General features: G+C 33.4%; 22 protein-coding genes and 3 long non-coding RNA genes across 37 annotated transcripts; 13 read left to right on the plus strand and 12 right to left on the minus strand.

The window, feature by feature from the left end:
* The first annotated feature begins 16,696 nt into the window (after positions 1 to 16,696).
* Positions 16,697 to 18,848, plus strand: LOC144574913 (exocyst complex component EXO70H1-like). The gene has a single exon (XM_078325016.1). The coding sequence runs from the start codon at positions 16,784 to 16,786 to the stop codon at positions 18,611 to 18,613; it is 1,830 nt and encodes a 609-aa protein (XP_078181142.1). The 5' UTR covers positions 16,697 to 16,783; the 3' UTR covers positions 18,614 to 18,848.
* A 10,895-nt stretch (positions 18,849 to 29,743) lies between these two features.
* Positions 29,744 to 31,903, plus strand: LOC144575064 (exocyst complex component EXO70H1-like). Its single transcript, XM_078325187.1, has one exon. The coding sequence runs from the start codon at positions 29,846 to 29,848 to the stop codon at positions 31,739 to 31,741; it is 1,896 nt and encodes a 631-aa protein (XP_078181313.1). The 5' UTR covers positions 29,744 to 29,845; the 3' UTR covers positions 31,742 to 31,903.
* A 5,457-nt stretch (positions 31,904 to 37,360) lies between these two features.
* Positions 37,361 to 42,852, plus strand: LOC144575195 (uncharacterized). Its single transcript, XM_078325309.1, has 2 exons — positions 37,361 to 38,977; positions 41,062 to 42,852. The coding sequence occupies exons 1-2, from the start codon at positions 37,460 to 37,462 to the stop codon at positions 42,730 to 42,732; spliced, it is 3,189 nt and encodes a 1,062-aa protein (XP_078181435.1). The 5' UTR covers positions 37,361 to 37,459; the 3' UTR covers positions 42,733 to 42,852.
* A 523-nt stretch (positions 42,853 to 43,375) lies between these two features.
* LOC144574812 (pre-mRNA-splicing factor ATP-dependent RNA helicase DEAH1-like) lies at positions 43,376 to 55,453 on the minus strand. 2 transcript variants are annotated; one of them, XR_013518294.1, is made up of 26 exons: positions 55,150 to 55,453; positions 54,884 to 55,023; positions 54,335 to 54,541; positions 53,398 to 53,466; positions 53,226 to 53,312; positions 52,268 to 52,301; positions 52,101 to 52,155; positions 51,942 to 52,001; positions 51,782 to 51,853; positions 51,257 to 51,317; positions 51,062 to 51,141; positions 50,047 to 50,114; positions 49,893 to 49,950; positions 49,253 to 49,361; positions 49,077 to 49,145; positions 47,866 to 47,955; positions 47,515 to 47,601; positions 47,268 to 47,383; positions 47,108 to 47,174; positions 45,617 to 46,657; positions 45,458 to 45,520; positions 45,206 to 45,345; positions 44,600 to 44,700; positions 44,076 to 44,138; positions 43,729 to 43,801; positions 43,376 to 43,637 (listed from the first exon to the last, which is right to left on the minus strand). XR_013518294.1 is itself a non-coding variant. In XM_078324883.1 (26 exons), exons 1-26 carry the CDS (start codon positions 55,238 to 55,240, stop codon positions 43,591 to 43,593), a joined length of 3,132 nt encoding a protein of 1,043 aa, XP_078181009.1. In that variant the 5' UTR covers positions 55,241 to 55,453; the 3' UTR covers positions 43,376 to 43,590. The 2 variants fall into 2 exon arrangements, 1 of the variants encoding a protein (XP_078181009.1); XM_078324883.1 differs by having other exon boundaries at positions 45,206 to 45,329.
* Positions 55,454 to 57,555: 2,102 nt separating this feature from the next.
* Positions 57,556 to 61,756, minus strand: LOC144574813 (putative serine/threonine-protein kinase WNK6). Of its 4 annotated transcripts, none has more exons than XM_078324884.1 (7): positions 61,170 to 61,756; positions 61,034 to 61,071; positions 60,339 to 60,566; positions 59,689 to 59,909; positions 59,098 to 59,255; positions 58,536 to 59,025; positions 57,556 to 58,449 (listed from the first exon to the last, which is right to left on the minus strand). In XM_078324884.1, the coding sequence occupies exons 1-7, from the start codon at positions 61,254 to 61,256 to the stop codon at positions 57,758 to 57,760; spliced, it is 1,914 nt and encodes a 637-aa protein (XP_078181010.1). In that variant the 5' UTR covers positions 61,257 to 61,756; the 3' UTR covers positions 57,556 to 57,757. The 4 variants fall into 4 exon arrangements, with proteins under 4 accessions (XP_078181010.1, XP_078181012.1, XP_078181013.1 ...); XM_078324886.1 differs by having other exon boundaries at positions 61,180 to 61,753; XM_078324887.1 differs by having other exon boundaries at positions 61,034 to 61,066; positions 61,170 to 61,752.
* A 3,326-nt stretch (positions 61,757 to 65,082) lies between these two features.
* On the minus strand, positions 65,083 to 70,435 carry LOC144574987 (protein FAR1-RELATED SEQUENCE 5-like). Its single transcript, XM_078325100.1, has 6 exons — positions 70,317 to 70,435; positions 68,005 to 70,182; positions 67,018 to 67,139; positions 66,749 to 66,934; positions 66,507 to 66,570; positions 65,083 to 65,936 (listed from the first exon to the last, which is right to left on the minus strand). Exons 2-6 carry the CDS (start codon positions 70,163 to 70,165, stop codon positions 65,929 to 65,931), a joined length of 2,541 nt encoding a protein of 846 aa, XP_078181226.1. The 5' UTR covers positions 70,166 to 70,182; positions 70,317 to 70,435; the 3' UTR covers positions 65,083 to 65,928.
* On the minus strand, positions 65,083 to 152,214 carry LOC144574988 (uncharacterized). Its single transcript, XR_013518333.1, has 2 exons — positions 152,180 to 152,214; positions 65,083 to 65,348 (listed from the first exon to the last, which is right to left on the minus strand). It is a non-coding gene; the product is annotated as an uncharacterized LOC144574988 (long non-coding RNA).
* LOC144575100 (Biotin/lipoate A/B protein ligase family) lies at positions 71,109 to 74,276 on the minus strand. The gene is made up of 5 exons (XM_078325217.1): positions 73,891 to 74,276; positions 73,412 to 73,668; positions 72,223 to 72,461; positions 71,669 to 71,817; positions 71,109 to 71,502 (listed from the first exon to the last, which is right to left on the minus strand). The coding sequence occupies exons 2-5, from the start codon at positions 73,588 to 73,590 to the stop codon at positions 71,293 to 71,295; spliced, it is 777 nt and encodes a 258-aa protein (XP_078181343.1). The 5' UTR covers positions 73,591 to 73,668; positions 73,891 to 74,276; the 3' UTR covers positions 71,109 to 71,292.
* Positions 109,122 to 111,150, plus strand: LOC144575023 (myb-related protein MYBAS2-like). Its single transcript, XM_078325137.1, has 3 exons — positions 109,122 to 109,407; positions 109,600 to 109,729; positions 110,186 to 111,150. The coding sequence occupies exons 1-3, from the start codon at positions 109,281 to 109,283 to the stop codon at positions 110,661 to 110,663; spliced, it is 735 nt and encodes a 244-aa protein (XP_078181263.1). The 5' UTR covers positions 109,122 to 109,280; the 3' UTR covers positions 110,664 to 111,150.
* LOC144574761 (diaminopimelate epimerase, chloroplastic-like) lies at positions 121,226 to 125,760 on the minus strand. The gene is made up of 9 exons (XM_078324813.1): positions 125,448 to 125,760; positions 124,672 to 124,839; positions 124,377 to 124,447; positions 123,965 to 124,022; positions 123,301 to 123,480; positions 122,413 to 122,497; positions 122,144 to 122,203; positions 121,662 to 121,735; positions 121,226 to 121,574 (listed from the first exon to the last, which is right to left on the minus strand). The coding sequence occupies exons 1-9, from the start codon at positions 125,703 to 125,705 to the stop codon at positions 121,458 to 121,460; spliced, it is 1,071 nt and encodes a 356-aa protein (XP_078180939.1). The 5' UTR covers positions 125,706 to 125,760; the 3' UTR covers positions 121,226 to 121,457.
* On the plus strand, positions 130,773 to 131,487 carry LOC144574720 (histone H2B.11). The gene has a single exon (XM_078324759.1). The coding sequence runs from the start codon at positions 130,881 to 130,883 to the stop codon at positions 131,307 to 131,309; it is 429 nt and encodes a 142-aa protein (XP_078180885.1). The 5' UTR covers positions 130,773 to 130,880; the 3' UTR covers positions 131,310 to 131,487.
* Positions 138,534 to 146,060, plus strand: LOC144574705 (sulfate transporter 4.1, chloroplastic-like). Its single transcript, XM_078324742.1, has 17 exons — positions 138,534 to 138,915; positions 139,306 to 139,354; positions 139,444 to 139,645; positions 139,726 to 139,894; positions 140,565 to 140,630; positions 140,720 to 140,827; positions 140,920 to 141,027; positions 141,123 to 141,188; positions 141,928 to 141,988; positions 142,085 to 142,212; positions 142,812 to 142,853; positions 143,164 to 143,280; positions 143,813 to 143,864; positions 143,966 to 144,104; positions 144,501 to 144,583; positions 144,685 to 144,761; positions 145,594 to 146,060. Exons 1-17 carry the CDS (start codon positions 138,628 to 138,630, stop codon positions 145,858 to 145,860), a joined length of 2,022 nt encoding a protein of 673 aa, XP_078180868.1. The 5' UTR covers positions 138,534 to 138,627; the 3' UTR covers positions 145,861 to 146,060.
* Positions 147,669 to 155,442, plus strand: LOC144574985 (cycloartenol synthase-like). Of its 3 annotated transcripts, XM_078325098.1 has the most exons (18): positions 147,672 to 147,999; positions 149,133 to 149,318; positions 149,406 to 149,495; positions 149,715 to 149,909; positions 150,008 to 150,092; positions 150,182 to 150,348; positions 150,418 to 150,606; positions 151,034 to 151,270; positions 151,346 to 151,468; positions 151,570 to 151,668; positions 151,854 to 151,910; positions 152,062 to 152,108; positions 152,548 to 152,691; positions 153,371 to 153,548; positions 154,129 to 154,209; positions 154,932 to 155,015; positions 155,117 to 155,256; positions 155,300 to 155,442. In XM_078325098.1, the coding sequence occupies exons 1-17, from the start codon at positions 147,802 to 147,804 to the stop codon at positions 155,237 to 155,239; spliced, it is 2,283 nt and encodes a 760-aa protein (XP_078181224.1). In that variant the 5' UTR covers positions 147,672 to 147,801; the 3' UTR covers positions 155,240 to 155,256; positions 155,300 to 155,442. The 3 variants fall into 3 exon arrangements, with proteins under 3 accessions (XP_078181223.1, XP_078181224.1, XP_078181225.1); XM_078325097.1 differs by having other exon boundaries at positions 147,669 to 147,999; positions 155,117 to 155,442; XM_078325099.1 differs by lacking the exons at positions 153,371 to 153,548; positions 154,129 to 154,209; positions 154,932 to 155,015; positions 155,117 to 155,256; positions 155,300 to 155,442 and adding an exon at positions 153,170 to 153,281.
* A 316-nt stretch (positions 155,443 to 155,758) lies between these two features.
* On the plus strand, positions 155,759 to 161,390 carry LOC144574711 (elongator complex protein). Of its 2 annotated transcripts, none has more exons than XM_078324749.1 (9): positions 155,759 to 156,026; positions 156,133 to 156,225; positions 158,701 to 158,843; positions 158,953 to 158,999; positions 159,117 to 159,186; positions 159,428 to 159,513; positions 159,602 to 159,691; positions 160,299 to 160,374; positions 160,962 to 161,390. In XM_078324749.1, exons 1-9 carry the CDS (start codon positions 155,860 to 155,862, stop codon positions 161,177 to 161,179), a joined length of 990 nt encoding a protein of 329 aa, XP_078180875.1. In that variant the 5' UTR covers positions 155,759 to 155,859; the 3' UTR covers positions 161,180 to 161,390. The 2 variants fall into 2 exon arrangements, with proteins under 2 accessions (XP_078180875.1, XP_078180874.1); XM_078324748.1 differs by having other exon boundaries at positions 155,766 to 156,026; positions 159,287 to 159,513.
* On the minus strand, positions 156,242 to 158,693 carry LOC144574713 (uncharacterized). Its single transcript, XR_013518287.1, has 3 exons — positions 158,039 to 158,693; positions 157,383 to 157,749; positions 156,242 to 156,556 (listed from the first exon to the last, which is right to left on the minus strand). It is a non-coding gene; the product is annotated as an uncharacterized LOC144574713 (long non-coding RNA).
* Positions 161,391 to 163,076: 1,686 nt separating the features above from the next.
* LOC144574704 (putative glutathione S-transferase DHAR1, cytosolic) lies at positions 163,077 to 165,239 on the plus strand. Its single transcript, XM_078324740.1, has 6 exons — positions 163,077 to 163,254; positions 163,349 to 163,439; positions 163,530 to 163,676; positions 164,064 to 164,181; positions 164,504 to 164,644; positions 164,934 to 165,239. Exons 1-6 carry the CDS (start codon positions 163,188 to 163,190, stop codon positions 165,021 to 165,023), a joined length of 654 nt encoding a protein of 217 aa, XP_078180866.1. The 5' UTR covers positions 163,077 to 163,187; the 3' UTR covers positions 165,024 to 165,239.
* A 4,612-nt stretch (positions 165,240 to 169,851) lies between these two features.
* On the minus strand, positions 169,852 to 172,800 carry LOC144575242 (uncharacterized). Its single transcript, XM_078325351.1, has 3 exons — positions 172,643 to 172,800; positions 171,343 to 171,448; positions 169,852 to 170,376 (listed from the first exon to the last, which is right to left on the minus strand). Exons 1-3 carry the CDS (start codon positions 172,676 to 172,678, stop codon positions 170,225 to 170,227), a joined length of 294 nt encoding a protein of 97 aa, XP_078181477.1. The 5' UTR covers positions 172,679 to 172,800; the 3' UTR covers positions 169,852 to 170,224.
* A 6,799-nt stretch (positions 172,801 to 179,599) lies between these two features.
* On the minus strand, positions 179,600 to 182,654 carry RAD51D (DNA repair RAD51-like protein). The gene is made up of 9 exons (XM_078324871.1): positions 182,507 to 182,654; positions 182,077 to 182,192; positions 181,820 to 181,901; positions 181,576 to 181,710; positions 180,934 to 181,047; positions 180,723 to 180,813; positions 180,551 to 180,621; positions 180,315 to 180,464; positions 179,600 to 179,871 (listed from the first exon to the last, which is right to left on the minus strand). Exons 1-9 carry the CDS (start codon positions 182,552 to 182,554, stop codon positions 179,833 to 179,835), a joined length of 846 nt encoding a protein of 281 aa, XP_078180997.1. The 5' UTR covers positions 182,555 to 182,654; the 3' UTR covers positions 179,600 to 179,832.
* A 530-nt stretch (positions 182,655 to 183,184) lies between these two features.
* LOC144574992 (DHBP synthase RibB-like alpha/beta domain-containing protein) lies at positions 183,185 to 186,968 on the plus strand. 3 transcript variants are annotated; one of them, XM_078325107.1, is made up of 6 exons: positions 183,185 to 183,284; positions 183,554 to 183,640; positions 184,044 to 184,286; positions 184,719 to 184,894; positions 185,716 to 186,007; positions 186,722 to 186,968. In XM_078325107.1, the coding sequence occupies exons 2-6, from the start codon at positions 183,570 to 183,572 to the stop codon at positions 186,777 to 186,779; spliced, it is 840 nt and encodes a 279-aa protein (XP_078181233.1). In that variant the 5' UTR covers positions 183,185 to 183,284; positions 183,554 to 183,569; the 3' UTR covers positions 186,780 to 186,968. The 3 variants fall into 3 exon arrangements, with proteins under 3 accessions (XP_078181233.1, XP_078181234.1, XP_078181232.1); XM_078325108.1 differs by lacking the exon at positions 183,554 to 183,640 and having other exon boundaries at positions 183,194 to 183,284; XM_078325106.1 differs by lacking the exon at positions 183,185 to 183,284 and having other exon boundaries at positions 183,438 to 183,640.
* Positions 186,969 to 197,056: 10,088 nt separating this feature from the next.
* Positions 197,057 to 200,236, plus strand: LOC144575196 (uncharacterized). The gene is made up of 5 exons (XM_078325310.1): positions 197,057 to 197,243; positions 197,631 to 197,707; positions 197,993 to 199,138; positions 199,235 to 199,446; positions 199,495 to 200,236. Exons 1-5 carry the CDS (start codon positions 197,174 to 197,176, stop codon positions 200,117 to 200,119), a joined length of 2,130 nt encoding a protein of 709 aa, XP_078181436.1. The 5' UTR covers positions 197,057 to 197,173; the 3' UTR covers positions 200,120 to 200,236.
* Positions 200,237 to 210,750: 10,514 nt separating this feature from the next.
* On the plus strand, positions 210,751 to 212,214 carry LOC144574895 (protein SODIUM POTASSIUM ROOT DEFECTIVE 2-like). The gene is made up of 3 exons (XM_078324988.1): positions 210,751 to 211,447; positions 211,529 to 211,604; positions 211,887 to 212,214. Exons 1-3 carry the CDS (start codon positions 210,932 to 210,934, stop codon positions 212,054 to 212,056), a joined length of 762 nt encoding a protein of 253 aa, XP_078181114.1. The 5' UTR covers positions 210,751 to 210,931; the 3' UTR covers positions 212,057 to 212,214.
* A 4,071-nt stretch (positions 212,215 to 216,285) lies between these two features.
* Positions 216,286 to 218,356, plus strand: LOC144574743 (peroxidase 9-like). Its single transcript, XM_078324784.1, has 4 exons — positions 216,286 to 216,698; positions 217,200 to 217,391; positions 217,477 to 217,642; positions 217,732 to 218,356. Exons 1-3 carry the CDS (start codon positions 216,423 to 216,425, stop codon positions 217,492 to 217,494), a joined length of 486 nt encoding a protein of 161 aa, XP_078180910.1. The 5' UTR covers positions 216,286 to 216,422; the 3' UTR covers positions 217,495 to 217,642; positions 217,732 to 218,356.
* LOC144574742 (G-protein coupled receptor) lies at positions 216,938 to 222,730 on the minus strand. 3 transcript variants are annotated; one of them, XM_078324782.1, is made up of 19 exons: positions 222,608 to 222,730; positions 222,326 to 222,396; positions 221,964 to 222,070; positions 221,806 to 221,844; positions 221,641 to 221,694; positions 221,443 to 221,517; positions 221,177 to 221,242; positions 221,025 to 221,067; positions 220,869 to 220,917; positions 220,609 to 220,702; positions 220,396 to 220,448; positions 220,215 to 220,299; positions 220,031 to 220,133; positions 219,758 to 219,850; positions 219,572 to 219,638; positions 219,404 to 219,470; positions 219,273 to 219,326; positions 218,609 to 218,762; positions 216,938 to 217,388 (listed from the first exon to the last, which is right to left on the minus strand). In XM_078324782.1, the coding sequence occupies exons 2-18, from the start codon at positions 222,393 to 222,395 to the stop codon at positions 218,634 to 218,636; spliced, it is 1,248 nt and encodes a 415-aa protein (XP_078180908.1). In that variant the 5' UTR covers position 222,396; positions 222,608 to 222,730; the 3' UTR covers positions 216,938 to 217,388; positions 218,609 to 218,633. The 3 variants fall into 3 exon arrangements, 2 of the variants coding, with proteins under 2 accessions (XP_078180908.1, XP_078180909.1); XM_078324783.1 differs by having other exon boundaries at positions 216,938 to 217,411; XR_013518291.1 differs by lacking the exon at positions 216,938 to 217,388 and having other exon boundaries at positions 219,822 to 219,850.
* A 2,979-nt stretch (positions 222,731 to 225,709) lies between these two features.
* LOC144574808 (caffeoylshikimate esterase-like) lies at positions 225,710 to 230,424 on the minus strand. Of its 2 annotated transcripts, XM_078324876.1 has the most exons (9): positions 230,302 to 230,424; positions 230,177 to 230,209; positions 229,981 to 230,074; positions 229,861 to 229,893; positions 229,620 to 229,766; positions 229,353 to 229,483; positions 228,060 to 228,197; positions 226,952 to 227,050; positions 225,710 to 226,014 (listed from the first exon to the last, which is right to left on the minus strand). In XM_078324876.1, the coding sequence occupies exons 1-9, from the start codon at positions 230,302 to 230,304 to the stop codon at positions 225,730 to 225,732; spliced, it is 963 nt and encodes a 320-aa protein (XP_078181002.1). In that variant the 5' UTR covers positions 230,305 to 230,424; the 3' UTR covers positions 225,710 to 225,729. The 2 variants fall into 2 exon arrangements, with proteins under 2 accessions (XP_078181002.1, XP_078181003.1); XM_078324877.1 differs by lacking the exon at positions 228,060 to 228,197 and having other exon boundaries at positions 230,302 to 230,422.
* A 2,549-nt stretch (positions 230,425 to 232,973) lies between these two features.
* Positions 232,974 to 241,566, minus strand: LOC144574604 (uncharacterized). Its single transcript, XR_013518266.1, has 3 exons — positions 241,477 to 241,566; positions 241,297 to 241,370; positions 232,974 to 233,194 (listed from the first exon to the last, which is right to left on the minus strand). It is a non-coding gene; the product is annotated as an uncharacterized LOC144574604 (long non-coding RNA).
* Between the last annotated feature and the right edge of the window lie 5,800 nt (positions 241,567 to 247,366).

Genomic DNA, 247,366 nt, shown 5'->3' on the forward strand with positions numbered 1-247,366 from the left:
CTATTATCTCATGAAAATGGAGCAAACTAGAATATACAAGAGACATATTGAATTTATGAGAAATTAAAATATCTTTTGTTATTCAATTTTTTCTCTTCAAATACCTCAATTAAATAAAGTGCTCAACACCTTAAGCTTCAGCTTTGAAGCAAATTGACCGAGAGAAGCCAATCAACTTCAAGATCTGTTATTTGGCAAAATTAAATTAGTTCTTAATTTGGAAATAGCACTTGGAAGGATAATAGCTTATTTATACTTATTTAGTAATGGAATGCTCTTAAGTTTTTTGATTAATTGCTCCAACCAAAATTTTAATGTTGTTTAAAATAGATATTAGATAAACACCCATGAAAAATGTATCTTTATATGGATATAATGGTAAAACAATATATACCTGATGCTTTTGGTAAAGAACATTGGTCATGTTTGGTTGTGGATTAAACAGTGGAATAAGAGGTTTAGGCCTCACTTATTCTATCAAACGTGGTTTAATTGAGCCGGACTAAGATGAAATAAGCCGATCTTTAGGCCGGACTAAATTGGCTTAAACTAAACACCTCTCTAGGTGGTTTAATTTTAATTGAGTATCAGACCTAACTTTTCATTATTTTTATTATTTTTAATCAGTTTTTAAGAAATATAAAATAAGCAATTCTTTTTTTTCATTTAACTTATAATAAAAAAATATTTTTTATTAGGAAACTTATAACTTTATCAATTATAGAATCAACATTTTTTTTAAATGACATAACTTTTTAAATCAACAAAATATGCAATCTAGAAAATAATTAAATAAAATATTTTTAAAATTGTACTACAAAATAATAAAAAATTTGTTCATCAATCTAACATATTTTTGACAAATAAATTAGTACACATATAACTTTAATTAAATAATATTCATTAAATACAATGTGCTTCTCTAAGATATATAATTAATTTATACACAACTCACTTTCTTGTAGAATTTTTTTCAATCAAAATGAAAAGAAAAATACGAAGAATAGTTTTATTATTGTTATTACAAATTTTGTAGGACAAAATAATTTGTAATATCAAATCATGCCTTAAGCCATTAAATTCTTACGAAACAATAAATAATTTAAGTCAAGGTATAACTTTAGATATCAATCAAACATGAATAATTTATATCGACCTAAGTTGAAATAACCAAGTTAGACCTCATTAACTTTAGTCGTTACTTTTTTCAGTTAGTAGTAATTACTTTTTTCTTTTGATGACATATCTGATAATTATCTATACTAACATTTCCATGGAAATAAAAGTCACCATTTTATAATTAAGTTGAAGAAATTTCAGAAGCACACAATAACATAGCATTATATGTCAAAAATCTTTAATTGTTATCTATCTGATGAATGCATTAGGAGTTGACATTAATTAATTTAGGCAAAATTGGATGTATACCCATTAAAACTTCACTATTTAGATATTTACCCAATAAAACTTCACTATTTAAATATTTATCCATCAAATTCTTAACATATTGGCTATATGCCCATAAAAAAATTATCTAAAGAAATTGACAGTAAAATTTTATAAAAAGATTTAAAAGACAGAAGTGCCTTTCCTCTTTTCATTTTCAATCCTTCATAGTTCATACTACCTTTTTGAGCAATGAAACTGACAATGGTGGAATCACATTTGGTAATAATTAAGTTTTATTACATACAATTTAAGATTAATTATATATTAATTAAAATTTAGTGGCATAAGCAAATACAAATTTTTAATAAAAAGTAATAAACTTATAAGAGTAAGGTCGAGTGGACCCATGATGCATTTGGTTGATTCCGGATTAAATAATTTCGACTCAAGTCGACCAATGTTTGGTTGTGGACTAAACAGTGGAATAAAAGCTTTAGGTCTCACTTATTCCACCAAACATGGTTTAATTGAGCCGGACTAAGGCGGAATAAGCCGATCTTTAGGCCGGACGAAATTGGCCTAAACTAAACCACCTCTCTAGGTGGTTTAATTTTAATTGAGTATGAGGCCTAACTTTTCATTATTTTTATTATTTTTAATCACTTTTAAGAAATATAAAATAAGCAATTAGTTGAGAACTGATATTAGTTATTAACCATTGAATTTTGATGATGTACTTGGATAATTTCACATTGAACAAATTAGTTGAGAACTGATATTATTATTTTATTTGAGTGACAAAAAATTTCTCAAATTTATCTATAAATTCGGTTTTATACTACACTATATCTGCAAATTTGCTTTGATATTACATAAAAATATAAATATAGTTATTTTACATGTAATAGTAATATCTCACAGATGTTGGTATTTTAATTGGTCAATTTTCGAGGATAAATGAGTTATTTGTTTAAAATTTTTACGCGTACACAGTAATGTTTAGGTATATGCTTGTTTAAGCGTTAGAAGTAGATAAATGTTCATTTACCCTTAGAAACTTATCAATTAGAAGACTGATAATTTTTTAAACATGCTATATTTTTTTTAATAATAAAGGATGAATGGGTACTTTATAAATTAAAATGAGTAAATTTGTGAGTTTTTAAATTTTAGAAGGGTAAATATAATATTATGAATTTTAGAGAAAAAAAAAATGTGATTTCAATATTTTTTAGGGGTATACATGAAATTTCCCCAATTTTAAAAATAACTGTGTTTCCAAAGCTGTCTTTTCCTGATAATAAAGTTATGGTGACGGAGCCATACAGGAGATGCATGATACTAGTTTATCTTTGATTCAAAGCTTTTTTATAAAATATTTTTCTTTTGTCATGTTTTTTTTTCCAGAAAAATTACATAAATATGCGTCTTTTAAAATTATTATATTATTATGTCTTATTCTGAAAATTTTGTCCCACCGTATTCTAAATTATGATTCCGTTCATGTATAGTGGTTTGAGTTTCATTATTTGGTTGAAAGGTAATTAAATTTCAATTGATAATTACATTTTCTTTTGATGACATATGATCCGATGATTATCTTTTTTTGAAACCAAGGAAATAAAAGTCACCATCTTCCATTGCAATTCCACTGAGATGTCAGCAAATAAAAGTCCCTATTTTACAATTAAGTTGAAAAAAATTATATTATTATATCTTATTCTGAAAAAATTGTCCTACTATATTTCAATTTATGGATCCTTCATGTATAGAAGTTTTTGGTTGAATGATAATTAAATTTTAGTTAGTAGTTACTTTTTTCTTTTGATGACATATCTGATAATTATCTATATATGAACATTTCCATGGAAATAAAAGTCACCATTTTTCATTGAATTTCCTCATCAAATAAAAGTCACCATTTTATAATTAAGTTGAAGATAGTGGCACTTACCTGTACCACCTAAAATAAGAATTTTCATGTAATTAGTCTCACATAATGTCATATTAACTAAAGAAAATTTGATTAAGAAAGGATGAATAGGTCATACTCAGTATCAATTTTGCACACAACATGAAACTGTAGACTATTTATTTCTAACAAGTTCTCTAGCTCAATAAATCTGGTACTAGTTAGGAAAAAGTCGAGAAGTAATGCAACAATGGCATACCTGGAATGATTTAATAACTTTTGCTTGTCTGCTTGATTCTTCTGATAAAATTAGTTTCTTAATTGTGCTTAGTTCAGTTACATGGACTAATTGGAAACATAGGAATGACTTATGCTTTAATAATGCTAAACAAAAATCTGCTAAAACTTTGATTATGCTTATTAAATCTCTCTGTTTGTACTAGTCAGGTCGCTTGAAGAAAAGGATCAAAGATGCTGTGGTTGACTGGCTACCTGTTATAGAAGATGCCTACCTCTCAATCAGTTCATGCCAATGCCTATGGTGGTGTATTCACCTCCAGAGGCAGATGCAGATCCTGAGACACTTTGAAGACTTATGAAGGAAGCTAACTCATTTTTGCCTGCCTATATAACTACCTTTAGCCCCGTTAAGAGTGGCTTAGTTCTAGCTAATATGTCTTACTTTTGGTCTTTAGCTCTAGTACTTCTATGATTGTTGTATGAACTATTGTATGTTTTTGTGGCTTAAACACTCAGAAACTTAGTTGATGTGATTTCCATGCATGCTGGATTTCACAACAAATCGACAGCTTTTGTATTTAACTAATTTCAGCTAATGAAATGGACTTATGTCTCTTTAAAAAATAAATAATAATTAAGTTGAAGAAATTTCAGAAGCACACAGTAACATAGCACTATATGTCAAAGATCTTTAATTGTTATCTATCTGATGAATGCATTGGAGTTGACAGTAATTAATTTAGGCAAAATTGGATGTATGCCCATTAAAACTTCAGTATTTAGATATTTGCCCATTAAAACTTCACTATTTAGATATTTACCGATAAATTTCTTAACATATTGGCTATATGCCCATAAAAAATAATTATCTTAAGAAATTGACAGTAAAATTTTATAAAAAGATTTAAAAGACAGAAGTGCCTTTCATCTTTTCATTTTCAATCCTTCATAGTTCATACTTTATACTTCATACTTCATACTACCATTTTGAGCAATGAATACTTGACAAGGGTGGAGTCACATGTGGGCGAGGTACTTGCCTATTCATAACCCAGACATATTTACAAAATACGCCTTTTTGTCATGTTTTAATAGAAAAATTATAAAATTATGCTTGCGTTTAAAATAATAATACAACTCTCCTATCCTAGAAATTTCCGAAATTTTTATTAATACCCAAAATTATTATAAAATTACGCAATCTACCCACTTTAAAAAGTTTGAATAGGTATATTTTGCCGAAAACAAAGATCCGGTTACTAAATAACCAGACTAAGGCATACTTTCCGGTTATTTAGTCACCAGACCAAGAAAATTGGTCCGGTAATTTAATCACCGGAAAGCATGCCTTGGTCCGGTTATTTAGTAACCGGAAGTGGCAATTTTTCAAATCCCACGAAAAAGTGAATAGATTGCATAATTTTATAATAATTTTGGGTATTAATAAAAATTTCAGTGGAAATTTTGTCCACCTTACCTATTTTCTTGCTTTGCCCGTGAAAATTGGCCGTAGACTTTACATTAGGGTATTGCTCTCGGGTAGGGGCAGGGCGGGCCGGGCATACCCGGGCACGGGCACGGGCACGGGTAGAGGTCAGGCATGGGTATTATGGGTAGACGGGTATCTCGAGCTGGGCATCCCATTTTTTTTTCAAAAACCGTGCCCTGCCCGTCCTATACCCGTGCCCGTTGTACCCTTGAGGGGCAGGGCGGTCCGGTCCGGTTTTTTTTAACAGTGTCGTATAAATATTATTATGTGTTTATTATTCAACTTTTAAAATCTGAATAGTTCAATTGATTGTTATTATGTCCGTACAATTGATTGTTCTTAGCCTCCCGTGCAACCAAGTCGTTTTTCAATTTTTAAAGTCCAAATGATCGATCCAAACCGTTAGATGTGATCTCCATATTAAAATGTGCTAGGAGACCAAATTTTACATTTTTTGGAATTTTTTTACTATTTATTAAGCCACTTTGAAAATCGCTGATCCAACGGTAGCTTCTGATTTTACTGTTTGGTTAAGCCACCGTTGGATCAGCGATTTTCAAAGTAACTTAATAAATAGTAAGAAAGTTCTAAAAAATATAAAATTTGGTCTCCTAGCACATTTTAATATGAAGATCACATCTAACGGTTTGGATTGATCATTTGGACTTTAAAAATCAGAAAACGACTTGGTTGCACGGGAGGCTAGGAACAATCGATTGTATATTAGCCTACCTCTATATATATATATATATATATATATATATATATATAGAGTTAGGATGGGGTGCTATGGATAGCATAGTGGCCTCTATGCTACGGCTCAATATTCGAGTTTTTAAAATCCAAACGGTCGATCCGAACTGTTCATCTTATTCTCCATATTAATATCTGCTTGGAGACCAAATTTTACATTTTTCTGAATTTTTTTACTATTTATTAAGTATTTTACAAAATTGTTGATCCAACGGTGGCTGCACAAAATAGTAAAACCGTTGGATTAGCGATTTTCAAAGTGGCTTAATAAATAGTAAAAAAATTCAGAAAATTATAAAATTTGGTCTCCAAGCAGATATTAATATGGAGAATAAGATGAACGGTTCAGATCGACCGTTTAGATTTTGAAAACTCGAATATTGAGCCGTAGCATAGAGGCCACTATGCTATCCATAGCATCCCAGCCTAACTCTCTCTATATATATATATATATGTGTGATGGGCTACGGTGAGTTGCGAAGTAAAATGCGTTTCTACTTTACGCCGTATTTTTATTTTGAAAGTCCAAATGACCGATCCGAACCGTTAGATGTTTAATCCATATTGAAATGTGCTTGGAGACCAAATTTTATATTTTTTAGAATTTTTTTACTATTTATTAAGCATTTTTGAAAATTGCTGTTTTGCTGTGAACAGTGAAAAATAGTAAAATTTTCTGCACCATCAGATCAGCGACTTTCAAAATTGCTTAATAAATAGTAAAAAAATTTCAAAAAATGTAAAATTTGGTCTCCAAGCACATTTCAATATGGAGAACAAGATGAACGGTTCGGATCGACGTTTTGAACTTTAAAATTGCAAAATATAAGCGTGAAGTAAAATAGTCGCTTTACTTCGCAACTCACCGTAGCCTATATCTATATATATATATATATATATATAGAGAGAGAGAGAGAGAGAGAGATGGGCTATGGTGCATTGCAATGCATGAACCCTCTTGTGCATTGCACTATAAATCATGGATTTAAAGTCCAAACGACCAATCCGAACCATTCATCTTGTTCTTCATATTAATATGTGCTTGGGGACCAAATTTTATATTTTTTGGAATTTTTTTACTATTTATTAAGCAATTTTGAAAGTCGCTGATCTGATGGTCCAGAAAATTTTACTGTTTTTTACTGTTCACAGCAAAACAGCAATTTTCAAAACTGCTTCATAAATAGTAAAAAAATTCCAAAAAATGTAAAATTTGGTCTCCAAGTACATTTCAATATGGATTAAACATCTAACGGTTCGGATCGGTCGTTTGGACTTTAAATCCGTGATTATAGTGCAATGCATAAGGGGGTTCATGCATTGCAATGCACCATAGCCCATCTCTCTCTCTCTCTCTATATATATATACACACACACACACATAAAATTATCAAGTCACATCTTTATAATTCCTACATAAATAAAATTTGTAACTTATATATAAAAATTATTCTTGCGAAAATTTGTATGTTTATTCAGCTAAGTACAAATATATTTATTTATTTCTTTGTACGAATCATTTTATTTTATTTTCAAATTCACATTCTAATTAAAACACCCTAATTCTACTTTTCAAATATCATTGCATGTGATATTATCAAAATTATGTGAATCTTCTTCCATACTAAAATAAAAAAGGTGGAGAAAATCATTTCTGAATTAATATTTCATTAAAGTTATATGCATATATTCATAATGTAATAAAATAAATTAACTCATCAAACTTATATTAACTTAATTTTCTTGTTAATTAATAAAGTTTCATGAGATTGCCATTTTAAAAAAGTCCAGATAAGACAAGACATTTTAAAGAAGTCCAGATAAATTAACTCATCAAACTTATATTAACTTAATTTTCTTGTTAATTAATAAAATTTCATGAGATTGCCATTTTAAAAGATTCTCTGTGGCATCAGTACATGTTTATTTGGTATTTCCTTTACTAACATTTTCTTCAACCAACCAGACGAGAGAAAATAAATGGTGGTATTACTGTTGCTCTTGGTTAAAATGTTCTGTTCTTTTCGTGCTCCAATAAATGTTCTGTTTTTTGAAAATTTTGAATTTCAAAATAAAGTGGGTTAGGTAGGGTACCCGGGTAGGGATAAGTCGGGTATACGGGTACCGGTACGGGCACGGGTACAGGCACAACGGGCACGGATATGGTCGGGTACGGGTATAAGTCGGTCCGGGTATAGTCGGGTTTTTGCCCAAAAAAGAGGACCGGCCCGTTTTTTGCCCGTACCCGTGTACCCGTTTATCCGACCTATACCCGGGCTCGGGCACGGGTACCCGGGCATATGATGGTCCCTTTGATTGAAATTAAAAGTAGCCTAAAAGATGATTGAAATTAAGAGTATCCTAAAAGAAGATAGCAATATAGCAATATGATTATAATTGCAGTGTTATTCTTGGCAAGTTTTTGAAAAGATGATTGCATTGTGAGAATATATATAATATTTCACCAGGTATTATATGCTTGTCAATCTGGAATTTGCTGCAATAAAAAAGGTCCACCAATTGCTTGCATTCAGTGTATCTAAGTGTATAGATTAGGGCTGGGCAAAAAAGCTCGAACTCGTAACTCGCTCATTTACAGCTCGTTTAACTCGGCTCATTTACAACTCAGCTCATTTACAACTCGAGTTGGCCAACTCGTTTAATAAATGAGCTGAGTTCGAGTTGGCCCCAACTCGCTCATTTATAACTCGAGTTGCATAGTATTGGTCACAATAAATCTCAAAATAATCAAACCCAAATCTCTAGACTGTTATTTGTGCTTTGAGATTTGTGCAAAATATGTTTGACTTGTGTTGTAATACTATCACTGGTTAAACGAGTTGTGAGCCAACTCGAGTTGATAACGAGCCGAGTTCGAGTTGGCTCTATAACTCGTTATTACCATCTTAACTCGAGTTGGCTCACTCATTTATTAAACGAGCCGAGTTCGAGTTGGAAGTAACTCGCTCAAACTCGGCTCATTTACAACCCTAGTATAGATAAATTGTTAGCAATCACAGATGTCTACAGCATTATTTTCTTGAAAGATGCATCCGCCACTAGCATTTAATTATGTTCTAGATGTAGAACTTATTTGATGCTGAGCTGTATCACAATTAATAATAAGTTGTGCTATAGGGGTGGAATATATGAGTAGTTTGGTCTATTTAATATTTTTAATGAATTTTTAATATCGATCTTATTATTCAAGAGAAAGATCTGAAACTTGTATAGATTGGCTGACGACGTTTGGAGTTTTATGTTGTACTTAGATTCAAAACTAGCATGAGCCAGGAAACAACATGTACTATGTAACATTTGATATATGTGTGATGTTTGCATGTGAAAAAAATAATATGATTTTTTTAATGTATGTTTTATAATTTAATAAACGATTCAAATTTTATAACTACCTCTAATCAAATATGTACTAATTAATGCTTAAAGGGTATAATATTCTTAGCTTAATTTTCTCGACAGCTGTAGGTTCAAAACAATTAACTTCAACGGCATCCATCCACCTGTTGTCTATCCAATTTGTTATTTCTCTTATTTTGTTCAGTAAATAATTAATATACTAACTATTAATATAATTATTATATACATAAATTCAAGATAAAAATATATAAAATAATTAAATATTACTAGTTATTAATTATGAATTCACATAGGTGGACTCTTTGAAAATTTGAAGTGTGTCAATGTGACACATGGCGCAGCGGTAGCCACGCTTAATTAATTACAGTTGATGTAACGACTTGTTGAGTTCATTTTTTCTACGTCATATTAATTAACTAGTGATTTTTTCAAAGTCTTTTTTAGAGAACTCTGGAAATTTCTTCAAACATAATTGCCAGTCGATCGTTAACATAATTGCTTTCTTAGATGGCTTAGTGTGACTAATAACTCCACCAAATGCCCAATTAGATGGTATTTTTTTTATTAATGCTGATATATTATACAAAAAAAAGTAGAGTTTCTTTAAAAAAATGGGATCGGAAGGTTCGAATTAGCAAGTAGCGTTTGAAATTAATACGGGACAAACATGTAATGTGACCTGACGTGTCAAAACAAAATATGTCTAGTATTTGTATAAATAAATAAAAAATGATTTTTAAAAGGGTTAGATTAGCCTATAGTATTTTAAACATGTGATGTGATGTAATGTGACTATGTAACGTATAATTTAGATATGTGACATGATATGATAAAAATATTTTCTTTCGCGTAGTATGCAAAAAATAGTAGAGGAAGACATGTCATATTTAGCCATGGCACGACATGATGTGATGTGCTTATCTATAGCGTAACAACCACGTTAACATAACTGCTTTCTTAGATGGCTTAGTGTGACTAATAACTCCACCAAATGCCCAATTAGATGGTATTTTTTTTTATTAATGCTGATATATTATACAAAAAAAGTAGAGTTTCTTTAAAAAAATGCGATCGGAAGGTTCGAATTAGCAAGTAGTGTTTGAAATTAATACGGGACAAACATGTAATGTGACCTGACGTGTCAAAACAAAATATGTCTAGTATTTGTATAAATAAAAAAATGATTTTTAAAAGGGTTAGATTAGCCTATAGTATTTTAAACATGTGATGTGATGTAATGTGACTATATAACGTATAATTTAGATATGTGACATGATATGATAAAAATATTTTCTTTCGCGTAGTATGCAAAAAATAGTAGAGGAAGACATGTCCTATTTAGCCATGGCACGACATGATGTGATGTGCTTATCTATAGCGTAACAACCACGTTAACATAACTGCTTTCTTAGATGGCTTAGTGTGACTAATAACTCCACCAAATGCCCAATTAGATGGTATTTTTTTTATTAATGCTGATATATTATACAAAAAAAGTAGAGTTTCTTTAAAAAAATGCGATCGAAAGGTTCGAATTAGCAAGTAGTGTTTGAAATTAATACGGAACAAACATGTAATGTGACCTGACGTGTCAAAACAAAATATGTCTAGTATTTGTATAAATAAAAAAAATGATTTTTAAAAGGGTTAGATTAGCCTATAGTATTTTAAACATGTGATGTGATGTAATGTGACTATGTAACGTATAATTTAGATATGTGACATGATATGATAAAAATATTTTTCTTTCGCGTAGTATGCAAAAAATAGTAGAGGAAGACCTGTCATATTTAGCCATGGCACGACATGATGTGATGTGCTTATCTATAGCGTAACAACCACGTTAACATAACTGCTTTCTTAGATGGCTTAGTGTGACTAATAACTCCACCAAATGCCCAATTAGATGGTATTTTTTTTTATTAATGCTGATATATTATACAAAAAAAAAAGTAGAGTTTCTTTAAAAAAATGCGATCGGAAGGTTCGAATTAGCAAGTAGTGTTTGAAATTAATACGGGACAAACATGTAATGTGACCTGACGTGTCAAAACAAAATATGTCTAGTATTTGTATAAATAAAAAAAAATGATTTTTAAAAGGATTAGATTAGCCTATAGTATTTTAAACATGTGATGTGATGTAATGTGACTATGTAACGTATAATTTAGATATGTGACATGACATGATAAAAATATTTTTCTTTCACGTAGTATGCAAAAAATAGTAGAGGAAGACATGTCATATTTAGCCATGGCACGACATGATGTGACGTGCTTATCTGTAGCGTAACAATATATCACGTTTAATTTTTTTTTTTTCAATTTTAAATCTTTTTATTGTAAAAGGTTGTTACGAAATGTGAAAAAAATGCAAAAATATTCTAAAGAAGAAGAGAAGTTGTTGCATTTTTTTTTTAATTTTGTCCGAATTTTGAATTATTGATAGAAAAAAAAAACTTAAAATTGTAGAAAAATTGAAAAAATATTTTAAAGTGAAGAAAAAATGTTGCAATATTTTATCATCGGAAAGAGTTGATATATATATTTTTATTGATTTGAAAAATCAAACTAAATATTTGAGATTATTTGACAAAATATATACTATTGTAAGCAAACATATTTCTTAGTAATAAAAATCCAGTCCCTGACGATCCGATCCGATCCCACTGATATGCAATTTTACAAAAAAATAAAAATAAAAATAAAAAAAATCAAGGGCTTGATTAGAATTAAAACCTAATAAGAGGGCTATTTAGAAACCAATTATATATGTTTCAACGGCAATTAACATTAATGTATTGTATCACCTCTCATGACTCATGAGACTTGCATTGATGTATCAACGGCAACATTAATATTAATGTGTGACGCGTGCACACAAATCATATTTTGTGATAAACAAGCCAGACGTACGTCGGTCATTAATTCTGACATGTTCCTCCAACAGTACACCACTGCCAGCTAGTTTATGTCTTGTCCTGCTCTGCAGTACATTTTTTTTTTATTGGCTGAAATAACACTGATGTTTTATTAGTCTTATTCATTACTAATGAGTATGGCTAATGTAACATTAGTATCATTTCAGTCCATATAATAATAATTTCAAAACTTATCAAATCGAATTCAAATGATGAATTCAAACCGTTCAAACCAATTTACTTTATGAGTGATGCGTTTACATACAAATTTTTTTATATTTTCAAGTTATTTTAGTATCAAATCAAGCGGCAAAAAAATTGAAAAATGAATGTATTAAAATTAACTTAAAAACTCACACATTTGACTGCTTGACTTGATATCAAATAAACTCAAAAACTTATAAATTTTACATGTAAACGCACAACTAATGAAGTAGGTCGGTTTGAACGGTTTAGATTCATCATTTGAACTCGATTTGATAGATTTTGGAGTTGGTGTTATATAAACTGAAATGACACTGATGTTATATTAGCCATACTCATTACTAATTGACTAATTGTTCAATTTGTTTTATAAATGTGTTTTTTCATGGTCGGCTGGCTGCCGGGATTGAAGAATTCAAGAATTTGATTAAAAAATATATATATATTTGAGTTTATTTTATCCAGTTGTAACTAAATCTCAATGCAGATTCAGAAAAGTCAAGCATAGAAGAAGGTAAAGACAAATTAATTAAGGAGCTACTATTCAACGCACTACTTGTTATAGGAATTTGATCCTTTCCCAATTAATGGGTCAAATGTTGAAATTTGTGATTTAATCTTGACCCGTAATACGGATTTACGTACCTTACAAACATTGAGCTACTAATTACAAGCTATTCAATTAAACCAATTCGTTAACAAAATTAACTTCATTTATAAGTTATTAGTAACTTTAAATTCTAAATTCTAAATATTAAAATAAAATTGTTAAATATACTATTAATTTCCTTTAAAAATTCGCAATATTTTGAATGTTGTCATGAGCTTACAAATATACACGAATGTGGATAATATTTATACGTTGAATACAGACGAAATAATATTATTTTATATGTATGTAGAGAAAATAATATAAATAATATTTAAATTTTTTACTTTAACATATAAATTTTACAATTTTTTATTAAACAAATAAAAAGTAAAAATAATATTAAATCCTCCTCATGACATTTATAGATTGTAATTAAATATATTAGGACATATTTGGTTGTCACATATATAATTATGTAGGAAAAGATTTTACGGGTATGATAATCTCAAAAATTAATTTACGAAAACTCATATTCATGAGGATATATTTGAGTGGTTATGAAAATGTGTTGAAATACATGTTTTGTTGTATTATAAGAATAGTTGTTAGAAATCTTCATTGAATTTTCATAATATGTATATCTATTCAAAATTTCTCATTTATAATAATATTGAATTTATTAGAATCATAATTAAATAAATTTCTCAAAAATGTTCCAAATATATAAAAAAAAGGTATGAAAAATAATACAAATTGTAAAAATGATGGAACTTAGAAAGGTAAATTATTAATTACTTAATTAAGTATAATGTTTTATGTTTATTTTATTTTCACACAAAATGTGTTTATACTGTTTAAATATGTATATAATTTTCTCTCCAAAAAACTGTGGAATACATATATTTAATTTGCATTTGATCGACTTAATTTCTTTTTCAACATTTTGATTTAATTGAAATTTTTGTTGAAAATAAATTCAATTTACGAATAAAAAAAATATGGTTGGAACGCGTTTAAAAAAAATAAATGAAATATATCGTAAAAATGACTAAAATCCGTGGGATTCCCGTGAGACTTTTATATATCCGTATATTTTTCAAAGTCAATAAAAGACACTCAAATTTAACGGCTCGTTTAATTGGTCAATATATATATATTTAATTGGTTCTTTCAGTTGATCATATAGAAGCTTCATTGTGCATTAATGAAAGTCTTAAGTTTCGCAATCAATGAAGATTTGTGTAGTTAATCATAATATATAATTTATGTGACTTCCTACACATTGGTTAAAAAAATATAAATTAAACGCTTTAGAAAATTGTATACATCAAGGTAGAATATGTATCTTAATTTTCATTTTTTTTTAAATTCTTGAAGATGAAAAAGTAAGAGAAAGGTAGTAGTAATAAAATTTGAAAATATGATTTTGCATCAATATTCTACCTTCCTCAACAGAAAATATTTAGTATGATGTATATATAGCAGTTGTGATTCTTTAGATTTGTAATCTGTAAATAAACATTGTATTGAGACTTGAAATAACAATCAAAATTCAATCATATACTCTCTTTTTTTTTTCTTTCAATTTTAATATTTGTATATATAACTTCGTAATTATGGATTATATCGAGTTTGTACAAGAAAAGAAATGAGTGAAATTAGAAAATTGTAAAAGTAGAATTGGATTTAAACTTTTGCAGTCAAACTTTTATTTTTTACAATTTAGTCATTCCTCTTTCTCTATTCCTCTATAAACCAATTTCTTAATTATTTCCTATTTCCTCGTTTATCAAATATGTGACCCGTTCGGCAAGAGTAAAATAAAGGAATAGAGTGAAAAATAAGTTTTATTCCCGCCAAAAAGAAAAGGAGTGGAATTGGAGAATTGAAAAAAAGGTGAAATTGGATGTGAACTTTTGCAGTTAAATTTATGTTTTATTTTTACATTTAGTCTCTCATCTATTTCTCTGTGAGTCAAATTCTTATTCTATGAAAAATTAAAGCCTATTTCAAATTCCACTTTTTTTTCACTTTTTCTCTATTTTAAATTTTTAATGGTTAATAAGTTTGTGCATTAATTATTTTAAGTTTATTTTATAGTGTGTATATCTCACTTAATTATTACGATATATATGACGAGTATTACTTGGGAGCTGATATTCACACAACTAAATTTGTTATTAACACAACACAACATAAAATTTAAAATTAATTGACAAATATGCCCCTCCTTAAAAACTTAATCTGGCAATTATTGCTATCTCATACCAAATTAGCACAGCTGTAGTTTCCTTTTATTCAATCTAACAAAATAAATATAACTCCTGATACTATTTTCATTTTGATTATTTTTTATTAAACATTTAATTCTCCAAGTTAATATGCACCAAACAAAAGAATAACGTGACTCACATGAGAAATAAAAAGTTGCATCGCAGTGGAATATAAAATTAAATAAAAGAACTAGTTAATGAAAAGTATAATGGTTATGGAATAATAAAATCAACTGGACCAAAATCAAGTTCAATTCATGAATTGAATTTGAATATAATCAATGAAAATAATATAAAATGAATTAAAATTTATGTTTTGTGCAACGAATTAATCAGTATATTTTGTAAAAGTTTCTTTTCCTCTATTCCATCTAACATTTGAGGTTTGAATTTTTTTTTTTGTGGAAATGAGAACAAAACATAATCAAATTAATTACTCAACTTAAAAAGAATCGCTTAGAAATTTTATTGATTAAAAAAAAATAACTATAATTGTTGCAAAAAATATTTCTCTTTTCTTATTATTATAAATTGTGTAGTTAACTAATTGATTTTTGCCCAACTGATATCATTGTTAGATAACTATTATACTGTGCATCAGTTAGTTCTTTTTTTTTTTTTTTAATTTGATATTTCACTACCATGCAATTTTGTTTTCTCTCTTTAATAGTTATTTTGTTCTGTGCATATTAACTAGGAAAATTAAAATATTTAATGAAAAAAATCAAAAGGATCTAATTACTATGAAACAGTATAAAGTTCTCTTTATTTTATTCGATTGAAATAAAAGGAAACATAAGCAAAAGAAAAAATAAATAAAAAGAAAACTAAAGATGTACTAATTAATTAGTATGACAAACGTCATAACTGCTGGACTAATAAGTAAGGGCATACTTGTCAATCAATATTAAATTTTAAGTTCTGTTGTGTTAATTACAAATTCAGTAGTGTGAATATCATCTCCCGTATTACTTCATGCATGTATACAAGTGGCATGCATATTATTAGTACACTTGGATATATGATTTTGATGTGGAAACAAACTTTGCACGAAAAGGTAACAGTGTGAAACATGAAATTTCCATTAATTAATTATAACCTTTCCATTGAATTTGGAGCGTACAACCTCCTTTGACTTCGTATAGTCTGGTCGTTGTAATAAGAAAATTCGTATCCACATAATTTCCTATAATTACAATTAATCATTGAGAGGTTAATTTGAAACCTCAAATCTTCTTTCACACAACGGACTGGTATAAATCATTTTCGGACGTGTTGACGAACTGGAATAGGAATGGAAACGGAATTGCAAAATTTTTTAACTGAATTTATGATTCATGTGAGAAAAAAAAAAATTTAGTCCGAGTAAATTTTTTTTTCCCACGTGAAAAGTAATATTTGGACAGCAGCGGAAGAGCCCTTCAACTTACCCAATTTTGTTTCACACAACGGATATATGTATTGGATTACATCATCATGAGTGGGACCCACTGATCTCTTCTTACAAGTTACAACCCCTTGTATTTATATTATATATACAGCATCTAAAGAAGAAACCTGTTAGGCTGCTTGTTATAACAACATAGCAAAGAGTTACACAAGAAGAAGGAAAGAAAGAAAGATACACAAAACAATGGCTACCACAACACTTGCTACTCTTCTCACAAATTCCTCGGCGCGGCGGGTCGTCGACATCGACGATGATGAAAACCGTCTGTCTCGCTTGCCGCCCATCACCGACTCAATCTCCACCGTCCATGCATTCATATCCAAGTGGGACCCCCATAGCTCTATCTCTTCCCGGTTTCTCCGTGCCACCACGCACCTCCACTCATATCTCCTACACCTCGCTGCATCACCCGCCAGGTCATCACGTAGCGAACTCATGCGCACTAACTCGCTTCTCCAGTCGGCCATGAATTGCCTGGACCAGGAGCTTAGAAACCACCTTCTCTCCATCCCTGACATCCACGCGCTCACTGATACGATCTCCACCGTCCGTTCGATTGTGGAGACAATGCTCTCTACCGGGTATGGCGAGGAGTGCCTCACCACTTACCAGAGCATCCGCCGGTCCGCTGTCATGTATCAATTGAATCAACTTGGCTTCGACCTGCACGCAAATCGCACCAGAAAGCTGCGTAAACTCAAGTGGGAGGTTTTGGACAACCGGATACAATCTTGGATTGACACTCTGCAGAAAGCAGTTCGGTCGGTTTTCTTTCATGAGAGACAGTTATCTGATAAGATCTTCGGTGCGTCAACGCAGTCGGTACGTGACTCGGTATTCGCTACCATCATCTCTGACATCGCTGGCACCTTCTTCTCCTTTCCAGAGATTGTATGCAAGCATGTGAAACGTGTGCCAGAGAGACTCTTTCGGCTTTTGGACTTGTATGAGAGTCTTTCTGATCTTATACCGGATATTGAATCGCTTTTCGCATCTGAACCCGTCTCCTCAGTGCGAAGTAAGGTTATGTCTTCTCTCACCAAACTCTCAGTTTCAATCCAAACGATACTATATGAGTTTGAAAGATCAATTCAAAAGGACACAACAAAAACCGAGACAGCACCTGGTGGCCAGGTACTCGCGTTAACCCGGTATGTGATGAACTATTTGTTGTCGCTTTCTGACTATGAGGCACCTCTTCGTGTCATACTCGCCGATGTGCCACAAGAGTCCGATGCTTCCTCTATTCAATCATTTGATTCAGACGATAGATATGGATCGCCTGTCTCAGTAAGGATTTCATGGTTGCTTCTTGTTTTGCTAAGGAAGCTCGAGTCGAAGGCAGAGAAGTACAATGACGTGGCACTATCGTATCTATTTCTGGTGAACAATGTTCACTACATGGCGAAGAAGGTAGATATCAGCACTCTTAAAGAGAGTTTAGGCGATGAGTGGGTGGCAGTGCACATGACCAAGGTGCGACGATATATGGAGGGTCACGTGAGGTCGGGCTGGGCCCACGTGTCAGCCGCTTTGCCGGTGAAAGAGGAGGAGACAGTGGAGAGGGTAAGAGAATTTGAAATGCTTTTTCAGAAGGTGCTAAAGGAGAGGGAAGGTTGGGTCATTGTCGATCCGGTGTTGCGCAATGAGGTGAGGCTACTTGTGGAGTCAATGTTGGTACCGGCTTACCGGGGGTGGTACCAGGTTTACCGCGGGAAGATGGAGGTTAGATTTGCTTCCGAAGATGTTCAAAACCATGTTTTAGGGTTGTATGAAGGCTCCAGATCAGGTTCGGTTTCAGGTTCTGGTAACGGTTCCGGTTCGAGTAAATTACTTCGTCGGTTAGGGTGTTACCTCCCGCAACAAGGTGACATGTCAGTTCGGTTCCAGATCGAAGGTGCTAAGGAACTGGCGAGTGAATTTTCGCTCCGATACCCGATCACTTATGATGTACAACAGCACCATGAATTGTCGCTTCGTCACCAAATCCAGAATTTTGATTCATTTAGATAGTTCTGTGATTAAATGTTAGTTGTTCATTTTATGTATCATTTACTTAGATTGTACGTGTGCATGGTAGACATATAGAATATATCAAGTTTGGTTCAATAAAATTAGGAAAATAGTATAAACTATACTAGTAGATGATTTATATATATAGGAAAATCTAAATTCCATGGAAAATGAGACTGTAACATCATAATGTTAAATAATTTTATGTATAAAGTTCATTGCTTCACATTGTTTGTACTCATTACGCAAGTAAGTGAATCACTTTCATGATTAATGAAGGTCGGTAAATCAACTTTATCAAAAAGATAAAATTTAATTGCATAAGACAGACATATCTTTGTCATTTTTTTATTTTTTGAACAAACATCTCTCTCATTTTTTTAACGGTGAAAATCTCTCTCTAGCTACCTCTTTCACATTCTTAAAATATATATATATATATAGTGAGATAGACTAGAGTGGTCCACTTTTGCACAAAGAAAGGAACTCTACATCTTTGTCTCCTTCATGGTAGCACAGTGAGAGGCCATATTACATGCATATATATATATACAACAATATGGAAAGGGAGTGGTCTCATGGACATTGCACCAAATTCAGTATGAACTGTTTAATTTGTATCAAGATTAGCGCACTACATTTAGAATCACAAAACACATTTTAACAGAAATCATCAGCACAAATCTTAATGTTGATCAAACAACTCCGACCATATATATATCGAACCGAATTTGATCCAAAAAAAGAAAGAATTGTCAAAAAAAAAAATTTATACTATTTTGAGTAATAGTCACTTGATCTCAGACATCTACTATTATATCCTCAATGGTTGGGTGCCATACAATTATGAAATTTTTATTTATTTATTTTTTAAATACTAATAGAGGTGAAATCGAATCTATGACTAATAAAAATGAATGGAAATCTGTTTTCTTTATATGCCAAATTTAATACTATCTTCGCATAAGGAACATCAGGCTAATAATATATATATTAGGTACTAACAGAAAGTACTCATGATCCGAAGGTCCCCGGTTTCACAGCATAGAGTACAAGTATTGTACTGAGAATTGGATTGGAAAATAAGTCTTTCTTGGGCCATGCAACAAATTAAGGGATCATAACAATCCAATTATCTTAATTTATGGGCTTTAATGAAATTAATTGAGGAACATATATATCTCGGCCTGTTAATGAGCCCAGTTTGTCAGCTTGGGCCTAGAAACCTTGGTCTATGACAGCGTAAATAAACCTGAATTTGTATAGGCCATATACCTTTGCAATACAGGAAGCATACAAAACGGTACTCTTGTGTCTAAATAAAGAATAAGATGAAACGAGACATCAAACAATTACAACAAAAAAAAAAAAAAAAAAAAACCGAGGTTTTAATTAAAAAAGAACTAACATCAATCCAGAAATTTAAGAAGGGAGCAATTAATCGGTAAGAAATTCAATTGATTTTACAAATCACATCTAAGAAAGCAAAGTTGAGAACTAGAAAAATCAAACTGACCCAAGAAAATTTATAAAAGTGTTATATATAGACAAGTAATTGAAAAAATTAATTTAACGACAAGAAAGTAAAGTTTCGGTTAGATACTTTTTGATATTTCAGATTATTCTAAAAAAAAAATTAATAAGAGTGTCAAGAGTATTTTGTTATGAATTTTGAAAAGAATATATTTTGGAAAGAGAGGGAGGAGTGGGAGGGGACGAGAGATAAAAAGTGGCACAAGGATATTTTGTTCTATGTTTTGAAAAAAAAAAAAAAGAATGGCACTATGTAGAAAAAATTTCCGAATTGTTCCATAATATACAAAATTAATGGTAGTTGTTGTTCTTTATATATATATATATAGGTAGTCTACGGTGAGTTGCGAAGTAAAACGCGTTTCTACTTCACGCTGTATTTTTATTTTGAAAGTCCAAATTACCGATCCGAACCGTTAGATATTTAATCCATATTGAAATGTGCTTGGAGACCAAATTTTACATTTTTTGGAATTTTTTTACTATTTATTAAGCATTTTTAAAAATTGATGTTTTGCTGTGAACAGTAAAAAAAAGTAAAATTTTCTGGACCATCAGATCAGCGACTTTCAAAATTGCTTAATAAATAGTAAAATTTGGTCTCCAAGCACATTTCAATATGAAGAACAAGATGAACGGTTCGGATCGACATTTTGAACTTTAAAATCGCAAAATATGAGCGTGAAGTAAAATAGTCGCTTTACTTGGCTAAGATCAAAGTTGTAGTTCCTGAGCTTTGGTGCTACCAATTCGTTTTTCAATTTTCAAAGTTCAAAACATCGATCCGAACCGTTCAAGTTGTTCTCCATATTAAATTGTGCTTGGAGACCAAATTTTATATTTTTCTGAATTTTTTTACTATTTATTAAGCAATTTTGAAAACAGCTGATCCAACGGTGACTTTTGATTTTACTGTTTTGTTAAGCCACCGTTGGATCAGCGATTTTCAAAGTGGCTTAATAAATAGTAAAAAAAATTAGAAAAATGTAAAATTTGGTCTCCAATCACAATTTAATATGGAGAACAACTTGAACGGTTCAAATCGATGTTTTGAACTTTGAAAATTAAAAAACGAATTGATAGCACCAAAGCTCAGGAACTACCACTTTGATCTTAGCCAACCTCTATATATATATATATATATATAGAGTTAGGCTGGGTTGCTATGGATAGCATAGTGGCCTCTATGCTATGGCTCAATATTCAAGTTTTCAAAATCCAAACGGTCGATCCGAACCGTTCATCTTATTCTCCATATTAATATCTGCTTGGAGACCAAATTTTATAATTTTCTGAATTTTTTTACTATTTATTAAGCCACTTTGAAAATCGCTAATCCAACGGTTTTACTGTTTTGTGCAGCCACCGTTGGATCAACAATTTTGTAAAATACTTAATAAATAGTAAAAAAATTCAGAAAAATGTAAAATTTGGTCTCCAAGCAGATATTAATATGGAGAATAAGATGAACGGTTCGGATCAACCATTTGAATTTTGAAAACTCGAATATTGAGCCGTAGCATAGAGGCCACTATGCTATCCATAGCACCCCAGCCTAACTCTATATATATAATTTACTATGAAATTGCTTATGGTCATGATAGCTATGCAATGTTGATGCTTTTTATATGTTGGAAATGTTTGTAATATCAGAATAGATATCAGTGGTTTGGCACCGATTTCTGGATAATGTTTGGTTCCGGTATAATGAAAAAATAAATGACTTTGAAATTGAAATTGAGATGTGAAATTAATATGTTGGGATGGCGATACCCAGAGAGCAGGAATTAATGGTCCAACAAATTTTGGTATTGGAAATAGTCACGGAAAGAAATCAAAATGAGAGAAACGAGGCTTGGAAAGGTTGTTAAGAATATATATATATATATATAGATGGGCTATGGTGCATTGTAATGTATGAAAGGGTTTGTGCATTGGACCATAAATCTAAAATTCAAAATTCAAATGACCGATCCAAACCGTTCATCTTGTTCTCCATATTAATATATGCTTGGAGACCAAATTTTACATTTTTCTGAATTTTTTTACTATTTATTAAGTATTTTATAAAATTGTTGATCCAACGGTGGCTTAACAAAACGGTAAAATCAGCAGCCACCGTTGGATCAACAATTTTGTAAAATACTTAATAAATAGTAAACAAATTCAGAAAAATGTAAAATTTGGTCTCCAGCACATATTAATATGCAGAACAAGATGAACAGTTTGGATCGGCCATTTGGATTTTGAATTTTAGATTTATGATCCAATGCACAAACCCCTCCATGCATTGCAATGCACCATAGCCCATCTCTCTATCTCTCTCTCTCTATATATATATATATATATATTACTTAATTATTGATTTTAATGATGGATGATGTTTTGACCCAACTAACTTTTAGAAGAAATCAAAATGAGAGAAATTTGGGGCAACTAAAATGAAGAGGAAATTGACATTTCACGCAATTTTCTACATAAAAATTGTAAGAAGAAATTTTTTTAATTATGTTACAATTGCGTATCGTCTGAATGAAATTAAGCACCATATCATTTCAATTTTAATTAATAGTTAAACTGTCATATAGCTTGACAAAAATTAAAATTTATTTGGCAACGTAATTGCCTTAAACTTCTATACTAAATTACTAATTATCTGTATTTTGCAAATGTACAATTGTTTAAATCAAAATGCACGCTCGGCTCAATCAAAATCAACACTTATCTTAGAAACGAACGCTCACTATTTTTTATAATAATTTTATAATAAAAAATAGAGATATAACATTTTAACTTTTATTAAATGTTCTTTAGAATATCAAACTCACAATATTTTCAATAATAGAAGGATATTGCATGTCACGCTTCGGATACTGAATCAGATGCGCGACAACATAACATCCTAACATCCGTTCAACGGTTCATCAACCTACGTTGCAAATAAAAATAAACAAAAAACAAAATGAAGTCAGCTATAAAGCTTAATATATAACCGATTATTTAACAATACTTTTCTTTATAACTGATTTATTCTGAACGCTTATTATCTTAAAATTTCAAATTTATTATTCAAACCGTTGCAGAGTGAACATTTGACTGAATTCAAAAGAAAACAATCGGATAAACTAAAATTGAATAGTACGTACTTGCTTGAACCTAAATTAATTCTCTTATTTTTTTTTTATTTGGGAGGAAAGTAACTGCAATTAATGCCCACAAAAATATCTAATCGTAATGCATTTAGTTTTGACTAAATGAAAATAATTAGAGTTTATAAGGAGGTCACGTCACATGTGCTCAACCTAGGGGTAGCAAAAAAAATTCGTACTTTGAGATTCGATTTGAGTTTGATTTGAATTTAGTTCGATTCGAAATTAGTTCGTTCTGAAACAAATTAAACCAGTTCGGTTCAAATCTTATTCAAATCAAACTCAAACTATATATAATTCGTTCGAAATTGATTCGCGGACTATTTAGCTTCAAATCTCAAATAATACAACTAATGGATCCAACCATTAATCTTTAATAATGCAGGAACCAAACTTATACTACAATTCAAAACTGTTAATACAATGGTAACTTATAATAGAAAAATGTTTCAGCAGCGTAACAAATTAACAATGGAATAAGTTTTATTTGACTAGGTTCATGCCGTGATTTTAGTCAATCCAGCAGCCTAAAAGGTAAGGAAATCTTGAACTGATCCATAATCCTTTAGTGTGAATTCGTGAAAGGTAAAAGGAAACCGTGTGAATTTTGTTCCGCGAGAAGAAAACTAGCATAAACTACCGGTATAATTAGAGCTGTCAAAAAAAATTGTAGTTCATAATTCGATTGACTTCGATTCAAAAAATTGTAATTTGCAATTAATTTGATTCGAAATTAGTTCGATTCAAAACAAATCAAACCCAGCTCAATTCGAATCTTATTCAAACTCAAATTCAAACTAGAGTAAGTTGAATTCGATTTGATTAGTTGCCACTTGTCACCCCTACCTCAACCTATCTGTTGCAATCAGGCCATGGTATGAAAGCCACGTCATCAGCAAATCTATTTTGGAATAGCGCGTTGAACACCAATCATTTTCGTTTTGTAGACAATTTTTTTTTTCTTTTGGATGATATTGCAGACAAAATATTAAAGACTTTGCTTCATCTCCAAGACAAGACCAGATATCCACCTCTTAAAATTTGAATTAAATTTGACGCGTGTATATATCTTATGGTTGATAGATTGTTTTGACTAATTGTTATTATAGAACGAGATTTTTCAGCTATGAATGCTAGTTTAAAACAGTGTTCTAAATAACTAGTTATAGCTTTTTCGGATTATAAACGCTAAACTATGAGATAAAAGTGCGCTAATTCAGCTACGACCGCTATTACCGCTATATGCGACCCACTATAGCTACCGCTAAGCTACATTAACTTTTTTTTGCAATTTATATAAACTTCTGTACTTCTATTCTTATTTCTAATGCTACATGGTCTTCTACGATAAGTATGTTAAACCAAACTATGTGCTTCTGTTTTTATTTGTAATTTATTCTCTCATTCTATATCGAGAAATATTCAAATGTTAATTCTTCATTTTGATTGTTCTTCGCATAGTATTTATTTGTAAAATTATTATCGTTCATTTCAATTGAAAACTGATTTTTATTATTATTATTATTATTATTATTATTATTATAAATCAAATGTTTAAATATGTATATTGACTTTATTTACCTTATAAAATTAATTGCTCTTTGTCTATTAAAATATGTAATAGTAGTAATACTATGAAATATGAACTATTAAATAATGTTACTTTTTAGATTTTTTTTCCTGCTTATTTACGTAATTGATAAAAAATATAGACTTAAATTAGTTGTCATTTAGTTGTTACATCAAATCTAATTAGCAGAAATATATAATATAAAATTTGAAAAGGAAAAATCGCTATGTATGATAGCTTTCGCTATTCGCAGTAGCTTTTTTTTTTTTTGTCACCCCGCTATGACTCCATAATCGCTATTTAGAACCTTGGTTTAAACTAGACAAGATGGGGACGATCTTTTCATAAACTACATACTTGTTTATATTGAAAAATAAATAACTAATAATATTACTTAAGATGATGAAGCTAGTGGGTGGCTAGGTGCTAAGTTTATCTAGAGAACTTGTCAAGTTTTATTCAAAATTTTGAATTCATTTAATACAAAATCAAGTGGTCGGTAAATGATGAAAAATAAATATATTAAAATAACTCGTAAACTTTTATTTTTTTATAGCTTGACTGTATACTAAATAAATTAAAAAAAATTCAAATTGTACATATACACATATAACTCGTGAAGTAGATCGGTTTCAATAATTAGAATTTGTCGTTTAAAATCAATCCAATAGATTTTTAAGTTAATCTCACCAAGCCCTCTTGATGAGTCTAGTATACTAGTTTCTCACCCTGAAATTATTACTATAAGTTTAAATATAAATTTAAAAATATATAAATAGGAACATGCTAACTTAAACCCACACCCCCCCCCCCCCCCCCCCCCCCTTCCAATCGAACACAATTCCCGAGATGTCCCGAACAATTTTTCATGTCCAAACTTTTAAAATTATGTTCACAAATCTTTAAAGTACTACAAACAAGTCTTTAAATCTAAAAGGTCGGTAGCACATTATCCAGTGCGGTTTCTCAAGCTCATAGGTACTTTCAATTTTATTTCTCTTAAGTCTTTAAACCTCAATCTATAACCATATATTCATGTCAAAGCCTTTAAACATTACATGTAAATTATAAAAATAAAAATTCACAATACAGGCACATATGCACTTTAAATTTTGTTTCTCAAATCTTTAAACATTTGTCTATAACCCTTTAATTAAAGTACTCGTTTCAAGTATTTAAATCTTATACATAGCTTATCAAAGTGCAGTCTTTATGATAACATATGAAGTCTTTAAACTTACGCATGCAAACCTTTAAACCTAACATATGAAGCATTTAACTCAACATATCAAGTTTTATAAGTATTATATATCTCTAAAAAGGGAAAAAAAAATAGCATCACAAATATAACTCAAAAATACTTCATCAGAGATCTTATTTGAAAGAGAAAATCGAGTATAAGACATTGGTACTTTTAGATTTGCAAAATTCGTTATAGGTCATCGGAAAAATGGACAAGAATAATCTTTGAAAAAATAATTACAAGTTAAACTAGTTGGATCTGGAATGAATACTCTGGTACAAAACATTTTCTCATATAAATGTTAGTTATCAATTTTTTTATTAAAATAATTTTAAAAAATAATGTTAGCTTCCTCATATCCAAATTCTGATTAAAAAGTTTAATGACCCAAAATAACAATTCCTACAGAAAAATGGCAGGACCATGTCTATATCTAGTAGTAAGACTTGTTTACTTTTAAATCAACTTGTGTGCCTAAATTTTTCATCTATCCTTTTCACAGACTAAGCCCATATTTTATTTTCAAAGTCTGGAGCACCTTTGACATGGACCAGAAGTTTCTATTTTGTTTTCTTCACTATGAGTTTGTAATTATTGATACAGTAGTTATTGAAAACAACTTGACACAGTTTCTTTTTTGTTTTGTTTTTTTTTGTTTTTCATTAGTTCTGAGCAGTTTCCTTAGTTGGAAATTTCTTCCTTATCTTTTCCTTAGTAATTTAAAAAGAAAATCGAGTACATGAACCGAATTTTCTATTTTTAGAAATAAAAATATATTTGTGAAAGGGATTTAGTACGGGTTTAATTTTTTAATAGAAATAATTTTTTAAAAAAGAAATAAATTTAATAGAAATAATTTTTTAAAGATGATTAATGAGAGAAATAAATTTAATTTTTTATTTCCGTCTTATTTCTTATTTGGTTGATTAAATTTTAGAAGGTTAATGAGAAATTCAGTGACTGCTATAGGATTGTAACAAAAAACTTGTATGAGAATTATATAAGTAAGATATAGAGTTGAACATTTGTGTTATTTTTTCTAAAAATATTTGCAACGAAATTTCTTTCCATCCGTTGTACTCCAAATTGGGAGGAAAACCAATTCTATTAATTATAATGATACAAGATTAAACATTTCACCTCTTGTACCCTTCACGTCCAATATAATTTTGTCAACCAAACATGATTCAACGAAAAGTTTTATTTTCGTTCCATTCCCTCCCTTCCTCTACTCTCCATCCAAACAAGAACTGACTAAAATTAGTTATTCTAACTTAGGCCGAGTAAAATTATTCATGTTTTGTTGATGTTTAAATAAAACCAAAATGCTTATTTTATATTTCTTAAAAAGTGATTTAAAATAATAAAAACAATAAAAATTTAGGCCTCATATCCAATAAAATTAAACTACCTAGAGAGGTGGGTTAGTTTAAGCCAAATTAAGCTCGCCAAACACTTTAAATTGTGTTGTTGGGAGTGTTGATTAATGTTGATACCTATAGCAATTAATCTCAATAAGTAGAAACCAAACCCCAACTCTAGAAATTGAAAATTTCAACTTTTGCACTTAATTAATCTCAAGAATTGTGTTTTTGGTAGTGTTGATTAATGTTGTCTCACATTCTTTTTGTTTTTAATCTGAATTTACATGAACAGGGAGTTTCCTTTGAACTTTCTTCTTTTTCTTTTCCTTATTAATTTTAAAAAATCGAGTATATGAACCGAAGTTTTTTATTTTTAGAAATATAGATATATTTTGGGGGAAAAAAATGAGTAGAACTAGGGTGTTCTTAAGCTCACCAAAGTGTTTGGTGAGCTTAACTTCAAAATCCATCAAATCGGTTTCAAATGACGAATTCGAATCGTTGGAACTCGCCTACCTTACGAGTGATGCGTCTACATGTAAAAATTTTAAACATTCGAATTAATTTAGTATAAAGTTAAGCAGTCAAAAAACATTCAAAAAATGAATGCACTAAAATTAATTTATTAACCTTCTAATTTTAACCGATTGACTTTATACTAAATTAATTTAAATATTTAAAATTTTCACATGTAGACGTATCACTTGTAAGATAGGCGGGTTCCAATAATTCAGATTCGTCATTTAAAACCAATTTTATGACTTTTGAAGTAAAAATTACCAACACTTTGGTGAGCTCAAGAACACCAGTTCTACTCCAAAAAAATTGACTTTGATTTGAAAGACGGAACCGAACTAATAATTCAATCCATTTAATTATCCCTTTACCTACTGCCAAAAGTCGGTCCTCTATATTGTGACTAGTGAGATCAACAAAAAAACAAAAAAGAGTCCATTCCTTTTCTGAAAATATACTCTTAAGATTTCAAAAATATAGAAACTTAGAATACATGAATGCAAAGAGCTAACCCGGGGGGTGGGGTTTTCCAATTTGTAAAATAAGCTTAATTTCATCTTGTAATATATTACTTTGTAGATGCATAGGAGGATTTAAGGGGAGCAAGAGGGCTTAAAGCCCCATAATTAAAAAATTAAAAATTAATGTATAATTTACTATTTTTAATAAAATTATATAATTTCTTCCTTTTTATTATGAAATATTTGTTTAATTAAAGCAACTAATATGTCTCACTCTAATGAAATTTCGTTATACATTAAGTTAATTATTAGTCAATAATTATTTTGTTTAAAGAACCCGGTATAGCTCAGTATTTTTTAGATGATATTCTTAAGAATTGAATATGTGTTTCTCCGAAAAAAGACGAGGACTCATGCCACTGCACTAAGCCCCATAATTAATTTTTTTATGCTAATTTTTCAATAATATATAATTTAAGGGGGAGCAAGAGGGCTTAAAGCCCCATAATTAATTTTTTTTAAATTAATGTATAACTTTACTATTTTTAATAAATTATATAATTTGTTCCTTTTTATTATGAAATATTTGTTTAATTAAAGAAACAAATATGTCTCACTCTAATGAAATTTTGTTATACATTAAGTTAATTATTAGTTAATAATTATTTTGTTTAAAGGTCCGGTACAACTCAGCATCTTTTAGATGATATTCTCAAAGATTTAATATGTGTTTCAAGAACTCATACTACCGCACTAAGTCCACGTTCTAATTACTAGTTCATTGTTAAAGAGAAGGAACCGAATTCTCTGCCCACCGGTGGGCAGGAAATTCCTGCCTCCAGAGTCACTGCAGAGTGGGCCCCCATTTAACTCTAAAATCAAAACTATTTTAACCCTAAACTCTTTAACAGTAACTGGGCCCACCCCGCAGTGACTCTGGGGGCAGGAAATCTGATTCCTAAAGAGAATTGGGTTGTTGATGGTGTTGAATTAATGTTGATACCTATAGCAATTAATTTCAATAACGAGATACAAAACCCAAACTCTAGAAATTGAAATTTTCAACTTTTGCACTTGACATTTTAGCAAACACATCACATCCTCTTAAAATGCCACATCAGATTGACATTTGATACAAGTTAATATATGATGACTATAGCAGCAGAACAGATTGGGACTCAGTCTTCATAGCTATTAAATATGAAATTAAATATCTCAATCAACTTTGCTTGTATATATGTCTCGGGTACCAAGGTATTAGTACAATTAATAATACGCCCACTTTTAGTTTTACCCCCTAGTTTTCATATATAATATCCCTATGAGATTTAGATTTTTTTTAATATACATAACAAATTGGTTTAGCCACCTCCTTTGCTTGGGATAGCATTTTAAAATGTCTCCTGCTACTGATACTGGTACTGCTACTGGTAAAACAAAATCACTGGCTGGCCTTCTTTCAAGCTCATCCATCCGAATCAATCCAGACCCTCCATCTCCGTCAACCCCGATCGCCGACTCCATCTCCGCCATCCATACATTCATGTCCAAGTGGGACCCACACACCTCTCTCTCATCCGGCTTCCTTTCCGCTGCCACCCACCTCCACTCGTACCTCCTCCACCTCTCCACATCCTCTGCCAACTCATCGCATCGTGAGCTGATACGCGCCAACTCTCTCCTGCAATCCGCCATGCGCCGTCTCAACCAAGAACTAAAACACCACCTCCTTTCCATATCAGACATCCATTCACCTGCTGATCAGATCTCCACCGTCCGTGCAATTGTAGAAACCATGCTTTCTACTGGATATGGCGAGGAGTGCATCACTACGTACCAGTCCATGCGCCGCTCGGCTGTTACTTCTCAGTTGAAGCAACTCGGGTTTGATATCTCGGTGAACCGACCAAGAAAAATATTTAAGGTTAACTGGGATACTTTGGACTATCAGACAAAATCATGGCTCGATGCTGCGTCAAAAGCAGTATGCCGAGTTTTTTACAGTGAGAGGCAGATATCGGATAGTATATTTGGAGCGTCGCCTGAGCCAATACGTCATTCTGTGTTTGCTAGCGTAGTAAATGATATTGCGGTAACTTTCTTCTCCTTCCCAGAAACTGTATCCATGCGATCGAAACACTTGCCAGAGAGAATTTTTTCGCTTCTAGACATGCATGAAAAGATAACAATTCTCATGCCAGATATCGAGATATTGTTCGGGTGTGAACCCGCATCGATGGTACTATCAAAAGTTACATCTTCCCTTACAAACCTAACAGATGCGGCTCGAATGTCACTCTATGAATTCGAAAAAGCGATTCGGAAGGCAAAACCTAATACGCCACCTGGCGGTGGGATCGTCTCGTTAACTCGTTATGTGATGAATTACTTGGTGTGTCTCTTTGACTATGAGGCCTCTCTGTATATGATACTTAGCAGCATGCCTCAGGAGACAAATGAAGCTTCAATTGATATATCAGACGATTGGTACGGATCACCGGTATCCGTAAGGATTGCATGGTTGCTCTTTGTTTTGTTACAAAAACTTGAGTCAATGGCTGAGAGTTACCGAGACGTGGCCTTATCGTATCTATTTCTAGTAAATAACCTACAATATGTAGTCAGTAAGGTGAAGAATAGCAGTCTCAAAGAGGGTTTAAGTGAAGATTGGGTGGCGGTTCAAGAGACGAAGGTGCGTCGGTACATGGAGGGTCACGTGAGATCGGGCTGGGCCCACGTGTCAGCTGCTTTACCAGTAAAAGAGGAGGAGCATGTGGAGAGAGTAAGAGAGTTTGAAATGGTTTTCCAGAAGGTGATGAAAGAGAGAGAAGGCTGGGTCATTGTCGACGAAAGGATGCGAGAGGAGGTGAGACAATTGGTAGAGGGGATGGTGGCACCGGCGTACCGGGGCTGGTACCAGGTTTACCGCAGGAATACGGAGGTTCGATTTACGCCGGAATTTATCCGGAGCAGGATTTTGAGGTTATATGACGACCCGGAATCTCGTTCCGGTTCGAATTCGAGCTCAAGTTCAGTTTCAGGTACAGGTTCAAATTCGAGTAACTCGGCTAAATTACTTTGCCGATTCGGTTGCTATTTGCCTCAAGAAGGCGATATGTCAATGTCAGTTAGACATCATGCCGAATTCGATGGAGCACAAAAAGATCAATTGTTGCTTCAATACAATACAAGAGAAGGTGCTGCACAGCAAGGTGAAGTGTCACTTAGAATCCAAATTCAAGATTTAGATCAGTCTCCTATAACAGAGGAGGTTTCTGAGGTTCTAAATTAATTTTCTTTAGACTATGTAATTGAGAAAAAAAAAAAAAATATATATATATATATATATATGAATACAGGACTATTATGTATACAGTTTGCCTCTATAAGTGGTGTGTAAATTTTACTTTTGAATTATTTTGGAGGAAAGGTTTGAAAATTTTGTTATGTTGAACTTTATAATTTTCTTCGGTTACTTTGTGCAAAATAATTAACAAATTAAATGAAAGACACTCCATAATTTTCATTTAACTGTAATGTTCCTTCCCAAGTAATAATAATCCTTGAATGATGCATCGCACATTCACTGTTAATACTTTAAAACTAATTATATTGATAAACATTAGAAAAAAGAAGAAGTAAAACCCCATTAAATAGTACTACATGATTTTCATTATGCACAAATTTTCGTTTAATAAGTTAATAACTAGCATTATATCATAATGTTCTTCAATTGATAGAAATTATAAGTTTGAAGTAGTCTTATTTTTATCATGCTAGCATTAATTCACGCGGTATATAATCTGTTAATTTTAATTCTATAGTTGATATGTGACAACCTTTTGAGAGCGATCCAGTCAAATTATTACATAGAAATTGACTTCCAATATTTTTTGTTTTAATTTTCGGTCTTTATTTCTCTTTTTTCTTGTTTTTATTTTGAATCACATGCTTCTCGGTTAACATTAATTATTGCTGGTAGAATCAAAATCAAAGAAGATCAATGAAGAAAATTGCTTACTTCCTTTTGTCTCTATTTGAATTTAAAGATCAATGATTTTTATTTTTTTGTTTGATATAAGTTTGTACATCACATTTAATTTGACATTTATTTTGATAGGTATATATATGGTTTTGGCACAATGGTATCTATGAAATTGCATTGATATAATTTCTTAGAACAGAAGGTTATAAAATCCTGTCTCTTTCAATAATGAATTAGAAAGCGACAAGAAGAAGTTTCATATACCTCAAAATAGGGATACCACTAATTAATTCAAAGACTTTTTTTGCATTCAAAGAAGCTTTCATATTGATTTCAAAAAAGAAGCTTTCATATTTGGGACCATGTAATTATAACTATTTATTGTTGACCCAATGAAAACATAGTAGTAGTCATTCCTTCTTCAGTTCTCATACAATTTTTTTGTTTTTATAAATTATATAAAAAGCATTCACATTTTGATCTCATAGAAGGAACCAGTTCCTTCAGAGAATTCTCATAGAGATCATACTGTAAAAAACGAAACATGCCAATCTGTATGCATCTGTAAAAAACCATATGAAAATGTGCACTTAGACTATATATATAAGCAACATCCTGATTTTATGGAGAGTGCCTGCCCCCCTCTCTCACCCCCTTGGTTCCGCCCCTGATACCGCCTACTATATAAATGACACAAAAAATCTCAAAAGAAACCGAATTTATTTTTTCTAGTTTCTTTAGAATTCTCTAAAGGAAACAGAAAAAAAAAAATTATTCCTATGAGGTTGAAATATGAATGCAATCTTTCCAATATCTTATATTATATTAAAAAAAATTGGTTCTCCTATATACTACGAAACAAAGAATAAAATAAAACACAGAAATATGTGTAGGCCAATTAACAAAGCTATTTAACTAGCCTAATAAATATTTAAAAGGTCCAAACGCGTTTTTTTTATCATTTACAAAAATCATCAAAATTTACTTTCAAAAATCTCAAAATAGTAATATGTAGCTTTGTTCATAGTGCAACGACACTTAGCTTGGAGTTGAAATTTAAGACATTAAAACAAGTAAAGACAATCAAACAAAACAAATAATCTTGAATTGTACATTTTTCATGCAATTATATCAATTATTCTATATAAAATTCTCAAAATTAGAGGAAAACATAAAAAAAAAATTAATATAGAAAACTAAAAAAGATATAAAAATAACAAAGATTATACTATCTGCTTGGAAATGTAAGTTTGAAACTAAAGGAGTAACGCTATGGGGTCATCGGACGGACAAGGTACTGTCAAGCGATTAATCGAGAATAATTGATCATATTCGGAAATAATTATCCGATTATTCGGAAAAATCCATAATTATTTAGTCACCGCCAACGATTAATCCGCCTAAACAAATATTTTTTACAACACTGAAACTAAGTAAACAATTTCAGTCGAGTATTAAAAAAAATGATAAGCATGATCCTTAAGCTAAATAGAAAAAAAGCAAAAATAAAGCAACTTCAAAATTGATGATTTTGAGATTTCGCATGTTTGAAATCTGAATAAAAAAATTATTTATAAATATTAATATATAAATAAGAATTTAATCTTTAGCCCTCGTTAGAAAAAAAAAAAAAAAAAAGGTTGGTGGTCTCTTGCGATGAGGCAGCACAAGCCCATTACTAGGCCTAAGCTGAAAAATGGCTATTTTGGGCTAATAAGAAATCAAAGCCCATGTGGAAACAGGTTTTAGGTCCATAGTTCATTTCATGTCCACAAATGAAAAAGGATTTTATTTTGGAAAATTGTCCTTTCTATATTTAACCTTTGATGATGTCAAATTAGATTAGAATTCTAGCTACGTGTTTGGTCAGAACTCAAAAATTGGAGAAAATTAAGTTTCATTTGGAAATCAGTAACTAAAATGGAATAAATCCGAATGGTACATGACTATGTAGAGAGCGTAGATATTAGATTAGTAAAGAAAAAAAAATTGTTTGAATATAAAAGAAAGGTTTAAACAAAGGTGTCAATTCAATAAAACATTTTACTAATTCTAATGTTTGAGTGTTTACATCTAAACAACTCAAATAAATTTCTAAATAAGTGTTAACTACTTTTTAAAAATTAAAGTTTTTGAAGTTTTTAAACTCTTATATTCTTAAAATTAATTTTAAAGTTTTTATTAAGCTGCATCAGCAATAAATACAAAATAAACTCGTTTCTTTTTGTTGAAATATGTTTTTGCAAAGGTTGAACAAATAGCTAAGATCTAAACACTATCAAGTATGCATGTCATTGGTTGACTCAAATGAAACTGATCCTGATTAATTAAACCTCAATTAACAACTTAAGGGAACTTTTTTTGCATAGAACTTTATAAATTACGTCAATTAATAGCTCTATTTAAATAATTCAGCCTCAATTGAAACAATATAGCTTCAATTTGAGATAACGGAGATGACCATTCTCTGGATTTTAATTTCATCACAATGTAATGCACATAAGGTGTTTGTGGAAAAGCTTAAATGGGAAGAATAACACTAAACCCGTACACTTACCAGCTTTCGCAGTATGGAGGAAGAGGGTGTGATGGCGCCTCCGTTGCGGCAAGTGGAAGATAATAGGGAAGTCGAATGAAGCCAGTGTGCGAAGGTCGAAGACAACATCATTTTCACTGTATTGTCGAAAACAACATCGTTTTCATTATATGAAAGAGAAAATGTGATGCGCGCGCGGCGTCAGTGGCGAAGGTGTCCTTCTCCCTCTTTCGCTGAGAAATAATTTTGTCAGAAAAAAAAATTGTTGGAGAAAAAAAGTCAGCAATTGAGATGTCATTTTGAGAAAAAAAAGAAGAGGCGAATTCATTGTAACAATTAGTAAGAAAAACGATGACAGGAGGTAAATGAATTGCAGATAGAATTCCGTTGGATAAACTTTTTTTTTGTTAGGAGAGAGAACGCGCCAGAGGTGCCGGAGAAGTTAATTTCAGTTAATGATTTCGCCACACTCGAGTTTATAAACGATTTCTTATTACGAATTTTTTTCTGATAGTTTCTAAATAAGAAACTCTTCCACTTCCTTAAAATTGAATTAAAAATTACCACCTCAGATTAGAAACTCTAATAATACTAGAGATATAGATGCTAGAGGTGCTATCAAGTCGGGTAGGATCCGGATAATATTAAATTTGGACTCGTACTCTAAAAGTGTTCGGGTCCGAATTTCGATCCATATACTTATTAGTTTCAGATCGGGTCGGGTCTAGATCCGGATACCTATCTACCCGTAGATATTTCGGGTCCAGTCTTTCAGTTCCGGCTAGATAGATACCCATAGCTTGTTTGTGGATTATCAGGTCCAGTTCGGATCAGAGCGGATACATGTCACAACTCACAAGCATTTAAGAAACACTTTACGTTTAAATATAATTACAGTAACATCCAAACATAATATATCATTATAATATAAATTAAAATCTGCTTTAAAATATTGAAAGTGAGGTAATTAAGAAAGTAAAATATTGGAGATGGTGATTTTATTCTATGCATGGTTTTAAAAATTCATGAATAGAATATTAATACTTCAATGATCTCTGTAGAAAGTCAGATATATGGTAGACAGAGAGATCAAGAAAGGAATTAATTAGGTTCAAAAATTTATAGGCAAAAGATGAACATGACATTTGATTTCAATTATCTAGCTAGTGTGAAAAGAGTAACAAATTTTATTCAAAAAATTAAAAAATACTGCAAATGATTGTCTTTTCATAGTTATTAATATATAGTTTTATATTAAATAATTATAAAGAAATAGTATTATTATTTTATCGGATTTTTATACGGGTATCAGGTCGGATTCAGTTATGAATTGGATAATTAAATCAAACTCATATTCTACCCATTACAGTATTGGTTCCGGTTTGGATCCGGATCAAATATTAAATTATTAATTTTTAACCGTATTCATAATTTTATCGGTTATATTTTTTAAATGATACACTATCCAAATTAAACGGATCCGGATCAGTTCCAATTCAGATTCAGTTCGAATCCAGATCAAATTCGGATAATCAAATAAAAGTAGCACCTCTAAGATGCTACCACAAATATGGAAAGCATGTATGATGCTAGCTCAAAGAAAACAATTGATTATCTTACTCAGAAGCAACCTCTCATCCAAAACTGGAGATCGTACCAGCAAATGTGGGAAGCAATATGGATGATGCTAGCTGTAAAGGTGATATACTGGTACGGTAACGGCACTGTACCAGAGATGATCAAGGAATTATAGTGACGCATGGGCCTACGGGCAGTGTAAGATCCTAATAAAGATTATGGAATAGTAAACCTAGCTACTTTGTCAACTAATAATTAAATTGATCGAGTCAAGTTGTATTCACCAGGTTACTTGGCATGCACGCACGTAAGAGAAAAACTATTTTACATTAGAATATCCGTCGACGCACCCGCGTACGTAATTTGATGTGTGTCAATTAAGTACAGCAGTTCGAGAACTTTGATTTTTTCTGATGTCGTCTTTCTGTTAACTAGGAGAAAGAAACACTGAAATAGTCAACGTAATTTGATGTGTCAATTAAGTACAGCAGTTCGAGAACTTTGATTTTTCTGATGTCATCTTTCTGTTTACTTGGAGAAAGAAACACTAAAATAGTCAACGTTTGAAATTTCTTCAGAGAAATTAAGGAAATATTGTTCTATCATCATTTATTATTCTTGACTACGCTGCTCCGTTTATTAATTAATTATCCGACAATGAAATACGGAGGATAATTCCGAACGACTTGGTCTACAATAAATTTGGCTAATGCGCTCGTGTTCTGAGTCCATCGATGAAAAAAAATTCTCACGCGCTCACCTCATCATTATATATACTTGACTTGCTAGTTCCCAATCAAAATAAATCTCAAGTTCTCAACTCTAAATTCTTCTCTCAATTTCCAAGTCTCTCTCTCTCTCTCACGCTCTCTTGCTCCCAGCTCCATCAGAGAAAAACGAAGCTTTGAGAAATGACAATTAACCCTCAATCCATCTACGATTCCATCTCCATCGTTGAATCCACCATCTCACACTGGGACCCACACAACTCCATCTCCCCTTCTTTCCTCGAGGCCTCCGACCGTCTGCATTCTCACCTCCTCCGTCTCTCTGCCGCCGCATCAAGAAACCACGCTGCTCAAATAATAGTCATTCACACGCTTCTTCAATCCGCTATGGAGCTCCTCGAAGAATCATTCAAGCATCATGTCTTCTCCATCTCAGCAATCGATTTGTGCTCTGATAAGATTGCAACTGCCCGTTCCATTGCCAAAACCATGCTCTCTGCTGGATACGGCAAGGAGTGCGTGTCGAGTTACCAGTCAATCCGCCTGTCACGGTTAACATCTCAAATGGTTCAACTCGGGTTCGATCAATCTGCAAACCAACTGAAGGCCATACGCAAACTCAAATGGGACATCTTGGACCGTCAGATCAAATCCTGGACAGACATTGCACCTGTCGTCATACAGTCGCTCTGCTCTGATGAGCAACAGCTTTGTGATGAAATATTTGCCACGTCACCTGAGTCAGTGCGGGACTCAATATTCTCTAGCATTGCGTGCGACACGGCATTGAGATTTCTCTCCTTTCCTGAGACAGTTTCTGTGCACTTGAAACCCTCGCCTGAGAAACTATTCCGCCTTTTGAATATGTACGCTGTGCTTTCGAACCTGTTAACAGATATTGAATCGATTTTCGGGTCTGAACCCGAATCCTCTGTCAGATCAAAGGCAACATCATCCCTTGGCAAACTATCACAAGCAATTAGAGTAGTAATATCAAAGTTTGAATTGGCAATTCAAAAGGATCCGTTAAAATCATCTGGGGTACCGGGTGGTGCAATACACCCGCTAACCCGGTATGTGATGAACTACTTGGCATATCTATCTGATTTCAAGCTCTATCTTGATGAAATTCTCGTCGAACTGCCTAAAAACTACAGCTCTTCATTCTTCAAACTATCCGACAGGCTTAAAAATGGATCGGTTGTTTCGGTAACAATTGAACAGATACTCTTCATTTTGTTATGCAAGATTGATGCCAAGGCAGAGGCTTACAGTGACGCCACCTTATCGTACCTATTTCTCGCAAACAATCTGCAGTACATCATTAGAAAGGTACAGAGCTGTCCTCTAAAAGAGATTTTAAATGATGAGTGGATGAATGAACACAGCACGAAAGCATGCCAGTTCATGGAGGCTCATGTTCGATCAGGGTGGGCCCACATGGCAGCTATGCTGCGTACCGAAAATGAAACCGATGATGTTGACAGATTGCGTGAATTTGAAATTGCTTTTGAGAAGGCCATGAAAGGGAGAAAAGATTGGGTCGTAGCTGATGCCGCAATGAGAGATGAGGTCAGAGTCATGGTGGAGACAATGCTGGTACCGGAGTACAGCAGACGTTACCGGACCCATATGGATTTTGGTTCAGTCCGGTTTTCACCGGAGGATGTCAAGAAAAGTATTATGAAATTTTATGCAGACTGAGATTTGAATTCGTGCTCTAATTCAAAGTAAATATTTATTGATGGTAGTTTGATTTAGGTATCAATGTGTAGTAGGATTCATTTTATTTTTAATTGTAGATAGTTAGACAAAACTTTAGCACAGAATAAAAAAACCACTGACAATTTGAACAGCAATTAATTTTGTCCATTTGGCATTTACTGTCGTATAATTGCTTACAAGCTTAATTGCTATTGTTGGTGTAACAATTTTTAGTAAAATTACTAAATTAATCAGTTGGTTTTACATTACTGTAAATTAATAAATATTATATTTTTCATATATGTGCTTACGATATAGTGTAATTAAAATGCACCAGTTCAGATAATTCTTTAATGCAAGTAATTTAACCATTAATCAGCTAATTTCTTGTTTCATTGAAAACCATATACATCAAAATTAAGGAGGATGTTGCAAGGTTTCGATTTGCTTATTGAAATTTCTAGAAAATTTGATGTTGAAGAATAAGGATCTTTGCCTCAAATATTACTCATTATTGGCAACAAATAAAGGAAAATGTTAATATGCTACGAGTAGCATAGAGGGCCTCCGTGCAACGGCTCAATATTTGAGTTTTCAAAATTATAACGGTCAATGTGAACCGTCAACACGATCTCCATATGAATATGTACTTTCAAACTAAATTTTACATGTTTTACTATTTTTTTAGATAGGTAGAAAATCACTCTGAAAATTCTGTACCATTCAGATCAAGTGTTGAACGGTTCAACTCGACTGTTAGAATTTTGAAAACTCAAATATTGAACCGTTACATTGAGACCCTCTATGCTACGCGTAGCATCGTAGCCAACTCCACAAATAAAATAGCATCCAAGTGTATAGGTGTCACACTATTTTGGTATCTAGCTTGATTTTAGCCACGGTTAGTAAATCATTGAAATTAAGGTACAATTAGGGAGTCCGCTTAATATGACATCAGTGTCATGTACATACCTTGTAAAATTCAGAATATACTCAATAAAAATTATTGTTCATCACTTCTATTCCTCTTCTAAATTCAATATGATGCTTGAGTTGTTTATCATGCAATACAAGTGGACAATAAAGTGGCTCTACCAAAATAGTTGCTTTCATCAATTGGGAGGCATCTTTTATTTCGGCCGACAATACTGACCTCTTCCAGAAAGAAACGCGAAGGTAGAAAAAAAAATAATAATAAATAAATAAAATAAGGTTTTGAGAGTCGCCGGCGCCGCGCCCTCCTCCCCGCTCCACTACTCTGAGCAATGCTTCTGCTCCGCCCCTCCAACTCTCTCCACCATTTCTCTTCACTGATCTTTTTTGCTTTCATTTTAGATATATGGAAGTACTATATATACAGTATACTTCAGTACGTAGCCAGTAGGTGCTGTCATTTTGGATAATAGAACTGTGAAAAGTAACCCGCAGTAATTAATAAAATGGTTATCTATTCAACTAAAACATTTTATTCATTTATAGGGAAAATTAAAACCTAGTTACTTGGTCAACTAAAATTTAAATTGATTGATTATAACTCAAGTTGTATCTACTAGATTACAAACTTACAATTTCCACACGCGCAAGAGAAAATTATCTTGATTGAAATATATAACCATCGATGCAGACGCGTAATTTAATGCATGCCAAGCAACTCAGTTGAGGCTTGTGATTTGTTCACACGTAGACCTTTCATTGAAATAGCAGGAGACAAGTCAGGAACATTGTTCTATCATCATTTATTATTGCTTATAATATCTCGGAGTCGGGACGACTTGGCCAACTTCAATTTGGCTAAAACCATATCTTACTTTCAATGCATGAACCTGAAGGCTGATGAACTGAAGGGAAAAAAAAAACAAATAACAGAGCTGTTTTAACTTAAAAACAGCGCAAGATCCATATGCATTGTTGTTTTAATTCTATAGTTTTTGTGTTCCGCATGAAGCCTAAACTGATCTGTTAAAAATTTTACATTTCAATAATGAAACTCACTCATGTTCCGAGTCCATCAATAAAAAATATCAGGCGCTCACTAATCATCCATATATACTACTTGACTTGCCAGTTCCCAGTCTAAATAAATCTCAACTCTAAATTCTTCTCTCAATTTCAAAATCTCTCTCTCTTTTGCTCTCAGAGCCATTAGAGAAAGAAAAGCTTTCACAACCATGTCACTCCGAGACCTGCTCTCACAACCATCTTCATTCTCTTCTCATTCAAATCCAAGCCCTCAATCCATCTCCGATTCCATCTCCACCATCCAATCTGCCATCTCACACTGGGACCCACACACCTCTATCTCCACCTCTTTCCTCCAGGCATCCAACCATCTCCACTCTCACCTCCTCCACCTCTCCACCTCATCCTCCGCCACCGCCGCATCAATAAACCACGCTGATCAAAGAAACATTCACACGCTTCTTCAATCCGCTATGGAGTGCCTCGGAGAATCGCTCAGGTATCACCTCTTCTCCATCTCAGCAATTGATTTGTGCTCTGATAAGATCGCAACTGCCCGTTCCATATCCCAAACCATGCTCTCTGCTGGATACGGCAACGAGTGTGTGTCCGCTTACCAGTCGATCCGCCGGTCACGGGTAACATCTCAAATGGTTCAACTCAGGTTCGATCAATCTGCAAACCAACCGAAAGCCATACGCAAACTCAAATGGGAGATCTTGGACCGTCAGATCAAATCCTGGACAGACATCGCTCCCGTTGTGGTACAATCGATCTGCTCTGATGAGAAACAGCTGTGTGATGAGATCTTTGCCATGTCACCTGAGTCGGTACGGAATTCGATATTCTCTAGCATTGCATGTGACACGGCACTGAGATTTCTCTCCTTTCCAGAGACGGTTGCTGTGCACTTGGAACACTCGCCGGAGAAGCTATTCCGGCTGTTGGACATGTACGCTGTGCTATCAAACCTGTTACCAGATATAGAACTGATTTTCGGGTTCGAACCCGATTCCTCAGTGAGATCACAGGCAACACTATCCCTTGCCAAACTTTCAGAAGCTATTAGAGTGGTAATATCCAATTTTGAATTGGCAATTCAAAAGGATCCGATAAAATCATCTGGGGTACCGGGCGGTGCAATACATCCGCTAACCCGGTATGTGATGAACTACTTGGTATATCTATCTGATTTCGACCTCTATCTTCATGAAATTCTCGTCAAACTGCCTCCAAATTGCAGCTCTTCATTCTTTGAAATATCTGACAAGCTTAAAAACAATGGATCGGTTGTTTCGGTGACAATCGCATGGATCCTCTTTATATTGTTATGTAAGATCGATTCAAAAGCAGAGGCTTACAGCAACGCCGCATTATCATACCTATTTCTCGCAAACAATCTCCGGTACATCACTATAAAGGTACAAAGTAGTCGTCTGAAAGGGATTTTAAGTGATGAGTGGATGAATGAACACAGCACCAAAGCACACCAGTTCATAGAGGGTCATGTTCGATCAGGGTGGGCCCACATGGCAGCTATGCTGTGTACCAAAAATGGAACCGAGGAAGTTGAGAGAGTGCAAGAATTTGAAATGGCTTTTGAGAAGGCAATGGAGGAGAGAAAAAATTGGGCCATCGCTGATGTGGCAATGAGAGATGAGGTCAGACTCATGGTGGAGGCAATGCTGGTACCAGAGTACTGCAGATGGTACCGGACCCATAAGGATTTTGGCACCGTCCGGTTTTCACCGGAGGATGTCAAGACAAGTATTATGAGATTTTATGCGGACTGAGTTTGAATTAACCTGGATCGTAATTCTTGGTGTAACAATACTTATAATTAATTATAATTAAAATGCACATGTTCTAAGTGATAAATAATAAATCAGCTAATTTCTTGTTTCATTGTACTACATGATGTATACTACTGTATGTTTCTTTCAATTCTTAGTCTCATATGGCAGCGAAATCCCATGTGCATTGGAATTCCTATTGTAAAATTTAGTTTTAAATTCTAACACTATTATCAAAGAAAATAACAAAGACTTGCAATACTCCAATTAATTGCAAAATTTAAGCAAATATGCAATTTAGAGATAAATAGGGTTCAAAGTCCACATCAAAAATCATGGTAAAAATCAAAAGATACTTTACATGAACCATGCTTACCTGTTCAAATGCCCCCCTTAATTTTTGACAATGTTTGATTTTTCTAATTGTTTTTTAAAATGAGGCACAATTTAAGTATCAATATGCTCCTGAAGTAGAATAAACCAAGTTAGCTGGGAATGAATCAACCTATTAAGTCTACATCTAGGGAACAAATCAGTCTATTCCAAAAACTTTTTTTGAGTGAAACTATTCCAAAAACTGAGAAGATGGTTTTTCAAAACTGTTCACAGATCAGTCTATTCCAGAAAAACAGATTTCTACATGTTTTCCACGAAATATTATTATATTAAATGAAAAAAAAAGAACATCTCTAATCCTAACCTAAAATTAAATTAACACCGCTGTAAGTTTGTTAATTTAACAAAATTACATTATTTACATTTCAGAAACAAAATTTCTCCTAGATGCCAAAAATAGTACCTGTGACCGAGTTCTCCTAGTGTACAACCTAAAGCTACTGTTAACTACAGAAAATAAGCTTATAATGCCGACTTCCCTTGACCGCGTGGCATTTTCTTCGTAGTCGCTGATACAACCAGAGAGATTTATCAGATAATAACCAACTCAGAATTAACTTTATTAAAAAACAGAAACTTGGTTAAGTCAGATACACTTACGGTCATCTACATCCTTGAGTTGATAATAGTGAGGCGCAATCTCCACCAGCCAATCGGGCTTTAGCTCTATGACCTGTATTATATATATATCCAAACTTTATTAAATCTAATGGTGAATTTTGAATAAACAAACTTAAATTACGAAAAAAGTAGTTACACGTGACTGGTCATGTTCACATTTGGACATGACACATGGTCGCGGCGTGGCTAACGTGCCATGACCATTCATCCCAATTTGGTCACGGCATGACACAACACGTAAAAATATGACTTGGTCAGAGCATGTCACATATGTACATCCCTACAAGCGAGATGCAGTTTTTGAAATGGAAGTACAAAAAATGTACCTGTCTCATGTATTCCTTTGTGGTAAGAACAAGCTCATGGTAAACTACCCACCGAGGATGCACCTAAAGAAATATAATAAATAGGAGCATCAGCGACAGTAACTGATCATGCTCTATATTTTTTTCTTTTTTTTGACTGAATAAAACGTCCCAGATTGGATTCAATTTTTTAATATTCACCTGTAGAGATCAGTTGTTATCAAAATGATAAAATTACAAATGACAAAATTATCCTTCAACAGCTATATTTTCTTTTTCCTTTTTCTTTTTTTAAATAAAAAGTACATTCAGCTTCCACTTGATATGGGTTCTCTTCACTAAGGTTATACTGGAGGTTTATATAATAAAAAGTTGTCAACAAGTTCTCAGAAATGCAAATGATTTAAATAGCACATCTTGCCACAAACAATAATAACATTCAGAATTAATTGCAAACAAAGTGAATATTTGGTGTGTGCACGTACAACAAATAAGCGAAGACATAAGAACATAAGAAAAGGACAATTGCAGACAAGGCATGGTACCTGAGCAAGACCAGAACTCGGATGGATGTAAACAGTCTGAGGGTTTTTTAATGTTCTGTAAGACCCGTTCTTCTGTAGTTTAGCGGCATGATGGAAAAACCCTAATTTACACAAAAAAAATGTGAGGATTAATCATTATAACATAAGGATGTAAAAAAGTAATACAGTGACCGAACAAGGCACGGCACAGCACATATGCCGGTCACGTGTTGTGTCCATTCGTGTCATGACCATCCTCTGAAAAAGCTAGCACAGCATAGAATGTGGTCATGCGAGTCAAGAGATCTGTCGGTGAATTTTAAATAAAATTGAAAATTTTGGAAAATAAAAAAAGGTGGGTGAATCACCCCAGGTGTGTATCGGGGGTCGGTGTGACTTTGAGTGTGCATCGGGTGATCACGACGTTACTAACATGCCATGACCATTCGCGTGAAGTGACCATTCTTTTTATTTTGGTCATGGCACAGCACGCAAAAATTTGGTTTGGTCAAGGCACGTGACCCAAGTCACAGCATGACTAGTCAAGGCACGGCACGTATTACATCCCTCATTGTGTCAAAAACACATTAAAAAAAAAGATGCAGAATTCTGTGTTTCTGACTGTACCTGAAGTGATTGACTTTTTAATAGCATCTAGGTCGTTGAGATTTGTACTAATCTCAATCTCAACTCTTTCTAGAAGCCCTTCCAATTGATCACGAATATCTCGCGCCCTTTTCATGCTCCTTACCTGCAGTACATCCAAGCTAAAATTATTAATATAAATAAAAACTAAACACATATTCAGCTTTGCTACATATGCTGAATCATAATACTCTCCTGAACTTTATAAAATGAAAATATGGGTTGGACTAGTACCTGTATGTAATTCTCATAGCACCACTGAGTCGAAAAATCTGTGTCTTTCCATGAGTTGTAAACCTGAAACAATACAGTAGGAAAAGAAGATATTAATTACAGAAATACATAGCTTAATTAGAAATCTAACTTTAGTCAAGAAATAAGAATATATCATACATTTAATAATGCAATGTGATCCCCAACATTTCCAGTGTTAAAATTCATGCGTGCATTGTCAGCATGCACTTGCTTGTCCTTTGGCCGGTAAAAAATCGAGTTACCAACCGACAGCATTGCTGCTACAGATATTATTTCGTCAGAGCATTTGTACTTCTCTGATGCCACAATCATCTTAGAAAGCATAGGGTCCAGTGGAAACTCCGCCATTCTTCGACCCGTTTTTGTCAACTCACCCTTGACATTCAATGCATTCAAAGCAAATAGTTGTTCTAGGGCCCGCAACAGTGCCTCTGACGGTGGTGGATCCATGAAGTCAAAGTTGACCAGATCATGAATCCCAAGAGATTTTAAGGTTAAAACCACATTTGCGAGGTTGGTACGCTGTATCTCTGGTACAGTATTATCTTCAAGATCATGGAAATAGTTGTAGGCCGTGTATAGACGGAAACACTTGCCTGGACCAGTACGACCCGACCGACCCGCCCGCTGGTTCGCTGAGGCCTTAGATATAGGGTTTATCAACAGAGACTCCATACCAGTACGAGGGTTGTATGACTTAATCTTACAAAAGCCGGGATCTACTACATATTTAATCCCATCTATGGTAAGAGATGTCTCGGCTATGTTAGTAGCTAACACAACTTTGCGGGCCCCCTCGGGTGTGGGCTCAAATATCTTTGCTTGCAGTTCAGTTGGTAAATTTGCATAAATGGGACAAATGATCAACTCAGAAATTTTGGTACCGAGACCTCTGGTACGGTGTTTCAGTATTTCATCTAGAGTCTCGATTTCTTCTTGGCCGGTTAGAAAAACAAGGATGTCTCCAGGAGGTTGAGTTACGTGTATTTGTAAAACGGTAACTATGGCTGCATCAATATAATCAGCTTCTGGGGCCTTTGTATAGTGGATTTCTACAGGAAACCGACGTCCCGGTATTTTAAAAATTGGCGCTGAGTCGAAGTAGTCACTAAACTTTTCGGCATCCAGAGTTGCACTCGAGATGAGCAGCTTCAAGTCCGTTCTGAAGCGAGATATATCCTAAATGAAGTAACATTTAATAAACTGAAAAGATAAATATGAAAGATGGAAAGAGGTGACAAGTATAATATGCATTTATGAAAAAAATATGCAAAAATAACAGCTTTACAGTATTTTATTTTTTTTCAACCTAGACCTTCCACCCCCCCGCCCCCAAACCCACCGAAAAAAATGATATAATTCTAGTTATTTGTAAATAACACCCCCAACTATCAAACAGAAGCTAATAACTTCATTGCCACTTTTCAGTTTTTGACTCACACCAGCATACAAAAGTAAAAAAAACAAACATATAAATTCATTTTTTCTTACTTTTAGTTATTTAATTAGCAACAGAAGAGCATACCAAGAGTAAGAGAAAAGTTGTCAGCATTCAATGCATTGCAAAATCTTTTTTCCTCGACCAAAACCCGAGACTAAATTAATGAGCATATTTAAATATATATATACCTTAACCAGCCCAAATAAGATGTCAGTTGAAAGAGTCCTCTCATGTGCTTCATCCACCATCACAACGCTGTTATTTTAAACCCAACAGAGTAAAAAACTTATTAATTCAAAATGTTCACCAATTAAAAATTGGAGCAAGATAAATCAGGTACATATTTACCTATAACTTGCAAGATCAGGTTCTCCAAGAAATTCACGCAATAACATGCCGTCAGTCATGTACTTAACAAGGGTTTTCTCTGATGTACAGTCTTCAAACCTTATAGAGTATCCGACCTGTTGATTGGAAATATATAACTGGACTTATAAGTACATAGGACAAAAGGGCCATGTTTCCAGTAACATTTAAAAATCATGTTATTTTGGTACAAAATTTAAAAAATAATATCAGAGGGAAGGATATGAACCTCATGGCCAAGTTTAACCCCCATTTCCTGAGCAACCCTAGCAGCTACACTCATTGCCGCAACACGTCTAGGCTGTGTGCATGCTACCTGTATGAAGCATATAAATTGTGCAGAGTGGTTAGTACTATTTGAAGATAAAAAAAGGTCAACACTTATTTTTGCATATTTAGGTTTAAATTGATGGTTTTTCAAACATAAGCTCCAGAAATTAATTCCCTTGTGCCACCAAAATGCTCCAGATGCACAAATTTGTAACTACCAAGTTTTCGGATTGAAACAACAGAAGATGGAATCTTTAAAGTCTAAAGTATACTAAAAAAAGAATAGAAACAACAGACATGAAGAACTTACCATGCCTTGTTTTGTGAAACCAGCCTCGTGCAGATATTGGGGTATCTGAGTTGTTTTACCAGATCCAGTCTCTCCCACAATAATTATGACCTTCAAAAAAACACCACGCATGCTCAGTAGAGGCAATATTAACAACGTACATTATCCCAAGGAAGATAATTGCAAGCTTAGTAGGCAACTAGAGATAAAGAAGCTTGAGTGAGGCTATGGTACTATGCATAGCGCGGATTGGTCCGTACTACAGAACAATATTTCCACTTTCAAAGTTCAAATAGTCGATCTGAACCATTCAATATGATTTCCGTATGAAAATGTACTCGCATACATTTTTTAGAATTATTGACCAACGTTTCTAGATAGGGAGAAAATCACTACTTTTGAATGGTTTAGAATCTTTAGATCAAATAATTTTCTACCTATCTAAAAAAATAGTAAAAATTCTACAAAATGTAAATTTGACTACAAGTACTATCAATTGTTTGAACTTTGAAAATGGAGATGTTGATCCGTAGTACGGACCAATATGTGCTATGCACAGTACCAAAGCCCCACTCAAGAAATTTCATAATAATGTATGAAGTATAGAATCGGTCTTGCAACGTGCTATTTTTTTTCTTTTTCTTTTAACATTTTTGTGCCTAATTTATAGCTCAAGATTTCTGGTTGGGCTCACACTGTCCAACTAATCAACAAGCTTTTCTTTTTTCTTTATTAATGGTTTTGTGCCTAACACACAGCTCAGGATTTCTGGTAGGGATGTAAATATGTACCATACCATATCGTGCCGTGACCAAGTCAGATTTTTACGTGCCACGCTGTGACCAAATTGGGATGGACGGTCACGGCATCACATGTGTCGTGTCCAAACGTGACTGGTCAAGTTTGTCACATTTGGTCACGTTTAACTATTTTTTTTGTAATTTAAGTTAGTTTATTCAAAATTCACAATTAGATCAAGATCTAACAGCCCTGATCACGCGTGGTTTGCGTGACCACGTGCCGTACTGTGTCATGACCAAACCAGTTTGCGTGCCGTGCCGATTTTCTGAACGATGGTCAGGCACAGGACACACAAGTCATGGCACATGACCGGCACAATGACCGTGCTGTGATGTATCCGGTCACGGTGTGACCGTTTTACATCCCTAAATTTTCTGGTTGGGTTTTACACTGTACAAACTAACTAAACGAAAAGTGAAAAAGAGAGGAACCTGGTGATCATTTATAGCCTTAAGAAGTTCATCTCTATATGGGTAAATTGGGAGAGTTTTTCTTTCCTCCTGAAATCCAGACCCCAAAAGAAACATTTTAAAATGCAAACCATATCCACACAAAAATAAAAAATAACACAAAAAATAATACAAGGAAGTCAAATATTTTCAAGTACCTGGAGTCCTTTGGAAATAGTTTTTGCCTCCTCAGCCTCATTTGGCTCCTCATCAATGCCATCCATAACTGACACTTTGACAAAATCGATCTGGTCTTCAAATACGTAACTGAAATAAGAAAATTTAATTAGAGATTAAATTGCAGGATATGTATGGCACAGGCTGGTATCAGTATTATGATCCCATAAATGTTAAATATAGACAAGTGAGGCTATGGTACTGTGCATAGCACATATTGGTCCGTACTATGGATCAATATCTCAGCTTACAAAGTCCAAACAGTTGATCTGAATCGCCAAGCATGATCACCATATGAAAATGTACTTGCAATCAAACTTCACATTTTTGAGAAACTTTTTTACTATTTTTAATTAGGTAGAAAATCACTTGATCTAAAGATTCTAGACCATTCAAAAGTAGCAATTTTCTACCTATCTAAAAAAAAGGTAAAAAGAATCTGAAAAATATAAAATTTAGTCCGCAAATACATTTTCATATGGAGATCATGTTGAATGGTTCAGATCGTTTGGACTATAAAAACGAAGATATTGATCCAAAGTACGGACCAATGTGCGCTATGCATAGTACCATAGCCTCACTCTATAGACAAAGCTAAAAGATAACATGATGTTTTCTTACTCATAGTCCTCAGAACCTTTCTTCCTATCTTTTGAGCCAAATTTGAGCGTTGCTTTTCCTGATGAAACGAGGGAAAATTATTTAACAAACCCATGTGTCGCAAAATTTAATGAAGAGGATATACAAAACAAATTAATAAAAACGAAGACAAAACCTATTTGGTGATCTTCCCAGGCCTCTTGCTCGGCAAAGGGATTCATCTTTTCCACAGCCTCAGGATCCCTATATTTCCCCCACACAAAAAAATTGTAAGAAAAACTAATATGCTCATACAGCAAAGAAATTAAATGTACTGCCTCACATTGCTTCAGCACGTCATATTATTTGTTTTGTTTTGTGTATTGTAGTAGTATATATATTGGAGAATAAGTGTTGCGTAGTTGTTTTAACATAATTTTTTGTTTGTGGGTATGGATTGTTAATTTGATATTATTTTAATACAAATGCTTTGGTACATGCATGCATCTGAATGTGTGTATCATCTTATATTTCTAACACCAATTTTACATTTTTGGAAATTTAATACGCAAAAAAATAGACTGTAAATATGGCGACATTTTGGAAAAATGAGACGAGCATTTTATATTTAACATTAGATGAGCATTTTGGAAAAAAAAAAATATATCATCTCAATCTGATATATGGATAGAGATGCATACAAGTTTAAAATATAGATTTATTAATCTGTCAGATACTTTGCAATTTAAATAGTTCTGACAGCTGCAATGCCTATAAAAAAGCAGAGAAAATGTTTGTGGCACTAACTTTGTTACTTTCTGTGTTATGGATAACAATTTAACCAATATTCAGCTTCAACACTGAATCCACACAAACAAAGTCACAGAAAATCTTGCGAAGGTCCCACCTGAACCAGGAAAGGTGTCGACACCTGCCTCGTGTGGTTCTTCAACAACCGGTACAGATCTTATGCTTCATGAAATAAGTCATGGTTACCCACTATTACATTATTTTACAACCCATTTCATGTAGGACTGCAGACTTACAGTCGCACTAAATCCAAAAAAAGTTTGAACAAAAATCAGGAAAATCAGAGGAAAAGAGAGAGGAGCCATAACTGCCTACCGCCCCCAAGCAGAATACATAGCAAGGGGTAATTAGTGCAAAAATAATATGTGCATGTACTCTGCATAAATTTTCAAGTGATTTACCTGTACCGCTGCGTTGCAACAGAAAATCTCTTCTCCTGATTTATTACCCCATCATCATCATACGCATCAGGCATCTTGTACTGAATTTTAAATTACAATTAAATAATTAGCATTAGATAATCAAATAAAAAAATAAAATAAAATGAATTAAATAGCATGGAGCTAATAGAATCAAAACTAAAAAACAAGCGGTACCTCATCGTCGTTATCCTCCTCCAAATGCTTCTTCGCAAGTTCATATATTTGTTTCTTATACCTGGAGGATAATAAACATAGAAAGAGTTATTCAAATGTTTAAAAATATTTCTGCCCTTCTTTGTTTGGTTTTATCCTTTTGATTTGATTCTGTTCCTTATCCTTTTTTTTGGAAAAACATAAATCCCTGCAGCTTTAATGACACCTTAAACCCCCCAATGTCTCTTGTTGGTAACCTTTGGAGTGAACTTTGTACTAGCAACCAGAAAATTGAGACAAGGGGAGCTGGTAAATAAGTTGTCTGTCATTTCATTTTATGAGGGGGGCTAATAGTATAATTTTTGTATAAATAAATTTTCAAGGGACAAAATAGAATTATTCCAATTTATAAGGGGTGCTCAGCACCCCTTTCGCTCTATCTACTTCTGCCCCTGAACCTCCCTATCAGTCGATTCAACTATTTCATTGGTGATAATTCAAGAAACAAATACTTGTAAAAGGGAAACAGAAAGAGAAAATTGTTACCTTAAATCCCTTTCTTCGGCCTCAGTCAGTTTCACACCCTCAAATATGTATTCATGATCTCTTATTTCATCTCTACAAAAGAATAAATACAAGTCAAGGTTCAGTGATTCGTGGTGTACAAACAACTGCTGCTTACTGTACTAAAGAAGTATCTACTTACTCAATCTCTAATAGCTTCTTCTCTTTTCTTTTGTCAAGATATGCTCGTCTCGAGTGCTTTCTGTTAATTTTTAAAAAAAAAAAGATAAGGAGAAAAGTAAAGATGAAATTTCTCTAAATAGAAAAAAAAAAAAATCTTAAATAGAGTGAAAATAAATACCGTAGATCATATATGTCATCCTTTTCATATGCTTTTGATCTGCGAACAATCTCCTCTGCCATTTCAATAAATCTGAGTTAGGTAAATCATCTACTGATAATTGCTTGGGAAAAAAAAAAGGAGTGATATAACTTGTAATAAGAAGTAACAGTTCCAACAGATCATACCTTGCTGCTCCTTGGAAATTTTTGGCTCCGTCAGCTGTTATAAAAAGCAACAACAATATTAAACATCCAACAAGTAGGGGTGATATAGTAAAAAAAGAGGGTACCGATACTGAAACTTACGAAACAAACAAATACGAAGAAAAAAAAAAGCAAGAAATAAACACTTCATCTGATGACAGATAAAATACAGAAGCTTATTCAGTGGATGACACAGGTACTAGGAAAAAGGAGTGTTTATTGGGTCCGGTTTATTTGATTTTCAACCGAATCGAAAAAGTTTGGAATAAATGACTCATTTTTTTGGTTTAAATGGATAAGTTTGGTTGAATTTTTTAATTACTTTGTTTTTTTTATATTTGGTTCGGTTTAGATTTTGCAAAATTGAGAAGACCAAACAGACTGAACTCTATATGGTTCAAATCCATGCTGTATATTTAATGTATGTAATAACAACAACTTAAATTTTTGTTTGGATATTTTAGAACATCTACATATTTTGTATGGGAATTAAAGAATGCATGTAATATCAGCAACTTATATATAAAACTTATATTTATTTATGACTATTAAATGTATTTGTGTATGTGTTGAGTTTTGACCTTTTAAAATTTAAACTCTCTTATTTCGGTTCAACCAAACAAACCAAAATTTACTTTGGTTATTTTGGTTCTGGTGTTATTTGGTTGACAAGTTTAATTCGGTTGAGCCTGGTTATATTTTTGAAAACCAAATAAATTTTTGGTTTGACTATTTTAATTCGGTTTTAACCGAACCGACCCAATGAACACCCCTATTCAGAAGTTTATTTGGTGGAATGATACTGGTAACAGCTGGAAACAATTGTTACGCCTTACAGAGGTATGATGCAGAAATTTTTATTTCCATTTCAAACAAAAGATATAAAAACTAACAGATGCTTAAGCAAAATAGCAAAAAAGAAAAGCCCTAATAAATATACCTTTCGCGTGTTAGCAGCATCTCTCTCTCGCATATTCTTTTCCAACTGTGCCCTTTCTTCTTGATCCCTCCTAAGAGCTTCTTCGGACTACAATTTAAGAACTAAAAAATCAACTAATATTCTTCCCTGAAACTGTGCTTGTAATCTATTCACAAAAGAAGTATAAATTCACCTCCAAATCTTCGTCATTTTCATCGGTGCGCCTTCTGACAGCTTGTCGTGTTCCTGCAATTTCCAGTTCCTACATGAATATAAAATTGAGTTCTATTGTCAGCAACAAAGCATAATTATGAAAGATTGGAAATACGAAAAGATAAGCATTAAATTGTAAAGCAACAAGAAAACGAAATGTTGAAGTAGCTCCCAAGATCCTAGGCCTTTCAATGTGCCCAATAAATTTATCTTCTTCACTGTTTAAACACTGGGCTCATATAAGTTCTGTTCAAAATATAATATATAAAAGAAAATAGATTACCCATAAATCCAAATTTTGGTGTCTTTTTCACAGAAATCAGCCAATACGATAGAAATTAAAGCTAAATAAGATTGAAAAAACTTAACAGTGAAGGGGTGCAACAAAATGCAATTCATCCGGTACAATGAGAAAGCTCAAAGGTCGGAATTCGCATCCTCTAAGATATCACAAAATTTTGAGCTCATCCATACAAAATCTGAACCATTAAGCACGAATCTTAAAGCAACCCATTTTATGTTAATACTGCCCCGTGCATCTAAATAAGCACCGAAAATACTTTTTGACCCGGTTTTGACATCAACTGAAAAATTGAGATAACTCAGAGGATATGGACCCCAAAGGTCAAGAGGCCAATTTCCAAACCCAGAACAATGAATCAAATGTATTGGAAGAATCCGTGTTGACCAAGTCAACATGAGCAAACAAGATTTGACCAAATCAAACTGGAGCAAGCAAGATTGATTAGGGCTCTTAACAGTAGTTAGTTAGATTAGTTAGTTTTTTATAGGATTGTTTTACTTTTAAACCGTGACTATAAATACATGATGTATCTGTACTAAAGATCAAATCAATGAAATACAATTCCATTCTATATCTTTCCTAAATCCTTTAAAATGGAAACGTTTCATCATACCTCGTCATCGTCTCCGGTTTCTTCAACTTCGCTTTTCTTTCTGAACCGCTTCTTACTTGACGAAGATGATACCTTCTCCTTTTTTGAGTTCGAGTTTGAATTCAAATTTGTTGCTTCATCGGCATCCTCATCATCTCCTTCTAAAAGCTTGTATGTCATTTGTTTTCTGACAAGCTTAGCAGTCTCTCTTTCCTCTTTCTGATATGCCTGAGTAAAAGTAAACACAAATGGAGGCAACACTGTAAGAACTTGTCTTTACATAATACAGGAGGAATATTGTTGTACCAGCATAGGCAGAACCAGAAAATTGAGAGGGGGGCGATATGAATAAGTGTCATGTAATTTCATTTTATGAGGGGCACTAATGGTAATAGTTTTTGTAAAACATTAAAAACTTTAAAGGGTTTACAATGCTCACTGGTACAGATGCAACCATGGGGAGCACTAGTGTCAGGTGCCTTTCAGGAAATGTTGGTAGCATACCAGTTCATTTTGGCCAAATGATTAAAAAAAACTTGAGGAAGAAACGGCAAGTAAGAAGAAACATACACTTAAACCGGACTGCTTATGGGGAACTTTGTTATAAAGGCCACTGGCAAAGGTACGCAAATCATCTGACGACGAGATACCATAATCGAGATAATCGAGAAGCTTAGTAGTTAAATCAGTTGGGGACGCAGCATCCTTAGCTGCAATTGATCCAAATAGAAATCAATCATTCATCGAGGCAATAATTAAGAAAAGTACTTGTAATGCAAGCAACGGACTTTATAAGGAGAATTGTCATGTAAAGTAATAAATGTTTTTGCTATTACCCAATCGGATGACGTACTGCGCGACGAGAGCGGTAGAGTATCCCATTAGGTGCATCAGATTGTCTTCCACCCACTTTTTCAAATCCGCCATCTTACCTAGGATTAGGTTTACAGTCAGGGTTTATTTACCGGCTCAGTAGTAAGGATGGAGAGAACGAGCCGTGCAAAGAGAAAGACGACGCACAGAAACAGTATAGCAGGCGATATGGGGGAGCGGAGAGAGAGATGGGTGGCGCAGTTCGGTTGGGAACCAGAGATGAAGCAATTTGGAGTGAGAACCGACTTGGGAGAAAACAAATTGGGATGATGCTGCCGTGCTATTCGGAGAAGAAGATTTGAGTCGAACTAATGAAATTATTTTAATTTCGAATCTGGGCCTAGTTTTGGGCTTTGTACCATTTATGTTTTGGGCTTTGCCACAGAGGGCTTTCCATTTAGAGTTTGTTGATGCCATTATTTTAAAATAACTTGAGATAAGATATTGTATAATCCCAGTATTTAGAATGAGGGAGAATTTCTAGTGTGTCTATGTAAATTTTTAAAATAGCTAATATTCTCATGAAAACACAATAATATCTAATATTGTCCCAAAAACTTAACATTCTTTGTTTTATCCCCTTCTATTTATTTACCATCTTATTTAATTATTTTAAAACTTGAATTGATAAATATACCCTATTTAATTTTAATTGGAAATTGCCTCATCCAGTGCCAAATTACATTCAATGAGTTAAATTCAAAGGACGGACAAAAAAGAAATAATGCTCCCTGCTCATAAGCATAACAGTAACTCAGTAAGTCCATATAGTACTATAGATCGAAACACTTCTTAACGAAAAGAGAACATGCTGCTAATCTGCAGGTGTTATGAAGTTTATCTGTGGGGTGAGCTAGCAGACGAAAGGAATAATGTTAATGAGATTGAATAAGAGATAAAATAGATGAAACTTCTGAAGTTCTCTGAATATTTTTAATCGGAGGCAATATAATTTAGTTCCACCAAAATAGATGAAATAAAGGGTTATTTGGAAACCATAGAATTATCACCAAAGAGTACATGAAGACCTAGATACCCCTTGGTGAATTAATGTAGCTTGAGTCGAACAATTAGAGAAGCAGGATGGCTGAATGTAATAGAGAGTCATGTATGACAAAATCATTTACAATATATAAAACTGAAAATAGTAACAAATTATGAAAAAGGGGGAAAAATCCAACAAAGTTGGTGAAGAGCACACTGGCAGGACAAGAGCCAGAGAACCGGCATGACGAGTCAGGCAAATGAGCAAACGGCAGATACTCATCATGGGTTGCGCAGAACTCAGACCGGTGCACCTGCATAAGGGCAGGCCACTCAAGCAGGATGGCTATGGGGCAGTTGCTGAACTGTTTAAGCCATTAAGGGTTGAAAAATGGGTCTTGGCCACACACACCTTCTGCAGAGTGTTTTAAAATGCGGCCGCATGGATCGCATATGCTTATGCAGTGGTCTTTCGCATATAGAAACTCATGCAGTTTTGAATATACGGGTACATATACAGTCCATGCGGACTTGAAAAAAATCTAAAATTTATTTTGTGGTGAATCTATAACCTTCATAATATGGTAAATAGCACAAACCAATAGACTAAACAATTCTTTAGATATAAATTAGTTTTATTTTATCGATATTTCTTTAACAAAACATAGTAAAACTGCATATGTACTTCCTTGTACAAATTCGTATATGCACGCATGTCGCATATGTGATATGCAATGACATTATGCATGCATAAACAAAATCACATTTTCAAACACTGCTCCTGCATGTGCCAATGCCTTTGACCGGCTCTTGAATATAAACTAAAATATATAGTAGGAACAAATGGAGAGAGGAGAAGTACACAAGGGAAGAGACTTGAAAGGTGAGATTCTTTCGGAGAAGAGCATTGAGGCAGAAATCGGGTTCGGGATCAAACTCATTAGCTATATTATATCAAAAACAATCAACAAGATAAAATCTGAATTTATTTTAATTCAAGTAAATTAGACTTCAAGGAATTTATGGTATATCTTGTCTCTTGATTGTGGGAGCGGGGTGTTTTTGAATGAACATCAGACTAAATTCAGTCCACAATACCCGTTAGACCAAATTCAGTTCAATGCCCGTTCTAAGCCGTAACGTCGAGATTCATGCATACAACAAAATCTATTACCGTTAAATCGGGTACATAAATCTCAACCCGGATTGAACGTCCCGACCAGACAATCGGACCAAATTTAAGCCACACGTTCACAAGGCCATCCATGGTTACAATTTTCAAACAATCGATAAATGATATACTGGTACGCCTCTTTTGGCTTTTTAATTTCAGTTAGTGATGAACAAACTTGAAAACGTTTGTTAGGTACATTGACAAACAAACAAATCAAAAGCTTCAATATAGATATATTATAGTCAAACATAACCCATACTAAACCACCATTATAAAAAAAAATTATGGCGATCAGCACACCCAAATTACCTTATATATAAAAATAATATACGGCAATCAACAACATACCCGATATTACCATTTACTCTCTTATGTTAGAAAAAAATAAACAAAAAAAAAAGCAAAAAGGAGCATCAAGTAGAACTCTTGTCCAACTTACGCATCCACCTCTTGCGTGCATTCGTCAAAGCTACCTCTTGCATTCTATTTAATTCCTCGAACAAATGTCGATAGTGCTCTCTTATGTCGTAAATCTCCGATTGAAGCCCCTCGTCGTCTTCGTCTAGACATTGAAGAGTGCACCCATTCAACGGTTTCTTTCCAACAGCCTCCGCCGCAATGTGACACCTGTCAGGAGGTGCACTGCTCTCTCCTGTTTCACAGTTAGAATTTTCAATACGTGTGTGACCCCCAGAGTTGGATTTCGGTGAACCGCCCGAGTCGGGTTTCACAGATGTCGACGAACCATCAGATGCTGATTTCACCTCTTCTTCACAAACAGCTCTCAGAGCGTTAATTAGAGTAGAGTTTAAACTCAGTCTATTGGTATCAGGTAAGCCATCTGATCTGTTCAACTCATTTTCTAGTGTAAATTCATTTTCCAAGGTGGACCCATTTCCCACAGTGGAGGTATTGTCGCCATTCGCTGATCCATCAGTGAGGGGCCGCCAGTCAGGCACGAGGCATACGAGGAGATAATCTATGAATTCAGATAAAAACGGCACGTGGTAATCTCCGAGTTCAAGCTGCTCAACCATCTCACCAGCCACCCCGAGAGAGGTGTCCGAGTCCAAGTAAAATGTAAAGTGGACATTTCTCACATGATCTGGACAAAAAAAAAATACAAGAAGAAGAATATTATTATTAACTCATTATCTGATGGACTTTTTTTATAGTAATATTTGCACATACCATTAGAGTCGGTAATACGCATAAACAAAGAGACAGAGTTCTCATCTATTGTTCCTCCTTCAAGTCTGAACTCAATATCTCTGTTGACTCGTACGAACTCAAGTACAGGTGGTCCTGTCTCTGCAGAGTTTGACTCAACACCACCATTACTAATTGCAACCGGTTCTATATAGTTTGCCTCAACACCAACATCACTAGTTGGGTTCGACCGGTTCGACACCGCCTCGATATCCAACAAAATTTTCTCAGCACTTGTGCTGCGATGCGATTGCGGAGGCTGAAATGACGTTACTGTATTGCTAGGGTTTATCTCTTGTGAGGTACTGCACTGGAGAAAAGGGTTTGTCTCTTGGGAGGTACTGCACTGGAGAAAAGGGTCCTCTAATAGCTCTTTAGCCGACTTCCTCTCGGATGCCGGAAAGAGGCACTGCTCTATAAAGTAACGTAGTTGCAAATTTGTTACCTTCTCTAGTGCTGCTGGTTTCACTCCCTGTAATTGAAAATACTATTGAGTGATCAAAATAACAGGCCGTAACATTTATTTTATTATGTAAATCCATACCGAGGAAACACGTTTGAATATTTGAGCGGCATTGTGGCACTCACTGTACGGGTATTCAAGAGTCACCATCTCTAACATGCACATGCCAAACGAATATATGTCGACTAGTTCATTATACTCTTCGTCATATAGCTCAGGAGCCATAAATTCAGGAGTTCCTGAAATTTTTTTATAAAAATTGTAACACTTCTTCTATTATTTAAAAAGAAAAAGAGTGAGACTACAGTACTATCCATGGCCCATATTGGTCCATAATATGGATCAATATTTTCATTTTCAAAGTCTAAACAATTGACCTGAACCGTGCAACATAATCTCTATATGAAAATGTACTTGTAGATCAAATTTTACATCTTTAGAATATTTTACTATATTTTAAAAAAAAAAAGGTAAAAAACTTCTAAAAAATGTAAAATTTAGTGTGCATGTACATTTTCATATAAATATCCTGTTGAACAGTTCATATCGCCTATTTGGACTTTGAAAACGAAATATTTATCCATAGTATAGACCAATGTGCACTATGCATAGTACCATAGAAAAAAGAAATTTAAACTATTACTGATCATTGAAAGGATAAACAGATCAAACCAAGAACGCTTCGGGCCTTCGCTTGTAGCATCATCGTAGCAAGACCGAGATCTCCAATTTTAACCTCTCCACTGTTCCCATTTATAAATATGTTGTCGCATTTCAGGTCTCGATGAATTATCGGAGGCTTGTGACTGTGGAGAAACACTAGTCCCCGTAATATCTGCCGAGCCCAGTTCTTTATCGCTTTCAAATCCACTCGCTGGTGCATCTTACGATACCTACATGTTTTAGGTACCATTCATCAATTATATTCAAACCTAGGTAAAAAAATAATATATAGCCAGCTACAAATTTCAAGGTCAAGATTTGAACTTTCAATTATTTGTTCTAACAAATCACTTCGCTTTAAAAAGGGTTATATAAACAGCCAAACAGGCCATTCTCAAACCAACTAATCACTTCACTTTAAAAAGGGTTATATAAACAGGCCATTCTTAAACCAATTAATTTTTCAGATAATTATATAACAACATTTGGCCCTCATAATTCAATAATAACAACAGATATTTGATTTGAAATCCAATTGGTAACAGAAAATAAAATTAATCTGCACTAGTTCAACCAAAGAAACTCCATTATAAAAAATAAATAAAAAATCAAACAATCTGCAAATTTCAAGTTTGGTCTGAGAATTTCTCAAAACTTACGATCTGAGGCTGCCAGAGATGAATAGCTCAGTAATTATATTAATGTGTCGGTTCTCGTCGTCGACCCATGAAGTGTGAAACCTTAGAATGTTTTGATGCCGGAGAGTCTTTAGAAAATGAACCTCAGAATAAAGCCGAGAAAGGTTTTCCGGCGACTGGAGCATCTGCTCTATGCTCACTTTGTTCCACGCAACTTCAATGCCATCAATTTGATCAAATGCCTTGTACCTAATTTACAATTTCCTAGTTAATACATGTGTATATAAGCAAGAGACCTAATTACATAACAGATGTTGATTTTTAACTACTATTGTAGGTTCACATAGATCTCTGAACTTTTTCTAGTTCATTCAAGGCTCCTTCAGTAAGTATCCCTTAATTTATGGTGAAAATTCAACTAGATCCTTCCATAAGTTTAGCTAATAGCCAAATTAGCATCATTATTTGATTTCTGAAAGTAATGTAAGGTTTTCTTGAGTTATCGAGTACTAGTTGACAAATTTGCAACTATTACTTTAGAACTAACCAAATTAACATCATTATATGATTTCATTTTGTATTTAACTCTCAAATTACCAGTTAAATAAATACATGAAGCAGGACAGGAGTAGTAATTTATTTAATTTACAAATTACAACTGTAACAAAGTACAAAATAATTCATATGAAATTACTAAAATGGAGATGTAAACTCACACTTTCTTATATGCTCCCTTTCCCAGAATATCACTGTACTGCAAATCAACAGATCATATCAATAATTTTATCCATCAAATAATTAAAAAAATATATAGGAGTAAAACATTAAAAGAACAAACAAACAAATACATACTCGCAAGTACCGTTGAGTGGGGTCTATCTCGACGACACCCTCGGGATCCGTGTCACTGCCCGCCTTGCTACCTCCATTTTTTCCCATTTTATATAATAATTATTATACACAAAAATCCAAGCTAAAGCAATTGAAATCACGATCTAAGCAACAACAACTACAAGCGGTGAGAACTACAAGAGAATTATAGAATTGAAGAGAAAAATGGGTATCTTCTCGGAGCTTTCAGAGAAGGCCTCGGATGCAGCGGAGAACGGGTCGGGTTTGGAATGGTGCACCAAGCGGTTATTCGATAACCCGAGATCCATAACCCCACTTTGAACTACCACGCGGCGATTTCTCATTGACGGATTTCAAGGGCAAATCTCATCGCCTCTTCCTAGTGCGGTGGAGCAACGGGGAGAGAATCCGCCGATCCGAGCGCTCCTAGGAAGATAGGAGGCAGAATCTAAAAAACATTGGAAAAACTGGAGGAAAAAAAAAAAAAAAAAAAAGAGATAAAATTGGAGAAATGTTACGTTTATTAAATCCCTATTTTGAATAAAACTAAGATAAAAATCTGTCGAAATTGGGCTAAAAAACCAAAGAGGAGATGAAACGGAACCCTAGGAATTTAAGGGAAGGGATTGCGCGAGGAACTCGGTACCTGAAGTAACTCAAATTTTTGTTTTTGATCTTGACCGTCGGATTTGCTCAGACACGGATAATAAAAGGGCCCCGTGCATTTCACCTCGATTCGGATTGGGCGGATTCTGATTGGACGGCCAAAATATAAATACAAAAATTGAGTTACTTTAGGGGAAACGGACAAGCGGAGAATGGACGGAATGGAGACAAAATCGGAGGATCCAGCACAACTGATTTGCTTGTCGTTGATAATAGATTTTGCATGGACATGGTTTATTTTTTGGTTATCAACTCCAGAGATGGGATGATGCGTACTTTGGAAAAAATTTACAGGGTGGGATTTTTGTCCAATGGACTGTCCACAAACCAATATTCAGAGCGAGTGCGTATCCTCAGGTATCTCAACTTTTGCGTGACCGACGTGTCCGGTGCCTATTCGGTGGTGATGTAGGGGTCAGTATTATGTGTGTTTTGAGATTTGTGCAGAACGTACTTAAACGGTTGGAATTTTCCATAAAGTCACGCAAAGTTTGAGATATCTCACAGGATACGAATTCATTCAGAGCTGTGTCTAAACTAAACCGTCTCATTTACGTCAAAATTTTGCAAACAGTTTAGATTCAAGTCATTTAAACTTCTCAACTTCTGAATCAATTCGCACAAATTTAAACACAAATCGAATGTTTTAAGTTCGGTTTTGCATAAAATTTGTTCAAAACACTCTGGACAAAACCCAATTCTAAAATTAAATATTTGTTGTGACACGGTGTGTTTTTTATTGGATGTGGATGATGTACTTTTGTTACTTATTTTCTTTATTTAGCAACAATTTATTAAGATTTTTTTTCTAAGTTTAGTATCCAGTTAAGAGCGTATATATATATATATTTTTTTTTGATAAAAGTTTGTAGAAATATTATTAAATATGAAAGTATATTACAGAAGAACTACCTACAGTATCAGCCAAGTGCGTATAATATGGTGGTATGGTAGAAGGGTTCAAATTTATGAAGAAAAGTTCCAAAATTTAAAAAAAAAAAAATTTACAGCAAATGCCCTTATGTTAAAAAATTTAAAACTTATAACAAAATTTAATCATAGTTATGCCTTGTATTTATTGAGAAAATACTTAACTGAAAATAATAGTTATAAACACCTCAAGCATTTAATTTAAAGACATATTTTAAATGTGTATATGTATCATTTCTGAAAATATACTAATTGACTAAACACCTCATGCATGAAGACATATAATTGACTAAACACCTCGTGAATAATTTATTCATAATTTATATTGACTAAACACCTCATGCATCAAGAGATTCAAGACATACAGATGTTTTCCTTAAAAAAAAAAAAAAACATACAGATGTGCAGTGTATATGTATCATTTTTGAAATAGATTAATCTAAAGAGATTATTCATAATTTATAGGACTAGTCAACAAAATGGTTTTAGGGGACGGGCGTACAATGACAGGAACATGGGGCCCCACCAGAGCTTGAGACTACGTAGACAAACGTACAATTTCAAATGACGGCGAGTCGGCGACAACTTTTCAAAATTTTATTTTGCATTTATAATAAAGGTTCTCCGTACAAAATGTGGAATATTTCTTTAGGGCTTTGAATCGATTTTTATTAATTGAAAATAATAAAAATACTGCGAAAGGGGTCGATTTGATAGAAATTCAATATCTAGGTAAACCGGATTGGTTTATTCCGTCCCACTAATTCAAATCTGTAACTCCGCTAATTTAATTAACTAAGTAGAGAGATAAAAAAAAACGAGGGACAGAATAATCTTTTCCATCCATGCGAAAAAGTAACCGAGAACAGTACAATCTATTATGTTTGGACGGAAAAAAGAAATTCATTGGATGAATAAATTTTGCTAGAAGGAGACATGAGACAAGAAAGAAAGAAAGAAAGAGAGATAACGACGGAGGTGAATAAATTTCGCTAGATCGAGACGAGACGGATTACATTGTCTGTGTATTTTTTTTCTGTCCGAACGTGAAGGATTATTCTTTCCTTGGTTTTTTTTTTCTCTCTGCTTAGTTAATTAAATTAGCGGAGTTATGAATTTGCATTAGTAAGACGGGATAAATTGTCCCATCTAACAATTATGTTTTACTTAAATTCAAAACATCACCCTATCGTGGTTTTTTTTTTTTTAATTTTCAATTAATAAAAAATCAGGGACTTTGGATGCTAGCTTAAACTAATAAAAGAATCATCAACCAAATCCGAATTTTCTAATTGTAGCATTTTGAATGAAAATATGGCGGAATATCCTAAAAACTCAAAACCTAGAAGACAGAATCCATATCCGGACCGAGATAAAACGCATAACGTTGCTTCAATAATTTATTCTGATTGAACGATCTAGATCCAAATTAAAATATATGTTATCTTAGGTTATACGAATTCGATTGCAATCAGAACTAGCTTTGGTGTCACTCAAAGGTAACATGAATACTAGTATGCATGTGTTAATTTTAGAAAAAAATAACAAAAACAAATTATTATCAGAAACTTCAACTAAATTCCTGAGACACTAAACATTATTTTTTTTGCTCTGAAATGTGATATTTTCAGGATAAACCCATAGAGAGTTTATAGATTTCTTCGCGAGCTCTCCGAATTATATATAGTCATACTATAAGTTATGTCCTTTTGAAATTCGAATTTTCATTTATTTTTTTGGTTGAATTTCTCTGACCTGCAAATCAATTTTAAAATCAAAAGTAATTATCTGTCGACAAATTAAAAAAAATAATTTACTTTGTTTCTTTTTCTTTTTTTGATGGGTCATATTACTTGCTAGCACTTCACTTAACGCGTTGTGATGTTCATTTCTGATTTCATTAGAACCCACAACAAAAAATATTACGAACATTATGTCATTATTCAAGCATTATATCATTATTCCATAAACATTTCGAACAATACAAAATCCCTTAATGTAAAAATCTTTAAAAAGATTTTCAAGAAAAAAAATACGCAGACCTAATCGGTGGTATTTAAATTTGTATAGTACTTCACTTTTAAAGATATTACTATAGTGTATTTTGTACCTGTATTTAAATTTGTACAGTCTACTTTTAAAAATTAGTGTAAAAGTACATATAATTAGTTTGTTTGTAATTTTGTATAGTCTATTTTCTTTTTCAGAAGACTCTGTACTTAAATTTGATCTCCAAGCACATTTGGATATGAAGATCATATTGCGCAGTTTGATTTGTATTTGGACTTTCAAAACTGAAATAAGAATGCACGACACAAGAAGAATTTCGCTAAATAAGAATCGTATCGAGCTAAAGAATAATTTTTCTTCAATTGATACACCTACATAAAACGACTTACAATTGCTCTCTTTCACTTTTGCAAAGATACCCTTAAAAAAGATACCTGCTTTCATTCACTGAAAACAACCTTACCACAAGCACCAATTGCTAAATACGGGAGATATGAAGTGATTGCAAAAATAAGGGAAAGCATTTTAGCCTATCACCAGCTGAACCTCAACTAATTCTAATATGGAGTGAGGCTACGATACTATGCTTAGCGCATATTAGTCCGTACTAGGGATCAATAACTTCATTTTCAAAGTCCAAATAATTTATCAGATCCATTCAACAAGATCTCCATATGAAAATGTACTAGTAGATCAAAATTTATATTGTTTTAGAATATTTTTATTATTTTTTTAGATAGGTAGAAAATCACTCGATCTAAAGTTTCTAGACCATTCAAAAGTAATGATTTTCTACCTATCTGATAAAATTGGAAAAAATTCTAAAATATGTAACATTTAGTCTTCAAGTATATTTTCATACAAAAAATCACGTTGAATGGTTCAATCGACTATTTGGACCTTGGAAACAAAAATATTGACTTATAGTACGGACCAATCCGTGCTATGCATAGTACCATAGCCTCACTCTTCTAAGATGTTACTCTGTACAAAAAAAAGGTAAACATGGAACCATAGGTAAAGCAACCATGCAAAAGAGGTAAAAAAATGTTACTCTGTACCAACCTGTGCTATGCATAGTACCATAGGTAAAGCAACCATGCAAAAAAGGTAAAAAATGGTTACTGAAATTTGTATGTACACAAGCGCACCGTCAATTACCTGTAAAAGATGAAACCATTTTAGTATCTTCATCTAATATTGCTTTAAAGAATGGTAACGGGTCTTACCAGAATGGTAAACCTAGCATGTTATTTCTCACAAATAAAGGCATGGAATCTATGCTTAACCAATCCCTATTTTTTTTATCAGTTGAATAAAATAATATCAAAATTTCACCCACACCATTGATTTCGGACAATTTCGTTTTATACCACAACCGCTGAATTATTCGATTGAAACCATTTTTCAACTGCAGAATAGCAGTTGAAATTTTCATTATTCTCTTTTGAAAAACCGTCTGTCTGATAACACAGATTTCAACAGCTGAATTATTCTGGATAATTCAGCAGCTGTGGTATAAAACGAAATTGTGCGAAATCAATGGTATCTGTTTAATCATAGTACCCACACACTAAGCAAATACTAGACCGGTACAGGAGACTAACAGTATATACAGTAAACAGGGTACTAGTTATCTGTATACATGCCAGAATAAAATTTACCAAAAAGACCAAGCAGTTTTGCATATTAGGAGTTACACGGAAATATGAAAGGAAACATGCTCCAAACCTTTGTTAATATCAAAACTAAGTTTACGAGTCACTGAATTATGCTGCTCTGGAAGTGCAGAATTCTGCAAAATAAAAGGGTAAATTGGGAATCAGTGCTTGGGCTTAAATATCTAATCATACCAAATAAAATCTACAATATATAAATCACAAACTCGAACACTTGACCCCTAGTTTTTGGTACAGCAATTTTCTTGGTTTTTTCAATAATTTATTTTCACAAACTTGTTCAAAGAAACATACTGAAGGTGAGTCGAGTGGATGGCGAGGCATAGAGAAATTAGGTGGTACAGCACACGGCGGAATACCCCAGTTGACAAAATTTGGTAAAGGCATACAAACTGAGGCACCTCTTGGGTTGAACCAAGACAAGATGTTAGGGTTGTTCGAAGGCGGGTCATACATCCCTTGTGGGGCCAAATAGTGTTCCTGCAAACAAATACAAAACTGTCTAATAAACGGAAAACCCAAAAAAAAAATGTGACTAAGTACAGAAAAGGAGAAAGGAAAACCTGAGAGGGTAAAATAGTCTCCAGTGGGAAGGAGCATCCAGAAGGCTCTATTGCCGTACCGACCTGTGCAGGTTGATTACAGTAAACTTGCAACGATGATTCATTTTTCTCCTCATTCTCCCCTATTCCACATAAAAGATTGAAAAGTTGTGAATATGTATTAATTGGGAACGACTTCACAATATCAAGATGCCAATCAGCACATATTCCTGGAAGGTGACAAAAAGATCATATCAGGCATCCAGCACTGCCTGGGGCGGAACTAGAAAATTAATTTAATTATTTTTTTTTTTTTTGTGGGGGGGGGGGGGGGGGCTGAAACGTAAAATGCATAATATGTGAAAATACATAATGCGTGGTCATTCGGAATTTGGGATCGAACTCAAGTCTCCACAACTACTAAATGAAATTCTAACCACAAGGCTAGAAGCACACATTTAGCATTTCATGAGTGCGGCTGAACTATATAAAAACTTTTAAGAAAAATTCAATTCAATTCAAATTTAATATACATGATTAAATTTTTTGAGATCATGTGGGTGGCTAAGCACCCCCTGGGCATCTAGATCCGCGCCTGCCCACATTCTATATTTACTTGTAAAGACGCCCAAATAATCCTCACTGTTTGATATCTATATGCAGGTGAAACTAAGAGGAGGTACATTTGGTTAATGTTGATAGAAATTAGCAAGGAAGTATTATATGAAATATTTCCTACTAGAGGAGGTACATATGAGATGCTTTGATCATTTTCAAGAGTCACATATCATTTTGACATCCTGTACAGGTATACATAAATATTTACTACTACCTTTAAAGTACTATTCAATTTCAGCGAAAAATAATCTTACAAAAGAAATATTTAATCAAATAATTAATTTTATTTGTTTACTTTTGTTTGTTCTTCTATGCTTTGCTTATTATTTATTTACTCGTTTTCTTACATTGGGATTCTTTGGTTTTGCTGTATGAGTAAAGAAATCATACTTGCAATTCCAGAGTTCAGTTGAGGCAAGTTGTTTTGCACCGTAACCTTCTCTTTTCTTTTATTTCCACCTTCACTCTTCACTTTCTTAACCCTCTTTTTTCTCTTTCCTCCGACGGCAACTGCGTCTTCTTCATTTGTCTCTCTGTTTTGTGGGACCTCACGCAAAAAATTCCCCACCTCAACATTTAGTTGGTTGATTTTATTTTCAAAAATTTGCAAGGCATCCTCAGAACATACACTTTTCAAGATAATTGACACTGCCTTTCGCCACACCCGATCGCACTGCTCCATTAGTGGGTTCTGGAGACCTGTTTCAGCCGAGGCCCGAAAATTTTCAGGCATCACCTTCAAAGTATCATATTTGGTCCACCTTTTTAAAATGTATCGGGTCGGAAGGTGAAGTATATTATTATGGCTAAACACCTTCAATGCATGCATGCAGAGTAACCCGATTTCTTCAAATTTTCTACAACTACATTTGATTTCTAAATTACTTGGGCTTAATTCTACAACTCCGAATTGTTTATTACCAGGAAGGGAAACCCTAAAAAAATAATTTGCCCCGTTCATAGAAATAGGTTGACATATGCATTGTAGTTGGTTTTTGAATTCCTCTTCAAATTCAGCATAAACTACTCTTGTATACGAGTTAGATGCCTCAATTAGCATCGGCGTATCTACCAACAAAATCGGTTTTGTTTGCCTCGACTTGTGATCTTCATACAATTCCTTCTCTCTTAACTTGCTTAGTAACTTTTGGAAGTGATCGATAAATCCGGAGAGAGTTTGCTTTCGATTGAAGTACTTTTTGAAGAAGCTTTTTAATGCCTCGCACCAATTCAAGGTGGTCATGGAGGCACAAAACGTACCATTTTGGTGCACCAAAGCCCATTTTTCTCGTACCGCATACAACTCCTGAATCCAGGAATTACTAGAAAGATTGTATTGACTATTCAAGTCAACCCACTTTTGGTGAAAAACATCTTCGGTGTTACCTCGATAGAAAATCCAACTCTTAAACTCCTTTAGAAAAATGGGTTCAGAGCTACACAATTGGGAGATGTTAATCAAAGCATTTTGAGTTAAGTGCCACAAACAAAGGCGATGTGCACAATCTGAGAGTGTCAAACCAACTGCTCTTTCCACTGGGGCCCAATTGTCAGTGAAGATAGTCTTTGGTTGTTTCCCTGACACGGCCTCCAAGAAAGTCTTAAAAACCCAAACAAAAGACTCGGTCGTCTCGTCCAATAACAAAGCAGTACCAAAAACTACTATTTGCTTGTGATAACTAATTCCTAGAAAAACCGCAATAGGCAATTCATTTTTATTATTACACCTATATGATGTGTCGAACAAAACCACATCCCCAAAATACGAATAATCCAAAATCGACCTTGAATCAGCCCAGAAAAAGTTGGTCACCTGTTCCCTATCATCCAATTGCACTGAATAAAAGAAACACGGGTCTTCTAGTTTCTTTGCATTCAAAAAATCCAAAAGAAACTGAGCATTCCCCGTTTCCAATTCCCGCATCCGATTTGTATGCAAGTAGCCTGTTTGATCCTTCAATGCAAACCCTATGTTCTCAGCCTCACACGCCTCGTCTATGGGAAGTACCGGGGGTTCATTTGCAGCCCTCTCTAGTTCCTCAACCCTCCTATGTGACCTCAATAAATGCGCCTTCTGGGGCCTTACCAAAGGATGATTGTGTTCATAGATAACTTTACCAACGACCCAGATATTCTCTTGACTTACTTTGAATTCAATTCTCGCCATGCAATTGGTACGCACGGTTTCTCTTGGTTTTTTGGTAACATGTGTGCGGTGTTTCTGACGGGCACCCTCATTGCTACATAAGAAATGCCTATTTCGTACCGTACCATCTTTTCTACGCCCCAAGTGACCTTTTCTTACACTGAAACCCTTTCTTTGTGCATATTTGTTATAGAACCGATACGCTTGCTCTTCTGAGCGGAACACCATGCCGACTTCAGGCTCGATCTTCCGTGGCCACCTCTCCTGCAGCAACTCTGTGGTAAGGGTATCACTAACCGGGTCTGTTGTTTCTCGGTTATTGCCATCATCGCTATCATCACTAAAAGATGGTTTGATTGTTTGGATTGAGCCATCCTCAGATGATGAATCAATTAACACCTCCATTCCTGTAATCAGAGAATCTATTATTAAGAGCACGTTATTAATGCACCAATTGATTAATACCAGGTACCGATGGTACAATTGCGGTCTAAAGATGTCAAAACTGAGATAGAGAAAATATGAACACTAAATGGTGAACAAAGAGTAGTAGTACCCTTAAGAGACGGAGCCAAGCGTCTCGGGCAAATGAAAAACCGCAACGCTGTCGAACCGGAAAAGGGGGAGAAGAGGAGGGGTGACACCAACCACCGGCGGCGGCAGGCTGATTCCTCCCTCCGACTCACCGCTCACCGGCTGTGTGACTGATCCTTCAGATTTTAATTTTGTTTTTTTTTTGTTTTTAACCATTCGATCCTTCGAACATTCCAAGGCAAAGAAGGGGCAACGGGGTGTAACCGCTGGCATGGGACTAAATTCAGTCCAATACCCGGTCTAGACCGTGAGATCCGCGTTAAAAAATCACAAATCGACCTGTTAATCTAACAGACCAAATCTCAACGCAAATCGAAAGGTACGGATATAATATCGGACGAATTTGGTCCGATGCTCTTCGCTACCGGGCAAAGAAAGGCTCTTCCGCCTGCCAGAAAAAGTATCAATTTTATTGGGCTGGGCCGGACATTTTGAGTTTTAACTGGGCCATTAAATACTACTTGCCTCTCTCTCTCTCTCTCTCTCTTTTCCTTTCATGATTAGTTGGTGTAACTGTGAGCTACGGCCTACATGTGTATTTGAGAAATAAATAGAAATATGTTGCATTCTTATTTCTTTTGCATGTAATTATATATTACATTATGCACAAGATTTAGGTTATATATAATCACAATTGAACAGTTTATTTAAATGGATAGCATACAGTGCACCAAATTAGGCCATATTAATTATTATTTTTTACCATAACACACCCTTCAGAGTATTATGATAACAATAAAACTAACTAATAATCCAAAATTATCAATAGAAGCTTAGAGTATTGTTAAGTCAACAACAAGTATATTGCAAGAATTATACAAAAAAATAAGTTTTTTTTTCCAACATCAATTAAACATTCTCATTGGAAAATAATTATTTTTATTGGACAGGAAAAATATCTCCTGAAAAAAATAAACAGATCTGGCAGAATAATTTGATCAAGCACCGGTGCTTAACAATTCGTGCTCGAGTTCTTGTCTAGTTAACAACCGGGATGATGGAGCGTATGGTGCATTTGATATATCGTCCAGCTTAATGGATTGTAGTACAAAATGTTTTTGAAGTGAATTTAGGGTTTTCTCTATGAAAATCGACTTGCTCGGTATAATATCCTTCATCCTGCAAAGGAACTCTATATGCGATCTATCCTGTAACCATAAAAGAACTATTTACCAGTTTTTTTTTTTTTTTTTTTTTTTCAATTTCACAATACAATGATTATAATCAATAAGCAAGAAGCATGTACAGAAAGTCACACAATATAAATCCAACAAAAAAAAGTTAATAGAATTTGATAAAACAGAAAGGACGTACCGATCGGTATTTTGGGGTTCGTTGAGGATGCTTCAAGCAGTTCATGTTTCTTGCATCATAATCCCATAGAAATGAGGTGTGGTGAATCCATTTATTTTTTGTTATGGATTGTGCATTTCCACCAAATTTTAGGTTATCAAATACATAATCTGAGTTAAAAAAAAAATAAAAAGGTAGAATCAGTCATAATTAACAGTAAATGTTTTGTTAAGAACTGATTAATTGGTGCATCCAAACACTTTCTTATCATTTGCCCTGGTACATTCACATAACCAACCCAAATAGAATCAGTTATTGATAAATGAGACTTTTTTTTTGCTTTGCATTTTCTCTTTTACCAAAGTTAATAATCTCGTCCCTTGTATATATCTCATAAAACATGCATCTATTTGGTACAACTTATTTCTAACATTAGTGTACTGGTACACACTATACAATATCAGGTTTAATCAGAATAATAACTATACAAGGTTGCAGCATCCTTTAACTCTGTCTTATTAAACTGAAATAAATTAAACATCACAAATATTAAAAGTACTCCAAAATAATGTTACCATTTTCTCTGAGAGAGAATTTGCCGAAGTCACGAAGTACATCTTGGTACAGCATACCAGTCCAAGACATTATTGGCTGGGGATAAAGTTGCAACAAAGGTACAGCCTCTCTATTACATATTAATGTCACAAATATCGTCTCTTTATCCACAATTACGGTACCACCCCCGGTAAATCTCCTAATTACAGGAACCTGGTTGTGAATCACCGACTTGATGTTAATTAATTCTGACGGCTTCCTGATGTATTAAATTTTGTATTTTAAGTCAGATTTCTAGTTTTAACATATTGGTACCGTTCAGGGTTGTATCTGTAAGTACCATTTTCTCTGAGAGAGAATTTTCAGATTTTAGGGTTTCCAAGTGCAAGTAGAAGACCCCGATTTTTAATCTATAACACCAAAAAAAAAAAAGGAAATTCCACCCATACCGTCATTTTAATCAAATTTCAATTTATACCAGGACCGTTGAATAATTCAGTGGTTGAGTCTGTGTTATCATTTCAAAAAATACCGGCTCTCTCAAAACTCAGATTTTAACCACTGAATAATTCAGCAGTCCTGGTATACTCGAATTTGCTGAGAAAGATGGTATGGATGGAAATTTTTTCTTTTATGCTATTGATGAAAAAATCAGTAGAAGACCAGAATCTTATACTACTTTCCAAATTTACATTTAGGCACAAAATACTCAGATCAGGTATCATATTCTTGAATCAGTGAAGTGTGTGGATACCGCTGGCAATACCAGCACTCTACTTGTAAGGTTCACAGATGGTAGGCACTAAACTATACAAGTACACATTAGTTAAAATTAAAAAGAACCCTTGTTTGTGTGACAAACCTAAAAATGGTTGTTTTATGCATATGTGTTTTACTGTTTTGTCAAACTTGTAATAAAATGGGAAAGACTGGTAAAGGGTAAATATCAGGCCTGTAGGTAATTGGTACCGATTTGAGAATTGATACCAGTAGGGGTTATATGTGCCCAGAAGTAAGGAGTTGATACCGGTACCTAGGAATAGGTACCAGTGAGGTGGTAGTGGTTTTGCTTCTTTGCTTTCTTTTTTTCCAGAATATTGCATGTATGTAGTTGTTTCTTTAATGAAACAAGTAGCTGTTTGCTACTTTTTTTTAAAAAAAAAAAAAAAAACCTTGCTTATAATTCTTAATATAAAAAAATGAAATTACCCGGATATCCCCATGACTATAGTAGGCTGAGGCGTACCGACATTGACTATACACCAATTTTTTAAATCACATCTCAAAAGTCTCTCCTCCAAATGCAATTGGTCTAAAATCGGAACACCTTGCATTCTGACCAGATTCATAATTGGGAGAACAGCTTTTTTGGCATTATTCAAATTCATCCTCAGATAGCAACACAATTTTCTTTAGTCTTTTTTTTTTTTTTTGAAATCCTGGCAGCAGCTGCACAATTTGCTTCCCTTTGATCGGAATAAAAACCAATTAAAACAGAATTCAATTCAATAGAAAAGAGATGAAAAGAATTGATTTGAGAATGAATTTCCTTGATCAGAATATGGATACAAAAGGAAAGAATTCAATTCTAAGTAGTAAGATATTGCTCTAAAAGTTCATTGAATTACCAAAATTGCCATGAATAACAAAAATGCAAGAAGAGGGTTAAAGAGAAGACGCAAACTCACCCTCCACAGCTTCGCCTCTTCTTCTTCCCTGCAGCCACGAACCTCGGAGACCCACAACTCCTCTCCGTCTCTTATTTTTCACTTCAGCCACAAATCACGAGACTCACAACTCCGCCTCTCCGCCTCTCCGCCTCTTCTTTCTTCTAGCCGGAAGCGGTGAAAAAAGAGAGCCCAACGAGGGAAGTTGTGTATTACTCTGACGAAGATGATTCTCACCAAAACTCTTGCTTTTGCGCTGGATTTCCCTTCGCGATTTCGACGCCTCCAAATCGCATGAAATCTTTTCTTTTCCCGCTCGTCGCTCTCTTCTGATCAGGCGAACAGCGTCAATTCCATTTCTCTTTCTCGTTTGCACGAGAAAACCTCCCTTCCGATCAGAGGGAGAGCAGAGGAGAGCGAATGCTTTTTTTCGGAGACTAGTTGAGGCCTTGTTTGGTTTATTTGGGCTTAGGGCCTTAATTTGGGCCATTGAGAGAGAAAGAGGGAGGAGGAAATGTGGGTCTAGAAATACGTACTACCAAGATCTATTATGATAGGATTTTCGGCAATATTTGGAATTTGTATCTCGTATGTAGTAAATCAAATTTTGAGTTATGGTATACGACTTTGTCTTTTTTTGGAATTTTTTTTTGGCTTTTTAAATGTTTGATTTGTAATTCGGGTTAAATTTAGTGTTAAAATTAAAATAATTATTTTTGAATTATGATTGGTAATTAGAATTATAAGTTAAAGCATCAAAAATTATAAGTTAGAGCATTAGAAAATAAAAGTCAAAGTATTATTTTTTTATCGAGTACTCAAATAGTTAATGGGTTTAGATCTGATAAGCTATTTAAATCCGATTCGATATTTTTTGCCCCTTGACGAAAATTCTGGGTCCGCTCCTGGATATATTATTTCTTAATTATCCGATTCGCATTAACGCAAATATTAATATTGGACTCGTATTCCTGTGGATGTGCTAGCTAGTGTTCTTTGGATATTTCTCCTTGCTTCAATTTGATAGTATCAAGGGAGTTTAGTTAGGAAATGTGGTTTTTAATATATTGTAAAACCACATTATGCAAGCATAATTATGCTACATGTGAGGTCATGAAACTATATTTGTGTTGGCTACTGATTAATATCAACCTAACTTACATGAAAGACAAATGAGATTGAAGTGATTCATCAGGAAATGTGGATCATAGCTCTGGTTTTCATAGGACACCTCTTGGTTTTCTGTGGTTTTGTGCAGCTATGATTTTTAGTGTAACAATGCCTTTTTAATTCAAGTAAAAGTTATTAATAAAAAGAAATTATAGGCATATTGTTTGTCTTACGAATTGGTTGTGCATCGATTTTCTTTCAATTTAAATAACATTTAATATTCCATCAATTGCTGTTATATACAGACTTTGTAAATTTAAAGTCTCTGGTTAACATCGAAGCTTGTATGAAATTTCGTCATTTTTTCATGCGTATGATGTGCATAATATTCAGATTACACTCTTATTGTCGGATTTCTAAGTTTCTAAATACAACTTATTTTTCATCATTTTTCAATTAGTACTATTGTTATTACTAATTACTATCATTATTTACCGTCGTTGTCATTATTAGTTATTTCACTATCATCGTCATGCTATTCTTTGTCTATTATTTAAAACAAAACAAAGATAAAGTATAGTGACATAATATAAAGTTATCCTAAAATAAATATTTATGCTCCAACAAAACATGACCTATCAACATTTTAGCTAGCAAAGAGAGGAGTGATCAATTCGCCCAAACAGGATTAGCTTTCGATGAAGCAAACAGGATTGAAACCTCATTTTATTCCACTAAATTTACTTCACCTTGAGATGTGTATTAATTTTACTTCACCAAATATTGGATTTTAATGATCAAAATATCCCTAGTTAATTCGCTTGTTCCAAGGACAACTTGGTCATTTACATTTTGCAATGCTATTGAACTAAAATAATTTTCGGTTTTCAGAAATCTACCTTCTACAAAAGATAAAAGAAGAAATGAAAATAAAACTATGATACCTAAAACCCATATAGAAATTAAGCCCAAAAAAAAAAAATCAGATAATAAAATCAACATGTATAGATAACTCCAATTGTTGTTACAAGATTCCTCAGAGTTCTCTTTAGCATTGCTTTTTTCTTTTCCCATAACTAGATGAAAAACAGAATGATCCAAAACCCTGCAATGCCACAACTTCCAAAAAAAAACTTAAATAGCTTGTGGGTCAAGCCAGTGCTGACTTGTCGGCCAAATATTGGGCCAACGCATCCCTTAGAACTACCCCGTTTTCATCGGCCACGCCACATACCTGCGGCTTATAGCTCCCATCATGTAGGCACGACGAGTGCACCGTCATCGCCTCGCTTATCTCATCATCCTCCATGTGATCTATTATGATGTTGTGCAACAAGGCACACACTAGGATCATGCGAGGCAACCTATGCTTATCGGGTCGCCACATCTCTCCCTGAAAAAACCGCCACATGTCTTTAAACCGTGCAAGTGCCCTCGATGCCACCAATCGGGTCGCCGAATGCCTCTTATTGAAGCCCGATTTGTGCGCAGATGTATCTGTATCTTGGTATGGTGTAATCAGCCAGGGTAGTAGCGGGTACCCGCTGTCTCCTACGATGTACTCTCTTATTTCAGAACAGTCGAAAATATTTACTGGTTTGCCACTAAGACGGGCCCCCTTCTCGCAGAGCTTGTAGAAACCAGAGCTATTTAGAATTTGGAGCTCGTTCATGCTCCCGGGCCAACCCGTTATCATGTCTCTGAAACGCATATCCGGGTCGACAATGACCTGAAACAAAGGATCCGTATCAATATTGGGCTGGATACCGGTTAGGAGGGATTCATACCCAGAAGAGTGAGGCTTTTGTACTAAGCATAGCATGGATTGGTCCGTCTATGGATCAATATCTTTGCTCTCAAAGTTCAAACAGTCAATCACCATTCAACATGATCTCCGTAAGAAAATTCAACTTGCAGACTAAAATTTATATCTTTTTAGAACTTCTTTTACTATTTTTTAGATAAGTAGCTATCTAAAAAAAGAGTATAAAATTCTTAAAAATACAAAATTTGATCAACAAGTACATTTTCATGTGGAGATCATGTTGAATGGTTCACATCAACTATTTAGACTTCAAAAATGGAGATATCGATCCATAGTACTGACCAATACGCGCTATGCATAGTAACACATAAGAATTTACCTGAATAACCATTGAGTGGTTCTTCTCAGTGTCAAGCCATACTTTGCTGTTAGGCTCGCCAGATGGCAGACACAGCATGATGTGGGTCGTGTCTATGGCCCCGCAGCAATTTGGCAACCCCTTTATTTTTTCATTTTTAATCTTAATTTTTTCAATTTCATCTGCATCTGGCCAGCTGAGGTGGCGTAGGCCTCGCTCTTCCATTGCCTCCACAAATCGCCACGTCACCTGCAAGTATCAGACCAAAGTCAAAACCTATTAAATACAATATACGAAAGTAGAAAAGAGAGAAGAAAAAAAAATACCTACATATAATGTATGTTCGTAAAAATCCTACACTATATTAATTATTACTTAAAAGTTTCTGTATTAGCTAATAAAAAATAATCACTAATTAATTCTTATAGTATAGTCAAAATGTACTAAGAAATTATAATTCTTAAACAAAGATGAATTATGAATAGATAGAATTGAGTAATACCAATTGAATGAAATATCATTCAGAAATTGAAACAAAGGGATGGTGCACAGTGGTACCGTGTAGGTGGTACGTACCTAACCTATACATGGTACGACACAGTTTACAGAAAACAACAGATGCCCCCCAAACAGCAAATACCAATTTGAAGTTCAGAAAACACAGATCGGATCAATAAAAGCAAAGGTACATTAGATAAAAAGAAATCATACAAAGAAAAAGAAAAGTCTATAAAAAAAATACACGCATAAAGTAATCCTTGTTTATCTGTAGTGCTTTGTGGCGTAGATTGTACCAATACATACCAATTACCAGAATTAAATAAAAGAAAATGGCACAAAGAAATGTACAATTTGATCATGTACCTGAGAAACAGTGGAATGGTTGGTACCGAATGCAGTGCCTACATTGACCAGAGAATCACCAGAACTGAGACGCCTGAGAGCAACAGCGACCTGATCTTCTACGGCCATGGCGGTGCCATCGACAAAAAGGTAGTGCGTGTTTTTGGTCATGAGGATATCTCGCACGAGAGAGCAGATGTAATTGAAGGTTCTTCTCGGCATTTTCAGTACCGACTCAAACTCCAGCTTCTCAATTGGTATTGACAGCGTCACTGAAATCAATCCCATGCAATTCTTAGTTTCCACGTTGTACCCTTTTTTTCACAGTTTGTTCGACTGTGCTGTTTCAGCAGATATTTTGTTTGTTTATTTGAATCATACATTGTGTTTACACAATGTTACTTACAATTGAAGATCTAAAACACACACACACACACACCCCTTTTCTGAAGGACAGTGCACTCAATTAGAAAAGAAAATAACTTAAACAGAAGCTGCTTTCTGGTGCATTCTATCTCAAAAAGCAACTTTTTTATTTTCTTTCCTAATAAAAAAAATATAATTTTAAAGAAATTGCATGAATTAAAACAAGCAGCACTGGAATAAATAACACAGAAATAAGGGTGAATAGGAAAACTTTGTCTCACATGCACGAACTGAAAATTTGTAAACATTACTTGAATTTAATAACTTTATTTAGTATCTGTTTCCTAAATATCAAATGTTAAGCTAGGTTTAGTATAGATCTACACAAAATCACTTGCAGATTCCCCGTAATCGAGAAATTTGACTATCCAATAACAGTTATACAGTACCACAACGTAGTATTAATTTATCAGATCAACACAGCAGCTATACTTAAATTAAAAGTATATCCACATCAAATGTCAGATATAACCTATTGCAAAAGGTAGAATTGCACAATTAGCAAACCAAAACACGAATTTACATAGCCACTTCAATATGCAATACTTTGGCAACATGAATTAAGATCAATTAAATACAGGAATAATCGTCGAACACACAGAGATGCACCTACACTGCATCTAAAGATTGCACCTTCTCAATCACTCAACGTTTCAATACAAAATCGAGTTCTCTACATTTCAATACAATTCAAAAGATTAAGTAATCCAGAACAGATCCATCTATGATGCTATACTTGTGTATCGATTACAGAAACACATAAAAGGAGATAACAGAAACAAAACTTGTTGTATCGTATACAGGAAGAAAATCATACCTGAAATACGCCTGGAGAATGTGTCCCACCAATCGCCGGAGTCGGGCACAAGAGTAAGCGGGTCGGGTTTGTTTCTCCTGCTCTTATCTCGCCTCTTGCGCTTGGTGCCTCTAAGCGGGGGCATATTGTCAGTTGCTCAAAACCGAATGAAGAAAGAGGAAGAAAGAAAGACGAGGGTAACACACACAGAGAGAAACGAGGATCAATCAATGGCGGGTTACTTGTAACAAGGAATTGATTATAGATAGTACTATTATAGGCATGCAAGTAAGCAAACGTCTTCTTTAGTAGTACAAGAAAGAGAGGAGAGAAGAGAAGAGAGAGAGAGAGAGAATGTAAGTGTAGGCGTTCGTTTCAGGGAACAAAAGAAAAGACTCGAACGGAGAGAGGAGAAAAGAGAGAAAGAAAGAGAAAGAAAGAGAGGAAATTAATGGGTCTAAAAATAAGGAATGACCGAATGACAACTTGGTTTGGTTTAATCTTGTAGTAAGAAATATTATGTCAGTAAATAAATCAGTGTTTACTGTTTTAATTACAGACCGGCGTCACCGGCCCATTGGAAGTATAATTTCATTTTACTTTTCCTAAAATTAAATCTGTTTTGGACCGTCCGATCAAAATTCGGACTCATCCGGCTTAGATGAAATGTACAGAATTCTTTCAATGTTAGCGTGGATTGTGATTGGAGGTTCAGATCCAAATCGGTTTCTTGTTTTTGCCAAAAAAAAAAGAAGAAGCAAGGCATTGTTTTGGAAATTTTGCTACTTTTCTTTTCTTTGTTGCTATATGGGGGAAATTTTCTCCTCTTATGGAAATTTCTGACTATTTCCGAAGTGGAGCGTCCGATTTCATATTTTTTTTAAGATATCTCAAAATTTGAATTAATCTGTGAAAAATTCAGACCATTCAAATTTTCATAGTACAAAATTTAAAGCAATCCATTTTATATTAATAATGCGCTATGCATTTAAATAGATATCGTAAAGGAAAGTCTTGGTTTGGAGATAAAATGAAAAGTTTAGTTATCTCGTAATTTACATCCAGTGCAATACCCAACTGACCGTGTAGACTGTAGAATGAGATCTGAGTTATTTGTGTTAATCTGGTACGAATGTCAAAGCAGAATCCTTATATAATCCAAATAGGCTCTGAAATAAATTTGACTCGGCTGGGAGTATTTAAGCTGAAAATCATTTCGGTGAAATTTTAATTCAAATATACAATATGTACTTAGTGAGAATTGAGAAACAATGGACGGGAAAAACTAATCAACCAACTATATATATAATACAAAGATCGCTTCGTGAGCTCCGCACAGAAGAAAAAAAAAAAAAAAAACGATTCAGAAGATGAAAACAAAGACAGTGATTTGAGAGTCGATCTGGTCGGTTGCTTCACCCCGCCTCTCTATTCATCTCTCTCGTCTGTTCGATTCATCTTACTTCGTTTCAATTGAGTGGATGGCTCCGTTTAAGAATTCTGCCGCTTATTATTTTTCTCGTTCATCTCGACTCTCTGGGTTCGACTGAGGATTTGTGAATCAATTTCATCCCGTAGTACTTACTATAACTATATGTGAATAAGGTATGTGTTTCTTGGTTGTTTGATGATGATGAGTTGTCTTCTTTCTCCTCTCTTTCTTCTTCTTCTTCCTCTCTGAGTGGTGACTGTCCTGGTCTAGTTGATTCAGTTTCCGGTTCCGGTTTGATTCAGTGCCATCTCGATTGAGTGGTGACTGTCATGGTTCGGTTTGATTCAGTGCCCTCTTCTTCCTACTCTATGAGTGATGACTGCCCCGATCCAGTTTGATTCAGTGCCTCTCGGCTGTGAATTCCTCTGGGCGGCGTCGAATTCGGAAAGAATAAGACGCTTTCGTCCTCAAGGAATGGCTCGACGCAGCATAGTCCACGAGCTATGCAACTTAAAGAAATTACTGCAGTGTCTACATTCTCAGAGAAGAAAATCAGAAGACCCACCTACTTGCTATTCGGGCGTGGATACACCAACTCAGATTCTCTGACTTTACGTATCTTTTATTTTCTGACACAACAAATTAGATGATTGTACAAGTAGCTCAATGTATAGGTTTTAATGTTTTTTAATTTAAATGAAAGAAACCTATGTTTAGATCAATGCAATCGCCTATGGGCTTTAAACCAAAAAAAAAAACTAATCAATCCTGACATGCGTTTCGTGTTAAATTTAAGCTATAGCGTTCATAGCTGAAATAGCACATTTTTATTCCATAACGTAGTGTTCAAGATCCGAAAAAGAAAAATGACTAAAACCACCTGTGGCAGCCTCTGCCAGGGCTTTCAAAAAAGAAAAAGAAATGCATGCACTAAAAAGATGATTTAAAAACTTTGATTCTCATTTTATACTAGAAAATAATTTTCAGACCACTGCATAAAATCAGTAAATCATCATTAAATGAGAAATTAATGATTTAATGTCTTTAACTCTTTTTTAAGAAGAAAATATTTAACAACATTTTTATGAGCTTGATCGTACCTATTTAATAAGCAATAGCATACATGAAAATTATTGTGAAGATTTTCAATTTAAATCCTCATCGAGTGATTAATTTCTTCCTTGAAAATATTATTAACCATAGTCAAACATGGTATAAACGTTTAATGACAAATTGCATAAGGAGTATTATTTCAAGTTCCATTAATTGCCAATTCAGTGATAAAAAAAAAATCTTAGTACTAGTGGGAGACAAAATTGTAAATCTGTGCATACTAAAGTATAATTTTGACAAAATTGTCAACCTAATAATTGTTTTCATTAAAAATAAATTATAACTAGAGAACAGAAAGAAGTTACATATAATTATGGTTGATCAAATAGTCTAAAAAAAAAAAAAACACCCTAATATTGTAATCATGTTAGATGTCTTTCTATTTCTATCAGTGTTCTAAATAACTAGCTATTGCTATGCTATAGCTGCGCTATAGCTTCTTCGGATCCTAAAAGTTATGGCGCTATAGACGATATATAGCTAGTTACTTAGTGCAATTGCTTTTTTTTTTAAATCGTTCCGTTATACCGCTATAATCGCTATTTAAACCATTAATTTTTTATTAAGAATTACTTGCTGATGAATCTTCAAATGATAGAACATTATATAGTATCATGATATTATTGTATTTCCATGGGATGCAACCAATGATTGACTTATTTTTTTATGAGAATTTCATTAATTAAGTCACAATTACAACTCTGATCTCTATACATGCTTTTATCAAATTTTATGTTAAAGAAATTGCTGATGATTCTTTTACTATTCTTTCTATATACAGCAAAAAATATTTAGTATCATTTATATAAATCATGAGATACTTACAAGAAGTAAAATATGCATAAGAATTGAGAAATCATGCAAAATCGTTATCTCTAGATATATATATCTCTCTCTCTCTACACATGAAAAATTATCTTAATTTTTTTTTGCAGTATTTATGATTTTAATAGATCTCGTCACAAACAAGCTTCTCTTAAAATGAAACCATTACCATTTTTTTATGATTTCTTTTAGCATACTTTTTGAAAAGGCAAAAAAAAAAGATGATTACAAGCATAAATTTATATATATATTTGAACCAAAATAATTACATACAATCTATATATAGGAAAGTAACTTTCAATCCCTCTGCAGAAGCATCTTTTTCATATGCTTTAAAAATATTATACATACCAAGGAAAATAAATACAGTAAATATGTACTGTCTAGTATCTCATTATAATAAAAAAAAGCAAATTTTAGGTGCTAAGCGTAATTAAGATTTTTTTTTTAAAATGGAATTCCTTTAAATTATTTTAACGGAACAAGCCTTCGTTTGTTAGATTTTCGAAAACTAGCCTCCACCGATCCCTAGGATCGGTGTAGCAAAAAAAAACCCAACCTACACCGGTCTTACGGACCGGTGGAGCCAATTTTTACTCATTTTCGCATCCGGAAGAGCATTGCCACAGAAAATCAATATTTTTTCTGCACCGATCCTACGGATCGGTGGAGGGTTCTTTTAAATAGTACTCAAATAAATTCCTGTGTAAGCCCTGTGTTATAACTCAAATAAATCAATTAGTACCCAAATATTGATTTTATGTGGACCGGATCAATTTACAAATACGGAGTTAGAATGGTACTCAAATAAATCCACTTCAAATAGCTTGAACGGTCCACAGAAAATCCTAAACCTACACCTAGCTTCAAATAGCTTAAATGGTACTCAAATAAATCCACTTCAAATAGCCCCGTGTTGATAAATCCTGAAGCTACACCGGTCCACAGGACCGGTGGATATGTTTTTTGATGCTACACCGATCCTGTGGATCGGTGGAGGTTTTGGTGTGGTCTTTGGTGCAGTATATCTGTGGCTGGTGCAAAACAGGCTCCACCGGTCTCTAGGACCCGTATAGATTGGATTTTTTTTGCTGCACTAATCCTAGGGATCGGTGGAGGCTAGTTTTCGAAAATATAATCAAAGAAGGCTTGTTCCGTTAAAATAATTTAAAGGAATTCTATTTAAAAAAAAAATCCGTAATTAATGACCGGATCAGTGCTATTATATGGACTCAAACAAATATAAAAAGTAAACAACATTTACGATTTGAGTTTTGGGCTTTTTTATTCTTTTTTGGGCCGAAAACATGGGTCCAAAAGCAGAGTGGGTTAATCAACAAGCCCAAGAAATAATAATCAAGTGTACAGTTTTGGACCTCTCTCTATGTTCAATAAAATTGCCTACTTTTATAATACAATCTCTACCTTCTAATTAATCAACAAGCCCAATCTGCCAAAAATAATAATAACAATAAAAAGAATACAGAAATTATCTCATTTATAAGTTTTCAAATACGAAATATATTAAGAGCATCTACATGTATAATTTCATTCCAATTTCAAATCTTATGTGGCAATTTCATTTGTAATTTCAGAGATATGTGATAACTTCGTTAATTCTTTCTTTTTTCTAATGGATTTGCTTTCAAAATGTCATGTTGGCAAAAATTATTAATTTATATAGGCTAATTTATCTTAGAAATTAGTTTTTGAGATGTACGAGATTTTTTTAATTTCTGAATGAGAAAAGCAATAAAAATTAATTGTATGAGTGGAGTGTTTTTGAAATTAATTTTAAAAAATATATATATTTAACTCCGGTCTAATTTTATAAATGTAGTTGCTCTAAGTTTTTGCTGATTTTATTTGGTCTTATTATTTTTTTTTTGTGCATTTTTCTCTCACCTACCAAGATAGTGAATATTGAAGTCACCTGTAATTAATTAAGCACTTATTTTTCTTTTTATGGTTCATAATTTTTCTTTGAAACTTCATAGAAAGTCTTTCATAATTTGATTACATCATGTCAGTGTTTAATTAATTAATTAATATCAGATTTGGTTTGATGGGAACTTAAACATCAGATTTTGGACTTGTGTAGTTGTCGCATTTCCAAATTATTGTCACAACACACGCTTATCAATAATTGCATTTAATTTTTTGCATTGCAACAAAATAATGTCGCTCTCTCTTAGTAAATGATTTCCGCAAATTTCTCTTAATTGTAAACGTCTAAGCTTTTCATTTCTTCTTCAATTGTTTTCTTCTCTTTCATCAATCCATGCTCATTATTTAATTTAAACCATGCATGCTATACCCTTAAAAAAGAAAGATCGAGGTCATAATGATATGCATATTACAGATTGATCTGTATCTGTGTTATGGATCCATATTTTTTTCATTTTTGAAGTTTTTAAACAATCGACCCAAACAGTTAAACATGATCTTCATATGAAAATTTAATTCCATATCAAATTTTATATTTCTATTTTTTTTAGATATGTGAAAAAAATGTTGTTTTTGAATGGTTCATAATTTTCAAATCAAATTCTTTACTATCTATCTAAAAAAATAAATAAAAAAAGATTCTAAAAAATATAAATTTGGTTTGCAAGTACACTTTCATATGAAAATTGTGTTGAATGGTTGAGATCGACTGTTTGAACTTTAGAAACGAAAATATGAGTTCATAGCGCAAACTGTTGTTCACAAAAAAAAATATTAAGATCATGCTCTCTCACATATGGTTTTACAAGAAAATTTTGGTAATCAATTTTATCCATCCTATTATATTAGGGGTGATATATATGTATGGATAATTTCACTTAGCTGTAATCTCTCATGTTTCTTTTTTTAATGTTAATGTACTTGCAAAATAAAAAGTAGAATTAGTACATTTTTTCAAGAAAGAATTAAGAGTACATTTTTTTTTTTTTGATCAATGCTGTTATTATTGTCATTGTCATTGTTACTGTTGATGTTATTAGAAGTATTATTGTTTAATGAGACGTCAACATTTGCAAAAAAGCAAAATTAATTCTTGTAATAATATATAATATGCTTGATGTTGTAGAAATGTAGCTGTAGTCCCCCACATCCACAGTAGATATGTAGAATTTAGTAGTTCTCTGTCACGTGTCGCTTCTCCATTGGTTCCTTTCAACCTATCTAAAATTCCGTGTTGACCACAGTCTAGCCAGAGACACGTATAGTATACATATCATACTAGGCACGTACACGCATGCAAATGTATGTATGTAGGGGTGTTGATCGGTTCGGTTAATATAATTTTACATATTATAAACCGAATTATACTAAACATTGAACCGAACCGGATCAAATAAACTGAAAAACCAAACCATTTAGGTTCGGTTAAAAATCAAATAAACTGGCACCAATGAACAAAATCAAATCAAACCAAACCAAATCTGATATTAATACATGTATGTAAAAAATAATTGGAAGATGAAAGGCAAATTTAAGGTTTGGGTGTGTGTGTGTGTGTGTGTGGTGGGGGGGGGGGGGGGGGGGGGGGGGGGGTAAGAAAAGAGCATAGACAGTGAGAGTACAGTAAAAGGAGGGAGTCGAAATAATAGCATTGAATTATTTGAATATTAAATTAAATTAAATATAAGAGTGATGTGTTTGCCATTGATAGCCCCTCCAAAATTGTCAAAAGTTGTTGAGGTACATTAAGGCGATTCCTGTACAAATGTGTCTATCAAATTTAATTTGTAATAAGAAACCTTTGACAATTCTTGAGCAAAAACAATTGATTGGTATTATTTGAGACCAAAGTTCTTAATAACGATTATAGCGCCGTAGCTTTTAACATCCAAAAAAGTTATAGTACAACTATAGTTAACTATTTAGAATTATTATAAAAGAAAAACGGCTAATAACATTATAGTTTTTCAGGTTCGAAAAAGTTATAAGCTATTTAGAACTCTGTTTGAGACGGATGAAAGTGATACGAGTGATGAGTACATGTATGTGTACCTTGCAAACCTTACCAATCAACACTTGAAGTAAATTTATACCTCAACAAATGATGTAAAATTACAATAGCATCAAGCTGGAAACCAAAATTTTTCTCTAGTGATTTCATATGTGAGTTCAAACGGACCTCAACATATCTTTTATAAAATCATAGTTTGTAATTTGAATTCCAGTGGTACCCGTAGAGTAGAGTGTACAGGGACATGCAGATCTTTTATAATATCAATTATGTAAGTTAGAATTTGATTGATTTTTCATTTTTGGTTTGTAGCAGCTTCCCAATTTCTTTTGGTATGGATTAGTTCTCTTTTGGTGAAAAAAAATTATTCTCTGGATGTCCTTTTTAGTCCACCGAAGCCAAAAATATATATATATATAGAGAGAGAGAGATTGACACCTTGCTATTTAATTTAATGGCATTAATTTCTATTTATAATTGTTACTTTTAAAGGCCCTTCATGTAAAATTTACTGTGTTTTTTTTTTTTTGAAATCCAGGTAGCGACTACCAGGTGATGTAAAATTTATTGTCACTCTTCAGATTTCTCAAGTTATTTTTTTTCCAAATGATTATCTGTGTGCTATTTTGTACCCTTCATCCTTTTGTCGAAAAAAAAAACAAATCGTTTAAGCAACTAAGCAATAAAACAGAGAATGGAAAAAGAGAAATTCACTCCATCAATTTCTTATTTTAGTAAAGTTGGAGGTCAAGCCACCCAACTATTTAATATTCTTGTTATTATAACAAATAATTTCCTTTATCTGAGTTTCGAATACATGATCTCTCACATAGAGATTATGTGTCTTTGCAACTAGGGGTGTTCAAACGGTCAGTTCGGTTTAAACCGAACTTAAAACCGAAGTTTGAAAATCCAACCGAACCGACCGAACTAAAATAGCAAACCGAATTAAAACCGAACCATTTAAACCGATTTAAACTTCGGTTTGTTCGGTTGAACCGAACTTTCTCAAAAATCAAAACTCAATACATCTATAATACTCAATTTAAACTTTGGTTTTGATTAATGAACCAATTTAAACTTCGGTTTTGATTAATGAACCAAAATAATACTAGAAGTCTTGATCCTATCAATAAAATCGGTCGGTTCGGTTTAATCGGTTTTGAGAAATCAAAACTGAACCGAACCATTTAAACCGAACTAAGTCACAAAATCAACCGAACCGAACCAATTCAACCGAACAACCGAACCATTTAAACCAAATCTTACCGGTTCGGTTTAAAACCAAATAAACCGAACCATTTGAACACCCCTATTTGCAACTAGATCAAATGCTAATTCTTAATTCACTGCATCAATTAGTGTGAATATTTTGTTATTGAGTTAATTTTGAATGATTTCATCATTAGTTGTTGAGAAAAAAAGGAATGAATGGAGGAGTGGATGTTTCAAGCTATTCAGTTTGTAGTGATTTTTTCTTTCTCAAAAAAAAAAAAAAAACAAAAGAAAAAAAATTGTAGTGATTTTAGTTAAGAATTTTCGGTGGTAAACTCTTAAAAAGAAAAAAAGATGGAGGAACTCAGTCCATGAAATGATGAAAATAAATTGGTATCAACTTTTTAGAGCTGTGAACAAAACCATGAGTTCAGTTCATTTCGAGTTGTATGCAATAAATATCCTCCAAAAAATAAAATGATCTATTTTTTTAAAATAAAATAATACAACTTATTGCTTCGTGGAAAATCACATGTTCAAAATTTCAAAGAAAAATTCGTAAGTGATATTAAAAACAGTTGAATGATTTCATCTTCAACTTTACTCCAAAAAAAAATAATAATAATGCAACTCCTTATAGCACATGCAAACCTAATTATCTGTTTTTAAATTAAATAGTTCAAATTGAACTTAATTAAATTATTGTAAGTTAAATGACACTTTATTGATATTAATTATCTGTTGTTTTGACAGACACAAAACTCTATTGATGTTAAAAAAAATATTATCATATCGTATTATATAGATTTTTTTTTTTTAAAATATTCAGTCTTCTTATATTAAAATTCATAGTTCCTACTTCCTAGTCAAGTCGATAGTCGCCTTTCTTGGCATTTGGCACAAAATTTCCTGTGTTTATACTTTTTCGTGATGCCCAACACCAACACGAACACGCACTAGTGACATTGTGACAACGACCAAGATTGCTAGCGCACGAATCTCAACGAAAAGAAGGTTCGGATTGAATTCCCAATTAAGCTACAATTAATTCCATTGGTCAATCTATAACAAATATCCGCGTTTGCGCCGCGGCGAAGCAACATCCAATTTTTTTTTTTTTTTTCTTCACTATTTTCTCGGAAATTTACAAAAGCTGTTTCAGCTTTGCAATTATTATTCAAAAGATCTTTTACAAAAGTCTCAAAAACATCATTAACATTTCAATCAAATCTACACGACTTAATTTGTTTTTTTTTACAATAATCTTGAAAATGCATCAACCTCTTTACAATTAATGAACACACTTGATATTAACAAAATACTGATTTGGCTTCATACAAAGCACAAGCAATATAGTTTTCGATTTGATAGGTTTTAGAGTTGGTGTTATATAAATTGAAATGACAGTGATGTTATATTAGCCAAACTCTCAAGCTCTAAAAGAGTTTGGTTAATATAACATCAGTGTCATTTCAACCCATATAACACCAACTCTAAAACCTATCAAATCGACTTCAAACAGTGAATCCAAACCGTTCAAACCGATCTACTTCATTAGTTATGCGTTTACATGCAAAATTTATATTTTTTCGAATTTATTTAGTATTAAGTCAAGCGGTCAAATGTGTGAGTTTTTAAGTTAATTTTAATACATTAATTTTTCAATATTTTTACCGCTTGATTTGATACTAAAATAACTCGAAAATATAAAAAAATTATATGTAAACGCATCACTCATAAAGTAAATCGGTTTGAACGGTTTAGATTAGTCGTTCAAAGTCGATTTGATAGGTTTTAGAGTTAGTGTTATATGAATTGAAATGACACGGGTGTTATACTAGCCAAACTCTAGTTAAAATGAAAAATCAAATAACTTGTTAGCTACATGAAGCTAAACTAGAACTGTTAATATCCTTAAAAGGTAGTTCTAATGTAATAACATGGAGCCAGAGATTGTTTTATGGATCCGAATCTGCTGTTACTCAAATGGGATAAGGATCTTGTTATTCAAAATCCAATCGTTGGATCTTTCAATGCGCGAATCTCAACAAATAACGGTTAGATTTGTAATAACATGTTTATGTTATTCCATTTGGATAACAGCAGATTTGAATTCTTGTTCTATATATTCACATTATTAATGAAGTCAGAATATTAGATAAATGAGGTTAGTCTGTTAATTTGGTAATAATTTTCTTAATTTTTGTGATATTAAAACTGCAATTCTAAAATAACATGGACACTTTTACAATTTCAGTTGAGTCAATTGACCTTACAATGAAATACATGTGGCTATCCATCACTGATTGACATGTTACGTATATAAAATTGATATTTCCATGTCGCCATCATCAATACTCTATCACATTTATCCCGTGAGATTCCGTACACAATAAATTTAATTTTGTAAAAAAGATATATAAATATACTATTTTCAGTTTTCTCACACTCATCATAAAAATAGTTTAAAGTCTTTATAAATTCAGCTCCTAATTGACAAATGAGCTAGAGTATGAATTCACCCGTTCACATTTAAGGCTATGAACCGTGCATGTTTATGGAGTATTTCTAATTAGGAGAAAGAAGGAAGCATGAAGTATGCCGAGACTTATGGAGAAAGTTGCAAAAACGCGGATAAAATCAAGAGGAAAAAAAAAAAATATATATACTTGATGAATAATTAATTAATGTTACAATCAGAATAGGTCGTTATCTAAAAACACTCTGTTTCTATAACGCGACTTGTGCATTTATTTTAATTAACACCTCTTCTTCACATTTCACATTTATATATAAATAAACACAAAGTACACACCTACTAAACCTACACTACTCCTCCATTTTCATTTCCTAATTACATTATACCTAAAACATTAGTGTGTGTGTGTGAGAGAGAGATGGAAAGCGTAGATGATGCGGCATGTCTCTTGTTGTCTCTTTCGAGTGGGAGCGATGCCGAAAGCTCGCACAAGAAAACCATGCGCAAACGCAGGCCAAAGCCGTTGGATGGAGAGTTTGAATGCAAGACGTGCAACCGGCGGTTTCCGAGCTTTCAGGCGCTCGGGGGCCATCGCACCGGGCACAAGCGTGCCAAGATCATTAATATCCATGATGACATCTTACACCGATCCAGTATTTATCATGATGAGCATCATGGTGTCGAGAAACCGTTAGTTAGAAAAAAACATCTGCACCAGTGCACCATTTGTGGGGAAGGTTTCTCCATGGGCCAGGCACTGGGGGGCCACATGCGTCGTCACCGTGCCGACCCCATTGACATCGTCACCTCCAGCCTCAACATACCGTTGCCTTCTCTCGAGGAGTGCGGCCGATCCGGCGAGCTTTTGGCTATCCCTAGGAACACTTCTCATATTAGGTTGCTTGAGCTCTTTGTATAGACTATTAATTCTAATTCCATTTATCTATCTATATAGCATGCAGCGCTTCCATTTCTATGTGCAGCATATTTACTTAGTTTTGTAAATTTTATTGAACATTATTTAGGCTTAAGCATATATATATATATATATATATCTTTAGATATATCATATATGTGTAGTTTACTTTATTTGATGCAGTCTAATTATTATTAGACATGCATGCATTATTATCATATAATCCATTCTTTATTTTTATTTTCTGTATAGTCGTTGTATGTTCCTTCCGGAAATAATAAAGCATACTACATGCTTATACCGGTCCTCTTTATTAATTTTCTGATGATATCTTGATTTTATTTGGAAAAAATCAGGCACTTTTTATGGTATGAAGAATCATTAAGCGCGTGATGTTTTGTGAAGAATTTTCAATTGAACATTTGCTCTTGCAAAAAGTTTAATTTTTTTTTTTTTGAAAACTTGGTAGTAGCTACCAAGATTCGTAAGGGAGAATCGAACTCTCAACCTTTGGGTATAACAATTCTAGGACATTTTCCTAGCCAATTGTGCTACCTCCCCTTTCCGGCAAAAAGTTTAATTCTTAACTAATCGTTTATTCCTATATATTGTATCAATTCTCTCTTTCTCAAATGGGAGAGGTGAGCTGCTATCATGAGAGGGCAATTTACAATTAATATTGAGTGAGGGAATTTTTTTTGTTTGCTCTTAATTTATCCTTACTAAAACTCTTTGTTTATTTTACTAAGATTTTGTGATTAATGCAATATTAAGTAAGAAATTAAAAAATAGCAAATATTCTACATATAGATACTTTATTTCATTTTGATTTTTCTTTGATTTTGAAAAGAACAAATTATAAAAGATATCAACTGCATTCCTAATATTTTTGTTGAATCATGATTAATGAAGTGTTTTCGAACGGAAAAAGAAAGTTTAAACAAAGATTTGAAACATGAAATCTGCAAAAATGAATCTATTATTAACCTTTTTTTTTCTTTATTTTAGTCTGTATTTTATTTTATTCACCTTTTCTCATTCTGATTTTCCAACTTTCAATTAACTTATGATACATTTAAGTTTCTCATATATAGTATAATGTGCGAATCATTTAAAAGGTAATTTTATTTTGTAAATTGAGTTCTCAAAATATATATATATATATATATATATCACTTCTCTGTTTTTTTTTTTCCTCAAATTCATCCCTCTGCCAGTAAGTTATCTGCACGAAATAAATCGGTCATATATTGGAGCGACGCTACATGTGTGTGAACATTGTACAAACTAACTAATTAATTAAGTATGAATCATATACTATTTTTTTATAAGATGCATCTGTTCAGATATTATTATACATAATCCACACATCTGATATCGCTCCAATATATATGACAGACAAGGCTAGATTGATATTGCTTCAGATGGAAAAAATATATATATAAAAAGATGCATAGATTGCACTCTTGCAACTATCTCAAAATATTTATGTAATTGTAGTTACCAATATGATGAATTATTATATAGTAACTTGGGGTGTAATTTGCAGAATAAAAATTACCTTGAAGATGGTATTAATTTTCGATTGAGAAGATGAAATAATGTTTTCTTAATCGCCCCTGAAACATCATCGTATTAATGACCTTTAAGTTGATATTGATTTTTTAAACCTTGATGACTCATATAAAGTCATCAAATTAAATATGTAAAATTGGATTGTTACTTAAATTTGTAAATTGTAACAATCATTTGACCATTTTGATTAATCTGAGCTCTTTCTTCTTTCTTTGTGTTGTCTATTATAGTTTGACAAGTAGAACTGGAATATATATATATATATATATATATATATATATATATATATATATATGGGGAGGGATCGGATGACATCCTTTTTTGGTGATATCGGATGACACTGTGCATTTTCAAAGTCCAAACAATCGATCCAAACCGTTCAACTTGATGGATATGTTAAAATGTGCTTGCAAATCAGATTTTACATTTTTCTAAATTTTTTTAGTATTTATTATGGTGGGTACAAAAATTCAACGGTCTGAATATAGCGATTTTGTTAAATACTTAATAAATAGTAAACAAATTCAGAAAAATATAAAATTTGATATGCGAGCACATTTTAACATATCTATCAAGTTGAACGGTTTGGATCGACTGTTTGGACTTTGAAAACTTTGAAAATGCACGATGTCATTCGATGTCACAAAAAATGGTGTCATCCGATCCCTCCTCTCTCTCTCTCTCTCTCTCTATATATATATATATATAGATAGATAGATAGATAGATAGATAGATAGATATTATTGAAGTAGAACTGGGAATTGATACTTAACCTCAAGTCAGAGTTGGTTGACAAGTGTTTATTAAGCTTTTAAACATGGGCCAAATCCACCATTTTACTGTTTTAACAAATTCCAATTTGGGCCCAATTGTGTCCAAGTTGACACGACATGCATCACCATTTATTTTTTATTGTCGAAAGTGGTGAAGCTTGAGATGTGAGATGGGAGCGTTCCGATACCAGTCGGAGCTGTTTGATCGTCATCAAGATGCGTGTGGATATCTTTAATATTCGTGTGAATTAAATGTGTACAAATATTAATACGGATCGAGCGGCTCTAACCGAACATTAAATTGAATTTGCCCCTCCTTTTGAGATGAGTAGAACACAAGATCACAATTAATAGCACAATTAGTGGAGCAATATATAGCACAATAGAGCAATAGAAATGGCGCTTTCTACTTTTATCATGAGCTGAGCTGAGCAGAGCTTAATAAGGTTGATGCACGTCTCTGTCATATTGCATCATCTTGATAATTTCTTCTTCCAATATCTACTAAATTGTATTGTAATAAATTAAATTAAACAGTTGTCCGTTAAATCTTAATTAGAGATGTAATGTGTCGTGCTATGGTCAATTTAAGTTTTTATGTGACATATATATTGTCTCGTGAGCAAATCAAGCGGTGCTCAAACATGACCTGTACATCATGTTCAATCACGTCTGATCACATTTAAATATTCGAAGTGTATTTAAGGAAAAAAAAATCAGAATGAATATCTAAAATGTATAAAATAATTGCAAAATATAAGGAAACAATATTGGACAAAAAATAAATTTATTATCGAGAATTTGAATTGCTATTTGGAACAAGTAATAGCATAAATTTATGTTTTTTTTTTATTATTATGTGATAGACACGTTGGATCAAGTGATCATATGCTGTGACTAAATCGGATTACTTATCAGTTATTTTTTTTCTAAAAAGTAATCACAGCGAGCGAATAGACACGACACGTGATAGACAAATTAATCACGATACGTATCAGCACTATGACATGTTGGATCACGATTCGACCTTTTTTTATATTCTATTGACTATGGATTTCTCTCTGATAACAATAACAATATATGAGAACAGTATGTGAGGACGCCTACGGGCTTCACCTCAAAAAAAAAAAAAGTATGTGAGGATTGTATTGTATAATTTGTGAGTGTGGGATGCACTGATCCAAGTCTTCACGCAGATTACACCTCACCATTTCTAGATTTCTCTTCCCCACAACACTCCAACACATCATCATTATCAGTGCAGATTGCGCGCATAATACACACACACACACACACATGCATAAATAAAAATTTATTGCTTGTGGCTGAGCTTAGCCACAGCTCAAACAACCATCACTGCCATCAGTGCAGATTCTCTTTAAATTAATGTTCACTCTTGTTTGTGTTTGTGTTCAGTTCAAACTCAAATCAAACTCTTAAAGTTTTCGCAAAAAATATTAAAAAAAAAAACTTTTGCGACAAGAGATTGGAGATCAAGTTGTTAGCCTGTCTAATATTCACTAGAAGTTTTATAATCTGAATTTTAAACTCTTGCAACGACCCACGTAGAAAATTTTATCTTTTGTCAAATTTTGAAAATGGAAGCGTCTAATTGTCCACAGCATTTTATCCACCATTTGTCCACAGCTTTGACTTGTGCGAATACTGTAAAATTACTTCTACATGCTGTATAATTATACAATATATCACATAAAATATATCAGTTAATCACAAAACATCCAGCAACTATTTGAAGTGGTCGATCCCATGATAGTTAGAAAAATATAGCAACTTGCACAACAGGACAAAATAAATGTACTTTCAAACTGTACTTTCGGAAATTACAGTTATAGGAAGTTATTGGCAGTTAGAGTTAGTTATTAGCGTCCGCACTGGGTTGAATCTTGTATACTGTAAAATTGAATCTTGTATAATGTAAAATTGAATCTTGTATACAGTAAAATTTTCAATTGAATCTTGTATACTGTAAAATTAAATCTTGTATACTGTAAAATTGAATCTTCTACACAATAAAATTTGCAATTGAATCTTGTATACTGTAAAATTGAATCTTGTATACAGTATAATTTTCAATTGAATATTGTTCGGATGAATAAGAAGCCTCTCTATCATTTCTTTCATTCATATTTTTACAAGATGAATACTGTAAAATTACAAGATGGATACTGTAAAATTACAAGATAAATACTGTAAAATTAACAAATCAATACTCCATATCGCCTTTCTATCATTTCTTTCCTCTAGATTTCCACAAGATGAATACTGTAAAATGACAAGATGAAATATTGTAAAATGACAAGATGAATACTGTAAAATTAACGGGGCGATACTATAAAATTAACAGATCAATACTCCATATCGCCTCTCTATCATCTCTTTCTTTCAGATTTTCACAAGATGAATACTGTAAAATGATAAGATGAATACTGTAAAATTAACAGATTAATACTCCATATCGCCTCTCTATCATCTATTTCCTCCAGATTTTCACAAGATGAATACTGTAAAATGACAAAATGAATACTGTAAAATTAACGGGGCAATACAGTAAAATTAACAGATCAATACTCCATATCGCCTCTCTATCATCTCTTTCCTCCATATTTCATTTGAAATGCTAGATATGTTACTGTATACAACGAAAACAACAAATTCAACATAAATAACTTACTAGATTTGAATTTTGCCGTGCTCTTCAACAAAAATAATTTCTATTCGATTGCGCTCCACGATTGAAGGTTCCATTGCGATCATGTATAAAATAGACTGTAGGAGAGGAGGCCGTTCAGATCTGCACGGTCGATCTAATTAAACCTGAGCAGAGAAATTTGAATAACACTCTTCCATGGCGATCATGTTCAAACAACGAGATCGAGTCAGTAATCTTAAAAACGAAATCGTAAATTGAACGAAAAATAAATGACAAAAGAAAAATACAAAGCCAGAACGAAGAAAATCATATAGATTATGAAGCCAGAAATGGTCAGTAAATTGAACGAAGCCAAAAAAAAATCATATAGATTACGAAGTCAGTAAATTGAATGGAGCCAGAACGAAAAATAAGTGACGTACTGAGTCAGAACGAAGCCAGAAATGGTCGAACGAAGCCAATCCTTTGAATGAAATTAGCTTCGAACTACGGAAGAGAGCTCGCCAATCGTTTGAATGAAAGAGCAAAGAGGAAGTCAATCGCGAATGGAGAATGGAATGAATCTGGCATCGCGCGAAAGAGGAAGGCAATCACCAAATGCGGAGAAAATCAGATCGGATTTGAAAATATCGGAAATGAAATTCAAAAAAAAGGAAGGTTCCGTCGTCCATCGGTGTTTAAATAGGCCGTTATAAAGTGGATAGCGGAGAGACAGTTGAAGACAGTTAAATCGGAACGGATAGTGTAGTGGACAAATGGTGGACAAAACTCAGTGGACAGAAACCTTTTCTCTTTGAAAATTGATTTTACAAAAAAAAAAATTGACATCCATAGGGGAGTACTATACTGAGGACATCATTTGAGATTTTAAGAGCTGAGAGAAATTTTTTATTTCAAATACCGATCTTGACCCTAATTAATAAAAGAACCAATAAAAGGAAAGAAATGTTCCTTCCATGAGAAAAATAACACCTATAGATCTTTCTTACTGTGAGAAAAATCAAACCCCAAAAATCCTTCCCTCCTTGATTCTAAATCCTCAAGAATCATTCCCTCCACGATTCTCTTTCTCCTTCATTTTTTTTTTTAATTCGGAGTTGTTGTTCAGCTTGTGCCCAAAATTGGAAATGAATTACACCATATCAATCAAAGAGGAACTTAGTAAAGAAATCAAATTATGTAATTTTCATATATGCTGAATTTCTCAACACAAGCAAGAATATTAAAGGTTTATACTTCAAGTGAGAGAGACTGACTAAAAACGAGCTCTACTGTTACCCACGAATTCTCGAGTAGAAGGTTAGAAAATAAGCTATATGTCATAATTAGGGCATCTGGGATGGGTTTAGCATTATATATTAATTTGCTCATCACGGTTTCAAGTATCAAAATGATTTGTGCAAATTTCATGATGAGTACCGAGAATTTTGGAAGGACTACAATGTGGCATCATATTAGCAATTTTTTTTGTTTATATGAGTAAAGTCCCAACTAGATTAAAAAGATATATTTTTGTAAGAATAAATTGATTAGTGATAACAAAAGAGCTGCCTTGTATGATTTTCTTCGTTGTTGCTCATTTTATAGGGTAATAATTGGATTTTGTTGTACTTGTTATAATCGGGAGAGAGAGATGTTGAGTTGTTATCAAAATTACAATATATTTTTCTCCGTATATAGAGAGAGATGATGAGTAGTTACCAAAATTACAATATATTTATTTGTTAATGTTTTTCTTTATTGACTGTGAGATAATTAGTGATGACAGATAAGAGAAAAAGAATATGAGATAAAATCCGTATTTAGAGAAAAAGTTTATCTCACTATCAAAATTTCAAATGTTGTTCTCATATAGCACTCCCCTTGTTTAAAAATGAAAGAAAAAGAGAGAGAGTTCATAAATGTCAATTGCTTGTCCAGAGTTGAGATCATTAATTCATTAATTATACCATATTATGAGCTCCTTATTAAACAAATATATATGATAGCAATGAGACATAAAATTATAAAGGCATAATTGTATAATTATTTTCAACACAAACAGTTTTATAATTTTTCTGAAAAAAATGTGACAAAAAAATTACATTTTCTGAAATTATTTTTCATCCGAAATAGACAAGTGAATCCTCCTGAATTTATATGGCTCCGCTATTGACTCGGTCTAAATTTTTTTTACAAACAGTGACATCGTCTAATTTCAAAAAAAAAAAAAAATTATATCTCTACTTTTTTAAAATTATAAAAAATACTTCTTTTTTTTCTGACTTTGAGCAAGCAGCTGTTCCCTGTTGGCATCAGAAATCTACTTTTGCAAAGAATTAATTTAAAATTAACCTTTTAATTAAATAAAAAGTTCCTGAACCCGAAGCTGATGATATGTCTCATGTCTGTGTTCTAAAGAGCCATGAATGAAATGAAATGAAAGGTAGCACACAGAACCACATAAAGATTGTGCTGCTCTGTTGCACATCCATAAAAGATAACACACATATCCATATATGGTGCACTCATCTGTTTTTTACTCCCCGTCCCCTACCTATCAAAATAAAATAAAACACCCCAACTTGCACCCTGTGCAGGTGTAAAACAAGTCTAAATAATGCACATTTATATATATTCGCTAGTAATTTAACTTTTCGCATTGCGTTGTTCTTTTGTTTTGATTATATATTTTTTAGTTTACTCTATAAATTTTTGTAAATTCATTAGGTTTTTGGGTCAGAAAAATAAAAACTCAATTATGCATTTTTCTAATTTTTTTATGAAGAATTTCAAAAGATTTTGTAAAATGTGTCTTATAAATATAACTGAATTAAGACTGCCACCAACAAAATTGAGCTTTAATTTAAACAAATTCAAGGATCACATGTTGTATTAACTAAAAATAGTAAGATATGTAGCAAAAAGTTTGTTACATATAGTAGTCAAAATGGGGTTTAATTTTTTCTTAAACTGTTCTCATAAATTAATGAGTTTTTTTTAATAAAGATGTACAATTCAACTTAATATATAGGTAATTTTCTTATGTAATTTTGAGTAAATACATACTTTTCTAATTACAAGTTTATAACATAAAGATCTGAACAAAGAGGAGTTTATACTCATAATTTTTTAGAGCATGTGAAAAAAATTCTAATTTAGTGAGATTATTTTCTAATAAAGCATGCTAGTGCATCTAAATTTATAAATTAAGAAATCAACTATATATGCCAACCTTAATTATCTAACTCATTCATGAATGAATGAATGAATGAATGAGAGTTATACGAATTGTATTATCATATGTATATATATATTTTTTTTATTGCATATCAAGATATTATTAATTTACTAAAGTAGTGCGGAAATGTGCTATACATACATTACAAGCCAGTATTGTTCATGATTTCATGTAGTTAATATATATTTTTGTCCAATTCTTTTCATAGTTTTCAAGTCTTGTGTACGATCGACTGATAAACAATGATAATATATAATCTCTTTTAAGTTAATCGACTCATAAAAAATGATAATATATAATCTCTTTTAAGTTAATACTTAATAACAATCAATATTGAGATTAGAGATGACAAATTTTATACCAGTCGTCTTTGTCACATTACATAAGTTATCAAAAATACGTTTGAATCCATAAATATGTCATAAGAATTTAACAACATATATAACAACTCCCACTTGAATGTAAATTAAAAGTCAATTTTCAAAATTAGCCATAATCAATTGAGGTGGTTAGTGGAATAACAATGTGGCCTTGTGTTGTGGAGGGAGAAGATGACCTCTAATTTAGTGGAGCTCAATAGCATTTTTTTTCTAGAAATAATAAGAAATACAAGGAAGAGAAAAGGTGAGGGGGGCCACAAACAAGTGGACTGCACATAAAAGAGAGATTTAGAGGGGGGGTAGAGATTGGGTGGTAATGGCTTCCACACCAGAGCTGCTTGTCTCTCTTTTTGCTGCTGTTTTTCCCTCGTTTCTTTGCTCTTATCTTGATCTTCTGTTGCACAATCTATGTGATAGAAGAGGATCAGCTTTTTGTATGGGAGTAAAGTTAATATCTTACGTATGAAAGATCACAAGTTCTAAAGCTGAATATAGAAAATTTCTTATGATTTTCAAAAATAATTGAGTAACTTGATTCTCAACTTTATTAATTAAAAGAAAATGAGAATTGTTTACAACAAGTGGTAGGATTAAATTTTAATCCGCGCTAAAAATTTTATGTTCAGTTATCTTAATTCCTAGATACAGATAAGAAAGCTTAATTCAATGATAAATAAGTTTAAGACACAAACAAAACTTAAGATTTTGAACAAATTAATAAGTCAAAGAAGATAATCTTAATTCTCACTAAATTAAAAATCAGTATTCCGAAAAAAATAAACAACTATAAAAGCTAAAAGAGACTAAAAAAGTGTCGTCAAATAAAGTATATCTGTGTATGTGATCATGGATTTTTCAATAAAAACTCAAAATAGAAGTTTATAATATTTGTTGGATTGGATAATTGGATCCCTCTTTATATAGAAAATTAGATAAATTTCAGATGAACTATATATATAGATCAGAAATTTTTGTTTAAAATTAGCTAGATAATTATATCGCACCTAACTTATTCATAATTAAAAACGAATTGTGTTATCCCTTTGATTATTAGAACTAGCAAATTGACTCCACTTGAAGATTTAAGTTCGATCCAATTTGTTTTGTTTCCTAACTTTGTTTTAAATTAATGCATCCAAATCTGACCCAAAATTCAAGACGACTCAAAGTCAATTTCAAATCATGCTCGTCGACGAGCATCAGACTAAAGAACGATTTAAAATCCGACCCGACTTAAACCATGAAGATTCTAGACTCTATAAAGATGTGAAGTAAAACCGAATCCAAAATATCATCAAAACGATCATATATATTCAAACTTAGTATGATTAGTCATATTACCAGAGATCTTACCTGTTACCGTTTAATTCATGATATCGAATAGCTATTTCCACTACATAGTTATTCATGTATAATCAGAACTCTGTAAAGTTGTTAGTTGAACTGATAAAGCCTGCATGTCTGCTATTCTCTGTCACGCTTTGAAATTTGAGAAACATACAACTCAAGTTATGGCTTGCTCGCTGCCTTTGACCAACAGATAATACGATTAATTGCGCAGATGCGGTTCATGTTTCTTAAGGAAAAATAAGAATATAGTACTTATTTATATATTATTGACAGTGTAAGTTACAAGTTAAGGTACGTTTCAAATTGAAACCTGTTACAAAACTTCAAAAAGAAGACTCAATATGAGTCATTGAAAATTAGAAATTTAAAATAAACAAACAGAGATAGTGAAGTCAGAAGAAAGAAGAAATTGAAAATTAATATCAGTTGTGCTCCCTTATTAATTATGCTCCTCTACCAGTATGTTGTTAATTATATCCATTCTTCCACCACTACTTCCAGACTTCCAGTAAAACATGTTATGGATTCATATTTTAATTTTTTTTTAAAGTTTAAACAGTTAACCTGTACTATAAACATGAACTTTTATGTAAAAATATACTTCAAGAAAAAAAAAATATTTTTAAACTTTTTACTGTTTCTATAGAAATGTAGACCAAGTTCACATTCAATACTTACATTACAAAATACCATAGTCTCACTCTAACAAATATTGATTAAATCATTAAAATTTAAAATATCTGTCTCTCTACTAGACAGATCACACTAGATAACACTGTATACCAAAAGATGCATAATAGATAACATGTGCAGTGTAACAATATGTGTAAGAAAGGTAAATTATTTATGAGTTATGGGTTGCTCTTAGAATTTTTATTTTTGACATGATTATGACAAATTAATTATTATAGAGGAGACAGATTATGATCTAGTGATAAAAGGCAGTTAATATTTTTTTTGTGTGTGAAATGCTACATATTCGAAATTCGGATGCTAGCTAGATTTTTTGTGGATATTAAACAATTAGATGGTGTGATCTCCAATCTCTATTCAAAACAATATATAGAAAAAAAAAAGCCTAAGCACTAAAGTGGTTTAATCTTGTATTCATCAATATTTTAGTTCCATTACATAATTATGTTAAACATAAATGATAGGTACTTGTCATGCAGTATTTCCAAACAGAGTAAAATAATTTTCATGAATATATGCTTATAATTTAAACAATTCAGTGGCATATAGACTAGAAGATAGAAAGAGTAATGGAAACATTTCATTTTCCCTATTTTGTGAACACCAGATATTTATATCTAGTTATGAAAAATATCATATTTTTCATTTGTCCTTACTGATTATGCGCCTCTACCAGTATGTTGTTCCAATATTCATTCTTTCAGTGAAACATGTTATGGATTCATTTTTTTTTTTTAAGTTTAAACAGTTAATTGTAGTATCAACATGATCTTTATGTAAAAATATACTTAAAAAATTATATATTTTAATTTTTTACTGTTTTTTTATATAAATGTAGACCAAGTTTACATTCAATTAATATGTACATTAATTACAAAATACAATAGTCTCACTCTAACGAATATTGATTAAATCATTAAAATTTAAAATATCGGTCTCTCTACTAGATAGACAGATCACACATGATAACACAGTATACCAAAAGATGCATATAATATATAACATTTGCAGTGTAACAATATGGGTACGTAAGAAAGGTAAATTATTTATGAGTTATGGGTTGCTCTTAGGATTTTTATTTTTGTCATGATTATGACAAACTAATTATTACAGAGGAGAATCAGAAGGCAATTAATATTTTTTTTGTGAAATGCTACATATTCGAAATTGAGATGCTGATTGTTTTTAGATATTAAACAATTAGATGGTCTGACCTCCAATATCTGTTCAAAACAATATATATATAAAAAAAAAAAAACTAAGCACTAAGAGCCTGTTCGGCGGAAGTAAAAATATTATTGTTCACGTGGTAAAAAAAAATTCACTCAGACTAAATTTTTTTTTTCCCATGTAAACAGTAAAAATCAGTTCAAAAATTTTGCAACACATTCCTATTCCCTTTAATTCCGCCGAAGAGGCCCTAAGTGGTTTAATCTTGTATTCATCAATATTTCAGTTCCATCCCATGATGTTAAACATAAATGATAGGAACTCGTCATGCAGTATTTCCAAACAAAATAAAATGATTTTTATGAATGATAACAATTTGAACAATTCAGTGGCATAAAGACCAGAAGGTAGATAGAGAAATGGGAACTTTTCATTTGGCCTATTTTGTGAACACCAGAAAATATAATATATTTCATCAAAAAAAAAAATATATATATATATATAATAATTGCACTGAACTGTGGCAGAGCAGCTTTTAACAAAGCTTATTGTTCTGAGTTAATTATGTAATACTCGGAGACCTTTAACCTGGTCAAGGCAGGAAAACGAAGAGAAGAGGGGGGGGGACCATGGGCACAACAAAAAAGTTTTCTAAGAACAAATCATTATGTGTGGCAAAAAACTGGGTACGGACTATATTTTTAAATGTAGAATACAAAAATAGAATAGTCTAGATAACTAAAATGGACCCTAATTAAATCTTGGATATAAAAAAAAAGAGGTAATCAACCACATACTGTAAAACAAAAATATATTTGTATCTAATTAGAGCTAGGCTACGGTGAGTTGCGAAGTAAAACGCGTTTCTACTTCACGCCGTATTTTTATTTTGAAAGTCCAAATTACCAATCCGAACCGTTAGATATTTAATCCATATTGAAATGTACTTGGAGACCAAATTTTACATTTTTTGGAATTTTTTTACTATTTATTAAGTATTTTTTAAAATTGCTGTTTTGCTGTAAACAGTAAAAAACAGTAAAATTTTCTGGACCATCAGATCAGCGACTTTCAAAATTGCTTAATAAATAGTAAAAAAATTTCAAAAAATGTAAAATTTGGTCTCCAAGCACATTTCAATATGAAGAACAAGATGAACGGTTTGGATCGATGTTTTGAACTTTAAAATCGCAAAATATGAGCGTGAAGTAAAATAGTCGCTTTACTTCGCAACTCACCGTAGCCTAGCTCATCTAATTATATAAAATTAATTGTATATCAAAAATATACAGAAATAATTTTATCTCTTTATTTATATTTCTTATTTGTATTTCAAAAATATTTATACTTTTTAAAAGATATTTATATCTTGTTATGAAATTATGTACACCTTCTAAGAAAGTACAAATATTTTTTGTGTTTTTTTCTCTCCTTGTAGCATGAATAATGGTTAAAAGTCCTTTATCTCACTCTAGGGCTGGTTCTGAAGATTTTGGAGTCCGGAACAGAAGAAATTTGAGACCCTTTATATATACAAAAAATTTATAAAACCGGCTAATACACTTCAATAAGTACTTCAACGCTATATGTTTTAAGTCATTTTTGCATTTTCAAAGTCTAAATAGTCGATCCAAACCGTTCAATATGATATCCATATTAAAACGTGCTTGGAGACTAAATTTTACATTTTTTTATTATTTTTAAGATAGGTAGAAAATCCATTGATTTCGAAGATTCTGAAACATAAAAAATAATTATTTTCTACTTACCTTAAAAAATAGTAAAAAAATTCAAAAAAAATGTAAAATTAGGTCTCCAAGCACGTTTTAATATGGATATCAGGTTGAACGGTTTATATCGACTATTTGGACCTTTAAAATGCAAAAACGACTTATAAGCATATGGTGTTGAAGTACTTATGGAAGCGATTAGGGGTGTTCATCGGTTCGGTTCGGTTTCAATTGAACCGAACTAGGCAAATCAAAGTTATAATTTGTTTCAAAAATAAAACCGAACCGATTTAGCATTGCAACCAAAAACTAAAGTTTTATTTCGGTTTCTTCAGTTAAAACCTAAAGATATTAATATTTTTATTTAAAGCAATTGATTTTATTGAAGTATATTAAGAAATCAACTAAGGTATTAAGAAATCAACCAAAGTATTTAAAGCAGTTGATTGAGAAATAAACTAGGGCAGTCCGAACCAAATTCATAATATATAAAAATTTGGCCATTTCGGTTATTTTGGTTTTGAAAATTTTCAAACCAAACCAAACCATTAAACCAAATTGCCTAGTCCACACTAATTCGGTTTGGTTCAAAACCGACTAAACCGGACCCAATGAACACCCCTAAAAGCGATTAACCGGTCTGGTTTTTATTGATATGCCAACAAATCATATCTATTTATAGAAAAATTTGAGTCCTTTATATATATAAAATTTGAATCATTGATATATACAAAATTTGAACCATAATATTTTATTTATTTTTAATATATACAATTTCTTTTATATATATATATAGAGAGAGAGGGGCTAATAAACAATTGATTGTTCCTAGGCTCCCGTGTAACCAAGTCGTTTTTCGATTTTTAAAGTCCAAATGATTGATTCAAACTGTTAGATGTGATCTCCATATTAAAATGTGCTAGGAGACCAAATTTTACATTTTTTGGATTTTTTTTTTACTATTTATTAAGCTATTTTGAAAATCGCTGATCCAACGGTAGCTTTTGATTTTACTGTTTGGTTAAGCCACCATTGGATCGTAATTTTCAAAGTGGCTTAATAAATAGTAAAAAAATTTCAAGAAATGTAAAATTTGGTCTCCTAACACATTTTAATATGGAGATCACATCTAACTGTTTGGATCGATTATTTGGACTTTAAAAATCGAAAAACGATTTGGTTACACGAGAGGCTAGGAATAATTGATTGTTTATTAGCCCATGTCTCTCTCTCTCTCTATATATATATACACACACATTTTTTAGGCCACTAGAATTTTGGGGTCCGAAGCGGTCGCTCTGGTTGCACACCACCAAGGCCGGACCTGTCTCACTCGAGTGTAGTTATAATACTTCGAACCTGCGACCTTCAACACACAAAGGACAATAAGTTGTTAAAATTGTTATACTAGTTGCACCACTAATTGCTCTAAAAATCGAAAATAATCGCAATTAAAAGTAAATAGATGAGTTTAGAGAAATACGTCTCCGGGGCTTGGCAACCTCTTGTGGGTGCCCCTTTCTATTACCCAATATGAAAGGATTACAGCTTGTGAATCGTTGAGCCCTTACAACCCAAGCGGGAAGTCAACCGGCCAACTCAAAGAGATGAGAACAAGGTCTCAAAGTTTAAGCTACTCAAAAGAAACACTCAATAGATCACTCTAATCTAATCTAACTCAAGATTAGTGAAGTGGTTTTGAGGTTGTTTCAGGAATTTTGAATTTTTAAGCTCTCACAACAATGAAGTAAACTAAGCTCTCAGAAAATCATATTTTAAAAGTTTAGGGTCGGCTCAGATTGCTTTGGGAAGAAAGTCCAAAGCCCTATTTATAGAGACAGCTCAATAACGAGCTGTTTGACCTAAAACATTACCAACGTTTTATAAAACGTTACAACGTTTTAGTTCAAAATGCGATTTAGGATTTTAATTTTCTGACAGCTTAGTAAAATATTACAACGATTGTATAACGTTTGTGTAACGTTTTGCACTGTAAAATCTTGATCAAAAACAAAAATTTCTGAAGCTCAAATTTATTTAAAACGTTACAACTTTTGTCAAACGTTACAACGTTGATTTAATTAGATCGTTGTAACGATTGACAAACATTACAATGTTTGTAACTTGAATTTTGAATTTGATACAACTGTACTTAACGTTCTGACATTTCTAAAACGTTACAACGTTTTAAGTTGATTCTGTACAGCTGTGCTTCAGTAGTTCTGACAATCCTAAAACGTTACAACGTTTTAAGTTGATTTTGTACAGCTGTGCTTCAATAGTTCTGACAATCCTAAAACGTTACAACATTTATAAAAATGTTATAACGTTTTAAGTTATTTCTGAGTTTGATCAATCTGTTACTTCAGCATTTCTGACAGGCCTAAAACGTTACCAACGTTTTATCCCTGTTTAAACAATCTCAAACTTACTTTACCAAGCTTCTGATTTTACAATTTGTATTCTTGATAAATATGTTCATGATTTCTTCAGTCCAAATATTTCATAATGCAATTCCATTTGACTTGAACCTACATATCTTTCAAAAATAGAAGAAATAGTAAAATTCAATAATTATATGTTTTTGCAAATTAGTCAAATAAACGAAAAAAATTATTGCTCCAACAACAAAAATAAATTTGGTTCTTGATACAAACACTTTTGTAACAAACAATAATAATACAATATGAATTTCCACATACAATCTACTGCAAATATGTTTACATTCTTACTATACAAAAGAGATAAGTATTTTTACTCCTAAATATTTTATACAAAAATAATGCAAATTATTAAGGAGGTGCATGAATAAAAGTATAAATGATAAGCAGGTAAAAAGCTCCAGACAAGAAAGAGCACAGAAAATAAATATATAGTTGCTCTGATACGCATCTAACTTTCTCTTATAGAAAGACAACTTGATTATTTAGATATATTTTGTCACTTTTAATGATCACTAGAGAAGAAATTTTGTGCGCTTTTTGTCTATTTAGTTCCGAGGATCAACACCAAATCCTTCTAAATATTAATGGTCGTACGATATCCCTGACCCATCTAATTCATTTAATTTCTTTTTTTTTGTTAACAAAAGGTACCAAATGTACATTTCTCTATTCTATAGTAGTGCAAGTGCATCTGCATGTAATTTGCATTTGCATGCAACTGCTTGTTCTTTTTCTAGCTAGCTAGCTAGCTAGCATTATCATATGCATCTAGCTCTAACGGGCGAATTAATATCCTCTGCATTAACTCAAAAGGGAATCTTTTGAGTTAATGCATATGGGCCATCCAATCTGTTTTAAGAGTTTATGTATTAAAATCAAATAATTGGATTGGTTCCGTTTAAAATCAGATGATTGAGATGTATTAACTCAAAAGATTCTCTAAAGGGCACTGATTATATCCTAACTCTCTATATATATAAATTAATTTTATTATTATATGTATCTGACCATAAAAGTATATATAGTTGTATAAAATTGAGGCTATGATCAATAGATATGCATTATTATGTAGCGTCCCGTATTATGAATTCATATTTCAAAGTTAAACAGCCTATCTGAATTACTAAACATGATTTATGTTTGAAAATATATATACTTGAAGATCAAATTTTATATTTTTTTAAATTTTTTTACTTTTTTAGATAAATAGAAATCACTTGATCTGAAGAACTGGGTCATTCAAAAGTAGGAATTTTTCTACCTATCTAAAAAAATAGTTCAAAAATTATAGAAAATGTAAAATTTGATTTTCACGTACATTTTATATGAATTGAATTTCGAATCGAATGTTCAAACTTTGAAAACATATATATCAATAGTATGGATCACCGATCTGTGATATACATGTCACCACAGCCTCACTCCTTGTGTAATATAATAGGAGCATATATCCTGCGTGCATTACTAAACAGAACACCCAAGTAATTGTGATTGCCACATAAAACCTTAATTAATTAGATTTGTACTAGTTAATTAAATGGAAAAAAAAAAACAGAAATACCTATACAGAAGGGCTCTCTTTATAAATTTCTTTAATTAGTTTGTTCTGACTTCTGAGGGAGCATGTAACCGCTCTAGTGCAATTACTTTTATGTTAGCAAAAAAAATAATTAGTTTATATTTTTAAAGTACCCAAAATAAATAATTATGCTGATCTTTTCCCATATATAATAGCAACCAATAATTAATATTTTCACTGATCTTTTCCCATATACTATATATTTCTTAGATGGATTAACATAAATCCGGAAATTAATTAAATGAGCAAATGACGGTATAAATGTGTGGAATCTTAATCAGAATATATAGATAAATCTCAACTGATGATCAGATATAGATGATATGATACACCCCCTGAGCACGTGAGCAGGTAGGTGTTGAGAGAAAGAGAACCAATCTGCTGTGAGTGCCTTGCCTATAAATTGAAGCGAAAAGCTAGAAAAGTTTGGGCATAGCACCCCTTCCCCCCAAGCCATAGATATATAGACAGATAGAGAGAAATTAACACAAAGCTCTCAAGGGGGACATGCATGCATAGAGATATATATAAGAAATCAAATCAAGCTAGCGCTGTCTGTCTGTCTACTCGACTCAATTAATAAAGAAGAGATGGTGACGATGATGGGAGGAGAAGAGACTCGGAAGGGGCCGTGGACGGAGCAGGAGGACTCGCAACTGGTATGCTTTGTGCGCTTGTTCGGGGAACGTCGTTGGGATTTCATTGCCCGAGTCTCAGGTTTGAGGGTGGGGGGATCACATCACATCACTTGATCACAAATCAACACACATGCATCCTAAGTACTGTAATTAGTCAAATCAAATAATACTGTTGCTATTTGTTTGTGTAGCCACCTAGCTAAATTATATGCCTACCTATATTTTGCATGAGATCTGAATTAATTATATTATTGTTAATATTTCATTACAGGCCTCAACCGCACCGGGAAGAGCTGTAGGCTCCGGTGGGTGAACTACCTCCACCCCGGCCTCAAGCGCGGCCGCATGACTCCTCAGGAGGAGCGCCTAATCCTCGAACTTCATTCCAAATGGGGAAACAGGTTAGCTACATAGGCTATCTTCACAATTTAATTACTAATACCAAGTTAATTACCAACCAACATGTAGCACAATTAACATATCTATTTTTATAGTTATAGATGTTATTAGCATGTTTTGTTTTTCAAATTAAGCAAGCACTTTTATTGGGAGGCTTTACTAAATTAGAATTAGAAGACAGCAACCATCAGTTTTATCTGATCAGATTATCCAAAATCATAGATATATTCAACTTTTCTTGTTTTTGTGAACCATGCATATATTACCACTAAGTGCAATGAAATGATGTCACCCCACCTAAGTGTACAATGATTCATCAATCACAATCAGAGAGGATCTGATAAGGTTTTACACCAAATAAACAACTTTTGACAATCAGAGAGGATCTGATTTATTTTATTGGTTCATGGTTATAATTTAATAAGTTATCCATAAATTAATGTTTTAATTATGTATAGGTGGTCTCGTATTGCACGAAGGCTCCCGGGCCGCACTGACAACGAGATAAAGAACTACTGGAGAACACACATGAGGAAGAAAGCGCAAGAGAGAAAAAGGAGCACCTCTCCTTCCTCTTCTTCCTCCTCTCTAACCTATGAAAATTCTCCAACGAGTAATCCACCACCTGTGCTCGCCTATGCAGAGAACTGGGACCATATTCAAAATAGCATCCCGTGCCGCATCACAAGTGTTGCTTCCAAGGAGATGAACCATGATCCGGGTGCAATGCATGCGTATCCAATGGAGCAAATATGGAGAGACATCGAGAAATCAGAGGCGAAGGTGGCCGCCCCTCAGTGTGGACCATGTCAAGGAAATCAAATCGGAACCGTTTCGAACTGGGACTATTGTTTTGCCGAGTCGCTCTTGCGAATGGAAAATGAGCTCAAGAAATTGTTTCTTCCTCCTGTTCAAATTGGGGGCTTATTTTGCTAATTAAATCTCATATATTATGTATAATTAAGTGATGTTTTCCATCAAGTAGTAGTGATCACTGCTGTTGCATCAACTGGTGGTTACTGTTATCAGTTTCTTCTTCTTCTTTTTTTGCTCCTTTTGTTGTTGAGTCTCAGTAATCTGTAACATACACTCTTAAGTAGAAGGTGGTACTGGTTCTCTCCAGTGTTGAATAGACAGTGTAGTGGTACCTGTTGCTTCGATCTCAAGAGTCTGATCCTGATCCGAAGCTTGAGATCGATGCAGGCACTTCTAGCACTGCCCATATATACAGCACTGGAGAGACCAGAATGTGTATGTATAATTAATATGCGACTGCATTGCTTGTGTGTAAGCTTGTGTTGCTCTAGTTGTGTGTGCATAATGAATGCAAATCTAGGTATTCAAGAAGATTTGTCATGACATAATATTCACAAATCATTTTGTTATCCATATATTAATGTTAATTACCTAGTTGGTGTTACTATTTTGTTTGTTTTATTTATTACATGTTAATTATGTTTAAATTATCAGAAATGAGTTATAAAAAATACATTAGCTAATGAATAATGCCTCTGCTAATTAGATTAAAAGAATTGCAATTTATACTGAGAAGTAAAATTGAAAACAAAGAAGAAAACAATTAAATTTAATTTAGTTTTGACCATTTCAATGCATTTTTCCTTGATAAAAAGGAAATCATTATGTTGCATCTTACTGATAGCTTCTAAGTTACTAATTATCTTCATTTCTCAATTTTCATGACAGCAAAAATTTTCATCCTAGCTTTAATTAAAGTTTTTGACATATCTGATATGCCACTTATCAAATCAGAAAAAGACAGTAAGCACACATGTACTGTTAATGATATGAACTGTGCAGCCACCTTCACCTTTTTATGGCAAAACCAATAGTCCTCCATGTTTAGGCATTGCTCACTAGCTTAAATATTATTCGCCTTGTCAACAGGGGCGGACCCAGCATAGGCCAGGGGGGCTTCCCTCTCTGAATGTTTGATTTGTAATTTAGGTTAAATTTAGTGTTAAAATCAAAATAATTTTTTTGAATTATGATTGGTAATTAGAATTATAAGCTAAAACATTAGAAATTACAAGTTAGAACATTGGAAAATATAAGCCAAAGCATTGTTTTTTTTATCGAGTACCCAATTAGTTAATGGGTTTTTTAAATCCGATAAGCTATTTAAACCCGATTCTATATTTCTTTTGCCTCCCCCCCCCCCCCCCCCCCCCCCCCCCCCCCTCCCCTCCCCTCCCCTCCCCTTGATGAAAATTCTAGGTCCGCCCTTGCTCGTCAAGACAACCATTTTTATAATTATCCTAATTTGTAGTTACATAAAAGGAAACTTTTATTAATCTGTCTTGAACAAGCTAATCAAACATGCCTCTTTCAAGCATTACTGGTTTTGCCCCTGATCAGTTATTACATCAGAAAATGACAACCCGTATAAGCGAACGCACTAAATAAGAACATAATCCACTCCTTTGACATTTAAACAGGTACTGTACCATATTCAGACGTCAAGTAATGTTAACAGGATACCTACTGAATTTCTCATATTTCAGTGAAATTGAGATAAAAGTTCAAGTCCCGGTGAATAATGGCATGAATATAATAAGTATTTTTTTCCGGCATGGACTGCAAGTTACTTCAGAACTTTTTTTTTTTTTTAAGGTTAACTTACTTCAGATTTGCACCACCTATTTTAAACAGAAAAGGTAGTGTAAAGACCAAGATGTAATAAATAGAATGTTTTTTAGGGTAAGATGGCAACCAACAAATAATAAATAAATAAATATAATGTTATGGACCAAAGTGTGAACTTCTAAGAATTTAGGAACAGGAAAAAGATACTGTCTGTAATGCATATTTTAATTTTATTTTTCTAATTGCAGATCCACTGAGCCGTGGTAGGCTACTCAGTAACGTTTCTTTAAAGCAACCAACAACCAATTGTGTATTTGATTTTGCCTTTGAATTTTTGCAACACTATTACCTTTATACAACAATGTAATTTCCTTCATGATTCTTAATACATTTGCATTTATAATTTCTTCAAAGTATATATATTCTGCGGTATTTCCAAATATATTTGCATTTCAAGGGAACAAAGAAATGTCTAAACTACCCTCCATTTCAAGGGAACATATAAATGTCTAAACTACCCACTAGCACATTTGTTCAATTTGGTACAGTATGCTGTGCATGTTTTACGAGAACTCATCCCAGACATTTATCATTTGTAGAAGAATATTGATATACCCAATTGAATAAAATTAAGTAATTGTAATCTGGAAATAGGTAAGAAAGTTCAATAATATCTTGGCCATTGTTTTAGAAACATACTTTTTGGAGGCGTGCTAAATAAAGCAGGAGAATTAATTAAGAAATCAGTGGCTGTGATAGCGCTTTGTAAAGGTGCCTGATAAGTGCACTGCATTTAGACACATGCAATTCTCCCCTTTGCTACCCAAAATTAAAATTCCTTGGCTACTTTTCAAAGGAAACAGGACTATAGGTTTTCTGACCTGGTGCTGATATGGCACATATTTCAAGTTGTATAGCTAGGGCTTCTTATTTTTTAGGGTTATAATTATAAATAATACATGGGAAATTTCCTGTGAATTAGTTGGCATCAAATAAAATATATTATCTGCTTGTTTTGTGCAACAATTCATGTAAAATTGAGGAGACGAGATGAAAAAGAGACAATCTGCCACATGGATGCCATGTGTGCGCCACTTGAGCACGTTCTTCAATGCCAAGCCAGTGTGGTGCCTTCTCTATGTGGACGTATCAACTTTGCAAGAGAGTAATCAAGTTTAATTTAACTAACCTTGATTAGAATAATCCGGTAGTGCTCACCACATGCATTCAACTAATATTAGTCTATGCTGTCTCAATTCAGTAACAGGTACGGCCACAAAGCCTTTCTGATGCTGATTTGAAGCACAGTAAAATAGACATTTATTCATGCTGTTGGATTTTGAAATAGTAAATTTGTAACAATGGAACATGAAACCAAGAGAATCCAGTAGATATATACTTTTTTCCCACAATTTCCACCCCACAAAGACCGGACATGTGGGCCCTAAAATGCACTAAAAAACCAAAACAAAATTGAGACCAAATTTGTTAGTTTAAATGCAAAAGATGGTCTATAATAATTATTTTACTTGAGTGTTGCAAAATGACACGACTATACCTTAAATATTCTATAATCCTATAAGTTTGTCTTATACAATCAGATGTCATATATTTTTGTGTTATAATCGGCTTAAACTATCAACCGACTAAGCACATCGAGCACGTATTGCGGTATCATGTTTGTCAAAACTACCTTTTATAAGGACATGATGTCAATGTAGGTGGTGGTCCTAAAAATCAAAGCGCATTGGTACAGACGTAGAGTATATGGCCTAAGAAAATTAGAATTCATGTAGGTAAACGAAAGTGACCAGACCTTTTAACTGATACTGTGCAAAAGATGGAAGAATTTTTATATATGGTCCCAAATGACCGCTTATCATGCTCCCCAGCTGATTTTCCATGGACAAATAAATGGCTGATATTCCCATGGAATAATGATTTCACACTTCACAGTAAGAGCTGTGTAGTGGCCTTTTCTCGCTTTTACACTTGTAAACCTTCCAGCTGTTGCTTATCTAGATGAATAGCCTTTTGATCGTATAGATAAATCAAGTACCATATATAAACAAAAATAAGTCTCTAAAACAACCCTTGGATTAATACCTGCCACAGTAATAACAGAATTGGGGCTGGTAATTTACCAACCCATGCCCTGGACTCTTTGGCCTGACAAAATGTTAGCTTTATTACATTACCATACTTTACAGATATAAGTGTTGAAGATTTATGTATGTTTATTGTATTATTAGAAGTTATAGGGTTATATTGGTAAGAAAGAAATTATAGAAAATTGTAGGGTTAGGAATGAAAAATGTAATATCTATATAGGCTCAAAAAGAACAAAGGAATTAATACAATTCATTTTTCCTAAAATCCACATGGTATCAGAGCCTTAAAAAACCTAAACCTAACCCTGGTTGCTACAGTGCCGTGCAGTTACAATAACCGACAACGCTACAATACCGCGCCGCTCCTATCTTCTCTTCCGCCACTCGGTCTTCTCTTCTTCTAGAGTCGGTCGGCCACCAAAGATAGCCTCTTTGTGTTGATTGGCCGGCGTGGGGGGTCTCTACTCCACGATACCCGAGAAGCGGGTTTGGATTGAAGTTTGATCGGGTTTTGAACTCGAATCTTGATGAGATAGATCAAGATCGGGTCAAGAAGAAGAAGAAGAGAGGGGGAGATGAGGTGGATCTAGGTCTTGAGGGAGCACGATCGGGTCTTTACGAGTGATCGGATCAAGAAAGGAAAGGAATCGCGTGTGATCTGTCTCGACCAATACCTTGGCACCTCATGATGATGCCATTGCTGAGATGATGCAGGAGAAGAGTCGCATGAGGATGCATGTTGAGCCAAGTGGACCTCCAAGTGCACGATCAGCTTTGGCTGCCTCGAGATCAGGTATGACAGGTGCCCAGGGGGAGACTCACAGGTGCTACAACTGCCGGGAAACAAGTCATCTGATCAAGGTTTGCCCTAAGTCACCAAATGAGAGAGATGCAGGTGGTAGGGGGCAGTCTGGGAACTGTGAACGCGGCCGTGGGGGCCGAAGAGGTGGAAGAGGAGGCAACCGGGCAAATCTGATGGTTGCAAAGGAAGAGAAAGAAGCTATTTTAGGATTATCCGAGGAGGATCTAATCATAGAGATAGTCATGAGGAGGCAGAAAGGAGCAAGTGAGGGGAAGAGTGTAGTCGCTGACACACTTGCTCTTGCCTCTAAACCCACTACTAGATCACCAGATTGGATAGTAGACTCTGGTGCATCTCGCCATGTGACTGGTACTGCTAGAGAGTTTTCTTCCAATACTCACTTAGCAGTCCCAGATAGCATTCAGACAGCCGATGGTACTGTCCAACCCGTGGTTGGTAAGGGTACTGTGAAATGTACCGATTCAGTGACTCTGACCAATGTGTTGCATGCTCCTTCCTTTCCCGTAAACCTGGTGTCCATTAGTGCTATTATTCGTGAGCAGAAATGCATCGTGACCTTTGATATTCCGAAGATGGTATTTCAAGAGAAGGGAACATGTCGAATACTTGAAACTGGCAAATGACGTGATGGGTTGTGGTACATGGATAGGAAAGGGATGGACACAGCGCTGGCATCTGTGGTCGATAGAGTGGGGGCAGGAGGATCTGGGGTGAGTGTGGAGGATGAGTTGCTTCTGATTCATCGGCAGATGGGGCACTCTTCCTTCAGCCTACTGGAACGTTTGTTTCCATCAAAGTATGAGAAAGCTGACAAACAGAAACTTGTGTGTGATGGATGTGAGTTTGAGAAGCATGCAATGAGTTCGTATGTAAGCTCAGGAAGTAGGAGTTCTCATGCCTTTGATCTGGTACACTCGGATGTATGGGGGCCTTGCTCAACAACTTCGTCGATTGTTATTCTCGTGTCACATGGTTGTACTTGATGAAGAATAAGAATGATGTACTTGCTTGCTTCAAGGATTTTCATAAGGCGACTCAGACTCAATTTGGTGTTGTGGTGAAGGCACTAAGATCCGATAATGGGACCGAATATACAAACAAGGCATTCAAAGAGTGTTTGTCAGTTCATGGGATACATCCTCAGACCACGTGCCCTTACACACCAGCACAAAATGGAGTGGCAGAGAGAAGAATAGACACTTGTTGGAGATAGTCCGGTGCATAATGATCTCCATGAATGTTCCAAAATATTTGTGGGGACAAGCAGTAATGACAGCCGCACAATTGATCAACAGAATGTCATATAAAATGTTGGACTGGCAGACTCCGTGTGTGATGTTGAAAGGAGATAATGGGGGTATTATTCCTCCAAAGGTATTTAGCTGTGTGTGCTTTGTGAAAGACAACAGACCACCAGTGAGAAAGTTGGATCCCAGAACGGTGAAATGCATCTTTGTGAGTTACTCTGGTACTCAAAAGGGTTATGTGTGCTGGAGTCCGGTAGAGAGGAGATTGTTTGTGAGTATGAATGTTACATTCCGCGAGCTCGAACCTTACTACTCCTCAGAGACTACATCACCCTTTGGAGACTTGCTCGATACAGGAGGTATGAGGCGAGAGGGGGAGAGTAGTAGTGATGGTGAGAGGAGGATGGTGAGTGTGAGTGGTATTCCTTGCCCACTGATGGATTCGACTAGGGTTGAGCCGGAAAAGGAGAATTCAGTTAGAGTTGAGCCGGAAAAGGAGAATTCGGCTAGGGTTGAACCGGAAAAAGAGGATTCGGCCAGAGTTGAGCCGCAAAGGAAGGATTCGGCTGCGGGTGAGCCATAAGTTGAGAGGAAAAGGCCGGAAGGTGGTAGAACTCAGGCTCAGAGGGAGTCGAGATACCATGAGGTGTATGTGAGAAGAAATAAGCAGAGTGAGGGAGCCGTGCCACCTGTGACAAGTCCCCTGTCCCTGCCTACTCCAGCTCCTAAGACACTTACACCATCCACCTCATACTCAGAATATACAGGTGCTATGATTCCTCTCTCTACTCCTCCCACGCCCCTATCAGTAAGGACTCCTCGCGAGAATGCGGACATTCCTCCTGACCGATATGGTTTTCCGCATGAGATTGCTCAGTTTGTCTCTTACTCATAAATTTCACGGGTACATAGAGCGGTCATTGCATCACTAAACACTGTCTCTATCCCTAAGTGTTGGCAGGTTGCTAAAGAAGATCCGAAGTGGAAAACAGCCATGCTAGAAGAGCTCAGTGCCCTTTGCAAGAACAAAACCTGGGAACTTGTGTCACTACACCAGGTAAGAAGGTTGTTGGATGCAAGTGGGTCTTCACAGTAAAGCAGAATCCAGAGGATCTGATTGAGCACTACAAGGCTCCACTGATAGCGAAAGGGTACAGTCAGACCTATGGCATTGACTATGATGAGACCTTTGCACCCGTGGTGAAGATAAGCACAGTGAGGACACTAGTTTCCATGGCAGTGAATGAGGGATGGCAGTTACACCAACTCGATGTGAAGAATGCCTTTCTTCATGGTGATTTGTTGGAGGTGTACATGAAGGTTTCACCAGGGTTTGGCACAAACCAAACAGTGGGTAAGGTGTGCAGGCTCAAGAAGTCGCTCTATGGGCTGAAGCAGTCCCCTCGGGCCTGGTTTGTAGGTTCAGGAAGGCTATGGTAGGTATGGGCTATCAGCAAATCAATGCTGACCACACGGTATTTTCTCGACAACATGGTGGTCACATTACTATGATGGCTATGTATGTCGATGATATGATCATTACCGGGGATGATGAGGGAAAAATTGCACAGTCGAAAGCAAAATTAGGGAAGGAATTCGAGGTGAAGAATTTGGGACAGATTAGGTACTTCCTTGGGATTGAGGTGGCTTGCGAAACAGAGGGGATTGTTCTATCCCAAAAGAAGTATGTCCTAGACTTGCTTACAGAGATATGCATGTTGGGGTGCATGCCTGGAGTTTCTCCAATTGATGTGAAAGCCAAGATAAGTGCAGGGGCAGGAGAACAGGTTGATCGTGAAAGATACCAGAGACTGCTAGGCAGATTGATCTATTTGACACATACTCGTCCCGATATCTCATTTGCAATGAGCGTGGTGAGTCGCTACATGCATGACCCTAGGAAGGGCCATATGAACGCAGTGTATCACATTCTGAGGTACTTGAAGAGTGCACCGGGGAAGGGCTTGTTTTTCAGGAAGAATGGGCACATGAACATTGAGGGTTACTGTGACTCTGATTGGGCTAGTTGCCAAGATGACAGAAGGTCCACAGCTGGCTACTGTATGTTTGTAGGGGGCAATTTGGTCTCTTGGAAGAGCAAGAAGCAGCTAGTTGTTGCGAGATCGACAGCAGAAGCTGAGTACAGGGCTATGGCATTAGGAGTTGCTGAGATGGTGTGGCTGAAAAGGTTGTTGGAAGAGCTTAAAATGAATCACAGAGCTCAAATGAAATTGTGGTGCGATAGCAAGTCAGCGATCAGCATTGCCAACAATCATGTGCAGCATGACAGAACCAAGCATGTGAAGATCGATAGGTTCTTCATAAAGGAAAAGCTAGAAAGTAGACTATTGGAGCTGAGTCATGTAGCTACTGGAGATCAAGTAGCTGACTGCCTCATCAAAAGACTTAGCTCAATATATCTAGAAAGATTTTGTGACAAAATGGACTTGATAGATATCTTTTGCCCATCTTGAGAGAATGTTGAATATTTATGTATGTTTATTGCATTATTAGAAGTTATAGGGTTATATTGGTAAGAAAGGAATTATAGAGAATCGTAAGGTTACAAATGAAAAATGTAATGCCTATATAATCTCAAAAAGAACAAAGGAATTAATACAATTCATTTTTCCTAAAATCCACAATAAGCAGTGCTAAATTTGAGCGAGCTATTAGGAGTGTACCTATATGCACTATTTTTGTATAAAACTACAAGAATCAGTAGTTGAAGAATAAATGAATAATAGATCAAAGTAACAAACATTAAATGACTATATTTTGACAGTACATTGATGAGCATGTAATCATAATAAAATAACGACCATGACCTACTAATTTTTAAGTGGTAGGGGACACAACCGAGAGAAGAGCACATCAAATATGGAAAGTTAAAACTACTTTGATTAAATAAATTAGGTAACCTACTAAATACCAAACTAAGATGATCTCACTGATATTGAGTGTGTTTTCTATGAATCCCTTGACATAAGGGAGAACCTCGTCATATTTAAAAGGTTGTATACAAGTCAAAGATATTTCATGGCAATTTACTGTTCTCAAACAGATTTACATACACATATGGATAAAGAGATAAGCAAAGGGGGTGTATAAGAACTGTGAATTGCACTTGAATGTTTACATCACTCTTTCTCGACTTCAATTACATAATGTTAAATAATTGACTTTCTTCCTTTGATGAATGATACATAACCTGGATCTTTATAAGTTAGCCTAACCGCAAGTCATATTACCTATGTAATAATTCCAAGGGTGGTAATGGCTCAATGGGTCAGGTTGACATACTTCTACTATATTATGTTATACAGGTCAGGTAGCCGCAGGCTGAGTTATTCTAACCAAAGTACATCCTGTATGGATCATGCATCAACCTGACCTGCATAATTTAGAATCAACATTTATAATATTTGTCATCTTTTGAATGGATATCTTGATGCCTTAGAGATTCGGCAGGACAATGGAACGTTCCGTGGTTCGGCAACTAGGGGTCATTCATTGGGTCTCGGTTCAGTTAAAACTGAATTAAAATAATCAAACCAAAATTCAATTCGGTATTGAAAAATATAACCGAACCAACCGAATTCAACTTGTCGACCAAACAACAACTGAACCAAAATAATCAAAGTAAAACTCGGTTTGTTTGTTTAAACCGAAATAAGAAAAATTAATTTTAAAAGGTCAAAACTCAATACATACACAGATACATTTAATAATCATAGAAATAAATATGAATTATATATACAAGTTGTTGATGTTACATTGTTGAATGTCATACAAAATTATGTAGATGTTCTAAAATATCCAAACCAAAATATAAGATGTTGATATTACATACATTATATAAAAAGCATGGATTGGAACCATATAGAGTTTGGTCGGTTCGGTCTTTTCAGTTTTGAAAAATCTAAACCAAACCAAAAATAAAAAACCGAACAGGGGCAGAACTAGAAAATAGAGATTGGGGGGCTGAAATAAAATATAGTGTGATTTCAATTTATTAGGGGGGGGGGTTAAAAGATATTAATGGATATGAAAATTTCAAAAATTTAATACACCCAAATACAAATTTTCAATTTATAGGGGTGGCTTAGAACTCTTTCTCCACCACTATGTTCCGCCCTTGACCTTAGTAATTCAAAAATTCAACCGAACCAATCCATTTAAACCAAAAAAATCAAACCATTTATTCAACCTTTTTCGGTCCGGTTGAAAACTGAATAAACCAGACACAATGAACACCCCTATCGGCAACATGGAAGGCAGAGGTGGAAGCAACTCATTTTCATCTTACTCATGAAAACAATTACACACAGGATGTAGTTCAGTTGGCCACAGTGCTAGCAGACAATGCATTCAAATCCCGCTAACTGTATTTACCTTGATTTTAATTTTATTCCTAGTTCCTTATAAGACGGGCTCCACTTTTCAATACTAAGAGTGTGCAAAACTCTTAATCATATCAGGTCTCGTCAATCCAAACTCTGCACACTATGCTAGACCTGGACTCAACTCAACAAAACTATCAGGCCAATCTTATATGGGTTGAGTCACAGTTGGGTCAGAGCTTGCCGGCCCTAAATAAACTACACTGTGCCTATAGGTATATTGATGTAACATATTTGATAACACGAGGTAATTTCCAATTTATCATATTTTAATATTCTTCTAATATAAACAATTAATTTACTATATATCTGAGATTTGGAAAATCATATACTTCTACCAAAAAGAGTAACTAAAACACTAATCTTACAATAAAAAATAGTACATTTTCAACACTAAAACAAAATAAAATAGAATTCCCAAACAAGCAATAAAATTAACTACAGTACAAAACAGCAGAAATATAACATCTTTCACTTGTTATCTTCTTCAGAAAGCACCTCCAACTATTGATTAAAAGCCTGAAGTTGAGAAACAAACTAACCTAGAGAAGGACTGATCCGTAAAACACAGATTGTGCAGGTCCTGTCATGTAAATATGGTTATCTTCCTCCCTCCATTCTATCTCCAGTGGTCCCCCAGGCAAATCAACTGTACATATCTGTTTCAGTTCAAATTAAAGTAAACATTAAAATTATACATAAAGGCCCAGAAGAAAAGAATGATTGAAACAGAAAAAAAAACTTACCCTATCGGCATGTCCCTCAAGAACAGCCGCAACAACTGTAGCACAGGCGCCGGTCCCACATGCAAGAGTTGCACCTAAACTCAAAAAAGTAATACTATTAATCAATATGATTTAATCATCAGGAGGGTTCAAATATCACCTTTACGCTTCCATTTTCTAACAATCTACAAATGAAAAATTCTTAAATTTAATTAAAAAAACGATATTAAACTGCTGCATGTAATCTACATCATGTTCCCAACATGTACATACAAAATCACAGCAATTGAGCTTTGTATTAATGGGCGTCAAAAAGTTTATAAGATTCTGCTGATGTGAACAATTTCTATGTGCTTGATGCCCACAAATTTGAAATCCCACAAATTCTAGTGTTCACATAAAGAAAGTGCAATAGAGTACATCAAATGATTTAACTATAATTATAATCTTGAATGTTAATAATTGAAAAAAAAAAAATTATAATGAAAGGTTGGATAACATACCTGCACCACGTTCCCATACTCGCATTTTCAGATGTGAACGAGACAAAATCTGTACAAATTCTGAAAAAAAAAAATGTATATTAATCATGGTATAAGACATCGAGTGGGGGCAATTTGCATGACATTCAATAAAAAGAAGATGACCACTCAAAGCATTTAATATCAGAATTTTTATTATCACATTTAAACTCTCCACAAAATCATCTCCAAGTTTTGACATCAAAAAGAGAAGATTGCAAATAGATAAAACAAAACATAGAGACATTAACCAGTGTTAGTTCGAGCAGGGAACACCTCATGGTGCTCAAATTTCGGGCCCACTTCAGCTAGATTTATTTTATCCACTTCAAGTCCCTGTTTCAAATGTAAAACAAAAACCCATACTTTTGTCACGAACTTTTTGTTTACACAACTCCGCAATCAATTACTAAATTATTCATCAATCACAACCACAAAGCAATAACCACATGAATAAAAATTGGGACAACAACAGTGTATTAAATAACAATTAAGCCCAGAAATATTTTACACAATATGATTACCTAGTTGCACACTTGATAGAACATTTTATGCAGCTCTATGCAGGTGAATATATAATAAGATTGTTGATTCAAATAAGGATCATATTGCGTTTCGAGAACTTGTGTATAAATGACTGGACAATCCTTTATACAAGTCTAATATCCATCAAACATGTTCACAAATAATACAAGGACAAACTCATAAAAGAATTATTTTGTATGCCCCCTTTGATTTGTACATGATAAATAATTTTCTCATTGCAAACAGGGAGGACAGCAATATTCATGTACAACTTTGACTGAAATTCTCATAACTGGAACCCTGATACCAGAGATGTAACGAGTGATATACGCTCTAAAATAATAAATATAAATTAAAATAAAAGAGAATGAAGAACCGTGGGCTTAGTACAGTGGCACGAACCCTCGTCTCTCTACGAAGAGACACAGGTTCAATTCTCGAGAATAGCATCTAAAAGATGCTGGGGTGTACCGGGGCCCTTTTATTAAATAAATAAAAGAGAAGATTTCCAAAAAAAAAAGGAAAAATCAAATCCCCCATCTCCAAGTCACACTAGTAGAAAGATTAAAGGAAATAAGTGGAACCAAATATGAAACAAAAGTTCCTGAAATTACCTGAGAATTTGTGGTGCCAAAAGTGATACAATGGGGGTTTCCCATGCTGACACATGTCACATTCCATGTCAAACCATCCACTTCTAATCCTGCCTTCACGACTGCATTGTTTTGAGTCGCCGGAATTTTAGTGGGAATTTCCGGGCCCGATAGAATAGGCTGACCCATATCAACCTTAACCTACAAAAATAAATAAAGCGCAAGATTGGTAATCCTCTTGAAAAAATGACTTGAAACTAAAGAAAGAACATAAAAAATGTAGCCTAGAATAGAGTCAAAGACTAGATACATTCAATCAGTTCTATATGATGGTTGTTAGAAAAAATAAAAGTACATTATTTAGACCGCTCAGTAGTGAGGCATCGCTCAGTTACCACTTATCTGTGTTTCCATTTTGGCCCGCAAAATTTGGTTTCATACCTTTTGGACCTTGCCATGCAACTTTCTGTCCAAAATAAAAAAACAAACAGAATTCCAAGCAGCTCTGACTAGGATTTTCATTATTTATTTTCTTCATTTATCGAAAAATAATGCCAGGAACCAAATCAAAATTTAAAGACCAAAATTCAAACTCCAAAGTTTTAAAAAGTAGGTGATAGTTGAAAGATTACTTGTTTAATTTAGATAAGTTACTATATCAAAGAACAGAGATAAGCTTGTTTACCTGCCCATCTTTTTGAATCTCAGGTACAATAAGACCAGCACCGGTATGAATAGTGAAACTGAAATAAACAAGTGTCGGAGGTCAAATTAAATTTTACATATAAAAACTGAAACTAAAATTTCTGTCATTTAAATAAAATTTGATTGGAAATAATTGCTTCAAGAGCATCCTTTCTTCATAGCAATTTTGCATCAGAGAACAAGTATGTTAATATTACTTGGGCAAAAACCCAAGAAAAAAAATATATATTAGTTGCATGAATTTTAAAAAATGAATTAGCCTAAAATATTTCGACCACCAACAATTTTTTCAACATTCTACAAATGCTAAAGTTTTGAGTATTTGGACTAAAAAATTCAACCACATAACAAAAGAAGTGACATCTCTTCAACTAGAATTAGAATCTGTGTACCTATGGTTCCCTTGAAGATTTTCAAGTTCAGCTATGAACCGAGCAAAGCACCGTACCCCATTACCGCACATCTGAAATCAAACAACACATCAGAGATGGAAACTGAAAGAAAAAACTCAGCATTAAACTAACAAAACAATTGAAAATTAATAATCACTCCAACAGTCAGTTCAGTTAGCACACATTCAAGACCTAAAACCTGAACGATAAGAGATCTATAGGCTCACATAATAACTTAATCAATTTTATGTCAATTATAACTTCTTATTGCGGATTGCGCAAGCAAATGTAGTACCTCAGGTTCGCTCCCATCAGAATTGAAGATTCTCATGGTGTAATCAGCACCGTTGGTTCCTGGCATGACAAAGATCACCCCATCGCCGCCTATACCAAAATTTCGATCGCATAGCTTCACAGCCTGCTCAGGTGTAATCCTAGGCTCTATTGAGTCTCTGTTATCCACCTATGTGCATATCAAAAGAAATTCCCAACTACTTGAGTTCTTTAGTTTCATTACAGGACTTTTTTTTTCAAGTGAGTAGCAAATGCTCTTGATTTCAAATTTCATAAGATACTTTCACTTTTAGGTTCTAATCAGTTATCATGCGGTTAGATATCTTTCGATAGTCAGCTAAAAACTGTTTCTTTTCTGTTATAATGGCCTGTTTTCATTAAAAAAAGGACTGAAAAAAATAAAGAATCAAATTTTGCACCAACCAGCATGTACTGATACGGATATCAGCGTACGGCAGTCTATTTGCTAGAATCACCTACCAGCGGAGTGAGGAAATGGTATGATAAACAATTCAAGTGGATTTTATGATAATTTAAGAACCCTAATTGAACAAAAAAAAAAATAGCACAATTGAACATTTAGTGGTCCAAATCCAGTACACATACAATTCCTAGGCAAGTCTAATAAGAAAATATGGAGCTAAAACTTGTTCATTGGTACCTCGAGAACATCCTGATAAAATCAATTTCAGTTCACTGACCTACTGAAATTCACTTCTCTTTAACCAAACAAGAAAAAAAATTAAGCGAAATAAGTAAGGAGACAAAACAAAATACCATGATGAAATCATTTCCGAGGCCATGGTACTTGACGAAATGGAGAACATCAGATGCCTTCCGATCGAGGAAAGATAGACTAGGCCGAGAGGCGGAGACCATTGGCGACTGAACACTGGTAGAAGCGAGAACGACAGACCTGAACCTAGGGTTTGGTATCAGTGCATGCGACGCTCTGAAAAGAGAGGATTTTAGAGGTAGGCGGATTGTAGACGTGGTGAGGCGAGAAGGAGCAGAGGTGGAGTAGGTGGCGGCCATAGAATTGGAATTGGAATTGGAACTGGAAGAGTTTGGTTCGATGAAATGCCAGACTCCAGTGCTATAAAACCGACCGGATGGATTTACAAAACCGGTCGGTCCACTTGAAAAGTTGACCCGGAAGACCAGAACCAGTCAAACCGCCTGAACCTCGCTCCGGATTCAGAGTGAAGGAAATAACAGTCAAGCGTGCCGTAGGGGTCGCAACGAGCTGGCGGGTACCAACTATGCTCTGGCTCGGCTTGTAAATTATGAATCGAGTCGCAGCCGAGCGAGCTGGATCTAAAGCATTTGAGCTAAAGCCTAAACTTGAACTTGTGACAAGCTAGCCCAAGTTAGTTCATGAGCTGACGAGCTGAGTCTGACTAAATCTTGTTTTAAGAAGAAAATAAATTATACAAACTTTTTTGATCGAGCTGAACCAAGCTAGACCTAGCTAGACAGTATAAAATGCACACAAATTCACAAATTGATGCCTAGCTGAGCTGGCTCGCAAGCTAGCAAACAAGCTAAGTCTCAGCTTGAACTCGTTAATTCTGACCGCGCTAGTAGTGAGCTGGCTCGTTAACAGGTCGATCTAATAACGAGCGAGTTGTTAGCGAGGGAGTCAGTTGCGAGTCACGATTGAGCCACGAGCTACAAGTTTTTTTTGCCACCCCTAAGCATGGATAAAGGAAAGGAGCACCCTCTTTCTGGACTAGTTGATCAGTCACCCAGTATGTGGGTGCAGGTTCTGTCGCAACACGTTACGAGTATCAGTTATGTCATGTGACTTATGTGTTATTTAAAAATAACATATCATGATACATTATGTAAATTAACTCAGTCAAATCATGTCACAATACCTGACTAATTTTTTAATATTGATCTTTAATTTAATTTATTTTGCAGTGTTTTTCTATTTTTAAATTATTTTATGACTAACTTTAAAATATTAATTAAACACGGCTAATTATATTATATTTGATCACATAATTGTAGTCAGATAATGTGATCACTTGTGTGACATTATTATATTTTATTATTTTAGTTATATCACATCACATCATGTGAAAAATATTTTTTATTATGTGTTATAAAATAATGTGATTAAGTCATAGCATGTTAATCGTGTTATATTTTTTTATTAATTTGTAATGTAATTGATGATATAGTATAATATATATGGTAAGTTAGTAACACTTTTAGTTTAAATATTAATGTCAAATAGTTCTAGAGATACGACGCATTAGTTAAGTCATGTATTACAGATCAAATACTAATACCGGTTGCATCTGCTCGGTGAGCTTAAGATTTCTTAATGCACTAAGAAACTTAAAATTGTTGAAACTAAATGACATATCAAAATTTTAAATTAATTTAGTATAAATTTAAATTGTAAAAAATGATAAAAAATAAACATGTTTAAATTTACTTATATACAGAGAGAGAGTGACTAATGTGCATTCGAATGTATATGGCCCGAAATATATACGGTTTAGATTCGACTTTTCATAATTCAAACGGTCGATCTGAACCGTTCATCTTGTTCTCCATATTAATATGTGCTTGGAGACCAAATTTTATATTTTTCTAAATTTTTTTACTATTTATTAAGTATTTTACAAAATTGTTGATCCAACAATGACTTAACAAAACAGTAAAATTAGCAGCCACCGTTGGATCAACAATTTTATAAAATACTTAATAAATAGTAAAAAAAAATTTAGAAAAATGTAAAATTTGGTCTCCAAGCACATATTAATATGGAGAACAAGATGAACGGTTCGGATCGACCGTTAGGATTTGAAAACTCGAATATAGAGCCGTAGCACAGTAACAACTCGTGATATGCATAGTACCATAGACTCACTCCAAGTTATTTGTATCATTTTTTTTTGTGTAAGTTAGTGGCTTTAAATGTCAGCTAACCATTTCATTGATAAAGAACGTATTTACAATGAGTTAAATGACTCTAATTCCTAAATCTAAACTTCTTTATTCTCATTAATTTTAGTAGAACTAGGGTGTTCTTAAGTTCACCAAGTCTCCTGCTGAACTCAAGTATAAAACTCGTCAAATCGGCTTTAAATGACGAATTTGAACCATTGAAACCCGTCTATCTTATGAGTGATGCATGATGCGTCTACATGTGAAAATTTTAAGCATTCAAATTAGTTTAGTATAAAGTCAAGCAGTCAAAAAACATAAAAAAAAATGAATGCATTGAAATTAATTTATTAACATTCTAATTTTGACCGATGGACTTTATACTACATTAATTCGAATGTTTAAAAATTCCACATGTAGACTCATTACTCGTAAGGTAGACGGGTTTCAACGTTTCAGATTCTTCATTTGAAACCGATTTGACGGGACCAAGGGGCTTGGTGAACTTAAGAACACCATAGTTCTACTCCATTAATTTATCTAAACTACTCTCACCATCTAATCCTACTTATTTACACTCTTAACACACCCAAATAAATCATTCTCTAACTCTCTTCACGATTGGATTTGTTTTCGTTCGATGGCCGCCGCACTCCGATAGTTCGAACTACTCAATGTCGCGCTCTGACACTCACTGCTACATTCTGATGGTCCGATCTACTCACCGCGGAGCTCTGGCTGCCAGATCTACTCACTGCAGCTCTTCGACAGCCGGATCTACTCATCGTCGCTCTCCGACAACCGGATCTACTCACTGCCGCGCTCTGACGGTTGGATCTACTCACCGCGGTGCTTCGACGACCAAATTAACTCACCGCCTCACTTCATTCGAAGTGAATAAAAACTGTGTGGTCCAAACTCTGACGATACCGCGCTCTCAACTCCAATCAGCTCTGCTTGATTCGACTTTCTCCCTTCTCTCCCATTTTCTTCTCCACTCAAAGAGATAAAAACGAAGAATATACTAGTGCGTCATATTGAGTTCTAAAAAAAAAATGAGAGATCTCTTTGTACCGTTCTTAAAAAAAGTTAAAATGTGTTCTGTAAATTCGATAACACATGCAATTCAAGAAAATGTTTCGAATTTTGATTTTAGACCAGGAAGATGATGAGACAGAACACTACAGTACGTCTAGGCATCTGCACTGTTTTAATATAATCAGCAAAACACTGTATTCAAGTAAATAGAGACAAAACTATAATATTTAGATAGAAGCAGCTAAAATTTAAAATGCATAATGTACAGTTATAATTTGAACTTAAATTTTTACAATAACAAATTAAAATTCTAACCACTGGACTACAAATACACTTGTGATAGATTTTAAAAAAGAGCCCAATTATATAAAAACTCTAAGAAAAAAAAAATTAAATTTCAATACACACGTTATTACAAATTTGAAATTATGAAGATAACTAACCACTTCAGAGCTATAAGTAAATCTGTCCCTGCAAATAAATCAAACAGCTTATAAATTTTGAGTGTTTGATTGTGAAGATCATATCAAGAAAACTGATGACAAGAGCACCAAAATTTAGGGTTTGGATTTAAGTGAAACGAAATGTGCATCAAATCGAAGAAAAGAAACCTTGATATATAAAACACAAATTAAGAAAACGAGAATTAGTTTTTGATTTAGTGACAAAGGTAATATTTTCTGTGTGTCAGATTTGCATGTTTGAAATCGAAAAAAAATAATAATTCCTTATACATATTAAATAATTAAATAGTTTGACATTCAACATTTAATCCAAAAAAAAACACAAACTAAGAAAATGAAATTACTGAAATAAAACCTAGAAACAATTATAGCCTTCAATTTCTACGAAATATCTTTGAGATTTTGATCCGAACTCATCATACATCGATAGTCCAATACACGTTATTAAAAGAATCTCTGCAGATGAATTGCTAAAATTTTTCTAACCGCTATTTAGCAATTAATTTTAATTACTGGATTGAAGATGCTTACATTGCCTATAAAACGGGTAGCACCTAAATAATTTAAATAAAATGCAACGACAAAACCTTAGCATCATTTCTGGCAAAGCAGTAATGAGAGCATCCACATTAATAAAATTTGAAATGAAATTAAATATAAACGAACAACGTAATTAATTCCGAGTTTCATCATTTCTAAAATTAATTAGAAAGTGCCATTTTGAAATAAAAAATTACAATTAAAAGTTTAATATATAAAGAAATAGCAATTAACAATTAGTAAATAAAAACACATAATTTTGTCAACGCGATAACTAAAAAGTGATTTAAAAAAATTAATTAGAAAATTTCATTCGTCCCAATTTTAAGAAAACATATCATATTTAATTTAAAATTAGAATAAAAATCAACAAAAAACTAAAATACATCAACCAAAATTACCGAATGCCGTTAAATATTTTAGAAATCAGAAAAGAAAATTCCACGGCAAGTTGTAGCACGAATTCGTATCCTCTGCATTAACTCAAAAGGAAATCTCTTGAGTTAAGGAATTATGACCATCCGATCTTTTTTAAGATTCGTGCTAACTAGATCCACACTAATATTAAAGTGCCCCTATATCATAAGAAGTGGCCGGATTGGCTCCGTTTCAAATCAGACGGTTAAGATTTATTAACTCAAAAGATTCCTTTTTGAATTAATGCAGAGGATACGCATTCGTTGCAGCACCGCAAAAGAACTTTGTCAAAAACTGCTCGGCGCCAATCGTTTTCAAATTCCACGCCAAGTACCTTTTTTTCACGCAACCCAAAATATTTCATTGTCCCACGTTTCTCACCCGTTTTATATCCGCTGCATTTTCCTCTTTAAAGCAGAAGACTGCTATTAGATCCCATCCGTTTTTGTATAATGAACGGATCTGATCCACCGATGTCTAACAACAATACAAGTTTTTAATTGTGACCTGTACGCATCGGATCCGCTAGTTTTCAATCGGACTGTTTAAATTGCAAAGGAGAATTTATAATGTAAGGATAAAGAAACAGCAGATACAGGAACCTCCTTATCCACGTCACCGATGCGTCTGCTCTCACTAATCCCTACCCTCCAATCAGTCTACTCACCAACGTCTAGATCTTTCCCACGTCATCGATCCGCACCTCATATTCTCCACCAATCAAAACGAAAATCGATTCCCTTATAAAACCACCATCACCTGTCGGTCTCCCCACAGCAATTCCCCATACAATCGAATATCTTTCTCTCCAATCCATCGATCGATCTTTCAAGAAAGAGAAGTAGAAATGGCGCCTAAGGCAGAGAAGAAGCCAGCGGAGAAGAAACCCGCAGAGGATAAGGCGGAGAAGAAACCGGCGGAGAAGAAGGCCAAGGCGGAGAAGCGGATCCCGGTGTCAAAGGAGGGTGGCGACAAGAAAAAGAAGAAGGCGAAGAAGAGCACCGAGACTTACAAGATTTACATCTTCAAGGTGCTCAAGCAGGTGCATCCAGATGTCGGTATCTCGAGCAAGGCCATGTCGATCATGAACTCCTTCATCAACGACATCTTTGAGAAGCTCGCCACCGAGGCATCCAGGTTGGCGAGGTACAACAAGAAGCCTACCATCACCTCACGGGAGATACAGACCTCTGTTCGCCTCGTCCTCCCCGGTGAACTGGCCAAGCACGCCGTCTCTGAGGGCACCAAGGCTGTTACCAAGTTTACTAGCGCTTAGATCGATGTAAAATTTGGGCTTGTTGAGGCTTTGCATTAGAATCTCTTTGACTTTCTCTTTTTGGGGGTATTTGTAGGGTTATTTTGGTGGGTAGCGATGAAAATTTGAAAATCGATCTGATCGGATCTGGTTTGTAAATGATATGCTGCTGGAATAGTGAATAGCATGTTTTCTGAAATGCTGAATTTGTTGTAGTACATTAGCAATGCGAGTGTTAACTGAGGGCACTAATTCCTTGATTTTCTTGATTGCTGAATTGTTCGATGAGATGTGATTTGGGGATTAATGCCTGATCGTTCAGATTGAAATTATAAATCCCTTAATTCCTACTTGTTAAATTAGGATATGGTGTTTAGTAATCACAATCTGATTTGCAGAGGGGATTTGATAAATCATTGTTAAATTTGAACATTAATTAATTTTGGAAATCCTTGAATATCGTTTTTTTTTTATAAAATTGAAATCCTTGAATATAGTTGTTGGATTAAATTTAGGCAAGTCCTGTGTAAGTAACCGATATATTCTTAGGACTGGTACAGTGATACTCGGTACCTGGTAGTATTTAGGTATTACGTATTAGGCACATGTTGCAACATGTTAATAATTGGTTAAGGGCGTGTTCGGATGTCACGGGATTACGGAATGGGAATAGGAATTCACTTTTGAAAAAGTGGGAACCCACGGGTATGGAATGCACGGGATTAATTATGGGAATATGAGAAAATAAGTGTTCGTTTGTATTATGGGATTAATTGTGGGAAATATTTATTTATTTAAAATATATATATTTATTTGTTTTAGTTTAGTTTAGTTATAAATGATTTTTTTATTTAATGATTTTTATTAATAAATTACAATAATGTAATTAAATAAAATTAATTAAATATTTAATATTACTAAAATGGGTACAAATAAAATAAGAAAATATTTATAAATAAATAAATCAATAAAATGAGAAAACAATAATTAAAAACATTTTACAAAATAAGAAAACAATAACTAAAAATATTTTTGGTAAAATGATCGATTTAGTTGCATGTCCTACCATCAATTAAAAATAAGAATGCATCATGCATCATATTTCAAAATTAACCAAAAACGATCAGAGAGGGAGTCCGGATCCGTCTGTATTCAATAGTCCCACAAGAAAATCTAACTGTTATATTTAATAAAATGAATTTTTAGTTGTTGCACTTATTAATTGAATGAAATTGTTAATAAATGTTATATCTTAAAAAGTTGCTGTGATTTTTAGTTGTTGCACTTAAAAAAGAAGGTCTGGATCTAAACTTTTGATTAGTCCCACATTAGAAAATGAGATGTTGGTTGGATCCTTTATATATAGATGAAGAATGTGCCTTAGAATAGAAAAATAAATAGAGTAGGGTGCCACTGCCACGTGCAAAGAGAGAAGAAATTTGCACAATCTCCAATATGCTCTAGTTGGAGAGAGAAGGTTGGGAAAATGCAAATTCAGTTGGAGACTGGGTTTTTGAACCTCAAAAAATGCACTGAAATGGGAACCAATTGGGTAAAAATATGGGTTCAATTGGGAAATTATCGGGTCATCCGAACAGGGTAGGGAAAAAGTTGAGGAACCCAATCCTATACCCACCAAATTCCCATAATTTAGATGCATCCGAACAGGGCCTAAGAGTCTTTTCTTAAAAAAAAAAATCATGTATTTACTTCTTTCCTTTTTTAAAAAAAAAATTTGGTGGACCAAATGAAAACCATAGACTAAACTAGATGATATTAATGTGGTTTGAATGTTGTAATGACATTAAAATTGAAATGACCACTTTAGATTATTTTGAATGTAGAGATGACAGTATAATTGCAACATTAGATTATTACTAGTTTGTGTTTTTTTCGATAATGTTTTATTGGAGGTCTGTACTTTTTGTGTAAAATTTAGAGATGGAAAAAGCAAATGTAATAAAGCAATTTCTAAAATAATGTTTTATTGTAACCGTGGATGTAAAAAAGCTCTCCAATTTTCCTTGCTTTGAGCTTCTAAATTGGTACACTTTGCAATTAAAAACCTTGAGATATGCCCTAAAAATTACATTAAAACTTTAAACTCGAAATAATAAACTAAAATTCTCGTGGGTTTAGAAAGCTTTTTGGTGAGGGGGTCTAACGATTTTGCTGCAGTTTGAAAATAACACTTTCAGCTCGACTAATGTCTTGTTTCGGAACTTCTCTCGTTGCACAAGGCTCAGCTTTCCTACTGACTCTACTTGCTTCACGGATAGGTGGTACATGGTAAGCCAGGAACCAGGTCTTCCATTTTAACTTCTGGGTTTGTTATTGTTCGGGTTTTTCAGGTCAGGAGAAGGAGAGGCGACAGGAGGGGGGAAGAGGTTTGCGGCAGTATTTTAAATAAATAAAGGGCAAACATGTTTTTTATTTATTTATTAATATTTGTTTAAGTGATTAAATTAAGAAATGAGGATATTAACAAAATAAATGACATTACTAATTTTGAAATTAGATGGAGAAATATCTAAATGAAGAAGTTATGATGGGTATATATATTATAAATTTCTGGTCATTTATTATTGACTGTTATCAGCTCATCAGCTGTTGTAAGTATACATTGTGGATTCTGGCAAGCACAATATGAGCATTCCTGTACCTTTGCCTTGTGTTTTCCTGTGAATATTGTTACTTGAATGAATGTAAACAAGGGAACGAGGTTGGAACAATATATCTTTTCAGAAAAAATAATGATACCCGTTTCAGGTCAATTGACTCGTTGAATTGAACTGGTACCGTCAACAGTCCAAAACAGTATTTTGCCTAGTTTACAAAATAAAAGTTGTCAAGGGCTTCCAACTTTGTTATTGGGTAATGGGTCTTTATGAGGAAAACCTTTGTTCATAGTTGGGTTGGGCTGTAAGATAATTGTTGATAACCAAAAATGAATAAATAATCTTTTGTAGGCTTGTTGAGCTTATTATATATGTTTGAATTCAGTATTGGGTTTGAGTTCCACAACAAATTGAAGCATTCATCCGGTATCTTTAAGAAGGCTGGATTTTCTAAAGTAACTAAAATTTTGAGTTTTGATTCTGATCGTCTGATCAAAATTCGAATTAATGTAGCCAAGTTGAAAATTTACGAGGTTATTTAATATTTGTGTTGATTTTGATCAGACTGTCCAGATACAAACTTAAATTTTGAATCTCTTTAGCGAATCTGAATTTACCTTTAAAATTAACCTTTACTGGAAGGGGAGTGCTATTCTACATGCAGTAATTGTGATATCCAGCGCTGTGAGAATATTTTTTGTCTTAATAACTATTTTACCCTCATTACACTTTCTCTCTTCGGACTCAATTAAGTAACGCACACAGAGACTCTCTCCTCCAAATCTGATATTCACAAGAATGGAAACGAATCAAAATTGTACAATTTATAGGAATATAACTTGTAATGAAATCAAATTTCTGAATATGGTTGCTTCTATTGTATTATTACGATTCTGAAGAGGATCTCAAGAAATCAAATAAGCAAGGAAGCAACTTTGAAATTAGTTAGTACGGTGGATCTCAGCCTGTGAGAAACAACAAAAAGTAGTTGTTCATCTTTTTTGTTGAATTTAACTTGTAGATGAAAAAGAGATCACTCTTGGAAGGACAAAAGAACTCTTAAATCAATCTGATGTCCTCTTCGAATCTAATACCCGACCTCCTAAAGGCCGTCCACCAAAGTCAAATGATAAGAGAAAGGTTGTAAGTTCTACTCGATGAGATTCTTCTGATTTTGAGTTTGTCGAAGCTTAGTGCAGTTCGAGCAAAGGACTTGATCGTGCAAATCATGCACATGGAGATGCAAGTTTATTTGATTTAAATGTCAGTTCGTATATGTGGGAATAAAATAACAAATAAGCAACATGAGCATTAATGTAGTTGAATTGTGTTGGCTTTGATGTTTTATCTAAATAGGTTTTTGTTTTGTTTTGCTGATTATGGATTTTTTATTACTTGGCTTTAATTTGTAACTGAAGTTGGATAAGATGCTGGTACTATTGTTGGCTTTAATTTGAATTTATCTGAATAGACTTCTTCAATATGATGTCGACTTAAATTTGTCATAAAATTAATTTTCTATCACTACATAAGATCCTGGTATTATTGTTTTAGTCAAGGATGCTTGCTTTGCATGCCTCCATAATTTTGTATTTGATTCTTTACATGCCTGCATAATTTTGCACTGCTTTATATTTTCGACTGTTTGATGTTACATGTCATCGTAATAGAACTTTGTAGAGTATTTGCTATTTAATTAGTCATGTATTATATGTTTAAAGTTATAGTTTGTTTCAGAAAAAAAAAATGAAAGGTGTGAATTCATATGTTGTGCTGAGTACCAGTTGGAATGATTCTTTTATGTACAACTTGGAATCATTTGCTGATTTGATTTGATTTCTTAACTTTATATATATACAAATTATTAAATGAGGAGGGTTCCAATGCCTCATTTTTTTATACCTCATATTTTATATTTTCGTTTTCAAAGTCCAAATTATCGATCCGAACCGTTCAACAAAATATTTATACTAAAATATGCATGGAGATGAAATTTTATATTTTTTGGAATTTTTTTGCTATTTTTTAAGATAGGTACAAAATCACTGTTTTTGAACCGTTCAAAAAACAGTGATTTTCTACCCATCTTAAAAAATAGTAAAAAAATTTCAAAAATTATAAAATTTCATCCCTAATCATATTTTAGTATGGATATTATGTTGAACGGTTCGGATTGACAATTTAGACTTTGAATACGAAGAAAATAAAGATATAAAATATGAGGTATGATGAGGTATAAAAAAAATGAGGCATTGGAACCCTCCTCTTATTAAATATAGAAGTTCTAAAGTTTATTGGAATGGTTCTTTCTCTGTTTTTTTTTATTTGAAGCCTGTAGGCACTTTCATTACCTTGAAATTGAGTTACAGTTTGTTAGCAGAGTTACATGAACGCCAGCCAGACAGTCACCTTGTATTTTACCAGGAAACAGCCAATTAGTGTTGACCAAAGAGCTGTTCAATAATCAATATCTTGTCTGGTACACATATTTTCCCTTGAAAAAATTCCTGATATTCCAAGCTATTGACATAAAAGCCGCAATCTATGTGTCATTCTAAATATTCCAAGCTATTGCCACCGATCTGACAGAGAGTAAAGACCCACTGTTTTTTAATTAAGTCTTTCTTTGTTTAACCATGGGCAGCTCAAAAATTGAAATGATGCGTGTAGAATAGCACTCCTCTTACTGGAATATGATTGCACAAATTAAGTAACAAGCGACCTCTTTTCCATTTGTACAGTGTTTTTTTTTCTCTCTCTCTCTCTCTATATATGCTATTCATGTACCTTTTCTGTTCTATGCTTTGCCTTGCAGTTTTACGACAACAGTTATATTTTTTTATTGATGTTTTAGCAGTTAAAAATTTGTCTTATGAGGTAAACATGTTCCTTTCTTTTATCATTATCGACATGTGTCATATGACCAACTAATGCTTATTAGAGACGCTAGAGTGCCTACGGGTTTCCTCTCAAAAAAAGAAGAAAAAAGAAGAAGAGAGAGACGCTAGAGAATCTTCAAAAGTCTAAGTTAGAATAATTAATTGGAATTTTAATACGTGAAGGGTAATCAAGAGAAAACGAAGGATGCAAATTGCATGCAGAGAAATAAATGAATGATTTAAAATTCGGGCGCGTTAACCTGGACTATATCGCGGCGTCATACAAAATGAATAGTATTACGCACACGTCCATGTGCATCAAATAGTTTTGTCCGTGCACGGCATTTGCATTAACAAGACCAGCTAATTGATTTAGAAAAAAAATAAGACTACGCAATTACAGTGCAATTATGTATGGATAATTAAATAATTAATGCAACAAAATATACTTCAAAATGAACTCCAACAATTGTTTCATAAAATTTTGGGTATAACATTGGGAGGCGAAAAATCAACACGTCAAATAAATAATTATAAACGATTTTTTTTTTTTTTTTAATTTGACGTGAATGTTTGATCAGAGTTAGGCTGGGGTGCTATGGATAGCATAGTGGCCTCTATGCTACGGCTCAATATTCGAATTTTCAAAATCCAAACGGTCGATCCGAACCGTTCATCTTATTCTCCATATTAATATGTGCTTGGAGACCAAATTTTACATTTTTCTGAATTTTTTTACTATTTATTAAGTATTTTACAAAATTGTTGATCCAACGGTGGCTGCACAAAACAGTAAAACCGTTGGATTAGCGATTTTCAAAGTGGCTTAATAAATAGTAAAAAAATTCAGAAAATTATAAAATTTGGTCTCCAAGCAGATATTAATATGGAGAATAAGATGAACGGTTCGGATCGACCGTTTGGATTTTGAAAACTCGAATATTGAGCCGTAGCATAGAGGCCACTATGCTATCCATAGCACCCCAGCCTAACTCATAATCATTTCTCAATTTACATGGTCTAATTTATAAATTTCATGATCCAATTATTACTTATACCTTATTCATTTCATACCTTATGCATAAGTATACTATCAAGTGTCCCGTTATTAGTCACTGTTCAGTCGAAATTCCAGTTTACCAAATCTTCTGGGTACAGTTCCACGTACTCGTATCAGCAAGATATCCCTAGGACAATATCAACCAATAGGAATAGTCCATTCTCGTGCAAATAAGTGCCACGTCATAATTTAAAGTGTCTTTAAAATGGCACAAATACTGACAGAGCTGTTTTATCTTCATACAGTGCACCAATTGGCTACTGTTTTATTCTCTATTGATCCTGCGTAAAGCCAAAATAGTTCTGTGAATATGTATATCTTTCAAAATGCTCTCCTTTTGCAAAGCATCGCAAATTAAACGAACAGAACAACCTACCAATTAACTAAATTTGTCTTTAAAAGAGATATTGACAAAACTGTTTTATCTTCATGCACCGTACCAGTAGTATACTTTTATTTTGTATCATGCACTGTATGAAGTCAGTATAAGTCTGTCAATATCTTTACCTCTTTAAAAAGCTCCCCTTTTGCAAATGCCTTTGACCAAACAAACAGAATTACAGAAACCAATCGACTGGATTAAAAAGGAGGAGAAAAAGAAACCAATCAACTAAGTTTGTCTTCATGCTCCGTTTCCTCATCTGAGGTACAATCTTGTGAGTACTCCTAGCAGCAAAGCAGTGCCACGTCATCATTGAACGGGACTTTTAAAATGTTCTCCTTTGCAAAGCATCTCTCTACCAATCAACTAATTTGCTTTTATTCACTTCTCCATTGCTCAAATGGAGAGAACCTACGCCTCGTCCAGTAGTGGCGACATGGCGTCTCTCTCCGCCATTCGGTCGGTGCGCGTTATACCGCTCCAGCACCCTTCTCCGACAAAGGCGGCGGGGCCACCAGCGCCACCGCTCCTGGAGAGGATCTCAACGAGGCTCAGAGGCATGAGCGCCGACAAGTGGCTGTCGGTTTTGCTGCCTTGTTCGCGCTGGATGAGATCGTACAAATGGAGAGAGTACCTCCAGGTTGATCTCATGGCCGGAGCTACTGTAGGAGTCATGCTAGTGCCTCAGGTCAGAGAGAGACAAGAAAAGAGTCATCTTCTTTCTTACTGTCTTGTATTTGATTTATTTTGACTTGGTCAAACCAATATATATATCTGGTATCACATATTTTAGTACTAGTACTAGTAATGACTAATCTCAATCTCATACCTTATGGCGATATCACTAGATTTTTTATCCATTTTTTTTTTTTCTGTTTCTTTAATCGAAACTTGAAATGGTAGGTTTGTACTGAATCACACAATCCCTATAAAAGTATAAATTGATAGGTATATATTACCTAAAAGAGATTCTTTCCATATGTCAAGATGAAATGCATGTAGATTCTCTTTTACATGATATCAATTTGCTTTGGTTGGTGTCCCAACATATTGATTTTTGTTGCATGAAACCTTGCAGGCAATGTCGTATGCAAAGTTAGCCGGCCTTCATCCAATATACGGACTATGTAAGTAAGATATCATTTTCATATGCTAACTAACATTCATAACTTGGCTCTTAGAAGAAAGTAAATTTACTATGTGATTTTCTTAACAGATACTGGTTTTGTGCCGGTATTCATATATGCCATCTTTGGCTCGTCACGCCAGCTGGCAGTGGGACCAGTTGCACTGGTCTCTCTACTAGTATCAAATGTACTAGGTTCCATAGTTGATTCATCAAGTGAACTTTATACGGAACTTGCGATTCTACTGGCGCTCATGGTTGGTATATTGGAGTGTCTTATGGGGTTATTGAGGTAAATTTTGCCACTTAAGTAATTAATGTGCAATATTCAAAGATTTTGTATTTACTTATGTTACCACTGTTTCTTAACAGGTTGGGGTGGTTGCTACGATTCATTAGCCATTCCGTAATTTCAGGATTTACTACTGCTTCCGCCATAGTAATAGGCCTTTCTCAAATTAAATATTTTCTTGGGTATAACATCACAAGAAGCAGCAAAATTTTACCTCTTATTACGAGCATAATTGAAGGGATTCATGATGTATGCCTTCTCTTTCCCTCTCCTCGTTTCTACTTCTTCTTATTTATTTTGTTATTTATTTATTTATTCTTTTGAGTAAATTCCAAAAATGGTCCTTAAAGTATTCTCCATTGCCAATTTTGTCCTTAATATATTTCCATCTGTACCATATTGGCCCTTCTATCATATTATCCAATGTTATGATAACCAAACTGGACATCAACTCGATAAAGCTTCGGGTCAATGGTTCACAGGTCGAACAAGTGAGGCAACCGGTTTGATCGCTGTTTTTCTTTTTTAATTAGATACATATTTATGAGATATGTTGTGTATAAAAGAATTATATTTTTTCACAATATTGTGAATATTTGTGCACACATATTGAATAATGTACCGCAATATCAAATTTATAAAAAAAAGGGGGCACAGTTTAAAATATTTAGTACCAAAAGAAGAAATTTTCAAACCTTTAGGGGCCAGACAGATGATGTTGTTAGTTAGGGGGCTACATTTGCACGCTACACTCTTTACCTCTAAATCTCTTTCTCTTTCTCATGTAATATTTACTTGACCCCAACTTGATTGGGACTACAGGCTTGGTTGTTGTGGTGGTTGTTGTTGTTTCTCATGCAATATTACTTGACATGTTAAGTAACCGGCAAATCTATTGATGATACGTTTTCTCTTGCAGTTCTCCTGGCCTCCTTTTGTAATGGGATCAATTTTTCTTGCGATTCTTCTTATAATGAAGCACCTGGTACGTAATTAATATTTAAGGCAAGATTGCTGGCTAAGTAAATCTAGGCAAATGATATGACTATAAACTATAAAGCTTGAAAATTTTAGGGTAAATCGGGCAAGAACTTCAAGTATCTAAGAGCGGCGGGCCCACTGACGGCTGTAGTTCTTGGGACACTTTTCGTCAAAATATTTCGCCCCTTTTCTATCTCAGTGGTGAGAAGCTGTGATATCTCAAATTGTGTTGTTTTATCGATTGCTTATTTATTTATGTCTGTAATCGATTTTTTGTTTGATTTATGTCATAGGTGGGAGATATACCTCAAGGACTTCCCAGTTTCTCAATTCCACGTGGATTTGAGCATGCAAAGTCTCTTATTTCAACAGCAGTACTGATTACCGGTGTTGCCATACTGGTACCATCCTATCTTTCGGCTTTTATTAATCAATGTTGATTCTTTTTCACTTTCATGACTTTTATTTTTTTCATCTCTCTCTTGGAAAATTATAGGAGTCTGTGGGGATTGCTAAAGCTTTGGCTGCGAAAAATGGATATGAATTAGATTCAAACCAAGAGGTAAATCTTTTAAAGTGCACAAGTGACTCGTCTTGTTGCAGACTGGTTTATACAAATAGCTGGCGTAATTACCAGGAGTGAGGCTATGTTACTATGCATAGTGCAGATTGGTCCATAATATGGATCAATAATTTTGTTTCGAAAGTCCAAATAGTCGATCTGAACCGTTCAATGTGATCTCTATATGAAAATGTACTTGTAGACTAAATTTTATATTTTTTACAATTATTTTACTTATATTTTAGATAGGTAGAAAATCACTACTTTTGAATGATCTAGAATTTTGATCAAGTGATTTTCTACCTTTCTAAAAAATAAGTAGAAGTATTCTCAAAAGAATGTAAAATTTGATCTATAAGGACATATAAAAATATGGAGATCATTTTGAATGGTTCAGATCGATTGTTTAATATTTGAAAATGGAGATATGATCCATAGTATGGACCATTATGCGCTATGCATAGCACCATAGCCTCACTCTTACCAGCTTTATAATGATACTTCTGTTAGTTACCAGAAGAGTCAGAAACCTTCATGTTCTAACTGTTTTAGCCTTTTTGCTGGAATTTACATTTATGGCCATCCTATCAAAATAAAATATTGTATTAAATTTTTAAAATAAAAGCAATGAGATATCATAATTTTGCTTACAGAAAATCTACCCTAATTGGTTTTTTATAAAGTTGTAGTAGTTGGGTTGATCTAGTTATGTAATAGTTTGTACTTCCTCTTTTTGTAGTTATTCGGTCTAGGCGTGGCAAACATATGTGGTGCATTCTTCTCTGCATATCCTTCTACTGGTATATATATACCAGCTTTGCTATCATTTTTAGAATTTTAGTTTTGAAGTTTGACAAAAAAAATCGATTATGATTACTCTCTTTTATTTTCTTAAGGTTCTTTTTCCAGGTCAGCAGTAAATCATGAGAGTGGGGCCCGATCCGGGTTATCGGGCATCACAATGGGTGTCATTATGGGATGTGCTCTTCTATTTTTAACACCACTATTCACTGATATACCTCAGGTTAGGTTGTTCCTTTATCGATTTTGGTTTCTTTCTTAGTTGAAAGTATCTTTTCTTAAATTATGATCCTCCTATGTAGGGGGGTTCATTGGATCCGGTTTATTTGGTTTTCAACTGGACTGACAAATTTTGGACTAAATGGTTTGGTTTTTCGGTTTAAATAGTTCGGTTCGGTTGAATTTTTGAATTACTTTTGGTTTTTTATATTTAGTTAGGCGTAATCTCTCTTATTTCAGTTCAACCAAACAAATCGAAATTAGCTTGATATTTACTTGAATTTCTTTGGTTTAATCTATCTTATTTTGGTTCGACTGATATATATCTTGGTACTTATTTCTATGATTCTTAAATTATTTGTGTATGTATTGAGTTTTGACCTTTTGAAATTTAATCTCTCAATTTTGGTTCAACCAAACTAACCAAAATTTACTTTGTTTTTTTTGTTCAGTTGTTATTCGGTTGGTTCGGTTAGATTTTTGAAAACTGAATAAAATTTTGGCTTGACTATTTTTAATTTGGTTTTAACCGAACCGACCCTACTGCTATGTGTATGTCATAAAGTAACACATTTCATGGTTATTTTTTTCTGAAAATTGTAGTGTGCCTTGGCTGCTATCGTGATTTCTGCTGTCATTGGCCTGGTGAGAAAACAACCATTACAACACTTGACAGTTATTTAAAATGCATTCTGTCTAGCTATTTTTTTTTTTTTTTTTTGTGAAGGTTAGTGGCCAAATTGACCAGTAACAATTGTATTCATAAGAAAGTATTTACAGCGAGATGGTAGCCGCAACTACCAGTATGAACTATTGTATTTTGTCTATCTATTTTTATCCTATAAGGCTATAACTCTTTTATCTAAAACTAAAGATATTTTTTTAATTTCGATAATAAATATTATTATCTTTTTATATCAAACTCAGACTTGTAACAAATTTGCTGTTTATGTAGGTGGATTATGATGAGGCTATATTTTTGTGGAAAGTAGATAAGAAAGATTTTCTCCTCTGGGTTATAACTAGCATCACTACGTTATTTTTTGGCATTGAGATTGGTGTGCTTGTTGGGGTACGACTGTTATTTACTTTCAACTCTTTAGAAAATACAATATACTGGTCAGTAAGGAAAATACTTGATGCCTAGTGCATAATCAATAAGCATCAGAGATTTTTTTTTTTTTCATCTGAGATTAATATATTTATTTATTTATTTATTTTAGATTTCAGATGCCTTTTTCTGACTAGATTTTAGGGCCAACAAGTGTACCAGTGTAGCCCTTTTTATTTATTTATAAAAAGTCTCCTTGTTCCTGTTGTGGAAGTTTATAACTTAATTAGATATGATTTGTATTTATCTAGCAGTTGATAACTGCAATCAAGGATTTTAGCAATTGAGTAATCAAAGAAGGGAGCACCCATTTTCCCACCCACCGACCCACTAACACGCACGCATTTATTTTCTTCATTGACAAAAATGGCCTGTGATTCACTTGCTTAATTGCTTTATTGCATAAAATCATGATTGCAGCTAGTTATTCTCTAATTTAATTACTTTTTAATCTGTTAGAAAAACTAGTCTTGAATTAAGAAACTATTTGCAGGTGGGGTTTTCTCTGGCATTTGTTATATACGAATCTGCTAATCCTCATGTAGGTAAAGTCTCTCTTGCTTCTCTCACTAAAGGAATATTACTCTTTGACTATTTTCACTAAGAAATTAACATCATTTTTTGTGTGATTATGAATGGGTCTCAGCTGTGTTGGGACGGCTACCAGGAACTACCATATACAGAAATATACTGCAGTACCCTGAGGCGTATACATACAATGGCATAGTTGTAGTTCGAATTGATGCACCTATCTACTTTGCCAATACTAGTTATATCAAAGACAGGTTATAATTCACCTCCCGTACACTATATGATTGCAACTGTTACCCAAGTTTTTCAGAATAATTTTACACTGCTTGAAGTAATTGCTAGCTTTCCAGAGAACATAGAAAATAACAGTTGTGGGCCCCAACTTTTATTTCCTTCTAAGAAATACCGAAAATACCACTCTATCCTCCTGATTTTTTGCTCTGGTTAGAGGGATATTTTGGGTATATTTGGATAATAATAGAAAAGTAAGGAGGTGTACTAGTTTTGCATGCTTTGTGGGGTTATATCTGATATATCCAGGTTATGAGGTTTTACTCCAGTAGTTTGATTAGTTGCCATGTGAAATTGTTTTCATTTTTTTTTTTTCTAATTTTGTTAATTTATTAGTATTCATTTTGCCTTCTTTGCAGGTTGCGTGAATACGAACTTAATGCATCTTCTGATAGGGGCCCAGATGTTGGACGAATTTATTTTGTTATCCTTGAAATGTCACGTATGTACTTGTTATGTAATGAAGGGTAGTTAGCTGCAGTTGTTTCATTAATAATTCTATATAATAGTATTTTTTTTAATAAACATATTATTCTCTTTCAGCTGTTACACACGTAGACTCAAGTGCAGTTCAAGCTTTGAAGGACTTGCATCAGGAGTACCGAGACCGTGGCATCCAGGTGCACCTTCCGCTGTCACTCCCCTATCTCTCTCTCTCTCTCTCTCTCTCTCTCTCACACACACACACACACCCCATGTGTACTCATATCTTAGAGATAGAAATTCATAATTAAAGTAGCATGCTGTGTATAATAGATTATAGAGTGCCATAACTAATAAATGACTTCCACCTGCACTGTGTCAGCATGTACTAACTTTTTAGGGGGGATTTCATGTATGTGTTTATTTATAAAATGGGTTATTTATAAATTTATGTATTTATGTATTTTCCCCTTTAAAATTCATATCTACCCTTTTAAATTTCAAAAACTCATAAATTTACCCAATATGTTGACCTTCCTATTATAACTCATTTTAAATTTATAAATAATCCATTTTAAACTTTATTAAAAAATAAAAATATGTAGTATGTGTAAGAATTCCGTTTTCTAACTTGTTGGTTTCCGAGGACAATTGGTGCATTTTTCTACTTGTGATGCATACGTAGTGACATTTATGCATATGCTTGGGTTTGTGTCACATGTAAGTAAATTAATTATTTGCTTCAAAATCGGCCAATGTTACATATTATTTTATTTTTTAATAAAGGGTAAAAATTGAGACTTCATAAATTTAAAATTAATTTTAGTAGAGAAATCAATAAAGTGTTAAATTTGTGAGTTTTTGAAACTTAGAAGGTTACATATGATATCATGAATTTTAGTTGGAAAAATACATAATTTTGAGATATTTGAGGGGTATACATGAAATTGACCCCATGTTCAAGACCAATGATTTTTATGGCAACCCAGAGAGAATTTTTTTGTGATTATCTCACACGTACTATTGCAGATTGCTATTGCCAACCCAAACCGACAGGTGCATTTATTGCTCTCAAAATCAGGTCTAATAGACCTGATTGGCAAAGAATGGTACTTTGTTCGGGTTCATGATGCGGTGCAAGTGTGCCTTCGACACGTTCAAAATGTAATCGGCAAGACAACTGGTGCGTCGTCAAATGGGACAATACCAAGGCGACCATCTGCATTATTACAAAACCTTCTAAAACAAGATTCGCCGTCAATGCATGAACCCCTCTTGCGTGAAAATATTGTCTAATGTTATGTTCATTAAATTTTTTATTTGAAACACGAGAGAATATTGAGATAATAGATGATGGCTGATTTTTGTGCCACTGGTAATTCATATGTAAGAAATACGGGGGATTTATATGCCCGGTGTCATTATTTGTATATTGTAAAGTATTCTTGTACATTGAGGTTAAAATTGTAGTTGTTTCTAGTATAAAGAGTGAATAATAATATCTTTCTGTATAATGCGACTAGAATAAATACATGTATTTCTTCTTTGAACGAAATTGTATTAATCCTTCATTTTTGTTGCACAACAAGTAAATCCAGAATACTTGCTGCACTCTTGAATTTTAGAACAAATACAGTGAGGTTTGCACAAACTCTTGACTGGGGAACTAGTAGAGGGCTAGAGGCAAAAAAGTTATATCCAATTGAGCAGTTGAGGGGCTTGGTTGGTTGGGCTTAAATTTTAATTGAGCAGTTGATTAATTGTTTGGGTGAGATAACTGCAGTAGTTAAAGCTAAGTATTACTTTATTAATCTCTTATGAAGAACTATGTATTAATTGTTTGTGTGAGATAACTGCAGCAGTTAAAGCTAAGTATTTTTGTTTTTTTTGAAAGATGGAAAATAAAAAATTCGGGGTGTTTAATTGCCAAAAATAAAATGGAAGTGTGTATATATTAAATTCCAGCAACAGGAGCTGTAGGTGCATTGCATGCATGAGCTCAAGTGTACAAGTACGTATCCAAACGGAGTAACAAACCAATTTAGCACTAGGCAAACACAAAATAAAATTATATTAAATAGATTAATTCAGAACAATTTTCATCAATAGATCATTTTTATCAATAGATTAATAACCTTATGTAATTTTCATCAATAGATCAACAAATCAATTTAGAACTAGGCAAAATTCATTATTTATTTAAAATTACACGCCTCATTAAAAACAAACATGATATATAAATTACAGGTCATATATCGATATCATAAGTGAGTAGGTAGCTCTACTATTGTTTGATTTTGTAAAGCTCCTGCATGAAATAATCAAATCAGGCGATAACCAAACTCACATTATATATAAGTATTTTGCTCACGCTCACCTAAACTTTTGTCCCTGTCCCTCTATTATAATTAATCAGTACATCTATTCATTTCCCTTTTTATGTAGGTAGTAATTAATTAATCAGTACATCTATTAAAATTTACGCGAACAGTCTAAATTTACAAGGTTATTAAAACTTATTAAGGTATAAATCGTTCGCATAAATCTCAATACAGATCGAACTGTTTGGACCGACTTTGAATAAAATTTGTACGAAATTCTGTCCAAATAATTAATTAATACAGCTATTCATTTATTTTTTTTGACAAATTGGCTTTATTTCGCTATTAAGAATTTATAACAACAGTGGTCCCAGTTGTTCGTGTACAATATCCGTCTATATATGGTAAAGCATGTAGCAAGTTATACCTAAATCCAGCCTTCAATTACTGGAAAGTGGAACCACTCAAATACATGTATGTCTACCGCAAGAGAAAGATAGACAATCCAACTCATAAGTCATAACCATCCGATACGATCTCTATTCCTGTTTGTGTGGATCCGGATCCGGATCCGATCCCTGCAGTAACCAACATTTTTATTTTAGATCCGGACCGTCCGATCAGAATTCGAGCCAATTCGAGCCGAGGTGGAATGTATGAGCCTCTTTAATAATCGTGCCATACAGATCGAACTATGCGGATCTAAACTCAAAATTTGAGTTACTTTAGGTATCCGAATTCTGTTTCTGACAAGAGCATGTCTGGCTGTTCACAAGCTCTTGTCACTTGCGCCATAATAATCAAAACCAGAAAAAGATTCAGAGTCGATCGATACATCCAAAGCTACTCTCAGTCTGATTCTCTCTCTCTCCACTTGAACTAGTATACCGGAGTAATATTTCAGAGTGGAGAATAAATGTGGAGGTTGAAGGTGGCGGAGGGCGGGAGTCCATGGCTGCGAACGACGAACAACCATGTGGGGAGACAGCTGTGGGAGTTCGATCCCGATTCCGGATCGCAAGAGGAGAGAGACGAGGTCGAGAGAGCTCGCGAGGCGTTTCATGCCGATAGATTTCAAATGAAGCATAGCTCTGATCTCCTCATGCGCCTCCAGGTCATATAATTTATTTCACATTTTGTAATTTTATGCGAACACACAAAGTATAATGCGTATAACCTATAGTATGTATCGAATTTGAGAAAAAAATGGTGTGCTGTAATACTGAAATTAACAGTACAGCACGCACCTTACTGGAACGTTGATTCTTGTCTTCTTAATTAAGCATTTTATTTATAGGAAATCTCAGCAGTTCACGTCCCCACTCGCCAGGGACGGAAATATAAAATTTATATTTTTGTGTGTGTGTGTGTGTGGGGGGGGGGGGGGGGGGGGGTCTGAAACATAAAATGCATACATAATAAGAATATGTGGCCACTGAGATTTGAACTCAAGTCCACAACCACAAAATGAAATTCTAATCACTAGGCTAGAAGCACATATTTAGCATCTTATGTTGGGGCTGAATTATATGATTAAATTTTATAAAATCATGGGGTTGGCTAAGCACCCCCGGCATAACTTATGATCCACCCCTGCATGTCACTATTAAGCCAATAGGTGTTGATGCATGACCTTGGTAGTTGGCAATAAGAAAACCAGTAGGAGTTGACAATAGTACTCTCGCTCTTAATTAATAGCTTTATCTATTTCGAGGGTCCTGTGGTTTGATGCTGACTGCTTGACACGCGTGCAACTTGTATAAATAAAAATAATGCAAAGAAACTAATATATTTAATATTTGTTTGTATGCAGTTCGATCGTCATTTTTTTTTTGGGTTCTTTTTTATTTGAAAGTGCTCATTTGTCTTTAATTAAAATGTTGAGTTTATGCAGTTTGCAATTATTCAGGAAGAACTATGCAATTTAAATGTTTTAGAAGAACATACATAAATTTTTTGCCTATATCATACTGCTTCAGAAATCCTAAGTGACTGAGAAATAGTCCTTCCTGGTACCCAATTAACTGACACTTTTTAATTAATTATGTATTTTCTAACAAGTATTTTTCAAACTGCTTCCCCTTTTTATATTGAATAATTCAACAAATGGGTCGCCTTCATAACTATATTCAAAGCAAATAATGCATTTAATATTTATTTGTGTTCAACGCGATCGTCATCTTTCTTTTTATTGTTCTTTTATTTGAGTGCTCAATTGTATTTAATTAATATGTCGGATTTATGCAGTTTGCAAGACTGAATCCGCTCGAACTGGACCTTCCAGTAATAAAACTTGGAGAAAATGAAGAAGTGACAGAGGAATCAGTGGTAACTTCTCTAAGGAGAGCAGTTAGTCGATATTCTACATTACAAACACATGACGGACACTGGGCTGGGGACTATGGAGGCCCGATGTTTCTCATGCCTGGCTTGGTACTTTTCACCTAACCTAAATGCGCTTTTACTAACTTTGAATTATAAAAATGTTATATTTGTCCAAATTTCTCTTGTTTAAAACAGATAATATGTTTATATGTTACTGGAGCATTGAATACTGTTCTATCACCAGAGCATCAAAAGGAGATGATACGCTATCTCTACAATCATCAGGTACGTTCTGTCAAGAGTGGAACTAGAAAATTTAGATGAGGGGGCTGAAACATAAAATGCATAATGTGCAGTCACTGGGATTTGAACCCAAGTCTCCACCACCACTAAATGGAATTCTAACCACTAGTCTACAAGCGCACATTTCACATTTCATGAGGGGGGCTAATCTATATAAATTTTTTCAAGAAACTGAAAATTCAATTAAATTTCAATATACAGAACAAAGACGGGGGATGGGGATTGCATATAGAGGGGCACAGCACCATGTTTGGATCTGTGTTGACCTACGTCACTCTGCGGTTGCTTGGCGAAGGGGCAAATGATGGAGATGGTGCCATGGAAAAAGCAAGGGATTGGATAATAACCCATGGAAGTGCTACCGCTATTACTTCATGGGGCAAAATGTGGCTCTCTGTTAGTGCCTAATTGTGTCCTCTTTTAACATTTTTACTTTTACAAGATAACTCGTACCAGAAGTTCTCTTCTTTACTGGTTTTGGTAAATATTTTCAGGTACTCGGAGTGTTTGACTGGTCGGGGAATAATCCTCTACCACCTGAGATATGGCTACTTCCGTACATTCTCCCCATTCATCCAGGTACCTACTTTAACATTTATTTGCCATATTGTAAACATTTTGTTTATTATATGCTCTTCATAGTTTAAACAATCACACAAAATTCACAGGAAGGATGTGGTGTCACTGTCGGATGGTTTATTTGCCGATGTCTTACATATATGGAAAGAGATTTGTTGGTAAAATCACATTGCTTGTATTGGAACTAAGAAAGGAACTATACTCGATTCCGTATGAAAGGATTGATTGGAATAAGGCTCGCAACGAGTGTGCTAAGGTTTGTTTGTGCATTGTAATTTCTCTCCTTTTGATTTGCTACAGCAAGATTTCTTTTTGTGATATGTAGGAAGATTTGTACTATCCTCACCCAATGATACAAGATATAATGTGGGCCACACTTCACAAGTTTGTAGAGCCGGTTCTATTGAACTGGCCTTGTAACAAATTGAGAGAGAAGGCTCTTAATACGGCCATCGAGCATATCCATTATGAAGACGAGAACACTCGTTATATTTGCATTGGTCCTGTTAACAAGGTATGCTTTTCTTACCTTTGTGATTAGTGAATTACTCTGAAGTAGGGGTTTCAACGGGTCGGATGGAAGCATTTTCATACCCTAACCTGTTAAGCTAACAAAAAAAAAAACTTACCCATACCCGTCTTATCGAATACAGTACGCGTCAGGTAAACGGACAAAAGGGCGCCATTGAATAGATTTATATGGGCCATGAATAAAACTATATCATGTCATGCATCATCCCATACCCTTACCCATTATGTTAACTAAAAAGAATTTACCCTTACCCGTACCCTATAAGCTAACGAAAAATAAACTTACCCATACCCATCTTATTGAATACGATATGGGTCGGGTAAACGGATAAAAGGGTACCATTGACACCCCTACTCTTGAGAAAGATGCATGCTTGTAATTGCTAATGCTAGGCTTTGGTTTGTTATAGGTGCTAAATATGTTGTGCTGTTGGATAGAGGATCCGAGCTCGGAGGCGTTTAAACTCCACATCCCTAGAATATATGATTATTTGTGGATTGCCGAAGACGGCATGAAAATGCAAGGGTACAATGGGAGTCAACTATGGGACACTGCATTTACTGTTCAAGCAATCTACGCTACAGGTCTAATTGAAGAGTATGCACCTACCCTTTACAAGGCTCACGATTATGTCAAACATTCTCAGGTACCCATAACTTGTGCAGCAAAATTTGTATTACATAAAGAAGTATATGTAATGACATAAAATTTGTTTTTAAAGGTACTTGAGGATTGTCCTGGGGATCTTAGTTACTGGTACCGTCACATATCTAAAGGAGCATGGCCATTCTCTACAGCAGATCACGGGTGGCCTATTTCTGACTGCACTGCCGAGGGACTAAAGGTACTTATTGATTATATGTGGAAAGAGTTATTTTTTTTCTTAGAAATTACAAAATACAACTAACTACGCGCGATTGCGTGGATTTGTTTTTTCTTGGTTAGGCTGCATTGCTATTGTCAGAGTTACCTCAAGGGATGGTTGGCGAGTCAATTAAAGCAAATCGGTTGTATGATGCTGTCAATGTTATTTTATCACTGATGGTACATCTACTTCACTATTGAAAAATTTAATTAATGCTACTCAAACACTTGACTAGTGTACTGTGTGCTTGTGCATTATCTCTGTACTTCAATTTTATTTTTATATGCTTAATTAACTTGACACCTTTTAGGGATTTAAATTGATTAAATCTTGTTTTCTTATTGCTCTTTTTTTTTCCATGTAGAATGAAAATGGTGGTTTTGCTACCTATGAACTCACAAGATCTTACGCATGGATGGAGGTTCGCATTGCTACATGCAATCCTCTATAATTTTTGTGTACCAACAGTGGTGCATAATTCTTCTATTTAGTCAAATTAGTTAATCATTGTATGTAACAGTCTTTTTTTTTAAATATACTCTTAATAATTCTTCTACCGCTGAAAAATGCAGCTGATAAATCCTGCGGAGACATTTGGAGACATTGTTATAGACTACCCGTAAGAGCAACAATCTCACCACTTTTTTTTATATTCTTTTAAGAGTGAGGCTACAGTACTATGCATAGCACATATTGGTCCGTACTATGGATCAATATCTTCATTTTGAAGTTCCAAACATTCAATCTGAATCGTTCAACATGATCTCTACATGAAAATGTACTTGTAGAAAATTATGAATCATTCAAAAGTAGTGATTTTCTACCTATCTAAATTATAGTAAAAATTATAAAAAATGTAAAATTTAGTCTGCAAGTACATTTTCATATGGAGATCATGTTGAATGGTTCCGGAATCAATTGTTTGAACTTCGAGAAATGAATATATTGGTCCATACACCATAGTACGGGCCAATCCATGCTCTGCATAGTACCATAGCCACACTCTTCTTTTAATCAAATTGCAATGAAATTAAGCATGTGTAAATTTGCATTTACAGATATGTAGAATGCACATCAGCTGCAATACAGGCTCTGACTGCATTTAGAAAGATATATCCAGATCACCGTATGAAAGATGTAGATACCTGTATAAGCAAAGCCGTCGATTATATCGAATCGATTCAACGACCTGACGGTTCATGGTATGTATACTCTATTTTATTCCCATTTAATTTCACCAACAATTAAAATAAGAGTACTGATACAGTGCCTCTCAATTTGTCTCCCTTATTTTACCTACCACCTATGATTGTGGGCCCCCCTCACAGCGGTGGGTCCCGACCATTCATAGGTGGCAGGTGAAATGGGGGAGAGGGGGGACAAATTAAGAATTCGGATCCTCTGAGATATCTCAAACTTTGAGTTGATCTGTTCAAAATCTGGACCGTTCAAATCCTTTTTGCATGAATCTCAAAGCACAATAATACTGACTCCCTGACCCCTGCATTCGGAATAGGCACCAAATAAAATTTGGTCTGTCTTTAGATAAACTGAAAATTTGAGATATCTCAGAGGATAAGGACCCACAAATTAAGGGGCAACATATATGTTTTCTATAAATAATGTAGCAATCTCACCTTTGTTTTTTTAAGTTGCTTATTTGTTTTGTTTGAGCAACAGGTACGGTTCATGGGCAGTTTGTTTCACATATGGAATATGGTTTGGAGTTAAGGGTTTAATAGCGAGATAAACTGCAAATTTGAGATATCTCAGAGGATAAGGACCCACAAATTAAGGGGCAACATATATGTTTTCTATAAATAATGTAGCAATCTCACCTTTGTTTTTTTAAGTTGCTTATTTGTTTTGTTTGAGCAACAGGTACGGTTCATGGGCAGTTTGTTTCACATATGGAATATGGTTTGGAGTTAAGGGTTTAATAGCGGCTGGAAAGACATACGAGAACAGTGCTTCCATAAGAAAAGCATGTGATTTTTTGCTCTCCAAAGAATTACCTTCAGGTGGTTGGGGTGAGAGCTACCTGTCCTGCCAAGATAAGGTACTAGCACATGAATTTCACAAAATTATTTAAAAATAGTCCTATTCTTGATAGCTTACTCTAATTGTGGTATGAACCAGCGAGTTCATTAATATATGTTTGTGTATATATAATGGAGGATTGAATCAAGTACGGTGTTGATTGGCTAATGTTTTAATATTTTTTTTGAAAGAAAAAGTGGTAAAAGGTACTATTGATTTCATTGTGGAAACAACATTGATATTATACAATCGTAAATTGCCAAAACAGCATCACTCCCTCTTTCACACTCTGTACCAGTAAAGAAAGTAAAGAAACCAGTTCAAAAGCACCACGAGCATCATTGACTCCATAAATACCTCACAAAAAACAGCAACTAAATTTCAATAACAAAGAAATTACACAAGAAATGAAGGAACTTATCTCAATAAAACATTTTAGCCATCTGTCTTGATATGGTACCAGTGATATACTGATATAGATCTCTGGTTTATGCGGTAAATACTGAGAAACCCAATCCAGCGATTCAAAAGTTGATCAGTGAGATAATCAAAGAGGCTAATATCTACCGCTAATGCTTTGTTGTTTGTGATAAAAAAAGGTGTATACAAATCTGGAAGGTAACAAGGTTCATGCGGTGAATACTGGATGGGCTATGCTAGCACTTATTGATGCTGGGCAGGTATTCATTTGTCTTTCTTCCTTGGTTAAACTAATGCTACATTATTATTTCTTTACTTTCTTTCTCGAGTGAGACTATGGTACTACGCATAGCGCATATTGGTCCGTACCATGGATCAATATCTCCATTTTATAAGTTCAAAAAATTGATCTCCACAGTTCAACATGATCTCCATTTAAAAATCTACATGTATATCAAATTTTACATTTTTTAGAATCTTTTTACTATTTTTTTAGATAGGTAAATAATCACTTGATTTGAAGATTCTAGACCATTCAAAAGTAGTGATTTTCTACCTTAAAAAATAGTATTCAAATTCTAAAGAATATAAAATAGTCTGCAACATTTTAATATGAAAATGAAAATAAAAATAATCATGTTGAATGGTTTAGATTGACTATTTGGGCTTTGAAAATGAAAATATTGATCTGTACTAGTAGTACAGACCAATATGCACTATGCATAGTCCCATAGCCTCACTCTTCTTTCTTATAAATTTTATGAGGGTTCCAGTCCCACTTGGTTGTTCTTATGCCATTTACGCCTAATAATGCAAATATTTTATTTTACAAATGACAAATCCAAATACGTTGATCTTGAACTATGTGGGACCTCAGAATCTTAAATAGCACACGTAATTCATCTTTTTTATAATTCACTTATTGTAGTAGATTTGATGCATTAATTATGAACTCAATTATTTGTCTGTATTTGGGTGCTAGGCCAATAGAGACCCAATGCCGTTGCACAAAGCAGCTAAAGTTTTGATCAATTTACAAATGGAGGATGGCGAGTTCCCTCAGCAAGTATGCGCACCTCTTTCTCCTTGTTTAATACTCAGTGAATAAATATATGTTACTGATATGATCCGACTGTAACATCTTTGTAAATTTTTTATGATTTGTAGGAGATAATGGGGGTGTTCAACCGAAACTGCATGATTAGCTACTCGCAATATCGCAACATATTTCCAATTTGGGCTCTCGGTGAATATCGCTGTCGCGTGTTACTTGGCAATGAGAAAAATTGATAGTTTTGTATCTCTTGCATTTTGCATGCATCCTAGAAGCAAATTGCATGTCATGTTTATCATTTTGCATGCATCTCTTGTTTTTAGTTTAGTGGCCTGGTAGTGTCTTAGAGAATAATGAAGCATTAAGCAAATGATTAGATGTCATTGTGTATGCAATGAAATGACTGTATTATTAATTTCTTGTTATTTGTTGATCCTAATTGACCAGGTCGTAGATAGCTATAAAACTTCACATAATATGAATTATCTCCAACTATCAAATCATTGAAAATTTAGAATTTAAAATTTTATAAAATTGAAGAATTATATTACATTGTTGAATTTTATGAAAATGAAAGAAACAGATAAGAGGAAAGAATAATAGAACTGAAATTGATCGGACCGTCCGATCAATTTTTACACGTATATTGAAAAAACCCGTGAATTTTAGATATTGATTCGATTACAATCCAACGGTTCAGATTTGAGTTACATTAGAATCCGGACCCCATTTTGTCTTCCTTCCTCCCCGCTCCCGTCCTATTATTATTGCATAGGGGATACGCCGTATCCGATACGGGATAGATAAAAATAGGGTTTTAGGCAGTGAAGAGGAGAGAAGAGAAAACTGTTCTCTAATGGCGGAAGCGGTTCTGAGATCACTGCGAGACGGTTGCCTGGAAGGAGAGCACGCTCCCGCTCTCTCTATCCAAGACTCTCTCCTTTCCCCTCTCGCCTCCCACGCCTTTCGCCATTTCCTCACCTCTCTCCTCTCCCTCGTCGCCAATGGCAAATCTCAATCCAGGTAGCTAGGTACTCTCTCTTCATACCCTCATTTTTATTTTCTTTGCATTCGAAAGATGTAATTTTTACTAACCTTTTCTTTATTTTTTAATATTATGACTTAGTAGGGGAATTGTACTTGTGGCGTTTGATCGGAGCCCCTCTTTCTATCTCGACCTTTTCAAGAGTGCTGGTTTTGATACTTCTACTTTTGACAAGGGGTAACACTTCTAATCATATAACTTTATTAATTGCATGAGACATGTGAGATTAACTTTGTGATATAACTGTATTAATTGAAAGCCAGCTTATTTGCATCTCTAGTTATATGTGGTTATATTATTATTCTATACTTCCAATGCCCCTAATGTATATGCAAAAACCTGAAACAAGTTATTCTATTCTTCTGGAGTTTACTTGTGCACATTATAGTTTTGGTTACTTTTTTTTTTTATACAAAGGCATACATGCCCATTTTATTACTGAAATGTTAAATACAACCAAACGTCAACATAGTTCAGCTAGCAACCTATTAAAACTATCTAGCTAAGCCTTATAATAGGGCTGCTAATGAACAGCTCGATATTTCATGTTGAGTCCGGCCCTAAACTTAAAAAAGCCTGAACTCGACTCAAATTTTGATTTAGAACAGGGCCGAATCTCAAGCCGAGCCAAGCCGTCTCATGAGCCCAACGAATCGAGTCTCCTCTTTCAAAGTAAACATACAATGTGCTCCGTACAGACTTACAATAATAAATATCCCCCATCCATCCCCATGTGCAATCACGTGATTGAATGAATGAATATTCTTAGTTGGACTTATTGGAGCCGGGAAGGACTATTTCTATTTGTGTCCTGTGTGCAGTCTCAAGGCAAACGGATACATCCCTTCCAATATATGCTCTCTCTTCTCCTGTTGTATACGTTCAATGGTGAGTCCCTTTTGCTTTTAGAGTTGACAATCGTCGACGTCATGTCCTCCTTGTGGATAAACATGATGATTCGTAACTAGTTGGTTCTAGCGTGAGTCCATTTCATCTGAGACGACACAATATTTGTGTTTAGATTCATACCGTTTTATCAGAATTCAGTTAAAAATGGAATGCACGGAAAAATTCTTTAATATTCGTACAGATTTTGATCGAGTGAACTGAATCTAAACAGAAATTTATGTTACCTTAGGTGATATGAATTCTTCTAGCATATAAACGAGAAGAGAAAATTAGATATGAGTTGGATTAATGTTTTCTGCAAATGAGAATGTGTTCGTACAGTAATATAGTATGAGCCGGACCGATCTAGACCAAGTCGAGCCAAGCTAGAGCCGAGTCATTTTGCTTCTCTCATTGAGCCGAACCTTGATCATTAACAGCCCTACCTTATATCCTATGCGCAGAGCATTTTTGAAACCTATTTTTTCTACGCTCTAACTAAAACTGGTACCTAAAAGTGGTACCGTACCAACAAAGGAAACCTGAGGCTTTTTATTTACATTGAATAAACTACTGCTGCTCATCAGTACATATTTTTTATTTCAAATGAGTGGTCTTATCAAAACAGTCTAAGATACTGGCACTAAACTCTGAATGGGGATAACATCGATATCACTTGGTAGCCAGTTGCAGATGTTGCGTTGTGTCACTTCATCCACATATTACATGACAAATTGTGAGAATCATAATTCCAGTTGGAGGCATTTTTTTTTTTATTAGAAAAACATATACCATTCCTCAAGATCCAAACTTCTTCTTCTTCTTCTTCTTCTTCTTCTTCTTCTTCTTCTTCAAAGCCTTTATTCCCAAACAAGTTGGGGTAAACTAGAAATGAAACCCAACCGGAATCAGCAACACAGGGACTTCCCATGAGGTCACCCATCCGAGTACTACTACTGCCCGATTCGTGAGGGTTTATTTCCATAAAGAGGCTGTTTTTTTACCACTGGCTTGCCAAGCCTATCACGAACCCTCCTCCTTTTTCCCGGCTTGGGACAGGCTGTGTAGAAACTACACAGGTGGAGTTCCTCAAGATCCAAACACCAGCAAAATGTTCTGGGGACAATAAGAAAAGAATTATGTTGATAGTGTGGTAATGAAAAATCATACTTAATTATATCTTCAAAAGTTGTCCAATGTTGATAGTAATTCTGACATGTCTCCTTCCAAAACCTGCTGTTACAGCTCAATATACACTTTGTGTCGCCTACCCAGCCCTTTTTACTCAAGTTCACTTTAGTAAGGATTTTGTTCTTATGTGTTAGCCACATTAAAATATTTTAATTTTGTGTGGAAGTGAAATCTGCCACCACATCAAAAGCATTTTTCACTAAAACCCCTCTAAAAGTTAGGAATTGGTATTTATCAATGAGTATTATTTATTAGGTCCTGTGGTACCTTGCCATAAAAATCTACACCTAATTTGAGCAATAGCTTTCCTCAGTGTTTGACATTTTGGACAAGATAAAACATATAGAGGCATAAATGATAAAACATAATTAACCAGCATTACTCTACCTCCTATTGACAGCACAGACCCTGTCCAATTCTGTTTTATTTTTTTTTTTATTGAGCTTGCCAATTACAAAGCCCAATTCAGAGACAGTCAGTTTTTAATTACTAAGTGGTACCCATAATTTTTTTAGTTATTTTCCCTTATCCTTTTTTTTAAGAAAATATTTATTCTTATTTGCTTTTTGACAGAACACGGATACTGGATTGCTACACTGATCCTGTAGGTTGGAAAGATGCTGTTCGCCAATCAGGGAAAAATTCATTAATTACTCTTGTAAAAAATGTAAAAGATGTTGATAAGTTACTGTGCTCAATCGTGGATCTTGCAAAAGGTATTTTGCTTCGTGATAATATATGTTCCTCTTATGAAATCTTATATTTTTTTATTTAATTCTAACTGATTTCTTTGTTTCCTGTTTTCGTTCTTGTTATTAAACTCAGAATTTAGTGGAGAAGGAAAAGAGCGTGTTGTTGTTGCAATTGACTCGGTAACTAGATTTTTATTACATAAATTTGATGTTTTGCTTGCTTCTATTTATTTAATTTGATAATTGTTTTAAAATTATAATGCTTAAATAAAGATTACACATTTGATCGACTTTTAGGTTAGCCATATTTTGAGGCATGCTCCTCTCTCTTCTGTTTTACGCCTACTCAGTAACCTTCGTTGCCATGGTAATTTACTAAATTACCTTCTTGCTTTCCTGTATTCTTTATTTATTAACAATTGCACCAACATATACTAAGTACAGTTGTTTATATATTTTCTTTGCAGAGAAAATATCATCTTTATTTTGGTTAATACATACAGACCTACATGAACCCAAGGTCGTTGGTTCATTTGAATACATTTCTACCATGGTTGCTTCTTTAGAACCCATTGTACAACTACCAGATTATGCAAATGGAAATTCAGGAAATATTACTTCTCTGGAAGAAAATTATTCAAAAGCAAAATTCAACGTGCGGCTTAAGAGACGAAATGGAAGGATCAAACTCTTTGTATGTATCATTCTATCTCTATTTGTTCAACTATTTATTTTCTTAATGTCTTTTTATTTGCTTGTTGATGTAATTGCTCTTTAATCAGTGTGAAGAGTTACTTATCGAGCAAGATTCAGTCAAGTTCTCTTCAGTTCCTTCTATAAGCAGTGTCGTTACTCAAAATCTAATACCCAAGGTTAGAATCCTACATTTGAATGATTAGTGAATTAACTAAAGGTAATAATAGTAGTATATTAGAGCATCTATATCCTTGATTAGAGTTTCTAATCTGATGTGGCAGTTTCTAATCCAGTTTCAGGGATGTGAGAGAGTTTCTTATTTAGAAACTATGCAGTAAAAGAAACTGTTTATAAACTCTATGTTGATCAAATGATTGGCTGAAATTGTTTCTCCTTTTTAATTTGTTGACGTGGCTTAATAGAAACTCTAAAACTAATTTCAGGATGTAAGAGTTAGAAACTTTAGATACCTTAATTTCTAAAAAACAGTTAACAGTTATTTAGAAACTCATTTGAGTTGCTGTAGAAACTCTAAAATTAATTTCAAGATGTGAGAGTTAGAAACTTTAGATATCTTAATTTCTAAAAAACAGTTAACAATTATTTAGAAACTCATTTGAGTTGCTGTAGAAACTCTAAAATTAATTTCAGAATGTGAGAGATAGAAACTTTAGATACCTTAATTTTTAAAAAGTAGTTAACAGTTATTTAGAAACTCATTTGAGTTGCTGAGATGTAGTCTGATGTAGATGCTCTAAACTTATTAACCCCTTTGTTTCACAGGTACAATTTAATCTCCAGCTCTCAGACAAAGAGCGTATGGATAGAGCAAATGTTGTGCTTCCTTTTGAGCATCAAGGTTCGAATTCTTTCGACTTTCGAGTTTTACCTTGAATTCTTTGTTCTGTAAAAAAAGATATGTCAAGAATGACAGTCTGTAATGAATATATAATGGTATGTACAAACAAAAAAAACGCTGGAAATTTAGGAGCTGGATACTGCAAAGAGTGAGGCTGTGGTATTATGCATAGCACATATTGGCCCATACTATGGATCAATGTCTCCATTTTCCAAGTCCAACCAGTTGATCTGAACCATTCAACATGATCTCCATGTGAAAATTACAGACTAAATTTTACATTTTTTAGAGTTTTTTTTGCTATTTTTTAGATAGGTAGAAAAAATCACTACTTTTGAATGGTCTAGAATCATTATATCAAGTGATTTTTTACCCATCTTCTAAAAAAATGTAAAATTTGATCCTCAAATACATTTTCACGTGGAGATCAACTGTTTGGACTTTGAAAATGGAGATATTGATCCATAGTATGGCTAATGTGTACTGCAAATGTACGTAAATACAAGATGGGTCAAACAAAAAAGCTGGAAATTTAGTAGCTTTGTATTTTTTCCTTGTGATGATATTGTGATGATTTGTTGTACCAGGAGATGGCCGGAATATAGATATTTATGACGGCAGGAGATCTCTAGGTGATGGCGGAAATGACCCTAGTTCAACAAAATCTGGAGGCTTGTTAGGGCAAAACAAATTAAGCAATAGTAATAATAATCAATTAGTGAGAGGTGAAATACATTACATTCGTGATTCAGATGACGAACAAGCTGACTCTGATGAAGATCCTGATGATGATTTAGATATATGATTGGTATTAAATGATATGACATATCATTATGTGTAACAATGTATGAACTAAACATGTTGTAGAAATTTTGCCAAGTAGGTAGTATTTAGAAAAGCTTGTAATTTTGTTGCTCCTTTATTAGGGCGTTACATCTCTTTATATTTGGTGCATCTGGACGGAGAATTGTTTCGATTCATTTCTAGTCTAGTTTAGTTTAGTTTTCCTTTTGCAAGATTAATTACGTTAATCAATGAAATATGGGACCACCTGGCAGCAGCGGAATTAAATCTGCTGAAATCCTCAAGGATTTCAGGGACCTGAAATTTCAAATCCAATCATCTAATTTTTTTCCTTTTCGAATCTCAAAGAAGACAATTTTTTATGCACAAATCTCGAAACATCTATGGATGGTTGAAGTGAGAATTTCGGAGTTCCTGAAATCCCCGAGGATTCCAGCAGATTTGTTTCCGGCAGCAGGGGCCAGGGGCATCAAGTTTTGTTGTTCAGTCATGTGTGTCGTTTATGACCTCTAATACAAAGGTGATGAGACCACAATCCAGAACATTCATCTGGATTCTTCTTTAAAACGCCCCAGGAAACATCACATCATCGTGTCATCCATATCAGCTAAAGTAACTTAAATTTTGAGTTTAAATCCAGACTGTCCGATCTGTTTTGACATGAATTTTAGAGGTCCGGGCATTTTATTTTGTTGGGCTGAATTAGTCCGACTTCTGATCCTACCATTGGATCTAAACTCAAAATTTGAATTACTTCAGGGGATTCGGAGTCAATGACGGCCTGATGTTGGTATTGTACCTGGGATAGCATAGCTTTATAATGAAGAGAAATTTGGATATATACCCATCACAACTTCTTTAATTAGATATTTCCCCATCAAAACTTTAAAATTAGTTATTTCCCCATCTAAATATAACTATATTATAAATATACCCATTTTATAATTAAATAAACTAAAAACGCTTATTAGTAGTAATGAAAAATTAAAAGGACAAACATGCCCTTATTCACTTCTTCCCTTCCCGCTTTTCAATCTTCCAAGGTAATTGAAATGGAGAGAAAGATCAATTGTTGTTGTTTGTTTCCTTGTCTCCTGTTTAAAATTGAAATAACGGGGATAACTTAGAACCATAGGTTCAGTTGCACAGCAATAGAACAACTGTGCAAGGTCATGATTGTTTTGAACTTGGGATCCTTTCCCCACGGAAGAACAAAAAGTAATCAAATGGAGATTGTGATCTAGCGGTTAGTGCTTGATAACTTGTGAATTTTTAACGCCTTTCCATGTAGCAACCAGGAGCTGATGCAGAAACCGGAGAAGAGGGGAAGAAAGGTAATGAGCGAGAATAGTATAGTTTGTGGGTCCAGATCCCCTCAAATAACTCAAATTTTGAGTTTGTTGCATAAATGACGTGGCTGAAGAGATCCATTACTGGATGGCGGTTTAGAGGCGGAGCAAAAGAAAGTTTTAGTTTTTCAGATTTTGTAGGCTTATTGTTTATTTGTGTAATTATAAAGCCGCTACAAGCCTACAACCATTGTAATTAGGTCTGGAGCGCTAGTATGAATTAGTACAAATTGTTAGGCTATGCCCAACCTTCAATTTTTTTTTGTTTAGTCTTTTGCACTGCCAGCTCATTGGAAGATTGAACAGCAGGAAGGAGAAGAAGTAAATAAGGGCATAAGTGTCTTTTTAATGTTATATATCTATTAACCAATGATTTTAATTGATTTAATTAAAAATGGGTATATTTATAATACAGTAATATTTAGATGGGGAAATAACTAATATTGAAGTTTTGATGGGTAAATATCTAATTAAAGAAGTTATGATGGGTATATATCTAAATTTCTCTATAATGAATCATGCTCGATCGAATTTGCGATTAATCAGTCACCTGTATTATACGAAGCGATTCACTCTCGCCGTTTATCATCTTTCATCTCTCTAGCATCAATCCGTTCTCCTTTCTCTTTCTTTCGGAGCGAGTAAAGTGATCGAGCAAAAATGGCGTCGGAACTGGTAGAGGTCTGCGTTAAGGCCGCCGTTGGTCGCCCCGACCTCCTCGGCGATTGTTAGAACCCCTTCCCTCCCTCCCTCCTGCCGTGCTCTCTCTCTCTCTCTCTCTCATGATAACACTGATAAATTTGATTATTTTGCAATGGCAGGTCCATTCAGCCAGAGAGTGCTGTTGACCTTGGAGGAGAAGAACATCCCTTACCAGTCAAAGCTCGTCGATCTCTCCAATAAGCCTGATTGGTTTCCTTTTTCACCTTTTTAATCTCTCTACTCTTCTCTGTCTTCCGAATTAAGTTTGTACTTAATTCAGTAATTCAATTTACATGGCAGGTCTCTCAAAATCAGCCCAGAGGGAAAGGTACCAGTGCTGAAATATGAAGACGGCACCTGGCACCCTGACTCTGACGCCATAACAGAATACCTCGAGGAGAAATTCCCCAATCCTTCTCTCGTCACTCCTGCTGAATTTGCCTCTGTGTATTTCTCTTTTCCTTCTCCTCGTTTTCTTTTTCTTGTTTTTCATGTCGAATTTGCTATGCTGTTTATGCCGAGTTGTGCAAAAGTCAATTATGGTACCTCAATCATCCCAGTGTTTATTAATTGAACTTTAATTTAAAACACTAATGTTAACTCTCAATTCTTATATGCCCCATTATCATCTAATTTTTAGGTGCATTTCAGATGCTTTGATATGATCAAGCTGGTTCTTGTATTATGCACACTATTGACTGGTCTATGTTGAAATCAATTTGAGTGCTAAAATTCACCTTTTTGGATATTTCAATTTATTTTACTTGAGTTCTCAGGCCTCACATGACAATCCAGGGTTTCAATTTTATGACAATAATTTGGTATATATATCAGGGGATCTAAAATATTCCCAGCCTTTGTGACATTCTTGAAAAGCAAGGATTCAAATGACGGCTCTGAGCCAGCCCTGGTCAATGAGTTGCGCTCTCTTAATGAACATCTCGAGTCGCATGTAAGTCATATGTTTTGGAATTCCAAGCTTTCACATTAAAATTATATTGCAATTCATGGTTGCCAATGTGCCAATGAGAAGTTTATTAATGAGCATCTCGAGTCGCATGATCATAATATAAAAAACGTGTCATTTTTGGATTCACACTGGTTTTTTTCATTTTATAATGTTTTGACTGTGGAACAAATTGTGCTAACTAATAAGAAGTTGTCTTTACTTTAACATTATACCCTGATCAGACTTAGCTTGGTCGCTTGGGTTAATCTTAATTCAGCTTGTGAATCGTCAGCCTAAAACATCCAATTTTTGTCGGTCATGGCAGGGTCCATTTATAAATGGAGAGAAGATCTCAGCCGCTGATCTAAGTCTGGCACCGAAGCTGTATCACTTGAAAGTTGCACTGGGCTACTTCAAAGGATGGAGCATCCCTCAAGATCTAACTCATGTCCATAATTACATGAATGTAAGGCACTCCCTACAATTTCAACTTCTTCTTTTTTTTCTCTCACACGCACACACGTGTGTGTAGCGGAGTCAAAACTTCAAGCTGTGGAAGACAAACGTGAACGGGGTCAATTACTGTACCCATAGTATTTTACTCTAAACTATATAGAAAATCATGTACAAGTACAATTTTTTTGAAAATGAATGGGTGTCAATTGAGCCCCATATGTTGCATGTGCATCCACCGCTGCGCGCACACTGATATAAGAAATAATCTTGATAGCTTTTTTCAATTGGGGCTTGTTCAGGCGCTGTTCAGTAGGGAGTCGTTCAAGAACACAAAGCCGGCAGGAGAGGAGTATGTTATTGCTGGGTGGAAACCCAAGGTCGAAGCTTAGACTCTTTTCCTCTATTTCTAAGTATGCTATTGTAGTACTTGGTTGCTTCTTAGAGAATCCTAGTTTTATGAAATAAAAAACAGTTCAGTGCTTGTGACATCATCTTATGTCGTGTGCTGTATGGAATTTCCATACCTTTGTTATCCTGTGAGGTTTTGTTTTCTAAGCAACAATCTGAACTGTTATTAATATCCAGCAGCTGTCAGTTGGTGTGCATCTTGATTTTTTTTTTTGGTTGAGAGTTGGATATTAATATTAGAGAGTACCAAGTATGAATTTCAATCAACAAGGGTACAGGTATATATGCATCCAATCTGGGAACATATGTTCCTTGCTTATCTTAAATAATGTCTTAAAAAGAGCAGTTGACGTAATTTGAAGTAACAAGTCTAATATCGAATTTGACCTATGGATATGGTAGGTACTAGTAGTTGATTGAGAACCCATTTTTCTCGGTACGTTCAGATAAAACGACAGGAAATTAGCAGGAAGTTTTACTTAGGAGGCAGAGACTGAAATTCGTGATAAATGGTTTAACAATTTGCATGCTTTGGGTACAAGTTCTTTAACAGAGCCAACATTTCCATATGTCCAGATGTCTTATTAAAAGAAAACTATACGCGCAGTCCCGACTGTTATTTGAAATTCTCTAAATTTTTTTGACAAAATGTTCATGTGGAATCCACACATGTAAAATTTTCTCCTTCCAGTTTACTCTTGTTCTTTTTAGTTGTATCCTTTCAAAATTCCAATTTCTTTCTCTTCTCTTCATTAATCGTTGCGCTGAAGTGCATCTTGCTCTCTGCGGCATTGGCTCTCCTCCACGCATCCTTCTCTGCCCCTCTTGTTCAAGACCTAGCTAAAATTTGCCAAATTTGCATACCGGTCCAACAAGTTTAAAATGTTATGAACAACTTTTCGAGGAAGAGTTTCTTCTTTTAGTTTGAGTTGCTGTATGTATGTACATTTTTAACTGAATAATCATACATTTTCAAACTATGTGCTTTAATATCCTTGATATCGGCTTAGAGCCTTCTATCAGTTTGATAAAAACACTAGCACACAATTAAATTTAAGAGCCTTATTTGCATCATTACTTATTCTCTACAATCTCAGTTATATTATTTTATATCCAGGCCTTACATGCTAAAATTCATACAATAGAAATATTGGCTTCAGCCTATTTAGATTTTATCTTCACTAGTGACGGGAGGTGGGATTCATTTTCCAGGTCCTACATGTTATACCCTAGAACAAGGTAAGGTAAGACATGTTGACAAACCTGTTGAATTGGACTTGGTAAAGAAAACCCAGCGGAAGAGGTGGTAGAGGCACCAAGTTAACTCTCCAATATAAGCATTAATCGGCCACAACTCACAACAAACTAATTCAACAATTATTGAAAATGAGATCAACAGAAGTTGCACTTTTTCCTCATCGTTCTTCCAATTTTTTTTAATAGTTTTTGACTGATCAATGCCTCCAATTTTGGATAATCGGACAAGACATTGTTCTTTAGAAAATAGGTAAATGGGCTATAGTCATGTGTTCAAAAGATAAACAAGAAATTGATCTTAAGAAAAGCCCTTATGAAACATTTTTTTTTTTGTTTAGGATAAGATGGTAACTTGCCATCTTACAGATTTTTATTAATAGAAAAATATTTATATGGCTCAAGGGAGCCCTGATCAGTTCATTATATGGAACTCTTATAAATGAACTACTTTCTTATTGGTTGTTTCTTTCTACAATAAAATAAAATGAATGATGAAACTTTTGAAGTCAATGATGCAAATTTCATAGGGAAAGACAACGTTGTCTTTTTATACAATACTGACAATACATCGTCCTCCGCTGTCATGCGAATTCGTTGTTTCTTTTACTTTTCTTTTTCCTCAAAGTTGCAAGATTTTATTACTAGGTTATTTATATATCCAACGATACATCTATGTAAGTTACAAATTTCAATTTTTTTAAAATTGATTTAAAAATATTATCAAATTTATTAAGATAAATAGTTGTTAGATGATCCATTTCAGATTAAAATATACGCTAAGAAGTTTGTTTTTATGAGAAAACCTAAAATCATTTTTATTGCATGGTGTAAGATAAAGCCCAACTTGTTCGGGACTAAAGATTTGATTGTTGTTGGTGGTGGTGGTTAGGGCTGTACAAAATTGCTCGAACTTACAACTCGCTTATAACTCGCTCGTTAATGGCCCGCTTTAATTCGCTCATTTACAACTTGAGTTGGTTGACTCGTTTAATAAATGAGCTGAGTTTGATCATAGCCCAACTCGCTCATTTATAACTTGAGTTATTGGTGCTTATGTACTAAGTTGTTGTATGAAAAATTGTTGGATTCTAAGTTGTTGTTTGCTTTGAGTTGATCTATTATCTATGTATTAGATTGTTTGTATTTAGATAAACTATTACTAGGTCATTTCAATTGTTTGTGTATAGATAAACATATATTAGTGTATAACAATACCTAAGAACTTGATTGGTTAAACGAGTTGCGAGCCAACTCGAGTTGAATTCGAGTTGGCTCTACAGCTCATTATTACCATCCCAACTCGAGTTAACTTGCTCGTTTATTAAATGAACTGAGTACAAGTTGGGGGTTAACTTGTTCAAACTGATCAGTTCATTTACATTCCTAGTAGTACTAGTGTAAGATTTAAAAAAAAGTAGTCATATATTTATCTAGATATAAATATATATTTTTTTTAAATCATGGATTGAGAGTTAAGCCAGTTAACACGCTTTCAAACTCCTATGTATTTCTCTAGTTAAAAATTTCAATTTTAGAGAATTTCTCCACTTTCAAACTCCGAATATTTTATTAATTAGATAGGCTATTTATAAATCCAACGATGATATATCTATGTAAGTTAAAAATTTCAATTTTTTTTAAATTGATTTAAAAATATTATCAAATTTATTAAGATAAATAGTTGTTAGGTGGCCCATTTCAGATTAAACAATAAGGTAAGAAGTTTTTTTTCATGAGAAAACCTAAAATAATTTTTATTGCATGGTGTAAGATAAAGCCCCAACTTGTTTGTGACTAAAAGTTTGATTGTTGTTGGTGGTGTAAGATTAAAAAAAAAAAGAGTTGACAAATACACACACACATAAATTAAGATTTTTTTTTTAATCGTGGGTCGGGAGTTAAGCTAAGCAACACAATTTCAAACTCCTATATATATTATAGATGATTTCTCCACTTTATAGGTTTTGAATCCATAACTTTCCACATGACAGCTATGTGACTTTGCCACCAAATCAAAGACAGATTCTTTACATAAACTAAGATTTAGTTTATATTATCCTGTACCTATTAAAAATGATCTGTATTTGAATCTAATAATTCTCCATCATAATTTCTAGTGTATATCCGAATATTTTTCTCCCTTCCTTTTTTCGTTCATTTTCATGCCTATAAATTTGATTAATTAAATTATAAAATCTCATATTAATGAAATCTCATCCTGAAAAATTTATAGGTGCACTATTACATCGCATAAACATAAGCAGATTGTATAAGCACATGCATGCCAAATTTTACTTAAATTAACTTAGGGTCCGCCTTTGATTTATTTCACTCTTATATTTTTCTTTTAAATTAAAAATTTCAAATTTGCAGTTAGTTTTTAAACACAAAAAATTATCCAATGAACGGCCAGGATTGATGAGAGAATACATCCAGCGTAGATGTCCCCGGCAGCTAAAAGCGACAGCACAGAACAGCCAATTAGAGCACGAGAAATTATCATAATTTATTGACCGCGACCTTTACGTATGTTGCCACGTATCAACATCTTAGCTTAGAATACTCATACAATTCGACACATCATCAGCGACCTCTCTGCCACGTGTACCCAAAGAAACGGACTCTCTAGTCCCCATCTTTTAAATTCCCTACAAAAGTATCTGCAACCTCCCAAAGCTCTAAAATTGTAAACCCTAGAATAATGCTCCGTTTTTCTCTTAAATTTCCTTTTCCTTTTTGTTTTTTTTTTAATCCGGTAATATGAAAGGCAGAAGCAGAATGATATTGTGAGTCTAATAATTATATTGGGAAAGAACCATAATTAGTTTCTAATAATTAAGTAGATTTCGAAAAAAAAATGAATAAATGCAAGATAATATTATGAGTCTAATAAGAGTAGAATTAAAATGCACAATTGGTTTTGTGCCCCAATCATACCTCATGTCTCTATCTCTCTGTTTACAAAGTTCAAACGGTCGATCCGAACCATTTATCTTGTTCTACATATTAAAATGTGCTTAGAGACCAAATTTTATATTTTTTTGAAATATTTTTACTATTTTTTTAGATAGGTACAAAATCACTATTTTTTGATGGTCCAGATGCAGTGATTTTGTACCTATTTAAAAAAATAGTAAAAAAATATAAAATTTGGTCTCTAAGCACATTTTAATATGTAGAACAAGATGAACGGTTCGGATAGACTGTTTGAACTTTGTAAACGGAGATAGAGACGTGGAGTATGGTTGGGGCACAAAACCAATGGTGCATTTTAACCCTACTCGTCTAATAAATACATTACTTAAACTAAGTTTCCAACATAAACTTTATAATTTTTTTTTAAATATTAATTTTGCAGTATGTTCCTTTTGGTAATTGATTCCAAATTATCAAATAAAACATGATCAATGAACTCACATTTTTGTTCCCCTATCTTTTCAGCATTATTTTTTTTAATTTTTAGTAGGTACATGAAATATAAATTAAATCGAATATTCATTTATTATAAATTAATTGATTATAATGGTATTTGGTTAAAGAAGTTTTGGCATTATTATAATATTTTTTATATCATAACAACATCAACATCAATAAAAAGAAAAAAAATTAATGGTTATTTTTAGGATCATAATTAACAACTTACATGCTACCATCAAATTCTGATCAATACACACGTTTTTATTTACAATGATTTGCACTTGCGGTGCAATAATAGTAATTTCAGACGATACTACTATCATACTAATAGCCTGGTGACGTACGTAGCATGACACACAAATTATTGCCCCTTGATTTGGGTCAATATTACAGGAATGCCACTTGCATCTAGACCTATCATCAATATTACGTCCGTATTTGCAATGATAATAATAATTTGAGAGTTTACAATTAATAGCGATCTGCCATGACCCATGATCATCATTAATTAATTGTCATCATCTGAATTTGCGGAGGAAGCTAAATCAGAGAGCATTTGTTGAATGCGCTGTTGATCCATCTCGATATTGATTCTTTCTTCTCTGTCTTTTGCATAGGCTTCAAAGAACGCTCTGTTCTCCTTCTCCAGCTCTGTCCACACTATATTTTTATTTATTTAATACCACACCAAACTTTAATTAGATATATGTGTTTAATAGATTGCTAGCTTAAGGTGCATATATATATAAATGAATGATGAATCCCCATTTGAGTTATCTTCTTGCTTTGATATTGATTAATTGTCTTAACACATTAATTGAACTATTTAAACTAGCTCTAATTATTACTAGTATACTACATGTGCCTAAATATTTTAGGCATCTTAATTTGGATGTGTTATGCAATCAAGTATACTATTTTTGTTTAAGACCAGTTCATGCAATTAGTTAAAATATAAAGACTTCAATTATTTAATTCCGTACGTATCAGTTGTAAATGAAAACTGAAAAGTTAATTATCTTATGACTATATGTATAATGACAACAATATATAAGTTTTATTGAGCAAAGCTAGTGTGTGTTGTGCTCACCAAGAGGGTTTTGTGAGCACAATTCCAAAAATATATCAGATTGATTTAAACGACGAATCCAAGTTGTTGAAACCCATCTACATCACTGATGTGTGTACGCATAAATTGAGCATGTGCTTGTTATTAGCTTTGTACTTCTATTGTTAACCCAATGATATGGAAATTAAGCACAAGAAATTAAAGTTAATTTGAACTATACAATGTAAAGTACACGTCCCAGATTACATTTCAGGGCAAAATATCAGAAATCCATAAGCACCAGTGATATTCCACACACATGCGCACACACTATACAATGCATAGATATTCTCTTTAATTATGATTTAAGATTTATGAGTGTGTGCGTGTGTGCATAAGATATATAGTTTTGATACACTTCATTTCACTGAGGTGAGCATATATATATATATATATATATACGATACCGTAATTTTAAGTTTCTAACTATATAAGAAAAGAAACGGAAAAAAAATGAAAATTAAGTTGCATCGATCATGCAAAACTTTAGTGGTGAATAAATAAACAATGAAATATACCTGTGGAAGTGATGACTGGTTTGATATTTGCATGTTTTTCAAGGGCTTCCATGCACTCTTCCTTGTTCATGTTGTACTGTATACACTTCTCTATCAAATGTTGCACCTTCAAAATGTATATATGACAATGAAACAGAATGAGAAATGATATATATATAGCATGCAAATGGGGTATGCAAATGTACAGTACAACCAAATATTTAATTATGTAAATAGCGTAATTCATAGTGCTATATATATATATCGTTGCTAACTTGCTATAGCTTTTAAGATGACAAACGCTGTGATGCTCCCAGTTTTTATTATTATTATTATTATTATTATTATTATTATTATTATTATTATTTACATTACAGCATTTTATATAAATGCTACAATAATAGTAATAACAATCCAATTTTAGAAAACCGCTATCATTTAAGAGATTGATTGAATTGTTTTGTAAATTATAAGAATCAAATATTGAAATGTGTTTGGAGACCAAATTTTATATTTTTCTGAATTTTTTACTACTTATTAAGGCACTTTGAAAATCGCTGATCCAACAGTGACTTAACAAAACTGTTAAGTTAGGATCAAATATTAAATGTAAAATATTCAACTAAAGATGAGAATTAAAAGTTTGTAAACTGCTATCATTTTTCTGAATTTTTTTACTATTTATTAAGCCACTTTAAAAATCGTTGATCCAACCGTGGATCTTTAGTTGAATATTTGGTCCTTATAATTTACAAAATAGTAGTTAAAATAACTATATATATTGTATGAAACGATAACATATATCAGCTAGAAAAATGTTCAATCGTTATGAGTTTGTTATCCACTATTTATACTTTGAAAATAACCGAATGTTAATTGTAGGAGAGAATCATCAATGGATTAATATCAGCGCTCATGATTACATGTTAAGCTAATTAATAAGTATATGTACGTAAGGGAATTTTAAAACCTACGTGCATAAAAACTATCTGTTTTTGAGATTCGCTCATGAAGAGAGATGAATGGGTAGATTTTGAATTGCAGGCTCCCTGTTATTCCTTGGAATCACAGCATATTTATTTCCCCAAGTTAGATGCACAGATTTAATATCCATTATAATATGAGGATCTAACATGCAGCACACCAATGCATTAAGCAGTACTGATGCTGATCTGCTTTTACGATGAGAAATAAATAAGAAAGGAAAAAGAAAATAGAGAGAAAGCTTGAAGGAAAGGAGAAAGAAAGCTTAGCAAGAGATATTTTTAATTAGATCACATGCATATATATGCACCTAATTAGCTATACTACTTATACATACCATTCTGAGATAGGAAGAAGATGAGTCGTCAGCCATGAAGCTTAGCAAGCGCTCTGTGTTGTGTGTATATATGTGTGTTGAAATAGAAATAGAAATAGAAATGGTTTGTTATAATTAGGCGATTGATCAAATGAAAAGAGTTGGTGAAGGCGAGGTAAGGGGAGGGAGGGGGAATAAAAAGGGAAGGGAGTGGTAGGGGTAGCTAGTGATCAGAGAATTTTGTGTGTCATGTGGGGCCCTACTCCACGTGGGTTGCTCAAATCTCATTGGTGGCGACGAGATCATGAGATAATTAGGGATTTGATATTTCTCCTCTCCCCCTATTCTTCTTCTCTCCCAGGCCTTGAGGCCCTTGACAAAGAGAAACAAAAAACAAGAGAAATTAATTAATTAAGAAGCTGCTTATATATAGTTTAGATGACAGATGGAGAGATTTAGAGAGGAGAGGAGGAGAGAGGAGGTGGAGCGGCGCACGCAGCAGCTGCAATCAATCTCTCTCATCTCTCACCCCACTTGCTTCTCTCTCCCTCCAATCAACGGCTCTGATCGACAGATGATTGTAATTCTCCAGCCACTGCCGACAGTAATTTTTTAAATTCTCACTTTTCAGGAACACGCATATAAATATGAATGTGAAAAGGTCACGTTACAGCTATTACGTGTGTTGGTTACGTGCTGTGATTCGTGTATTTGATAGTATAATTATTATTTAAAAAATTAACACGATATAACATAACACACAATATGGTAAAATCATGTCATGGCAACGTAATCACATGAGTTACGTGATTAGAACTATTAGATTTTAATCTAATGGTGAATTTAAACTAAACTAATTTAAATAACAAATAAAATAATGTAAAGTGGTCAAACATTTGAACACGATACATGTGGTCATAGTGTGACTAACAACAATATGTGTCTTAACTATTCAATTTAATTTAGTTTCAGCAAGTCATGACACATACAAATTTGACTTAATCACAACACAACACGTGACTCAAATTATAATACATAACTAGTCAAACAATAGTCCATAAATATTAATTATATGCACTTAATTTTGACTTCATTATTAATTTGAACCAAGGACAAAACTAAAAAATTAAGATAAGAGGCTAAAAAGTCAAATATAATGTATTTTCAATTTATAAAAAAACTAAAAATATTGATGCACATAAATATTTCAAAATTCAATCAATAGAGAAACTTCGAACTCTTTTGAATCTATTATATATCATCCGTCTCTGTTTCAACAATAACCGGTAAATAATTGTCTCTCTTATTTAGAAGAGAGAATTTTATATATACCACTCAAAACTATGAAATTATATATTTACCACTTCACAATTTAAAATTACGTATTTACCATCATAAATTATAGTAAATCATCTATTTTTTCAGGGGCGGACTCAGAATTTTCATCAGCGGGGGAGCAAAAAAATATCGAATCAGGTTTAAATAATTAATCGGGTTTAAATCCATTAACTAATTAGGTACTCAATAAAAAACATTGCTTTAACTAATATTTTCAATACTCTCACTTGTAATTTCTGATTCTCTAACCTATAATTCTAATTATCAATCATAATTAAAGAAATTTATTTTAATTTTAACTTTAAATTTAATTTGAATTATAATTCAAACATTCAGAGGGGGCAAAAAAATTTCCAAAGAGGGACAAAGTCGATAGGAATATCTTGAACTCTACTAAAGCTCAAAATCCAGGGGGGACAACTAACACTGTAGATCCGCCCAGTATTTTCCCAATATAACTTAAATATATATTAAATATATCCAAAACTCAAATTAATTATATTTTAAGATTTTAAAAACTACATTTACCTGTACTCGCTTTCATAATGTTTTCTATGAATAATTTTACATATAATATGGTCCATAACTCATCATAGAGATTCCTATATAATTGCACACGACCACCTTTCCATGTACTCGTAATTAATGCAACGGTCTATTAATTACACAGTACAAATAATACAAATACAAACAGTAATCACGTTATCATTTGTTGGATGGGTTCTTTTCAAGAATCACCATTCGTACGTCTCCCCCTTTGTCTTCATTTCATGCATTTCCAATTTTCCATGTCCCTTCCCTGTTCTTTTGTGGCTGCAACATCAATCTCCTTCTATGTATTATCTTTTACTTTGGACATGATTACGAATATACTTTGTTAACTGAGGCTATGGTAATAATATTAGAGTGACATGTACTATAAACACATATCTTTATTTTTAAGTTTCAAATAATCGATTTAAACTACTTAATATAATTTTCGTATAAATATGTATTTTTAGATCAAATTTTATATTTTTAAAATTTGTTTTAGATAGGTAGAAAATCACTTGGTTTAAAATTATAAATCATTTAACATTACTTATTCTTTTTACCTATCTAAAATAATATTAGAAAAAATCTAAAAAAAATTGTAAAATTTGGGCTCCATTTGAGCATCTCCATATGAAATTGATTGCAATTTCAAACAACTATTAAAGAGTAAAACGAAATTAATTTCAAACTTAATTTCACAATTTTCACATCCATGCAATTAATTAGCAATTGTTTTTAATGCTAGTGCAGCGAATTTGATTGGCCGTGAGAGAGTGAAAGCAGAGATGAAATCTTTCATTTAGTGAAATGTTTCAAAATTTGCAATTGCACTGCATCTATAAAAGTGAAAATGAAAGTACTAACATAGGATTTTGAAAGTGTCAACTAGGATTTTTTAATTCAATTTGCAAGTCTATGGAGTTGATTTTCTCATAGAGATCATGTTTAACAGTTCCGGTCAACTGATTGAACTTAAAAATAAAAATATAAATCCATAACATGAATTGATCAGTAATATGCATATTACCATAGCCTCATTCTTGTTAACTAAGTATCATAGGTTACCTTTCTGAAATTAAATGCTAAGGAAATTAAATTATGATGCTTCAGAGCTAAAAATAGAAATCAAGACTTTTTTGGTTAATTGTGGTATAATTCATGTGGCAAAATCAGGGGCGGATTTATATATAGATCAAGGGTGCTAAGTCACTATGATTTAAAAATTCTTAATTATATATATTAAATTTTAGTTAAACTTTTGAGTTTTTTGAACTTTTATATAGTCTAGCACCCCTTATAAAATAACAAATGTTTATTAGTAGTTTAGTGGTTTGAGTTCTAGTTGTTATTTGTGAGGTCATGGGTTCAATTCCCACTAGCCACATTTTTTTTTTTCATATATTACATTTTATAAATTAGTCCCCCCCCCTCCCCCTATTTACATTTTATAGTTCCGCCCCTGGGCAAAATACTACTAACCTTTATAAGTAGAATATAACTCTTTATGTGAAAAAAAAAAAGTTGGTGCACCTACAAAATAAAAATTCATAGAAGGGGTAGAAATATAGGAAATTAGTGACGCCTCAATGAATATATAATTAGAGCTACTAGCATTGGAGAGGAAGACTCCCTCTCTCTCTTGCTCCGCCTCTCTCACTCTCTTTCTATTATTTCCACTTATCACTCTAAAAAACCTCAAACCCTTGACGTTTGCTTAAAGAAAATCCCAACTCTTCATTCATAGCGTGAAATATTATAATTCTGATATCGGTTCACATGAATGAACTAAAATCTCTTCAAATAAATGTTAGAAAGATCGTAAAAAATATTCTAGTATCATTTCCGTGTGGTAGAAAATTAAAAGAATATCTAAAAAAATTTGATTTAGAATTTAGAAAGATACTATAACAATATTGAATTTTTCTGTAATATTTTTATGTGATAAAAAAATCTAAGGTTGTACCGCATAAAGAAAGAGCGGAAAAAAAAAGGAAATGAAGAAGACAGAGTAAACAATTAATCTCCTCTACACTTCGATTTGGAGATTATAAAAATTGAATAATTTGTATATAGAGTTCTCTTCGTCTCCTTTTTCTTTCTTTTCCCTTCTCCCTCCCTAAAAAAATTAACATTATAGAGCAAATAAACAAAATCGGTTACCCCTCCCTCCTATTTCTCTTCTGAAGCACGCCCTAAAATACATCTAATCAATCTTTAGTCATGTGTTTCTACATCATTCTTACAATTGAATTAAACGAGTTACTATATGTATGAATCAACCTTTGCCACCTTTTCTATGAAATTATACCTAATTGAGTGATTTTATATTTGCATACAAAATGTGTTGCTTTAGACTTTGGCGGAACCGATGGAATGGGAATAGGAACAGGAACTAAAAATTACTGTAGCCAAATATAGAGAATCTTGAAGAGTTGGACAAGGGCAAGGTCCAAGCCGTCCCACATGGGCCGGGCCCACCAACTTGTTTGTTATTAGTATTAATGGCTCCAAGCCCTCTCTATAAGCCTCAACAACATGTCTCAACAACATGTCTCAATTTGAAAAAGAAAGCACCGTCACATTTCATTATTTAATTATTCCCTCCAATTCCAAATCAATATTTCATTTCCCTGCTTATGTGTAGCACCAACAAGGGCCTACATTTTAATTAAAATAAATAAAAACAAGGGCCTACATTGCTACCCTTTCTTTATTATTTTTTACTCCACATAAAAAGATCCAGGCTATTGTACAGCCGTGGTTTAAACAGTTGATCTGAACTATTTAACATGAAATCTATATAAAAAAATATACTTGTAAGATCAAAATTTTATTTTTTTAATTATTTTTTTAGATAAGTTGAAAATCACTTGATCAAAAAATTGTAGATCATTCAAAATTAATAATTTTATACTTTCTAAAAAGATAGTAAAAAAATATAAAATTTAGGCTACAAGCATATTTTCATATAAAGATTATGTTGAACGGCTCAAATCGACTATTTTAACTTTAAAAACAAAGATATTAATTCATAGTATGGAGCAATCTGTGCTATGCATACATAGTACAATAGCCTCAGTCTAATATAATGCATGTATCAACATTTATTTATGTTGTTATTAATAATAATTTTCTTTTGACAAAACTAACAAGTAAAAATTTAGTGCGTACAGTCAGATAATTATTCTTTGCATTCAGACTACAGACAACATATTACTTCTTTTTTCTTAAAAAATAGGCAAAATATTTAAATTTTTTTCTAAAAAAATAGATATTTTCCAACAAATTGTTGTAAAATCCGAGTTGAAGAGAAAAGGTTCTCTTATCAGCCTAATTAATGCTCACTTTTGTCATGTTAGATAAGAAAATCATAATTTACGACCGTACACACTTTTGGTGTCACTACATACAATGCACCAATTTTACCACTTGATTTCTTTTGGTTGTATTTTCGTAAACTTCCAAAACTTAGCAATGTATTGCTTATCCCAACTGTACCCGCCGCCGGTCCAATTGCTTGATGCAAGAATCTATTTATTTATTTATTTATTTTTGTATAAATCTCAATTATATTCAGTTAAAGCATTTGATGAGGTTACAAATTTTGTATTGGCAAAAATAAATGAAAGTAAATGAAAAATTCACTTCTAGCATTACAAAGTTTTTATTCTGAATTCCTATATTTTTCTTTCTAAGAGTTAATTGGTAATTTCTAAATTGTTGATTATTTGAATGATTAATTTTTTTTTTTTTTTTTGATAAAGCTGATAGAGGCTATCAAGATTTTTACAACAGTATACTACAAGTCTTCCAGAGACCACACAGCTACAGCCTACGATTAAAATAATTTGTGTCTCGATAATCAATCAACAACAACATATTTGACGGTCTCAAGGTTTACTATATGTAATGGATGATTGACATACAATAGTAGATTGTTTATATCTAAATCAATTTTTTCAGATCAATTTTTTCAGATTTAGGAGAGTAATTTGTCATATGTTCTGTAATATTTAGTTTAATAATTTTATAAATAATATTTATTTTATAAAAAACAAAATAATAGAAAAGTACATCGTTAAGAAATAATTTTACCCTTGGTAGCTCCTACCAAGTTTTGTTTTTAAAAAAAATAATCAATTGCTGAATTTTCTAACAGACTCATTTTATTTTTCTTTTGGTTAAAGAAATAAATTAACAAGCTGTCAATATCTATAAATATGTTGTTTTATATTCTTATTTGAAGTGCAACACAAGTGAATTTATCTTTGAATTTGAAAAGCTTGTTATTAAAAAATGAATATTCCGACCAACAGAGAATAAAGGGGACCACAAATCAGAATTAGCCCCAAATAAAAGGACATAGTTTTAGTACCAGCCAAGATTTCAAAGAGGGGTGTCTGTTGCATGTGAATTGATATCCATCTATCTATTTCTATTTTGTCACCCACCTCATCTCTTTCACCTGACGTGGCAGCTCCCCATTGGCTGGTTATCATAGATCTGGCAGTTCATTGGCCATTCCTTGTATCAGATGTACTGCCTAAAGCATTTCTACAGCTTATCATTTCCATTTTGTCTCTCTCAATTTCCCTTCCTGTTTGTTTCTTTCTCTGATAGTACCATTTGCATTTGGACCGTTGATTTTCATTTTGATATGAATTTTCAAAATTCCAACACATAAGTTTGACAGTTTTTAACTCAATTGCAAACTGTGCATTTCAGTTCTTATGAAAAAAAAAATGCAATTAAATGCATGCAACTGCCATAAAAAAATTGCAATGAAGTGAATTTTGAAATACCGTTTAAAGAACTCCAGTATGTACGTATGTACTGTTCATTATTTTCAGTCCTTTCGAAATTATATTATGATATAAAGCAATACCCAAATATACAAATCTAGTACATTTTTTCAAATATAGCAACCCTGTAGGAATTCAAGCATAAATCCAAACATCATACAGCTAATTTTATTGTAAACCATTAATCAATGCAATACTGAATGGGTGAAATATGAGTATTTTAAGCTTAATCACCTATGCTAGGCTATGGAGTTTGAGAAATTATGTGAAGAGAATCTTTGCATTCACACAGGGGTACCTTGGCTAGAAGAACTATATATTCTCACCTCAGTAAATGTCATGTAGAAATTTGTATCACATAGACAACTGTACAATGAAATTGCAAACAACAAGAAGAAAAAAACAAAGAGAATAGCCTCTTTTGTAAGATATTATAAGATATTTTCTTTTACAAAAACTTGTCAAAGAACATAGAAGCTTGACACTATAAGTCTTATCAATTTCAAAATGTCATGTTGTAGTCTCCAACAAATTACTTCAATTATGGATCACAAAATTGGCGGTACGACCTGAAGCCTGCGGTGAGAGAAGTGGCCAAAACCTAATTACCAACCTTAGAAAGAGACAAGGTATGCATACATGGTGCATTGCACTTGGCATATTTTTTGTAAAAAAAATTTGAAAAATTGGTTTTGGATGCATCTATGGTACAATCAAACTGATTTCATTGCTTACGTAACGCAACCTAAAACTGATCTTAGCCATTGTGTCTGACATGTAATCTATCTCAGAGGTGGTCATGTTATAGTCTTATAGATAGAGAGATCAGCCATGGCCACAGAATGAGTGGAACATAGGATATAATTTCAGATGCATTGCACGCAATTCTAGGCCCCAGCGTATATATTTTGGTCATACGTCAAAGAGTAGTTTGGTGTCAGATGCATGACTTGTATATGCAAAACTGTCACCTGCTACACAGGACTCAAAATAGAGAAGAAAAACTGTCACCTCCTTACCAGTAATGTGTGTTTCAATACAGTGGCAGTACCATAATTGGTACCAGTAGAGCGTGAAAGTAGAAGTCGTACATGTGGGATGCCTTTCCAGGATTCTCCAAGCGCCGGTTTTAGAGTCCCATTTTCTCCTCCTACCATGTGATTTGTCACCTAATTAAGAACAAATACATACAACATTTAAATAGATATGCATAAAATGTATGAAACACAACATACAAGTATATCACAGTAATTACCAGCACCGAGATATTATGTTCATATGCAATCTTTTTTAACAAAACTCCAACAGAAGCCATCATACACCATCCTGCTTTTAATCGAGAAAAGTTATATTTTTGCATAAAAATAAATTTTGTTGTAACTGTCCAAAAATATAACATATGATAAGATATACAAAAACTGGAGTACCCTGTGAATTTTTGCCTCCAATAATTGGCGCTATAAGTGATGAGACCGAGTCAATTATAACCAAGCATAATTTAGAACCTCCGAGCTTTACCTAATTCATTTCAAAATAACAAAAGAAACAAAAATAAGTATTGCATAATTGAATGTCGTAACAAATTCCAAAGGGCAAATATGTCAAACAGCGTCTGACAATATATGTTGCGCACTGTACCGTATGCTTTAAAGTTGATTCGACATGGTGTAGCAAATCCAAAAGGGCAAATATGTCAAAAACCGACTGACAATATATGTTGCTCATTATCATTTGTAGCCTCCTTTCTTTTTCCTGAATTTCAGAGAGAAAAAGTAATAAATATAAGCAAATAAAACAAAAATGAACAACGGATTCGAGATAACTAAGGGCCAAGGTAGTAGACTCTTTTCTATTAAAAAAAATGCTAGCTAATCAGCAAGTCTGGCTACCGTGACTTCAGTGGTATTTCATCCTAAATACCACCAACTCCAAAACCTATCAAATCGGATTCAAATGATGAATCCAAACCATTCAAACTAATCTACTTCATGAGTGGTGTGTTTACATGTAAAATTTATAATTTTCGAATTTACCAAGCATCCAGGGAAGCAGTCAAGTGTGGGAATTTTTTAAGTTAATTTTAATGCATCCATTGGTCCTAACATAATTCGAAAAATTATTAATTTTGCATGTAAACACATCACTCATAAAGCATATCGGTTTGAACGGTTTGGATTCATCATTTGAAGCCTATCCGATAAGTACTGGAGTTGGTGGCATATATCACCGATGTCACGGTAGCCGGACTCCTAATCAACAGTATGGTAATGGAAATGCTACCTCTTTCAGCAAAGAAGCATGAGTTTGATTTACAAAGCAGCCAATGCGGTTTGGTGAAAAGGAATTGGAAGTATCCAGATACAAAACCGCACCAAAATTCTTGTCGACAACATATGTAGAGGATGATAGACAGACCTACATATATATATTGACCAAATTGCCCTTCATCAGTTAAGTGATATTGCTGGGTTGTAAATGGGAAGTCAAAATGTAAACAATACCGTACGAAGGAAATCAGGCATACTTGTGTTTTACCAGATGAAGAGGGCCCCACTATTTCAGTCATTTGACCTTCCCTCAAACCACCTCCCAGAAGTGCATCAATGCTGAAACGATTGAAATAAGTTAAAGCCACACGGTACCAGTACATAATGGCACAGTATCTGGCTGGTAAGTGCTATCATACCATACAATATGTACTTAATGGAAGTTAAGAGGGGTGCAATCTGTGGTGTGACATAAGTTATAACCTGGGATAATATAATGAAATTACATCGATACCCTTCAAGTCCGGTGGGCAGAAAATGCTTGTTTTGATTCGTATTGCTTAACAGTTCCATGCCGGTCAACCAAGGGAGACAAAACTCTTCTATTACATGAGGACCTTGAGCTGTAGACTGTTATAAAATCACGAGTAAGGTACAGGAACTGCTGGGTTGATACATGCTCTGTAGGTGTTCGACAAAATGCTCCTGAGCAGTAGCTAGTAAACTGATATATATATATATATACGTAGTGTAACGCATCCTATAAATGCTAAAGCTTAATCCATCAATGTAAGGTTCAGTTGAACATACATACAGAATAATATATAATAATTCGAAGCAAGTTATCAAGGGATAGGCATTAAGAGCGAATGAAACGAGCTTAATCAGCAAGATCCTCAAACAACATCAGAATATATATATTTTGTGCTATTTGAAATGGGTACCGTTTGAGGTTTGGTATCTTCTTCCTCTAACGGGGCCTTTGCATCCATCCCCTCTCCCTCTCCCTCTCGCACTTGCTTTTGCGCTTTTGCTTTGCTCGCGCTCGAGTCAGATCCTCTGTAGTAACTCAAATTATGAGTTTATATTAAAACCGTCCGATCAGAATCCTGGCCAATCCGGCCCGAGATGGAATGCACGAGATCCCTTTTACATTCGTGCCAAAAGCCCAAAATAGATCTGACGGTTCGAATCTAAACACAAAATTTGAGTTACTTTAGGTGCATCAATTCCGCGCTTGCTGCCCAAGGAGGCAAAGAGCGAAATCCATTTTTGTGGGCTTTGAATTGGGCCTCACAAAGGGCCGAATAGAACTATATTAAGATAGGATGAGATTTTAACGGGTTGTGTAGGCAGTGAGTTATTATTGGGCTTTATGGACTGGATAGGAGATCCGACCCGATGTTGCGCTCTGACCTGCCACATAATGCCGCTAAAAAGACGAATTCATATCTCCTGAGTGAACTCAAAATTTGATTTTAGATCTGGACCGTCTCATTTGCATTAGCACGAATAATAAAGGGATCCCGTTCATTCCACCTCTGGCCGGATTGACCTGGATTCTGATCAGACGGTCTGGTTAAAAACTCAAATTTTGAGTTACTCCAGAGAATCCGGACCCAAAAAAACCCTAGCGGCTATGTTGCTATGTTGGATTTTTTTTCTTCCTTCTATCCCCTGTAGCCCACGAGCTGTATGATTTTTGAACCTACTCGAGCTACGGTACGCATGGTAACTTATAATGATTTTGCATTAATTGGAATCTATTAGAAAAGAAAAGATTATCTTAGACCAATTCAGCGTAATTGGTTAGGATTTTGTTTCCGTTTTCTCTCTCTTTCTTCAACTGAAGCTTTCAACAATTTAAAAGCTCTCTTCAGATTGGTTGACTTCGAGGATTAATTTAAAGCTATTTAGTTATTATAACTCTTAAAAAAAATCAAAGCTGACAAGTAAAATCATAACCCAATGCACCTGAATTATCTCTTCAGAAATTAATGAGGGCAGATGATTAATTCTTCATTCAGAGCAATTGAGAGGCTCCCTCTTATTTCCTACCCCCTATTAAATCCTAAGAGGTACTCATTATCATTTTCTATTACTTTTTTATAGAATTTCAGTATTGCATAAATTCTCCCAGAAATATCACTTCTTTTTTTCTAAAATTTTGGTCCCTTCCTATTTGAAGCTTGTCAATAAATGTAATCATACAGTAATACTCGAAAACGTACTATTGCTTGTCAGCATCAGATTTTTCCATATATTTTTACTGAAATATGATGGTAGTTGCCAAATAAAAATGCATCTAGGATAGTACTGAGATCACACTGGAAATTGAAACATAAAGGATCAAAATGAGAAAGGGATTATACATAAGGGATCATTCTGTAACTTTCTCTATTTGGTATTATCTCTCCCTTTTTATATCCCATTACCAAGGGTTTCTCTATTTAAAAAAGTAAAGCTTATAATTTTTTATAGATTGTTTGTGAAGTTGTTCAGAGTGAGCTTTCAGTCTTCATCAGATCAGAGGCGTTTTGGTGGGGCGCAGTTTGTCAGCATGGCACAAAGCACAAAACAACTTCAGATGGGCGTCGGGTGTAAACCCGGGTTTATTCTCCCATCATCCGATGAACATGTTTTAGAGGCAATTGATGCAATAAAGGCCGGGAATGTCATAGCAGTCCCCACTGACACCCTCTATGGATTTGCCTGTGATGCCTGGTTAGTCTTTTCACAGTCACTCTAAAAGTAAAAGGGGGTCTCACAAGTAAAATTCTGGTGTAAAAGAAATCCCTTACTTTATGTATGTTCTCTTTATTCCCCAGTAAAGAGGGTTCATAATCTCAGAATTTATTTAATTACTTTTGTCAGGATTTGAGACCGCAATTAGGCATGTTTTTGTGAAGTCCCAATATGCTCTCTGATCTTTTCTATTAAGTACTTCTCTAAGCCCCTACGGTGGGATCAAATGCTACACATTTTATTGTATGTTCCATATGCTGAATAATTAAAAAAAAAATCAAATTCTAATCCAAAATTTGAATAAACTGAAAGGCTATCTATATAGTCATCACAGTACTCTAGAAAAATAAGATCACAAGTCACTTGAGGTGAATCTCACAAGTTATGGTTTTTGAAAGTGCCACATGGCAGCTCTGCAGAAGCCGTTAATCGTATTTATGAAATAAAAGGCCGTAAGTTGACGAGTCCTCTGGCTATTTGTGTTGCTGATGTGGCGGACATTCCACGATTTGCTATAGCAGACCATTTGCCTATTGGGTTATTGGATCAGCTCCTACCGGGACCCGTTACTGTTATCTTAAAACGAGGTATGCTGAATTCTGTATTACAAATCATGAAATTGCAGCAATACTGGCGGAAATTGGTGCAAGCTGGTATAAATTCTGGTGTTGCATTTCCTATTAGACTGATCATATTTTTGTTTTTTTTGGTTTCAAATATGTAACCGAAGCCTACCAGTTTGACTGCATAAAACATTCAGTTTCAGACAAGACCCACACGGAATTCTCATCCCCTCAGATATCTCAAACTTGGAGTTTCTCTGTGGAAAATCCGGACCATTCAAGTCCTTTCGACACGAATCTTAAAGCACATTAATACTAGCCCCGTGCATTCGGAATAGGCATTGAAAAAAAATTGGCCCAGCTTTAGATTAACTTAAAATTTGAGATACCTCAGAGGATTCAAACGTCAGTTGCAACTTAAGCACTATCTTAATTATTCCTACATATCACATTTTGAATTAATTCAAAGGCACAAAAGATAGGGATGTCATGTTTACAACGATAGCTAACTCTACCGTGAGTGCCTGACCTGACTTGGGTTCCTTCCTTCAGGTCAGGTCCATGTCACCTCTAGACCTAACCTGACCTGGAGATATCTAGATATTGTTTTACATTACAAAAACATGATTGTAATCTCTTTGTAATATTGCTGAATACTTCAGTCTTACTGTTTCCCAAATTAATAGAAAATTTAGATTATTCTTATATTCTGATAAATTTAATGGAAAATCTGTGCTTCCATTCTGAGTCAAAACCTAAACTAACTGATACGACCTAAAGATGAAACAATTCAATTGCTCTCTCAGTTGTTTATACGTTAATATTATTTGTTTGATTGATTTCAGGAAGTTCGAGTGTGTTGGAGAAATCACTGAATCCAGGACTGGAAAGCATTGGAGTCCGTGTACCAGACTTTGATTTTATCAGATCAGTTGCACGCGGATCTCAAAGTGCACTGGCACTGACGAGCGCCAACCTAAGTGGTCAGCCGAGTAGTGTTAGTATTAGAGATTTTGAGGAGTTATGGCCTCAGTGCTCACTTGTCTATGATGGTGGGACCCTCCCTGCTGGCCGAGCTGGGTCTACTGTTGTTGATCTTGTCAATCCGGGCTTATACAAAATATTAAGAGATGGAAGGTAATTTTGGTCTTTTTGGGCTTTTGCCCCCTTTAAAATGTCAAAATCTCACTAATAGATTTGCAAAACGAGAGATACTTAGTGCTACCTTCTGAACTGTAAAATATATCATCATAAACCTGGAGTATATTTAAAATAATTTGTACACGGCTTCCTTTATTTTCAATAGATGCCCAACCTATCCTTCCTTTCTTGATTGATAATTGCAAAGCACATGTAATCACACCCTTTTGTATTATTTAAAGCATAATTAGGTAGGGTCAGGGATTGACCGGTAGTATTAATAACATAATTTCAGATGGTACATGTGGTTACTGGTCTTAGTGAAACAATGGTACTCTACTTGTATGATACCGTATGATTTTGTTTATTTATTAGATGAGTAGGTTCAAATGGCTCGTGTATTTTATGCTTCAATCGTGCCTCATATCCGTATCTGCATTTGCAGAGTCCAAACAATCAATCTGAACTCCTTACCATGATTTCCATATTAAAATGTGCTTGGAGACCAAATTTTATATTTATTTTAGATATTCAAATGTGCTGTTATTAGATATGCTGGTATCGAGGTACGAGGGTCTGTTATTAGATATGCTGGTATCGAGGTACGAGGGTCCTCAAATCAGTATAATTTAAGTTAATAAAAATTGAAAACATTTAATATTTTCTAACATAAATAAATGCTAGTAAAACTACCCTATTATCTCTTTGCAGTGCTAGGGAAGAGACTACAGCAATCCTTCAAAATTTTGGCCTAAAAGAAGCTATGTGACACCTTTTATTTAAAAAAAAAAAAAAAAAACTGATGACTGGCTTGATTTTGTAACATTTTTAATTGGATGGCCTTTGTTTATTGTCTTGGTTATGTTAAAGATGTTTATTGTTTTTGCAAAAGCAAGGAAACAATGAACTTGGGATTTGTACTAGGCTTGTACCATTTATGATTGTTTTTGTCAACTAAGTTAATTTTTATAAAATTTTATTAGCTTATAGGTGCCCATGTGTCACCTTCTATTCCCACGTCCCATACTCCCATGTGTTTTGCATCTTCCTTCTTTTTTCTTTTTGTTTTTTTTTTTATTTTTTTGATGATTTCCCATGTGTTTTGCTATTTTAATTGTAGCGTATTGTACCATATAACACTGATGTCGCCTGTCAGTGACCGGAAAGATTCCATTTTAGACATTCAACAGTTTTATAAACAACATTGATTGAGGTTAAACAATATGCATATTACGGATCAAACTGTTAAACATATAAGAATGTTCAAACAGTCATCCGAATCACTAGACATGATCTCAATATGAATATGTACTTATTGTCAAATTTTATATTTTTCAGAAAAATAATTTGTAGATAGGTAAAAATCACGTGATTAAAAAATTATGAACCATGGAGGTGATTTTCTACTTATTTAAAAAAAAAATGTAAATTTTGGTCTGCGTATACAATTTTATATGAAGATCATATTTAATATGTATACAATTTTATATGAAGATCATATTTAATATTAATCCACAGTTTGAACTTTAAAATAGAGATGGATTTATAGCATGGTCTATCCGTTGTGATATACAAAATTGCCATAGTCTCACTCAACAACATTTGTTGGAAGGATGAGCTGGTACTCTTTTTTTGTCCATTCTATCATTTAAATTTTTGGGCCTACTTTAACCAACTTTATAAGGAAAAAGATGAAATATATGTAAGAAATTAACCTTGCATTGTGTTGTTCGGTCAAGTTTTAATGGCTGGATTGGGGTTTCATTATGGTACAATTTTAAAGTTATGCAATGTTCTTTTGAGCATAAAAAAAAATTAAAACCCAAATACCTTGTGCTTGTGGTGATACTAGATTATTATTAAAGTACTGTACTGGTATAGTGGTGTTAACTCAGGTGAGGTACCTATAGATGTCATAAAAAAATGGTACTGGTATTATTTTTTATTTATTTATTTTGCCCATGAAGACATCTATTTGTAGTACTGGTATTATTTTTTTAAAGTTAGGGTTCAACCCGTTTTGCCCGGCCCGTACCCGTTACCCGAGCTACCCGTACCCGTTGCCCGGGTACAAACGGGTAGACGGGTAATAAACGGATCGGACAACCTAATTTGAAAAAAACCCCGTTATACCCGTACCCGTCTACCCGCATACCCGTACCCGTTACCCGTACCCGACCCGTTTCACTTCAAAAAAATTTGAATTTTTTGAATTTTTTGAAAAAAAAAAGAAAAAAAAAAAAAACCCGGGCAGACCGGACCCGTACCCGTCAACCCGCAACGGGTACGGGTAATAAACGGACCGGATAGAGGTTTTGGGAAAATTACCCGTCTACCCGTTACGGGTTTTACCCGTCTACCCGTTACGGGTTTTACCCGTCTACCCGTTACGGGTTTTACCCGTACCCGACCTACCCCTTTACCCATCCTACTCGTTACCCCTAACGGGTAACCCGGAACGGGTCACGGGTAACCCGTTAGCAAACCACTAATTTGTAGCAGTGTTCTAAATAGCTAATTATAGTCAATGACATAGTCAGAATTTTTATCAGGACAGACAAAAAATAAATTATTAAAAATAATAATTATTTTTATTTAATTATTATAATTTAAATTGTGAGCATACCCTTTCTTAAAAATGATTTTTTTTTTTAAATTTCTAAACAGTTTGGTAAAAAATAGTTAGGTTAAAAATTAATTTTTTTACTATACTTTGTGATTAAGATAATTTTTGTTATTGTTTAAAAATAAATTGATTCATTATATGTTAAAATTGTCAAATAGCAAGGCACAATAGTCTAGATTGAATGTTAATACTCAAATAATTTCTAAATGCTCCTAGTTCTATGTGAATTAATAGTTATTTTTATTTTTATACTTAATGGACCAATACATCAAGTCTATTTAGAAAAAAATATCTAATAATCTTTTTTCTCCAAAGAGTCTTTGTTCACTTTCTTTCCAAATAAAAAAAACTCGTTTTTGTTAAATTCAAAATTAACACGAAAAAAACCGAATCAAGCCACAACTAGAAGATAATCGCTGCAAGTAGGGCTGGCAAAAAAGCTCGTGGCTCGTGGCCCGCTTGGTATTCGCTCGTGACTCGATCGGTAACAGCTCGTTCGTTAGTGGATTGAGTTAAAATTAGCTCGCTCGCTATATACTCGAGCCATAATTAATGAGTTTGAGTTTGGCCTGGCTCGGCACGAGCCAGCTCGGTCGTTAACGAGCTATTTAATATATATAGTTTAATAGTTTAATCGGATCCGTTCACTTCATATTGGGGATATTATGGTCTATGAATGTTATAGCCAGTGTTGTGGTAATTGCACTTTGGACTGTGTTTAAGTTGATTGGTAATGTTGTATGGAATACGTGTGAATTAATTACAAGCAACTAAGTTAATTTGTATGAATTTGTTTGATTTGATATGCATGAATTTATTTAGTAAATATGTTTGTATGAATTTAGAATTTTGATATATTTGTATGTATGAATTTAGCTGTAAATTTAATTTATAGTAGTTGATTTGCTTAATTACAGTTGAATTAAGAGTAATCCTCAGTAATTAGTCATATAAATATTATTTTGTTTTAGCCGTAATTGATAAGATATGTTATGAAAATTTAAGATATAGCAGGAAAGAAAATATACAAATTTATAAATATGCCAAGCTAGTAACGAGCTAGCTCGGCTCGCTCGGACAAGTCACGAGTCGGTCTTGAGCAATAGTTTTAGCTCGGGACCTAAAATCCAAACTCGCTCGCTCAGCTTGATACACTAACAAGCCGAGTATGAGTGTGGCCTAGCTCGCTCGTTAACAGCTCGTTGCCACCCCTAGCTGCAAGGGTAGGCAATGATCTAATTTTATATAAATTTATAGGTAATTATCAAAATCCAGAAGTAGACAATTACCTACCCCAGATACATGCTAGCTCTGCCTACATAATAGCTGCGTTATAGCTTTTCGGACTTAAAAACTATGGTCATGTTTGGTTGTGGAGTAAAGTTAAACCGGATTAAATTTCTTACTCCAAGTTAAACCGGAGTAAGTTAATCATTTTTGGTGGAGTAAGCTAAACCACCTCTCTAAGTGGTGTAAGTTACTCCGGTTTAGCTCAAATCTTAAACCGCCTATGTTACTCCTCGTTTGACTCCTTAAATATGGAGTAAGGGGTTTACTCCACCTCTTACTCCACAACCAAACATGGCCTATAGCGTTATAATCGGTATTTATAATCTTTAATTTGTAGGTACACGTAGGTTACGGCTTTGGGGAACAGAGTTGGAGTTGTTACCATGACCGGCCGAAATAAGTCGAGAAGGCTAGTTTTTCAGTGCACGTTGAATTAAGATTTGTTGTGGCAGCACCTGCCCTAATTTGAACTGTGTTCTTTTTTTCTTTTTCTTTTTGAATTAATGATTTAGGTTGTTGTTTGTGCTATAATGTCTTAAGTTGAATTTTAACCATACTTATTTGAGTGCCTTTATTTTTGCCGGACTATGTACTTAGAGTATTAATTATACCCGTTAAGGGTATACCCTACCCTACCCGCCCGTGCCCGCCGCCCGGGGTACCCATGCCCGAGCCCGGGTATGGGTCGGGTACGCGGGTACGGGCAAAAAACGGACCGGACCGGTTTTTTTGGACAAATATCCGACCATACCCGTACCCGAGTACCCGACCACCCCTACCCGATACCCGTCTACTGTTCACTTTAATTCAAAATTAAAAAAACCCAAGTTCCCTCCCACCCGGTGCCATCCCATCCAAACCAGACCGGCCGGACCCACCCGGACCGGACCGGACCGACCGGATGGGATGTTTTTTTTTCTGTTATTCTTTAAAAATTTAAATTTTATCCCTCCAATCAAAATTTCTTTAAATACCCCTCTTCCTCCCTTCATTTTCACATCTCCATCTCAATTCTCATTCTCTTAATCTAAATTTCTATTATTCTCAAATTTTAAATTTATTGTTAAAAAAATATATAGTTGTACATTTAATTCTTTCTACAAATACGCAAACGGAATTACGAAGTTCGGGACCTTCCGCAAGATTTTTCTGCAAGATTTAAAGGTTATATTTATTTCATGTTAGATTAATTTATTTTTATAGAGTAAATTTAGTTTATGTAGATTTATTGGATGTTAAGTAATTAGATATTTAGATTTGTTAGATTTATTTTATGTTAGATTTGTTAAATTTGTTAAGTAATTAGATTTGTTAGATTTATTGAATATGTTAGATTTATTTAGTTTATGTTAGATTTGTTAGATGTAAAGTAATTAAATTTGTTTTGATGCTAGATTTTATTTTTGAAATTCGGATTTATTTTTCATAGGTTTAAAAAATAGGTTATATTTATTTTTGAAAATATGTGAAGTAATTAGATTTGTTTTGAATAGGTTAGATTTTTTTTTTAAATGCTAGATTTATTTTCAGTTTTTAAAATTTTGTTTTTTTTATTTCTGTTTTTTTATTTCTGTTTTTTAGATTTATTTTTGAAAATGTTAGATTTACTTTTAAATATGTTAGATTTATTTTCTGTTTTTTAGATTTATTTTTGTAAATGTTAGATTTATTTTGAATAGGTTAGATTTATTTTTAAAAATGTTAGATTTATTTTGAATATGTTAGATTTATTTTTGTAAATGTTAGATTTATTTTGAATATGTTAGATTTATTTTTAAAAATGTTAGATTTATTTTGAATAGGTTAGATTTATTTTTGAAAATGTTAGATTTATTTTGAATAGGTTAGATTTAATTTCTGTTTTTTTAATTTCTGTTTTTTAATTTCTGTTTTTTAATTTCTGTTTTTTTATTTCCAACACTGGCGATGATGGCCCGCGATGTATTTGCCGTGCCCGTGTCAACCGTCCCTTCCGAAAGTTGTTTCAGTTCGGCGAACATGATCCTCTCCGATAAACGCAGTAAGTTGGGTCCACATTTTTTGAAAGACTTGTGTGCTTGAAAGATTGGATTCAAGCTGAAGAGCGCAGGCAACATGTGCCTGAAGCATCATCATCCGAAGTCGACACTGAAGAAAGCGGTACCGAGGCGCGGCACTAGACTAATTCGGATTCAGACGGTGCAGAAGAGAGCGAAGAATGGCATAGGAATGAGAACTTCTAAATAGGTAGTGTCGGTATAAATTTCTAACCTCTTTTAGTCTTTATCATTTTTTTAAATTATAAATTTCTAAATATTTCAATTAGTTTTTAAATTATTCATTTTAAAGAAGAATTACTAACAAAAAAAAAAGTTAGAACTCTGCCTATGTTATTTTACATAGCCGGTCCCAAGCCCGGAATAAAGGAGGAGGGTAACTTCTATTGTTTTAAAAATTTTGAGATATAAATAAATTATGAAACTATATAATTAGAATGAGAATTTAAAAATAAAATAAAATGACTCGTGTAAAGAAATAAATAAATACATTTGTACTTAGCCGACTAAACATACAAATTTTGGCAAGAATAATTTATATATATAAGTTACAAATTTTAATTATTTAGGAATTATAAAGATGTGACTTGATAATTTTATGTATGTATACACACACTATTTGATATTGAATTATTTATATTTTAAAAGTCGAATTATAAACACGTAATAACATTTATACGACACTGTTAAAAAAAAAAGCAAAAAAAAAACCAACAAAAAAATCAGAAAAAAAACAGCAAAAAAAAAAACAACAAAAAAAACCAACAAAAAAACCAGAAAAAAAAACAGCACAAAAAAAAACAGCAAAAAAAAAACCAACAAAAAAACCAGAAAAAAAGCAAAAAAATAAAATAAAATACCCGTACCCGCCCTACCCGTCAAGGGTACACGAGTACGGGTATAGGACGGGTAGGGTATGGTTTTTGAAAAAAATACCCGACATACCCGTACCCGTATACCCTAGTACCCGTACTCGTGCCCGGGTATACCCGGGGTACCCGTACCCGCCCGCCCATTAAACCACTATATGTACTTCTCATAAACGACTTTACCTTCTCTAAATCTCAATTTCAAAATGTTCTCAACATAGTACTTTAAAAGTTATTTACAAGAGGAGGATTCAAGTACTTTAAAATTTTTCCGTCTTCATTGTGCTTTTAGTTTTTAAATGCCAATAATTTAAAATTTAAAATTTAAATATCAAAATAAAACTATTAGATTTGATCTATATTATTATCTCTATGTACAAGTAAATTATTATGACATTTCAACTTTATTTTGATCGGTATCAAAAGCTTACAAAAATAGATTGATATGGATAAATTTCTGAACATTAATTTTGTCAACCTATTGATTCGTATAAAAATAAAACTGAAAAGTGATACATTTTTATAAGCACGTAAAGCTTTATTTTGATATATAAATTTTAAATTTTTATTATCACAAAATTAAATAGTGGATGTCCCTCCTCTATTTCACAATACATTATTCTAAACTCGATATTTATATTTTCCGTTAAATAATTTATGCTTTGCTTCGTAATAATTTATTTCAAGCTCTTATGATATAAGAAATAAATCTGCTGTGATTCTCAAGGGATCACAGGACCCTGTGATTCCAAATCTAATCTTTCATTTTTTGTAATGCACAAATTTCAACAACACTTATTTTTTATGTACAAATTTTTAGACAGATAAATAGACGGATGTGGAATAACAGGTCCTGCCATCCCTTTAGAATCACAACAGATTTATTTCCTATGATATGAGGGCCCTTTGAAAATAATCCGTTCTGAGTACAAAAACACAAAAAGACTCCTATACAGTCAGATAGTTTCTTCTTCTTCTTCTTGTTGTGTTTTTTTTTTTTTGGTAAAAAAAGAAAAAGAAAACAGCTAGTCTATCTTAAGTCAGAGAATCGGAATGCTGTTTGCCATTGTAAACGAATACATTATCCTCAGGAATTCACATTCATTGTCATAGTTGTTTTGTCATAAAATTATGCCATGCAATTTTGCGCCCCCCCCCCCCCCCCCCCCCCATCATTAGTCGCATTTCATCCGGTTTGAACAGTTGATCGCGCGGCATAACTTTGTCATGCTAATTATGACAAAGAATAGGGACTCTCTTTGCAACATTGTAATTTTGTTAATATCAGATAATTCAAACCAAGTAATATATCCATTCCATATGTAGGAAAATCAGATGATCAGAATTAAATTAAAGTACTAAAGATAATACAATCATGCTGTTATGATAATGACAGTATAAGCATCCAGAAACTTGAAAACTTAAGATAATTTGAAATAAATTATGGCCACCATTTCTGATTTATTTTTTAAGAACAACTATTTTTGTCAATATCTAACAAAGCTGCTTGATAGTTGATGCAATTGCTGATCAGAAGGTGCAGCATAAAGTGACTAAAGTCTGTGCTTCTGTGGCCTCAGAACTCAGAACTTCTCAAAAAAAAAAAAAAAAAAAAAAAAAAACCCTTAGAAGTGAAGCCCTTGGCAGAATTTTCTATTTTTAGAAATATATTAATTGTTCTTAGAAATTAGAAAGAAAAAAATGGCTGTGATATACTAGAAGGAAACAAATAAATAATTCAGTTCTTTTTAAGCATTTTTTAAGAAACCAAATCAATTAATCATTGATTCGGTTATTTAGAGTTGTATACATATCTCAATTCTTAGCCACACAAAATATTTAAATAATCAAATCAATGATCTAATTTGTTATAGCATAAAAAAATCATCTTTCTAATTCTTTACAAAATATTTAATACATTTCTAAATATAAAGAATTCTGGCCTTGGGATATCATGCTATCTATTAATTAATTAATGAGTGAGGCTAATAGCTGAAATTAAAAAAAAAAAAGGGGATATCTTCATTGGGACTTGGATAAGATTTATCCAAATAGGAAAGACAAAATTTTGCAAGATTTCTGGCAATTTGGCAAACACTGATCAAACATTGGTCCCTGCTTTTGAATTTAACACTTGACCTTGTTTTGGCACTTTTCTCATCAGGGCCCTACAATTTTCCTGTACCCATGTGAAAATTCTCTACCTTCCCCAACCCAATTCCTGTTTCTCCTATTCCATTAGCGCACTACCTTTAATTTAATAATATAATAATATATAACTGAGATTCTTCTAATTATTTTAAGAATTTTCTAAAATTTGTCCATTCACTCTCATTCATTGGCGTATTCAAATTCAACCAGTTACATTACATTACATTACATTCAATTAATTTACTTTTACAGAAATGTAGCCAATTAATTTGAAATCCGAAAATTTAACAGAGCCAAAAAAAATTCAAATTTTTGCCAGAAAAACTTTCATTATCTAGGCACTTTTTTTTTTAATTCAATAAACACTTGTTATGTCAGATGCGCGGTGTGTCAAAGAACTATTTTTTTTTTAAGTTTGAAATTTATTTACATTATGACATAACATAAGACTTATGATTTTTTTTCCATCTATATTTGCTTGTTTTGCATATTTAATCTTAAAGGAAAAAAAATGGTTGAAAACACTTTCATATCACAAAAGTAAACGTTGATTGATAAATTAACCTTAATTTACTTAAAAAAGTATGTTAAAAAAGAAAACGACACAACTACAACTACTTAAAAAACATTTCAAGTGCATATTCATATTCTAAAATTAATCATTTGCCCCCTGTTGCACTAATATAGTCATGTCATGTGCTACAAGTTGCTATAATACTAATACCCTCAATGTGAAGTTTGACTTTTAAGTTAACCGTTGCCAAAATAGACTTCTATAAAATGATCTCAATTCCTTTTAGGCTTTTAGCAAATTTAATACTACAAAACCATCTAGAAAATTGCAAATAAGGACCTCCTGGTAATAAATAACAATACGGTAAGAAGATGTAATAATAACAACAGATAAGGTCAGAAGGGGAAGAAAGAGAAAAGACAAAAGAGAAGCAGAGGTTCAATTATTTTTCTGAGTCCAGACAAAGACAATTACTTGACAGTTGACACTTCTCAGCTCATTGCCCAAATCCCAGTTCCAACTTGCTTTCAATTTTAGCCAAACATTTTTTTTTATAAAAATATTTAATTCACAATTAACTTTTGAGAAATAATTAGACTAATTTTGATATATGAGAAGAACGCTATTTAATTGATGGTTAAAAAAAGAATTATGAATTAAATATTTATAATTATGAACGCTATCTAATCTAACCCCATCCCAATCTGATTTTACCATTTATAGTAAACAAGTAAAACAGTATTCATTTTATATTGTGATGAAATTACTTTTATGAATGCTGAGCAAACTATGTAATGTCACCAGAGCAACTCAAGCTTCAGTGCCTCTGTCCTGTGTTGCAAATTCAATGCTTTAAATTTTAATCTAGAAAAATCGACATTTATGATGTGGGGGCACATGTTTTGCATTTACATCCTGACCATACTGTGGCATCGCTGCATGTGCAGCATTGGCAACAGACAAATGTGTAATTTTAGGCTCACCTGAGCTTACTGCTTTAAATTTGAATGATCATAAATCAGATACAATCTAATTATGTTTTACACAGAGACAAAATTTAGGTAAGGATATTGACATTGCTGATTTAATTTTGTGCAACACACAAGTAATAGAATTAAAATGAATAAACACATGATTTGTGGGTTGTACAAGTAAATAGAACATTTCTAAGAATTGTATCTACCTCCTTTTAGGCAAGTTAAAAATTAGAAGGTCAATGTTAAAAAAATATTCTTACCCCAAAATTGTATTAACCCCTTTAAGCAAGTTAAAAATAAGAAGGTTAATTTTAGAAAAAGAATATCCTTAATATAAAAATTGTATCTTACCCCTCTTAGGCAAGTTAAAAATAAGAAGGTTAATATTGAAGCATTAAAATGCGGTGTTAAAAGAGGGTTAGCGTTAAAAAAGAGTCGTAAAGGTATCCCTTCCATATTAATTTCATAAGTTGTCGATTATTGAATTCATTGTATATTTAACTATTCTCTTTCTGGGATAGATAGTATTATATATAGTAACTAAGCTGTGTAATAAATATTTAATGTACTCAACGTCTCCATTCAATGCTCTCTCTCTCTCTCTCTCTCCTTTAACTCTCATCTATCAAACCGTCGCCATTTCTCATTTTCCTTATCCCGAAGCAATCTTTTCTAGGGTTTTATATTCTCTCGTTTTATAATGGGAGATGATTTGTTGGTACATTGCAAAATAGGTGGTCGACTTCGCAAAGATGGCGCAGCCCAGAAAGGTATTTTCCTTTTTTTGTCAGATTTTTTCAGATTTTTCTGTTAATTTTATGTTGTTTTGAAGTTCGAAACCTCGATCGCAGTACAAAAGTGCATTTTATCTTTTTTCTTTTATTGCAAAGAAGCTCTGATCTCTTGTGCTTTATTAGCTTGCCAAAGTGTGATATAAAGGTGTTCCTTTTATTTGCTATATATTTTTTTGTTTATTTATTTCCTTAATTTCTCTGACATCTTGGAAGAGGCATTTGCACATTTTAAAACTTTTTCTTAAAAAAGCATCATATTTTTTTCAATTTCTAAACTCTTACGCTCAAATGCTGAAATTACCCTTTTGTAAAACATTATTGAAATCTTTCTATAAATGTGAAACTTCTTGTTCTTTCTTTCAGGTCATAAACAGAATCACAATTTGAGAATATCCTCAGAGATAGCAACTAGCAGTCGCTCGAATTTAGAAGAAAACCAAGTAAGCCTTTTGTTTTACTTTGAGAAATAAGGTGTTTTTTTATGATAAATATTCAGAAATTTGTTAGATTTAGAAAATATAGAGAGACACTTACTTTTGGAGCACATTACAAACAAAGTATAATAAATGCCACACTTTAAGTTTGTGCATGTGCAATAATGTGCAATAATGTGCATAATTTTACCAGAAAATTTTATAGGTACCTGAAAAACCATATATAGTTTCATGGCTGAAAAGCATAGGTGTGTACAATTATATAATAACTGATGTTTCTCAAAATTTCAGTTTGGCCCCTACTTAATGGAGGATCATAGAAGAAGGTCAAATACCAACCAAACCATGCCGAAAAAATTGGAAAGTGCAAAATCGTCACCTAGTATAATTGCTAAATTAATGGGCTTAAAGGAACTTCCACCTGAGAAGGTTAACAAAAAATCCGGAGGGGTATTTTATAAACCGTCCCTTTCGGGTATCTTGAACAAAAGTAATGTAGAATTCAAGGATGTTTTTGAGGTAATTGAAGAGAGGAACTGGCAACAAGATAAGGGGCAAAATAGGAAGGATAAAGAATTTGAAGTTGATTTTGAGAATTACAGGGATGATTTAGTAAAAAACATTGAGAAGTCTAATCCCTTGTTTGCTAAACACCTCCTCGATTTGAAGTGCTACCCACCACATTTGCACAAAGGCATGGTGTCAAGGTTAAAATCGGGATATGTTCATGACCGTGTTTTGACCAAAAACCAAAAATTAAGAAACTCGGATCAAAGAAATAATTGTAGTGACTATGACCATATTGTCGTATTAGATCCAAAAATGGGGAATTTTGATCGAGACCAAATGTTTCAAAGAGCCTTGCACGAGAATTACTTGGAGGATTTGCAAAATAGGAGGGATAAAATGTGGAGATTTGAAAATGGCGGATACCAGGGTGATGAATATTGCAAGAAAAATATTTTGAAACTTGAGAAACTGAGAAGATTTGACTCGAACGTGAGCAATGAAGAGACCAAATCCCTAGCAGAGATGCTCGCAACACCTGATATGGGGAGATTTGAGAAATTTTTTGACTCACATAAATACCGTAGAAAAAATATAAAGAGTAAATTTGTTAGAGAAGGGTATTATGAAAGAGTGGAGGGATCATTTGCAAAATTACCACAGGATATATCTTCTATTGAGCGAGAAGATATAGTGAAATTAAGAGCGAGAAAGCACAAGTTGAGAGAGAATTGCACATTAAAGGGAAATCTAGCTAGTAGGTCTTTTGAACAGGAGATGCGTTTGGAAAGGCATGATCGGAGGGGTGAAAATGGAAATAAGTTTGAAACGGAGGAGAAAATGTTATTTACAATTGACGAGGGGCAAAATGCTGCACCTACCACTACTCAAATTTGTGCAAAAGAAGCAAAGAAATACAGAAATGTGAAGGTAGTGTTCGGCTTCTCAAAATTCTTTAATTTTTTTTAATATGCAGCTGTTTTCTATTTAGCTAATTGTTATATTTTAAAAATTGCATGGCAGCAGAGAGTATTGAATGGAGAAAATGAGAAATGCTTCTCCGTAACGAAATTTGACAGAAATACAAATTCAAAAGAAGAGGAGATACCGAGCCCTATTTCGGTCCTCGAACCAACTCCTATTGAAACAGAGAGCTGCAGTTCATCTTTTCTGAAACCAGATTCAGATCTTCATGGCAAGTCAAATTTGCATTATTCATTCACATATAATAATTCCTTGTAAACATATTATTTTCATGCATGCCCTTCGCTAATATATATTTTTTCTTTCGTTATAAATGCAGAAACTGATACACAAATCACTGAAGAGTTTGGAGTATGTATATCAAGTGATGATGATAATCAATGTATAACATGCAACGATAAAAACTCTATACTAAATCAACTGAGAGATCAAGAGGAGAGAGAATTCTCGTACCTACTCGACATGCTCATCCAATCTGGGGTCCACAGGATCTTCCCTGGCACGCTTCTAAAAACGTACCACTCGCACGAGTTTCCAGTTGACCCACGTTTGTTTGATCGATTGGAGAAGCAATACTGTCACATATTGACCTGGTCAAAATCTGACAGGAAACTGCTATTTGATCTGGTGAACTCAGTGATTGCAATGGTGCTCGCACCATTTCTTGACACGCATCCCTGGGTCAAGTGTGACAGACATGTGGGGCCTGCGTGGGGTCCAGAGGGATTGGTGGAGAGGGTATGGTTGGTTCTCTCAAAAGAGAGGAAGCAATTTACGGCGGGAAATGAAGAAGAGCAAATGCTTGATTTGAGTTTGTTTGAAAATTTCGGTGATGATATTAATGTTATAGGGAAGCAAATTGAGAGGATGCTGACTGATGATATTTTGGAGGAAATTGTTTTAGAATATATTTCAGGTGATAGATAAGCACATCACAAATAATTTGAAATTTAACTGCTATCATTTCTGTAATTGTATGTATGAGACTTTTTTAAAGGATGATTGTAATTTCATGTAAGGTAGGCTATTTATAAAACAATTTGTAGTGTACATAATAATTTTTTTCTTATTTCTTTTTGTAGATGTTTCTTAATTTTTTCCTCTCCTTACCAGTACATGATTAAAGGGATGGCCTCAATTTATAATCTAACCTGCGATCAACTCTGTTGGGCTCAAACCCAGCCCAGTAAAGACTGTCTCATCATAGATTTTTTTTTCCTTTTTACATACAATCAGAAATCTATTCTCAAACTATTTGTATATGTAAAGAAAATTTTGTTATTCTTTCATATATACTGAGATCGAATTAAAAAAAAGAATGCTTATACTGAGATTAAGTAATAAAAAATAGGAAACATAATATGGCCTTTTGTCTCTGGCCCTGATCAAGCATCAGAATATCAGATTCACGCCTACTATCGGTATTAGCCCAACCGGTACTTCACCAAAACGTGGTATTGATCGACATTAATCCTGTAATACCAAATTAAACATGTTCAATTAAAGTACTAATGGAATCACAAAATACAACATAAATAATTGATATACGATATGCTGATTGTGCAAATGAACTCTGCAATGCAGCACTTCTAGAGAAGGGGAGCTCTTACCAGTACAGGTACAATACAAAGATGGTTTTTCATACTAGTCCAACGGAAGTTTCTCCTTAACTTGGGACCAATTTGAAAAATGTGCATTTTCTTCCCAAATAAAAAACAATGATTCTTATTTTATTTGTATTGTGTTAATTTATATCTAAATTGGCAACAAGTAAACACGGGCATGCATTGTGAACAATGAAACATCGTAGCGGCTAGCAAATAAGAAAAGAAAAGAAAGGCGACGTCGAAGATCTAATTTGTTGTATTAGTTGCTGATGCCGCTAAATTAAATATTTAGTAAATAAACATATTAGAAAACACTTCAACAACTCTTTAAATCTTGTAACGTACAAAATAGACATTGTAATGAGACTTAAAATAATAATCAACATTCGATCAAATAATTATCTTTTCTTTCAAATTTTAAGAGGCAAGAAGATAGTGGGGATATAATTTAAACGGATAAGGACATAGCCTACCTTTCGTGTAATACCATCTTTAATCATACCACGCGTATTAATTTGCTCTAATCATTAGATCAGGCACCTTACCATGACAAAATTTTAAGATATGCATGATTGGTTCCTTTTCACCAGAGAACTATAGTGCTTAACCAGTCCTACAAGCAAACACCACAATCAAAAGTACTGTCAGATAATCATCATATTACTCTCAAATATGATTGCACATGTATAACATTATTCATTTGTACACAGTTGACTTGGCACTTGTTGCTGTAGTCTTCTAATTTTTTGTTTATGTGTACAAATCATGAAATTAAAACCAACTTGCTCCAGCTAACAAAGCACGTGGGAAATTGCGTGTAAAAATACACTACTTGCTTTTGGGCCTCAAAAATTCTCTAAGCCCAATTGAATACAAGTATTGATTTATTGACAATTATGATATTACAACCTATATCATTTTCAATTTTAAATATAATTTTTTTTTTCAAGTTCATGCAAAAGATTGAAAAGGTGAAATTTGGCAGATTAGGAAAGGTACCCACAAAGGAATGGGGTAAGAGAATCAGATTCTAACAGTACTGTATTTTGTTTTTCCAAAATAAAAGGTGGCTTCTTTTTCTCCAAAAACACTTGTCACCAATCTTCTAAGATGCCTAGTTGCCTACTCAACCACCACTTTCTCAAATCTTCTTTCATATAAAAGGTGTAACAAGTTGATGGTCAGAGTCAGTGTTGTAAAAAACGTCCGTTTAGGCCAATAAATTGGCCGATTAGTTGTTGGCGGTGATCAAACCGTCATGAATTTTTTCGACTAATCAGCTGATTATTTTTAATTATTTTCGATTAATCGTTTGGTGGTATCCTGTCCGTCCGAAGATCGCATACCGTTATTTACAATACTGATCAGAGTACAAAGTAAATAGAATACATAGCATATATACACAAAAAAAGTTCAGATAAGTCTCTTCTAAGTTTTGTCTAATTCATTGTCTTGGAGCCTAGCTAGAGCTCAAAAGAAACAACATATCTGGGTTAATTATTAACTATAAACAGTCTCCATCTTGATGTTGTTGTGTTACTAAATTTTCTTTAATTTAACATCACTGATGTTAAATTAATAAAATTTAAGAACTAGATCCATATCTTTCACTAAAAGAAAAGGTCTCAAGTTTTATCTAATTCTTGTTTTGGAACCTAGCTAGAGTTAAAAAAAAAATACCATATATGGGTTAAAGAGTAAGACTACCATGCTTTGTAAATTAAAGTGAGTGTTTTAATTTGCGCTCATATCTCTAATTTCAAAGCTCAAAACGTCGATCCGAACCGTTCAAGTTGATATCCATATTAAATTGTGCTTGGAGACCAAATTTTATATATTTTTTTAAATTTTTTACTATTTTTTTCTGGACCATCAAAAACGGTGATTTTCAAAAAATTTAACAAAATAGTAAAAAATTTCCAAAAAAAATATAAAATTTGGTCTCCAAGCACAATTTAATATGGATATCAACTTGAATGGTTCGGATCGACGTTTTGAGCTTTGAAATTAGAAATATAAGTGCAAATTAAAACACCAACTTTAATTTATCAACTTTAATTTGCAAAGCACGGTAGCCTTACTCCTGAATTAAATATTAGTTATAGACAGCTTTTATAAATAATGGAATTAATGTTCAGTATTGATAATATCTTTTGGAACATAAGGAATCAAATATTTAACTTAAAAAAGTATAAGAATTGAATGATGTCAGACTTGAGACTTGAGAGACCAAATCAGAGTTTCATGTAACTCAAATGAAATGATCCATTGTGAAATTCAATTATTGTATAATTATTTTTTGTTAGTACAAATTGGGAGACATGAACTTCCATTGAAGTTCTGAGCATTAAAATAAAACATCAATTTAAACAAAACATAATTAATTGCAAATAGGCAAAACAGAATTCCGTGCTGGACCCAGATATTAATTTCAATTAATTAACAAAGCATTTATTACCTACTCAGAGATGCTGGTTTGTGAGCACGTGACACTGGACCGTTTCCACCTGGACTAACTCGAACTGGTAAAACCCATTTTTTATGATAATATAAATTTGAGATAAAAATTGAGTATTGTAAAAGATAAGTTAAGATCTTGCCAGAGCTTCCTGACAATGTATTGTTTTGTTTTGTTTGTAGTCTTTAATTATGATGTCCCCTGCGATATTACAGGCAATCCTGTTGCTTTTACTTGAGCATCGATTTACCACTATCCATCTATTTCTTCGTGTGGCAACTTGCTATATTTGTTTTATAAAGAATTTTTTTTTTTTTTTTGAAAACTTGGTAGTAGCTACCAAGGTTCGTGAGGAGAAATCGAACTCTCGATCTTTGAGTATAACAACTCTAGGATATTTTTCTAGTCAATTGTGCTACCTCCCCTTTCTCAAATTAACTATATTGTTATCGCTAATCGGTTTCGTCATGACGCTATGACATGCGTGTCAGTCAATTGACAAGACTTGTATATCATATGACGTGTTTTTCATTAATTGAAAATGATACGGCACAATTAGGGCTGGTCGGATATTGTCCGAATCCATAATCGAAAATTAAATAAGGATATTCGAATATTACTACGAATAGTGATAAAAATATGATTTTAAATTTTAATTATCTGTATCCGAATAGTAAATATATACCATAGAGTTTAATATATATTATGAAAATATTTATGAGTAGAACTAGGGTGTTCTTAAGCTCACCAAAGTGTTTGGTGAGCTTAACTCCAAAATCTATCAAATCGGTTTCAAATGATGAATCCGAATATTGGAATCTGCCTATCTTATGAGTGATGCGTCTACATGTGAAAATTTTAAACATTCGAATTAATTTAGTACGAAGTCAAGTGGTCAAAAAATGTTCAAAAAATGAATCCACTAAAATTAATTTATTAACCTTCTAATTTTGACCGATTTATTTTATACTAAATTAATTCGAATGTTTAAAATTTTTCACATATAGACGCATCACTCGTAAGGTAGGTGGATTCCAATGGTTCGAATTCGTTATTTGAAACTGATTTGATGAGTTTTGGAGTTAAGCTCACCAAACACTTTGGTGAGCTTAAGAACACCCTAGTTCTACTCAATATTTATTTATATATCTATGGATATCCGATCTATCCGATCAGTATTTGTACATGTCCATCTAATATTTGATCGTATTCGTATTCAGAAATAAAGCAGATACATATGTATTTTTACTAATGTTCTAACTAGCGCGTTATAGCGTTTTTGGACTATAAAAACTATGGTGCTATGGTGCTATGGTGCTATGGTGCTATAGCGCGCTATAACGGTGCTATGTCTAGCTATATGGACATAGCGCCGTTTTTTTTAACCATTCCGCAATGAGCCTGTGACGCGATAAATACTGTTTAAATCTTTGATTTTTACCATTGCCCGATTCGTATCCAATCCGTTTTCACCCCTAGGCACGACCAATCACAAATTTTTTTTTGTGCAATTTTTTCATACTTTTTTTTATCATTTTTCTTTCTGATTTTTTAACACCTTTAGTTATATGTCCCCTACAATTTTACAAGGAATACTTTATTTGTCTACAAATTGATAAGCGGAACATGTGTCTTTAATTTTGCCTCAAATAGTAGATGCATGTAATACGAAATTATCTACCTAGTGAATTTATGACACACCAAACCTTTTTATTTTTTTGAAAAAAAGAAATGCATGGTAGGCCTGGCAAGTGCTAGTGCTTCTAAGAAATGAGACAAAATAAAGGAGACATGTGTACATGATAATGTTAGTATTAGTAACACCTCATCAATTAATTACAGATTAATTCCTTTCCCAAGGCATCCACACGGGGATCTTTTTATTTTTATTTTTCTTCTTTGTATAATGTCACCTGTCACTGCCTTTTGGTACATTGTTTTTCTTTTCTTTTCTTTTTTAATTTTAATCTCCCAAATGAAATATTTGGTTGGCTATCATCAACTAATTACATTGGAAAAGATATAACATCAAAATTTGTCCCTAGATTAAAATTAAAATTTGTTCTTTGCCATATGTTTGTATTTTTGTTATGAATCAATTCGGTGAAGTATTCCTTGCAAAATTGGTTTCAGGTAATTTAGTGAGAGAATACAGAAGAGAGATAGAGAGAGAGAGAGAGAGAGAGAGAGAGAGAGAGAGAGTAGGGATGCCGACGGATTGAATATGACGGATTAAAGATAGTGATAAAATCATATTCCATTTTTCTTTTCTAAGAGCTCTTTTTCTTTATTTAGGAAAATATTCTCTGAAAAGTCACTTTAATACTAAAATAAAAAATAATATCAAACGGGTACATATTATAAATTAAATGGATACAGATACACATATAATGTCAAACAGATACAAATACATATACGACATAATACATCTTTAATTTAAATATTGTAACAAAATTAACATATTATTCAATAAATTATTTTTCTCATTATAAAATAAAAATAATATAAAATACGGATAGAATTCAATATTCTATCATTATGATGAACTATTTTTTTTTCTCATGCTATAATTTGTTATTTCATTATAAATATATATATATATATATATAGGTTGGCTAAGATCAAAGTGGTACTTTCTGAGCTTTGGTGCTATCAATTTGTTTTTCAATTTTCAAAGTTCAAAATGTTGATCCGAATCGTTCAAGTTGTTCTCCATATTAAATTGTGCTTGGAGACCAAATTTTACATTTTTCTGAATTTGTTTACTATTTATTAAGCCACTTTGAAAACAGCTGATCCAACGGTGGCTTCTGATTTAAGCCACCGTTGGATCAGCTGTTTTCAAAGTGGCTTAATAAATAGTAAACAAATTCAGAAAAATGTAAAATTTGGTCTCCAAGCACAATTTAATATGGAGAACAACTTGAACGGATCGGATCGACGTTTTGAACTTTGAAAAATAAATTGGTAGCACCAAAGCTCAGGAACTACCACTTTGATCCTAGCCAACCTCTCTCTCTCTCTCTATATATATATATATAGGTTGTGGCTAATTTGCTGCCGGCAGCATTTCTGCCGACAGTGCTGCCGCTGTTTTTTTTATTTTGTGATGTCCAAACAATAAATCCAAACCGTTAGATGTTTAATCTATATTATAATCTACTTGGAGACCAAAGTTTACATTTTTGGGAATTTTTTTACTATATATTAAGCTGGTTTGAAAACCACTGATTTCAATGCTGCAGAAATTTACTGAAATCAACAGTTTTCAAACCAGCTTAATATATAGTAAAAAAATTCCCCAAAATGTAAAATTTGGTCTCCAAGTAGATTATAATATAGATTAAACATCTAACGGTTTGGATTTGTTGTTTGGACATCACACGGCTAAATATAGCCCCGACAACAATTTAGACAGACCCTATATATATATATATAGATGGGCTATGGTGCATTGCAGTGCATGGAGGGGTTTGTGCATTTGACCATAAATCTAAAATTTAAAATTCAAATGGCCGATCCAAACCGTTCATCTTGTTCTCCATATTAATATGTGCTTGGAGACCAAATTTTACATTTTTCTGAATTTTTTAACTATTTATTAAGTATTTTACAAAATTGTTGATCCAACGGTGGCTGCCGATTTTACTGTTTTGTTAAGCCACCGTTGGATCAACAATTTTGTAAAATACTTAATAAATAGTAAAAAAATTCAGAAAAATGTAAAATTTGGTCTCCAAGCACATATTAATATGGAGAACAAGATGAACGGTTTGGATCGGCCATTTGGATTTTGAATTTTAGATTTATGGTCCAATGCACAAACCCCTCCATGCATTGCAATGCACCATAGCCCATCTCTCTCTCTCTCTCTCTCTATATATATATCTATATGAGGAGGGTTCCAATGCCTCATTTTTTTTTATACCTCATCATACCTCATATTTTATATTTTCATTTTCAAAGTCCAAATTGTCGATCCAAACCGTTCAACAAAATATTTATACTAAAATATGGATGGAGATGAAATTTTATATTTTTTGGAATTTTTTTGCTATTTTTTAAGATAGGTACAAAATCACTGTTTTTGAACCGTTCAAAAAACAGTGATTTTCAACCCATCTTAAAAAATAGCAAAAAAATTCCAAAAAATATAAAATTTTATCCCTAACCATATTTTAGTATGGATATCATGTTGAACGGTTCAGATCGACAATTTAGACTTTAAATATGAAGAAAATGAAGATATAAAATATGAGGTATAAAAAAAATGAGGCATCGGAACCCTCCTATATATATATATATATATATATATATGGAGTGTGGCTAATTTGCTTCCGGAAGTACTTCGATCGAGGTGCTTTCGGGGCTATATTAGCATATGTGATGTTCAAACAACAAATCCAAACCGTTAGATGTTTAATCTATGAGTAGAACTAGGGTGCTCTTAAACTCACCAAACTTAACTCTAAAACTCATAAAATCAATTTCAAATGACGAATCCGAACCGTTGAAATCCGCCTACCTTACGTGTGATGCATCTACATATGAAATTTTTAAACATTCGGATTAATTTAGTATAAAGTCAAGCGGTCAAAATTAGAAGGTTAATAAATTCATTTTAGTGCATTCATTTTTGAACGTTTTTTGACCGCTTGACTTTATACTAAATCAATTCGAATGTTTAAAAATTTCACATTTAGATGCATCACACATAAGGTAGGCGGGTTTCAACGGTTCGGATTCGTCATTTGAAATCGATTTGATAAGTTTTAGAGTTAAGCTCACCAAAATTTTGGTGAGCTTAAGAGCACCCTAGTTCTACTCTTAATCTATATTAAAATCTACTTGGAGACCAAATTTTATATTTTTTGAAATTTTTTTACTATTTATTAAGATGGTTTGAAAATTGTTGTTTTTATTAAAATTCTGCACCATAAAAAACAGCGACTTTCAAACCATCTTAATAAATAGTAAAAAAATTTCAAAAAATATAAAATTTGGTCTTCAAGTAGATTTTAATATAGATTAAACATCTAACGGTTTGAATTTATTGTTTAAACATCACATATGCTAATATAGCCCCAGAAGCACCTCGGTCGAAGTGCTTCCGGTAGCAAATTAGCCACACTATATATATATATATATCGTTAATAAAAATTAATCACCAATATAATTATATATTTAATCAGAAGATACCAACAAAAAATATTCTTCTCTCTAAATATATATGATTTAAAAAATATATATATTTCAAAAACTTAAAAAAAAATACAGATACAAATAATAATTATTCATATTCGTATTCATATTTTCTTTCAAGAAACAATATCTATATTCATATTCCTATCTTTATTCTGAATTCACCAAAATTATGTATCCTGATACGGCCGTATAAAATGCTCCGTTTGCACCTCAAATAAGAGAATCAGGAGAGAGAGAGAATTATGAATCAGATCACGTGTTACCTGCTCGCATCCATAGGGGACACACGGAGAAATGAATTATTTGGATTTGATTCGGTGAATTAAAAATTTCGTGATTCGGAAATAATTCGGGTATAATTTGGAAATTATTCAGACTAGAAATCTTAGTCCTGTAACAGAGTAAAAAAGAAAAATAAAAAAAATGCTATGGGAAAATTCGGAAAAAATTCACAGATAATTAGTAAAATTCGGAAAAATTATGTAAAATTTGCGAATTATTCAGGTTTAATTCGGTCAAAGTTTGATCAAATGAATAATTCAGCGTCTGGTTCGACATTACTCAAAAAACAAATTATTCAAGTATAATTCGAATATAATTTACAAATCTTGTCACTATGCTCGCATCAAGTGTTTCTCATACTTGATACATTATTGTACAAGAGATTTTTTATATAAGCAATAATATGTTCTACAATAATTTATTTTTATATTAATTACTAACTCAATGTAACATTCTCTCCCTAGGTCTCCACAGTGCGCACACAAATACAAAGCTGCTAAGCATCTCCATTAATTAATTCTCCAACGAGTACTGTATACACTATCAGAATTTAATTATTCATTTTATAAAATCTTAAATTTCCTGTAGCTAGGTCCTGATACAGTAATTGTTTCAATACTTTTGGTTGGTGGACACAATAACAAATTCCCTGTGCTGTGCTCGGTATAAAAATCTATTTGCATATATAGCTATCTGATCTTTCACTGTTAAATGTTCTGATTGGGATTGTTTAAGCAGCTCTCGTAATTGTCTGACCTCTTGCCAATTGATTCTGAATATTTTTATCAAGGGCAGAAGCAAATTGCGAAAAGGCTTCTAACTCTGTGAATTGAGCTAGTTCCAATTTTAATTTTCCAGCTACTTGTTTCATAGCTTTAATTTGAGCTGCAGATCCTACTCTGGAAACAGAAATACCCACATTAATAGCAGGTCGGATTCCAGCATTGAATAAATCAGCAGATAAAAATATTTGTCCATCTGTAATAGAAATTACATTATAAAAAAGAAAAAAGAAAAATTCTGTGTTGTATGACAAAATGTTGGTACTATCAGACACGCCTCCTATGTTTCTAAATCAGAGCAAGGTAGCATGAATGAATGAGAACAAATTTGACAAAAAAAAAAGAAAAAAGAAAAAGAAAAGAGAGCACTAGTAGATGTAAAAGGACAATAAATTTAAATTTGCATCTGACATGGTAAATCTTGAAACTAGTTTAGTTCTTATATGTATACAATAGTGAAATTTATTTGAAGTAGGTGTACCAGTGAATCTCATTTTATAGCTGATGTTAACACCTTGTTTGGATGGATAGTAGAGGAAGGGAGGGAATAAAAAGAAAATAAAACTTTCTGTTGAATGTGTTTGATTGACAAAATTATATTGGAGGTGAAGGGTATAGAAAGTGAAAGGTTTAACCTTGTATCATTATAATCAATAAAATTGATTTTAATCTCAATTTGGAGTGTAACGGATGAAAAAAAAAATTTGTTGCAAATATTTTTAGAAAAAATAATACAAGTGCTCAACTCTATATCTTATCTATATAATTATCATACAAGTTTTTTGTCACAATCCTACAACAGTCAATGAATTTCTTATTAATTTTCTAAATTTTAATCAATCAAACAAGAAATAAGACGGAAAAAAAAGTTAAATTTATTTTCTCTCATTAATAATCAAAATATGAAGAAATTAAATATATTAATCTTCCTTTGTATTTCATTCCATTCCCTTTTATTCTTTACCTCCCCTTCATTCCTCTACTTTCCATCCAAACAGGGTATAAGGGAGATAAAATTTAATTTTTACCTAAATAAATTAATCTTCATCCAAACAGGGTGATAAAATTTAATTTGTACCTAAATAAATTAATCGCCATCCAAAGTGTAAGGGAGATAAAATTTAATTTTTACCTAAATAAATTAATGATCCTAGCTGTCCATCATAAATTCAATCTCAAAAAACACCAAAAGTAATAACAAACTTGTTCTCTCCTTCTCATGCCACATATCCATTATTAATTTCTCTTCAACACTCTCAATTAATCTTCCTCTAAAAGCTCACAACTCAACACCAACCTCTCTACTTCCCTGTCTCTCTCAATTAATCTTCCTCTTTCTCTCTCTCTCTCTCTCTCTCTCTTGACAAGTCACAGCACCAACCTCTTTCTCTCTCTCTTGACAAGTATGGCTTCATTGATCTTCAAGGAGAGAAAAGGAATGAACTTCTCATGCACCGCTCCAGCATCGACTGCAGTCTGCACAAGCATCGATCGCCGATCAATCATCCAACCGAGTTCAAGTCGACACCTCGATCGATACACACCGCATCTACAAGACCCGCTAAGATCAAAAGCTACATCAAGCACCATACAGTCCATTGTACTTCCTCCTCCGCCTCCTACTACTACCAGTACTACAAAGAAGAAAACAGTAAAACACAAGCAAAAGAGTGCTAATATTGCTCGAGAAAGCCTAGATATTTTGCCGGTTTCAGCCAAGAAAATCAGTCCGCCGGTTTCATCACGCTATTTGCTTAACAGTGAAAGATTTTCTGATGTTTATGCTGAATTTGAATCAGTGCCTACACCAGAACCCCCACCTCTTCTCATAATGGGCCCGCCTCCTGAGAGTGCCGAGATCTCGGAGGAGAGTGCGAAGAACATAGCCACTACTGATTCAAAAGACAAACCAAAGGATCAGGTCAGGAATATATTTTAGAAAATTTAGTTTTCATGTATTAAGAATTTATATCATTAATTGTTTAATCAATTAATTAATCAGGTGGTGGAGCTGAGGGTTTCTTTGCACTGCAAAGGCTGTCAAGCCAAAGTAAAGAAGCATCTTTCTAAGATGGAAGGTGAGTTTTTGGCATTTAATTTATTTAATTTTCTCCACTTTGATTTTATTACTCTCCCTAGTTAAATTAAGTATATACAGCAGTACATAATTAACTAGTTAGTTCTCAAATTAATTGAATCTATGTTCAATATGAAGGTTTTGATGGCTCAAAATTATGTATAATAGTTTATTTTTCTACTATTTTTTCTAAATTCTGTTGTCATGACATGTAAATTGAATAAATCAGAGAGCTATTAGTTATTTTAGACTGATTTATGTACTGTCATATATATAATTTTAGGCGTGACATCGTTCAACATCGACTTTATGACGAAAAAAGTGACAGTCATCGGAGATGTGACGCCATTGGGGGTGCTCAATAGCATTTCCAAGGTGAAAAATGCTCAATTCTGGCCATCTCCTCCCTCCCTCTCATCACACAAGTTTGCCTCTCATGATCTTCTTTATTAATTGGCCTTAATCAATTAAGTACCCAATTAATTAAATTTAATATATCCTAGCTAGGTGCTTTTTGTTTTGTAAATTCTGTTGCTTGAGACCAGAGAGAAAAAGTAGAATCTTTTTCATGTTAGATTTATTCTTGTGTAGTGGATTTAACTAATTAGTTAGTAATTTTGGAATATTTTTTTTTTGCCTTGTGCCAAGTGCAAAAAGAGGAAGCTGAAATAATTTGCTCCGTGGATTTAGTCAGAGAGAGAGTGTATTATTGGATTCCCTGATCTGACCATATCATGAGATAGAGAGAGGTAACTTAAATGAAAAGTGACAGGGTTTCAGACTTTAAATACAAATACAATTCAATAAGATTACTACCTCTTCTCTCTTTACTGCATTCATTTGCATGCTCCATCAGTACCTGTTTTTTTGAGAGAAAACCATCAGTACCTGTTGATTGGTTTCTGATAGCAAGTGCTGTTTGTTTTCTCTCCAGTCCGTTCACAACTGGACCTGTCAATACTCTTTTTTGTAGACATATATATCAGTGTTGTAAATAACGGTATACAGTCGTCGGACGGACGGGGTACCACTAAACGATTAATCGGTATGCGGCTAATTAATCGGAATTATGTGGACAATTTAACGTTTTTATTAAATTTATGTATATATATATATCATAATTTATTAAAAATAATTTATTTAACTCATTAAATTTATCAAATAAACTTAACTTAACTTAATTTCATTATTATAACATGACACTACACTTATTTTTTTTAACGCATAAACACTTTACATGTGCCAGTAACATATTTATTTAATGAAAAAATAAATTCAAGAGTTAAACTTTTTTCAAATACTAATAACATATTATGTGAAAGAAATGAAACATTCCAACATAAAATCACTAAATTTAGTTTATAATAATAACTTAATTTCATAAATGAATATATTGTACTAATTGAAAAAACTACATCAGTAATTAGTAAGAAAAATATATGATAAATAAATAGAAGAAAAATTAATTAATTTTAAAGTAAGAAGAAAAAACATATATAAAAAATATTGAATGTATGTTCAAGCACAAACAAAACTGCAATACATGATTTATAAAACTTATTATCACACACTATCACATTAAAAAAAAAGTCAGAGAATTTTTTTTTTACTGAAATTGGAATAAACGGGAATAATCGGCCGATTAATTGGGAAAATGACCGATTAAACGTTTTCCACCGCAAACATACCTCCGTTAAGGGTATGCGTGACGGTTTGGCCACTGTCACCGATTAATCGCCCGTCACGGAAGTTTTTTACAACACTGATATATACTAGCGTCTAGCAAGTAGCAAATAGAAAGTAGGATTTAATAAAAACATAAAATTTAATTAAAAAAAAAACTAGCAAGCAGGGATGTAAAAATCACACTGTAATTGGATACGTCATGACATGACACAATACGTGTGCCCATCACTATTGATAGATCTATGTACAAATTGGGGTAGGCAAGTATTTACTCCTTAATTAATTTTTTATTTCGATCCAGTACTAATTGTTCAATGTGTCTATCTTTAATCCGATGTAGTGCCTACCCCTGGTTCGAGTTAGTCTGATTCTTGAACTGTTTCCTTTTGAATTTTGGTTGATTCTATGTATTTCGTTTTTTTTAATATGCGATATACTCTATTTTGTAAATAAAATGAAAGAGAATAAGAGAACAAGAAAGATCTGGCAATGAGATCTATTATTACAATTCTAAGAAATGAGTTGGCGGAACTTTTTGTGCATTTTATTATTCAACACTTATATTTCGGTTAAATTTCTATATAAACTTTTACTTCAATTTACTAATTGGTTAAGAAATGTCCCACTTTGAATTGTGCAAAATAAATTTTAATTATTTTACTAAAAATATTTCAATGTTGTATCAATCGATTTTATGATTGTAACAGATTTTATAATAAACATAGTTATAGGGATTGAGTTGTAATTGTGTACTTGATAAGTTATGGGTTTGAACCCGATTAGTTATTTGAATCCGACTAGTGCTCTACCCTGATAAAATTTTTGGATCCACCCCTGCCTGTCACGTGCTGTAACTCGCATGTCTTGTGCTACAATTATTAGTGTGATGTGACTATTTTTCGAAAAATTGATGAAACACGGCGCGACACGTGAACTATACGGTCACGTCACGGCATGGAACATGGTCAACTGGTCATGCGAGTCACACATAATCTGGACAATTAGACTCTCATCAAATGGTGAATTTTTAATAAACTAATTAATTTATATTATGAAAAAAAGAGTTAATCATGACTAAATATGACCAATTACGTTTGGGCACAATATGTACATGTGATCACGACGTAACTAATTTGTTGTGACTGTCCATTCAAATTTAGTCACATCACAACAAGTCACATAAAAATATAACTTGATCACCGCATGACACATCATGCTACCCAAGTAACTGTATAACATAACATGACACATTTTAATATTTATACTAACAAGTAGTGTTAGTAGGAATTCCTTATTATTAGGAAATTGCGATAATGGGAGGGTATAAATTACAAATTCATGGCAATAAAAAATAAGTTACTAATAATAAACATTAAATTTATTTAAGCATTCAAATATTTACTCGTACTATATGCATGTATCAACATTCAAATATTTTACCCAATTTTTTTACTATGTAATAACAAATAGTGGAAGTTTTCCTTATAAAGAATAAATGGTTGAACGCCTTAATAAGGACATAGTTGGCCATTTCTTATTTACAATTTTTTTGTCAGAAGTGTGATATGAATGTGAATTTCTTAGTGATGTTAATTTGGACAATATAATCCAATTTAACTCTTACTCTTAGTCACCTTCAATAGTTGTATTAAAATGTAATCCAATTTAACTAGAGGTTCCTACAACAAAAAAGATGGACAGATATTTTATAAACCGGAGAGGATAAAACCATGGTTGTGCTGACAATACAGGCTTTGAATTTCTCTCTCATTTCTGGTACCACGCCTCCAAGTTTGAATCATTTTTTTTCTTTTCATTTTGCTAATAGTCTGTCTATGACAGTAACACACTAACACCCACGTCCTGTAAAATGTAAAGTAGATAATTATCTCCTATCTGATGTGACGCAGAGCTGCACAAATTTTTAAATGAAAAGTGGTTTAGGCATTACTACTGGATGATGATATTTGTTATGTCTAACCTTAAATGGGCTGTACAAATCCAATGAAATTGGCCTATTATAACGTGTTATAAGTCCATAGAGGCCTGATAAAGTTTCACAAGCTGATATATGGCAAGCAGTGAAGGAAATTAGTTACGTCATTATTGGTTCCGACACGGTACGTCAGAAATACGTCATGTCACACTATGTATGTCGATCAAGCGACGTGCGTGTTACATGACGTGTCTATTCCCATAACTTGTCTCCCATTGACGAAAATGACACATCACAGTACATCATGTAAACTGATAAGATCACATCAGTGTGGTACTATAGTCACAACATGACCATTCACTCCATCATTTAGTCATGCCATGTTAGATAAAAATCTTTTGATCACATGCTGTGTCATGACATGACCAAATCATGACGTGGTGTCATGACATGACCAAATCATGACGTGTTACCTGTTAACTACGTGACATCACATTTTTTCTTCATTATAGGTAATGGCAATAATAGTATTATGTACATCTACATTTCTTAAGTTTTTGAAATTCATAATTAATTAATTAAATTAAAAAAAACAGAACATTATATATCTAGCTAAGCAAACCTAAGAGTTGTGGTTGAAAGCAACCAAATTCAGAATGCCAATTCTGAAGTCAATAGATTATTTTATTAATAAAAGAAAGGTCTGTGTTATATATAAAAAAATTGTAACAGTTCCCTGCAAAGTGTGACGCAGTTACAACTATACCATTAATTCAATCATAGTCCTTGCTCTTCTGCTCACCCCTTGAACAAAAAGTTGGAATTATTTTATAAGCTTCAGCAGAAACTTCTCAAGTAGTTAACAAGGGAATCAAAAGCAGATCGATATGGTGATAAAGGTGCAATTACAACATGATTAATTCATCTCTCTATGTTAATTGCTTCTACTAATAACTTACATGACCTATGTTAATTGCTTCTACTAATGATTTATGTCTCTATATTTTTTATTAGCAAATAATAATATATTGGTTGATATACAATTATTGGTCAAAAGAAAAAAAAAAGTTGTATTCATAATGAAATGAGTGGAGTTGGTACCATAATTCAGAAACAAATTCTCTTTAATATAAATTGAACCCAAATCACAGATTCTGATTCATCCATTCAACAAATTAAAACAAACACAACACTGAAATGGCTCTTTCAAATCAGCATCTCCTCTCACTAGCAACATTCTCTCTGTATATTTCAGTCTCGCTCGCATTCTTCCCTGGTTACACTACTCACTCCATGGGTTCTGGGTTCCCTAATGAAGCCCATCCATTAACAGGTCTATGCCCGGAATACTATCGGTTTACGTGCCCACAAGCTGACGAAATTGTAATATCGGTTTTAAAGGAGGCAATTATTCAGGACCCAAGAATGGCTGCTTCTCTTTTAAGGCTTCATTTTCATGATTGTTTCGTACAGGTAACTAGCAATCAAAACTACACAAACCGCAAAACTAAACTACATAAATTTCAAATCTACATAACGTACAAATAGCCGTATATGTTCCAATAAACCGTGTAAAAATTAAGAGAAAAGGGAAAAAAATTTGCCCTTATTTTCCTTTCACTGCCCCCATCATGCCACTTATTATCTTTTGCATCATTAGTTGAAATTTGAAATGGCAATATTAAAATTTCCTTTTTACAGGTAATAGAACGTATTGAAAACTGAAATGTATACACATTTAGTCACAACAAACAGTTTTGTGTTGCACTTTATCCTTTTCTTGTATTTAAAAACTAGCAATCATAGAATATGGGAAAAGTATAAACGCATTAAGAAACTTTGTGGAAACGACCAATTTGCCATTAGCATGTACCACAAAATATAAATTGTAACAAGTGTTTGTTACATGGCACAAGAATGGTACAATGAGAGTCACCACCATGAGAGATTTAATTTCATACAAAACTGTTTCAGGGTTGCGATGCATCAGTTCTCCTGGATGATAGCAAATATATCTTGAGTGAGAAAAATGCAGTCCCAAATAAGAACTCTCTGAGAGGATTTGAAGTAATAGATCAAATCAAAGCGCAGCTTGAAGAGGCATGCCCCAATACCGTCTCCTGTGCCGATATTATAGCACTTGCCGCGAGAGGATCAACTTTACTGGTAAGAATTTTCAAAAAGAACTGTCCAATATAAAAAAGTATATATGAGAAACTAATTCATTATTTGATGGAACTTTTTAATACAGAGTGGTGGGCCAGCATGAGAGCTTCCTCTGGGAAGAAAAGATTCAAAAACAGCAAGTTTAAAGGGTGCCAATGCAAATATCCCACCACCAAACTCAACTATACAGAACCTTATCACACTCTTTGCCAGGCAAGGGTTAGACCACGGTGACTTGGCCGCTCTCTCAGGTATAAAAAAAAAAATTAATTAACTTTAATTTATACAAAATATCATGATAATTAATAAAAAAAAATATTCACCTTTCAAAATATTACAGGAGGCCATACAATAGGAGTGGCAAGATGTCAAAATTTTAAACAAAGGTTATACAACCAAAATGGCGACAAGAAGGCTGATCAAACCCTAGAAAGATCCTTCTATTACTCTCTCTCTAGGGTTTGCCCCAGGTCAGGAGGTGACAACAACATCTCACCTCTTGACTTTGCGAGCCCAGTAAAATTTGACAATTATTACTACAAGTCAATCCTGGAAGGAAGGGGCCTTTTGAATTCAGATGAGGTTCTTTTAACAGGCAACGAACCGTTTGTGGCGAGTTTAATTAAAAGCTATGCGGAAAATGAGGCACTCTTCTTTGGCCATTTTGCAAAGTCAATGGTCAAAATGGGAAACATTAATCCCTTGAATGGATACAATGGGGAAGTTAGGAAGAATTGCCGAAGGGTTAATGGTGCCTTCTAGAACTCTTCGTCTATTACTCTGTTACCTCAGTTTACTGTTTCTTTTTTATTTTGATACATTTGGCTTTCTATTGTTTGGATTTGTCAGGATTTTATATTTTGGTGTCGCATAAGGTTTGGGAGTTGTTTTTAATTATTTTTTTACGTTTCTTGTTACAAAACTCAAATCTCTTGTGAAATGAAATGAAATTATTTTTTTCAATTTTAATTCTATATCCTACCTGGTCAACTGGATTCCTAATTTATTACTCTTTGCAAATTCACTATGAAACTCAAACAGAGATGTTTATTTGTGACTCATGGGAGATGACTATTACGGTACTACCATTTAACCAATTTTTTCCACTTGACCTACTTTTGTTTATTTTTTCCAAATAAAAATTAAATCAACACTTTTAACATAGTAAACCTTTCGATTTTCTCACAACAAGGGTGTCAAGATAACAAAATTCATACCGAGAAATCGAAGGATTTGAAAAGATCAGATAGAGCCATATCTCCTCTCATTATTTCTCTGATTGATTTGTGATGAATCCCAAGATGCTTGATTTGGGAAATTGCCACTGGAGTCTGATCCTGAATTGTAGCCTCCTACAGGTCTACTGCTTACCTGAATATTTTTTTAGGCACAACCCAGCAAATAAGATAACTATGTCTGTATTTGTTTTAGATTTTGGTTTAGCATTTTATATTCCTTGACATTTTTTTTTCTGAATTTCTTAAGCAGTGGAGATGGGTTATGGTGAGTTGTGAAGCAAGAGTCCTTTCTTACCTCACATCCATATTTTCAAATTAAAGTCAAATCAGTCGATCAGAACCGCTCAACACTTCATATGAAAATGTCCTTGGAGACCAAATTTTACATTATTTAGAATTTTTTTACTATTTGTTTAGAATTTTTAAAAATCAGTCTTTGAGAAAATTGTGGACCACAAAAAAACAGTGATTTTCAAAAGTTCTAAAAAAATAGTAAATTTCCAAAAAAATGTAAAATTTGGTTGCCAAGCACAATGCAATATGAAGATCAGCTTGAACAGTTCCGATCGCTGTTTTTGGATGGTCCAGAATCTTCTAAAAAACGGTTACAATGGTAATAATGAAAATGTATACATATACTCACAGCTTCTAAACAGGCAGAGAGAATGGTCATCCCAGGAAGTGCATAGATGCCGTACTGTAGACAAATCATTCAATAACACTATGATTTTAATGAAGTAAAGAATTTAAAAATGATGTTCAAAATATTGCTACCTGATTCTGAACACGGGTTTTGTAGATGAACCCTCCACAGCAAAAAACAAATGAGAGCACAACCATTCTGTATTAAAAAAATTATCAAGGGTCAAATATAAAGAAAGAAAGAGAAAAAAATATAGAAAAAGTTTAGGTTGTATTGACAAAAGATCTAATGCAACATACACACAAGAGAGTATCCCAAATGTGGCCCACCCTCTCATTGAATCACCTTCTCTCCCTTGTTTATACTCTGCTCAGAAAATATACAGATATGAACCTATTATTTTAACTCCTTTCTTAGAAATAAGCCAAACAAAAGGATTTTAAAAATAATATACATTAGTATAAGCTAATGAAATAATAACTAACCACATATCTTTGTCAGAGTGAATTCAATAGGATTATAACCCTCTATTGGAATTTGTATATGTACCTCGTAAGGATCCTCTTGTGCTATTTCACCTGAAAATGTTTACAAGTGTAAGAGAACCAATCATACACTCAATTAACCAAGGCTGTAGTCAACTTTAATTCGTGCTAAATATTGACAATTAGCACCTTTTGTCGTCTTGTATCAACATAAATAATAACTACTAATAAAAACCATGAAATTAATTTTAATCAAAAAGGTAAAGCACATACATCTCCAGTTTACATTAAGAACAGAAGGAGAGAGAGTCGAAGGAGCAGCGCCATTTGCTGCTGAGCCTGAGAGTTTCACCTCCAACCCACTCTGCGGATAAATCTGCAAATTCTAGAAAATTAATAAACTCTTTCTTCATATAGTATTTCTTTTCAAAATTAGCATAGTAATGTCTTTTTATACCTGAAATACTGGCTTTCCAACAAGGCCAGAAAATGAAGAAATTGCAGTTATGTATAGAGATAAGTCAGTCTGGTCGGTCCCAAAACTGCAAATTTTGTAGAATGCTAAAGCACATTGGACATTAATAATAAGAGAGAAAAATGAGATTCGGCCCAAAGCTTCAATTGTTCTTAAAGTGTACCTAAACTCATTATATGCCTTCTCAAAGCCAAGTTGAGTCATCCCATTGTAAACCTTGCACGCAAAAAAATAAATGAGATTGGGCCTATCTTTCTCCAGAATTGGGTCAATTGATAACAAAAAAAAGAAGAAGAAGAAAACGAAATTGGGTCCATCAGAAACAACAGAAAGAGTTGGGAAAAAAAATGAACAAACAAGAAGAAATAACACTTACAATTTCCCATGACCGAGGGTTAAATCCTACAGTGAAGCCCTTGAACACACGGGGCCCATGATTAGTGCATGGAATAGCAAGCTCAATTGTTACGCTGGAGAAAATATAGAAATAAAAAAATGTACCCATTAGCTGTTAAAATAATTGACTACCATATATGGTCTAGAAGTGGCGCTTGAACAGTTATTGAAAAGTGAAAAATGGCAAATATATTAGGAAATTTGCAAGTTGAAGGGTACTCTGTTAAAACTTAAAAGTACCTGCACATGGATTTGTCATATGACACGCTACATATGCAACCTAGGTCACCTACAAAAAAACGAAATTATAACTGCTTGATATTGTTGCGAAATGTTATAGATCTTCTCTGAGCATGTAAAAGTGGGCATATTTAGAAAACCAGAGAAAGAGAGAACCTTTGCAAGAACCACTTATGCATTTTCCGCATACAATATTCACCTGAAAAGAAAGATAAAATTGAGAGAGTAATTCAAATACAAAACAAAAACAAAAACAAAAATATTTTAAAAAGGAATATGAAATCAACACAAAGCATCGAGTATAATACCTGGGCAGTACGCCCCATCTTGTCAAAGGTGTGCTCGCAATTCATCAAGTCTCCACTATGAAATTTCTGAATTGCAAATGTATAGAAAAAAAAAAAAAAAATTCAATAAGATATAACTAAAGAAGAAAAATGATGACATTCTTTTAAGTTTGATAAAAAAAATAGTATCACAGAGTACCCAATTTATGTATGCTATTCAAATATTACAAATGTCAAAAGGCTGGTAGCATTTTCAGTGGGCTCTCAATTGGAATAAAAAAAAGTACCTGTGTAAAATCAAGAGGCTCAGGTCCAGATACAAAGTAGCGGGACGTTGTGTAGTGCCCAAAATCAATGTAACCCTACAGAATCTTTTATTGGTCACATTAACTGCACTTTTGTCGGAATTTCAACCCAATTGGTAAATTTGAGAAGAACTTGGATGAGAAAATAAAAATAAATAAAAAAGGAGATATTTTTCACACCGCTTGAGACCGCTTCTCGACATCTTTACAGAAACGAACAACAAGATCGCCATCCTGAAATTTATAACATATTTGTAGATTTACTCTAACATCTCTTATAATGATAATAGTTTTGTGAAAGAAATTCTTTGTATAAAATTTTGGCAGAACGAATTTGAGAAAAACCTGCCCGTCATATTCAAATGGGTGGCCAATCCAATCAGTCTAAATTAGAAGCAGTTTAGGGGAAAACAACTGAAATGCACTTTTTTTGTATGAATTCAGCAAATTTCAAAGAGATGTTGTGGATTCAGACAAATAATCCAATTAATAAAAAAGGATACGAAATCAACAAGGCGACTGGTATTATCAAGGGCATAGCAGTTAGAGGTGGGGACCACTGCTGATGCACTGACAGCTCGGCTGGAGTAAGTGGCTGTCAAAAATGCACCTATCAAAAGCAGTTGGAAATTAAAGAAAAAAGGAAATCAGTATGGTATCAGTATCATTAAGCTATACTAGACTGTACCAGTAGGCACTGACATAACTATATCATCACTATTACGGGGTCTCCTGTACTTTATCTATTTGATTGCACAGTGTATTGGTACCAGATTTGCATATACCAGTGTTACAAAAAGGTTATTTCTAAAAATGAAACTCAAATTCAGATTGAATCATGCAATTAGAGAAATATTTGCATTACTTAAACAAAAGTAAGAGAGCAGAGGGAAGATAATTGGGAAATTGCAAGATTTCCAACTGCGCATTGTCATCCTGAGACAATAAAAAAAATATATATTATAAATTACAGTAAACACGCAGCAAACATGAGCATGAACATAAAAGGCATGGAAGGGTTTGCCAGGAGAACAAAAATGAAACGAAATTTGGGCATTTGGCGAGGAATGAGGTCGATTTTTGGTTCGAGGGAGTCAATGAATCGAATCCGCGTAATGGCGATGCACGAAAGAGAACATTAAATCACCTTTTTCAACTGAAGTGAACTGAACTTAATCAAGCGAGTGAGCGACAAGTCCTTCACTTTGAAGAGAAGAAGAGAGCAAAGAGAGATCCGAGAACAAAAATGGCTACTCTTTCTCTCCAGTCGTATCCAGACAGGACAGGATATCAATAGTCATACATACTATCAAATTCAAATCACCAAAAGTAACTCAAATTTTTAGTTTAGATCGGGGTTGTCCGATCTGCTCCGGCACGAATATTTAAAGGGCTCCGTGCATTTTACCTCGAATTAGATTGGCTGGAATTATGATCGAACGGTTTAAATTTAACCAAAAATTTGAGTTACTTCGGAGGAAATATCCTGTCCTTCGTGAGAAAGAGGGTGTTTCAATGGGCATCGGACCAAATTCGGTCCATTTCCATTAATGACCGTTCGAATAACATTAAGATTTGTGCTAAAGTTTATATCGTACTAAAAGACTGATTGCACGATTGAAACACCAGCACACCGTGCATCGGACAGGACTTGGTTCTATGCCCACTGGACATAAAACCGGTTCCGTCGTTCCGTCGTCCGGACATCGCATCAAAGAAAAATAAATTATAAATATAAAAAGCGGTGTGCCGCTGTGATCTGATTCGATGTGGTTCGTGCGGTTTAGATTGGACGGATTTAATGTGGTTTTTTTCCGGGGCACGCAGATCAGGAATTAAGATTTAGGAGTGTCATTTTGTATGTAATTGTTTGCTAAGTTACATTTTATTTGCATTTTAAAATTATTATTGATAATTAGTTATGTTTTACTATTTCATATATGTGCCAATGAAACTCACAGCATTTACATAATTCGATTGTCTAAAAAACTATAGTTTGATTGATTTCAAGTAATGGTGAGTATAGATTATTTTTTTTAACAGTGATAAAATTCGGTCAATCCGATCCTGACCGTATACATCATTTAAACTCAAGTCTTCATAATCACAAATTAGAATTGTAACATCTAAGCTATAAGTACATATTTGTAAATTTTACGAGAAAATTGAACTATATAATAACTTATAAAAGAATCGATTAAATTAAAATAGACATGATTCAAAATTTAAAAATGAGTGGCTAAACATCTCTTGGCTTGGATTTCGATCCGTTCTTGCATGCGTCGATAAAATAATAATATTTTTTTTCCTAAATAAAAAAGTAAAATCCTGGTCAATATAAAAACCAATAATTTTCTTATAATTATGTTGTTGCTGTTAACCAAATTATATTGTAAAAGTTACTATAACTATGTCTTGTATCAAACCCTTGTATATAATATCTAATCATGGGCTTCCTATAATATGGAGTTCGTGATTTTTCGGAATTATGGTTTCTCAATTATAATTTAGGTTTCTATGATCACAATATTTGAAAACGAACGAGGCTATGCTACTGTGCATAGGGCAGATTGATCCATACTACAGATTAATATTTTTGTTTTTAAAATTTTAACAGTATCTGAATCGTTCAATATAACTCCATATCTCCATTTTATTATTAATCTCCATTCTATTATTAAGCACGTTGGGTGTCTGATTCGCGAACAACTACGATTGAAAGATGAAATTTCGGATTTGATCTCAGCTCTCCAATTACATAATTTATCTTCTTTTGATTAAATGCATCTGTTTTATGTATAGAAGTCTAAATTTAGTTTAAAACATACTCACTACATCTGTTGCCACACGACACGGTACAATTAAAATTGAACAGTATTATTGGTACTTAAAAATAAATAATCATCACATCATCAAATTGTTATCAGAGATCACAATTAAAGTTAATTAAAAATACAAAATCATATAAATTTTCTATTAACATGTGTCTTAATTTTTGGATAATTATTATTTTCATTAATATATTTTTTTCTTATAATATGTTTCCGTTACAACGCACGGGTATGATACTAGTAAATTTATATTTGTAAACTAAATTTTATATTTTTAATATATTTTTTGCTATTTTTTAAATAAGTAGAAAATCATTGTTTTTGGATGATCCGGGATTTTCAAATTAAGTTATTTTTTATTCATATAAAAATAAATAAAAAATAGTAAAAAAAAATATAAAATTTAATTTACAAGTACATATTTATATGAAGAGTAAGTTGAATAGTTCAGATCGATCGTTAGAGTTGTCAAATTTTAGGTTTCAGTCAATATGCATTATGCATAGTACCATAGCCTGATCACTCTTTGAGAACCATACAAAATTATGAAATAGTACACGCCCTTATAAACTCGGTATAACCTAATACAGTAATTCATCCTTCTGTATCATTATATGTGTATGTAATTATAATTTTTTTAATGCACGGAAATTGTGATAATGTCGTATGGTAAACTTAATATTAGTCTTAGTCTCTTAGATGAAGATGTGTGTTATGGTCAGCCTTAAAGTGGGCTGTATAATTTTAATGGGCCTCTTTCTTATTAATCCAAAAGAATTTTCAAATTTACCTAAAAGATCTCAGCCTGTTTAATTATAAAAGAGTAAGGCTTGGGTGCTATGGATAGCATAGAGGGCTACGGTGCTATGGTTCAATATTTGAGTTTTCAAAATCCTAACGGTCAATCTGAACCGTTCATCTTGTTCTCCATATTAATATGTGTTTGGAGACCAAATTTTACATTTTTTGAAAAATTTTTACTATTTTTTTAGATGGATAGAAAATCAAATATCTGAATGGTACATAATTTTTTAGATCAAGTGATTTTCTATCTAGCTAAAAAAATAGTAAAAAAATTAAAAAAATATATAAAATCTGGTCTCCAAACACATATTAATATGGAGAACAAGATGAACGGCTCAGATTGACCGTTAGGATTTTGAAAACTCGAATATTAAACCATAGCACCGTAGCCCTCTATGCTATCCATAGCACCCAAGTCTTACTCATTATAAAATGTTATAATTCATAGGCTGACGTGGACAAATGTTTCGAGCCCAAGTTAACAATAACTGGTCTAACTTTTGCAGGCTTCTATTTCTTTCATGACACAATGGTGCAATATATGCACCGCATTATTAACCCACAGTTAACACCGCAGAGAAATATAACCAGAAAAATAAAAATAATAAATCACATTTCAGTTATTCATTTATTTTCATTTCATATCTGATGAAAGATCTATTTTGTCGTGCTTCGCCTTCTCTTCCATCTCAGACCGTACATTTACAGATTCCGTTCTCTCGTCTAGCCAGGAGATGATGTCATGAAAAACACGGTCCATATTTTCAGGCGGCTCGCCGGAGGTTAAAGCGTGCCACATTCCGGGATACAGGTTAAACTTCTTATCTGTGTTAGATGCCGATTCGTAGAGCAGCTTGCTCACCGATGGATCGGTCACCTTGTCATCTCCTCCGTGAACTATTAAGAATGGCAGTGAAACCTACAATGGATGGATCAAATGTTACTGACAAATTAATAAGAAAAATGTTACTAACGAATTCCTGACATAATGAAAAATAATACAGCGGTATGCAATTATGCAGACAGAGAAACGAAAAAGAATATATAGAGGTATGCAATCTTCTATCTTTTTAATAAAATTAAGGTAGGTATTGATTAATTAAGATCTTTCGAATGTTTGTTTAACATTTCTAGATATGGGCATCTTTTATAATAGTAGAACTATTTCTTTTTTTGCTTTACCTCAAAAATAAATAAATAAAATCAAGAAAGATTTTAATTTCTAAATGTAACATAAAAAATATATATATGTTCAATTTTCAATCCATGATCACATAATAAAGTAATTAGTCTTGTTGGCTAAATTAAGTATACAGCAAGCATAAATTAATTAATATTTATTAGGACAAAGTTAAATAATATTTAGCCATATTAATTAAATTCGACAATAATTATTGATTGATCCAATAAATAAAAATACTATTTAAGATCTTAAAACTCATCCTCCTTTATAAAATATCATTTGCTTTCTGACAGCTGTTTTCAAATGAATTATTACCACTGATTATATCACATGATCATATTTTAAACTAACAAAATAATTAACAGATGGCATGTGAACTTAAACAATGAAGAGAGCCCCAATCTGGCAATAGGAATAACTTTTATCCCACTACTATCTGTTGGATATCCTTTTTCTCGCATTGAAAAAATATATTCATAGTCAAAAAGCCAACTTAATGCAATGAATGGTCGTTGTAGTGCTACGCATTGAACAACTAGGTAAAAGATAATTTGAGTGGAGTATTCAAAGGCCAAGAGTTGACCTTGACTAGAACAGGATCGAACCTGGGTTTAGTGTGGCAATTTCTTTATATTAATTGGTGTGGCAAATGAATGTGTGTGTAACTGTGTACCTCACGAAGGTGTTTCTCAAGATCTAAGCTGACAGCTAGCATCTGCTCTGCTGTCTTCAAACGAGGCTTTCCCTTGTAGCAATATGGGTTGTTCCTTATCTATAAAATATCATCAAATACAAAAATAAAATAAAATAAGATTGTAATGGCACACACAAATTGTATCATTTATTGATGTTGGGTTTGGGTACCAAAAATTGGACATCCAGAAATTAAGTTGAAGAAAACAAGACAGTTTGTTATATATTGATGCAAAATCATAATTTCGCCAAGTGGTTGGTACAGCAGTATCATATATCTTTTGGATTCTTTCATATTTTTTTTTAAGATTTATCATTTGAATGCCTTTGCTCCTTAAAATTTTCTTTAGAATTTTTCTTTTTATTTCAAATGAGAATAAAAAGATAATTTAATAGGATAGTTTTATGTATATAATTATAAATTATTAATATTGTACGTACTTATCAATCTAGGAATAATACTTGATTCTGAGATTTTTAGAAGGTTAAAAATGAGAATTGTACGTATATTTAAATGTGATATTTGCAATTTGAAGACGAATATGCAAGTCGAAAGTTTAAAAGGATAAATGTGAATTTTTGTGTTCTAAAAGAGTAAACATAATATTTGCAATTCAATATAGAAAAAAATAGCAATAAAACTTTTAGAAGAACATAAATAATATTTTTCTTATATCATATTGCTTCACAAACCTAATGAAGTGACTGATACGACTCAATTAATTAATTATGTATTTGTCTAACAACTTGTATTATTCAAACCTCTTCCCCTTTTTATACTGGAACCGAATCGTCTGCCCCCCTGGGAGCAGGAAATTTTTGCCCCCAGAGTCACTGCAGAGTGGGTCCCCATATAACCTTAAATCTAAAACCACTTTAACAGTAACTGGACCCACTAACAGTGACTCTGGGGACAGGAATTTCCTGCACCCCAGGGGCAGGAGATCTGGTTGCTTTTATACTGAATGATTCCAAAAATGGGTCCCCTTCATAACTAAATTCAAAAGCGTACGTTTACAATTACATCATTCAATTGTATTAATAATTATAATTAATTAAAAGTAATAGGCGGAGAGTTGAAATATTACCTCTTGTCTTTTCTCCGGATTTTTATTAGCAAGATCAATGACGTCATTGGTGGGGACAATTTTCCACGTGGGTATTATATTGGAAAGTCCCTTCAGAATAGGGATTGTAAATTGTGGAGGCTTCATCTCGTCAGCAATCTGTGATCCAAGATATACATGAATATAATTAATGTCAAAGTCAGAAATAGCAGTTTAGTTACGCATCCCAATACTTTATGAATTAATTATAGAATAGTCGACAATAGCAGTTTTAGTTGCGCATCTCAATAATTTATATATTAATGAGTGATCGAGACATGGTAATATGCATATTAGATAACAATCCGTACGTGCTATAGACTTGTCTCTCATTTAGAAAATTCAAATAGCTGATTTTAATATGAAAATGTACATGCGGATCAAATTTTATATGATCAGTGATTTTCTACCTATTTAAAAATAGTAAAAGAATTCTAAAAAAAAATAAAACTTGTTCTCTAAATACATTTTTATATGAAATTTATGACTATATAGTACGATTGATGCCATAATATGTATATTATCATAGCCCCACTCTTAATTAATTATATAAAACATAACAAGTGTTTACACAACATAAATTAAAACAATCTTACACCAAGTGTTTACAGTACATGAATTCATATCTACTGAGGTACCTCACCGTTTAAACCGGTCTATTTGTTATATATTGGTACGAAACTTAAAGAGCCTCGGGTATTACACGGATTTGAACTGGATTGATTCAGATTTTGATTGAATGGTTCCAATTCGAACTCAAACGGGGTGAGGTAATGTAGAGGATCCGGACTCTACAGTAGTATATTTTATTTTACTTTATAACATTAATTAATTTACTGGGAACAGGAGAAATCAAGTTTTGTTGGCTATTGGGTACATTTAGGAATTAGGGAATCTCTAAAGTAATAGAACAAGTTGCCACATTGGTAAAAAGAATTAGTGCTAGTGCCTAGTGGCTAGTGCTATATGGTCAATAATTTACCTTCTAGAATAACTACGTAAAATGTTTTTTATAGGAATAAAGATAAGAAAATGTTTGGTGTCCTTTATTTCAAAAAAAAAAAAAATAGAAGAAAATTAAAAATCAATTTGATTCCATCAAGGTATATTTTAGTAAGTTGCAAAATCTCTTCGGTTCTATTGGAGACTGTATTAATGATTCGATCCCATTAGCCCGAATCATTGATATAGTTTCATCCAATTATCGATTAAAAAATATCAATTTTGTTATCGACAAATAAAGTTTTTAATTCCTAAAAATAAAAAAGTGGAGACCTTGCACATGGGTGCAACTAAGACGGCGCCATGCCAATAGGTTGGTTGTTTTCTATGAAGGAGAAGCAGCACAGCTCCTCCCATTGACTCTCCAAGCAAATACCTCTGCTTATTCTTGTTCTCTGCTCTCTCTGTACATATATTATTATTTTTATTTGTCAGGGCTAATTGTGAAAATTACACTAATTAATCATAGGCTATTATTGAAACACTGCAAGAACAGAAAGAACCAGATAATTTATTGCAATTAAAACGCGTATAACGTACCGCAAACACTAACAAAAAATGATGAACAGTCTCCAACGAGATCGTCGAAATTAGGTATATAACCTTGCAATCCAGATGATTTTCCATGACCAATATAATCCATACCATACACACCGTATCCGGCGCGTGCTAACCGAGTAAAAGTCTCTGAAAATACAATCCAAATTTACCAATTTTTAATGCCATTATTAACATATGATATATATAGCTTCATAATCTATTTTAAAGAACATGTAGGTACCTCTCATAGTTATGCTGCATTCAACCGCATATCCTACATAAATCAAATTATATCTGAGTACTAGTACTATATATATGATTGATGAACTATGATAAATGGAAGAGAAATAAATATATATACCATGGCAAACAAAAATTAGAGCTTTTGGTTCGGTGTTTTTGGGAATCCATCGGCAAGTAAATAGCTTCTTGCCTTGAGAATTCGTTATAAATTCCTGAAAAATTAACAAAAATAACAAACAAGTTTCATTAACATATGTTCTTGGAATTTATAAGATCAATGTTAAATTTTAGAGTATAAACATATACATGCATACCTCCTCATGTTTGATATTTTCATTATCTTCAGCCTGAAATTAATGCAGACATAATTCATGAAAATCAAGAAAAAAGTGAAGAAATTAAGCGATTCATTTAGAGTTTAATAATTTTTTTCACATACCATCTGAGAGTTGAGAGGGGTTTTCAAAGAGAGAGGGTTTCAACAAGAGAGAGAATTAGAGAAATAGAGAGAGAGAGGCTTGAGCGTGTGTTGTGTGTTTCAAATACAGAGCGACAGACAGAGAGGGGAGGGAGAGAGAGAGAGGAGGGTGGGGGTATTTGTAAGATTGTAATGCCAGGTAAAAATGAATTGTTTGGGGGTGATAAAAGATAATAAGAGATAAACACTTTCCTTTTCATAGAACTAGTATAACTATTTTCACATTTTACCAGCGTTTACCAGCTCAAATAGATACTACTAGCAATTTAAGACCAGCTCAAACAAACGAATTAAGTGGCTTTTTAAGACCATTACCTTTTGACTAAAATAACTTAAATTTTGAATTTGGACTCAGACTGTGATTAATCATAATCCACACAACTATTAAAGAGACTCTGTAAATTTTTAATTTGAGCCAATTCACCCAAATACTGATAAGATGATCCGGATCTAAACTCAAAATTTAAGTTACTCAGTAAATTAAGTGACTTTTAAATACCGATTGCAATGTGATAAGAACTGCCCTTGTAATAACATAATTTTGTAAGCACTTCCATGTAAAAGTGATAAAGTATTAAATAAATTTCGGAAATCCATAAGGAACACGTTGGGGTGTGTGCATGCATGTGTGAATGTGTGATCTTATATTTCATCCAACTTCATTATACAAATCTCTTCCTATTAATTCTCTTTTTTAATTTTGGGTGAATCAATATTAATTTTAAAGAATATAATAATGATTTATTTGATTAAATTCCTTGAATTTGATTGGTCACTCCTTAATCTAAGTTTCCAATGTCATGGGTCCAACCTTGCATATTAATTAAATGGTTAACTTGAGAATTAAATTGCTCCAACGATAAATAGCCTATGTCTCATTTTTTTAAACATCTGACTTATTAATAATTACAGATAAGTAATTCTCTAGGTTTTATATAATCATAACAATTTTTCTTTGGTCCATTATTTTCTGCCTCTCTAAATTTTGTAAAGGAATTAATCAACGTGGAATTAAAGCAGCAATCAGCTATCCCGACAATTAATATTACTTTATTTATTTGTTAAACTAAATCTTAGCTCCAAGTATCGACAAAATCGTTAAATCTGGCAAATTTTTATGTCACCGAATAATGCGGTTCGTAATTAAACAGCTAGGTATGACTTAAACTAGCTTAATTTTATTCCAAGAAACATTTTTCTATTGCTTAGCAAGTAGCGCGCGCGCACACATATACATGTATACACACACATATATATATACACACATATATCCTCCAAAAATAGTGATAATTGATATATTATATATTTTTTCATTTGACTAGGAGATTATGAGTTGTAATCTCTTTGGGTACGCCGGTTTGACCGGTCATAATTAAAATTATTATATCTAATTAACTAACATATAGTAACAAAATTGTTATGGACGCAATATCTTATAATATATATCTTTCTCAATTAATAATTATTAATTAAGTAACACACCGTTCTAGAATTATTACTTTTTTTTTAATTTTTATTCAACTACTACAGAAAAACACTTCTATATTGATTACAATCGCGTTATGCCATCTGGTTCCGGACCGTTGCTTATCGACTAGATAGAAAAGGTGTATACATTGTCATCGGTTCAAAACATATGACATTAATCAATATACCATCGGCAGATCTCGTTTGGCCATCGGGTTTAACGAACCCAACTCCATCGCTTCTGTTTGGCAACCGATGATAAATGTGATTAATGGTGTGTTGCTGCACGTTCAATGACAACACTTGCGTTTTTTATTGCCGATGGAAAATGTTACATACAACATCATTTTTATTTTTGTTGGCATTGGCGTTGTTATTTTAGATTTGCATCTGTTTTTAATTTGAACTGTTGGTGATATATATATATAGAGAGAGAGAGAGAGATGGGCTATGGTGCATTGCAATGCATGAACCCCCTTATGCATTGCACTATAATCACGGATTTAAAGTCCAAACGACCGATCCGAACCGTTAGATGTTTAATCCATATTGAAATGTGCTTGGAGACCAACTTTTACATTTTTTGGAATTTTTTTACTATTTATTAAGCATTTTTGAAAATTGCTGTTTTGCTGTGAACAGTAAAAAACAGTAAAATTTTCTGGACCATCAGATCAGCGACTTTCAAAATTGCTTAATAAATAGTAAAAAAATTCCAAAAAATGTAAAATTTGGTCCCCAAGCACATATTAATATGAAGAACAAGATGAACGGTTCGGATCGGTCATTTGGACTTTAAATCCATGATTTATAGTGCAATGCATAAGAGGGTTCATGCATTGCAATGCACCATAGCCCATCTCTCTCTCTCTCTCTCTATATATATATATATTCAATTACGTCCCAATCAGGAGCTAGCTAGCTAGTCTCTATTTGCTAGCATTTTTTTAAACTCATCATTCAACCAACAATTTTAAACATGCATTCGACCAAATATATAAATAGACAACATATACATTTGCAACATAACAACATTAATTATAGATTACCAATAAGCCATATATATATAATTAACTATATATCATTAATTGTACCAGTGTAAATGTCTATATCCTTTACCAACAAGCCATAATTATCACCAGCAAAGCTTTTAAACAACTGTACCCATTAGTTATACTAACGATAAAAATGTACATCATATATGTGTACTAATAACTGTTGTTTCCATTTACCACAAAATTGTACATCACATGTACCAAAAACTGTCCAAGTTTCAATTTAAACGCCTTTTTTGAGAAGGTAAAACAGGATCCAAGAAGTACTTACACCATGTTGTACGAATTACATATAGATCTCTTTCCTGGTACAGTGAAGTGGTCAATTTGCTCTGCATGAATGAACCCCGAACATATTAGCAACACATATATATAACAAATGAATCTGAAAATATGCATGATAGATCAAAACAAGTGATTAATTGACAAACCTTTGAAAAAGATCTAAAATAATTTTTAATGATGAACTCTATGTTCTTCATCACAAAATAGCCGCATTCCCAGCGCCCCCTTTGTCCAGGGCACTAAAATGTGTATTATTTTAAATAAAATATTATTAGTAGTGCAATTGGAACTTGAATTAAGTTAGGATGATAAACTCAAATTAGAATATTTTTTTACCGGATAGTCCCTACCTTTAGTGCCTCTTCATGGTCTGCTGATTATTTTTATTCCTTTGTTAGCTTCTCTTCATTTTTAATTTGTTGTTTAAAGTTTTTTTTAAAGAAAGTTTAAAGTACAAAGATATGGTTATCAATTGATCAATTATTTGTTGTAGTTTTGTGCCCAAGATTATGATGAATGACAAAGAACTATAGTTGAAGTCCCGTTGCTTAAAGCATCCGACATAAGAACTCTCAAGATGGCTGAGGTTTGATTTTGGAGATTTAATATTATGGTACAACGAGTGATACAATACCTCATGTTTGGTAAAGGGGAATTGAAATTTTTTAGGAACTTTGCTACAACGATCGTTTGTTCTGAACAATATTGTAGAATGACGTTTCCAACACTGGATGTTTCGGGTTATATATCAATTGGGAATGTGTATTTTTAATGGTGATGTTTGAGCAATTAGGTAAAATTTGTTGTCTAAGGACTTTGGAGTTATACTAGCTGGATGGTTATTTTGGATGTTTGATGAGACTTATTTGCATGTTGTTTTCGATGTCTAGAGACTTGGCTATTTATAAACGTGATGTTTGATCGATATGAATGTTGTTGTCTATAGACTAATTTGGAGTTATACTAGATTGATGTTTTGTGCATGTATAGTTGTTTTGGATGTTTTGCAATATATATTGGGATCTATTTAATTTGGATGTTAATTTGGTAATATTAATTATAATATCGCTAGATGCATTCCTTAACTGGATCTGTTTTAATTAACTTTCATATGTAGTTCTGTTTTTGTTTTTAATTATATATATATGAACTTATGATAACAATGAGTATTAATTTATTAATTATGAACTTGGTACTTTAATCTTATCGGTAACAATGAGTATTTTTAATTTTGGTACTTTAACCTCGGTACTTTGATCTTGATTATGAATTTATGATAACAATGAGTATTTATTGTTTTTAATTTAGTTAGTGATACTTTAAACTTGATACTTTAATTATGAACTTTTTATTTTAAAAAAATATAACACAAAAATTTTAGGAGCCCGTACGTTAATCTAATTATTTAATTACCGAATATAGCCCCAAACGTAATGACACAATACTTCACAATCAATTAATTGAATACATATATGAGAGTGGTTACAGCTCCTCACTATAGTAAACACCTATTAATTTAATTTATACCAATTTATTTTTCAAATATTTACATCATTGCCACTTGAGGGCATCACCATCCATTCAATAAGGAACACAGTTGGTATTGATCAAACTAATGTTGACGGCTCATCTACATCACGGATGGTAAAGATCACCACATCTACACCATCGGTACAATAGCCCAACCGATGTCGCAGAGTCAATTAAAACCAACGGTTGGATATAAAAAAATGATGGCAAATGGGGAGTCCATTAGCGCCATCGGTTGGTTAAACACCAACCAATAGTAAAAAGTTAAAACTAATTACAGCGCTGCCACTCGTTACGTACACTATCTGTGTGGAAACACATCCAATGACAAAGGGGGATGGTAAAAATGATTTTTGTAGCAGTGCTTCCTTCCAATTAATATATATAGTTGTATGTCTCTCTCTAAAAGAAAGGAAAACAAAAGTCTTGTGCTGTTTTAAGAATCATGCGTGATTTCATTTGTTAATGACTAGAGAAGATTGGAGGTTGTAAGTTCAAAATCACAATACACACACTGAAAATAAGTTTACGAACTTTGATCTTCATCTTATACCAAAAGAGAGATGTAATTATCTTTTATTACAAAATTACTATATGGATTAGGGAAAGCATGTTTACAAAAAGAGAAAGATATATAAATTAAGAAAGGTTATCCAAATTAATTAAAAGACCAAAATGACATTATTGATGACATCCTACAATCCAATGTTATCAGAACCGGACCGGACGCCGACCCGGTAAAGCTCCGGTTTAACGGTTCACTGGTCAGACCGATGGTTCAACCGGTTTGACTGCTGATTTTTTAAATACTTACATATTTATTTATAAGATATAATTATTATTATAAATAATTATGTTTTATGTAATAAAATTTTCAATATACATATTAACAATGTACTATAAAAGTAAATTTATATATTAGAAATAATTATTTTTTATTAGAAAATAATATATCTATTGTAGCTCAAATGTAGAACTTATTGTTAGAATTAGTAAAATAATTAAATAAAATATTATGAAATATTTTTTTCATCAAAGAAATTTTATATTTTATACTTCATAAATAAATTGAATAACGAGGAGGGTTCAAATGCCTCCATGTTTTTGTGCCTCCATCATGCCTCCATCTCTCTCCATCATTTTCAAAGTTCAAACAGTCGATCCGAATCGCTCAACCTAACCTCCATACTAAAATATATTTTGAGACCGAATTTTATATTTTTAGGAATTTTTTTACTATTTTTTTAGATAGGTAAAAAAATACTGTTTTTAGATGGTTCAGATTTACTGATTTTGTACCTATCTAAAAAAATAGTAAAAAAAATCCTAAAAATATAAAATTCGGTCTCCAAACATATTTTAGTATGGAGATTAGGTTGAGCGGTTCAGATCGACTGTTTGAACTTTGAAAATGATGGAGAGAGATGGAGGCATGATGGAGGCACAAAAACATGGAGGCATTTGAACTCTCCTCTTGAATAACTACATAGAAATTATTTAGTTTTTGTGATCAAGTGAACCCCTAATGATCCATATTAGAATTAATATTTAGTTTATAAAAAAATAATATTGCAACAAATGTTGGATTATTCTTAAACACATAATTGTTTACAAAAGTATGTTACAAAATATAAATGACTACAAAAAGTTAGCCACAGAATAATACACATTACATTTCACTTTTTCTTCTAAAAAGTTGTTCACTTTTCTCCTCAAAAGTTGTTCTTTTTCATTCAAAATTGAAAATAGTCACATGACAAACAATGGACAAAAAACCAATATAAAACTGGTTTTTTTTTTTGCTTTTACTCCGGTTTTTTATATAAAACCGGTCGGTTTAATTAAATATATACGATTCTATTGCATATCCGGTCCAAATAGCGAACCAAACCGTAAACCTGTCCGGTTCCGGTTTATTCCGGTCGAACCGGCCGGTCCGGTCCGGTTTTGATAACAGTGCTACAATCTATTATTTACATTAGATATTCGGATATTCCGTGGTATGTGAAAAATTGTATTGCACTTCTTTTTTCAGAGAAATTGGTATTAAATTAATCAACATTTTGGTGAGACATGATATATTTCAACTTGATAGTCACAGAATTGACTAGTAACCTCTCGCATTGATTACTTGTGTCAACATTCGCATGTTCAAATACTGGTTTCTTTGCTCTTGGGTCAATTTTGGACGACCATTCCCCCCCCCCCCCCCCCCCCCCCCCGGGGGTTCTGGAAGCGAAGTATGAACTGAAGGCTGTTAGTTATTGAAGAATTTAGAATCAATGTGGCCCCAGCCCACAACTTCTTTTGTACCAAGTTTTCTAGACCTTTTCAAATAAAAAAGACAACGAAAATGATTTTAATTATTTTGCATATAAAATGATGAGAAAAAGAAAGAGAGATAGCGGGTCCCACTTATCAATTTTTTTACGTAAATTTATATAAGATAGGTTGAAACAGTTAGAAAATTATAATATATTTTTTGAAGCAGAAAAATCGAGATCAGGCCTCTATGTTCCATTAATCAGAACACCAAACACTAGCGGTGACAATTTTACATAGTTTTTTTTTTTTTCAAAAAAACCAAAAAGGAAGGATAAGAAAGGAAATTATAATACATTAACCAATGGTTTGGTCACGGATTGAAGAATTATTAATTTCATTAAAAAAAATATAATTACATGGATGCAATTTTACTTTTGAAGAAAAGAAATACGCACACTTTTTTTATAGATGTAATTAACAGGGACCAGGGGGTAGACGTAGTAATTATCTTATGAAATCAGGTTAGTCAAAATCAGTGTAACAAAATGCGGCCGCATAATTTTGACCACATATGATCCGTATATAATCTGTATACTGCATATGATCGGCATAAAATTCTTGTTGTGAGATTTTTGAATCATTGGATTTTAAAATATATATGCTTTTATTATCTTGCTGTTATGTATTCTTATATATGTATGTTGTTTTTTATATTTGAGAATATATAATGGATATAAAATAGTTCACATGTGTATTCTTATTCCTGTTGTGAGATTATGCTTCCAAATATATATGAATTCTTATTTTAAAATCCGCATATATAAATCCGCATAAAAATCCGCATATGCGGTATGTAGTAACCTTTCACATACCGCATAGAAATCGCATTTTATAACACTTGTCAAAATTGAGCAAAAAATTCTTTACACGCTTATTTAAAATATGAGTAGGCTTTAAATATCTTTATTTCATATGCTTTTTATCATATTTTTATTTTTAAAATGTTAATAGTTAAAATTAAAACATAAAAGTCAAAATAAAACAGGTAGATATGATCTATGTTATTTTCTGTATATGTCCATAAGAAATTATCACATTTTGATTTTATTTTTACGTAAATCAATAAGTTGAAAAATCAATGTCTAAATTAGTATATTTTTACAAGCTCTTGATCAGCTCCCCTACTACAGTGCTGCAGGAACTTTTACATTTCTACCTACTCTGGATTATTATTATTATTATTTTTTGACTAGGTTATTCTATGGGTCTTGCATATTCCTGGATTTGATTCTACCTACCCCTAAATTCAATTCGGAGTAGCGATTGTCAGTTTAGACTTTAGAGATAGATGTGTGAGTCGTTAATCTAATTAGGGAATAATATTTTTAAATCTTTGTTCAATTCGGAGTAGTGATTCCCCTCCGCTCAATTAATGCCAACTGTTTTAGAAATTACAAGTAATTGTTTTAATAATTTTGGTATCAATTAGTAATTTAATTACAATCGATTCGATAGGCAGAAATGCAATTTGGTAGGCGGGCGGAGGCGGAAAGAGAATTAATTATGGAGGAGATTCGAATCCAAACCCATTTAGGAAAAAAACCTGAACCCGATTTCAACCTACTCCTCACTCAAATCCTGACTACGCTACTACTCTTGATGACAACAAAACAAAATTAAAATACCATAATTTTTTACACATATATAAATAAAATGATGTATATTATATATTAATAATTTTAATTTGACTTTTAAGTTTCAAACTTTGAGTTAATAAATTTTTTAAAAATAAAGGCACGATAAAAATACAAAAAAATAGAAACACTTTAACCCTGTCTCTTTAAGTATAGAGATTCATTAATTTAGTGTAAATTTAAACTTTTTCAAAAAAAAAAAATGTGCGCGCACGCGCTTGTGGGTGCGTGCGTGATATAAGCGTTTTTTCCAAGAAACGGCAGTAATATAAGCGCGTATGCATAATTGCTAGCTAGTTAACATTTTTAGACTGGGAGATTGATCTGAAGCCTTTCTTTTTGCTTTCTTTGTTATTTCGCTTTTGTTTTTTCTCAAGTGGAAAACCGAAGACCACTCATAGGAGCACTTTATTTAAAAAAAAAAAAAAGAATCTCACTTTTTGGAATTTGGTTGCATTGAAACATAAATGTTATTGGCTTTTGAAATTATTATACAATACTGTTCGATAGCAATTCAATCAAGCCGTGTCTTTGTTGTTCCTAGACCTATATAAATTGTTATGAAGTTAAAAATGTAGCTGGTTAGAAGAAATATATCAATGAGGATGATCATGAAGTCAAAATTTATTTAAAGCTGATGAATTTAGCGGAAGTATAAGACAGAGAGAGTTATGAATATTTTTTATTGATATTGATCTGTTTTTTCTTTTGTTATATTTTCTACAGTATATGCAGGAGGTATTTATAGCCTCCTCTTCTATTTTACCGTTGGTATTTCAACGTTACAATTCTAATTATTCTAAATTACAATTCTACCCTTCTAATTATTTTTACAATTTAATCCTTCTAATTTATTCTATTCTTCAACAAAAGCACAGAGAAAAGAAAGACTGATAAATTTTAGGCCTGGTTTTGTTCTTTGCTTTTGTTTTGGGTCTCTTTCATGCATCACCATCTCTACTTTGCAGCAACATAATAATAAGAGAAATTAAAGGCGAACGAGACCTATCCGTCCCAGGTACTTAATCTCCACTTCATGTTGCGGTTATGTATTACCTTCTCTTTGATTTTTGAAACATAATAAATGAGATTGAGGTTTCAATTGCACTGTGCTGGTCCCAGGTTTGATTTTGATTTGCTCAAAATGTGGCCATTCATTCCTTAATAAAATAACAATATCTGTGGAGTAAAGCTAATAGACACTTAAGTGTACCGTACTCTTAAGTTTAGGCCGTTCGATTTCTTTAAAAGTCGTGCTTTCACGACTTTTAAAGAATCTGCACGACTTTTAAAGAAATCGAACCGCCTAAACTTAAGAGTACGTACAATTAAGTGTATATTAGCTTTACTCATATCTGTGATTGTGGCACTATTATTTCCCACAAGTTGTGAATAACAATTTCTTGTGTTGTCTGATCATTAAATTCGCTTCATTGTTGTTATATTGGTGACCAATTAGTTGTGCGCCCTAGGTGTTGCCACGCTACAAATGATGGATTTTGTTTAGCCATTTTACACTTTGACAACATGTCAATATATAATCAAGCCCTACATATATATGCAAATTAGAAAATTGAACATTTTTCATACACTCTAAATATCAATGTATATGTGTTCAAGTAAAGAAATAAATCATTGAGTGAGGCTATGGAACTATGCAGAGTGCATGTTGGTCCGCGTTATGGACTCAAATCTTCAATTTGAAAGTTTTACTGGTCGATCCAAATCGTTCAACATGATCTCTATATGAATATGTACTTGTAAACTAAAATTTACATTTTAAAACAAAAAATACTATTTTTTTTAGATAATTTAAGAGTTTATGTTTGATCTGGATCAATGACTTTTTTTTTAGTAAAGATTAGAAGTCAAGTCATTCAACTATTTAATATCCATAAATAATTTTTTTTATTCAGATTTCGAACCTGTGATCTCTTATACGAAGGCCATTGCCTTTACCACTAGACTAAAAGCTGGTTCTTAGATTTATGTCTTTCAATTATCCATACATATTAAAGCTAAGAAAACTGTGTTCCCCATCTAAATAATTTCACTTTAGTCCTATCTATACATGACCCTATAGTCTAATTATTTTCGTTGAGATCCTAATTAAACATTAATGCATGGAACCAATATTAGTACTGCTGGCCACAAGCTTTAGTTTCATTTTTGGTAAAAAAATATAGCAATTTGCATCTTCTTCATAAATCAAACATCATTTTTTAAAAGCAAATTGCAAGTTATTAGATAAGAGTTTGGCTAGCCATCTATGCGTACTTAGTGTCATGTTAATAGACGAAATACTGTGGCAATTAAGATTTTATGAAGAATGAAATGGAGTTCAGCAAGACATCAAGAGAACAATAAATACTGTGGCAATAAGGGAAGAAGAATAATTTCAAAAACACATGAACTGGTACACTGACAAGAAGGCAAAACAGTGCCAAACATTAACAAACTGGTACTGGTAAATTCTGGTACACTGGAGTGGGACCAGGGAAGGAGAACTTGACGGAATGGTAAAGCCAAACTACTACACTGACAGATAAGAAGAAGTGGCGTTCTGGTACGAGGGAACCGAGGGAGCACAAAAGAGAAGCAGGAAACCGCAAAGACATGTAAAGAACTGGTTCTTAAACTAAAACAGATATGGTACTAACCTCAAGGAGAGACTGTCGTCGGTTCGAGTTGTAGATGATGCAGTGGTTGCGAATCCAGATCTAGATCCATGGTGCTGGTATTTACGTTCGATATACCGTGAGAGGAGGAAGAGAAAGATGTAACCAAAAGAAAAAAAAAACGACTAAATTCGAAGGGACAGAGAGTGAGAGAGAGCAGACCGAGAGACAGACGCAAACGCTAGAGGGAGAGAGAGCAGCCAAAGCAGGGAAAGAGAGGAGAGAGAGAGAGAGCCGGCGAAGTAGAGTGCGAGGGAGAGGAGGGTGAAGAATCGGAGGAAAGGAGATTAGCAGTGTTATTAAAACCGAACCGGATCGGACGGTTGGACCGAAATAAACTGAAACTTGATCTCTTTTCGGTTTGATTTGTACAGAAGACCGTTTGTGCTATTGAACCTGTAAAAGTCGGTTTATTTTTCGCTTTTTTAAAAAAACCGATAGCTAATTCTTTAAAAAAACTCGGTTTTTACATGAGTTCAAATTTTTTGTATTTTTTTTGCTTTAAATGGGAGAAGCCGTGATTTTTATTTTTACCCTTTTTAAAAAATATTTTAATAAAAATAACCAAGATCTGATCAGAATTTTAAAAATACCCAAACCGTGAAAAAAAATCCACGGTTCTGATTTTTAATTCAAAACCGTAGAATAAATACACGGTTATGATTTACATTTCATAACCGTAGATTTATTCCACGGTTTTGAATTAAAAATCAGAACCGTGGATTTATTCCATGGTTTTGAATTAAAAATCAGAACCGTGGATTTATTCCACAGTTTTGAATTAAAAATCAAAACCGTGGATTTTATTTGATGAATGGCCGAGATTTAGTCTAAACAGTGACGATTCGACTTCTAGCATTATTTATGGGTGCTTTTAGTAGTACAGATTCGTAGAAAAAGTATTTTGTTTGATTTTTTTTTCGGAAAGCTGGCTGCTATAGCATAAATAAGTACAGAAGGTAAGACAAGCCACGACCGTAGCATAAATACGATTATTTATTTTTTTAAATGGATTCAATTTCCTTGGATAACCTCAAAATATTTCATAATTTTCATACCTCTGTATTTCTAAGTTTCTACAATGAAACAAAATATTTGCCAAAATATTAATGTATAACAAGATGGCTTGATCTATCTATAATTCTACATACATGTATATTATTTTTCAAATTACAAATGAGTTTGCTAACCGAAAAAGACTATTATATTAATATATAAAAAAAAATGCCAGGGGCCTATGTAGATACTAAAATATGCTCATTGATTTATGGTAGATTTCATTTTCTATACAAAGGATGACATTAATTGAACATTCGAAACATCAATAATTTCTTACCAATCCAAATGAAATAATAGTTGAACTAATAGTTGTGTAAATACTACCATAGAACGATAAACTACACTAAACAAAAACTATAAAACTAAACTCAAACATAATAAAACATAACATAAATAAACTGAACTAAAACTATAAGAAAACTCTCTATCCATGGAAATCCTAAGGCGAATATCGGTCAGGTGGTCTACCCCTATTTTCCCTACTAAAATTCCGGACATGCCAGTCATTCCACTGTGGTTCTCCTTCTTGCGCTCTACGAGCTGGTGTAATCTCCTCCTCGGGCTGGGCCTCTATGCTCATCGTGAGTGCTGTACTCCATGGATCCTCGGCTTCGTGGGTAGCTAGCGGTGGCGGGGGGGGGGGGTATGGAATACGAAATCCACAAACTGGGACGCATAGTCAGGCTGAGTCCCGCTACCAGAGGCCTCCCAATCGTGAGCCTTCGCCGGATACAGCTGACGCGGGGATATGTCTGTGGGCTCAAATGGATACACCGATGGATCAACGCTGATCTGGAAATTCGGAGACTCATGCATAGGCTGGGGGTCCGAAAACTCATGCTGCTCATGCGGCTGAGGCGGTGGCGACATGAAGGTAGGACCCTGTAAGGATACCAATAATTCAATCTTAATTTACCGAATGAGAAAATTTTAACTAACTTAATTTAACTAATTTGACATAAAATTAAAAATGAGATACCTAGGGAAGAACTGGACGTCCATGCTCATCAAGGAAGGCGTGCCAACCGGATATGCCCAGTACCCAACGATGGTAGTCCCACTCTGGCTGCTCTGAGGGCTCCGGTGGCATCTCACTAGCCCTAACAAATGGCTCGTTGGGCTCGGCAGCTTGTACTCTGCGCCAATCAATTTCCTCTCCGGCATCTCGCAGCATGGTGACTAGTTTTGCCTCATGGCCGTGGTTCTCAATGCAGGGGGCAACCAAGTTCAACATTGCATGTCCAAAAGCTCGGTAGCCACGTTTTCCAAGACAGACGATTGATCGCGCAGCACCTTTAATCGCTAGTAGCAGCTAAAAAAAACAAGTTAAGATAAAAAAAAAGTTGATAAAAATGTGTTGTCTTAGGTGCATTACTTACATCGCGAGCCCCTTTCCGGCCAGTGGGGGTATAACCATCATCTTCGAATATCTTCGAGCGTAGAAAATTACCGTAATCTCCCTCTAGATATACTGATGTCATGCAGATCCGCAGGTACCAAGCCTGATATCTCAATAGGGGATGTCCTTGGAACTGTATCCCATCCACTGGCATCTGCCACAAGTTGTCCCTCATATTCGCTGCCCTATCGTAGTGTACCAAGTAATGCGAACTCCAATCTTTATCGGGGTAATGAGCGTGGGCCGTACTGTAATTAATATGTTAGTTACAATTTAAATGCAAGAACTAATATTAAGTACAAAATGCTAAAAAACCATAACTTACCCGTACCCGTGTAGACTCCTGACCACATTTCTCGGGACGTCTGGATCTGCAGGGATGAGTGGATCATATCCAAACTGACGGAGCACCCTGTCTGGATAGTGGTGCTCCACTATCCAGAAGCAAACCAGCGAACCCCTGTAGAGCCACACCTCCTCATCCTCCGCTACAATCTGCGACAGATTATCCTCATTGTATAGCTCCTGGTACGGAGTCCAGATCACCTACGTGTCACCCAGGCTCTGAATCTGACTTCGGACCAGCCTGATACCTACTGGCTTTCCATGAGGCTGGTTCGTGAACTCGTGTTTTCCGTGCCATTTCTTGCCAAATGCCGGGCATTCAAAACCATTGGGCTCTCCCCACTCTGGCGAGACATTCGGTGCAGGTACCCCCACTGGTAGACGTGACCATGACCAATGCTGCAGTAGAAGTACCGGCCCGTGTATGCCCTTACTTTTCGGCTGTAATTTAAAGAATATTAGCTGTCAAGGACAAGTTCAACAATTAAAATAAGACAGTAAGTGCATGACAAGTGAAATAATTAACATAAGAACATACTGACCTTGCAACTCTGGCACAAATTGGAGTAAAGATGTGCTAGGACAGCCCCACCCCAGTTGTACTTTTCTTTCGGTTGAAGATCTCGCAGCAGCTCTAGATACATCATCGGGATGGCATCACCACTTGCATCAGCGAACATGACAGAACCAAATAGGTCCATCACGAAGCCTCGTGTGTATCTGTAATGTCGAAATTATAAAGTTTGTATGAGTACCTCTGAAATAGGGTACAAAATAAATATATCTAGAATAGTTTGTATGAGTACCTATGAACCTCGTCTGGCGTAGAAGACCAATCAATTCCTTCCGCAAACATAGTTCGCAACTTCTTCCTATTTAGACAGTACTTGGACCTCCCACCATTATCTCGTATATCTGGCGAGGCTCTCAACAGTTCTTCTAGTCTGGCATTAATCGTGTGCTCATCCTTGGGGTCAGATATGCCACCAACGGGCACGCCCTGGATGGGCAAACCCCATAGGGCACTAACGTCCTGGAGAGTCACTGTCATCTCTCCGAACGACAAGTGAAACGTGTGCGTCTCTGGGCGCCATCGCTCCACTAGTCCTGCAATGAGAGACCCATTAATGGCCTTACTCTGCGTCTCCATAATATTGACCAAATGGTACAACCCCCAATTTTGCAGATACTGGTCCATCAACGGATAGTACTTCATAGCATAATGCCGACTCCTGACATCTAAAATGTCATCATTCTGCGTTGAAAAAAATAAACAACATAAATACATGAAGATACGAGAACTAGACAAAATTTAATCTTAAAAAAAATAAAAGAAAAAAGTAATCAAGTACCTCAACAGATGCCAGTGAGACTCGGTGCTCATCGTGAGGCATCCATAATAAAGGACTGAAATGGTCCTTGCTGTTCTCGGAAATGGGCTCATCAATAGGGTCAGGTGGTGGTGGTCTCCTAGGTCGTCCCCTAGCCATCCTACGTTAGACATCGTTATGTATATAAATATGGGTTGCCATTTAATATGGGTCATTTAAATATGGGTTGCCATTTTAATTAATCTTACACTTAATAAGATCACAACAAATTCTCTTAAAAATAATTACTCAACAACATAATTTTAGTATTTTACCGTAACATGTAAGAAATAAAGAAATTCAACTAATTAATCACAATTCTCACAATTCATGAAATTCGACCAATGCAAACAATTCAACTAATTAATCACAATACATATATTACATTATATTATATATACATATATTATATTATATTATATAGAGGTTGGCTACTCTACTCTACTTTTAGACTGTGGTTATTCATAATAAAATATTTATTTTTTCGGATAAAAATAAAAATCACGGAATATTCATCTAGTATCCTTAATGACCAAATTTTTGTGTAAGACAAATATACCAATTATTATGAAATAACCCATGTTCATAAAAATATTTTAATAAAAATAACCAGATTCAGAGCATAATTTTAAAAATACCCAAAACGTAAAAAAAATTCATGGTCCTAATTTTAATTTGAAAACGCGGAAAATCAAAAAGGGGTTGACCAATTAGATCGAATCGGGAAAATCAACAACCCGCACTCGATAATTAATCATTATATATTCTACGGTTTTCTCGAAATAAATCGATCGACATAAGTCGCATAAGCAATCATCAATTGATCGAGTCGGGAAAATCAACAACCCAACTCGATAACTAATCAATTCGATCAAATATCAAAAATTTGAGAGAGGGGTTTACCTTTACTCAAGATAGCTTGAACACTGCGGTTCGGCTGGTGGCTCGTCGCCTCAGAGATAGTAGAGATGAGAGGGGCAGGGGTGGGGTGGTGTGGGGCGGAAAAGAGAGAGGGGGCGGAGGTGGGTAGTGTGGGGCGGAAAAGAGAGAGGGGGCCGGAGTGGGGTGGTGTGGGGCTTCACCGAGAGAGAAGGGGACAGAGAGGGGGGTGGGGTGGGGTGGGGTTTCACGGAGACAACAGAGAAGAGATAGAAGAGAGGAAGAGAGACATATTTTGTTTCGCCAAAAAAAAAAAGAAGGCAGAACCGTGGATTTTTTCCACGGTCCTGAAATTTTATTCAAAACCGTGGAATAAATACACGGTTCTGAATTTTAATTCAAAACCGTGGAATAAATCCGCGGTTCTGATTTTTAATTCAAAACCGTGGAATAAATCCACGGTTTTGAAATGTAAATCAGAACCGTGTATTTATTCTACGGTTTTGAATTAAAAATCATAACCGTGGATTTTTTTCACGGTTTGGGTATTTTTAAAATTCTGATCAGATCTTGATTATTTTTATTAAAATATTTTTAAAAAAGGATAAAAATAAAAATCACGGTGGGAGAAGTCTAGAGAATGACTGTTAGCTACTACCTAGGCTCTGAGATTCGTACCTTGCAACATGTGAACTTGTTAAGTCACAATTTTAATCTATTTTATATTAAAACATTTACATATAAGACCTCAAACTTTAAGATATTCTAAAAGAACTAATTATATGTAGTATAAAAAGTTAAAACTATACGTATTTTGTGTATTTTTTTTTTCAAAATAACATTTGTTATTATTGTTTATTTATATTATTGTTATTTTTTGTTGAAGCACTTTTTTTTATTAAAATATAATTTATTGTAATTATAATATAACGTCTAGATAATTATTAGATAAAAAAATTTGGTAGTTATATTCTTCAACTTATTGGAAAACATTTAGTTA

The sequence above is a fragment of the Carex rostrata genome, chromosome 23, assembly GCF_964058835.1.
Source record: "Carex rostrata chromosome 23, lpCarRost1.2, whole genome shotgun sequence".
Taxonomy (NCBI): Eukaryota; Viridiplantae; Streptophyta; class Magnoliopsida; order Poales; family Cyperaceae; genus Carex; species Carex rostrata.

What these genes read in the sequence shown, in the direction of transcription:
- LOC144575242 (XM_078325351.1), bottom strand. Translation starts at nt 172,678, where the DNA reads ATGGCTGACGACTCATCTTCTTCCTATCTCAGAATG. An exon ending in CTTCTTCCTATCTCAGAATG is followed by an intron (nt 171,449 to 172,642) that starts GTATGTATAAGT and finishes TACATTTTGAAG; the next exon opens with GTGCAACATTTGATAGAGAA. An exon ending in ACCAGTCATCACTTCCACAG is followed by an intron (nt 170,377 to 171,342) that starts GTATATTTCATT and finishes ATAAAAATATAG; the next exon opens with TGTGGACAGAGCTGGAGAAG.
- LOC144575064 (XM_078325187.1), top strand. Translation starts at nt 29,846, where the DNA reads ATGTCTCCTGCTACTGATACTGGTACTGCTACTGGTAAAACAAAATCA.
- LOC144575100 (XM_078325217.1), bottom strand. Translation starts at nt 73,590, where the DNA reads ATGAATTTGAATAATGCCAAAAAAGCTGTTCTCCCAATTATGAATCTG. An exon ending in ATTCTCTCTCAGAGAAAATG is followed by an intron (nt 71,818 to 72,222) that starts GTAACATTATTT and finishes TTTTTAACTCAG; the next exon opens with ATTATGTATTTGATAACCTA. An exon ending in GAACCCCAAAATACCGATCG is followed by an intron (nt 71,503 to 71,668) that starts GTACGTCCTTTC and finishes TTATGGTTACAG; the next exon opens with GATAGATCGCATATAGAGTT.
- LOC144574913 (XM_078325016.1), top strand. Translation starts at nt 16,784, where the DNA reads ATGGCTACCACAACACTTGCTACTCTTCTCACAAATTCCTCGGCGCGG.
- LOC144574742 (XM_078324782.1), bottom strand. Translation starts at nt 222,395, where the DNA reads ATGACAATGCGCAGTTGGAAATCTTGCAATTTCCCAATTATCTTCCCT. An exon ending in GCTCTCTTACTTTTGTTTAA is followed by an intron (nt 222,071 to 222,325) that starts GTAATGCAAATA and finishes TGCTTTTGATAG; the next exon opens with GTGCATTTTTGACAGCCACT. An exon ending in AGCCTCTTGATTTTACACAG is followed by an intron (nt 221,243 to 221,442) that starts GTACTTTTTTTT and finishes TTTGCAATTCAG; the next exon opens with AAATTTCATAGTGGAGACTT.
- LOC144574743 (XM_078324784.1), top strand. Translation starts at nt 216,423, where the DNA reads ATGGCTCTTTCAAATCAGCATCTCCTCTCACTAGCAACATTCTCTCTG. An exon ending in TTCATGATTGTTTCGTACAG is followed by an intron (nt 216,699 to 217,199) that starts GTAACTAGCAAT and finishes AAACTGTTTCAG; the next exon opens with GGTTGCGATGCATCAGTTCT.
- LOC144574987 (XM_078325100.1), bottom strand. Translation starts at nt 70,165, where the DNA reads ATGGAGGTGTTAATTGATTCATCATCTGAGGATGGCTCAATCCAAACA. An exon ending in AGACTATTTTACCCTCTCAG is followed by an intron (nt 66,935 to 67,017) that starts GTTTTCCTTTCT and finishes ATTTGTTTGCAG; the next exon opens with GAACACTATTTGGCCCCACA. An exon ending in ATCCACTCGACTCACCTTCA is followed by an intron (nt 66,571 to 66,748) that starts GTATGTTTCTTT and finishes TTTATTTTGCAG; the next exon opens with AATTCTGCACTTCCAGAGCA.
- LOC144575196 (XM_078325310.1), top strand. Translation starts at nt 197,174, where the DNA reads ATGGGAGATGATTTGTTGGTACATTGCAAAATAGGTGGTCGACTTCGC. An exon ending in AGAAATACAGAAATGTGAAG is followed by an intron (nt 199,139 to 199,234) that starts GTAGTGTTCGGC and finishes GCATGGCAGCAG; the next exon opens with AGAGTATTGAATGGAGAAAA. An exon ending in TTCACATATAATAATTCCTT is followed by an intron (nt 199,447 to 199,494) that starts GTAAACATATTA and finishes ATATATTTTTTC; the next exon opens with TTTCGTTATAAATGCAGAAA.
- LOC144574985 (XM_078325097.1), top strand. Translation starts at nt 147,802, where the DNA reads ATGTGGAGGTTGAAGGTGGCGGAGGGCGGGAGTCCATGGCTGCGAACG. An exon ending in CACTTATTGATGCTGGGCAG is followed by an intron (nt 154,210 to 154,931) that starts GTATTCATTTGT and finishes TTTGGGTGCTAG; the next exon opens with GCCAATAGAGACCCAATGCC. An exon ending in ATGGCGAGTTCCCTCAGCAA is followed by an intron (nt 155,016 to 155,116) that starts GTATGCGCACCT and finishes TATGATTTGTAG; the next exon opens with GAGATAATGGGGGTGTTCAA.
- LOC144575195 (XM_078325309.1), top strand. Translation starts at nt 37,460, where the DNA reads ATGACAATTAACCCTCAATCCATCTACGATTCCATCTCCATCGTTGAA. An exon ending in TTATGAAATTTTATGCAGAC is followed by an intron (nt 38,978 to 41,061) that starts TGAGATTTGAAT and finishes CAGTCTAAATAA; the next exon opens with ATCTCAACTCTAAATTCTTC.
- LOC144574812 (XM_078324883.1), bottom strand. Translation starts at nt 55,240, where the DNA reads ATGGCGGATTTGAAAAAGTGGGTGGAAGACAATCTGATGCACCTAATG. An exon ending in GCAGTACGTCATCCGATTGG is followed by an intron (nt 55,024 to 55,149) that starts GTAATAGCAAAA and finishes GATCAATTGCAG; the next exon opens with CTAAGGATGCTGCGTCCCCA. An exon ending in TCTTATTTGGGCTGGTTAAG is followed by an intron (nt 46,658 to 47,107) that starts GTATATATATAT and finishes TACTTCATTTAG; the next exon opens with GATATATCTCGCTTCAGAAC.
- LOC144574992 (XM_078325107.1), top strand. Translation starts at nt 183,570, where the DNA reads ATGATTAATTCTTCATTCAGAGCAATTGAGAGGCTCCCTCTTATTTCC. An exon ending in CCCCTATTAAATCCTAAGAG is followed by an intron (nt 183,641 to 184,043) that starts GTACTCATTATC and finishes AATTTTTTATAG; the next exon opens with ATTGTTTGTGAAGTTGTTCA. An exon ending in AAAATATTAAGAGATGGAAG is followed by an intron (nt 186,008 to 186,721) that starts GTAATTTTGGTC and finishes ATCTCTTTGCAG; the next exon opens with TGCTAGGGAAGAGACTACAG.
- LOC144574761 (XM_078324813.1), bottom strand. Translation starts at nt 125,705, where the DNA reads ATGGCCGCCACCTACTCCACCTCTGCTCCTTCTCGCCTCACCACGTCT. An exon ending in TCGGAAATGATTTCATCATG is followed by an intron (nt 124,840 to 125,447) that starts GTATTTTGTTTT and finishes ATATGCACATAG; the next exon opens with GTGGATAACAGAGACTCAAT. An exon ending in TTGAGGGACATGCCGATAGG is followed by an intron (nt 121,575 to 121,661) that starts GTAAGTTTTTTT and finishes GAACTGAAACAG; the next exon opens with ATATGTACAGTTGATTTGCC.
- LOC144574720 (XM_078324759.1), top strand. Translation starts at nt 130,881, where the DNA reads ATGGCGCCTAAGGCAGAGAAGAAGCCAGCGGAGAAGAAACCCGCAGAG.
- LOC144575023 (XM_078325137.1), top strand. Translation starts at nt 109,281, where the DNA reads ATGGTGACGATGATGGGAGGAGAAGAGACTCGGAAGGGGCCGTGGACG. An exon ending in TTTCATTGCCCGAGTCTCAG is followed by an intron (nt 109,408 to 109,599) that starts GTTTGAGGGTGG and finishes ATTTCATTACAG; the next exon opens with GCCTCAACCGCACCGGGAAG. An exon ending in CATTCCAAATGGGGAAACAG is followed by an intron (nt 109,730 to 110,185) that starts GTTAGCTACATA and finishes AATTATGTATAG; the next exon opens with GTGGTCTCGTATTGCACGAA.
- RAD51D (XM_078324871.1), bottom strand. Translation starts at nt 182,554, where the DNA reads ATGGATGCAAAGGCCCCGTTAGAGGAAGAAGATACCAAACCTCAAACG. An exon ending in AAGATACCAAACCTCAAACG is followed by an intron (nt 182,193 to 182,506) that starts GTACCCATTTCA and finishes ATTTTATAACAG; the next exon opens with TCTACAGCTCAAGGTCCTCA. An exon ending in TGGAGGCAAAAATTCACAGG is followed by an intron (nt 180,622 to 180,722) that starts GTACTCCAGTTT and finishes GATTAAAAGCAG; the next exon opens with GATGGTGTATGATGGCTTCT.
- LOC144574808 (XM_078324876.1), bottom strand. An exon ending in AAAATATCAAACATGAGGAG is followed by an intron (nt 230,075 to 230,176) that starts GTATGCATGTAT and finishes TTAATTTTTCAG; the next exon opens with GAATTTATAACGAATTCTCA. An exon ending in ATGCAGCATAACTATGAGAG is followed by an intron (nt 229,767 to 229,860) that starts GTACCTACATGT and finishes TTGTATTTTCAG; the next exon opens with AGACTTTTACTCGGTTAGCA.
- LOC144574711 (XM_078324748.1), top strand. Translation starts at nt 155,860, where the DNA reads ATGGCGGAAGCGGTTCTGAGATCACTGCGAGACGGTTGCCTGGAAGGA. An exon ending in AATGGCAAATCTCAATCCAG is followed by an intron (nt 156,027 to 156,132) that starts GTAGCTAGGTAC and finishes ATGACTTAGTAG; the next exon opens with GGGAATTGTACTTGTGGCGT. An exon ending in CAGTAACCTTCGTTGCCATG is followed by an intron (nt 159,187 to 159,286) that starts GTAATTTACTAA and finishes TTTTCTTTGCAG; the next exon opens with AGAAAATATCATCTTTATTT.
- LOC144574705 (XM_078324742.1), top strand. Translation starts at nt 138,628, where the DNA reads ATGGAGAGAACCTACGCCTCGTCCAGTAGTGGCGACATGGCGTCTCTC. An exon ending in TTACCGGTGTTGCCATACTG is followed by an intron (nt 141,028 to 141,122) that starts GTACCATCCTAT and finishes GGAAAATTATAG; the next exon opens with GAGTCTGTGGGGATTGCTAA. An exon ending in TATTCACTGATATACCTCAG is followed by an intron (nt 142,213 to 142,811) that starts GTTAGGTTGTTC and finishes TGAAAATTGTAG; the next exon opens with TGTGCCTTGGCTGCTATCGT.
- LOC144574813 (XM_078324884.1), bottom strand. Translation starts at nt 61,256, where the DNA reads ATGGGAAAAAATGGAGGTAGCAAGGCGGGCAGTGACACGGATCCCGAG. An exon ending in ATCTCTGGCAGCCTCAGATC is followed by an intron (nt 59,910 to 60,338) that starts GTAAGTTTTGAG and finishes TAAAACATGTAG; the next exon opens with GTATCGTAAGATGCACCAGC. An exon ending in TATTCAAACGTGTTTCCTCG is followed by an intron (nt 59,026 to 59,097) that starts GTATGGATTTAC and finishes TTTCAATTACAG; the next exon opens with GGAGTGAAACCAGCAGCACT.
- LOC144574895 (XM_078324988.1), top strand. Translation starts at nt 210,932, where the DNA reads ATGGCTTCATTGATCTTCAAGGAGAGAAAAGGAATGAACTTCTCATGC. An exon ending in AAGACAAACCAAAGGATCAG is followed by an intron (nt 211,448 to 211,528) that starts GTCAGGAATATA and finishes TTAATTAATCAG; the next exon opens with GTGGTGGAGCTGAGGGTTTC. An exon ending in GCATCTTTCTAAGATGGAAG is followed by an intron (nt 211,605 to 211,886) that starts GTGAGTTTTTGG and finishes ATATAATTTTAG; the next exon opens with GCGTGACATCGTTCAACATC.
- LOC144574704 (XM_078324740.1), top strand. Translation starts at nt 163,188, where the DNA reads ATGGCGTCGGAACTGGTAGAGGTCTGCGTTAAGGCCGCCGTTGGTCGC. An exon ending in CCCCGACCTCCTCGGCGATT is followed by an intron (nt 163,255 to 163,348) that starts GTTAGAACCCCT and finishes TTGCAATGGCAG; the next exon opens with GTCCATTCAGCCAGAGAGTG. An exon ending in CCTGCTGAATTTGCCTCTGT is followed by an intron (nt 163,677 to 164,063) that starts GTATTTCTCTTT and finishes TATATATATCAG; the next exon opens with GGGATCTAAAATATTCCCAG.